This window comes from Meleagris gallopavo, chromosome 7 (genome assembly GCF_905368555.1).
Source record: "Meleagris gallopavo chromosome 7, MGAL_WU_HG_1.1, whole genome shotgun sequence".
Lineage (NCBI taxonomy): Eukaryota > Metazoa > Chordata > Aves > Galliformes > Phasianidae > Meleagris > Meleagris gallopavo.
Window position 1 is genome coordinate 19,407,450 of NC_139410.1, and position 288,358 is coordinate 19,695,807.

Here is a 288,358-nt window from a genome sequence, read left to right on the forward strand (position 1 = left end):
CCCTGCTTTTCATATCCTACCCAGTTTCTTTTTTTTGTATTTTTACTGAACATACTGCAGTTACTGAAGTGATGTAACTGAGATTTGAGCATACATGGATAAAGGATACCACAGATTGATAAAATGCTTGTAAGGGTTAAACTCTGCTTTAATCCATGGACAGTTGAGTCACATGACTACTACTGAATGTGCTCATTGCCTCAAGCTTTAAGCTTTTCTTTGTGAAGTGTCTAGATCTGTAAAGAAGTGATGAATAAGATAACTAAGAAATGTCATTTCTTCCCACATAGCAAAATGGGGCAGAGGAAGGAAAGTAAGTTTCAGTATGCAAAAGCACAATGTCGGCCACATAGGAGAATAAAAGAGCCCAGTCTACAAAGAAAAGGGAAAGCAGTGGCATAAAAAAAAAAAAGTAAGTTATTTACCTACACTATTAAATGGAAATTCTGAACATTTCATATGAGAACAGAAGGACACTTTACAATTTCAGGGTATTTAGTTTTAAAGGAGGTGGGTTTTTTGTTTTTGTTTAAAAAAAAAAAAAAAAGAAAGGTTTGCCGTAAAGAAAACATTGTTAAAAGCTCAGTCACCCAGCGAAAAATAGAAGATTCTTAATCTGGCCCTACCACCTCTGCAAATCTTTTATAATTAGTTTTTCAGTGAAGCAATGTTTTAAACAACAAAGCCAATTTCTGTTCTTCCATTTTTGTTCTATCAACCTACTGATTAGTTGTAATGTTTTGAGTAAAAACTCCACACAGTTTATAAGAAAGTGAAGGAATTACTGAATAAATATCAAATTGTAAAAGACAATGTATTTATATAAATTTGCATATTTTATCAATTGCTATCACAATATGACGTCCATTGTCTCCACGTGGCCACATGTAATGCCAGCACTACATCACTTCCATTCATAATTTTGACTAATGTATATCAGGTTACACAGTGAAGACAAGAATTGCTATCCTGTTTATGCATAACTTCAGTAAACAGAACCAAGGAGATATGGCATGACTAACATGAGGCAAGAGAAGGAAACACTTATGTCATCATGATTTGAATGAAACTCATGGTTGAAAAGATAAAGTTAAAGCACGATCTTGTTCTTTTCACAGTGATCAGTCCTGAGAAGTTGCCCTACAAAGGCAACTAGATCAATCTGGTTAAACACCAGTCTTACTTTCACTCCATTGGTCACATTTACAGTGAAGAATCTCCTTAGAAATTATTCAGAGTTCAAGTAAATCCAAACAAGTCAAAAATAGGATAATAATTGTTGAACAACTAAGAAAAAATGAGCTGGGTGCAATGAAGATATCCTAGCTTTCTAATCTATTTATTTTAGATGATCACTCTGCAGTATAGCAAGCACAGTTTGTGCATAAACAAGATGACCTAGTTTTCAGCATCTGCAAGTCTTAGCTTGAAGCTTGTTTGTTACTTGAAAAAGGCAATTAAAATTTAAACAACTGTGATAGAATAAACTCTTATTTTCCCTAAATTTCTGTGAAGAAAAGACTTATGCATTAGCTAATATTCAATACAGTGTCACACTAGAATTCAAAATAACAATGGATTGTTGTAGCATTCTGAGAGCAGAACAAATCACAGATACTAAAATGTATACAAAAACACACAAGAACAGTAGAGGTAAACATTTCAGGAGACTTGGTTGTGCAATTCCTTTCAAAGCCTAAATCATGTAAGGGAGGTCTAATTTCACAGAGCACCCTTCAAGTATGAAATTTTTCAAGTCTGAGTTGATATATACAGGTTGCTTTGTTTCTTAGTATAGAACCTACTAAAAATCCAGACATTTAACTGAGCCACACAACTTGCAACAAAGAAATACTTCACATGAAAGTTGACTTAAAACTCCAATAAGCATTACATTGGCAAACTTTTTCCAGTGTTCTATTTTTAATTTATTTCCACACTTACATGTTTTTCCTTATACTGACATCTGTTATTATTTAACTACACATTTCAGGATGGATTTGCTATTATTTATTGAACGCAGTATTTATTACAACCTAAAAGTGGTACACAAAACAAAATCTTCACTAAAGAGTTTATAAACCTAGCAAACACAGGGAAACAGGAAAAACTGTCAAAGGACAACACAAATCACAGCACCTGTTTTCCACAGAAACTAAAGTACCAAAGTATTTTATACATATCAATGTACTGAAAGACACTGGAAAACAAAGGAGTCAGAATTTAGCATACGTTATCTCAGCAAGCTATTCTGAGTAAATTCGTTGCCATCCCTATCACTGCTCCAAAGGACAGCTTTTTAGTTAAAGCACAAATGCTGAATTCTGAAGGACTGGATTCTGTTACCAAGTGCTCCACAGAACTTCAGACCTTTGGCCAAGACTGATACGTATCCTCTTTATTCCATTCTGCATAAAGAGTCTACATGTCACCACGTACACAAATTTGCATTAACAGCTGCATCAAGCGTTCTAGACTCATCCCATTAATTTTTTAATTATTCTTTTTCTGAATGTGTAAAAACTACATTGATGATAAAATCCAGCATCCTACAGGCAAGTGGACAACTGCATAATGCTTAAATGTTCTGCATTCATGGAGTATAGCATTCCTAAAATAACTCATAAATGAAAAAATGAAGGATGCAAAGTAGTAGTCAAAGGAAATTAAATCTCCATAATAAGGTATGTTGTTATTCTCCATCAACTTTCACTTCGATTATTGTACATACTAGTAAATTATTATACTACATAAATTCCTGATCTGAGGCACAGAGTGTTTCTATATACAGAATTTTTAAGGGGTGGAAGAGAATAGCCATGTAAATACATACTTGTTTTCTAAACTGAGCCTGGGTAAAAATCATAGAGTGGATGGTAACAAGCACAATCAGTTTAGAAATAAAGATGCTAATAGAAAATAGAAAAACTAACAAGCTTTAGGAGAACTAAGTCTTGCAAACAACATGTTTTTCATGAACACAGGTGTTTGATCAAAGGAACCACATTGACATTAAAGGCTTCTGCAAGGCATTTGATTGGGCTTAAGACATTCTGAGATGAAAAATAAGTACTGTAGGAAAAAACCCTGCATATGGTCTGAAATTGATTTTACCTATGTCAATTACAGATACGCAAAGGTAAGTGTAAATGACATGTTACTAATACAAGGGATCAAATCCTGTATCTTTGACTTCAGCCAACAGTAATACAGGCATCTTCATGGAAGACTGAAACATATTCTGGTATATACATTTACAAGAAAAGAAAACAGGCTGACAAACTGAGAGTTATAAAAAAGAATCAAGGAAGAGTTTCAGATGTTAAACAGTGAAGAGTGAAAATTGTACTTCATGTGCCATTTATTTCACCCAACTGAATACTGAAGCAATGTGATTACCACCTACATTTCCTTGTGCAAAAGTATCTCATGTTTTTGAGATGCAAGTACCATGGGATAAATATGGTTTATACACTGTTTAAATGCTCTCAATCTAAAGATGAGTTTTTGCAATTTTATCTAGTATTCTAGTAATAATACAAGAGTCAAAGCTCCTTCAAGAAGTGAAATAACATGAATTAGAAGTTCTAAAAAATAAAGTCAGCTTCCTTTCAGTCAAACTGTACTCTTATACGCTTATTATAATGGAATTCAATTGAATTGCCTAATCCCAGAATCCTTTTCACCATGAGAACAGCATTATTTCTTAATAGATACTTCTTTACATTACATATGTCTTTTTAAGAAACAATTCTACTTTTCACTTACATTTGGATTTAATCTTCCTATCCTTCCCTCATTCCATTGTGCAGCATTTGCTTACGGTGCCACCTGAGCAACAATTACAGGTGAGCATCCACTACCCTCTTAGTCAGCAAACTCTCTCCTCTCGGACAGCACTTCTGGGCAGATGGTCTGGCAAGTCAGTTCACCGATTCTCCCCAGACAGGGAGAGAAATGATTCATCCCTCCTGGCAGAAAAGCTGCTGACATTTCCATCTCTGTTTGCTGGGTTAGCTGACAGATTGTTGACATGATCCTTTTATTGCTCCCTATTCTCCTTACGTAGAATTTTAGCAGGTGAACATTTACTTTTGAGCTGTAGTCTAGAACAATCACATGGAGTCAACTTCGCGAGTAATTTAATTTTTAGGGTAAAAAAAAAGTTAAAATGTTAAAAAAATAATTACATTGCTAAACTCAGTTTAACCAAAAGAAAAATAGAAGGCCACGATAAAGAAAGAAATCACACAAGTCAATTGATACAATTGTAGTTTCACATACAGATGTTATTTATTATTGAAAGCAAAAGATCTTGCAAAGATTACTTTAATACTTAGGAGGATATAAACAGATATTGCTCTTTCAGTTAATTAAGTCAGACCTACTTCTTATAACTGTTAACAATTAGTTACATTCAATAAGAATTAAGTCAATTGCCAAAAAAAAAACGTAACACAGCTATAACAAAGAACTGAGTAAAACTTCAGGAATGTATTTCAGACCTAGAAGTTCTATGTAGCTATAAGGAAGGATATATTATAAGTTTTAATGACAGTTAGCAGCTCCATAAATTTTAAACAATTTAATCTTGAAGTTGATCAGCTGTACAAGACCAAACATTCTTGTATAAGATTATACACACGTATATAACATTATATAAATAAATCTTCCTGCAGCAGTGGAACCTATCGAGCCCTATAGTACATGGATAGAGGGAGAAGGACAGGATTAGATACAGTTAGTGGAATAAAAGTGAGCCACCAGCGATCTAAGGGAGGAATGTACCCTTAAATAGCATAGTGGTGTTGGGAGTTTGTGACACACAAACATGCAAGCTCTGTATTCAGTCTCTCCTTACTAAAGTGTCATTAAAATATTCCTACATTCTGATATTCAAGGAAAAACAGTAATTTTGCACCATGATTGTACAGTTTCTAGATTAGAACAAACCATAAAGATAAAAATTGACTGAATATTAAGCTCTGGATTCTCTCTTTACTTGGCCCTTAAATTCTGGTTCTCTTTTTTTTTTTTTTTAAATCTCTAATCTCATCACTGCTTTTGGGCTTCTCTCAGAAACAGCTTATACTATTTTCATCTTCTATGTTAATATGCTGCACAATGTTAAATAGACAAAGCCAGAAAATTTACATGTGGAAATACATGTTAACTATCTATAAGGGTAAGTAACTATTTGGCTGTATTCCTCAACCACCAGCATACTTATTCAGCAAAAATGTTACATGAATAAGTACAATGAAATCAATGAAAATTCTAGTATTTTGAGTTTGAGTGATACTGGCAATCAACATGACATAGAAAGAGTCATGTAAGCAGAAATATTCTATTTTTCACTGGAGTCCAAATAGACTCTATAAGTAGTTTCTTACTGTATCAGCATTTCTCGTGCCTTTACATGATACTCTGAACAAAATTTTTCCCCAGTTCAAAAACCTGAAGTTGTGAAAGAAATATTTAAAATGTGATAGATCTCAAATACCTATCTCCCAATTATTATTAATGATTTAAATAGTCTACTAAGATCTAAAGTTCCTAAGAAAAAACTAGTCATAATTATAGAGATTGGAAATAATTCCTATCAGCAGGTTATTACTGGTGAGAATGATGCTGAATTTGTGCTTTAGGATTAGGGAAAAAAAAAAGCATGAATTGTGAATAATTCTGATGATTCATATGAATATATTTTCATACAATTAAATGTTGAAAAGTTTTTATAATTTGTGTTGTCCTGGTATGCCCTTACCTTACTGGTTTGTTATTCTGGTGCAGCAAAATGAGCAAAGCTACGCTGATACCGGAGATTCATTCCTATTATATTTAAACTCTGTTTCCTGAAAGAAGGTTGCTTATACACTATAAATAGGTTCACAAGATACTCAATATATTTAAATGAGCTCTATTAAATTCTAAGATGAGTAATGGTCACTTCATGAAGCTTTGACTGCTTGTCAGCGAGGACTGACCAGGCTCACAGCACTTTCCCCTTAATTCTACTCACTTGCACATACAACCGACATTTGAAGATTTTATATGCATATCAGTCTCCACAGGAAAAAAAATCTGTAGAAGAAAAGTTTTCAATATCCTTTGAAAAGTAAACAAAAAACCTTACTCTGCTGAAGCACTTCACGATCTGTATCTCTTTGACAAATCCTTGAATTGTCTTTCCCAGTGTACTCTTAATGGTAAAAAAAAAATGCATTGTTTGAATCACTGGATCTACCAAAACTTCACTACCACATCAATACTATGATGCAACATCTAGTAGGACAGATACAAGATTTATTTTGGATAATTAAAAGAAAAATATGGCCGTAGGCAAACTTTTCTTGCAAAAGAAATACAAACCTTGAAATTACTGTGAAAGAATCAAACCTGAGTTCATGACTTCAATTTAAAAAGCCTGCCATACACAACTTCCGTCAAGCCTCAAGTCTGTCAGTCTCCCACAGAGACACCAGACATGAGACCCCAGCACCCCTCCTCTCTCTCAGATTCTGTTACTACCTGGATTCCCATCCACTTCTAGGTTTGAGTTCTACCATAGATATTTGAGTATGCAGACTATTTTTGGTGAAACTGAAGAATTCATGCATTACACATCACAGCATTAACTGTGCTGAAATAGGACACAATTATTACTGAAAGGTCAACTAGGTGAATGAAATCTTACTAAGAGTACAAAATACTTTCATTTAAAGATTTGAAATTAGGGCAATTCCATGTTATTCAAAATTAGAAGCGTGAAATTACAGAATCACAGAATTCTAGAGGCTGGAAGGGACCTCTAGGATTAATTCAGGATCTACAGTCTACTAAATTCTTAGTCTCTGAAAGACTTGCTAATAACTTCTCACAAACTTAGAAACTAGAAATAAGCAGAATGGTAATCCCCATAGAGAAAAGTCTAGTCTACATCAAGCTATGAAGGCAACTGGACATATACAGAACAGGTGGACACATCACTGCCCTATAAATTATTGCTTTCAGATACATTTGCAAACTAAGTCAGCTTCTAGACCTGAACGTCACAGTTTTTACTTGAAAACCAATTTTGTCACTCTTCCCTATCATCATAATTTCCTATTCAACTCTCGTATTTCACCTCATTTTTTGACAGGAAATCAAAAAGGATTTTCCTAGTTCACAATGCCTTTCAGCTTATCTCAAGAAAGAGACAAATTTAGAACAAAACTAAATTTGGTAGAAAGCAAGCATCTTTTTGTGTTTTATAAAATGGAGCCCTGCTAGTAAATTCAATTTGCGGTCAAAGAGACAATGTTTCCTTCAAATGCATGGTAGGGTAGCTCAAAATGCTTGTAAAATGTGCTCAGTGATGCAAATGCTTAAAACATTATCTACTGCCAGTAGCTGCACCACTGGCAGTAGATTACAAGCACAGAAAGTTTCTGTCTACTATAGCAGAAAACTGACACTTCATACATGCTTACAGCTAGGCAGAAAATCCTGACAAGAAGAATAAAAGTTTAATGAATTATAAAAATCAGGTTTCAGATTTTTTTCCCCATATACCATCACATCTTATCTCAGTGCATTGGTGTTAGTGAAAAATAATATTTTTTGAAATTCTTAAGTTTTTAACCTATCTCTAACAGAAATGGCCTTTAAATTCTGAAAAACGAATATTCTAGGATCTACAGTTTTGAATTTCTCAGTGCATTGAAAAATCTGATTGTCTGCAAGTGTTTCTATATTAAGTGAAAGTTATGTTGTGCTAACATTTTCTTAGGCTACTCAATATTCCTTTTTACAGTTGCATCTCAGTACCAGATGAAGTGCCCCACACATTCCATCAGCTGCTGACAGACAGAACCCATGTAAGGCAGCAATGCAGAAGTGCTTTCACAGATCTGCATGGAGCAGTAAAATCGCAATAGAAAAATCCATCAGAACCCCCAGATCAAGAAGTTGGTGATGAAATATGAGAACACATCTACTCCAAAGGAATACTTCTTACTGATGTATTCCATTAATCTTGCTTTCACTTACAATTTCATTAAGCACAATTACCCGAGATTTTTGTACACATACCCAGTGGCTTCCCACTCCCCCAACTATAGTATCTGAAGAGAAATAGAACTGCAGAATTTCTGGACTGTTTAGATTGGAAAGGTCATCTTGAGGGCACCCAGTCCAACTCATTCAAGCAACATTTCCTAGAGCTCGCTGCAGATCATTCTTTGTATCTGCAAATGGAGGTTCTACAATGCCTCTGGAAAACCTCTTCCAGAGCTTCAGTTTTTACCTCTAGCCTACTGTCCTAGCACTATTAACATGGTCCCACTTCTGCATGCTCTAGAGATAGTTATACACATTGACAAGAGCTCTGTTCTTCAAACTGAAAGCTCTCAGCCTCCCCTCCTGCTTCAGACCCTTGACCACCTTTTCAGTCCTCTAGATTCACTTGTAGTAACTCCGTATCTTGCTTGTACTAAGGAGCTCCAACAGGGTACTCCAGTAATGACCTCACTACTGCCAAGTCTAGAGAAGGTCAACTATCTTGGCCTGCCAGCAGTGCTTTTGTAATGCAGGTCCACATGCTGTGGGTCTTTGCTGTGAGAGTGCATTGTCAGCTCCTGGTTAGCAGTTACACACCAGGACCCCAATTGCCTTCTCTGCAAATCTGCATTTCAGCTGGCTGGTCCACAGCATATATCAGCAGGACTTGGCATTGCTCCTTGATGAACACCAAGTTCCTCTTTGCCTAACTCTCCAGATTATCCAGGTCCCTTTGAACTGCAGCACAGACACTTGGTACATTGCTGTACTGTCCGCAATTCTGTAGACAGTGCACTGTCCCATCACTTGGGAAATGAACAAACATAGCACTGGATGCAGTACTGATCCAAGAGATATAACTCCTGTGATTTGACTTCAAGTGGATTTTTTGCTGTGACAGCAATTAACAGAAAACTTTGGTTTATTTGCTGCAGATTCATTTTTAAAAAATTTTTTCTTAGTTCAGAAATTTTGTAAATATTAATATATATCGTGTCAATAAAAAAACTTGAATGTAGTTTTCCTATTTGACCATCCACAGTCAAAAGATATTTCTGCAGCAAGAGGTAGAGAAAGTCTGAGTAGTACAAAGCCTAAGCACGCATGTAGTTAAAACTGATTGCCTAAAGACAGGTTTAAGTACTGTGTCCTCAATTTGTGGCAGTAATTTCTAAGGATGTTTTTATAGTCTATTATCTCTGTACCATTAACAATACTATGCATATTTTATCACTTCCTTTTTGACAGAACTAGGTCTCCATAAAGACATACAGTGAAGTGAAGGTGTTTGAAAACAAACATCTCACTAATTGTTAGTCAGTATATAAAGGCTAAAACATTGCTTTTACTATTGTTAGCCTTGTAGTATATAAGGAGGTTAAACTAGATTTTATTTTTGGCTTTAGAATCACAATAGGAAGCCAAAATTGTAAGGCCACTTCCTTCTGAAAGCAACACTGTTCTTAAATTTCATCCTAAACCACTTTTTTTCCACTTAGAACTGGCAGAAAAGCATGCGAGGCAATGTCTGAATTTTGTATGAACAGGTTACAGAATGCTTGCTATGAGACTTCCTATTCATAATCCCACATTTTAGTTAATTTCCAGCACCATCAAGGCCTATGTCACTGGAGTTTCAACTCTATCATAGACCCCCTTTAGACTGAACAGATAAAAGTGTAAGCTCACTTAGGGAAAGAAAAAAATAAACAATAATGACCAACATCACCCAATGACCCTTCAAAATGGATGTGTAAGGGAGAAATTGTAACAAAACAGGAAACTTCCTTGTAAAAGATTTTAAATTCCTCCATGCCTTGTAAACACTGTTTGGCATCTTAGGAAGGATCAAACTCAGACACTGGATTATGCTAGGTCAGCATCTGAGCCAAGTTCTGGCACTCACAAGGTCCTTCTTTGCCTTCGTCTAGCTCATGGCATGGAGAACTCTATATAGTTGAATCTAAAGAACACAGTCAGCAGAGTAAGAATAAAAGACAAATTGTCTACATCGATTCCTTGCCTGTTAGCTATTTATAGCAGTTAAGTGATTTGATCAATACTGCGGCATGCATTTTGCACATGTATCTAGCTGGGTGATCTTCACTACCCACTCAGAGTATTTATAGCTATGTACGTACTAGATGTGTTGCAGTACTTCATTAAATGAATTTAACACCTCTAAAATGCTGTATGTACAAAAGCTGCTGTCATTTTAAATGAAGTGCAATTCTCAGAAAGAGTTATTCAAAACAAAGTCTTCAATAAAGTGTTTTTAGAATTTAGCATGCTAGACATTCCTTTTGTAGGTTATGCTCATCTTCAATAAAATATTTTCTTATGTTATTAAACGTTGTTTAAATGTGATGCTGTGGAAAGTATTAAAACACCCTAGCAGATGGGAATGGAAATTGAGTGAAATATCTTACAATTTGATAAGAAAAAGGGAAAGGGCATTTTTTTAATGTATGCAAATATATACAAATAATCTACAAGTATTATAGACAGGTAAAACACTATAAAGAACACTGCTCATGTATAATATCTACTGATCATTTTTTAGTCTGTCTCATTTGTGAGGAAACAGACAGGACCATTATACCTAAAATTAGACTTACTATATCAGTTATACTTTAATTCTTGACTGCAACATCCTTTCAGCCTGCCCCTACACTGCACTCTTGTGAGCTAGTGTGGTAGTGCAGTAGTTTAAGATGACTTTTCAATAGCATGTGCTTTTTTCCATATAGAGATGCACAATGGGAAAGGAGTGACAGAGCAGCTACACTCATGGGAAATAACCCTTTGGCCTTCATCTGCTGCTCTTGGAGGATGCAACAAGAATGCTGGATTTAACAGAATTGCAACTCTTCTCTTCTGAACATAAGCTGTAAATCATGATGAGTAAACACTAGGTATATAAAACTGACAAGAGACAAGTCAGCCTGGCTTTTAATATCATCTAATGGCTCAGTAATAATCACACTTCTGAATGAAGTCGGGTAAACTGCACTAGAAACATGCTGGCCATCAGCTAGATCACACAAATAATAAAACTAGAAATATCAATAAGCAGGAAGCATCTGGAAATTCAAAGCCCAGCCAGTGTTAAATTTCTAAGGTTAAAATTTACAGGATTATCCTTCGCACACAAATCATGTTACCCCAATCCCTTTTACTGCCTCCCACTAAGCTGCACTTCCACCCACCCGACTTCAAGGCTGTACAGCTTGTGCAAGGTAATCGCTACATATGGTAAAATGATTCTACCTTCTGTTCCCCAACAGTGTTTTTCCCCCCACTTTGTATCATTAGTAATTAGTCACAGTGCATTCTCTGAACTCCTAAAATGAAGTATCAGTGATAGTTTTATATCCTTGCAATCCCACATAATAACGAGAATTGTATTTTGCTCAGCTGTATCACCACATTCCTATTCCTGCTTGCAAACACTCTTGCTGTTATTAAATAATGTGCATCAACAACAGGCTTCAACAAGATATTTCATACCATTTAATATTCAAAACATGTCTTTGTTCCCCCAGAAATATTAGTTTGAGTTATCACAACCTTTCAGCCTGGAAGTAGACCTCTACCAGTTAGTACTAAGCCAGATACATATTAACACTGATTTAATATGCAGACATCTCCTAAGGTATGCACATATGTAAACCTGATGTTGCCTGTAATACTGCCTCTTTATATGTAATAGAGCAGGTAAGAAAAATTTATAGCAACTAACAAATCAGTTACATTTGCTATCAAATTTCATATCACTATTAGAAAGTCAGGTGCAGGATATGCAAGTATTTGAAAAAATGTATCTAGTTTTAGTTAAAAGCTTGTATTCACATATCTCCACATGATAATGGAAGGAGCATTAGAAGATCACCTTTTGTCATACTGAACATAAACTGAATTCAGGCAAAGCCAACTGATCTTTCAGCATAGACCCAACCTGGATACACCCTTCATACACTACTGATTACCCTTTCCAAATACAGAGAACCACTTTCAGAAATGAGGAAAGTCACTAGGTTAGAAAATACTGAGCAAAAAGATGAACTCTCTATCAGCAAATTCTCTACACAGTATGAGTATGTCTACCATTCACATCTCATATCTTCTTTCTGGAAGTTTTCTTGCTGATTTGGGGTTTTCTTTGGTTGTTGTTTCTAGACAATATTAGCAGTGAACTGCTTACAATTCTATATTCATTTAAAACTGACCATACTTCTACAGTGCTATAAAGAAAGCAAAAAACCTACAACTCTCAACCTCCACATCAAACTACAAAAAACTTTAAGACAACCAAAACCTCAGCAGACATAAGATTTTCTTCATGCACTACTACAGCAACACCTTGTTCTGTGCATAGACATGCTGGTATGACCTGCTTCCCTTTTACATACACACACACACAAAAAATGGAGTTCACAGAGCCTTGAAAGAATCAATTTATACAGTTAGTTACTCATGACAAAATAAGACAATTTCCTCACATTTGGCCCTTCTTTTATCATTCTTCCAGAGCCTCACTTTCCTAGAGTCTTTTAGATGATACTCAGAGCCACCACATCTTGCCATTAGTTCAACTCAAAGGCAGAGAGAAATTATTATTCAAATTTGGGATAAAGGAGGTAAGAACCACTGGGATCACTATTGTTCTCTCCAGCTGTGAAGAGAACTAGAAAAATCTATTACCCACTTTTCCAAGCATATTGACTTGCACAAGGAGCTATTCTGATCTACTACAAGATAACCTGATCCTTTAATAGGATACAACCACGATTTCCTTTTACCTTGTGTATAATCAATGAATATAAAGATGTTATAATTATGAAAAACAAACAAGAGAGTCTGGCAAAGCAGATTATAATAACAAAAAGAAGATAGAATGCTTACCCACATCCTGGGCTCACTGCAAAACTCCAGAGGAGGGATCTCTTACCCACTGGTAGTCAGCTCTTAAGTGGGTCTAGGAGAGGTGGAGCCAGGCTCCACCCCTTCCTGCAGCACAGGTGAATTGCCTTCACCTGTGCTCCTATGGCTGACTCATTGCTCACCTCAGGTGATCAATCAGAGGTTCAGGCCATGATTCAGCAGTTCCCATACACCTTGATATGGAAAGTGTTTATTTCTCAAATGCATACCCATCAGTACAAGCTCACAGTTCCTTCAGAGGAAGGCAGGCAGAAATGAGGTAGCAGTTAAGGCACTGTTTCTTGTGGATGAGAGGGTAAAAACACAGGCTTCTAAAGGGATGATTATTGCAGCAGTTATGCAGAAAGTTTCTTGATGATTAAACCAGAGCACCTATGCATACTTTGAAAATATATTTTAAATGATAGAGGGGACAAATTAAGTAATGTAAGCTGCCTCTACTTCTATCAAAAAGACACTTTCACATAAAGCACATATCTTTCATTCCAAGCTCTTAAACTGCCTCCATTAATAACTTCCCTACAGAAAGCACGTTTCAGATTTCAAGGAAGATACTAATACCTTCTCCTGAATTTGTCTAAGGACCATAGTTAGGTGCACATGTGGAAATATATCATAGATATATTTACGTGTGCACATACACAATTATCAACATTCTCCCCCCCAGGAATTGCTACTCAAGTGGAAAGAGACTACTTTGACACTCATCTGTACTGAAAATAGAAAAGATTTTTATTAGGAAATAGTTTAGTTGTATGCAGCTATCCTTTCCTTCAGTTGGCTCTTATTACCAACAGAGATGATTCTTAGTCTTTCCCAATGACGTTGTATTTGTCACTATTCTGGGCATTAATCCAAGTCTAAAGATAGGAATTAAAATTATAGGCTCTTCCTACATAGCTTTCCTTTTTAGCAACTTCATGCAGGCTCCACATTAACAAGTTGAACTTCTCCCATTTCTTCCTACATAAGTCACTCCAAACAGATCAAAATTGAAACAAATTCAGCTGCCTGATGCAAGTGAATTTATTCTTTAATTTTCTACTTAAAATAACTTCATCTGGATTTGAAACAGATAAAGTCTAACAGGTTGTTGTTGTTTTCCTGTAGTAATTTCTATAGTATCCATCACTCTAGTATGTAATGAAAAAAGTAATGAAACTTTCCATAAGATAAAAAGTACCATTTTCATCATTTTAGGAGTAGGGAATTCATACACAGAGGAAAGTGTACCGCATGTTCAACATCATACAGGAAGATTGTTAAAATGAGAAATACCTTTCTGAAAATACAATTTATCTTGACCCCAAATTTTTTAAAAGCTTTGGAAAACACTGCTAAGCATTTTTCTGCATGAGGTTAATTAAATGGAATACTAAATACAATTTTTTGATCTTATTCATCACACTACCCCTGAAGGCAAAGAGACTCACTTGTGGGTTGGGATTAATTCTATCAAATATCAACAAATTAACGTGAGAAATATTAAATATTCACCACCACATAAAATTTAATTCATTCCTAGTCTGAATTAATTGACAGCAGGTTATTTTGAAGCAAGAGACAACACTAAGGGTTCACTGATGCCCCCTGTAATTTATGCAGAGAGATTTATAAGGCACTACTAAGGGAAAGTCTCCATATTCCAGTATACAGAGCCTACGCATAGTGGTAGGAGTATGTTTGACTAACTAGTGCCCTATCAAATTTTTGAACTGTATAGAATAGATTCTTTAATATTTCACTGAACTTAAAATTGACAACACAGATTTGAAACTTGTCTAAAGAGCAAAGTAAGATCAAAAAACCTAACAATTCTTTTTTCTTCTTTATTTATAGTAATGGAAAGAATAAAGAAATATTTGCATGCAGCTCTTCAATCTCACTCTAAAATAAGAGATGTCACCAAAAACTTTTGTTGCCTCTCACAATAAAGTGCATTCATTGAATGTTAAAATAAGTAATCAGATATGATTACAAATTGAATCATGATTGGAAGCACTTAGTCACCTAACCAACATATAATTTTATGAGTGGCAAATCAGAAAAGTCTGAAATGCTGCTAACACTATCAAAAGAGAAACTAATTTTCAGAGAAGTCATTAGCAAAACATTTGACAAGCCCAATTGCCTCCTACTTATTTTTGTCCTACCATTTTAAAATAATTATTTCCCACAATCCATTTCTATTTTTCTCCTTCTTTCCTTCTTCCCCTTGCTAGTCATTTTGCAAAAAAAAAAAAAAAAAAAAAGCCACAAAACTGACTGCTCTCCTATTCCCTCTTAAAACACCCATCTTTTCACTGATCAAAGTCCTCCAAATCTGCATTACTGCAGAACCTATCAGGGGACCTTATCAGTACAGAAAAACTCCATCAGATATACAAGCAACAACAAGAAGCATAGTAAGATACTTGATTACATCTTTCTGATGTATATAACTGGTGCACTCTCATGCTATACTCATAAAATATCATGGAGCATTTAAGAATTTACTGTTGAATTCACTGTGGTCAAAGTTTCATCATTAATATTCTGTCTATAAGACAAACTTGAAAATAACAAAGAAAAAACTTATGGGGAATTAATAGTTTCCAAAGTACAGCAAACAAAATGCTTATTAACTCAGTAATCATCAGCTATAATCTGTGTTGCAGTTGTAATTTTCACAGCATAGATACTCACATGGCTTGACTCAAACACCAGCTTCCTTCATCAGATTTGTACCACCCTATCTCCTTACTCTGCACAGAAACAAAGAGAAACATGAGATTGTAGATGATTAAGATTCAAAACTGGACAAAGCGCTGTAAGGCATGCCAAGTTACTAAGACTTATGAACATTTTATGTCAAGTTATGCCAGTCATTGAAACAAAACAACTGGAACACAATCACTATATTTTCTATTTTAGACAAATTCTCTTGAGGGTATCACAAAAACCCACAGATTCAAGTTCAAGGGCTGTTTTCATCATTTATTTACAAATGTCATAGTACTTATTAAAAAAAAAGAAGCCACATACACCTCTTCCTCTAGGGCCTGTATAGGTGATAATTGAAGTAAAAGACAACCCTGACAGATTTCAGCACATACCAGATACCACACAGGCCTATTGAAGATTGCCAGCACTTTGCAGTACCCAACTAAAAGAAGTCAAATATTGCCCCCTGGTGCCTGAAGGATAAAGCACGTCGTTACTAACTACTGACATTTTGATATCAGAGGTTTTGTTTCTCAGCTAGTCGATCAAAGAGAATTTGCAGATGCCTAGTGGATAGCAGTAATGCACAATTTCAAGGCCCAAGAAAAAGTTGTGCTCTTAAATCCCTGCTGCGTGAGCTTATTATAACACAGCTCAGAAAGGAGCAAGATCAATGTATATCAATAAATGAAAAATGTACTCTGATACTTCTGTAATTGAATACTCTGTATTTAATTTACATAACTAGATGGAGTATATATAGTTTAACCAAAGTTCCTCATCTAGAAGAAAAATACTAGGTAAGCTTCAGTTTCCCAAGAGGCCATAGTTTGTCATATTGAAGGCATTAGTATTTAAATGTACATGAAGTATACATCACCCTATATTAAGTATATATTCAGTTCACTGTCTATTTCAGAAAACACAAGAGAATCCCTAAAAAGCAAATAATTCATGTCACTTTGCGTTTGTTCTGAAGATACTGAAGGATTAGAGCACAGGAAGGTGGGGCCAAAACAGCAGGAGCTAGTAACAAATTAGTAGTGACACTAATTTCAATACTTTGAAAATAAAAGCCAATCAATACCACTCAAAACACAGATTTTACTTCTATACAGGATTTGCTAAGACACTGGAGATACAGTAATAAAAGCTGTATTACTGCCCTTCATGTGATTACTAAACTACAAACATCCAGCAGAATACCAACACTTGCATAACATGAACTTCCACTACAGCTCAGAAAGGGAACTGAGCAATTAAGCTAACTAACTGGTAACCATAATACAGTTGTACTCAGCATAAATCAGCTATGCATATAGCAAAGAAATTTAACAAATTTAACAAAAACACAAAAATGCATGTTAGCAAAGCATACCCTTGCCCTTGCCTTCTACTCTTCCGAAAACTGAATGACTTTAGGTTGGCTGGGGGCTGGCACACTTTCAGTCACTCACACCTTACTTTTATCCCCCCAGGTCTCCCACTTGTCATAGTTATGCCTATATTCTTACAACTAAAATAATACAGTAGTGTTGTTTTTATGTCTATAATCCTATACTCAGGATTTGAAGTTTAATGTACGCTAAAACAGATCTCTAGCTTTCTTTCAATTAAAATAATCGCATGGCTGGCAATGTAAAATATCATAAATCAGGAGTACATTCATTAAATGCTTATCCTTGTTTATTTAACAGAGGAGTAACTGAAATAAAAAGCCTGAAGAACAGAGTTCAACATCTCACGGCAACACCTATTGATCCATTATTTCACAACCAGTAACCAACCTATGATATACACTGTATATTACAATTCCTTTAAACATCACCAGAACAGCAATCTCTACCACCTAAGAACAAAATACCTCCAACATTAAGAAGTAAGAGTAAAATAAGAGCATGTGAAGAAAAACGGATATAACAAAGTATCCGCAAAATTCTGAATAAGGGGAAGACTGCAAATACTAAAAGCCAGAGACTCCAAGGGGAACAAAGATAAGCCTGCCTACTTAATAACCCAAGGCTGTAGTCAAGTACTCATGTCTTTATTTAGCCTACACTGAAGGGGCCCAGTAATATGATTTACACCAGGTGTTTGACTAGCCTAAACACCAAACAGGCAGGGCTAGCAGACTGCTTACAACTGCAAGACAAGGAGCTTGCATTCCCTATTAAATCTTGACTGTCCCTCTTAATTGACACCCCTGCGAGGACAGTTTTCATTCCATTGTGCTTAAACACGTAACACCTCACTTATCAGCAATATCTTTTTTAAAAGTGGTCCATTGCAACTTGCAGTAGCATGTTAATGGGTGTCTTACAGCTAAATTAATTCAGTGAGAAGAGCTGCTGTTCTCAATACTATGTTTGCCTCATAGAGAATGATACTACTAAAAAGTAAAAGATTACTGACCTTTTCAGGAAAGATTAATCAATTTGACATTAGGGTGTCATGTGATTATATCACCACTTACAAGAAATGCTCTTTTACTTCTAATTTAGTCATTCATTCAAACCAAGAGATAACAGCCAATGAACTCTTTCATGTTCGTCAATTCATATCACATGGCCTTTCTTTTCCTATGCCAGCTTTGTATTTAAAGTTTTTTTTCCTCATCTTTTATGTTTTCAGATGACCTAGAACACATCCTTGGAGTGCACCAACAACTTAACAGTACCGAGTTTGCTGTTCATTAATGTCTTGTTTGCTTTAATATTTAATGCTTATGAATGATCATTCTTATTGGCATTCAGCAATTTAGCAGTAGCATTATCAAACAACAGTTATAACAGTGCAGGCTGCTCCACAAAACTCTGCCAACACAGCTCAAAGGCACTGTATCCTGTTATTTACTACAGTTTCTACTATTTTGCTCGATGAAGATGTCAAGCCTATTGGTTATGTAGTTTCCTGCATCATTTCCTAGAGTCCTAGTGTTACCTTGGCCATTTTCCAATATCGCTTTGTCCCTGTTAAGGAAAAGCTTAGCAATTGCTGTTCCTGGGATACAAGTTAACTCAGGATTCCAAGATGAATATATCTGATTATCTTAAGTCATTATTGCTGATCCTTTCCACTCACTCTATGATAATTCAGGTGGAGGCATAGTCTGTGCATCATCATCCATATGGGAAGAGTCCTGCTAAGGAAAACTTCCAAAGATACTCTCCACTAAAAAAAAAAAAAAAAAAAAAAAAAAAAAAAAAAAAAAAAAGCCCCTTTTTTATCATGATTGCTGTTTCCCTCTCCACTCTCTGGATATTTATAAGGTTTTATTACACTCTACTTTCAAACAGCTTCATTACTTGTTTTTACACAGAACTTTAAAGGGAATTGAAAAAACCCACTATTGCTACTGAATCCAGGGACTTTCTTTACACTTGAGGCCTCACAGATTTTCTCTGCTGACTTACATCACCTGACTGGTCACACCACAATACATGTCAGATTGCAACTTGTCATGCAGTTGATTACAGACCTCTTTTTGAAGGAGTTGAAGCTCGTGTGCTTAAGCTACAAAACAAATGTATCATACATGCTCTTCACATACACTTTGTTCTTCATATTAAATCACACGCATCATAGATCTTTAAGGACAAAGTCATTGATGCAAAGCATACTGGCTCCTTTAACCATTGCAAACCTAGCAAAATATTGTCAAATATAAGAGCTAAGACACATAAAACAAATTACCAGGCTTTGTTTTCTTCTGTCATTTAGTGCATATTTCATAGTTGTTGTTGATTTTTTTTTTTGCTTCAATATTTAACCTTGTTTAAAATCTCATGTTCAAGCTCCGTTGACTTGTCCCTCCAGACACTGGAGAAAGCTTTCAGGGTTGTTTCGGAGATGCATGAACCCTAAGTTTTGCCTACAGTAGTTCTTCATGAAGTTAATGGCTGTCTGCAATTACTTCTTGTCATTAGTTTACGATTTTGCTTAAGATACACTTTTGTGTGCATTTTCCTGTATGTTTGCAAAGTATCTCTCAGTGAGAGCTCTCAGCTGAAGATAACTGAGGTAATTAAGGATTCCAAACATCCACACGGTAATTTTACCTCTTTTCAAGTAGTTCAACCTAATCGAGGGAAAAAACGAACGCAGTAACGGCTCTGAATACGGGCACGGCCTCGGTGCAGGCGAGCGTTGTGGAGCGAGACCAGCCGGCTGAGCATGGAAAGGCGGGAGGCGGCCGTGCCTCCGCCCGCCAGAGGAGCCCGCGCCGCCCACATGGAGGCTGCTCCGGGAGGAGCGCGAGAACTGCCCCGCGCTTCTCTGCTTCCTCCTCTGGGGTCCGCGGGGGTTCGCAGGCACGAGGGGTGCGGCGCGCGGTCATGGAGCGCGGCGGGACCGAGCAGACACCGGCCGGGGCTCCGCAGGTGAGATCGGCGGCGCTCAGCGGCTTCTTGGAGGAGGGCTGCGGAGCTCGAGCGGCGTTGCTTTTTGCTGCAGGCTGGGCTCTCGTCGGGCTTTGTGGGGCTGGCAGCAGCCGTAGCTTTTGTTATCTCCGAGTTTCTCTTTAACTCAATGAAAAGGAATTGAGCTATAGTTACCCAGCTGAATGAGAAAAAAGTAAACTGGTGAGCACTTTATATATATATAAATATATATATAAATAACCTAGGGGAACCGTGACTGCTTGACACAGCCAAAATTGGCTCTCACTTGAATGCTAGAACTCAGGTACTTTGGGTCCTGGTGGGTCTATCATGATCAGTGTATGCTAGGATTGTTCCATTAGGAACAGAGACTCAGGGGAAACCTTACTGATCTCTGCAACTCCCTGAAAGGAGGTTGCGGCAAGGTGTTGTCAGCCTCTTCTCCCATACAACAGCCATAGGATGAGAGGAGAGCCTTAAGTTACACCAGGGAAAAAAAAATTATTCTCAAAGAATTGTAATGCTCTGGCACAGACTACCTTGGAAGGTGGTGGAGTCACTGTCCCTAGAAGTGTTCTGAAACCATGGAGATGTACTGAGGGATGCAGTTAGTGGGCATGGTGTAAATAGGTTGGATAAGATGGTCTTAGTGATCTCTTCCACCCTTAAGAAGTCCATGATTCTTTGTTTCTATTAGTATGACTGCTGGCAAGCCCAGCTGTTTGGTGGCATACAGCTGGTTTCACAGTTCCTGAGAGCCACTCTAAGAGCCTGTTACTGTGATAGTTGTAAGGGCTATGAAGCTTTTGAGCTGTACAGAAAGCGCTGTGTTCTTGTTCTAGTAATTACTCAAAACAGGGAAGTAGGCTGTTCTAGTTTAGTAGAATTGTTTATGAGCTATACTGTAGGTAGCAGAAGTCATTAAAGTTCAAGGAATACTCCTGCTGCATACATCAGCGATGAAATAACATAGATTACTCATAATTCTAGAACAAGCTCCACAGAAAAGAATCCTACCTTTTGTAGCGCTATAAATGTAATAGAAAGTTTAGGAATAATAATAAGGTAGCATAATCCTCTGCTACAACAAATGTGAACAAGCCCAAATACAGCAACCATAGACACAAAAAGAAAAGAGGAAAATTTGCTTACCTTCAGGATGCTTCAAGCAGGTAGGGATCTTTAGCAGGATGCCCTTACCTTCACTGCCAACTCTTAAATGAGGACTGGGAAGGGGTGGAGCCTGCCTTCACCTCTTCTGGTTGCTGAGGGGCATTGCATGCACCTGAGCTCCCCTGGGTTGACCCTGCCTTCCCACCAGATGCTCAATCACTGTTTCAGGTTGTGACTTAGTATTTCCTCTACACGTGTAAAACTAGGCGTGATTGGAGAGAATAAATAGGAAATGATGGTTGTTTTCTCTGTGGTGATGCAGGTTTGTTGGAGAAACCATCAGGAATGTTTAATGGCAGATTCACCAAAAAAGAAGCATTCCTGTCTTTTCATGCCGTGCATAATTAAGGTGTGGAACTTTTTGCCACAGGACATTGTAGAGGCTAGAAAATATGCAGAGCTTATTAAAAGGGCACATTCAAGGAATAATTGCTTAAGGAAGTTAACACAACAAGAATAAGCTAAGAATAAGCCAAGATGTACCAAGGTATGCAAGATGTTGAAAGCTAGGACAAGGTAATCTTTCAATGAACCTTCCATTGGCTACTGCTAGAAATGAGATACCAGACAATACTGGCCTTTAATCTGAGACAGCATTACTATCTAACGTTGGTACTGCTTAAGAGTTAAAGCATTCAATTAAATAAGTAGCTTTGAGTTTGTGCTAGAAGCTATACATGTTAAATAGGCTCTTGCATCCATGAAATAATGGTTTTATTTTCATGGTAAGCGTACAATGTTTTGCTTTTGTAGAAAAATCAAAAGGCATTTTCTTTGTTAAATGCATGTTCCTTTTTTAATTACATGAATTCTTTTAAAATACTGGCATTATAAAGAGCAAACCTAAAATGTTCTCTGGCAATAAAGTGTTGATCTAGGTAGAGGACTACTACATGCTCATGCAGAGATGCTTTTTGAAGATAATTACTTCAGTTGCTGGAGCTGCTACAAACGTGCACCTTAAATTTTGCTTTGTACCAGACCTTCCCTCAGAAACCTTCTTAGGCTACCCGATTCTATGGTGTCATTTACTTTTGATGATCTAAACTACTGAAAGACACAGAAATATTGAAAATACCAGAGAAAACTTTGAATTAGAACATCTTAATGTGTTGACATACTTCACAAGTAACTTTTGAAATTGATTTAATTCCCCTGATTCGGGGGGGCTATTTTTACTGAGCTGTAAGATTAATCAAAATATTTTTCAAAATGCTTGATTAGTATTTCTGCCTTTCGAACATGACTATAAAGCTCCTTAACAGCCTAACTCTGAGTTTATATAGATTTTTGTTCCTCTACTTATATTTTTTCAGAGAGAAATTAATTACGGAAGATTATGGCTCAGGCTTATGAAGGAATTAGATGCTTTGCACCCCTTTGATTTCTCACCGGAAAAAATAAATTTAATTATCAAAATACTTCTACAAATCTGTGTCAATGAAAGTAATTCTTTTTTTTTAGTTTGAAGCAACCTTTTAAAGTATATGTAAAACACATGTTATCACCTATTTTTAATCTTGTCCTTGTCTTTCTGAAACAGATAGAAACAGATGACCATACAGCCCTGGTTAGTAAGCCTAGGAATAAAGGAGGAAATGGTGATCTGGCATCAGCTGGATTTAACATTATCAACTCCATCATAGGATCAGGTATTATAGGTAGGTGTACTTTTCACTATTGTGTGTTCAGCCTTGTTTATGCACACATGACTATCCAGTGTTGAGAAAAGTGCTGTCCTCTTATTTTTTGCTGTTTTTGCTGAAGAATTTTTTTTTTACTTTTATTCTCTTATTATATGAAAATCCAATTTTGTCAGCTGAGATCAGGTCTGATCCCTACAGCCTTTTTTTCTGTAATGACCAGAAAGTACTGGTTAGACAGGTGCTTACTTCTCACACAGAGGTGGCCCTTTGTCTTAACCTTTTCTGAGGTTATTAATTCTTTCTGGTCCAATTTGGGAGATTGAAAGCAGTTTATTTTTTAATCCAAATATTTCTTTATTTTGGTCATCTTAAATAAATATTTGTAAAAGTTCTTCTGTAATCTCTTGTTTTTTTTTACAGGACTGCCCTATTCAATGAAAGAAGCTGGTTTTCCTTTAGGAGTACTGCTTCTGTTTGGGGTTGCCTATATCACAGGTACTGTAAAAGCAGTTTGTGTTATAAAGTGAAAATTTGTTTTGCAAAGTTCAGGTGATTTTGAACATCATGTTAGCTTAAACAATTGTGTTTATGACTTAGTAAAAATGGGAAATTTTCACCTCACTAATCCCCAGAGCCGATTAGTAAAAGTAGAGAATTACTCTGAACAACGTATAAAGCTGCTTTTTGTGTACCTTTTATTTGGTGAAGCCTAATTTCTTAGACTAGGTCAAGATGACATTTGGAAGAATAGATCTTATTTGTGTGTTATAATCACCTACTTTAGTCTACTGTTTTTACTCTAATTTAGACAATGATCATTGAGTGGGTTGTATATCATTCAAGTGTACTGCAGAATTAAAACCTTCCAGAGTAACTATGATTTTGAACATTTTGATTATGATCCATTAAAAAAAAATCATGGATTTACCTTCAAATAGAAGTCAGCTTTATAGAAGGTAATAAACACTGATGCTGAAGAGAGCTATTCCAATTGCAGCACAGATTACAAGCTAAGTGAAAGCCAGAGAAAGAATAAACGAGGTCCCGCCCTATTTGTCAAGACATCTATCCAAGGTAGTAAATTCTGTGGTATAACTAATCTGGACTGAAAAATTACATGGTACTCAAACAAATACTAAAGCATAGCGTGCAAGAACACCACATTCCATACTGTTCTTCATAAAAGGATGAGGTTCTGTCTTGGAGGATTCCACCTATGACATAAGCTCTCTGTCAAAGCACATTACTTCTTCATACAAGAGTGGTTCAGTCTCTGGTTTTCAAGATAAATTATTTGACACAGGCATTGGTCGTGTACTCTACCTGAATATAGTGAAATGTTTCATCTAGTTAGTAATCTTTTCCCTTGTTTATTGAATCTTACATACTTGGTTCTTTCCCTTTAGCTATATTGGCTACCTACAGAAATGATGAGATTTCTGTTCTCTTACTGTGACTTCCCTTACCATTCTCCTCCCTGGTCTTCTAATGCTGCTTTTTCATTTTTACAGACCTCTTTTTTTAAGGAGTGAAAAAGAGTAGTAACTAAATTCTAGTTGTTAGCATTTTGTTAATTAATTGCTAGCCTTTAACAAAAATTTTATATTTTAACAGATTATTCCATTATATTACTGATCAAAGGAGGAAATCTCTCCAGTACCAACACCTATCAAGAACTGGTCAGAAAAACATACGGTTTTTTAGGTTATCTAGTTCTTTCAACTCTTCAGTTTTTATATCCATTTATTGGTAAGATGACATAAAAAAAAGAGTATCTGAGCTTTATAATAGTAAAGGTTTTTTCACATTATCTTATTCTTTTACTTGATAAATTTCAAGAACTCTAAAAAGTATACTATATACACCTATTTTCTTAATAAATAAACAATTGTAGAATGCTGAAGAATGAGGAAGAATTCACTGAATCTGAGAACCAGAATAATAAAAATGAATTGAAGTGTGATAACAAACACAGTGGCCTTGCTTATCAGATTAGATTCTTTCTAGGTTGTACCTGCTTGAAATAAAGAAAGGCAATTGTTAGCTTTTTCTTTTTTTTTTTTGTCTTCAGCCTGAATCTTAAAAGTTGGTGTTAACTAGAATTCGTACAAGGGGGATTGTGGCATGCCACCCTGAAGTCCACACAATACATCTATTTAATGGTTTATCAAATAATCTACATTTGATTTGTACTAACCATTTTTTAAATTTTCTTTAAGCTATGATTAGTTACAACATAATAACTGGAGACACTTTAACTAAAGTGTTCTTGAGAATTCCTGGAGGTAAGATGCATTTTAAAATTTCAGAATGGAAAAAATTATTAGGTAGGAATGTAGCATGCTTTTTTAGGGCTTATCATACTGTGGTAAACTTGAAATAGTAATCTACCTGTTACTTTGTGTCTGAATTATTCTTAAATGTCAATCAGGTTATGAATTTGAAGCCTGTTTGTAGAAGTATTATTTTTTTTAAAATTGCAAATCCTAATCCTTGTTTGTCATTGGACTCGGTGTTAGTGAAGAGGCCACAATATTTAATGAGATATTAAGCAAATATTCTCCACACTGATATGATAACAAGATCATATTTTATCATATTTTTTGATATTTGCTATAATAAATATATACATACTGATACTGCGTTTAGTGAATAATTGTGGATGACTTGTGTACAAATATTGTACACAATGGATTTAATGCACATTTAAGCATGCCTGTATGGTTGGTCATAAACTGCACATGTAACTGCAGATGGTCTCTTGGATAGCATATGAGAACTGTTGAGTCATAGCCTGAACCGCTGATTGAACCTGAGGAAAAGACCTAGTCAGCCTTGGGAGCACAGGTGAAGGCAGTTCATGTGTGCGACCTGAAGGGGTGGAGCCTGGCTGCATCTCTCAAAACTTGTTTAAGGGCTGACTGCCACTGGGGAAGGATCTCTTTCTGGAGATCCCTCTTTGGTGAAGCTTTCCTCTGGAAACCTGGAATCTTCTGATACGGGTGAGCGCTTTTCTTCCCCTTCCTTATAGCACCTTTCTGTCATGTTGGTTCTGTCGTTGCACCTCTGTTGTAATGCCTTTCCCATTGTATTCATCTGTCCAATTGCTACAGATAGTATAAAAACATTTTGAGGTCTTAATTCATGCGCTTCTTATCCTTCTCTGATTGTAAGTTTTCAAAATGGAATCGATGGAGTAATTTGTAGGTACTTATTTCTTTCAGCAGAAAGCCAACTAAGTTCAGGTATATTTCACTGGCAAATTAAATTCGAAAGAGCACATATGCAGTGAAGTGCAAATTAGTGTTTGTATGAACTGCTTGATTTCCCTAGGAAGACTATAATTTCAAGTAGGTAAAGCCTGCAAGATGTGGGATATGGTTTTAACTGTTATGCTTTGTTCAGCTCGATAAAGACAGTGAATACCTAGTGATTCATATATAACATGACTTTTTTTAATGGAAGGAACATGTAGTGTTCAAGAGGCATCTGGATGAGGAGCTGTGAGATATGGTTTGGTAGCTTGTGGTAATAAGAAGACAGTTGGACTACATGATCTTATAGATTGTTTCCAACCTTGTGATTCTATGATTCTATGATCTTTTCACCTGGCTTGGAGGATGCTTATCTAGGAAGAAAGGGAAAAGGCATTATAATCTCCCAAAGGATTAAGGAGCTGTACATTTGAACTGTACATTTCTCTTGTCAATTGCTATTCAATTTCCAGTCAAAATTGTGTAGCAAGCAGGTTCATAATTATGATTTGTGGCAATCTGATTAAACCCGAGATGTTTTGTGTTAAATTGGTGTTGTCTTGAGGGGGGAAAAAAAAAAAAAAAACACATCTCCAGTTGTGGGGGAAAAAAACAAAACAAAACTCCCCTTATTGCGAGGGTTATACTTTTTTTTTTTTTTTTTTTTTTCCCCTCATGTGATAATCTCTGTTTTTCAAGTGGAGAGCAGTTGACTTTAAGAAAAGAGATTCTCAGATGAACCTTCCTCCCAAATGAACTTTTTTTACAGTCATTATTTGAGAATCTATTCCTCTTTTGTAGTAGGAAATGCTTAGTCATTGCTTGAAGCAGTGATTGAGCACCTGGTGGGAAGACAGGGCCAACCCAGGGCACTGAGGTGCATGCAGTGCCTCTGAGTGACTGGAAGGGGTGGAGCCAGAATCATTTAAGGGTTGGCAGTGGAGATGAGGGCATCTCTTGCTGGATATCTTTGTGTACCTGAGGCCTTCTGAAGATAAGCAGCTCTTTTTCTTCATTTCTGTATCCATGGCTGCTGTATTTAGTCTTGTTCTCATTTGCTGTAGCCAAGGACTTTGCCACTCTGCTGTTATCATCCAATTATAACATTACACTTGCATATAGGATGAACTGTTGGTTAAATTTGCAGGAATATTCTATTAATACTTAGACTTTATTTCACTGTTATTTATCTTGAAATGTGGTTAGTATTGAAGTTTGTTGTTGTTAGACTTCTGAGTGCAACTAATCTATTTTTCAAGTCAGTCTCTTAGAGAAGTAACTTACTTGCTTCTTTGTTTCAGTTGGATTGGAAAATGTGCTTATTGATCGTCGCTTCATAATTCTTTTTACCACTATCATCTTTACCTTGCCTTTATCTTTGTATCGTGACATAGCGAAATTGGGAAAGGTAAACTTTTTTATATGCCGTTAGAAAATAAGTACCAGTCATGCATAACGCAAGGTATTTGAATTGAACTGCATCCAACTAGATGCAACAAATTAAATATTTTTGAAGTTCAGACCACCTTCTGTCCCAGGAAATATCAGAGAACTTAGAGAAGTATAAGCAAGACTTTGGTCTCTACATGAATGGCTAGTTTTTCCCATCTACTGTTAGTAGACATGGATATTTTATTTATTTATTTTTAGAGCAGTATGTATTGCAAGTCAGATCTTGAAATACTGAGCACCACTGATGACAATTATTTAAATGGAAAGTATCTTACTGTTAGACAAATAATTGCAATTTGTTACTTATCTAAGGAGAATAACAAATGAAAAGATGATGATGGTGTAGGGCAAGCTACATGATTATAAATATAAATATTTGATGTAATATTTAGAAATGTAGCTGGTTAATAAGTATTTTAAAAAATTGCACTGCTTAGAAGAGAGCTTTTCAACGGTTTACTGACTGAATTTGTGTGTTTTGTTTTACAGGTGTCTCTTGTTTCTCTGCTTTTAACCATTGTCATCCTGGTTATTGTAATGGTGAGGACAATAACGCTCGGTCCACAGGTGTAAGTGTTCTTACCCTCGCTAGAAAGTGAATTTTTGAGATATATAATCAGTTGCATCATTCTTATTTTGTCTATAGTTTTGAATGTGGTTGTTTTGGTAGAAACATGTATTTAAAGAAGTCAGTTTCTACTGGCAGCAATAAAAAATGAACTACTGAAATTTGAATCCATTTTTTCTTCCTTCCGTTGCATATATGCAAAGTTACAAAGTCTCAAAAAAAAAAAAAAAAAAAAACAACAAAAAAAACCACAGCTGAATTGGAAAATGTAGGTGAGCCCTGTAATAGCAGCTAGTTCTTCAGTGTGAGATTGCTTGTCATTAGAGAATTTGTCTTTGTCCATTACTGTCAGCTGGCCAATATCAGTAATCCAAAACAGATAGCATCTTAGCAGTATTTCTCTTTTTTGTTAATGTTAATGATTTCATAATAAAAATTGAATACAAATAAGAAAAATAAGTGAACAATATAATAACAACTTTCTGTCATATGAGAAAACATACAACCAGGCAAAACTGTTTTCCAGCATTTGTGTTCTGAAAGTAGTGTTTAATGTTGGATATTGGAATGTTCTATACAAGTACACCCAATTGTGTGCTGTGGCAATATTTCTATAATTATAGTGAATATATAGTAAAAAAAGGTGTTATTAATCTAGTAACTTTCATTATTGGCCTAGATGGTCTGATTTATCCCTTGTTCCTTATACTTTCAATGTGAAGATACAGTAATAAAGATGGCAAACATTTTCTGAATGTGCTTTTTTTATTTATTGGAATAGATTCATAAAATGTTTTTAACGTTTCTGGAAGGAGTGGATTCTCCCCCTGGGGTTATTTAAACATTGGCACACAAATATATCACAGCAGTCAGACAAATGCACAAGAACTAATCGTAGGACATTTGTGTTTTAATGCTGGCAAAAGAAGGCTCTGGGGAGACCTCATTGTGACCTTCTAATATTTGAAGGGAGTGTATAAACAGAAGGGGTTACAACTGTTTACACGGGTTGATAGTATAGGACAAGGGGAAATGGTTTTAAACTTCAATGGGGAGGTCTAGGTTAGATATTAGGAGGAAGTTTTTCACACAGAGGGTGGTGACACACTGGAACAGGTTGCCCAAGGAGGTTGTGGATGCCCCATCCATGGAGGCACTCAAAGCCAAGCTGGATGTGGCTCTGGGCAGCCTGGTCTAGTGGTTGACAACCCTGGACATAGGGTTGAAACTAGATGATCATTGTGGTCCTTTTCAACCCAGGCCATTCTGTGATTCTGAGATAACGAAAGTAGTAGTTTATAAAGTTGTGCCAGGGAGGTAGCATCATCCATAGAAATGAAGAACTTGAAATAGCATGGGATTTCTGCCTGTGTTCTTCCCCTTGCCCTCATTTTTCCTTAAGTGACTTGCTTTTCTTACTGTGTTAAAAGTGTATTTGGAAGGCAAATCTCAAAATTCCCTTTTGAAAAAGGAAGAAGTTTATATATAGTAGCTACTCCTGACCTTGTTACTATGGTAACATTTCTTCTCAAGAGTGGTGGTGCATCAAAATATATGAAATACATGGCTTTATTTTCTCTTTAAAATAAGTTGTGTTGCATTTTGAGTAGTCTTTGAAGTCTTACCACTTAATTCTTTAGTGACTTTTCTTTTTACCTTTATGCTTGTTTTCCTATTACGCTACTTATTTTCATAAATGCATCTAACACATTAATAAACTGTTAGTCACTTTTTTACCTCCTAATCATTCCATCAATGTTTTTTACAGTTTACATAATATATACTTGAATTTTTAAAAATATATTCTAATATTTTGTTAGCAGTTGGCTCCCTCATATATTGAGAATAAAGAGCACATTTTACACATTTTAATGTGTCCAGTCTTGTATTTCAGCAAGTGAAACAAGTAATGCATTTACTTGAGTCTTTTTCAATAAAAGAGGAGTTTGAGATTTTCTTAAAATATGTTTATGATACCACCCAAGTTTCTCATACAGGAAAATAACTTGCCCAACTATAGCAACTCTTGATGGAGCCGGGAAAGTAACAGGGCAGAATTGACTGTAGTGCTATTACTTCTGACAGGTATTATTCAGCTTATTCTTGACAACTCCATGATTTTCGTGTCCTGTTCTTAACTAGCTTTCCCTTAGGAAGTTCTCCAAACTGTGTTTCTCCTGCTACATTTCATGTTCATTGTCTCTCTTATCCTAACCACAGTGAATATGGAGAGCAAACTATTCCTTCCTTTTCTAATGCTTAAACTCCTGTAATAAACTGTAACTTGTTTCCCTTTGGTAATTCTTTCTATAAATTCAACAGAGTTCCGGTATTGTCTTTTTTTCTTACACCTGTTCAATATTGCTACTTAAGTTCTCTGTAAATAGAATTGAGATTATGGTGCCTCTACTACAGTGTTTGATGTATCTTACATCCAAAGTGTCTCGAGTCCCCTTTGAGCTGTGTTCTCTGGGGATTGTAATGCTCCTGTTTATGTGGTTTGATGTTTTCTGTTTTGCAAAATGACTTGAGGTGAATATACCTTGAGTTGGCAATCTAGTGTAAATGTCAAACTCTTCTCTGCGGAACTATGAGCTGGCAGTTTTTCCTTTCTTTTACTCTGTTAATGCAGTTTATTGTAGAATTATTGTTTCAATATTATGTTGTTTGAAGCTGTAGGCTGAAAGCAGCACTTATGTGGCTTTGGACTGTTGCATTTTGTTTTATATTTTAGTTGCTTTGGGAGTGGAGAGAGTCATTTGGGAACATAAGAAATGAAAACTCATTGTTAGTTATTAGTGGGGCGGAGGAGACGTATTTCTGTTGAGGGATTACTTGATTTATTTCCTCTTATGACAAGTATGAAGCTGAGGTATTTTTTTCTACTTTTGATTAGTATCGGGTATTTTCTTATTGTTGTCTGAAGGACATAATGTTCCTGCAGATAAAATCCGCTGCTCTTATTCTTGGTAGTTTAAGATGTTGGATAAAAAGTGCATTTAGATGACCTATCCTTTGCTCTATTTCCACCTGATGCAGCTAAGAAATTATCTGCTGTGATCAAAGCTAGCGGATTAGAGTTATCTCACACTGCTTTCAGGTACCTTAATACTGCAAATATACAGTAATACTTTAAGTATCTTATAAAGATGGATCACTTTAATTTGATCTTCTTTTGGGAAGAATGTCATGATGCCAGTATCTATGTTATACAAAAATATACAGGAAAAAAAAACTTAAACTGCAACACATAAAAAGGATGTGAGAATTACTCAACTGGCAGCTGATCACAGTAACTGCTCAGAAAAATAACTTGAAAGTAAAAAGTTGATTCTTTATATTTAAGCCAACAGTAAATGAAGATAAACTTTATTGTGGTGAAATCCAAAACACTAAGACTCAGCTTATATTCACAGACCTGTTCTTCATTAAGGAGAAATGGAGATTAAAGTAGCTCTAAGTAGGGCTGATATATTGCTTTACCTTGTCTGTGTTGTTTAACAATCACAGTTACATTGTCTATCAAGAATTAATGCTGCATTGTAACTTCTATATATTATAGTACAGCTTTCACTAAACGCATTTAGCATCACAAATATAAACTTTCTTTGTGTTTTGTCTGAGTTCTGCTTTTTCTCTAGCATGAGGAAAAAACTTTATCAGGCACAGTTTATGTTTTTATACACCGAAAGTGGAGAAATGAGCTGGTTTACTTTTTTATCATTTGTGGGTATTCACAGCTACTGCTGTTCTTCTGAGAGCAGAAGATGAAATCTTTCACTCACAGTTCCAGTAACTATGAAGTAGATCAGGTTGGGTCAGAACAAAGATCCTTGTCAAAACAAAGCAAAAGTGTGTTTAGAAGTAGGAGCAGGATTGAGGGCCAAGCAGGTAAAGTGTTACCTGGTATTCTGATATACTCTTTCAGCCTATGCATCTACCTACATGTTCACGTAAATTTATGTATTCTTTCCTTAGTCTATATGTGGCTAGTGTGCCATGATACTCACTATTGGATCTTTTTATCATGTATTTCTCAAGTCTTTGTGAAATCATGTTTTTCACATGTATTAGACGAAATTCTGTTATGCAAATATATTACATGAAGTTTAGTTGGAATCTGGAAATAGTGAGTATTAATGTGTTTCTTTCACTTCTTAGTTTATGTAGCACACCTGTGTGAGATCTGCCTATTCCCAAGGTTTGAGAATGTCTTTGAAAATATATGGAGGATTGTGTAACTTACTGTAAGAAACGCTGAGCTGTGTACTGTTGCATGTGTCATCTGTAACAATGTGCTTGCTATGATGTGGCATTTGTTCATATACTTTCCACATTCCATTTAAGTCCATATTTGTAGGAGTTTGATATGGCCATATAGTTACACAGGATGTGCTGTTCGCACAGAGAAAAATGCGTGGAATTGTGATCGTCTGATAAAGAATGCATATGTATTAAACACTTCTTTATTTCTGTGTGTTTTAGAAATATTTTTTTTCTGTGTAGGGCATTAGATAATCTAAATACTGATTGTGAATAGAAAAGCACTAAGTTGACTTTCAAAAATTCTGTCATCAAAGGATACAACAGATTTCCATTCTGTATATTTGATATCAAAGCTGACCTCTAGTGGTGATAGAATTGAATAGTTGTAATGTTATTTTCTGTAGTCTATATTTGATACTGTTACTGCTTCTTGAATCAAATGTGAATATTTTCCTGAAAAAGGCATTCATAATCATGAATATGAATTTTTCACACACATCTCTAGTGGTTTGAAATCACTGGTATCAAATTAAAGACTGCTACTCTATAAGGAGCAACAGCAGCTTTGTTTGATCAGAATGTCTGTTTCACAAGATAAATGCACAATATTTATTTAATCTGTAGTTTTGATTACATCTACATGCTGAATCTGAGTATATTTTAGGAGGGCCATATTCAGGTGCTTAAGAGACTGCATACTAGTCAAATATATACAGCATCCAAGCTCAAAAAAACAAGCTTGATATTGGTGCTCAGGTTCTTTTCTTAAGGTTAGCAACCGTAATTTAAAAGCTGACAAGCTGTTTTAAGCCTAAGCTGAATGTGCACTGGATACTAGAAATCAGGTGTTTAATATGGAAAAGGAAGACTTGACTATTTCAGTAATGCAGAAATAATAATAAATGAGTTCTCAAAACAGAAACCAACAGCAACAGAACTTTTTTCTTTAATCTGGTTTAAAAACTTGTCAGCAGTGAAACTCAGCATAGCATAATCCACTAGAGCTATCAAAATTGCCCATTTATTAGGTAGAGGGAGAGGCAAAGCTGCCAATGTTACCTTCGTAGAACTGATGTGATTGTCATAGTGTATTGTTGGGCGTTAGGGAGATGATAGCACCTTAAGGCCACAGGAGGCAACAGCTTTCCCTCTAAATAAAAATGGAGCAATCAAAGCTAGCAGCAGTACACTTTTTAAGAGCAAGCTTTCAAGCTTTTCTGTACTCATGCTTTGACTGTGATTTAATATTACAAAGAAAATTCTAAACTTGTGAATTCCAGTTATATTTTTAGAAAATTGCAAGTTTGGGAAAGGATGCTTTCCTTCATTTTGATTCTTTAGTCAGGAAACTGTTTCATATATCAAATGGATTTTAATGAAGACTGCTTACAGTTTTCTGTAGTACTTCTCTAATGTCCAAAATTGTGCATGTATCTTAGAGATGTGGATGTGGAAGATAATGCATTCTTGCCTGGTTATCAACATCTCTGCATATTTTCTTCAACTTTTATCATTAATTTAGGAACTAGCTTCCTTCAAGATGAGGAACAGCTGAAAAAGATGTAAATGAAGACAAACTGCCTCACTTGATATGTGGTCTACAAATAAGTCCCTAGAAACAATGCATTAGATGTGTAAACTCAAAAGAATAAAATACCTTCAAATAGTCAGAGGAGGCTTTGGATTGAGAAGACCTCATCCAAAGCTTGTAATGGCATTTACCTTCTCATTTACTCATTTGTTTCTTGATAAATGATGACTTGAATTATTTATTTACATAACTGGTTGCTGAAACAGTTTTAGCTGTAAGAATTAGTTCCTGGAATACTTTTCTCAAAACAAAAGGTAAGAAAGGCATCTCTTGTTTCAACTTATTGTTGGTGAACACTGTGGCCTAATTCAGATAGGAATTCTGTATTATAACATGGTGTTTAAAATAATATTTAGTAATTGATTGTTGAAAAAGAGCATAACATAACTAAGAATTTCTGTTTTAGACCCAAATCAGAAAATGCATGGATATTTGCAAAATCAAATGCAGTACAGGCCATTGGGGTGATGTCTTTTGGTAAGTCATTCTTGTATTTTCAGTCTTCAGATCAACTTTAAGAAATGACTTGGATATTTTTGAACCTAGAATTTGTGTGGGTTTTTTAAGTTTTTTTTTTTTTTTTTTTTTTTTTTTTTTTTAAGTTTTTTGATACTCAGGGGAAGAGGGAAAGAAACACTATGAAATTTAGGGTAATGCAATCAGAGTCATCTCAAGATGACTATAAACCTTCATCAAGTAAGTAGAAGTTCCATTCATTGTAGGTTTAATGTTTGTGCTCAGTAATGAGCTGCTGTCTACTCTCCTACCTTAGAGTATACACTTCATCAATTTATTTTATATGTACATATGCATGAATTCATTTATTTCCTTCAACTATTATGTGTATTTCAGCATTCATCTGCCACCATAACAGCTTTTTAATATATGGCTCTCTGAAAGAACCCACATTAAGCAATTGGTCTCGAATCACACATGTATCTGTTTTACTTGCTGTTGTTATCAGTGTACTGTTTGCTGCATGTGGATACATGACTTTTACAGGATACACACAAGGTAAACTGCTCAATTCCTCAATCTTCGTGCTTTCTTGCAGTCCTTACATTTCAGGTCCTGTTGTTAACAGCTTTATGTGATTTTAGTGTACTTGCACCCATTAAAGCCCTATATAGTTAGGACAGCTATTTTTCATAGTTACCCGTCAACCAAGGCAGGATACAAAGATGTTGGATAGATGTTAGTAGTGACAGATTCCAAGTGAAAGCGTCATTGGTGAAAATCCCCTTTGAGTGCTCCCGCATCCAAATGAGGACTAAACATTGCCTTGCCTTCTGCATCTCCTATCAGAATCTTTCAGATGTTTTTCTATAAAGCACACTTTATTCCTTCTTCAGTGCCATTGTGGTCCTGAAAGTAGTAAATAGTATAATAAGAGTAGAATAACCTGGTAGAAAGGATGCAGTACATTGTCTTATTGTGGTCTGGTGGTTTTTCTTAAGTCTTGTGGATTGTTATTCCAGATTCATTGTTATAACCGCTAAGCAATATGATTATTTGAATTTATCAGTGTTTTTGATGTTAGATGTAAAGAGATGTTCTAGTTAATAATCCATATATTTATAATGGATATATACGTGTGTACATACGTGTGTGTGTGCATATATAAATCAGGCTCAGAATACTTGAAATTCTTCACTGCAGCTTACCAGCTATGATTAGATACTATAAGGGAATTGCTGTTATGCAGAGTCTGGTCTCTTTGTATAATTGTTGTTATTCTGTGACTTACATTTTTAAATGAAAGCTTTTAAATTAAAGCTTGTCATATGCAAGTTTTTCGTTTCCTACCAAGGTAAGCACCAGCATTTCAAACAAAACTGATACTAAGGGGAAGATGACAGATGACACTCTGATATGCATATATTAAAATATTTCTGTAATGTATATGCTGCTCCAAGTTAAAAAAAAAAAAAAAAAAAAAAAAAACAACAAAAAAAACCCTACTAATATGTTAAGATGAAGACTTTTCTTGATGTAAGAGGAAAAGGGATTAGGAAGTCTCGATTACTCCAGTGATTCTATTAAATTATTCTTCAGTTTACAGGTAAGCAAATGAGGTGAGTTCAATCTAATTGATGTTTTGTTATACCTCAGGAGATATATTTGAAAACTACTGTAGAGATGACAACCTTGCTACCTTTGGAAGGTTTTGTTATGGAGTTACTGTAATTCTGACCTTCCCTCTTGAATGTTTTGTCACTAGAGAGGTAAGCATGTGTTACATTCTCCCTTTAACAATGTTGATATGTTACTAGTGTTCTCAGTTATTGTTGCTAAAGTCAATGGTTGATGTGTAATGATTATGAACATATCTTGTTCTGCGGCATGCTGTTTTGAATGTGATGGTAAATGTACTGTTTAGATTCTGGCAATATAATGTTACATTTATTATATTATCCAATATATTAATAATAATAGCTATAAGGGCTGCATGGAATTCGAGGATTGGTATAAATGCTACTGTTGATATTATGTTGAATAGCTAAAAATAGCATATTTATTATGCCTCCCAGTTCTGCTTGATTAAAGTATTTCTGTTGAGGAAATCCATTTATTCAATAAACAATAGAAACTGGGTTTTTTCTATAGCATCCAAATGAGAGGAAAATAAATCCTGAAGATGTACTAAGTCAGTCTGGGAAGTGTTCTGTGATTTTGTTAATATTTGTTATGTGTTACTTTTGGAAGCAGATGATGTTTTCTTGAAGCAACAAAGGTAAGGTTCAGTCAGTATATTCTCAGCCATTCTTTTTGTTTCTGAACATTAGAAGATTTGTTATAAGTTATTTGTTGAAATAGAGAGCAAAATCAAGGTTTAAAGTTGTGATTCTGTTTCAGGTGATTGCCAATGTATTTTTCCATGGGAGCCTCTCAACAGTTTTCCATATTGTTGTGACGGTAATTATCATTGCTGTGGCGACTGGTGTATCATTAGTGTATGATTGCCTTGGAATAGTTTTAGAGCTGAATGTAAGTGAACCTGTATACTCTTCTATTTAATAAATCATTAAAAAAAAAAAAATAAAGCAGAGTTCTGGTATATCCATAGCTCTAATAAAAATCTTGTGCATTCAGTTAGGAATGTTAAAACTGTTTATATTAACTTCAAAAGGAAAGGAAATTATTCAATGTAATTAAATTAGAGAATGTTTAGAAAGAAGACTTCAAATGGTTGGATGGCTTTTTTTTTCCCTTAGCAATTCATAGCAACTTGAAATTTTTCCTACTGGGTTTAGCAGGGAGCAAAACTGATTTCATAACATGAGTGTCATAACCTGATTTTATGAGAACTGCTTTGTTTACCAAACTGTGTGTGGGGGGGTTATTCTTTATGCTACATGATGCATTCAAGTACGTTTACATTGTTCTAATATACAGTGCAGCTTATCTGCTCACTGAGAGGTAGTGAGTGATTCTTTAGCAATGATATTGCATAGCGTGCTTGGACTAATCTTATAGTGCTGGTCTGAATATTCAGATAAACTATCCAATTGCCCTCTTTTTTTAAATACTTACCTACGCAGTTGCTTCTCAGCTAACCCTTTCCAAATTATAACTATCTGAAAATAAGCAGCAGTCCTTACTCGTGACATGGTAATTTCTTTTCTTTTTTCTTCCTGTTTTTACATCACAAGTGAATGAAATTGATCTGTGCGTGCATATACACACCAATAAAATTATCTGTATTTGTGCATGCATACATGCCTATTTGGATCAAATATCTGAATCCTGGTAAAATGAACCTCATTAACTGTGCGTGCACATCTTATTTCTATATATGTGTATTAAGTTTTTATCTATTTTAAGAATACATTTACATTAGAGAACAATAAATGAGTTTTTTAGCATGAATAAATATTTGATTCCTATTTGGAATTGAATTATTTTAAAGTAATTACTCAAAAGTAAATATTCCATCAATGCAGTATGTTTACCTAAAGAGGCCTAAGTATTTACTGAACAGTCAAGCCAACAGTTCGGTTCAGTTTCAAACAGAAGTTGTTAGCCAGGTGTTTGAGTGGGTAGCTCACATCTTGAGACAAGTTGACATTAGAGGTACATGTATTTCTGGGATGTAATTGTGCTTAAAGAATGTTTCGGGTCTTTTTTGCTGCTAGTAGAATGGACTAAGTTTAATACTGGTGAATGAACTAGGTTTTTGCATATGAAGGAGAGCTGATCTTCTCAGCAGACTTTTGGTCCTATATTAGAATTGTTTTCTGATTCTTCACTGGAGATGGCGTTTACTGCCACTTCTGACTGCTTACCTTTTCACTATTTTCTGCTTTTAAAACAAAGCACAAGCCTTCATTTTTTTTTTTTTTTTGTCTGCTGTCAGTTCTCCAGGGAAAGCATTCAGTCGTGAGGCAGTTGAGCATCTACAGACTTAGTATGTTATAATGCTACAATGCTAGTAATATTATAATGCTGGTTTATCTTTCTTCACATACTTATGAGTCTTATTTTTTTATGAAAAATATTTCTTCCAAGTACTGATCACTCTTAACAGGTTCTATCATAAAGATGTACATAAGAGTGTACAGTGAGGCAAAGGTATTCAGTATGTTGGATTGCTACCTCACTATAATTTAAAGTTTCTTAAAGTTTGTGACAGAAGATGTTCAAAATTTGTGAATAAAATATTTATTGGCTTGTTATTCAAATATTAATCAACAGTGTCTGTACTATAGTATTTGATAATTTGCTTTTAATCTATATTTATGTGTAACAACTAAAGAGAAGCTGAATTTTTAGTAAGGGATGTTTACTCTGTAAAGGAGCTTAGCTTTCATAAAGAAGTTAATCAAGTCATAAAAGTTTATCACAATTCTTTGACATGCTACATGCTATTTCCACTTCTTAGGAGTCTAGATCTGCCTTCAAAGTGGAGTGATCTTAAATATTTCATGTCAGTTATCACATTGAAGAACTATTATGTTTGGACCTTCTGAAGCTTAGAAACTTCTGCTAATCATATCTAACCATCTAACGGAAGTTTTTCAAACATAAAATACTCTGTATCACCAAAGCACAAATACTCTTTTACAAGCTATTTGTGAGTTGGAAAAGGAAACTTTCTATTTAGCAATGCTGGTAAAGGCCTCCATTCTCCAGCTTTACTGCTGCATCAATCTGTAACAGCTATTTACAAATTCTGATTCTTGTTCTTCAGGTTCTAAGTATACATGCTTATTAGATTTTTCTTATCGTTGTTTCCCATATGCAGGGAGTTCTGAGTGCTACCCCACTTGTTTTTATCATCCCAACAGCGTGTTATCTAAGGCTGTCTGAAGAGCGATGGAACCATTCAGATAACCTCATCTCCTGCCTGATTCTTGCTGTTGGTTTGCTCGTGATGACAGTTGGGTTTGTTTTGACTATCTTGCATCCCCAGGAGTGTAGCCATGGAAAAGAAATGTTCTACTGCTTTGCTAATAATGTTTCTTCTCACAACAGTACACTTCCCCCATAGGTAATGCTCTGATCTCTGAACTAGACGGGGGGCATCTTCCAGCAAACCATATGTTCCAGTTTAAACATACCTGGAACAAAGATTTTGTTTTCATATGCACATAACTATATTTACCTACTTGATTTTTATACTGCCATCCTGTTTCAGATAAAACTTAACTTTTGAAACAGAAACTTTCAGAGGTGCTTTGCTGTAGACATTTACTTGTATAACTGACAAACCTATCAAAAAGGCTGTGTTTGTTGTTAGTAAGTCACCAATACAGCTTAAAAACTAGGTGAAATGTATAGAAATGTAGACATCTCCTATGTTTCATTGCTTTTCTTATTTTTATTATTTTTTATAATAATTGTATATTCATTAATATACTATAGTATGGAGGTTTTTTGCTATCCTGAGAAAAAATGTCTGGGTCTCTCTCCATGTATTCAACTTGTGCTGTTAAAATGGAAAAAAACTATTAATTCTATCTTTTATTTTACAATAGCTTTAGAGCTGAAAGCATACCTTGCACTAGTGCTTCAGTCAAGGGTGATTTTGTATTCTAATTGAACTGTAGCTGATAGAATCCAACTGTAATTTGTACCATTCATGTTCTGATCAAAAGGTTTTGCATGAGCCAATCTGCAGAGCTGAATTTTAAGAGTCAGGTGAACATCCTTTGTAAAAATTCTAAGGTACAGAAGAAAATCTGTGTAACAACCACATCTTGATTTTTATGTTTATAACTTATTTCTGAAACTGGTCTGAAGAATTGATACGCACCCAGCATATGATTCATTTCAATATATAGTAGTCTGTCTCAGCTTTGGTCATGGTCTGTTAAATTTTGCTGATTTTTGTCTTGTTCTCCAAAATTCATTTAACATTTAAGGATTTGTTAATGTTAGAGGTATAAGTATACCCAGACACCTATAGAATGAGTAATTTGTTACTGGTAAAAATCTGAAGGATTGTCCTTATCCCCTCTATAAATGCTGGACTTTTAAAAATGCTTTGTATCAAGTCAAGCTGTGTATTTTGCATTGGCAGCTTTTGATTTATCTAGATTATTGGGATTCCTTGTGCTAACCAGACTTCAACAACTGGTTCTGTAATGCTACTCAGTTTTTATACAGCTAAATGGTAATGCTTTCTGTCTCTGTTCGTCCTGCTTGACAAAGCTATTTCGTTCAAATCTTTTTTGCTAATTAATTCTTTAAGCAAGGGCCAAGCAAGGTGATGATAATACTATACTAGCATATTATGGAAGCACTGTGTTTTTTGTTTTTTTTGAAGTAAATATTTTTAAATACTGTTGGTTTGTTTTGTTGTTTATTTTTTGTGGGGAGAGATGTTATTTAGGAGGTTGAGAGTTTTTGGGAGGGTAGATTTGGTTTTTATTTTTTCCCTTTAAGTTGTAAAGCTGTCTGAGAGAACTGTGAGTAAACATTCTAAGTTTCTCTACCTAGAATCAGCTTTGAGGGTGATACTTCAACTGCCCAGGTACTTTTTACTATTGATAGAATATTTTTCTCCAATTTAGGTGCAGCCATTACTGCTCATTTATCTTAGCTGAGTGGTCACTGAATATATTCCCCTCCTTCTGCACTAAATGGAATTCAAAATTGCTATTACTTTATGACAACTGCTGAAGACTTCAGAATCAGAAGACTTGTTTTGAGCTTTTGTGTTTTTCTGATTATTTTTACATTTCTTTTGCTTGAAGTATGTTATCTGTTTAAAGCATTAATTGTAATCCTTGCTTCTGAGAATCAGGCTCAAGGGAATTAATCAGTAGGATGCGTATTGCTTGTTTGATTTAAAGATTCTACTATCTCGATATTGAATCACATTTACCTCTCTTATGAAGGGTGAAATGTTTCTATGCCTTACTACTTTAGAAATGTAGATTTGATTCATATGCTTTTCAAATTACAAAGTGTTAAAAGGTAAGGTAGAAGTCATCAGTTAAATCTGTTGCTGGTATAGCTTCTTTTGCTCTTAAAAGGTTGTTTTGCTAAAACTAACTGCATCCATTTCACCATGTAATTATCATCTTGCTGGTTTTCAGTCATGAACTTGCAGGTGAAGGTGGGGTTCTGTCAGCTATTAGAGTAGTGTAGAAAGGGAAGTCATTAATGGTAGTTGCCTGAAGTTAGGTAACTGCAGTTTGGCAAATGGCTTTTTAGAAGCTATAGTTCCCTCCTTTCCAGTATTATTAGTATAACTTTTATTGAAACTGCAAATGATCGCCTGCTGTATGCTTCTTGAATACAGGAAGAATCACCTTTTTATTGTCATAATAAAGCTTGTAATAACATAATGGTTTTTAAAACAAATAAAACTCCCCAAAATAAAGTTGTAACTAGCTATCATTAAAGGCAATGCATAAAGCATGTACTTCTATATATTAAAAAAAATTAAAACCCAAACTCCTAAGTATTACAGCATAGAAGTCCTGATGCAGCAGAAAATATTTAACCTAAAAAGAAGAAACATAGCACCAAAAAAAGTACAACCACAATAAAGAACTAGTAGTGAATGTACTTAACTTTTTTTTAAAAGCAAATAGCAACTAAGCAATTTATAAGCTGCTAGCTTTAATGGAGCTCATTGAGAATGAATGGAAGATGTTACTGCCCATGTTGTCCTACTGGACAGACTTTTTCACTGAATAGGAAGGAGTGTTGGAAGCAGTTTCAAACTCTGCAGTAAGACTTTGTGGAGTCCAGGCTGAGGGAGAACAGCAGTGTTTCATAAGCATTCACTGGCAGGGTTTTCATATCAAAAGCTGGTAGTATGACTCGCTGTTTCTACTGAATTCCTTCTTTGCAGCTGAGAAGGCATTTCCTGACACCAGATGTAAAATTGGCAATCCTGTAGGAGCTTACCAGACAGTTCTTTAACTTTCTAGAGCAGTATGCTTCTCAATTCAAGATATTTGTGAAGTATTTTTAGTTTGGTAGGTGGGCAAACTCCATATATCACCAGGATCTCCCTAGAGTCTGAATTTGCCAACCTCTTCAAATTCTTCTATGGAAGGGCAAAATGGCATGGGTTTGTTAAATGGACATTATCCTATACGTTATTTGATGAATTTTTATATCTGAACAGATGTATTAATTAGATCTGGTAGGGAAAGGATTTAACTCTTCAGTATTTCTGAGAATAGCAAATGAAAATGTAGTGTGAGGATTTAATAGGACTCTGGTATAAGCACTTAACACTAGCAGGGAAAAAAGACACAAAAATGGCAGAATAAACAAATGTATTGTGTGTACCAAACATGACACTGACAACATTACCATAGCAGGAAGGAGGGAGAAATCTCCTCTTGTGGAGAAAAACAGTGCACAAGATTTGTATTTTTGTATTGGTTTTCTTACATGGAGTTCTAATTTTAAGAAGCAGTTCTTCAATTCTGTTCTGTTACAATGTTTGTTCGGATTTTTTTTTTTTTTTAGAACAGAATTCAGGCTAGTGAAGGAAATAAAGTTTTCTAGTTCATCATTCAATGCTGTATTGTAATTATAATTTAAATTCAGCTAGTGACCTTAGTGGGATGGCTTCTGACCTTACTACTATGTAAAATGCTTTGGTCTCAATCTGTTTTCATTGTTATGGAGGCTACTCCATGGACATCTGTGCTCGAGTTTGTTTATAAATACTAGGTTCTGGTATGCCTCAAATACCCATACAATTATACTTCAGAGTAATTACTCACTGTGAAACTGGACAAGAGACCCTACCTCATTCCTTTTGCAAGTGCAAAATATGGAAAATTACACAGGAAGCTTGTTATTTTAAATTAAGAACTGATATTGCTATCTACTTTCTACAAATATCTGATATTGTTGGAACTGTCTGAGAATACCAGTGATAAAAATGCAAGTCTGCTTGCTGTAAATATTCATGCTTTTGGAGTGGATTTGAGCTAGTTCTGACTACTTTGAAGTTCACTGCAACAACTGGTTAAGATGTCAGGGAAAAGCAGACAGTACAAAAAAACGTGACTTTGTTGGCATCTCCTTTGTTGTTAAACCTCTACTGAACACAGACATTGATATAAGCACTTAAAATGCAAGACTTCATTAATGGATATGATTACAATTTCCTCTAATACACCAAACTCAATCTACATTAAAGAACTGTACATTTATTAGAGAAGACTTAGCTAGAAATATTTTTTTGTTTGTTTTGTTCCATGCTATATTGTGTAATAAATTGTGTATAGTGTGTTCCTACCGTATTTTATTAAGATGCATTTCTTCTTTGTATAGACATTTGCTTGTAAATTTTTATTTCTTGAAAGACTGAGACTTTTTGGGGCTTTCCAGGAGGCTTTATATCTTGGAACTAAAACAGGATGTAACAAGTTAAACATCCTGAAACTTCAGTTAAGACATCAAAGAAGAGCCTTCTGGAACTGAGGAAGGAACTTCACTGAAAATTTGCAAATGCTCCCAATTGCGGTTAATGCTTCCAACATGAGAGCCAAAAAAAAAAAAAACCAACCCAACATTGTTCTTGTTGTGCTATAGTTAGATATAAGCTGGGAGCTCTTGGAACACCAGTACATAACACCGGTGTTATACCTATGTAAAGTATATTTCACTGGACTATATTTTAAATTGCTGAGATAAGAATGTATTATAAGTAATTTTTGCTTATGATTAGATTTAGGGAATTGTGTAGCAGCTTTTAGTCCTTTCCTGTAGTAAGTATAATGTTTCATGATCATACCAATATAGAATTATGAAGCAAATCCCACATGTCAGGATGTCAGTAGGCACTAGACAGAGTATCGCATGACTGATACAAGTCTGAGGAATATTAGGATAACCTCAGAGCAGGAAGTTATTGGCATGAAAAGATGAAGAGAGAACTAGTTATAACCAGGCAAATAGGCAAACTGTGGTGTTTGAAGGATTCAGTTAACCTCACAAGTGAGAGACAGAAAGTTGTTTGTTTACATATTTTCCTTGTAGAATACTTACCCTTTTAGGAAAAAGAAAAAAGTATAAACCAAACCTTTAAACTGCTGCTTTTTGATGCTGCAGTGAATTAAGTGGATTATTAAAGGAATTGCAGAAACATTTCTTTGTATGTTATTTCAAGATTTTTACTTCTGGACTAGCTGTACTATCAGTGTCACTCTAAATACAACTGTGTCAGTGCCCCTGGGATTCCCACACATGACTGATAAGTATTAAGAATTCATTGCCCTTTTGCTGTTTAGAACCATCTTGATCCTAATGAATAACTTTTTTTTTTTTTGTTCTCTATGACTTCTTAGTGCTTCTTGAAGTTTTAAGCAGAATTCCATTCTGAAATATTCCTGAATGGTAGTGTTCTATGTGCCCTTTTATTTGGACTTAAATTGTTGTGAGCCTCCATAGGGCTCCAAAGTCTCAGTCCTAAACATACTTGGTTAACAAAAATGCAGACAACGTAAGCATTTCAATATGAACAAAATAGACATGTTTAAGTGTTTGTTGACAGAGCAGGAATCCAGATTTTATTTTGACAGAAGTCTCTTGCCACACATTAAAAGTTATACAAAGTATATCCTGCCTGACTACAATATTCTGAACAGTAGACAAAGCAATTTTAAAATGGAAATCAATCAATGACTGTAACAGTTCAATAATTCAATACAAATTTAGGTAACTGCTCAGTGTATTAACAGAGTACCATTTTATGCCTATGCCTCGGAGACTGTAGCTCCAGTGTGGTAGTAGAACTAATTTTTATTTAAAGTAATTGATATTTTTCAAGTATTTTATTCATTATGTGTGGATGGCATTGAAGTTCTTTTGTTAGAAGAGTGGGAAGGAAGCGGTAAGGTTCACTTGACTCGTTGAAGGATGACTCAAACTTGTGTCTTTACCAGAATGTGAGTGCAGTTTCTTATTTTGCAAAATATTTTTAGAAGAGCAAAATGAAACAAATATTTATTTAGTGTTCTTGGGAGATGAAGAGAATAAGGCTACAGATTTTCTAATGCTTAGCCCTGTCACTATCTAGGCTCCTAACATTGGACCCTGTCATCATGTCCTGAAAGAAATGTTAGGCCTGCCTTCTTCTGGAATTAGTTAGGAGAAAGATAAGGAAAGCAGGTGGTACCATATCCTTTCATTGATGGGAGCATGGGGTGAGTAGGAAGTAATCTTGATTGATACATTTGAGGCTGAGGGTTCTGTCTTTGTAGATTTCTCTAAAACTCTTTCCAGCAGTATCTGAGAATCTGCAAGAAATATAAGATGGCATTGATACCTCTTCTGTTCTTGCTGATGAGAGTTGTAGTAGGGATGACATATGGTACATCATACAAAAAAAAAAAAAAAACTGTCCAAGTTGCTTTAATTTTCACTCTACTTTACAAACTTTTCAACTTTAAAAACATCACTGTTAACGTACAGTCCTACAAAGTATATTGGCAACATAAGCTATTTTAAACTTTCCAGCACATCTCATATGAAATTCTCCGTTACTAGATAAATTCTTTGAATTATTACATGAATTATTTTCTCTAATATGTTGGTAATGTATAGGAACTTTTAATAAATAATGTAACAAAGTAAAGGGTAAGTTAATAGACGTCAGGTATTTATCTAGCAGTTACTGGCAGTTGGGAAATCTAGTAGTTGTTTTAGAAGGAGACCAGCAGATGGTGCTCAAAAATTAATTGCAGTATAACTGAGTTGTGATTTTCAATTTATTTTCTGTTCCTTTTTTGTTCTTTATAGAACTTAATTAAATGTGAATGTGAATAAGGAGCATCCACCACTTCCCAAAAATAGTTTTCTGAGTTCTTACTGTTTTTGCTTCTAGCAATAATTACTGGATTTAATTAGTTAATCTCAGTTCATGTGTTAGAAGTTTTGTCTTGGAACTCCACCATTTTATAATCAGACTAAGATTAGCCTTGTTGATTGTAAAGTAATTGTAATGATATTTGAAGAAGTGATTGATGCTGTAGACTTTGAATTTCAGGAAAATAAGAAAAATTTCTGGATTGAAATTAAGCTGCAAAGATATCAGTAATCTTAAAACAAATCTAAAAGCTTTAGAAGCTTGTACACAATGCATCAACTATAAGACATTCTTCAAAACAGAAAATTCAGTGTTAATTTCATATTCACAAACAAAGCAAACTTAACATGCTCTGCCATCCTGTTAACTCCCAGTCTGTGGCTGTGACAACCTGTTGACATGCTGTATTCTAGATGCTGTGACTGATATGCCCAGGTACTTTGAAAGCTGTCAGCTTTACAGTCCCTGTCGTCTTGGATATTTCACTCACAGACACCTTGATAAATATTCACTTCAGTTTATGCAACAGAGTGTGAAAATGAACCTAGCTTGGGTGTTTTGGTAAACCCCAACCAAGCAGTATAGTCAGTTCCATAATTAAATGTATTGGCATGTTAATGAAGCTGTTTCATAAATGTTTAAAGTTGGCAGTAACTGCCTTTAGGTAGCTGTACTGGAAAGAAGAAAAATTTCATTTGGAATCAAAAATGTGACAAATGGTAAACTGGTGCTGACATTTTTTGTGGAGGATGAATTAACCTGGCCCTTGGTAGGATAGGGGTATGTGCAGCGCTTAGATGGCGTATCAGTGGAGACAAATGCAGAACTCTCAATTTCTGAGCACACACAAGAGCGTTCCTTAGAAACAAGAAATAGCAATTTAGAAACAGGGAACACTTGCAAAATAGAACACTTACACAGAATGCAAATATAACAAGTATTGGTCTTTGTTTCCTGCTGCTAAGCCTATTGTACGTAGTTGCTCTGAAAGTAGTGCCTCCTATTTATTTCTATGGAAACTACAACAGATGCAAAGTGCACAATAATACTGCTTGATAGAGCAAATTATCAGCTACAAAGCACTATTTTTCAGTGTAGTCACCACTGTTAGCTGTATATTTTTGTCAGCAATGTACAAGAGCCTCTACACCAGCAGAGGTGGCCTACTCTTTCACAGCTGCTCTGATGGCATCATTGCTAGGAATATGCTTCTCACATAATCTTTCATTGGTTCAAACAGATGGAAGTCGGAAGGAGGCAACTCTGGACCACTCAGTGGGTATGGTAGGATAGTCCAGCAAAGATTGGCATTGTGCTTCATGATCTTCAAACTGATAAGGGGCCTAGTGTTATTGTTTTGCAGAAGAAAAGCTGTATTCTTCTTTGACCTGACTCTGGAAGTTTTAGCCTTCAGCTTAGTCAGCATTGTGATCTGGTGGTCCATGTTCCATGAAATCTAACAGGATCACCCCTTTCCTATCCCAAAAGACACATAACACTTTATCACTGAAGGTCATGTCTTGAGTTTTTTTCTTCAACGAGGAATTCACATTTTGCTACTCTCTGGACTGTTGTTTTGGCTCCGGCTTATAGTGATGACACTGCATCTCATCTCTTGTAATGATATGATCCAGGAAACTGTCACCTTCAGCCTCATTGGTTCCACAGGTGCTGACAGACTTGCATGCGGTGTTCTTTCTATTCTTGTGTAAGCATTTGTGGGATCCACGTGGTGCAAACTTTGCTGTATTTCTATGTTGCCACCATTATATATCAGCATTGAAGCTGCTATTGAGCTCCATACACAGTTCCCTGACTATAATCCACTGATTCATGTGGATTTGATCAAGATGCTCTCCAGTTTGTGGTGTGACAGCTGTGCACAGCTGTCTAGAACATGGCTTATCTTTCACATCATTGTCACTGCTGAAATGTACCACCTATTGTCTAACTGTGCTCATATCCACTGTTGTGTTTTTGTAAATGTTTGGTGGGCATTAATAAATGGCATTAATATAGGGCTTAAAAAATTTTTTTTTTCTGCTCATTGCAGCTCTTGTAACTTCTCTGTAGCCCTCAGAAGGTGGTATATCTGCAGCATCCATGAGAAAAGTCTCGTAGTTTTTGTGTTATGCATCACTGAAGTTGCTGATTTCCCAGACAAAAAGCATAAAGTACAGAAATATATTAGGATTTAATGCAAAACTGTGATTCTAAGGGACTATAAATATGGCATAAGAGCTTTGATAGACTGAGAATGGTAGGCAGGTCGAAAGCCATATGGAGACTGACTGGCTGATTTCCATTTGTGTTGTACGCATGAACAGAAAAAGAAGGCTATTTCTGAAACTGCCAGTGTCACAATAATCTGGTTTGGAAGTTATGTATGCTGTGACATCTCTTTGAACTCAGAACTGATCAAAGTTTTCCGTTTCTCAGTTGTTATTTTGCTGGCAGCTTTGGCTCCTAGATATAGAACATGTCTCTTTGCTTTCTCAAATACAGAAATGAAGCCATTTGTTCATGTTTTTAGTGAACAGGCAAGTGTCGTAATGGTATTTTGATTCTGTGGCCTGCATATAGACCCTGAACGTCTATGGCAGTTAAGGGAAAATGGAAACAAGCCATCTCTCTATGCAGCCAGAGCTTGTGAATGCAGCAGTGGCTACGTTCTGTACTGCATATGAAGTTAGAACTGCAACTGCATGTGTAGTCTGAATTCAAGGCCATTCATTAGAGTTCATCTACCGCAGTGCAGGATGTTCTGGTCATATTTCTTTGAAAATAAGGATATTGGTGACTATTAATATTAAGTAAGGCTGTAGTTTTTTCTTTATGTTGCTATGATTGCTTTTTACTGACTATCAGTACTTTTGTTGCTTTGTTACTCCTGTTGCATATGATATTTACCACATTTCATTTAGTGTCTGTCAGCCCTCTTATTCCAGAAAAGACTGTCTTAGAGCCTTGTTTCATGCTCTGAATGCAGAAGTCTTCAATTAGCTTTATTTGCATTCAGCTTTGGCTGTAGGATGAGATCATTCTTCCCTGAAACTGAGTGCATATCTTTATGTTTTTGTTGATCTCATCCCCAGTACGCTTGGCCAGATGGAAAACCAGAACGGATATGCTATGAAGAAGCTCGTGGGGCTGAATGTCACAGAGTTCATGCAGGCTGTAGTTGCTGACTGCTGTTTTTTCTGTGGGCAGTAAGAGATCATTCTGTCAGACTCTGAAACTTCTGACCATGTAGGGTGAACAGTCAGCAGGAGGCTCAGAACAGGCCTCCTTAAGCCTGCCTCTTAAAATGGGGGTAGGTCTGTGATAGGTTTTGAACTGTCAAGAATATTGGCAGATTCCACTGCATCACTTACAATTTTCAGATAATGTCAGTGTGATAAGGACCAATGTGGACTAATTTTTAGTACCTACTTAATGAATAGACAAACTAAAATCCTGGACTTTAGTTTCTCGTTCTACCTGTAGAGGGCATTCATACTATTCAATACATCATTCCTCTCCTGTTGACAGTGAATTCAAGGCATTATTTATGGTTATTTCAGTTAAAGGTGAATGACTGAGCATTATGATTGTTCTTAATTTACTGAGCTCACCTGCTTTCTGTAAAGATTTTGAAAACCTATAGCTGGGTATATAATGAAGTCTGAAAAATGTGCTTGTGAGAAGAGTTGTAAGAGATGGCCAGATATTTTTCTGATCAAAAAGCCATTTTGTGTACTGAACTTTCTTTTCATTTTAATTAGAAAGTTTTTGTTTTTGTTTTGCATTGTAATATTTTTACAGTATCGTTGCTTATGCGCAGTGCCAAGCTATTAAATTCCTTTTCAATAAATAAAGCTGTTCTGCTGAGCTTGCATTGAGCGTGCAGAGAGCAACAGAGGTTGCAAATAGGAAAATTTTGGAAAAGACTTAATGAATCAAGCTAGAGCATAGGAAGACGTTTATTTTATCAGAATCATGAAGCTTTAGAGGAAAGAGGTCATTATATCAAGATGATTAATCAAAATATTCTTCAAAGCATTTGTTTCATTTTTAAATTAATTATAAAGAGAATGTTGCTGCCTTGAAATGAGAGCCTGTGTCTTTTGGAGGCTCAGGGAGGAAGGATCTCCCCATCCTGGAAGTGGAGAAGGTGAGGAATGTAGACTAGCTGGAAGAACAGGTCTGATAAATGGTAATCTAGGCCCATTGTATCACACAATGGCAACTGCTGAACAAACAGTGGCAGTGCAGTTTTAGTCTGCAGAGACAAACTGAATCACAGAACACTTGAGATCCTTTCTGCAGGATAGTTGTTGATCTTGAGCTGTCTGGGGTGGAGATCACTGTTAGAAAATTAGCAGTCAAGAATAGTTGAAATTGGAGCCTTATGAAACAGAAAAGAGAATTTTTTGCTTCTTTTTGATCCTAATCAATCTACCCTTGGGCATTCACTCTTATAACAAGCCAGAAGATAGTATTCTGAGGAAGTCACCATTCATTAAGTCAAAGTAACTGTGATGTATATCACTGAGAATCCAGAACACTAGGGTGAGGATAAGGTGCTTGTCAGGGAGGTCATCCATGGCAGCAGCTGCACCTGTATTGCAGAGCATGCTATCACTAGGACTGCAAGTGGGGTTATAGCTCTCTGAATAATTATTCTCCTAAAGGCTCAGTTTTCTTTCATGTAATAATCCAGCACAAATTCATGAAACTAAGAGTGACTGGATGCTAACTTTTAAGTGCCTGACAGCTCTCCCCCTTGGATGCATATATTTCTGTAGTCTCTTTATACTGTCACAGGCTGCTTGACACACAGCTTTCTCCTCTGAACTCTCATCAGCTCTCTGGCAAAGCTTATTGATTATTCCTTAGTGGAACTGTGCATAATAAATATTTGAGTGCAGTCACTGCAGATGGTGTGCTAAGACTTGCTGCTCTCCATCATATTTTAAATACAGGGGCCTTTCTCCTTATTCACACTTCCAGTAAGAGAGTTTGAGCCTTAACAATTTGAATAGTTAATGGCGTTACAATGACTGCCAGGTGCAGGGAATTCAGTGAAGTTTTTCTTGCTGGTCAACAGATGTCATTCTGTCACATCCCCCTGCCTTACAGTGGGCTCTGCCACATTCCTGTAATTAGACTTAAAATGTTGCATACATGTATCTAAGCATGGGAATGCAAAGAATAAAGGTAGGTCTGAGAGATCAGATGTTGCTACAGAGATTAAGTTGCAATAGTTACCTGACTTTTGTATGCCTCTGGGTAGAGATAGAGAGGGTTGGAGGTGTTGGAACTTGTTGTTTGTTTTAGATTTGGCAGGGGATTCTAACCATCATGTTATTCCTCTTTTTTTGTTTCGTGTACTGCAGATTAAACAGGAGCATTATTCATGCAGGGCCTGCTATGAGGTAGATCCTGAAGCAGACAAGAATGAAATTTCTAACAAGTGGGAAAAGGCATTATGGCCCCCTTCCTTTATTCCCAGTCATTAAAAAAAAAAAAAAAAAGTTTAAATTCTAGTAGGTCCCGTATTGTTTATTATGCTTACTATGTTACATTGCGGCCAGACTTAACGGATGTTGAGCTGGCACTTAAAAATGAATCAGATCACTGTATGGTGGTTGTTCTTTGTTTTTTTTTGTTTGTTTGTTTGTTTCATGGGGGAAGGTAATCAATGATTTCTGGAATGTGTATTTGGTCTTTATGAGACTTCTCATGTAAAAATGATAAGCTATATGCAAAATCTGAAACATATACTACAGTCAGCTCCTAAAGTTTTCCTGTAGTTGCCAGCATGCTTTTTATTCGTACATTGCTTTTACCAACCATGAATTTTCTCCTTCTAAAAATGATTTATGTTAACCTGTAACTGAAGTGGGCTGTTTGCAAATGAAATGCTACAGTTCTAATCAGATTGCTGTCTCCTATGGCATTTTGCAGTGCTTGATATTCTCTGATGCAACCTAGAGAGAGCTCTGGAATGGCAGATTTACTGGATAAACACTGAGTAAACTGTTGTACAGAAGGATTTAAGAAACACTACTTCATCTTCTGTAAATTATGTAAAGTTTTACTGGAGAAATAGACAAGTTTTTGAGATTGACTCTTACAATACATCACATTCACTTTTATTGTTTGTTTTGTACTCCACAGAGCATATGGGTTAGTCTCATCTGAAATTCATACGCATCATATAAGCTGAGTAGATATGTTATTCAGGTTAACTATTGGCCATTTAAATCTTTAAACTACTGTTTCTTTTTGAGCCACAAATATAATTTTCATAATGAAGGACTGAAACGTTATTGAAAAACATGGACAAAAATAATTTTGCATTCTGTAATTTCAACTCATTAATGGTGAGTGGTGGGTTTAGGTGATTAGAAATTTAGTTTCTGCTGTTTCAGTTCAAAAGATCTAATTCAGATTCGTGACCTTTCAGGTTTATATCAGAATGGTAGCTGCTTGGTGGAGCTGCTTCACTCTGCTTCTGTTCTCTTCACACAGAAAGTAATAAACCAATTTCTTGATTTAGTTAATTAATTAATTAATCAAAGACATGGGCGTCTGCACTTTGAGGAGTACTAGTATTTAGTTTAATCTCTCAGACTCTTGACTAAGAATGAAATAGTTGCAAAATTCATACTGAACTTCATGCATTCTGCATATTTTTTTATCAGTGATTTCTGATTTGAAAAAAGATGGCTTGAGAAAGTTTTAAAAAAAAAAGTTTGATAGAAATTATGACATGTAGCTGTACATCTAGCTTAATAGTCAAGCAGATCTGGACAAAATTGAGTGACTTAGGATTTAAATCCTCACAATGCAAGGTTAATCTTTAGACCAGTGCAACTTGCACAAGACCATTATTTTTTCTTGTCATAAAAAGTCCAGTACACTGAGACACAACTAGACATGTGGTCTAGTCTTGCTGGACTCTTCTACCCCTTGATTCTCTTTTTCTCGTCTTTAGTCTTTTGATCTTATACTGAAAAATATAATGTTTCTTCTTAATGCTGATAATCACGATCTACTTTTTAAAACAGATTCCTGCAAAGGAAATTATCTCCTGAGCTGTCACGCAGCTTTATCTCCCTGTACTTTTTCATTCACTTTAAACTTTTCGAAAATTTTCTGACCTTCAGCCAAGGATTTTCTGACGTGCACCTTGAATTTCTTAAAATAGGTTATGCAGCAGAGCTCTGTCTGCAAAGTCAAGAGTTAGCTCACTTGAAAAATTGTTGTGGGACTTAACCCAAATTGATACCATGTTGAACAGAGATTGCAGCTTCTCAAATGTATTTTCACAAGTAGCAAAATCAAAAATGTGCAAAAATTTAGGGTGACTCTTTTTTTCCCCCCTTGCTTGCTCCTGCATCTGGGCGGCTCAACTCTGATTCTGTCTTTTTTCTTTAACTGTTTGGCCTAAATAAACTCTCATGCTTTTAATTAGCATATACGTGTTTATCTTTGTGAATCTTAGCCTGGAATGAAGCCAAAGAACTTGGATCTAACTATAATGAGCTGACTTGTAAGGTCCAGCCTGGTGAATAAGCATTTACTGGGCTGCTGGAAGAAATAAAATATCTCCTGTCCTTACACCATCACTTTCACATGCATCGGCCTTAGGATGTTAGCAAAGCCATTCTGCATGACCACTTTCCATAGTGCTTCTGACGTCAACATTCAAGCAAGACATTCAGCAAAGCTATAATTTACCTTCTAGAGCTGCCAAACTGCCTTTGCCAGCTCGCTGGGTGCCTAATGAATGAGAGGTGTGGTGCACTACAATGAAAAAAATAAGACTGATGGCAAAATCTTGAAGTAATAATTACAGTAGTTTCAAAGAAACCACAGACGTCTATAATACACCTTCACTTTTATTAAAAATTAGGCATTTCTCTTTTAAAGTCAGACATTCAAATATCTAAATGAACCTCAGAATTTAAGGACTTAACTTTCTAGGTCAGACCAAAGGTCCTACCTAGCTTGGTATCCTGTCTCTAAGAATGGCCGAAAGTGGACATTGAGAGAGAACTATAGATAAAGTAAAGCACGTGTAACTTTCACAAATGTTCAACCGTGTTGCAATCTGTAGTTCAGGAACTTTCTGAGCCAGAGGTGGCGCTTGGTGTTTGTCAACTCTTGATGGATTTGCCTTCCACCAGCTTGGCCTTCTCCAGGAAAAAATAATGAAGATAAAAACATCACTCTTCATTTTATATCCTTTATTCCTGGGAGAAGCTTTGGCTCCATTCCACAAGGACAGAAATAGCTATAATGCTCTTATAGGCAGCTAGTGGCCTGAGGCTCCAGTGTGTAATGGCAATGGAGATTGTACATCTCCTGACAGAAACCTGTGGCACTGGAGCTACATAGAACAAGGCTGACACGTTCTTTTTGCGCTATACAGCTGTGTTTTTTAATGTTTCTTTATTCTAAAGGAAAAGGTTAAAAATAATTATATCTTAAATGAGCTAGCTTTTTAAAAGCTGAATCTTCAGATTTTTTAATTGTTGTAGCAGTTGTACTGCTATGCAGAAAACATTGCACAGTCTTCTAAATCTAGTGTAATACTCAAGTCAGGTTGAGCTAAGAGCATTTCTGTTGGTTTGTTGTGCAACGTCTCAAGCTCTAGCCTTGCTTGTTCCCTCTTAAAAGTTTTACTTTATTTTTAATGAAAATGTGGATAATTTCATGCAGTGTTTGTTTCTGATTAATACACAGTACTTGACTAGGGTGAATTAATTGATGTTAATGTACAGTAAAAAGCAATATAAGCTGCTATAAGGAAACACTGTAATTAGCGTGTTAGAATTCTCTGCCTTATTAGATTTGGTTTTATGCCACAGTACACAACCAAACATTTTTTAGTCTTTTTTTCTCTTTTCTCTCAAGATATGAACAAATCTGTCAAAGTTATACCATACTTAGTGAATAATAAGTAGTGACATTAGTATAGAAATTTTGGAAGGAGGGAAGAATGAACTAACAGAAAGTTTGATGCCAGAAGAATGCTTTCCCTAATATATGGACATAATACCTCAATTAAAAATTAGGAAAACTGGTTCTAGTAGATGTTCTGTGCATTTCTTAACCACTGCAATTTACACAAAGATTAAGATAGCTCTTTTAGTCTACATCGCCATTGACTTATACGTGAGACCCTTTGCTGTGTAACAAGCATCTTTATGGTACTTACTTGCTATGAATACTGGCACATACATGCCAGAAAAGATACTTGTGCTATCTGTGAGCTATTCTGTCCCTTTGCTACTGCTAAGATGGCGGTAGAGATAAAGAATTTAGCTTTGATATTTTCCAGGAAACCTGGCTCTGAACATGAGTAGTTAGCTGTATGAATCTCATCAGGGACTACTAGATTCAGTCTGTCCCTGACATGTCTGCTCAGGCTGCATGGACTACTGGCAGATGCTCACTAATTAAGTAATTCTGTAGGAAGGCATTGGTAGTCTGTAGAAACGAAAGAATGTCAAAGCAGGGAAACTGAAATGACTTGAAATTATTTATACTAATTCTCAACACAGATCAGTAATAGTCAGCTGAAGACCTCGAGGAATTTCGAAACCAATGTTTCGATTCCCCCTTTGAGGCAAATATGAGACATTAAGCCAAATTCAACCGTGATTGAGCAGCCTGCAGCTCTATCTGTGTTTGTTCCTGTTTCTTCTGATCAGCATGTCAGGTGACATACTTTTATGGGAATTATCGACAGTGGTATGTATGTCTACAGTTTGACTTCAGTAGAACTTAGTGAGCAAGGTGTACTTGAAACTGTGACCATCTGAAGGAGGGGTTAGCATTATTTTCAGCGAACAGAGTTCTCCAGGTCTCTAGAATTCAATGTATGTGCATAGATGGCTGGAGTTATCTTAGTTTTGTCTGTGCTGAGAATCCCAGTGCCATCTTGTTTTAAAAGACATTAAAATAGGTTTCCTCTTGGAGTTCTGCTGGGGTCTGTTCCAGCAGCAGATTCCTAGCATGTATTTGAGTAAGCACAGTGCACACAGCAGCATGACTTCTCCTGTTTGTGTTCCAAGGAGGGAGCGTCTCTTCTTTCTCTCCTCCCCATTTATTACTTTGTCCAGTCATAACACACCTTTCATAACATCTCAGTGAGTTGGCTTTTTAACTCCTTCAAAGTTGCTTCAAAGGCATCAAAATGTAGAGCACTGGATTCTAGCAAAAATGTATGCAGTGCCTCCAAAAGGCATGAGGTCTGTAGAATTACCCAGAATTACCTCTAACTGACCTACCTAGAGCTCTGAGAGAGAGATTTGGGCAGCATACTACTTTTGTCCTAGTATGTTGCTTCCATGATACAGTGCAAACACAGCAATATAGCTTTGAGGGCCTAAGATAATTTCACTACTCATAGCTTATTAATGCTACATATGTTTTACTGCATCTCTGTTGAAAAATTTCCCAAATCTCTTGAATTTAAGTGAACTTTTCCCATAGAAAAAGATGTTACTTATAGTGTTATTTTGTGGTATATTAAGAGGTAAGCTAATACGTTACAAATCATTTGATCTTTTAATGTATTTTTTTTCCAAAAACACTTTTCTTGTTAAATATTTTGTATTGTTTAGATTTTGCAGACTTCACTGTTGAGGATTTTTGCACAATTTACTTTTTTAGTTATATATGAAAATCCATACTGTAAATTTATGACGAATATAATTTAGTAAATTTGTAGTTTCTTCTGAACTCAAGGTAAGACTAGCACTTTAATTCACTCTTATTTGTCCTTCATTGCAACTATGCTGGTTAACATTATTTGAAAGCATTAAATAAAGGTCTTTTAAAGAGTAACTAACATTGCAGCAGGGTACTTCAGGGTATATGTGATTCTATATCTCAAATCACTAAATACATCATTTGAAACTTTCTTGTGTTTCTTGAGGACGAATTTATTCCACCTCACTAATTCTTATTTAATGCTTAAAAAATTTATTTTTAAATTTAAATTATTTTTAAATTTATTTTTAAATACATTTATTAAATATATTAATTAAATGCTTTTCCACTAACCCCATAGCACAATGATGTTAAAGAGCTATGAACAGAAAGCCATGTGAATAGGGAAAATGTGGCATATAGTGACCACTGCCTCTGCAGGGCTGCAGCCTGGGCAGACAGAAGTGCCATGTGTGGATAGCAGGGCCACTTGTTTTGTTCCATGCGGTTAACTAAAAATAAGTCTTTAATGAAATTTCAAGTAATAGATTATTACAGTGTTCACTAGCTCAAAACTCTTACACTGTTTGCCCACATAGAGATGCTGGTGTGGGTACATTTGCACAGTTGAGATCTCTCTCTTTGCTCAGAACAGGAAGAGCTGCCATTGTGTGAGCAATTTGGGATTCAGAACAGCGTAGGGAAGAAGTTGTGCACTCCTTCATAAATGCTTATTTAATTCTCAGAAATATAGTTCAACAGCAAAATAACTTAGTAATCATGACATGTAATGTGGTAGAATATTCACTCTGATGATCCAGAAGCAAAAATAAAATAGTAGCAGAGTGAAACCATAATGGTAGCAATCACCGTAGTATATTGTGTTAATCTTAAATATGCCTCAACAGGGCAATGCACCTCTAAGAAAGTAAATGGTTGTAATGTACGCTTACAGGAGCAAAATATATTTTGGAGTGTATTGAAGAAAGAAGAAAATTTCTTGGATCTGATCCTGAGTTTACTATTATAACTCACTATAAAGAGCCGAAATGACTTACCTGATAGTATGTGGGGTGCTTTTTTGTTATCTAAGTGTTAGACAACTTCATCTGTCAGGCCAACATACACAGGCAACTGCATTTAGAATAAAGTGAACTGTTTCCTTTTGAGGTTGAAATCTATTTTTGCGTAGATGGCCAGCATAGATACTGCAAATATAAATTACTGAAATATAATATTAAAAACAAAGACTAAATTATACTACCTGTGTAATCTTGTCGAGTTAAATCCTTTACATGCCCTACTGCACTTAAAATAATAAAATTAAATCAGTAGTCACACCTTAAACTGAACAGAAATCCATCAGCATATTACATAGGATGTCTTTATCAAATGTATGTCAGTGACTTACTTGGTGAGTCTTTGATGCAAATATTAAGCTTGTTCATTTTAAAATCAATTTTTCATATACTTAAAAACATAAGATATACCCAGACAGATGCTGTTAATTATTATAATCCATTTTTTTTAAGATTATCTCATGAAAATAGAGAATACATCTAGTTGGAATACAAAATTGCGCTATTCCCAATTGTGCTGTTAGCTAGCTGGGATTTTGGCAAATTGCACTGAGGTTATTTAATATGAGAAATAAATGCAATGGTTTTAACTTCTTCATGATAGTAAGAAATTATTATTTAGAAATGCTTTCTCCTTAGAAAACTCCTTAGAAAAAAAAGTTGTTACCAAAATGTTTGTTATACTGTTGTATATTTATAGATTAGATACGTATAGTATTCCATAATGAAGGTGGGCACAAAAACCTGTCCCTGTGCCTACAGCAGTACGTTCAGTGGCAATATGCATGTGTGTGCATGCTCCCTAAAACCTCACCCACATGCTGGAATGCAAACACAGAAAAGGCAACTGTTCAACAGGATGCAAGGCAAACTGACTGCCTGTTCTGTAAAAAGAGAATTACATGCAGATTTGGTTTCATTTAAACAAAAGCAGGAATTGTAGAATAATTTTCTGGTTTATTGTTATACTCTACTGGAAAAAAATGATTTTATCATGTCTGGAATAACAGCAGAATAAAACAGCCCAGCTTTCTAACTTATTTAATTATGCATAATAAAATTAGTTTCACAAGGAAAACACTTCAATTCCGTAGTTTATTCCACACCTATATTGCACAATATTATGCAAAATGACGACTGCATGATACAGTGTAGTTTTCTATCTACAGAACTGCAGTAAGTGTACATTCAATTTTATCCTTCAACCACACAATGCCAGTAATATGCTGCTATTATGAATAAATTAAAACAGACCTTTACAGCAGGGAAAACCTTGTATGGCTCCTGTGGTCTATTTAGCACTTTCAGTAACTTTTGCCATAAGCAATAATAAACATACCTGTCTGAAAATTACATAGTATATTACGTTTCTGTAGCATCTTTCATCCCGAAATATTTGTATTCTCCATTTCTGGCAACCTCTTGAACAGGGAATAGCAGCCACCGTGTGGATGGAGGTGTGGTGGTTTACCCGAAGACACCTAGGACAACCACCAGCTGTTACAGAAATGCCATGGGATATTACTGCTTTTTCATAACAGGCAGGACTTTGTTTTCAATAATTTATCTATTATGAAAAACCCATACTTAGTAGTTTCCTGGAACTCCATGTCCTTACCTGTGGTAGAAGTTCTCCTTCAAATAGCCATTGGAAAGAACCGTTCTCACTAGTTGAAGGTTATGCTAACAGTAATCAGAAATGGGTACTACTCTGCAAACATTTGTGTTGAAGTATATGGTGGCACCAAGTACATGCATTGAGCACAGTGATTGGCGGCTTGCCATGTGGGTTAATGCTTCCAGCTAAATGTCTGTTCTACCTCAACCCATAGACAAAGGAGGACATTATTGCAACTGTGCAATTAATAACCTGCCACATTGTTAACCCCTACAATGTTCTCTTCTCTGATTGGGTTGAAAAAGCCACCAAATTTTTCTTCAAATATTTTTTTCCTTTTACATATTCAACTGGGGAGACGTATAGTGCATTAATAGCCCACTTGTTTGGTATCCTTTGTTGCAGTCTTCTGTTTATTGTGTAAGAGAGTTACATTTGCTTTGTGTGAGCAATGTTTTTTTTTTTTTTAGTTCAGGACTAACTTGTGAATATTATAGAAACAGAAAAATAGAAATAGAGTTTGGCTCATCAACATCTTTAGAAACACACAGAACTGATTTTCTATTGTTAAAAACACAAGCAAAAAACATGCTACATCAGTCCAGATTTTGGTTTTCAAAATCCCTGGGACAAATATTATCTCCAGTGTCTCAGAAAAGCGACTGTTTTAAGTCTAGTCACCATAAAGCTGTTACTGCAGAACACAGCCTGTGTGTGCTTGAGTTTAGTGCCCGTGGTGTTCCTAGTAATCAGCATTTCAGGCATGCTTAGTTGACAACTGAGGTTTGAACAAGAGAAGTGCTAGTGTAAGAAGATAAGCATAACCTCTCCCCTGAAATGAGATTAACATTACTGACAGAACTGCTTTTTTAGATAAATCCCCACTCTTCATTGAAAATCTCAGTTGGTAGCAATGTTATTTATTTTTACTTTATTTCCCTTATATTGACAGTCTCTTTTCTCCCTGGTTTTGTTGAGTGTCTATTATTAGCCCACGTGAGCTATTCAATTAATTACAATCTTTATTCTGGATTAGTTCTTACCCATAGAAATGGGCTGTATAGTATATAGTTGTTTTCAAATGAAATGTTAAAGAGAATGGTAAAGCAGTTTCTTATCAGTTGATGGTCCAGTAAAGTGTACTAGAAGAGGTAACAACATTACACCAACTTACATAAATATTTTAACTAATGTATAATCAGATATGATGGTCTTCAGTTCAAATAGCTGCATGATAGTGTTGAGTCATCTCACACGTTTGCGATATGAAAGTTTGAGCATCTAGAAGAAGGGATCACTTAAACATTTTGCCCCAAAAGTACCTGATTAGAATCATAAACTAACTTAATGCTTTAAGGCTATGCTCTGAATAATGAAAAGTTACCCACCCTTACTGCAGGAACTGTCAACATCCAGAGGGATTACTTTTCAGCCTTCATCCTAATCTAGAAAGTGGCTGAACAGTTTGAGAAAAGAGTGGACTGTCAAAAGACAAAAAGGATCAGAGGTGCATGTAAGGTCTTCACTGAGATTGTTCTTTAGATTCTTCTGATCAGTTTGTTGAACTCTGAAAACTGTGGAAAATCCACCTTGAGTCATCGGTACTTTTTTTGGGTTTTGAAACTGAGGCAGGCTCATGGGGCGTGCCTGATAATGGCATGTGGTTATTCAGGCTGTGATCAACCTCTCGAGTTTGTCAAAGCTTCAGGGTTATTTAATCTCATTGAAGAAACAGAAAGCAATAGCAAAAAAAAATCTTTATTGATGAAGTATAGTGCAAGTGAGAAGGGCAGAGAGGAAGAAGACAGACTTTGTTACTATCATAGAACTGTGGAATCATGCAATCATGGGTCTTGGAAAGGACCTCCAGAGATCATTGAGTTCAACCCCCCCGCTAAAGCAGATTCGCTACAGTAGGTTGGGCAGAAAAGTGTCTGGGCAGGTTTTGAATATCTCTAGTGAAGGAGACTTCACAACAGGTCTGAGCAGCCTGTTCCAGTGCTCTGTAATAGACACAGTAAAGTGACTATTTTTTTGCGTGTTTTATGGAACTTGCCCCTTGTTCTGTTGCTGTGCACCATTGAAAAGAGCCTGGCTCCATCCACTTGACTCCCTCCCATGAGATACTTGTAAATGTTGATAAGATCCCCTCAGTCTTCTCCAAGGTGAATGGTCCCAGATCTCTCAGTCTTTCCTCATACAGAAGATGCCCGAGGCCTCTTATCATCTTCGTGGCCTGCTGCTGGACTCTCTGCAGCAGTTCCCCATTTTTCTTGAACTGAGGAGTCCAGTTCTGGACAGAGTACTCCAGATATGGCCTCAACAGGGCAGAATAGAAAGGGATGACTATCATACTAAACAATGCACAGATCATGCACAGTATTCACATAGAAGGGGCTACTACAGTAGTTTTCCCCAATATATTTAACCTTAGAACTACTGAGAAAAAGGGCAGTTATACCTCAATGCCACACTAATTCTTCCTCCAGAGAGAAAAATAAATATATAAACACTTTGTTACTAGCTGTTTTTCTACTTGTGCTTAGCAGTGGCCGAAATATTACCGGGCAGAAGAGCTGCGTGTTTTCTGTGCCAGCACCTCCCGCTCACCCGGTGTGGCACCGGCACAGCTGGCGGTACTCGCAGCCAGGCTGCCGCCGCTGTCCGCACCTGGAGACGTTTCACCCCGCGCCCTGCTGGCAGGAATGGGGAAGGGCTGAGACCGAGGCGGCGGCCGGGACGGTTTGCTCGGGGAGAGAGGAAAATTCCAGCCGAGAGGGGCGGCCCTGCCCCCGCGGGCCCTGACGGCCGTGGCCGAGAGAGAGCGTCTCGCACCGGGCGGACGTCGGGCTACAGCCGGTGGGTGGAGGCGGGCTGCGGAGGGAGGAGCCGGGCCGAGAACAGGGAGCCTCTGTGTCTGCGCGGGCGGCGGTTCCGCGTTTCAAGTTTCTCGCCGCCAAGTTGTTTTTTTTTTTTTTTGTGTGCGTGTTTTTTTTTTTTTTTTTTTTTTTTCCCCGTTTTCATTCCCCGTTTCTCCGCTCGAGGTGTGGTTTGGCGAGCGGCCGTCCCGGCACACATAGCCCGATGCCCGCGCTCGGGGGCGAGGCGGAGCCGGGCCGCTTTCCGCAGCCCATCCCGCGCAGGTGAGGCGGGTCCCCGCCACAGGCATGGCTGGCCGTTCTTCGCAGGCGGCCGTCCCGCCGCCCTCCGGGTAAGCGCGGCACATCGCGCGGAGCGGGGGGAAGGAGGGGCACGAGGGGAGCGCGTAGGGCGCGCGGTGCGGGTCCCAGCGGCGCGGGCTCCTTCCACGCGCTAGGGCGGCGGCGCCCTGTGGAGCCGGCAGATGGAGCGGCGACCGTTAAACGGCTGCCGGCGGGGCGGGAAGGGGGGCATGGCGCGCGGTCCTCCGTTCCTCGACGGCACGCGGGCGCCGTCTGAGCCGGGAACGGGCTGCGGGCAGAGGGGCCGAGGGCGCCGCGAGCCCTTACGCCTCGCCCAGGGCGTGCCCGTCGTCCGCGGAACACCTGCCGGGCGGCATTGCGGTGCGGGGAGCGGCTCCTCGGGACGGCTCCTTCTGTAACTGCCGCTGTCTGTGCAGAAGCCGTGGTGGTGTGGGAGAACGGAGCACGGCGTAGCGCTCCGGTAACTGCCCGCGCTGGGAGTCTTAGAGGTAAACGCACAGCGTGTGTACGAGGAGAAGCAGGGGCAGGCGTACTTGGTTGCCGACGCCAGCCATATCCCAGGGCGATCAATCGCTTACAGCCCGCCAGAAGATGGAACTCTCAAGAGATGCTTTATATCTCTCCGTGCAGTGAGGTGGGGACAGGGCGGCAGGAGGGCTCGGGTGTGCGATGGAGGGCGCTCAGCCCGTGGCAGGGCTGGCAGGCGCCCTGCGGCTGGCTTCAGGGCGTTTGCGTTTTAGCCGAGGCTTTCTGGGAGCTTTCATGTTAGATGCAGAAGTTGGCTAATCGGGTGCACGATAAATTCTCAGAGTTGGTGGTGGTGCTTGAAGCAGTGATCAAATCAGTGTGAATGATGGATGGTGGAGCGAACGTGGAGAGCTAATAAGGTGCTTCTTCAGCTTGGTCCTTGTGGCAGTCCCACGTTAATGCATGGCCACGCAGAAGTAAGCTGACAGCTCCAGGCAATGTAGAAGGTATAGTTACAGTACAGATAATTATTGCATTTCTAAGACTTCGATACATGGGTTCAGTTGAAAAAACTGAATGTGCGGGGATGGAGCATGATAATGGGTTAGGAAGGCACTAAACCAATGTGCCTTCAAGGTCCTCTGTTCTCCTTGGGGCTGGAACACAAAAACAAGTGAAGGCCACACCAGCAGATCCCACCAGCAGACCTGTGGTCTGCCCTAGTGCTGCTGGCTGTGCTGTGCTGCGCTGCTGCTCAGCCTCCTTGAGTCAGGAGGGTTTGTATATTCCCTTCATGTGGCTTCAGGCACCCATCAGCCTTCATGTCTCAGTTTTGTAGCTAACAGCAATGCTTGTTTTCGTTAGCCCTGCAGGTATGTTTTCAGACCTTTTATCAGCTGTTCCCATGTAATTTAGGGCTTGGAAAATCGACTTATCGTTTCCTACTTGTTACAACAAGAGTTCCACCTTGCCAGTCTTAATTATTTCCAGAAGATGGTCTCCTTTGCTCATCCAAATGCTGGATTTGGGAAAAGAAAATCTGTGTGTACCAGCAGCTCCCTCCCAGTTACTGACGAGGATCCACAGACTTATGTTAGAGCAGTCAGCAGTGCTGTAGTCCTCTTTGCTGGGTGAGATTAGAGGGAACATTGTGTTTTTGAAATGGCAATATTGTTCAAGCACATTACTGAACTCTGTGGTATGGTGTTGTGACTCCTCCTATCTTGCCTGACCAGGTGGGGAATGTTGGTAAAATACAGCTGGAATCTGTTACCAGCAAATGTGTTCTTAAAACCCCCTTTGAAGCTAGGAGGTGTAATCTGTGGTAACTGCACTGCTTGGTAGGGCTCATGCATACTGCTGGGGGAGGGGGAAGATATGGCTACGCAGTGTTGTGAGTTTTCATGTGTTACTATTTAGTTAGCCTTGCAATTTCTGTATAACTTTGTCCGTGTTATGTTGTGACTCTTCTGTATGGAATTTCCTTATTCTGCTGGGATGAGCTTTAGAGAACAATTCTTTTGATTTTATGCTCTCTTAATGAGTAAAATTAATTTTAAAAAGTTCGTGAGGATGTGTTTACTTGAATATGGAGGAAAAAAAGCAGAGATATGTGCCTGTATTGTTCTCAAAATATAACCAAGATAAATCAGTAAAGGTTTGTAGTATGGTTTGTTTGGTTTTTTTTTAATTTTTTTTTTAAATACGGTGAATAGAGATGCCCAGTAACTGGCTGGACATGCCACATAGTTTCTTCTGGTAAAAGAAGCTTGGCTGGACATACTTTTAATAGTTTTATAGCTCATCCATCTTGCCTTGCATCTGGGGAGCACTCCTGGCAGCGTGCTTCTGCCAGGCCAGTGACACAGAGTGCTCCTGTTCAGAGCTGAATTAGCTTTGTGTTGTCACTGCGCTACGGGATGATAGGAAAATGTGTGTCTTAGTACTTAAAAAAAAAAAAAAAAAAAAAAAAAAAAAAAAAAAAATTGACTGTGGGTGGTATCCAGCATCTTGACCACAATTTTCCTACTATTACAAGAGCAGTGCTGAAGCTCTGATGTAAATAAATTTTTACGTTAACAAGGGGATTTCACTACTTGACAAAGGCATGATGAAGTATTGCCAATAAATATGCTGTTAAACTACTGGAGCAAATTTGAATTTCAGTAAATTAAAGATTTATTTTCTTTCATATATCAGAATGACGTTGAGGTATGCCTTTTAATTCAGTTCTAATCGGTTTATGATAATTTTATGATTTAATTTGTTCCCTTTAATCATACCTATGTTTACTTTCAGAAAGCAGCTTCTGTTCTGCCTTAGCAAAGCAATAAAAAAACTTTGTATCTTTATTTCCATGTCTCATGAGCACACAGCTAGAGCTACAGCTTTTCCCCAGGGCTGAAGGCAGTGGGGTCAGTGCAGAATGGGGCAGTGCCTGGGTGCTTCAGGAACCTCGTCTGGTGTTGTTACGCTCCGCTCCGTGGCAGCTCAGCCTGGTGAATATACTGAAGTTAATAAGAGGAGCAAGACAGTAATATTTTCACTTGATTAGAGCGGCCTTTGAGAAATAGATGTGGGTGTTTACAGAAAGAACAAGAAATTTAACTTATCTGTTGTGTGCCTTTGCCTCAATACAACCGTTGAGTTCTTTTTATCAAATAATTTCAATCAGATTACAGATCTCCAGAGACATCAGCTGTGGTTCAGTGTTGAAAAATGTCTGGCATCAAGCTTAAAGTGCTGGTTTGAGCTCTCTCCCTCTCTTTCAACTTGTCATCTGAGCCAGTTCCCAGCCTGGCCACAGATTAGTTGCAGTACAAATGCAGATCCTCTTTGGTGTGAAAGGGCAGTGGTGATGGCTGGGCAGGTGGTCAGCTGCCACACCACAGCAGCAGATTGGAGGGTAAAGTGGAGAACACAAGTGTCCTGTTTGGTGAAGTGTGGGTTAGGCCTGAAACTGCATTTTCTACTTCCAATGAATTGGCTGTTGCTAATGATGTTACTTACTGCTTTATCATGTATAGAAACTCATGGATAAACTCAATACCTCTGTGCTTTCAGTAGCACTCTCTAGAATCAGAGTAGGTTGGCCTGGGTGCAGTGGGCCATCCGATCTTAAATGTACTCTATCTCTTACACTCAGGAGTTCAAGATAAATAGCTCATTTTTTCTCATTCCCATGATCCGATGAAGAAGAACTAATTAAAAAAATAGCAAAATGGAAGGAACTTTGGGAACTTGTGCCCATAGCACTTACTGAGTATTTAAAGAAAGGAATTAACCGCTTTGTGGGTGGATCCCAGTCAGGAGCCACTTGAATGTTCCTGTTCCAGGGTGTTGTTTGCCATCTGAACTTGGAATGTATATGGAACACTTCTCAGGGTGATTTTGTTGTTCATTTTAATGTGTCTGCCTTACCCAAGGCAACATCAAATAGCTGCGTGACACAGTGGTGCTTTGAATTGAATGTTGTTGTATTTAGTGGTTGGGTTGGATATTCAAACGTTGAGTCTGAAGTCATAGCTGAGTATGGAGCAGTTACATTCCCTGCTGGAGTGTGTTGCTGTGGGAATGAGATCAAGGAAACATTAGGGGGCTAAGGAATGTGGATGCTAGAGTGAAAATATGTGTGGGAGGGTAGTATACAAAAGAGAAATCAGCAACTATTTCTAAGCTTTGTCCAGCATGATGCTATCTCCTGAAAAGGGAGAGGTAGTTATTAGTTCAGAGACGTGTGAGAAAAAAGGTGTTTTGGACTAGAATGTGGGTTTGTTTCAATGTTATCTTATGTGAAGTTCTTCTTTTCTATTGTTACTGGATGCTTTTGTTAACTTTATAAGAGACTACAGTGTTCCTGTAAACCTGAAGATCACTTTTTATTTTGAGTAGTAGCATCTGTGTTGGGTGGAGGAAGAAAAGGACCCATTGTAAGGATCCAAAAACTTAGATCCCAGAGGGAGCCATTTATAGTCATCCCGTCATCTGACAGGTAAATTAACTCACTAGGAATGTTTCAGACTTGCAAACAAATGGTTTCTGCTCTAATCTAGTAACATCTAAATAGGCCTCCTTTCAGGAAGCCTATTTAGGCTTCTGTTTTTTGACTGTAGTGGAAGTTTTCTCAGTGTTACAGCATGGCTGCTGTTGTTTCCAGCTGCTGCTGTTGTAGCTTTGTGCATGCTGGAAAGTGGCAGATCCCAAATTATCCAAGCAGCTCTTAGTTAGCGCCTGCTCGGCTAAATGATTATTATTTTTTTTTCCCTTGAAATTTACAAGCCAGTGTGAGTTGTATCCACTCCATTAAGAGAGCAAGGAATGCAGAGTGTTCTTTTTCATGGCTGCTTGCAAGTTAAAACAGGTCTTTTCTTCCTTCTCACCTGGCTCTTCCTAGCTCTCCAGCAGCTGACCTGCTGCTTTGGCTTCATGCTCACATGGCTGCAGGCTGCTTGAGAAAGGTCTGCTCATTGCAGGGAGCGTTTGCTGCTGCTGTACTCTGCTCTGCAACTCAGTGAGTTGACGTCAAGGCATTCGAGGATGACAAGAGGCTGAGATGTTTTCTCCTAGAACTCCTGTAGAGTTCTGTGACTATGCCCAGCATTAGCACAATGGAAAGGAAACTGTGCAGCATGTGACAATGGGGAGCTCAGGAGGGGAAAAAACAACACTGTTTTGACTTGTAACAGGCAATTAAAAATTTGAGATTTCACTTGAATACTCTCCTAAATATGGTCTCACAATTAAAAGTGCAACTCTTTGTATGAGAGTAAGCTTTTACTACCTGGAGTTCAAGTAGGTGCATTCTAACTTAAAATCTGCATGGTGATGGATAAGTATAGAAATGTGCATTTTTTTCATAGTTAAGGAAACATTTTTTTTTTGCATTACAAGTGCAATCCCATAGGAATCTTTACCAAAGTAAGAGTTCCTGGATTTGTTTTTCATTTGCTTGGAGATTACCAAGTTCAGAAAGGGCACTCCCATTTTTGTGCATCTTTCAATGGTTGTGAAGGATCAAAAAGATGAGTGTGGATAAAGGATGCGTCCCTAACCTATGAATGAAATGTCTCCCTGGGGAGCTTGTGTATACGTCAACTATTCTGTCAGGATTACTATTTTTGGTTAAAGAAAATAGAACACATAAATATTTTTGGCTAGGCATGAGCTTTTTCCTGCGAGAAAGCATCAGTTTTGTTGTTGGGAGCATTAATTCATCAAAGATCTAAATTGAAGAAATAGCTTCCAAAGTGTACTTTCTTAGCTGTACTTTAACAATTGTTTCTGCACATTTATTTGAACGTTGTTATTTATCTCTGTTCTGGAAGTATAACCGTTTGGTTTAGAAAACGTAATTTGATTTTGTGTAAATTTATGTATCTAAATATGCATACATTTTAAATATATCTAAGTGAATCTCTCCAGCTTGCCAAATAATGTAAATAATTCCTGTGTGTGAGTTTGACTTTCTTTCAAATAGCGATGATCATACGTTTTGTTCTTTGCCCTGCATCTCTCCTATTATCATTCTGAAGCGATGTCTTAATTCCAAAGAACACTCCATTTCAAAATAACAAAATTAGAAACTTGTGTGTTTGTCTTCAGAATCAAGTCCCTTTTCATATTCATATTCCTAAAAAGAATTTCTCTGTTGGTTTTAAAAATCTTATTTTAATTTGCTTTGATTTCTTGGGCATTAATTCTCCTCTTGGGTATTTTACCTGCTTTCATTTCAGACCTTTAGATAGATCATCTTCCAAAGACTGAAGCTCTGTATGTGGCTGTATAGCAGATAATTTTTATGCTTTTATCTACTGGAAGGCTTCAGTATCTCTTTCAGCTGTTCCTATAAGGTTCTATAGTTAAATACTGATATTGGGCTCTCACCAGTTTGATCGTGTACTTTCCCTAGACCTCTCCAAGCATGGCAGCGTGCTGTTCTTCGTCAGGTGATGATCTGCTGCGGAATCTGGTTGAACTGTACATGGATGTTGTACTATGGTCCTGTGGGCTGTTAACTGCTTTGGCTCATATAGCATCAGAGGGCTTGTTCCGAAAGGGTGACATGCTTGCTTGCAAGTTATTAATGTGTAGATATTTTCAATGTGTAGGTAATGAGATAATTAGAAGTACAGTAGGGAAAAATACAATAAGTTGAGTTCTTGTCATTTGGAATGTTGTCAAGTATTTAAGTATCATTGCATTGCTCTTGACTTTTGTAGAACCTAGTCCCGTGTTTGCTGCCAAACTAGAGGGCAGAACAGTTGGATGCTATAGTGCAGGTAGAAGATAATCTGCTGAGCTGTCTGATTACGAGATCTTGTGACAACAGTGTTGAAAGCATTTTTTACTTGGGAGGTATATCTGTATTCCTGCAACTCCTTAAGTTGTTGTCTTTTTTGTTTGTTTTTGGTGTTTTTTTTCCTGTTTTGGGGGAAGAAGGAGGAGTAGAGAAAATATTTTCTTCCAAATGATATGTACAGTAATCAGAGGATTTTGTAATTAAAATAACTTTCGTTTTTTTGCTCTGCACTGAAGGAGAGCAATCATATCTCCCCTGCTTGCCTCCCCCTTGGTATAGTGAAGATAGTCTCAACACACAAGGTAATGCTTGTTCCCTTCCATAGAAAAGCAAGGTGAAAAATCCAGAAGGTGTGGAAAATCAGTGTTCTAAAAGCAGTCTTTCAGAGCTGATTGTTAATGGCAAGGGAGATGGAGAGAATCTGAAGCAGCGTATTTTGGAAAAGTAATAAGGATCTGACATCATTGTCTGAACTGCTGGAATCTGTCTTGATTCTAAGCATCTTTTTTTGACTGTTCTCATATTTCTGCTGCCCAAACACTTACAAACTTTCCAGTCTTCCTCCCAAAATACACTGCTGTAATGCCTCTTCATCTATAAATTTCAAATGAATAAAAGGAGAGGACGGAAGTGCAATGAACTGTGAAAGTTAAATGAAACTTTTACGCTATTAAATGACTTCATCTCAATACTTTTAGAAATATTCAGACAAATAAATTGTTGTGTTTTTTTTTTTTCTTTTTCCTGGTGGTGGTCTTTAAGATACCGCTTATAGAATGGTTTTCTTGTTATTGTTCTTTTCTTCTTTTTTCCATCCCTGCTTGTATTCACAGAAAAATTTTTCTGGGTTCAGTAGTTCCCATACATAAAACCTGCTAGCCAATGGGTTTGCAAGGTACTTTGTTATTGTTCTTGTTTGCTTTTTAAATTTGCTTGCTGGCACTTAAAACCAGAATCAGTTTTTATTGTAGAACTGAGAATGTTTGGAAATAGTGACATAGGGTGTAAATGCTGTAATTTCATCCTATGCAATGCCAACCAACCAGTATTTTGTACAAGTATTGATGAAAGATGGAGTATGAAAACGAACAAAAAAACACAAAACAAAAAAACACGAAACATTTGGTAACTTGAGCAATTTTGTGGCAAGATCCATGGCATGTCTATGGGAGCTGTGCCCCCTCTTCAGAGGAGTTAAAAATGTCACGCTAGTACAACGTCTGTGAGCTCCAGAAGATAATCAGGTATATCTTTAGATCTCAGCTTTGAGAGAAATAAAGTATGACTGCAATTGTGGCTCCAGTTTAGTTTATAACACCACAAACTGTTCTGTATGAATTAACGAAAGCATTAGGGCAAGAAAAAACTATTTGTTTTCAAGCTTCTGTTGTTTGTATATAGAGTTTGGATGTTAGTGATTAACATGCTTAGTGCTAAAGCTTGAAATTTCATTTGAGACAAAATACATTCTACTTCTCCTTGTTTAAAGCATTTCTATAAGACATGAGGTCACGTTAAAAAGAAGGCAAACAAAAAAAAACCACATTTCTGTATGTTTACTGTAGTAAGGAACTTCTTATTTGAGAAACTTGGTCATGATTCTGTTACTGATTTAACCTTGTAAGACTGCTATAATCATGTTGGCAGTGGTTATTTGTATTTTGATAGTTAAAAATGAAATGCAGGCCTGTAAAAATCTAGAGTAAGCAGAGGAGATCATAACCATTTTATGGGCTTATTTACTTGTATAGGGTGTAATCAGGAGCTGAAGCTAGGAAGTCTTCTAAAAGAAATATGAAAATAAGTTCTGCTTTATGTTTACAGTTACATAATGTGAAGACAAAAGGTAATGACTAATACTTCCAATGTTACTTCATCTAATTGACTTTTTTTTTTTTTAAGATGTTTTAATTGTCAGGTTGTGGTCACTGCTGTTGTGTGGCTTGTCCTCCTTGTGGGGACAGCTGGATTGGCATGTTGCAATCTCAAAACTCCCTTAAAATCTTCACCTTTGTGGGTAAAACCCAGCCTGCTGCGCTGATCCTGCCTTTGTCAGAGGATGGCATGCTGTGAGGACTGGTTATAGATTAACTTGCCCTTTAAGTTGGATATGCTTGATATTTTAAACTTGAGGGTGAGGGACATCACTATTACTCCCTCTGGTATCTGGAGTTCAGACCTGGTTCAGGTTTTGGACTGCTAATGAGAGCCTTCAACCTGTTGCAGCCCTGTGTGAATTCAGCTGTGCCATTCCCTTGCAGGTTAGTGACTGTTAACTGCTGGCCTTGTTCATCAGATGTGTGCCTACAGGCCTAGTGGGCCTTTCATAGCAGATACCCTGACTGTGTAACTTTTGCATTTCCTGAATTAAATCTGTCCTTTGACCAGCTGATGCTGCCTCTTCCTGCTCATGGTGCACAAATCTGTAGTAAGAAATGAAGTGCCCAGTGAATTATTTATTTTGTAAACTGCTTGTCAGAGCTTCTTGGAAGAACTTCAGATGGAAATACCCTTCAAAAATCCTACCCTAATTAACTGAGAAGTGTACTGTGTAGGTGCCAACACCAGTCTCAGGAAAGAAGAATAGTTGAATATCTAAAGAATTCCTCTCTTATATGTAAACAAGCAATCCAAGATTAGAAAAAACAATGTTGAGTTTTTAGAAGTCACATAAAAATACAATAAAAACCAACGAGATTTGGACAACTCTACAGTTACTGGCCTTTCCCACCTCCTGTCAGATCAAGATTCACATCTTGGTTGTACGCTAAGTTGCCTTTAGTCAGTCTGTGGAATCATGTGAATACATGCTCAATGCAGTAGAAAGAGCTCCAGTTAGTTTGCAAAGATACTTTACTAAGGATTGGAAGGGAGAGCTGAAACGTGTCAAAACTTTAGCAGAAATTGTAAAAATTCAGTCCTTAAGCTCCACCCTTCTGACAGTAACATGAGATGTCAGCAGATGTGAATCACATCCTTAAACTAACGGGGCTATACCAGTAAGTCATATCTTCACTGCATTCATCTGTGGCTTTGATTGATAAATGTTTTGAGTTAAACATTTAAATTACAACAAGAAAGGAATGGTTTTATGGCTCTTTATGAGAGACTGATTGCTCCCTGTTCGTTTCAGGGGAGTTGGACTGGATGGCCTTCAGATGTTCCTTCCAACTCTAAGGATTCAGAGATCTGTTACAGGCTAAGGACTTTTCTTAACTCTTTTGATAGTAGTCGAATACCTTACTGTGTCTTATATGGATGACCTAGGTGGGAAAAAGTTTGTGTCTTGTTCTGAGCTGTGCAGATTTACTGCTGCTCTTGAGCTGGTGGAGTATTAAGTTTGTTGTAGATTCTTTAAGTCTTTTTCTTTGCTTAGATATTGGCAACCAGCTTTTTTATGATTACACAAGCCTTTTTTTTAAAGTTTGGCAAGGTTTTTATTGCTTTCAGTTCTTTTCCCTTGCCTGTGTTCATCTCAGGATATTCTTTTTAATTTGATGATATTTTTGAAGGGTGAGCTTTGAAGTTCTGGCCCCAAAGAGAGGTTTTCTTCTTTACAGTAGCTGCAGTATGACAGTGACCTCAAATCTGTGTATTAAAAAAAGAAAAAAAAAGGCAAAAAATTGTGACTGTTTTTGTTTTAGGTGTGGCTAATAGCTATCTGGTTGTTGTTCTGAAGCAACCTGGAATTCTTGCATAATAGGAAGCTAGAGCTGTTTCTACAGATGTCTTTGAGTGGTGTTTGAAACTCAACCCTTGTTATTGGGAGAGAAAACATGGCCGCTGGGAGAGGTCAATGGGTTTGGGGCCACTGGCACATGGAGTTCTAGTTCGTAGAGTGAGCAGCTCTTTTTCAGCATCTTAAAACAAGACTCACATTCCTTTTGATCAGACTCTGAAGCATTGATTTACTGTAGTAAATTTGAGGGAACTGGGACAAGTCTCAGAGATATCTTAGCAAATGAATTACCTGCAGCTTGTCCCTGGTCTAACTTATACTATTAAGGACAGTAGCAGAAGCTATGGGGTAGGTAGTGTTCAGATCTACACACCTTCTGGACACTGAAGTTTCTACTGCTGTAGCTATGTTGGTAGTACTTCTGTCTGTCTGTTTATCCCCACACCAGCCCCTTTTTTTGATTAGTGCAAACAGGTTCTAAGTTCTCTAGTTCACTTGAATCAGGGTTATTACTTTCTGAATGAGAACCTTGCCCTGTATTGATAAAGGTAATAGCATTTGTGCTTTCACTGATGCTCTGCAGGTATGCTGCTTACCTTTTGTTTGAATGTAAATCAGTAAAAAAAAAGTTCTAGTTATAACTAGAAACGCGTTCCTTGTTTTATTAGATTTTTGTGAATCACATTCAACAAGTAAAAAACTAAAACTGTTTTGAGCAAGTGTACTAGTTAACAGTTAAGCACTCTGAATACTTCTATTTCTAAAAGATGACAGCATGCAAGTGGAATGTTCATGAGTTATTGCATGGGCACAGAGTATGAGTGTAAATCATATACAAAATGCTTCTTGGCTAGTTCCTTCATGGGTAACAGTGGAAAAGTGATTCTGTGACAGAATTCTGACTTGTGGTAACACAGGATGCAGAACTATTAAATATTTAAAGTAGTCAGAGAGATATCTAATAAAAATCTTATGTTTTTTAGGCGTTTTACTGAGATTCTCTGTTATTTGGAGAAAATTTCTAAATTTGGGGAGGATTCACAAAAATAATTTCAGATCTTGGGAATCTGTGCTTTAAGGGCTTTATGAGATCTTACAGCTTAGGTCATTCAATCAGTATTTCTGATCTTTCCTTTGAAACTCCTTTTCCTCTGAATTTTCTTGGGTGTTTTTACATGACTTTCCAGGTGGGGAGAGCATTTTTACTTTAGTTTACAAATGTGAATCATGTTATTTCAAAGCTCTCGTTATATCAGATCGATGTAGTACATAAATGTAGATACCACATCGGAATTTTTAGAAGAAAAGAGCTGGGAAGATAAGAAATGCTTGCTAAACTGGATGGTGCTGTTTCTCATGATGAGAATGGACTTGGTTAGAGGAGCTCTGATAAATAAAGCCTGTAGGCAACCTACCCAGCTGTACTCTAAGATGAAAACAGGATGTTGGTTGTATTGCTGGAGGACTACTGTATAAATCAAAGGATATGCTGTTATTGCTGTGTAAGGAAGCTGCTCTCCCTTGGAGTGGTTCTGTATATAAAAGAATTGTAATTGCCATGCTTATCAAGGCCTGGCAGTTCTCCTTTTCCAATTGTGACCTGGTGAATCCACCTCTGGTGCAGGACTTAAAACGTTGCCAGTTATTTTAATCCCCTATTCAATAGGACAAACAAAGTGGTTATTTTTATCTCTTTATGGCTCCTTAGATTATAGAAATAGAAAATTTCTTTTCCATATTCAGGTCAAGGGTGGTTTAGTAAGGGGGATGTGGATTGTGTCCCTGGTGCCTGTTAAGTCCTGCCAGTTCCAGCTGTGTTACTCTGCTCTGTCATCTGGAATTGGCTGAGTATAGAGATGATGTTTTTTTTTTTCAGTTACTTGTGCCTAACTTGTGGAGGGACAACCTTTTCTTGGGTTAAAAATTAATTTATTTGAAAATGTTTGTTGGTCAGTTATTAGATGTCTTGGTGTCTTTAGCGGGGGGGTTTATCAACCACTTGGAACACGTTTTAGGAGGAGCAGCTGAGGGAACTAGGATTAGTCAGTATGTGGAAGAGAAGGCTTAACGGAGACTTTGTTGCTCTCCACAACTGCCTAAAAGGAGGTGTTAGTGAGGTGAGGGCTGGCTTCTTTTTCCCAGGTAACTGTGGTAACAAGAGGTAGTGGCCTTAAGTTGTGCCAGGGGAGGCTCATGTTGAATATTTGGAAAAATTTCTAATCAAAAAGTGTGGTGAAGTATTGGAACGAGCTGCCAAGGGAGGCAGTGAGGTACCGTCCCTGGAGGTTTTCAAGAGTGCCATATACATATGGCACTTGGGGAGGTGTTTTAGTGGACATGGTGGTGATAGGCTGACAGTTGGACTAGATGATCTCGCTGGTCTTTTCCAACCTTAATATTTCAATGATCAAATGAGGATGAGCAGTGATTTAGGATAGACCAGTGATTTTTTGAAAATATATACAGTTTTTAGCTCATCCACAGGCTAGAAACCTGCTATCAGGAGACGTGCCATGAAATACCACTGATGTGATCTTATAACTGGTGGATTTCAAAAGCGTTAAGAATTATTTGAACTGTTCTAGTACTCTGAATGCCTCTTTACTGTACTATTAGAATTATTTTTTTTAAACTGGCTATTGAATGAGGTTGTGTTCTGGAGTTCTTGTCTCAGGTGTGCACTTGCACAGATAGAAGTGGCTGTTCAGGTTGTTTTGTAACTTCAGGTGTGTACATGCGTGTTACAAGTACTACAACTCTTCATCCACAAAGCAAATAGCTATTGCTTTTGATTAGTAATTTAAACCTTGCTAAATATGTAAATTCCTTAATAGGCTACTAATTTTGTAGAGCTACTTATGTTCTAGTAAGCAGTTTTTTCAACAGATTGTTTTGGAACATGTGACTTTTTGCTTTTTTTCCCTTTCTTCTGTAGTACATTATCTGCACTGATTTACTCCTTTCCTCCAGGAAACACATTTCAATTACAGATCCGGTCTTCTGTTTGTTTAGTTCCTGCTGTTTATTGCTTAAATATGGTCCTCTCTGACCTTACAATTAACAGAAAAATAACTGATATCCTGGGAATTAAATCAAGCAGGAATTTAGTACTGGAAGCTGATAAATTCTGATGAATTCTTTCACTAATCAAGCTTCCGTTTTCACTTGTGAAGAGCCTTAGTAATAGTAATAAAAATAAATAAAGATTTTAAAAAAACAATGTAAGGAGCATGTTTTTCATCACATTTCTGGTGCTTTGTCAAAGGCTTTTAATTAAAATGGTCAGGTTTCACTTGTTTCTAGTTTCGCTTGGTAAATGTTAGCTTTGTCCTCAGAAAAAGTTAAGATTTATTTTATGGAAGTTATGCTAACCCTGGCCTGTGCCATTTTCATCTGACCTGTTTTGGCTAATTGCATTTAATGTGGAATATTTGCACTGTATGTTTGCAGTTCGTAGTCCTGATTGATAAACCCCAGCTTCTGTTTCCAAGTGGTCTACTGGTGTAAGGACACTTGCTGCAGTTTGTGCAATACTGAGATAGTAGGAAGTGCAAGGGATTGCTCAAGTGGCTTTTCAGCTTTTGCTTCATAAGCAGAGGAGAGTAGCAGTAAGTATGATACATCCTACGTAGCACTTTTGGGAAATTTGAAACTTGTTTGCTGAATAAAACACAAGCTTCTGATTCCTCACTTGCACTTAGCTGCAGTGAAAATCTTCTGGTATTTAGGTGAAATCTTTAAGTACAAAAAGTGAAAGTCTGTGCTCCAAGGAGCTTGGACATCAGTCAAATAACTAAAATTCATAAAACATGCCCACCCCCCCTTAATAAGTAGGCATTGCTGCTTGTCTGAAAAGGCTGAAAGTAGAATGAATGATTTTATTATCCTTACTGTGCCGTGAGGTTATGTCAGCAGCTTCCGAACCGGCTTGTGGCCCATGAGCTTTTATAAAACGACTAGAGAACATGCCTATTCCACTGGTTTGTATTGGTTGCAAAGCTAGCATTTGCACTGCTGATTGAAAGACCTTTTTAGGAATCTACAAATTAAAAAATGCTGCAAGCACTGATCTAGATTAGTAGACTTACTCAGGATTCAAGAATTTAGCTGTAATGTCTTTTTCTGTTTTCAGCAAATGCAAATTGTTTTCTCCTTTATTTGGAACAAATTAATCAGTGGTTAGCTGAGCTGTGGATAGCAGAAGGCATGGGTTATAGAGCCTGTTTTTATGAGTGTAGCGTTACAGAGTCAGGAGTTAGGTTAGAGGGAGCTGTGTGGGGTCACCTCATGTCAGCTGTGGCTCAAAGAAGAATGTTAAGATGATCAGGACCTTATTCAATCACATTCTGAAAGTCTTTAAGGACAGGAATTTTCTCTGGGTATCGTTTGCTAAATAGTAAAGGAAACTTGCAGAAGTTATTTCATGGTCCCACAGCATTGATACATTTAGTAATCTGTGCATGAACATTGTGTCTGATTATGAGTCAGTTGGTTTTGCATGCACTCATGTTCTTATGCTGCAGTGTGCACATGGTGTCACAGGTGGTTTGTTGTAAAAGATGCATACTGTGAATTGTTGGGGGGTGCAGGGTAGGAAGTCTTTGTTGATAGTTTTAAGTTTTTGTATTTATTTTAGTTCCCGATTTCACAAGTCACTCTTCTAATTTAAAGCTGTAGTGGACATTCTCTTCAATTTAACTGATTTGTTTTGTTTTAAATTTGGAAAATTTGGATCCCAAGTGTTTGTTGGTTTTTTTGTTTGTTTTTGAGCGTGGCAGCCATTATTGCACTAGTCCAACAATGTTCCACAAAGAACATTTTCATCTCTTTTAGAGTGTAGCATTAAATTAGTCCTTCTCCCCGCCCACCTCCCCCCCACTAATTAATTCTTTTCAAACTGTATATCCTGTTCTGACATTAAATAACAGTTTATGGCTTCGTCAGTGCAAACCCCTGTCCCAAAACATATAGTAGCAGAAGGATAATGGATGCAGGATAGGTATTTGAAATGCAGGTTATGTATGGTGAATCTCAAAAGTTTTATTTTAAAATACTGTAGAAGAGGCACAGGCACTGAGGTTATGTACACCAAATCCAGTGAAATAAAGGTGATAACTCTGAGATCTGTTTTGTTTGTCTCTTCATGTTGTAGTATGTTACAATTTTTTTTTTTTTTTGTAAAACAAAGCAAAAGAATTGGTAATATCTGATTCAAACATAGTACTGTCATATTTGAAAAGAGATTTCCAAAACAGGAAGGTGATTTATATCCCCTGAACATCCAAAAAGGAGACTTTCAGAATTTAGCTATAAAATGTTCAGATTTTTCAGAGAGATCTACATGGTAAAACATGATGGGGCCCCGAGGTCTGTTGCTGGATGTATTGACAACTGAGTCTTGTATATACTCTTTCCAAAGTATTGGAAGGGTCTGTTCTGCCTTGGACAATTGCCAGCTTGTTTCAGTTTCTATTGTTCTGAGTGTTACATCTTTTTTATATACTTTAACTTTAGGCTAGTGTCATAAACAAGTTCCACAGCACATCTTAAGACCTGACTGCCCTGCTGCTAGTTCAGATTAATCCTAAATTATTCTCATAAGAGGACCAGATGTAATGATAGCAAGTCTTAATATGGGTGAATAAAAGGAATTGTGTTGCATTGTGCTGAAAGAACCTATCTATTAATTAACCTATCCACGAATCCATCTTGCTTGCTTGTGACATATATGTAAGTTTTGCAGATGAAAGGATCATTGTTATGCTCCTATGATAGCCACCTGGAATACTCATTAGCCACATGTGACCTCAGAAAGGTAATGATACATTTTTAAAGACTGCTGAATTGCACTTAAATGTATAGTCTAAAAAATGTTTGGCACAGACTGCAGTGTTTCTGTGACAGATGTATCCTTGTTCAACCCTGTTGTTCCACATCTCCAAACAGGCAGAAAATAGTATTATGAGCTTAAATGTGATGTTGAGCTTGAGAAAACATGTGACTACACACACAGAAGTAGAGGACTGGCATGAAGTGTGTTATGTTAATGAATTACTTTCTTTTATTTTTGTTTTTTAGAAAATAAATTCAGCCAGGCCATTGGTGTGCACTGAATAGCTCAGAGGCATGGTCTAGCAGTTCACAGCATGATTAGGAGTTAGAACCAGTAAGGTTTAGTAGCCAATTGTGATCCTTAGATACAGAAGATGGTGAGAATGTGATAAACCTTAGAGGAGGGGAATGAAGACAGAGCAATTGAGAATCGTAGTCTGCTTCTGTGTCTATGAACCATAGCCTTAATTTAACAGGTGACTTCAGGAGTCTCCTAGCAGTTTCTCACAGCTTGTTTTAGCCTCTCTACATATCTTAAGTGACAAAAAAGCTGCAGTTTATTTTTCTGATCCCAATCTGTATGTCTGAATCAGTACTAGATTAACTTCGTCTAACAAACATAATTTGTGGCTGTCCCATCACTTTCAACACAAAACCACTTGTGTATTCTCATAGTTGCAGTTACATGACTACATCTGTTTTTTCATGCATGTTGACTCCCTAGGTTTTTACGTACGCAGGCTATATTTTAAAACTGGTGACAGTAGAAATCCAGGAATGGAAATAGGTTCTTGATCTGTTACATAATCTTGATAGCTGTTATTCATCTCTCTTTTGAGTAGATGATAGAATAAATTTATTCACCCTAGAAAAAATGTGAAACGGTAACACAAACTTTAGTCATTTGTCAGCAAGAAGACAGATAAAATTGTCAACGTGTTATGGGGCTTCTGCAGCATAGTTCTTGGACTCTTCCTGAGGGTGATCTGTTAATAATAGTCATATCTTTGAACTGTTTTTAATTTTGCAGAATTCGTGGTCCTGCACCGTTCAGTGAAATAGTAGCTTTGAATGTTTTTAGCTTAACTGTCAGCCATACCACACATAGTAATACAAATATTTTTGTCTTTTTTTAATCTTGCAGTAATCTGTGGTTCTCCTAAAGGAAGATATTTTTGGTCTGAAAACAAATGACACACACAGCTGTGTAGCCAAGTGACCCAGAGAAAATGAGTTCCCGTGATCTGTGTGTCTGTACTAGTGGTGGGGGACCAGAACTTGTTCGTTGTCCAGTGGTTCAGTTGTGCATGGCCTCAAAGGAATATGTGGCTGTGCTCTTCTCACTGCTGACTTTCCATGGGAATGCAAGCGTCTCAGTGCTGGATGGGAACAGTTGTGTGTGGGTTTTGTTTTGCTTTGTAAAATATGTTTTCATATATCTAAATTCCTGTGGGTTGTATACAAATTTGGGCTACGTACTGATTGCGCTTTTGAGTAAAAGTGTGAAGTTCTGTGTGATAAAGCAGCTCTTTGTTAAGAGTTGGACATAAACGCTTTGTGTTACAGTGACAAAAACTATGCAACTATTTGAATTTTATTCTTTTTGTTCTTGAATAAATTCTTTTGTTCTAGACTGTTGAAAACATACAGAACTTCTTAGGCATCTGCATAAATAAATTCATATGAGGTACTCCAACTTTGGATAACTGAGATATAAAAACAGATTTTTTTTCTAGTGTGGATGAGACAGGAGTGGCTGAATTCTGTCTTTAGTAATTGATTTTTGTGAGATAAAATTGAAATACTTGATTTCTTTTTTTTTTTTTTTCTTTTGTGTAGACAGGCATTTCATCACAAACCCAACTGGCCTAAAGTTGGTCAAAATGTAGAATGCTTTAGTGTATGTGTCACCACAATGGGTAAATAATGTGCTTGAATAAAATTTATATAACTTTGAAAATCAATGCTATTACATAACACAATGGGTAAGGCAGGAGATTATTTTTATTTGGGTCCCACTGAAGTCACTGGTATGGTGACACATTTCTGTGCCAATAAATTAATGCTATGCTATCTAACAGCGATAGAATCTCCATATACAAATGGTTTAAGAAATGTGAGGAGCAAGCTTGTAGCAGAAAGAATGGCATATTGCTACTGGCAGTTGAAATACTTACCAATTCTCTCCTCAGTTTCTGTCCAAGGGAATAACTATTTTTTTTTTCTCTCCAGAATTCTTGCCCTCTGGGATAAGAAAAATGACAACAGATGAATTGCATTCTAGTTCCTGAAATAATGTAACTGAGCTGAAGTACAACTTTTTATTATTATTACTAGAAGCACTGACAATGAATACTAATTGTTGCTGATAATGCTCTAAAACTGAGAACTTAAAATGGTGTAGGTCTTCAGGTGACTCATATGGTAGTGCATGGTCTTACGCTATCTGTTAGCTTTGAATCTACAGGAATATCAGGTTTATAATTTGAAGAAGCCTTTTGTTTAAAAATGGAAAGAAACTACTGCAATCCTGGCTGACCTCCAAATCTCCCTTGAATATCAGTTTATTCACTACATGAACAGAAATAGCTTTCCTTGTAACCAACTGGTTTTGGCTTTTAACTGAAATGGCAGGAGTTTGAAATTGGGGAAGGAAAAACAACACAGCAGAAAAAATAGACTTGTAAGTCCAGCTTTGTAATACTGCTCTCCTACGTCTTATATTTTGCATTAAATGGTTTTTGATTCCTTTATACGTAAGAAGAAAAGTGTCTTAAAAGGAAGTGATAGTAATGAATGCAGTGTTAAGACCTCTTTTCATAGATTTTTATTCACTTTCTCAGAAGGCAACGCTGTCCTACCTAATGCTTCAGAGAGAACTCTTCAAAGATTTTTGCAATTTCAATATTGATTTAAAAGACAAGATTTGAAGAGACTGTTATAACTTCTGTATGAAAGTGCATGTGCTTTGTGAAAATTTGTTAGTTATTTAAGATGAACTAGTAAATCAAAAATGCTTGCCAATTCTTAGAGTGTCTTTAGAATGTCATTGTTTTTGTTTTATGCTCTGAAATACCATTTAATACATTTATAATATACCGTGGTATCTTTGCAGTAGACTGTCTCTTTTAAGATATGATTTATGTGCTAGGGATAGCTGAACAATATAAAGAAAAAATACTGACAAATCAGCTTACTCGTTCATACAGATGAAATAAGATATGTACCAGTTTGCTTGGAAAACTAAAAAAACAAATGAAAAAAAAAACCACAAAAACCATTTCAAAACAGAGCCTACCTGCAGTGCCACCCTGTGGCTTTTTCTGTCATGGCTTCTCTGAAACTAACCAAAAAAAAAAGTTTCTGCTCATCCACCATGAGAAGGGTTTATAGAAGTGCTGCAATGCTTGTCCTGCTGGCCGCAGACCTGCTCCAGTTGGGAGCACGCAGCGCGCTCCTGGCATGACTTGTGTGAGGCAGCAGCGATGTGTCCCTTCTGAACTCGCCTAGGGGAAAGAATAGAAGGAGGATTTCTGGGCAGTTCATTCATCTGCTGCATTAAATCAACAAGCAGTGCTTGTTTTGGTTGTTGGAAAGGAAAGATCAAACTGGAGCAGGAAAGGAAAAGAAGTGCATCCTTTCACAGCTATAACTTAGGAGCATGTTAAATGGTCTTTCCTGTTCTATATTTTGTCAGCGCAACATATGCATATGCTTCAGATATGTAGTCAGCTGTGGGGGAAGACAGTTCCTTCTTATAACTCACTTGTCTAGGCTTCTTACGTAGGTCCCTCTGAAAGTAATACTTCCTGTGTACCTGTTGTTTCCACGGAAATACGTAATAGTATCTGTTAGAGCAAATTCTCAGTTACGAGATACTATTTTTCAACATAATCACCATCATTATTTGTGCACTTTTGCCAGTGATGAACAAGAGCCTGCAAGCTGTGCTTGTAAGAATCTGCACCAGCAGAGGTCACCCACTGTTGCTGCCATCGCTGCTGAAGTGCAGCACTCACTGCCTCACTGTACTCATATCTACTGCTGGGTCTCCATAAACACTCAGCAATTGTCAATGAATGTCTGTGGATGCCATTTTTTCCTGCATGAAGGAATTCAATTCTGCACCTTTGTTTCGTTTGCACTTCCATGTCATATGCTGTTGTGTTAGACTGCCCTGCTGCTGTCATCTGTCACGTGGTAACAACATGGAACCAAATGTTGGTGGGAAGATTTGGCCTGTATTGCCATACCACTAACATCTGCCCCTGAGGCTGCAGTCCAACGTGATAAAATAGGAGGCGCTACTTTGGAGAAGCCCTCATATTTTGCATTCAGGACCTCTGTGGCCTTGATAGACTTTATGGATTCTATGGACTTTAGCTGGAGAATGAGAGAGAACTTTCTACTTAAGAGCAGTGATGCCATGATCAATGGCTGTACTTTGTCTTACAGCATTTTCAGGGGTCCAAATCTTAGCAAGGATAAGTACCTGCAGGTTAAACACTATGATTTTCAGTGCAAGGCTGAGGGTGTTTCACATCAGGCAAGCATTTGAGAAGGAACTTCTCAGTGCTTTACCTGCCTAGCCTGCCTTACAGAGAAGAACCAGTTTTATTCCTCATAGCCAGTTTTGTCTTATCAGAATTTGAAGTTGAAAGGCAGGGTTTTCCCTGCGTTTCCCTGTGTGTCACTCAGCCTGTCAGGCATGGCAGGAACCAGGTTGGTTTGTCACTTTTATGCATCAGTGTCAGCACTGCCCTCGATGCAGCAGCAGTTCTGCAGGTGCAGCATTGTGTCCCACTGCCTGTCTCTGGACACAGGAGCTGACCTGCAGCTGGCTGTGCAAGCACAGCTGCTCACCCAAACTTTGAGTGTTAAAAACTATTGCCATTATTCTGTAAGAATTGCTATTGCAATGCTTTGAATGTGCTTTCAGTATTTTTCTTGATACAAAAGTAGCTTTTTTAATGAAATGAGCTATGGTAACCATACACTGGGATACCATCTGAGGCTTTTATTGTCCTGCCCTTTAGTTCTCTGGGGCTTTCTGTATTATTTCGTATTGCCCAGGCCTGATGTGGCTGCCAGTTTCCTCCCCTTTATTGAGTACTCACTGCCCACCTGGTTCTGTGGGGGCGTGGGGCTGAGTGCAAACCCAGCCTTGGCTGGCAGAGTCTCCCTGCCTGCCAGCCTGTTGCTGGGCTTCAGTGCCTTCAGCACAGCTTCCTTAGCAGGAAAGTGCTATAGGTAAGTACTAAGCTGTATATCTAATGTGTGCACGCATTCTCTGATAAGCAACACTTATCTTCAAATTTGTCCTTGTTACGGCAGTTGGTTTCTTCTGGAAAGCTAAGTTTCTTCTGAGTTGTATGTTTTTCTTAGGAAGTGAGGACAGAGAAACATGAATGTGGGGCCAGAGTTCTTGTACAGTCTTAAAGCCGGAGGTGGAAGGAGCTGGTGCTGCAGCCCATACTTCTGCATTGTGCTGCTGCTTCTGTGGCACTGCAGCTATAAATGAGGAGAACTGAAATTTCAGTTCTTTTTCCAGCATTGGCAGAAAGAGTTCCTTTGTTTGACATTAACCCATTCCATTTTTCTTACATTTAGTATAAATGCACTGTGTAGTAAGCAGAATGCTGGAGTTCTCACTATTCTATGCTTATTCGCTGAAGCAAAACATCTGAAGGGAAGCAGTTAAAACTGTACTGTATTTTCTTTAAACTACTTTGAGATCTTTAATACTTGTGGTTGAATGTGTCTGTTTGTAAGCCTGACTTTCTGGGCAATAACAACCAAAGTTTGAAGTGCGCCTGAGGGAAGGCAGTGCAGGTCTTTGATTCCTCATCTTTATTTAGGAAGCTTGTTTGCTCTTTGTGCCGCACAGGTTTCTGCAGTAGTGGGTTGTGTAAGGTAGAGAGTCTGTGATTTGAGGTAGTTATTGCAGAAGGTACTGAAAAATTCACTCAGGTCACAGAAAGTTGCAATATGAGAACAACTTCTTTGTACATAAAGTCTTGTTCTTTATTCAGTGAATGTTTCTTGTATGACTCAAATGTAAGTCATGGACGATTCTGATTACCCTTTCCTAAAACGTAAACCAGAATACTGAAAGGTACACATGCACATGCCTTCTTGTGTATTGCAGGTCTCAGCTTGAATCCCTTCTGCATTAGAAATTTTGGCTAGCAAAAAAATCTCACTGCATTCCCTGAACCAGAAAAAGATTACAGTTTTAATTTAAGAAGTGATGTGTTTGATTACTTACTTTCTCTTTTAAAAATCTTTTCCGAGTAGGCAAAAAATTGAGCTGATGGCCCTGCTGTGTAAAAAGTTTATAAGAACCTGGTATGTTTCACCAGGCAGAATTTGGTGTAGTGTATGTGTCGCACAGCTGCACAGATGAGACAGGCAGCACAGTGCTGCGATAAGCTGTACACCCATGTGCACACCTCTGCAATAGCTGGCTTGTCTAGTCACAGCTTCGTAGCATCTGTGAGCTCTTGCTGAGGTAGCACGAGGAAGGCTTCTGCATTCAGGTGGACGTAGCAACATACTAGGAGGGTGTATGGTAAAGTGTGAGCTCTGTGCCAGTGCCACTTAAGCTTGCAGAATACTTTTTTTTCTATGTTTACTCTTGACAGGATAATAGTGCAAGCTTACAAAAAATTATTTGCTAATATTTTACATGTGTAATAAAGCTCAAATATGATGGCAGCACTTGCACTTCTTCAGAATATTGCCCTAAAATTATGATATCAAGTAGGCAAAATCAAACGTAAGCCTTTAAAGATGCTAACCTGTTACCTTCAAACTCCTTAGAGATGTGTTCAAGTAATTTGTTGAGGTTACCATATTGTTTGTGCTGTGTCTAGAATTCAGCTGTATATTGGAAGCATTTTCAACTCTTTTTGTTGATTTTGAAATATCTTCTTTTAAGTGTGGATGAGAATCTCCAGGCATGCTTTGCTTCCCATTGCAGGGGTTGGTACAGTATACTCCCAGTTAAGTTGACAGTGATACTGATACGTATACGTGTAAGATATGTACTTATCTGAATCAATGAGTTTGTGTGTGTGCATATTAAGTAAGAGACAACACTGCTTTTCTTCCTCATTCCTGTCTTACACATAGCAGTGAACCTGGGGCATGTTCTTTCCCAATGTGCCATATTTGCTATCATGAGTTTTGGCTGCTCACACAGCTGCTTATCCCTTTGGAATGAGCATCCTTCTGTACACCAGCGTAAGCTCCTGTAAAACAAACTCTTACCTAAATTACTTGCTGTCATTGTTAAACAGGAGGAGGATTTTTCCTTACATATTTTAGTACAGATCCCAGTACAGCTAGGTATTATTTTTCCATCATTTCATTCTTACTTAACTTTAAGGAATTATGTGGAACTTGCATCACAAACTTTGTGCGTATATTTAATGTAATTTATCACCTGATTAGCATATGAGCTCCAAAGATTGAGATAATCCATGGAATATACTGCTCTGAAGAACCAAGGGAGTGGTTGCTGTGTCTATGTGTATAGCAGAAAACATGTAAAGCAGTGTATCGTATGTATGCATTCAGAACAAGAATCTTGTTAATTTTTTTAACGATACCTCCAAATTCTATATAGTAATGGTGCCCTAAAAAGATCTGGCAAAGTACAGCATATTCTGTCAAGAAATGGATGTGATTATGAAAACTTTCTTGTGTAACTAAATCTGAATATTTCTGAATTAAAGCGTTAAAGCATGGGATTTTCCAAAAGAAAAACTGACTGTGGGATCTTTATTTTGCCTGTCAGTTTTTCATTAACTTCCTAGACCCTTGGCAGTGATTTAAGGAAACAAAGGGACTCTGCTGGGAGCTGTACTTTTCAGATCTCCAAAAACATTGAGATCTTTTTTCAATTGTTTGTGTTTGGGTACATGTGATTGGTGAATCCCAAAGTGACATTTAGTGCTCCATAAAGGCTTTGTGTGCATCTCCTGCTTCTGTTGGTTAAGGAAAACAATGTTGTTTCAGTTCTTCTTAATGTTGTCTAAATAAAGTGTGAAGGAATGGGAGGGCTCCAGAATCTGACAAAATATTCTGTATTGACCTTTAAATAAAAAGGCGTTTGTTAGAAAATCCAAATTCTCTTTCTCTGCAGTTCTCTGTCATAAGTGAGCTTGGGAGCTTAAAAGGTACTTTTTGCCTTCCAGCTTTTGGCTTTCTTTAATTCTGTAACCCAAGTCACGAGTTGTGTTTTTCACATCGTATTTTTTCATGATAGCTTGGTAGTGGCCAGGCTCTCTGGAATCCTTACTATTTTAAAAAGTGGTACAGTTTCCATTGCCTTTTACCTCGCAACTCAGTATATGACTTGCTCCAGTTTCACTGTGTAATTTTTTTTTTTTTCCTTTTTTCAGCTGCCTCGTTCAGTAATTTTTTGGGAGCTAGTTCTGCCTAGGTATCAGTTTCACTGTACTTTAACACACATGTAGATACGGGTTATCTGCTGGGGATCCTCTGGTGCCATCCAGGGGAAGAGGAGCTGGCATGGGTTGGACTTTTGTCCTTGCTCTCATTCTGCAGTGTGAGGAACATGATGATGGAGGCTCATTGGCCTGTGCATTGCTGTGAATCCTCCATTGCTAGTTGAACTATCTTGTTGAAGTTGCAGCATTTGTGTCAAAGCAACAGCTTCTCTCATGGGAATAGGCCGAGTAGGAGATCTGTGGTGAATTGTTCCTTTCCTCTTTCTAGATCCCAGATGTAATGGGATGTTGGTGTGCTGCTATGCATGTCATGCTCCAAGCTTCTGTGAAGGGTTATAAACGGGGATTTCAAAAAACACCACTGAATTACTTGATAATTAATTAGTGATTTTATTGCAACATACCAGAAACAGACCAAGAAATGCTGATCCTCACTTTTCCTTAGTGTTTGATTTAATGTGCATTTGAAGAATTCTTTAAGCATGTGTTGGTATCTCCAAAATAAAAACAAGCATTGCTAGAACTTCCCAGAGGAGCTGAATTAGAGCTGTTCATTGCTCTCCTGCCTACACACTGCTGTGTAAAATAATGCAGTTGTTTCACAAACAGGGGGAGGGTTGTAAAGGTAGCTTCACTGTGACATGAAATCTCTTGAGAGCTTTCCCAGAAATATGAATACAATAATTATATGATTAAACAATAAGGAGACTTTTTGGGTTGCACGTTTCCCCAGGCTATTAACCTAACCACTAATTAACTAACAGGAAATTCCAGACCTCAAAGTTTCATTGTTGCTATACTAAACTGTGAAAATATAAGTGTGTTAATGAGAATTACATTACAGCCATCTGCGGCATGTTTTTACATTGTGTCAAAACAGGAAAAACATAATATATCATCTGTTACCTAGCCATATTATATTGCATAAATCAACACAAAAAATATTAGAAATAAGTCTTCCAATTTGCAATTCAAGTTGCCTCTTATGTCATGTATCTTATTTGTAGCAACCACTGGTGCCCTGACATTACCACCATCACAGGAGTACGAGTTTACGTTTAGGGTATAACTTCAGTGTTCTGAGGAGAAGAACTGACTTCTTGGAGTGATCGTTTTTGGGCAGTTGACCCCTCAACTTTGGTGTCTTTTCCCTCAAGCACGTGTGAATCACTCAAACCAAAAGCTGACGATTCCCTTGCAATTTGCTGTTCCTTTTGTTTTTAAATAAATATTTATTTTCTGGATAACATTTACTAGTATCTCCTCTTTCTCTGAACAGCGAGCATGATTTGAAGCATTTCACTGTTGTTCAGGTTTCTGTTGTGACTTTTAATGCTTTTATGCTCTTCTTTCATGGTTTTTTTTTTTTTTTTTTTCCTTCCTTTCTCCATTATTTTATGTTTCTCTATGGAGTTTAATCCATGCAAAGTTTCCCAACTCCCTTGATTTGTGGTTCTGGAAAAAGAAAACTTTCTCTTGGGAAGAAAGCTGGCACAGAAGATATTAAAAACAGCAGTGGATTAGTGAGCCGTATCCATAATGATTGAGATGAAATGTTACTCAGCAAGGTCTGAAATACTCTGAATATTTGCATGTTGCCTCCTGTGCTGAGTAGACAGAACAGTAATCTTTGGTGTGAAAATGAGGATAAAAGGTTTATTGAGATAGAGAGGTGGAAGCCATGCTGCAGTTTATGGGATGTCATGTTGTGGCAGGTAGCTCAAAGGATGGGTAGGAAGCCTAAAAAGATTTTGTCCTTGGAATAAGGTTGTTGATTTTTATTTTATTTTATTTTAGCAAGCAGTCTTATTTTGTTCTTAATTTGCACAGCTGTGGTGAGAGCTTGTAAGCACTAGCTTAGTGTTCAAGTTAAATTAGCAAAATCTGTTTCTCTGCAGACTCTGATCCAGCAAGCACAGTTGGAATAAAACAAGGAACTCCTTGTGTAGCAGTATACCTACAGTGTAAATGTCTTATTTAATGCTATAGAAAAAAACTTAATTGTTATGCTGACCAAATGGCTGAGAGGAAACCAGCTGACAGTTTTTCCTGGTCTTAGAGAAAGTTTCTGCTGGTCTCAAATCAAGAGCATTTTAAGAAAACTAAACAAGTATGGCATATGATGGTGAGCTTTGCATGGCTACCTACTAATCTGCACAAAAATAGGAGTTCCACAGGCCTCTCTGCTAGAATTTTTAGTTTGGTGTTTTAATAAAATAGCAAAGAGGCTGCTGAATAGTAACCTGGCAGTTTGGTGACAGTAAAAATCTGTTATTCATGGTAATTAGAGGAGAGGTGACTGTGAAACTCGGAAGAATTTTACAAAAACAAGTGACTGGATAATGAAATAAGATGAAATTCACTTTAGATAAATTCAGTAGGAATCTATTTGTTGTGTGAATTGGTAAAGAAGTGAAAAGAGAAGACATGATTCTGGCACTCTCTAAATCTGTAATGGCAATATGATGAACAGTTCTGGTCTCTGTCTTCTCCAGAAGGATATAATGGAACTGGAGTAGGTTCAGAGATAATCATTGGGTATGGTTGAATGAAGTATATGGTGTTCATATGAGACATCATGATCTGGTCTCTCTGCTCGTGCCCTTATATTTGCTGCTTGTGCTTGTACTGATCTGTTGTTTTCTAATTATTCCAACTAAGCGAAAGCAGAACATGCAATAAAAGTTGTCTAATGGTACTGCACAAAATCTTTAGGCCGAATGTTAAATAATGGAAAAATAATTAAGTCCCCCTCAATTTTGAATGCTTAAACAACTTTCCTTGTCGATGTGTGACTTGCCTAAGAAAAATTCTTGGTCTGGTTCCAAGCCATTTGGAAGCCTCTGTCAGTGCTCTCTCCTCCAGTTCTTTCTGATAGAACAAAACCGTTCGCCTTTCCCTGGAGACTTGTCTGTGCTGATCCATGACATATGAGATGTCATCTCAGTAGGTACAAAACAACTGAAGAAACAGAGTACTTAATAAAGCAGGAATGTAATCTGGAAGGATTTGTATTCTTAGCTAGTAATCCAGGTTTCTTGCTATTCTTGCTACTTTCAGACTTCAGGTTCTCATAAATATTATTTAAAAAAAAATAATCATAACTATTTCAGGATTAGATGAAATATCAGATTGTTTTTAAGTCTTTAGTTTGTAACAATAGAGACAATAGGTTCAAAGAGCTTCCAGCTCCCCAGACGTTTCCCTACTGGATTAAAAAACAAACAAACAAACAGATAATTCTGGACAACTTCTCCAAATGCCAATAACTGGTATGGATCCATTGTGTTCTAATAACCGTTAGGCTCTTTTTGGGAGGATGTTGTTTATTTTCCTCTTTTGTCCCAATACAGAAATGCTCAGTATTCTGGTTATCTTCAGATTCGCTTGTCTGTGATTAACTAGAGATCTGAAAAATAAGTATTGGGAAGTTAGTTTTACTTCACTTGCTGGTATGTGCAAGTCTTCCTATCTGTTTGGTCTCAGAAACAATTCTGTGGGTTAGGGAGTATGAAATAGCCCCCAAAAAACTGCACTAGACAAATGAAAGGGACCTCTTTAGAAACTTCTGTATCTAGCGCTGTAGTGTTGTTGTATTTAGCAATACAGATTGTTGCTTTCTCTTAAAGTCTACAGGCACAAGAAGTTCTATGTTTATGAACATTCACGTGCACTCCCTTTTGCTGCTGAGAGTAGTTGATGTTTCCTTTTTAGGGCATTTTTCCAGTGCAGCAATGCAAGATGAGTAGTTGTAGTAGATTGTTTTATTGGAAAAATGAGAAGAATTTGAAAATTCTAATTCTAAAGAAGTTCTAAGAAAATATTTTATTTCCCCTCCCTTAGATTTTACTTTGTTATACTCTGTCTAAACTCTTTTGGGCAGGTCTTTTAAAATTCTCAACATTTTTGTACATACTCTAGGAACTCATTAAAACAAACAAACAAAAAACACTAGAGACATTTTTAAAGCTGTAAGAAGGGAATTTAAGTAAATAAACACTAGATCAAACTTGGTACTTCAGGATAGGAGAAAATTGGACATTAATATGAGTATTAATTGAACACCTCTAGCTACAACCATTAGAGCAGGATGTAAATTAGTGCTTCCAAGCAGAATTTCCAGATGTTTTCTGCCACATAGGACAAGCTGGCCACAAAGAATGTGTTGGTATCTTAAAGACTGCACTGATAGCCTGTTTGTTTGCACTGAAACTTTTACTACTGGTTGTCTTAAGTCCTGCAGTGCTGCCTGGATCTGTGACCCTGTTGACCTCAGCTTTTCAAGTCACTAAGCTTGTTTCAAGGCTTTTTCCTCTTAGTATCCTTAACTTTTGAAGTTTAGTTCCAGCCTGGTGGAAGCCCACCAAGCACTGTTGTGAAGGTTGGCTTCATTTAACCTTGCATGTTAGGTAAAACTGATATAGAGTTCTGTTCTGTTTGAGGTGGTGCTGAGTGGCCTCTTGTAGCAAGACTTCTTGGCTGAGAGAAGCCAGCTAAGGAGCTATCGGTGTTCGGTGCTGCGCACGGGGGCTCGCAGATACTACCCTCTCTCTGGGGCACATAGGCCTCTGCAAAATGCTCCGTGGCCTAACATAGATCTAGAAGCAGCGTTTACTAATGATAGGAACCTGCAGGATGCTACAGCTGATATTAGTCCTTGCCCAAAAGAGTTTGGCTGCATTCCTTCCCATTACCTGGACAGATTGAATTGTAAGCAGTTTTCACACTTCTGTGTAATTTGAGAAGAGATGAATTAACTGAGAATTGCTTTTCAAGCAGCTTCTGGTTTTTCTTGACAATGGTGTCATGCTTCTGTTTCTGTCCTACTTCAAACATTGCAAAGTTTGTTTTCTTCCAAGGCAACATAATTGTTGTACTTCTATTTGTGATACTGATTAGAGTGTGTCAATCATTTCATAGGCAGCATTGATGACCAAATTAGCTTGATTTAGAGTTATATTCCTCTCCAGTCCAAGCATGTCTCTGGTCACCAAAATCTGCTTATCTGAACTGTTTAGTTGGGTATCTGACAGATGGAAAAATGGAGAAGGATAAAAAAAAGTATGGAAGAGGGAAGAGTCCTAATTCAAAGATTTCCCATTAAGGTTTTCTTGTAGAAAGAAAAGGGGCACAGAAAACAGGATAGGATTCTTTTTATGGTATCATAAAGACACAACAAAGCTACTTAGTAGTCCTTTGAATTGGCTGAAGTAGACCTGTCAGGATTAATGACTATACAAATCTCAGATGTACTGTGTAGGCTGTTTGGTCAGGTGGTGGGATTATAAATAGGTAGGCTTAATGATGTCAGTGGTAAAAGAAAGGAGTGACAGTGTGCTTGCCATGCACACGCTTGATCCAGCCCTTCTATCTACATATGCTGTTGAAAGAAATTCACTTGATTTTAATGGAGAAGAGAAACCTGACTGCTCTTAGAGGTAGGCAGAAAAGTAGCTTAACCAATTTTAGCTGTTCTCCTGCCCCTTCCTCTTGCTTAAATGATCACCAGAATGGCTTCCACGTGGTACTTTTATTACCTTACTGGAGAATGTCAGTCTAGCAGCTATTGTGTTAGATATATGCAGGTAAAACTTTGACATGCAGCACTGTTCTGGTTGGAGTAGGTTGGAATTCTGGAAATGTTTGCTGATTTAAGGTGACAAATATTTTGCAAGACTAAGGATGAAAGTATTGGTATTTACACAGCATTTCCTTGCTTGTTTGGTTTAACTTGCCTGAACTCCCGTTGTGAGGAAAAATATTTACCGTAATTATGCATCTCTAGTAATGTTTAAGTCTATGCTCTTGCAGGGAAGGCAGATTCATGAATAAGGTAGCAGTTAACTTGTCAGAATACAAATACAGGACCTGTAAAAGGAAAGAATTAAAGTCTGTTGTGCTGCATTCAGAGAAAGTGTGTAATTCTTCCAGTCCAAGATACAAAAAGCTTTTTATCCTTTCCTGGCTCGAAGACCAGTGTGAATAAAGACCTGTCATCCAAGTGGATGGACTGCTAGAATTTCAGTGCTGCACTTTTGGGTATAGAAATGTTTCGTCTGTTATTTTAGGTTTCAGGTTGCCACCTGAAGTTCAAATTAGATTATTTTAAATGAAGAATGTTGTATTGCGTGGATAATACATTACAGCTTTTCTGCCTTTGATTGACTTTCATTGTCCATCTAATGTTGATCCAAAGTTTTGTTTGGAAGAGAAACAGTTGTTAACAACTTGTAGAAGTCAATGCCTTTTTGTTTCTTATAGCAAGATAAGAATGTGTGTTCATTTAGTATTACACAGCACTTCTATTTATCACAGAGCATTAAAGCATTTTGAAAATACCTAAGTAGACTGTAACTGCACAGTGCCAAGATGTATTTTGTTTACAACAAGAAAAAAAAAGAATTTGAGAAACATTCAGCTGAGCTTCATGTAGAAGTTGGTACGCTTCTTGTGCTAAACTGTAATGTTCAAAACTCAGCAGTGAGTTTGGAAAAACTGAAAAGGGCAAGGGAGTGAATACGGTGTTGTATCCCAGTAGTCAGAGCAAGTTGCTCATCTGTGTAACATAGGAAATTTTCTTTACATTCCATAGAGCAGGCTGCTGCTGCTGATAGTTGTTACAGAAGAACAAAATTTTCCCTCCTGTGTAGTTGAGGCTGAACCTCTGTAGTCTTTGCAAAGACTTTTACTAATGGGGTATCCAAACCAGCTTCGATGTCACCCGCCATGGTGCAAGGAGGCAGATTGCTTTGCAGAAATGTTGTTTTCTGTGCAGGTTGCAAGGTTGCAGTAAGAATTGATATGGGGGATTTTTGAGTCCACAGATGAAAGTGAAGAAGGGAGCTAACAGCAGCTCTCACATGTAGAAGAGGATGAGTTTGGGGGGGGAGAATGTTGTAGTGTTTCTTCAGGGTGCTGAATTGCCAGCCTGGGGGAAGCTCAAGTTAAAAGGGATGAAGGGGAAGTAGGTTACCACAGCTAGTGGTAGCAAAGGTGGGAATGAAAACTGTTGATCAGGCTGATGCTAGGAAGAGAGCTGGGGCAGCACTTCTGCTGTGCTTCCACCACCCAGCTCCCTGCACATTGGATTTGGGCTGTGGCAGCAGCGCTGTGGTTAGGGGCGGCAGGGGGGCTATCCTGCTCCAAAGAGTAGGGACTTTGCTGCTGCGCTCTGGAAGATGTGGGGTCATGAGGTAGCTCTGAGAGATCAGCAGGAGATGAGCACTCATGGCATTTGTTCTTAGTTTTGCAAGGAATGTTTGCCACAATGTTTGAGTGACATACAAGATGGGGAGAATCTTTTTTTTTTTTTTTTTCCTTTCAGGATAGTAACTTTTTTATCTTTAGATAGAACTTAACTTTTTCCTCTTCATTTTCTTTTCTGTAATAAATAACACACCTCATTTGCTTACATGGTTCTGTGCGAGTAGTACATGGTTCTCATGCATGGTAGCTCTTTCTTGCTTCTCTTTTCACATCCCATAACATCTGTGTAACTTGTGTATTTTTTTAAAAACTTCTGCCTTAGGATTGAAAGCTTTCCTGCCTTTTCAGCGCCTTCCAATGCTTGATATCATGTCTCCTCCCATTTAATAACCCTCCTATTTCTTGGTTATGCAAATGTACAAAACACTCTGGAGTTTTACCAAACTATAGATGCCTGAATGGCCCAGCTGCTAAAAGAAGGCTGCTGGTAGCTGAAGAGCTTTCTGCCAAGCTTTCTGCTTGTTCCAAAGAGCTGCCTGACAACCAGAAATCGGGGCAGTTCTTTTCAAAGTCACATCATGTGCTTGGCTCAGTTCTTGTAGTGGATCTGCAGCTGGGAGATTGGGAGGCTTTTCTGTTGTCACTGCAGAGCTTCCTAGCATCTGGCCTGCATTTTTTTTTTTCTGTGTTGACCACCTGCACCTATTTCAACACCTGTATTGAGGGCTGTGTGTATTGGAAGAAAAGAGTAGAATTTGTATTAGTTTCTTTCCTGGCTGCTGTGATACTGCGTGGCTTTTTCTTCTTGCCTTGCCCAGCCTCTAAATCCATCCAGTGCCTGCCTCCAGTGTTACTTCTAAAACACAATTTTGCACAGCAGAGAAAAGCCGCAGAAGAAAAGCTCAGATAAATTGGCAATTCTTTGCTCCATTGATGTTCAGAATAGCAGCTAAAAAACCTGTGAGCAGAGCCAAGTGTTTCATCTGCTGGCTTTGAAAGATGGTGCTGCTATATCTGCTTTCATGGCTAGTAGATAACAGCCAGGAGGGCAGATTTAGGTTTTGTTCTATTTGAGAGCCATTAACTGAACTTCTCTTGCCGGTCACAGGAGAAGAATATCTGTACACGTGTGCTTTTACAGAAGTTCTTGAAAAAAGATTAGAGTTTGTTCCTAGCAGAGCTGACATATGTTTGCTTGAGTTTTAAATACTTGTTAGATTTACTAGTGTATCAAAGGTTAAGCCCCCCCTTTCAGATCAAGCTGCTCTTTGTTTTCTCTTCGTGTTTATTTAGCCAGTTATATATTACTCAATCACTGTTACAGATTTACTGCTTTCTCTTCCCTGCTCCTTCCTTTCTGTCAGATTGCTTTCATAACTGTAAATATAATAAAGACCAAATGAGTCATATGAAGTTTTTTTAGTTTTGAATGCTGTTCAAGTTGTTTGACTTCTCTTGATAGCAAACCTAACTTCATTTTCACTTTTGATAATTTGTGAAAAAGTTGTGAGTGGGTATAAGTATCTGCTTATTACAGAGACATGTTGCACACCACTTGCCGAATTTGTATTTTGTGTTAGCATTATATACTTCACAAGTCTAAGATCTGAACCTCCTTAGAAGTAATGTTGTTGGAACTAATTTTCCTCTACAACTCTTTTTTTAAATTTTCTCCTTTTAAGAAGTAATGCTGCTTTTGGCACAACAGGGTGTGATATAAAGGATTTACTTGTATAAGAATGTGTTTTTCTAATTCCTTAATAATGTTTATGCTAATTTACAGCATAATTGTTGTTATTACTATTTTATCCTCTGTTGGCTGATAGGACTGCAAGCTCTTGGCTGTCTTCTAGCAGCAGGACAATTCTTACACCTAAAAAGGAGCTCACTGCGTTTCACTGAGTAGTGTAGAGCAACACAGATTTGGTGGCTATCTGTGTGCAAAGGCTGGGCAGTCTTTCTTGTGTTTTAAGTGACCTTGAAAAGGTCACTGTAATCATAGTTATGATTTCGTTTGTAAGAATGATGAACAAAAATCCTTTTTTTTTTTTTTTTTTTCCCCAGAAAAGTTTTAAACTTGTACTTGAGTTAGTTGGAGTTGGTGTCCCTTTAATGCTACGAGGGCCAGCATTAAAAACATGCTTTTCAAGATTGCCACTGCCATGGGGACAGACAGTCAGACGGGTGAATATCTATTCTAAATGGTCTGGAGGGAACTGAAGGATTCATTTGCTACTTTCTTGCTTTCAGTGTGAACTCATTGCCCAAAGATTCCATGAAGCTTTCAACTTATTGTCATGGTTACGGTCCCAGTCCAGTGATTTATTTCCCTCTAGGATAAAACTCTTTAAAAAAAAAAAACAAAAAAACAAAAAAACAAAACAAAAAAAAACAAACAAAAAAACAAACAAACAAAAAAAAACCTTTTCTCTAGAACTCTGAGGCCAGTTAAGGAGGGATTCAACACATTCCATTGACTAGGAAAAGTTTTTTTTCTCTATTGAGAGCTTGAAAAACACATCTTAATTCCTGGGATGGCTTATTCTTGATTTTTATTTATTTATTTATTTATTTATTTATGTTTTATTTATAGGAAGAGAGATGGGGTATTTTTTTGTTGTTGGTTGTTTTTTGTTTGGCTTTCTTTGTAGCAACCTCCTAAATGTAGACAGAAATAAGAGCATCTTCAGAAGATTTGTTGCTTGCTGGATTCTCACCGATTAAACTCGTAGAGATGATCTTCTAAGATCAACTTGTTAATCACTTGTAGTATCACTACTGGCATATCAGTGTATTGGTTGCACAAAGCATTTTCCTTTAGGAGAACCCTTTACTTGGTCCTTTCTTTCTAGCATCTTTTTCTTTTGTAATATATATTTTTTTTTAAACACTGGAATTAATTTGCAATATTTATCTTCTTTCCCACTTATAAATATGTATAGAAAATGCACTGTGAAATACTTCAACGTCTCAAAGCTTTACAAGATTTTCATGGTTATTTCTCCAACTGGAAATTGGAATTAAAATGTATTTCTGTACTTTTTTTTTTTTTTTTTTTGTAGCTATTGAATTGCCTGGTAGATACAGTAGCTAAACAATATAACTTCAGAATCTTCCTAAATAGCAAAGTGTCTGAGTTTAGAACCTGAAAGTTCACATTTATCTGTGGAGCAGATACAACAAACAGTTCTTTCATTTTGTTTTACACGTATCATAAGTCTGGCTTGAAGGGATAACCTCCCAAGAATGAACCATGCTTGCCTCTTATTGATCCATACCTTGATCTTAACATCCAGCTGATGCTTTCATAGTAGAAATAAAGATGCAGGGTGTGTATCAAACAGTGATATTGATCTAGAGATGAAAGCCTAGTATCTAGGCTAATTGGCACATTATATAGATGTCATGATGCTGACAGAGCAGCCAGCTGCTTAATTTTAAGAATAAATACAATAATACTGTAGTACTTTAAAAATAATCTTTTTTTTTTTTTTTTTTTTTTTTTGCAGAAGCCTGAACCACAAAAACAAAACACTGCAGAGGAAGTTTATATATATATATATATATATATATATATATATATATATATACACATACACACATATGTAGTATTATATGTGTATTAGTATTAGTAGTATATGTGTATTAGAGAGCTGGCGGAGGTCATTGCTGAACCGCTCTCCATCATTTTTGAGAGGTCCTGGACAACAGGGGAGGTCCCTGAAGACTGGAGGATAGCCAATGTCACTCCGGTCTTCAAAAAGGGCAAGAAGGAAGATCCGGGTAATTATAGGCCTGTCAGCCTCACCTCCGTCCCTGGAAAGGTGATGGAACAGCTTGTGCTGGATACCATCTCCAGACAACTGGGAGAAAAGGAGGTTATCAGGAGTAGTCAGCATGGGTTCACCAAGGGGAGGTCGTGCTCGACCAACTTGGTGGCCTTCTATGATGCTGTCACATGCTGGGTGGATGGGGGAAGAGCAGTAGATGTAATCTACCTTGATTTTAGAAAGGCGTTTGATACTGTCTCCCACGACATCCTTATAACAAAGCTGAGGAAGTGTGGGATAGACGAGTGGACAGTGAGGTGGGTTGAGAACTGGCTGACTGGCAGAGCGCAGAGGGTCATCGTTGGTGGTGCAGAGTCTGGCTGGAGACCTGTAACCAGTGGTGTCCCCCAGGGGTCTGTGCTGGGTCCGGTCTTGTTCAACATCTTCATCAATGACCTTGATGAGGGGATAGTGGCCACCCTCAGCAAGTTTGCTGATGATACGAAGTTGGGAGGATTGGCTGACACGCCTGAAGGCTGTGCTGCCATTCAGCGAGACCTGGACAGGCTGGAGAGCTGGGCAGTAAGAAACCGGATGAGGTTCAACAAAAGCAAGTGTAGGGTCTTACACCTAGGGAGGAATAATTGCATGCACCAATACAGGCTGGGGGATGAGCTGCTGGAGAGGAGCTCTGCAGAGAGGGACCTGGGCGTCCTGGTGGACGACAGGTTGGCCATGAGCCAGCAGTGTGCCCTCGTGGCCAAAAAGGCCAATGGCATTCTGGGGTGCATTAAGAAGAGCGTGTCCAGCAGGTCGAGGGAGGTGATCCTTCCCCTCTACTCTGCCCTGGTAAGGCCTCATCTGGAGTACTGTGTCCAGTTCTGGGCTCCCCAGTTCAAAAAAGACAGGGATCTCTTGGAAAGAGTCCAGCGGAGGGACACAAAGATGGTGAAGGGCCTGGAGCATCTCCCCTTTGAAGAAAGGCTAAGTGAACTGGGTCTGTTTAGCCTTGAGAAAAGAAGACTGAGAGGGGACCTGATCCAGGTTTATAAATATCTGAGATGTGGCGGCCATAGTGGTGAGGCCAGTCTCTTTTCAGTGGTACGTGGAGACAGGACGAGGGGAAACGGACATAAGCTGCAGCACAGGAAGTTTCGCACGAATGTGCGTAAGAACTTCTTCACGGTGAGGGTGACGGAGCACTGGAACAGGCTGCCCAGGGAGGTTGTGGAGTCTTCTTCTCTGGAGATATTCAAGTCTCGCCTGGACGCCTACCTGTGCGACCTGGTGTAGGGAACCTGCTTTGGCAGGGGGTTGGTCTCGATGATCTCTAGAGGTCCCTTCCAACCCCTACAATTCTGTGATTCTGTGATTCTATGTATGTATGTATGTATGTATAGCATAACTTTTTGTTTCTTGTACTGAAACTTTAAATTACTGAAGTAATTCTACATTTTTTTCAAATAGCTAGTTAGAAATATGTGTGCATAGAGGTAGGATGCAGCAAGCAACAGTGAAAGATGATTAGAATGTAGTGTAGATAGTTACATATGATGGTTTCATTTCCATTTTCTGAGCATATGGCCATTGGAGGTAGAGGAATTAATCTCTAGAACCTTACAAATCAAATAAAAATCTGCTTTTGAGAATGGTTGGATTTTGTGGTGATGGTGTTTGTTTTTGAGGAGAACTCCAATTAACTGAAGTAAAGAACTTCCAGTCCTTTCTTCTCTGTCAGCTTAAAACTTGGACTGGAAAAAAACAAGGATAGGAATGAGTGAATCTAAAATAAGAAAGATAAGTCTCTGAAAATGAAAAAAACAAAACAAAACAAAAAAAAACACCCACAAATGTCCTTCTGTTGTGGTATGAAATAAATACAATTTTAAATATGTGCTAGAAGGTGGGCTCATCAAGTATTGCAAAATATTAAAATGTTTATGTGCAATAACCCAAGCACATACGCTGTTGTATCTCTGTGTAATATCATTAGACTCTGACTGTAGTGGATATTATGCAATGGTTCCTCATACTGATGAACAGATATATAGGGACTCAGGCTTTCTCTGTCCTTTACTAATAGTGCATGGGATAACAGAAGCTCATACGGTAGGATGTCTGGAAGAAATTTTTTGCTTTGAATGAACAGATGCCAAGTATCAGATCAGAGATAGAAAAATGCATAGAAGGTAGATCCTGTGCTCACACACATGCTGTTCTGCTGTGCTGGTGGTGCTAAGGGTGGAAAAAGAAACAGTCCTACTTGAGTGTTTTCATTTTGGTCTATCACAAGATTATGCAGAGCGGATAAACAGCATCTCTGTACCTACTGTAACAAAATGTATTCTGAAGTGTTCTACATGGAGTAGGTATGTCAGGCCATTGTTAGTATTCAGATGAAGAACGATGCAGATGAAAATTGAACTGCATTTCAGTAAGGAAAAGAAACCATCTGTAATTATACTGCACATGAAAGTGATGCTATTGTATATTATTCTGTTTTTCATATCTTTGATTATGTAATTATCAAGTACTCAACTGGGAACTCCAGCTTTCCAACCAATTTATGTCTTATGAAATACTTAGCTTTTTTTTAAAAAGGGGCTGACTGTGCATACATCTGAAACATATAGTTGTGATTTTCACAAGAGATATAAAGGCTTCTGCTTTTTTTTTTTTTTTTTTTGAGTGGCTTGCCTTGGAAACTTGTTGGCCTATAGCTACCAGAATCGGACAATAATGTGGTGGTTGTCACTGAGCATTTTCCTTGCAAGTAGCATTTGATCTTGAAGATATGCAGCATTGGTGCTGTGAAATCAGTTACATCTCTGGGGATTATGAATAAACAGCAGGAAAGTTGATGCTTTCTCTACTTAGCGTACATGACAAACCTGTGAGTATTAAAGATAAGTATTGAACAGGGAATGCTTGTAGAGGAAATTTGTGGCTTAAATATTTAGCCTATATATTGCCCAGAACTGATGCATCATTGTAAGTGAAAAACACTGAGGTGAACCTGAACTCTTGTTAGCTGTTCTTTCACTGAACAGATGATGTGCAAGATTTGAGCTGTTTCCCTCAGCTATGTAGCAGTGGAGCAGCACTGTTGTAATAATTGTAATAACTGCTTTGAATTTGAAGTCAAAACAAGATCTAGAAGAAGCTTTACTGAAGTGTCCTCTTCCTTTCTGGAGGTGATCTCAATGCTTTTCTGACTTTGAGTGGGGAAAAAAAAGTTCTACTTGTAGTTTTTGCATTTAGTGAAGTTTGAAATAAAAATAATCTCTCAATCCTTCATATAATTGTGTTTTTACTGGTCGCAGGGCAAAGTTAGTTTGTTTAACAAACTTAAATCCATCTGTTGTACAGCAGAAAGCTTTTATTCCTCTAGATTTAGTGAATTTTTTCAGTACCTCAGAGATGACTCAATTGCATTCGAGATCCCTTACGCTTTTTCCAGTGTGATCGCTGAAATGATCACTATAGAAAACTTGAGAGCCAGTCCTACTGAGGTTAGAGCCAAAATAACGTCACTAAAAGGACTATTAAGGTGCCTCTGTGCAGTATCTTATGTAATTGTGCTCAAGACTGGAAGTTAAGTGCTATAAACATTAATACTCTTTGAAATCAGGAATTGAAGAGGTGGATTGTTCATGCTGTCGCCTTTGCTTGTGTACAAATGTAGCAGATAGATTTCCTTTTTTTCTCCAGTTTTTGGGGAAAGTGATCCTTATCAAGAGGAAATGCTGGCAGTAACTGAAATATCCAGGTCACTGTAAGTTCAAGTATTTCTCATTGTTTTAAAAGACCTTTTGCTAGTTACTGGTGCAATATACTTTAATTATAAAATACACTGCTTGTTGATTTCTAATAGGATTTTTTTGAAACTTAATTTTTTTTTCCAGTGTAACATCAAATAAATATAGTTTTATTTATTCTACCTGGACTTTTATTTCAAAAAGGGCTTTCACACATTGAAATCATTGGCACTATTGGTTTTCTTATTATTTTTTTGCAAGCAGGAAACATGTTGATATACAGCAGTGGAACTTAATTTTGTAAAAGTGGGACCTGAAGTGCTTAAAATGTTGTCTTTATGGCCTTGCATTTGATTTGAACAGCTGTACTGCTTTTACTTAATAAAATGGTGAAATCTATCTGTATTTTAGTTAAAAGAATTCTTTAACAACCTCTAGTTGCCTTTTCTGGCAGGAAGAATTAGGAAAGAAAGCTGTTTTTTTTTTTCTACTTCTTCTGAAGCGGTTGATTAAATGGATGACACTCATGTCACAGATTAGTGGGTGGCTGGAGTTGTTTATCCCATGGTAAACTGGGGAAGCACAACCCTCAAGGTGGGCTGGCGTCTCTTTGTCTGTGCAGAGCAGTTGGGGGGCAAGGAAGCAGGGAGCACCCATCTTATGTGGGATGCTGCTGCGCAGTTTCCAGAGGAGTTTTGATTAAACTTTGTCCTTAATTGATTACTAATTCTATTTTAACTTGCTTTTGTATGCTGTGGCTAAATCAAGCGTATATTGATTCTTCCCACAGCTCTCCTTTATTTCTGTAGTAGCCAATAAAATAAAGTATGTTTTGGGTTGTTCTAACTTCTGATATTTACTCTGCAAATTAGATTAGAATAGGTCTGCTTAGCTCCCAGCACATCTGGAAGCCATCTGAACATGAAAGGTGCTGTGAATGGGACCATATATGGAGCACCTTTTTCTGACCTCTAAATGTTTATTTTTATATGATTATTATTTATTCCTCCTCGTTATAATCGCATTTTATCTTACTTAAAATTCAGAGAAGAAACTGCCTTAACCATTCTGTGTTTTTACCAAAATCATTAAAAATGCCGGCAGCTTTCCGGCAGAGATGAAGAGATGAAAGAAAGCCAGGCATTTGTTTGTTTGATTTTTATGATGGATAAGAGTTTGAAAATGATTCCACCAACTTAGAGTTATTTGGATAATGCTGGTTTTGTGATTTTTGGTGTTTGGTCCCTCAGGGTGCCTGAAAGAAAGCATCTGTAGCAACTTCTGGCTGACTACACTGTGCAAAAGAGGAGGGGAGGGCTTGCAGGTTAAAAGTACTGCTGCAAGTGGATTCCCACCACCCTGTCACTTGCTGCTTTTGCTCTACACCTACAGATGTGGTAACATCTAATGTTGTTTGCACTACCCAGTAGCAGCTCTGGGACCATGGTAATGCAGGTCTCCAAAACAAACAAACAAACCTTGTAAGACCAAACACAATTCTTTTGGGGGGAGAACAAGAAATGAGAGAGTAGGTAAAAAATGAAGAAAAAAGTCCCTGTGACATCTGGAAACAGAAAATGAAAGTTTGGGGATACCTGTTGCTTAATAAGACGCTGTCGAAAACTCAGTATAACTTCTGAGAACATACACTTGGATGTTTCTCCTCCTTTGAGTGGATTGGGAAATGTAAACGTGACCAGCCATAAAAATCCACAAAGATCTGTTGTAGATAAGAGAGGTTTGCTATTCTTTGTTGGGGTAAATGGAAAGTTGACCTCACTACGCTGCCTAACCCCACATCATGTGCTTGTGTTCTTCATAAGTGTGTCTCCCATCATCTGTCCAACTGTTGCACACAAATTTTGTCTCCTTTTTTCCAGTTCTAGCTCTCTGCACTGTAAGCTGAACACTATAAATAAGCCTGCATTTTACTAATGGAGACTGCACATTTATTGATGAGTTTGAGTTGAGCACGATCTGTAGCAGTAGTGGAGTTCCTGCAATGAAATAGCATTTGTCTGCTTAATGGAAAATAGAGTTCACTAGCATTTGTGAACTTTGGCATGTAGTCTTCAGGGATTGAATTCTGAGTTCATTTGTGATAAATAACCTGAAGTTGCCTAAAGATGTTGAAGATAAGTATAGAAGGGGGAAAGGCAGTATTGTTTTTCTTTGGGCATGGATTTCTTTTTTCTTTTTCTTTTTCTTTTCCTTTTTTTTTTTTTTTTTTTTTTTTAAGTAACATGTTATAAGGGCTTTTTGTTTTTGTTTTTTAATAGTTGTAATTATGTTGTTTTTGGCAGTTAGATGAAAGCTAAGGTTATACAGAACAAACAAACAAAGAGGAGGAGTAAAAAAACAGCTTGATTCATAACATGCTGTTGTAGAGGCTGGAACTAAATGTGCAGCTGACACCATGTGTCATGAGTCTTATGTGGAGGGAGGTGTGTACCAAAGCTAATTTGAAATATGAACAGAGAGGAGGAACAAATGTGGATGATGTATGTTCATTGGGTGTGTTTGGACATTTAGGAGTTCTGATGAGCTGGGAGAGGCTGTGAATAGTTAATTATTCAGCACAGAGTTCTGAAGTTCAAAACTCCAAGTACTTTCAGAAACAGCTCAGTCATGTGAACCCTCGTTACATAGTCATCTTTTGCATTGTTGTTTTGGACCTTGTGTGTTCTTTACTGTAAGTGACTTTAAACTTTGTTTTGCCAAAAAGTACCTGTTTCTAATTCTATGCTACGTGTTCTATGTTACTTCTCTGGGATAAGTCCAAAAGTCAATGTTTTTTTGTTTGTTTTGTATTTTTTGTTAATGTAAACAAAGTTTGGTACAACACTGAAATCTAAACTGCAAGCATATTTTTGGAATGAATAGCGTGCTCATATATACATTTGTAGTTTAGCTTTTAGTGAGTGTGGCTTCCTTCCTGTCTTTTTTTCTTTTTAAGAAATAAATTCTCTTGAGGTAATGCATGTCCATATTGGGCTTTTTTCTTCTAATAATGAAATTCTTAATCATACTATCTTTTCCTCATGATTATATGGGTGAAATGTAAAGTGCTTTGAAGGGAACGTTCTACTATTTGTTGTAGGAAATAACAGAATTTATACCATAGCATAAACAGATTGAGATGTAGAAAGTGTTCCTTTGGACCATTTTGGATTTTTTTTTTTATGTTTTGCAAAGGTTTTTGTGTGTATGCATGAGAAATAAGACTGGGAAAAGAAGTGAGAAAATAAATATCAGAAATCAACAGGGGTGGCAGGAAAACATGGAAACATTTTGTGACTGAAATGTCAGGAAAGGTCAATAATACTGCTATTTTATTACTATGTAGAACCAAATAGAGTAGAGTTGGTAGAATTTATTTAATAGATTTTAATAATCAAAAGAAAAAACTTGGAGGGGAAAAGTATGATTTTTGCCATGCCTGTCTATCCAACAGATTAAACATACAGTGCAATTTAGCTGCGTGCAGTGTAGTATAGTATTTCTGCTTATACTGATCCAGTAAGTCTGTTTGGAGAACACTCAAATAAGGTCTTGGCTTTTTCTATCTCAAGGGAGAAGAAAAGTAATTCATTTATTTTTGTAATGTATATTTAAAATATTAACAAAAGCTTTTAGTTTTGGACTTGCATTATTGGACATCTCTATTTAGACTTAACATACCAGAAACAAATCCATTTTTATTTGATAAGATAGATATTTTAGTTTGGTTATCTTCTGTCACAACTGACTGTTAGTGTAAAATATTCTCATATTCTTTCCTTGTACATATTGATTCAATGCCATGAGTGAAAAGAATTAAGTATGATTCATTCCTATCTCAAGACTTGTTAGTTTGCAGGTCTGAAATCAAATATTTGACTATTACCTTTTATCCATTTATTTCAGAAGAAAAGCTAAAGCACCTCCTCCTCCATCTGAAACCAGAACAGTCACTGATTGTCCATTTGATGACACAGAATCAGCCAACATCATCATGGAACAGAAAGAGAATGTAATTGATAAAGACATTGAACTGTCGGTAGTCCTGCCGGGAGATGTGATCAAATATACTACGGTTAATGGGAGGTATGTTACATGGAATGACATTTCTATTTAATTTTCCTTTCCTACTGAAGTTTACTTCAACCTTTATCCAGACTTAACCCACTCTGTAAAATATACAAGTTTTATAAGACTGAGTGTTTTTGAGTAAATTTGAAAACATATACTTTAATTACCTTTTAGGAAGACTGTTAGTTTTTTTTGAAGCAGATAGTCTCTATGGCACCTACAAGGATGCATAGATGCACCTGTAGTTCTTACTAATCACTGCAGATCTCTAGAAAAATGCTGTTTGTGTGGTACACTGAATTTTCAGATACGCTTTTTCTTTGTTAGACTTTTCTGCTTCCTACTAAGCTAAAAGTCATGTGTTTGGCGCTTCTACGTATTGCCTACTAATAGTCCTAAAAATCATAATTTCATACAAAATATATAAAGCTTCAAAGAAAGCTTCTAATTATAACTTTGGTAAACTTTTTTTGTAATAAATCAAATATGTTTTGCTGAACCTGGTTTTAATTTGGAGTAAATATTTCAATTTTACTGTTAATTGATGAAATGGACTGTGCATGTAACTCCCAAGTCACTTTTAGATCAGAAATTGACCAGTGAGTTGAAATCATAAATCCTGGGACTTAACCCAATGAGATAATTAACATTCTATTCTTGCTGAGAAGATCCTACGCAAACCCTTCTGTGGATCAGAGCTGCTGGAATGCCAGTTTGTGCTGAGTAACATAAACACGTAGTTACGCCTACCTCACGTTATAATCAGAGATACTGGCTGTAGTGGTTTAAGTCTGTTTGCATGCTTTGTCATTTGCTAGAGTTGATTAAGTCATTCTTTAGATATCACATATCAGAGCTGCAGTGAATGAATTTTTATGGATTATTATTTTTTTCTCCAGACTTCATCTGGTTTTTCAGGATAAATTAATTCATATTTCTTGAAAATATTATATTTCTTAAAAAAAGATGTTCTTAAATAATTCTTTACTACTGTGATACTTTACAGTGTTCTTGCTAGTAAGTTTACAGCAAGGAATATTTCTGTCTATAAATGTGGTGCTTTCCTCTATTTTCTAAATTTCTTAAAGATAAGATTCCATATGCTTACTGTCAAGCAGTTCTCCCCCTTCTTCTCTTCACTCCTTCTGTCCATGCTTCTGAGTACCACACCTGCTGTATCTTGCTTTCCTCAGAACAAAGTGCCAGAAAAGAACATTGCTTATATCCTCATTCAGTCAGATTTCATTGTGTATAGTTAGTGTGTAGGAAGTACAGACATTTCCCAATCAGTTTTAATATCCCTTGGTTAGTACTTTTCTTCCTTTTTCAACTGAGAGACTTTGTGTCAATTCCTTAAATGGTACTCTGACAAATAACGTGCATTAGCGCTCCCAGGCTCATTTACAACGAAGGGGAATAACGTGCAGGACCTGTGCTTTCGAAGCATCTTTTCTTCCGGCTTTGCTAGAAGATTGTATTTTGTGGACAGATAAGCAAGAGAGCACTGAAAATGATATAATCTGCTAATTTGTCATGCTGATAACCAGAGGTAGCCAGTTTTAAAGCTTTGGAGGTGGAAATACCTTTTTATAGCTCATATACGGGGAAAAAGAGAAATGGGGATTTGTACAATCACGTACTGCAAGAAACATCTCTGCTGTTCTCAGGTGAAATTGGGTGGTTTGTTCCATGCTTTGGAGTAGTGGATAGCAGGAACAAGATGTTGTGTAGGTGAATATCCTTTGTGAGTGGTATGCAGTGGCTCATCAAAATGGATCTACTGTATCTAAATTGGTTTCAGAGGAAAAGATTTCAAGAGAACGTCGTTAAGGATCCTTGAGTTGTTTAAGGACAACTAAAGCAAAAAAACTGAGAGACTGAGAACAGAAAGGAGGACTGAAATAATTGCTCATTGCTCATTTTGAAACTCCTGGCATAGGGTTTGTTGTGTGGATTCCTTCACTTAAGCCTAGATACCAGTTGGTAGTTGTTGGTGATAGTGATTCAGTTTATCTATTCAAAATTGAAGGATTTCTCATGGTGTTCTGAGCAAGCATTTATTTATTTATTTTTAAAAAGTCACGATGGGAGCAGTGATTATGGGGGAAGGTACGTGGTTCAAAGAAAGGAATTAACAAAGCTTCAAAAATTTTTTTTAATTATTTGTTTTTGAAATGTTTTTGTGTGACATTTTTTGAATCTTCTCATTAGTTCTGAATAGAGCACAGAATTCAAGAATTGTTTGCAGCCAAAGAAGATGAAAAATAATTTGACAAATTTCCTTACTTAGTGACTTAATTGTCTTGTATTCCCACAGTGAAGAAATGTAGTTTGAGAAAGATTTTTCTAATTGAAATAATTAGTTTCAATTGTATATGTTAGTAAACTATCTTACAGTTGATTTAGTTGGAATTTGTGCATTGAATTATTTTCCTGGGTTGCATGTTTATGGCTTTAATTTCAGACACATTTCTGACCTTAGCTTAGCTAAATTTCTTTCTTTATAGCTCTTTGAGTTTCCCTGTGATCCGTTCTTGAGTATTTTCAGTCATTAGGGTTTGCTTAGAGAACTGTTGGTTTACTCTGTATGGTGAATAGCAAGCTTTGTGGTGTTGCCCTACTTTCCAAAATCTATTGTACTTACATTTGTTAGTAACACATTCTGGAGGGCTTGGTGTTTTTTGTTGTTCTCTGTCAAAACAAATGCCTTTTTCTTTTTAGAGAATAGCATTAATGAGCACTTTAGCCAGGGAGCTACATACTTAAGTAATCAGAGGTTTATAGGAAGCCAAAGTTCCTGCGTGTAGGTTTATTTTATGTACATATGTATTTTTATTTTTGTTCATCTTCCTGCCCCACCTAGTAATATTTTTGGTGGCTATTAACTGAGTTTTGTGTATTCGGTGGTGTTTCTCACTATACTCATGATGGGAAGACCTTGCCGCTAAAACGTGGTTAGGAGTATATACTTTAAAAAAAAAAAAAAAAAAAAAAAAGCAGAATGTAGAAACTTGATGCATATTTTCTTGAAACACTTGATCCAGCATTTAAAGTGGCATCTTTAATGGTTGGTTTTGAACTCAGCTTGCTATAAACATTACATAGTTTGATGTATTCTAGATGGAAGTTCATCATAAATGGGACAACTATTAGCCAGTTCTTGCTGTCATATATGTGGGAATAATCAGAGGAAAACAGATAAGGAATGGAGGAGTGCAAGAATACTTGTGATGGGAGATTTCCAGAAAACTAAGTAATGTAATGAGTTTAAAGTAATTGCAAATAATAACATTACTGAAATTAGATGAATAAACACCAGCAGATATTACACTCCGAAATTGCTGCTGGGGTCCTCTTAGTTTTACTCATTTGAAAGCTGTTAAATTTACTGCATTACATGTACTTCTGTACCTTCGTTCTCGGAAGAGTTTAGCAAAAAGTAGTTTTATGAGTTTTGGAGAATATGATTACAAAAATTTGCTTTTTGTATCATTCTAAGGAAATCTGAAGCACTTGTGGGTGGCATCTTGGCCTCCAACAGAGTGGGGAGACTTGAAGTCTGACATCCTCTAGTCACACAAGTTGTTTTTGGAAGTACCAGTGGAAAGCAAATTTACAGTGAAACATTGCCTTTATGTACTAAGTTGCATGTACTTGTCTGTTTATGGGCAGCTGTGTTTCTTGGTTACTGGCCTGCCATTATTTGTGACTGGTTAAGGTGATGGCTTGCCCCCTTCACCATGGTGCATTTCCACTGACGGGCTCTCTGTGACCTTTGCCTATGAATTCCTATCCTGCTCATCTTCAGTGTTCCTACGTTGCTCCTGCAGCTGAAGACCATAGGAAGGGCACCTTTTAAAGCTAGACAGCATGTAAAAAATAGCTAGGAGAAAAGGTAAAGGGTAGCTTCTTGGATAGCCTGGTAACCAGAAGACAGACAGTACTTCTAGTACTTGTTTTCTCTGGCTGCCTCCTCCACACCAGCCCACCCCCAGTGAAATGTGCATTTCTAGCTCCTTATCTTCTCTAATGAAAGCAAGTGAGATGGATGCAGTTGTTTTGTTAAGGGTTAGAATTAACAGAAATAGAATAGTCCTTCTTTCTTCTGATTGGACAGGCTGTGATATATAAGTGAAGAACTGAAATAAAGTCTCCCTTTTTATAAATGGAAAAAAGAGTTTCTTGTTGTTGTTGTTTGTTTGTTTTTCATTTAGTCCTCACTGCATTTCTCATGGTACTTTCAGGCTGATATACATCATCTAGATGAGGGCATGGAAGTTTATTGCATTCTTTTATATCTTTTCAGACTATTTGATAGCTGTTTTCTGTCACTTTATAGGGAATTATTTCTCCATGGATCTTGGCTTTGTTATTCCACCTGCCTTTTTCTCCCGAGGCAAGGAATCTCTTCTACTGCTTAACCAGACAAAAGCTTTCTCTTGAAAAAGAAGTAACTGGAAGGAGCCTTGTATACACCAGGGAGTCCAGCTGAGCCACTAGAATTTAGAAGACAGTCTGCTTAGGGGATGCACAGGACTGTTCTTTGAAGAGGTGAAAATAGGAGTTATATTCTAGGGTTTATTAAAGGGGAAAAAATAATACTGCAATGATTTCTAAGCTTCAGCCATTCTTAATTCTTTTTTTCAAACTGGATTGTATAAAAAGTCTGTGAAAATTCATACTTAATCTATAAATATCTTCATAATCTTTGTCGTCTAGGATTCTGCTTAGCTTGATGACTCTTCAAAGATATCTATTTCTACATTCTGTTATGCTACCAGAAGACTTCCATCTGTTATAAGATTACATCTAGAATTTAAGATTTTTGATAAAGCCAAACTAGCCAAGTCTTGCATTAATTTTCACTTAGACACTTCAGTATTCTTTCCAACGTATAATTTGATTGCTTCAAACTTCTATATTATTTTCATAATATCCTTGTGAGACAAAGTAGGTGATATATTTCCCTGTTTGTAACTGTAACTGGGAGATGTGAAGGATGTCCACATGAAATTCTCCTTACAAATGATTATCCAATGCCAAAAATTAGGACTCATGCTCCAGTGACCTCGTAATTCTATAATTGTATTTAGTTGACTGTAGTATGCAAAGTTAGCATATTCTCCTTATCTTCAGTGCATTTAATATTTCTATTATATTTCTGTTTAAAATACTACTTTAATAAATTAATTCCAGTAGCAACTGGAAATGTTCAGCCTATCTTAATATGCTGTTTTGTGATATTTTTTTTTTTTTCCCACTGCTCACTAAGAGCAAAGGGCATACTGATAGCGATCATGTATGTAAAATGCGCCTGGACTTGGTTCACTGTGACAAGGACATCTGTTGTATCTCACAGATTTTATCAAGAAATGAGATTCAACTACTGTACTGTGATTTAGCTTCTTCTCCTTCATCTGCATGGCTCTTGTTTTGCAAACCCTAAATCCTTAAAAGGTGACTTCCTCAAATTCCATCTCACCTGCTTCTTCCGCATGGCTCACACTAAGAATTTCTGTAAATTTATGTCTCTTGTAACCTCAGAGTAGATACAAAAATGTTAAGCTTTGGAAGAAAACTGTTCTTTACTGAATAGAAGGGCATTCATCACAACTACTGCAGTTCCCACTAAGGGTCTAATGAGGTGGCTAATCCACATCTCCGTGCTGGTCTCGGGAAAGCATCACTTTACATAAGCAAAAATGCCCCCCTTTGCTCTAGCTCTTGCTATACCTCTGTATAACCTGTTTCATTTTAGTGATTTTTTTTTTAAATTCATTTTTGTTTTTAATTTTGTTATTGTAATTGAAGATATTTAAAATCAGTGCCTAACAGTAACTATTTAGTCATGGAAAGATAAATGCTTAGCATCATACTTTTTTTAATAGCCTGCTTAATTATCATGTGTTGTAGCTGATTGTATTTGTATTTGACAGGAAGCCCATGATGGACTTGCTGATCTTTCTCTGTGCACAGTATCATTTAAACCCCTCAAGTTACACTATAGAGTTGATATCAGCAGAGAACAGCCAGATTAAATTCAAACCTAATACACCAGTGGGAATGCTTGAAGTGGAAAAGGTGATTGTAAAACCAAAACAAATGGACAAGAAGAAACCTGCTCCAGTGATACCAGAGGTGAGGACTAAAATTATAGCGTACTGAGAAACTAGAATTACTATTGTATATTGTATTCAACAACTTAAGCTGATAGTTCAGCCTCTTGTTTCAGATTTTCCTGTTATTTCTCATCCTCTCACTATGCACCCCTGTGAAAATCTTGTCAATATACTATTGATGACCTCCTAAAGTAAAAATATATCTTAATTTGTTGTGTCAAGCATCTTTGCTGCGAAAAGAAAGAAACATCACAATATTATTTGAGATCCTATGCCTTAGTGTCTATCTGAACATTTTTGAAGATGGAGTGTGGCTGAATACACCCTTCTGCAAATTGAAAATCAAAAACTTGTAACATCTGTCATGCTGTGTGCAAGCTTATGGACATAAAAAAAATATAATACCCATACACCCTTCTGAATGCACGTTCATTTTCTTTTGTTACATGCTACAGTTTTTTCAAATAACGCTGCTTTTTTTTTTTTATATACCCTCAAGAAATCAGGGGCTTTTAGAAGTGCTAAAGCAGTTTCTGAGAGTTGCCTAAATCTGTCTGTCCTTCTCTGTCACTATAGAAGAATACTGTGATTTTTTTGTTGTTGTTGTTGCTTTTTTTTTTTTTGTGGGTTTTCTATTTTTGTTTTAATCTATCTAAAGAACTTACATGAGGTTGGGGTGCTCTTCAGCTGCCCTTTTAACTTGGTTCTGTGCACACACGTTGTGCATGTACTCATTGCTCATTTGCTGTCTTCTCTAGCTACCTAGTGTGATGGTATGGCATCCTAGTCCAGGTGTGTTCAGACAAATGGACAGACAAATGACAGATGCTAAAGGAGCAGGCTAATTTCAAGTGTCCTTTCCTTGGGTAAAAAAGGAATTACAAATGATTTCTTAGTTTCTCTTGCATTGTTACTGAATATATAACATTGAATCTGGCCTAATAGGAATTCTGGTGATTACTGTAAGACTGTTACGAAAATGCTGGTAGTTTCAGAATTTGTGCAGGATATTTATTGGAACTCTTTTCTCTTTAGCAAACAGTAAGGGTAGTGATAAACTACAAGAGGACACAGAAGACGGTAGTAAGAGTTAGTCCATATTCACCGCTTCAAGAACTCATACCAATTATCTGTAGTAAATGTGAATTTGATCCTTCACACACTGTGTTACTGAAGAATTATCAGTCTCAAGAAGCACTTGATGTGACAAAATCTCTTAATGATCTTGGACTAAGAGAATTATATGCCATGGATATCAGTCGAGGTAAGAAAACTTAAGATATCTTTTATAACTTGTTATTATTGAAAAGATAATTACATTATTAAAAAAAAAAAGCAACTCATGAAGAAATTAATCTCTCACAATTCAGTATGTGCTTAATTGATCTCCCACAAAATTGAAACTGGGACAAGTGTACCTTTACTTATCCCAAGGAAATAGCATAAGTGGTCAAGTACAAAGCATCCTTTAAAAAAAATCCCTTTCTTTCCCCTGCCTTTTCTCAAAAAATACCAGTAATGCTGAATTTCCCTTATAAAGAATGTGTAGGATTGTGATAAGCTGAGAACAGAAGTATCATAGAAACGTAGCTTTGTTCTATAATTTTGAAATATTAGAATACTGTGATAATGCTTTTTAGTGTAATTTGAGTATTGTTTGGTAATTTCATATATAGGTCATGAAGGAACAATAATTATCTTTTTAATCATGGTCCAACAGGGACAGTATTAACTAACTTGCCTATGTTTGTGTACACATTCTATTTCCATTCTACTTCTGGTTTTCACTATAGCTGTAAGACTATCTTTATTTTACCATATTTAAAAATTACTTCCCAAAGGCCAGTTATCTTGAGCTGCAGGAGAACGTCAGATTTGGAAATTACGCCCCTGTTCCATGGAGAACACCATAACAAAATATGTTTTTTTTGTTACAGGGAAAAAAAACAAACAAAAAATAACAACAAAAACTGCTGCTTAAATGAGTTGTTTGAACTACATGCACCTCTAGTGAATTATCTTCTTTGTCATCTGACTACCACTTTCTTCTACAGACTGGCAGAGCTGCCTTTGATGCAGCATGAACTGTGTGTAACAGCCAAAAATCCTTAGGAGAGAATGCAGGGGAGTACACGCTTCCCACAAGGCAGTGCCCCACTAGGAAGTTCAGATATACTACAACTCATTCAGTACCAAGTAGTTTAGCATTTCCGTTTTGCATATAGCTTAAAAGCTCTGAATTTTTCGCTTTCTTCATGAAAGTAAATGGTGAGGTGTACCTTTTATATAACAATTTAAATCATGTTTTACTCAGATTATATTTTCATTACATTCATTGCTCTTCATGCAATCTGCATTGCAGTCTGCATTGTATGCCTTCAGACTCACTCTTAAATTTTATATTGCATTGAGTGATAAATACATGCATTATCTTCTTCAGTTATTTTTCCTAACATAAGATTCAGCTTGGTTTTCTGTGTTTGTAACTTAAAACTGAATCCTTCATTCCACTGGATATTTTCTGTCTGTCTTTTTTGTCTGTCTTGTAGCCACGTCACCAGTAGACTTAAACATGCCATCCTTGAAAGGTAGGCCTTACTGAAATAGGCTGTAAAACTGTACAACTTGCATGATGTTATCATTCTCTCCCGTAATAATATCTGCTTAACTGTGACTTCAGCAATCATCTCTGACCTATCATAAATGCATATTAGAAAAAAAAAAAAGTACAAATGTATATACCTAACTATGTATAAAGTATTTTTGTATGATTTTACTTAGATTGCTTCAAAATTTATACTTGTGCTTACATTCATCCGAGCCCTGTGGTGTATTGCTACTGTCGTTTGTTGGTTACTGCATTTGCATTCAGTGAGATTTCCTTATGAAAATAAAATCTAGTTAAAATTACAGAAAGCCAACCTCTATATTTACAAAATGTCAGTGTGAATAAGGGCATGTAAAGCAGGATAAATTCTGCAAGATTTGATTATCTTTACCATGACTGCCATTCCAGTTAGCTGCGCAGCACCTACCTGGTCCTTCAGTGGTGCCTGGTCTTCCACGTGGAGCCCTGCACCTGACCTGCCCTGCTTCATGCCGTGCTCTGTATTTAAGCTGTTAGGAACTGTGACCTGGGGAGAGCTGATGCTCTTTTCCCTCCTATAGCCTTGTCATATGAACTGTAGCATTAGACAAGTGGGATGGGCTGGGCTAAGTGCTGGAGGTATTAATAGCAGCTGAAACTCATCTATTCTGAGCTCTGAGAAAGAGGAAGAACACTGATGGTAGGAAACATGTTCGTTTTACAGTTTTTAGTAAAACTATTAGTATAAGTGATTTGTGGTGAGCTTTGTATATTACTCCAGAAGGCTTATGACAGGCAGAGAAGAAGTAAGAATGCAGGAGAAATAATCTCTGCAACAAATAACATCTAGAACTCTTGTCTCCTATTTTAGACTCCTATCATGTGTCTGAAAACTCAGATGTTTTAAAAGAGAAAGAAAACAAAGGATTTTTCAGCTTTTTTCAACGAAGCAAGAAAAAAAGAGAACAAGTAAGATATAACTTTGTATAAGCAGAACTTTTATAAACATATTCATACTGATCCATCAATACTGTTGAATGTTTTCCAGAAAGTTTAAGTAACATACATATATAATATATACTCACATATATATATATATTTTTATATATATATATTTTTTTTTCTTTCACCCAAATCCCAAGACTGCCAGTGCCCCAGCAACTCCATTAATGAGCAAGCCAAGGCCAACATTTACCACGAGATCTAGCACTGTTAGCAAGCAGTATGATTCCAACACTCTGCCATCTGAAATGCCGAAGAAACGGAGAGCTCCTCTACCACCTATGCCAAATTCTCAGAGTGCCCCCCAGGAACTTGCAGAAGTCAGGACAGAATCTGATACTGTGAAATCTAACAGCCTTGACAGGAATGAACAGGTTAGTAGCATTTGTTTCACTTTTTCTAAACCAAGAAGTTTAGAGCTGATAACATCAATAATCTTGTTATATATCTGCCTTGAAATTAATGCTTGAAATTAATGAAAAATAAAGTTGTAGTACTTGCTTTTGAAAATTTTAGTTTGAAAAGTATAGTTTGAAAATAACTACAGAAATTGGAAGATGTGTTTCTTCTAGTCTCCATGCCATATATTCAAAGTAGCTGATCTATTTTGAAAAAGTAAAACAAACTTTTTATATAAGCTGTATAAGCTGTGAAGACCTTCTTGCTCTTCTAGATGAATAATATATATACGTATTTTTTTTTTACATGAAGTTTACACAGATATTCTTTTTTTTTTATACATGGTCTCGTTTTAGCATGTTCTGTAATGGATTTCTTTTCCTGTCATTTTTAATGTTTCAATTATATATGATAAAAGAGTAGTTTGTTCATCATGCTACTTGAAAAAGGTGAAGATTTTGGGAAGGAGCCTTAAGAATCTTGTGCTTCCAGCAAGTTAAAGTTTTATTTTAGTGAAATGAGAATATATTTAACTGAAGCCATGAGGTGCTGGATATGTATTAAATTACCCATATACTCATTGCATTGCAGAAATTCAGCCAATGAAGTTTGAGGAAAAAGTGAGACATTATGCAATATCAAGATATTACCTCTATTGTCAGTTAAGAATGCCAATTAAAGCTCAAGACTAAAATTATCATTTTAAATTGAGAATAACCTTTTTTTTTTCTTGTTTCTTTTTTTTCTTTAAAACCAGAATCTAAAGATGGTTCTCAATAAATGAGGTTATTTACATGCTAGAAAGATAAATTGTAGAACTAAATGAAATGCAAGTCTGAGGGATTTATTGTTTATTAGACTTGGAGGGAAAGAAAGAAATTTCAAGCTGTGACTTTGTTTATATGTTGATTTGATTGTTTACTGTTGTGCAGGACCACAAGAGAGCACTGTTTAACATAAGTTCTGAATTTGTGTATTCTATCTCGCTGAAACGTTTTAACATTAAAAGACAACTGATTTTTTGTATTCTAATAAAAGGAACTTCGGGGGGGAAAAAAAAGCGCTTTTTTTTCCTGCTGGTTTTGAATCTGTCACTCCATGAAATAACTTGGATTTATTATTTCATACTGATATTTTTTATTAATCTAAAGTGATTTGACAGAAATTGAATGACTTATGAAAAAGATTCCTTTGAAATGACTCCTTTTTAATTCTCATTTGCTTATTACGTTTTTGTGTATTGCAAAGCTTGGGACCTAAGTGTGTGTGAAGATTGCTGTACTTTGAATTTTATTAATTCATGTAAAATATCTTTTCTTTTTACTATCTATAAGAGCTGCTCCTAAAGTAATGCTTCCTATTTTATTATGTTGATCAACAACCTCAGAGGTGGATGTTCGTGTTATGGCAGTAGAGACTGAATCTTTCTGTTGCTATTCCATAACATTTTGTGGCTATGCAACAAATGGCAGCAGAGGGGCAGTTTGGCAGAATGGCATCTGATATGGAAGTGCATATGAAGCAAAGGTGTGTCATATAATTCCTCCATGAGGGAAAAAAATTGCATCCATTGGCATTCATTGTCTCTGTCTGTACATTTAGGTAGATCAGACAGTGGATGTGAGCACAGTGAGGTGATGGATGGTACCTTTCAGCAGCAGCAATTGTGATGTGAAAGGCAACTCATGTTTTGGCAGCCGTGCTGTCCACCATAAAATGAAGAGCATCTTGATATGCTCATCCGTGAAAATTGGTGGACTGTGGCCAGAGAACTGTTTACGGAACTGAATATCAGCTTCGGTGCAATTGGAAACAACAGTGGCAACGCTGGAATATGGCAAAGATTGCACCAAGTGGGTCCCACAGATGCTCATGCCGGAAGAGAAAGAATACCATATGCAAGTCTGTCAGGACCTATTGAACCAATATGAGGCTGAATGTGATAGTTTCCTGGATTGGATTGTTAACCTTTGCTGAGATGTGGTAACACCAATATGAGCCAGAGTCAAAACAGCAGTCCACAAATTGACAATGTGTGAATTTCCTGTTGAATAAAAAGTTCAAGATGCAGCCCTCAGTGGGTAAAGTGATGTGGACTGTCCTTTGGGATTGGTAAGGTGTGATTCTTCCAGATTTTCTGGATCTCAGACAAACTCTCAACTCTGATCTCTGCAAAACTAAGCTAAATGCTTGAACTTCCATAGTCAGGCCAGAGAAGGCAACAACCTTTCTCTTGCAAAACAATAACAGGCGTCGTACCAGTTTGAAGATCATGGAGCATATTGCCAATCTTGGCTGGACTGTCCTACTGTACCTGCCATACAGTCCAGATTTAGTGCTTTCTGACTTCCTTCTGTTTGTGCCAATGAAGAATGGACTGCATGGGCAACATTTTCCTAGCAAAAATGCCCTCATAGCAGCTGTAGAACAATGGGTCACATCCAGGAAGGCAGAGTGAAATATCAGTTTTGTCTAGATAAGCTGCCTGGTCTTGATAGCAATATGCCGAAGTAGTAGCATTAGACAACAGTGAAACAAGCCAACTTTAAGGGAATGGTACTCTCACTGTTGTCTTTTTGCATATATTCACAGTGTATTGTAGTCCGAAAAGAAAAGGGTTGTTTTAATGTTTACTTCCTTCAGCTTCTTTGCTTCTCTTCTCTTAAAAAAGAAACTGCTTTCTCTTTTCGTGAACAGTTGCAAAATGAAAATAAGATATATTTTTTTCCCACCTCAATTTCAGAATGATTATGAAAGTAGTTTTTGAAGATGTTTTCTTACTTTTAGGTGAGAAATTAGTATGATGGATGTAAGGCTATAGCTTCTTCAAGTTAGGGTAGCGTGAGTTGTTCATTCTTTGTAAGATGCAGATGACTAGTACAGCTTAAATACTATATTTTTGTCCAGTAATTCCAATGTTAAATCAAAATGGAAAACCTCTCCCTTACATACTGGTTCTAATTTTGGGCAAGGTGGCTCTTGCCAGAAGTATGTTTAGAGCTAGCTAGTTTAAACATATAATGCAGTCTGTCTGTTTTCATAAAAGTGGACGCAGTATTCTAGTAATAGCCATTTTTTAAAAGAAAAGCGTTTCTTTTATGTTGCTGTTTTTCTTCCAAATGCTTTATTTGTAGAAACTAAATAGTGATACATTTGTATTTCTTTTTCATGAGTATTTGTCACCTTACACTGTTTCCAGTTACTGTAAAGAAGTATACATAAGCTATGCTTGGATAGGGATGAATATTTTTAGTCAAAACATGTACAGTTTAAAATGATGGATAGAACATCACAACTGTAGAAATACAGCTTGCTTTTATTTACTCAACTGTAAATCTCAAAGAAATTGAAATCTCCAGTCGCCCTGTTAGAAAAGAAAAGAAAGGAGGAGTTGGTGAAGTAAAATAAAGAGGTTAGAAAGCAACTAAAGCATTAAGTGTTCCTGAAGAGGTTTATTAGTCACTGTCATGGAACAACTTGGAAGATTGCTAAGGAGGATGAGTTCCATACCTCAGAAGTTAGATCAGAAGCTCAGTAAAGCAAGGACATGGCAAGAACCACGTGCCTTAGGAGGTCTTCAGTAGAGCCAGTGCTCACTGTGGGATGGCAGTGCTCAGAGCTGCCCTGTTGTCTTTTGCTTAAGTTTGTCTGAAGACCATTTGATACCATTTTGAAATGATTTGGAATTGACGTGGATACTGCATCATCTATGTCTTCTATATAAGTACCTAACTTTTTCCCCCTTTTGTTTTATCTACGGCTTGTACTAGCAAGTTTTAGAGCTAGAGAGAGGGTGCATGATTTAGACAAATCATATGAGCGATGAGTAAGGTTGGGTTTTTGTACGAAACACTGTCTACTGTGTTTTTCCTAATATATTCTGACATATTCTTCCCCTGTATGGCTGCTTGTAAACCTGCTTACCCTTGGAACAAAAGAGATGCTGGTAATACGAAAATACATATGTACATGGTGACGGTTTTTGCATGGTATGCTTTTGAACACACTGAAAATGCTCCACTCTATTCTTTCCCCAGTACTTAACGTTTTTCTTCTATTCCAGCTGCAAATTATCTAGGTTTACTTGGCTTTCTTTTGCTTTTTTAAAATGTTAGAAAGGGTCAGGCACCACATCTGCCATAGCCTAGAGAGGCTGGAACATGGGAAGCAATGGTCTCTGTAAGTGTTGGCTTAAGCTGATGTGGGATTTGGTGCCAGATGCCTCTGCACACAGTTGAGGCTAAAATTTTTCATATCCATGCTTGTTTTTTCCAGAATGAGGAAGATGTACAGTTTGAAAAGTGGAAATGTTCTTCTTGTTGTGGAAGTTAAGACAAAAGTGTTCACTCCCGTTTCTCCATTAATTACTTCAGGGATGCTAACCTGAACTTTAATTAAAGTGCAGCTGATAAAGCACTGGCTTTAGTTGGTATGACAAATTAACGCCCAGATGTACATTCTAAAACTTTGTCAAATACATCTCAGTACTGTTATTTTTTTCCATCTGCTTAAAGTACTATTTTCACATTACAGTCTTTGTTAGGATTTGAAATCTCTTAATATTCATATGTTGAATAATTCCTTAGAAAATCTGTTCAACACTTGAACCGTAACTGGAACATTTAGTACTTTATCGAAATCTCTTTGCAAACCGTTTATTTCATTGAATGCAAAGGGCAGTAGAGAGGCTTATAAAAATCTTTTAGGAGCATTTGTGCTCTTATGCTGAGAACATTATTCCCCCCCTACACATACACCCTTTCTTATGCAGGTGGAACTCTGGTGACATTTGTTTTGCTGAGTGAATGAGCACAGAGTTCCATGCCAGCTGAGTCAGCTGAAGGGAGGCTGTGCAAAGCAGCTGAGGGTGCAGACCTCTGAACAGAGCAGCAGTGTGTGGTGTAGAACAGAGGGGCTGCAGTCTGGGGAGTAGATACCATAAGGAGAGAAACAGAACCAACCCAATAGCAAAATGGGAGATGTTTTAATAATAATAATAAAGCCTGATTTGTGGAAGTAATATTAAATTTGACATTTTATCCTGCAAAAATTCAGATGCTGAATATCATTAATTTAATCTTCTGTAGAACTGTTTGGGAATGGTGAATGAGAAACAGTAAAGGTGTAAAGTGATTTTCGCGTGCGTGTGTGTGTGTGTGTGTGTGTGTGTGAAGTTTTCATCCAAGATCTGACTTGTTAGAAAATATTCAATCATGCAAGTATTTTTTAATTAGAAGTGGAGTACCATATCCTCTGCTGTTCTTAAAAGAACATTTCACCTTGTGCTTTGTTTTTTCTTAAAATTTGGAACCTCTCTTTGATCTAAAAGATGTGATGCTTTGACATGAGAGTGATGGGCAGAAAAATCATGTGAACATTTTGGATATCACTGCTTCTAACAATGCAGTAGAGTATCTAATTAGAGATGAAGATTCTGGGCGTGAATGTAACACAGCAGGTGACTAAGTATCCCAAGGGCAGCTCAGAGGATGGATTTTGCCATCCAAGGTCATTCAGGTGTTCTACTGAGATGTAGCAGGAGCTGCCAAACACTGCTTCATGGGCAACCTGTGCCAATATCTCTTCTCTTGTTTTTTTGGATAATTTTATTATATAGGACTAAGTGCTCTTGCTTTTTATCTTTAATATCTTCCTTACTGCAAGATGTATATTCCTTTTCTAGTGTTAGCTTGATAAGTAATAAATATTTTATTCCATGGATGTTGGCATGGTCAACAGTTCTATTATCAGTGATCTTTTTGAAAGAATCATCTGTGGAAACAGAGGATTGTAGGCATATATATGCCATCTCTGCTTCTTGATATTCTCCCTTGTGAAGGTTTCTTCAGCATGAGGCAAACTGCAGTTAAAAGTGGCAGGCAGATTTACAGCTGCTGTCTTTTGGAAGTGGAATGTATTTATTGAAAGATCACTTGGACTGTTGTATCATACAAATAGAAGTCCTCAGTAGGTATCCTATAAGCAGTCTTCTTGATTTCTTTTTTAATGCTTTTGATTATTTGTAAATTTAAGAACTCTGTCTTCTGCTATGATAATACGAGGGGATTATTACAACTGAACATCAGTGGTTAGTATAATTATTTTTATTATGATTTATTGCAATTTAACATGAATAGATGTTATGATAAGACAGTTGTACTTTCCAATATAACTTTGGAAAGATGGCATTAGAAAAATTTCTATAAAAGTTCAAGTATTTTAAGTAGAGTAACAAAATCCTATTAGTTACATGTCTAGTCTAATAAAATATGCTGTTGAAGGAACAGGGAAGGAAACACTGTAATTTCTGTTATGTCTAGCTGAAGGAAACATTCTTTCATCATTACTTTACCTACTCATGAGGTTTGTTTGAGTTTTGTAGAATGGCCTTAATAGCTTATAAAGGAAAAAAATTCTTTTTTATGTTATACATAATAACTGACTGTTTTTCTGCTGTTTCTAGCATCTCTATGTATATATTCAATTACTCTAGAAAGTATTATTTTAGTTTATTATTTCATTTTTAATTTGAAGTAAAAAAGTGAGAAACATTATCTGTTTGGTAATAGGTGGACAATCTCTCTTGTCCAAATATATATTAAAAATGTTTTTGGAGAATAATTACAAGAGCTATTTTTCTGGCTTTCATTACTAATAATCATTTTCCCGCCCTGTCTACCTTCATAGGCCCCTTCAGGATTAATAAGAAAAGGTTCTCTGCCGCTCAGTGACACAGCTTCTGTGAACTCTCTACGGAGGATGAAGCGCAAAGCACCCTCACCACCCTCTAGAACACCAGAAGATCAAAGTGAAAGCAGTAATGAGACTGGTAATCTTTTTATACTCTTTAATTAGGAGGCAACAGAAGATATGACAATTTGGCTAAACGTAAAAGAAATAATGCCCAATAAGAAAGGAACATTAAGTAAAAATATGAGTGTTAAAGATCTTTGGATTTTAGGGAAGTAATAATGCTACTTTATGAGATTGACTGATGTAGTGTGAAAAACACAGGTTTTAGGGCATACAGATTAGTATCAAATATGCACACTTACCCAATTAGTTATTGTTAGCTTAACTATAGCAATTGTTTTTGTGTTAACATATGAGGAGAGAAGATTTGCTTCTCTGCATCAGAGAGAGATTAATAGAGGGACCACACTAATAGGAAACGGACCAAAAAGAAGAATTTTTGTTCTTGACTTTTATTCTTTTATAATTCTTTCATTTGGTCAAAAAGTCTACTCTCTGAAGTTCAAAAATACCTAAAGTTTGATATTAAAAATACCTGGGAAATGTGATAACAAGCCTGGTTACTTAAGAGAAGGTGCATTTCTTGAACTACTCACCAGTCTGTAAGATATTAATTTAACATAGAAATGGAGAGGCAATACTTGTTAACTGATGTGTTATATATTACTTTTTAGTAACAGAGTCAACAGAATCAGTCCTTACTGAAGTGGAAGGAAGAGCTGCCGAAATGCAGTCTGAAACAGGTTGGTTTTTTTCCAAATGTATCAGTTTAATGTATGTCATAATAAATTGTTATAAGTCATAATAATAAATTAATATATTGTAGATAGAGATATGTAGATAAGTACGTACTAACTTTAGTGCTTCAAATCAATTAACTTTTCAGTTGAAAGACAAATAGGATTTTCTATAATAATGATATACAGTAAATTTTGTATTGATTTCTATGCTTCACATTTAAGAAACTAAACATCCCCTCTTTATCCACAAGACAAGGCAGGAACAAGCTAGAATCTTGGTGATTTTTGTATATCCCATAACAAAACATTTAAAAGCTAAAACACAGGCTTGTTTCCAGAATCCCGTTGTGCTGCCCTTAACATGCACAGCCTTAAGGGTAGGAGAAAATTTGTGCTTGTTTTTTGGTTTGTATCTGAACAGCCTTTGAAAGCATAAGTTATAAATGTAACTATCAACTGTATGCATACATAGTTCTTTATAAATTATTTGTTGGGTGCTTTGGAAAAATATAATAAGTATAGCTATTCAAAATACAATTCTTTAGCTGCTGAACAGTACTTTATTTTTTTGTAAGGTCTTAATTTTCTTGTTTGTACTACTAAGTGCTGCTGTTGGGAAGTATAGTTCAGATACAAGATAGAGGATCTAGAAGTTTTCTAAAATTTTGTAAAGCATTTAGAATAATCAGTGCCAGTGCAATCTGGAAAAATTAGTCTTCTGTATATTTCACTAAGGATGAAATACATGAACACTAAGCATGTGGATCTCTATGAGCAGTGTATGAGGTTCTGTTTTAGTTGATAGGCACTCAAATATAATAGCTTTCCAACTAGTTTATTGGAATTGTCTGTCAAAATGGTGGTTGGAGTGATTAAGGAAAAAAAAAACAACAAAAAAGCACATGCATGCACCAAAAGAAGAATTAAAAAATGTAATCTGCTTCCTTAAATCTCTGGTGAAGGGGAAAAAAAAAAAAAGTAGAAAGATCAGTCATCAGTAAATTTGGTCTCCATTTGTGAAATTTAATAGAAACAATAGCAAGAAAACGCTTTGAAGAATATAGTATATACTTGATAAATAGAAAGTATTAGCTTCTGTTGTGCAATCTGAATTTGAAAATGTGATAAAGATATGAATATTGTTCTTCTTAGTTGTAGCAGAAGAAAGGTGGTGAATTATAATTGAGTGAATCATTCTTAATATTTATTATTACTTAGTTTTCTGTGTTCAAAACCTTATTCATCTACATGGGATGGATCTAACATGAAGAGCAAGGTTATCATTTAATATTAAGCTTTTTTGTTGTTTTCTTGAGCTTGTTTCTATCTTAAGATAAGTAGATAGTCAGAATTTCTTAATTTCCTACAAGTGTAATATCTTAAGTACTGTGCACAAATAAGCAGTCTTGAGCTCCTTAGCAATAGCTTGATCACTTTTTCATAGACTTAGTAACTTCTGTTTGAGGTATTTGATTTCTTGTAATTAAATATTTATTGTGTAATATAGAAAGAAATGGAAACAAATAAACATCCTTATTGGGTTTAGAACAGTCTGTGTGAGGCTTGGGATTTACTTCCACAGTTACTGACATTTTTCATTCTCTAGTTCTGTTTGTGGTGTCTTGTATTCTTATAATGTCCTCTGCCGAAGACTTAGTGCAATGCATTTTCTTTAATGTAGGGATGGGTTACATAGCACAGCCTCATTTCTTTTTGTTTTTTTCCTCATGGGATACTACTGCTCTCTGGTGGCATCTCTGAAACTGTCTAGAGGCTTCTTTATAAAGGGTCCTTTTAGTACATGCTGTGAGAACCAATATTCACCTGCAGCAAAATTAATCTTGCTACTCTTGAGTTAATCCTAGTCTGAAAATTATTTATCAAATTTGAGCACTTTTTAATATAGATAAAATAGAATAGTCAGTATATCTTCAATTGTTAAATTGGATATAATTTTAGCATTACTTTAACTCAGTAGTTTCCTCTGTTCTTGTTAATACTACTTGAAGTGTCAGGGGTTCAGAAGCATTAGGTTTTTGATCAGCTGTGACACTAACATTCTCAAAGCAGTTATGTTGCACATTTCTCCTTTAGCAAATAAGTAAGGAAATTTAAGTTACGAAAGTAGAGTTATCTTCTGCCCTATAAAGAACCATTATGAGTGTTGAGTAAGGGTTATTTGGTGTCTTAGTATGGCATGGCTACTAGTGCTGTGTACATTAATTGGAACTATGCTGTATAGTTCAGAATAGGCAACATTTGAAAGCAGGCTGCACCTTGACAAAACTGGTATGAAGACATCTAACGGAATAAACATTTAAAGATAATTAATTTGAACACATTTGGAATTATAAAGAACAATTTATTCTCAGTTATATTTTTTGTTCCTCTTCCCAAAGCTTAATTAATGCTTTTTCTTTTTTTTTTTTTTTTTCTAAGGGAGAAGGTTAAATTTTTAAAAAGAAAAAAGCTGAAGATTTTCACATGATTTCCCATTAAACAAATCTCTTGATATAATGTTCTTGGTTACAGATTCTCTTAAAAAAAAAAAAAAAAAAAAAAAAACTTTTCAAGGAGTAAAGGGCTGAGCAAAACCACTGCCAGGTCTACATGATGTAGTCAGGCTTTCTGGCTTTGTTATTTGCAAGTGTAAAAAGGCATGGACAGAAATGTCATTCTGTTATCTGTTGTATTCTTACAGACTTAAAGGATACATGTAGTTGGTAATGCAGTCATCAGGTATTCACAGTGCCGTCGTGTAGATTTTAACAATGTTCTTTTAGATCTATTTAAAACTCAGTGACTAATGTTCATAGAGAATCAATTGCACAAGACAAAAATGCAGTTTATGTTATATACATATTTACATAGAAAATACATAGGCAATAAGAGTGCAATATGTATCCAGTGTTGCCAGAAGTAATTCTTAGTGATATGTTGCATATAAAACTCTAAAGAGAGATTTGGAAACAAGTCATAAAATCCGAACTGTTCATTTGCATGATGTAAATGAAGGATGGCTGTTACATGTTGTGAATGAATTTGGTATATAAACACTTCATTCTGCTGCAGCACTGGCAGCCCAGATCTGCTAGTAACAGTTACAGACTTAAAACTGCTAGATGAAACTAACTAAGCAAGACTAAGCAAGTCTGATACTCTGCTGACAATGCAGTAGAGAGAGCACTTTATAAAAAAGTATGTAGGATTGCTTTTTGTTTTTGTTATTGTTTGGAATTATACATTTGTAGTTTAGATTTGGAAGTGATCCTAGCACAGCAAGGGATGGACTTTCATGTAAGATGAAAATCAGTAGGATCTCCTACCCACTCAACCAAAGTTCCAATCCTATCAGTATAGGAATAGAAACTTACTTGCTAACTTCATCTTTGTAATACTTCTTCAGAGCAAGAATGACAGAGATGACTGCATTGATTAGGCATAAAGCCATAGCAACTCCAGAATTATTCTGTTTGTCTTGTTAGAAATCCTGGCTGTGTTTTATTGTATAAGTCAAGATTCCACAAAGTATTAGACTGAAGGTCTTAGTCTTTGTTCTATGGTTCCAACAACATTTTACTTGCTGATGGCTCAAGGTCCATGGCATCTAGGAGCTAACCTGAGCCTCTCAGGTGCTGCAAGGCCACTTATCAATTGTAGTTTTCACTCATTTTCAAGCATAATAGTTGTCACCTGTGAGAAAGATGTGGTCTTGAGAGCTTGTGAGTTAGTCTCAGCAGATTTGATGTTTGCCAGCATTCTGCTATCACCGAAATCTTCCAGGACATTTGGCTGCTTGTATGATTTTATCCCAATTTAGAGATCAAATAGTTGTGGGCGAGGAAGGGAGGAAAAGGGCCTTACTGGTTGTGAAGTCTGAAGAAAACCTTTGATATCAACACATGTACTTAAATAATGTGGAAGGAGGTTCACCTGCACCATTTTGCAATCTTGCTCCTCTTTCCTTGGAGATTTAGGTTACTCTAAGCTAATGACTGTGCTGGAAGAAGAAATGCTTTTGTTCTCAGTGAAGATTTTCTCCAATCACATACAGTTCTCTGTTTTTATTTTCTTTCTTTAGTGATACTTCTGTAGAAATACTGGGTCTGCTGAAGGATAAATGTTTTGGACAGTAAAATTGGTCTAAGATGTTTTTTATTAAAGAAATATGTTTTGGGTTCTGCCCATTTCCAGGATTGCTTGCTTCAAGCTAGTATTTTGTTTTCAATCTTAGCCTTTTTGTAGAGTTGGATTGTGCTTTGAAACTTGCTGATTCAGCCCACTGCAAGGCCTGTACCTAATAGGTATTGATGTATGCAAAGCTAACAGGAATACTCTGCTCAGATCAGAGTGCACTGCTTATATGTTCCAGTAGCTTTCCATGTCACCATATTGCCATATATAGATGAAATTATTGTTATGTTGTTTGTTTTGCAGAATGCAAGTTGCAAAGCTGAGAGGTTAATTGTATGGTCTACCCACTAATACTTGACAAATGTGAATCAGCATCTTGGTGTAGGAAGATTCCTGGCAGGAAAGTAAAGCCAGAGAAAGTCCCTCTGGAAATCAAAAATACTAGATTTATTAGTCTAATATCAGTTGTGCTGTCTTGTGTGTCCTAGACCAATAACTAGACCTTTTTAATTATGGTCTAGCTGAAAATTCCATTATTTTTATGTATTAATGCTTTTCCATATATTTTTTAAATTTTATTTATTTATTTTGCACAGGACAGTGCACAAGACTCATCTAAATGTGTTTTGATATCCTTGGGATGATTATGGGAAAATTCTGATAGTGGTGAACAAGCTTGTTCAAAACATGGACTAAGTTCAGATTTGGTTTGATTTTTAGTTCTCTAATGTACTTACCCTGATATAAAAGAACCATTTATTTTAAACCTCATTGGAGAGCTAATGAAAGCTGTTAGAAATCTGTGTGAAATAAACTGCCTGTCTTCATGATATTTGTTATATATATTTTTATCCATACTAATTCAGTTCTTGAATTAAACAAAGGAAAACATTATGCAGTAGTTACAGATGCAGAAACAGATGGACAGTGGCATGACAATAAGCGTATCTTCATGTAAAAAGAGATATTTGAAAAGAACTAGTATGAGATTGAAACTGACTCTTTATTTTCCTTTTTTTTTTTTTTTTTCCCCATCCTCCCTATATTAAGAGAACTCCTGTTTTCCTTAATCAAACTACTTATGCTGGCTTCACAGTCCTTTTTTATCTATACACTGAAGGTGTGTTTCATTTTTTTTTTTATCTTTTTTTTTTTTTTTTTCCCCTACTCTTTATGAGTTTAGGTGCAAGGACCTCAGAATACAGCCTGGAAGAAATTGATGAAAAGGAAGAGATGAGTGTGCAAGAGGGAGAAGAAAGTGGAAGTACGGATACCTCTCTCAGGACAGAAGAGGCTACTGCAGCCTTCAGCTCTACAGAGGTACCACTGGAAACTGAAAGAAATGATCGTGCTTCATCAGTTCCTGTTCCTGGCACTGTTTCTGTAGACAACTCACAAAGCTTCAAGGAAGAAAAACAAGAAAATATGAGCACAGATGGCAAGTAAGTACGCTTTGTAACAAAGAAAGGAGCATTGGAGAAGGAATGGGGGAGGCAAATAAAATGCAGGGTACTGTTTCATTGTGGAGCATAGAATAGAGAATTGTGAGAAAGGAATGAACTCAATATGCTTAGCTTTCATTGTAGCACATATCTGGATGCAGTAATTCATGAAGCCTTTCAACATAAATCATAAAATGTTCTGCTGGCTATTCTGGTTAGACCATCTTTTCCTTACTTCTAAAACACCCAGACTCTGGAACAGCTGAACCCATCTCTAAAATATCCAGTATTATTACTAGAGCACTTTGCTCTGGAGGGGAAGGGAATGGGGTGGAGTAGAACGAAGTGGATTAATTATTATTTAAAAGTTCATTCATATAGTTGGAGGAAAATAGGTATATTTGCTACGCTGATCTATTGCTCATCTGTTATCTTGCTCTATGTTTTGTTGCTGTTGTTGTTGTTGTTGTTGTTGTTGTGTTTCTTCATCTGTTAACCCCTTGTCTTGACCTATCTTGATTCATCTGCTCTCAGGAAAAAAATAAGAATTGACACATTATTTTCCTTAACCACTCCTTTTCTCTTTTGGTGATGCTGTAACTTTGCCCTGTAGCATTTTTATTAAGCCACTTTTCTGCTTTGCAGGTTCCCAACATGATTTAGTGCCTGGTTCAAATCAATGTTGATTGTTCTGAGTAGTCCCATTGTGTTAATGTAATTCACTATTTATGTGTTTTCTGGGGCAGCTGAACTGGCTACTGCTCCCAATTTAAATTGCAAGAATTATTTTAATTATTATACTGAAACCAAAATATGTGAATGCTAAACTAGCTAGAAACTTTGAAGACAATATAGAGAGCTTTCAATTGAATTTCAAGGGTCTTTCTGTCAATTCAGAGCAAAGTAGGTCCTTGCAAATTCTCTGGTGTTCTGTCCTGAGTACTGTGCCAGTTGCTTGGGTGTGTCTGCTCTGTGAGGAACTATGAGGTGGCACCTCAGCCAAGTGTCAATTTAAGTTCTTTCAGATTTGCAAATTATCAGAGCTGTGTTACTGTGCCAGTTTGGACAACTGTCATGGGGATATTTTCTCACTCCTATCCCCTGACTTGTAATAGCCTTTTGTGGCCTATAATACTGTTAAGTATCATCTAGTATGCACTGCACCGTAATTTCAAAGTTCAGAAATCCTTTCCTTTATGAAGTATCACAGTGATGAGAATGAGAGCTAAAGTTTTTCGGACATTTGTTTATAAAAATCTTCTGGTAATTCGGACATTTTAAGATAGGTCTGGTGACTTTGATATTCTGACATTTCGTAACTTTCTTTTCCTTTTTTGGTTTGCTTTTAAACAATTCAGCCTGTTGCAAATTGTTGCCATTCAGTCTCTTAGCTCTGTTCAAGGAAATGAAGATAGGCAAGAGTTCAGAGGGCAGGACTGAGCTATAACATTCTACCAGCAAATTTTGAAATCTCCTGTTTAGCTGTTGTTGGACATTTACAGTATGTTTTGGACTGTACAGGCAACATGAGAATGGATAATTCATTATTTGAAATGATTCAAAGCAGATGCTTCATTTAATGGCAGTGATTCCTAATGATACATTTGATGTGGCAAATGAATTGGAATCTTCATGACTGTATTAGTTACTACAGGAAATAAAAGTATCACAGAGATAGAAGTTTGAAGTTCTGATAGTTTTTTTTAATGAGAAATTTTAAATATGTTGGCATTTTTCACTTAACTTTTGAAGTCAAATACTCATTATTTCCTGAAAACAGAAGAGAGTTCTTTTCAGCACTTATGCAGTTCTTTTGTCCCCTCTGATCATAGGACAAACATTGCATGCATTTGCAAAACGTTTAATATGCAAGCTCTAACATATTTTATGCATATTTCTTGAAAGGGACAGAACATCTGTTATTAGTATTTCGAAAAGTCTGTACTGCACAGTTCATATGCAGTTGGTGTCTCATGCAGCTCCCTGCAGATTATGCTGGAGACAAAAATCAAAGATGTTGTAAATGTTGGAGGATGTTATAAGACTTCACACTAAGAACGTTGTTAAGTAATGATAAGCCATTGCCTTACTGATTCACTGAAACTTGAGTTTTAACTAGAATGGGGCTTGTTCAGAATGGATGAATAAACAACAACAAAAAAAAAACAATGAGGAAAAGGAAAACTGATCACGTTATGCATACATGGCAGAGTGAAGCTGAATGTCATTTTGGTAAAATATCATAGCGGCATTTCCTATCATTTAAAAAAATAATAATTCTGTTTAGTACTCCAATGTTTGGCAGAATTATTTCTCCATCTGTGTTTGGAGAACATTGCCAGTTCTCTTGCATCTTTTCTTCTGTTTACTGAAATGAATGATACCAACATATTTAATGTACTGTTGTGCTTTGCAGAGAGCTACAGACTCAGTTAAGCAGTGACCAAGCTGCATTTGAGAAAGACAGGAAGCTTAGAATTTTGGAACAAAATAAAAATTATGGTGAGTAGTTCCCACTTGTTTTGTTGAAGAAAACTCCTCTATTCCTTTTAAGACAGTTAAAATGCTGTCAACTCTTGAATTGTGATAATCAGATTATTTTCTTTATACTTCCTCCACCTATGGTGTATCTGAGATGAGATGAGATGATAAGAATTGGTAGCACTTTTGTTGTTGTAAAGTTAACAAAACACTTTTGATATTAAAATCATGGAACGGAAGTCACAAAGATGGAACTAAATAAAAATTGCATCTAACTTAATACTGAATAGACTTTGAGTTCACCTTACTGGTTCCTATTATAATCAATGGAAATTTATTGGCACTTTTTAAAATGATCCAATTGTAGTTTTTTTTATTAATTCATGCATGATACCAGAAGGCTGATAATAAAGGAAGAATCCCTGAGTAAGAAGAGAATTATTCAGCAATATTAGGCAAATATAACTATAGTTTTTAAAAGAAAATATTAAGGAAAATAATAATAATAGTGAGGAGCTAGTCCTTGTAGTTAAATTTGTTGGATGTTTGAAACTTAGTGATATAAGTGGGAAGGTTAAACCTTGGCATTTGTATTAATTTCTGGAATCTTTCCTTTAAAGATCACAGTGATAGAACAATCCTTACAACAAATGAAGAAGGGGGAGAAGAGCAAACAGCAAAAATTAAAGCAGTAGATTTTAGAGAAAACAGCAAACTTGAAGTTGACAGACTATCAAACTGCCAAACATCTAAAAATGACATTGCCATAAGTCATAGGAATTACACTCAACTGATTCCGGGAAAGCAAGATCAGAAAACAAGTCAAACCAGCCTGGACACCGTAAAAACTCAGGATGTTGCAATTCAGACAGGTCCATTGGTTAGCAATTTGGGAAGGACTTCACAAAAAGAAATGTTTGTCCCTCAAGACTATGAATCATCCACATTCAAAGGAATCCTTCAACACAATACAGACACAAACAATCCTGGTCTTCGGGTGATGCAAGGAATATGTAAGAATGAAGACATTTCAACAGAACGAAATCTTCAGAGGCATGAAGTTCCATATGAAAAAACAATACCCATGAAAGATGAAATTCATATTTGTACAAATGGCAGTAATGCTACTTCACCAGAAACAATTGCAAAAACTCCAGATGGGTCTCCTATAAGGGGTTACCCTCTTTATAGACAAGACATGAAACCTAAACCTAAGCCTGCTAATGAAATTACAAGAGATTACATACCAAAAATTGGAATGACTACTTACAAAATTGTGCCTCCTCCAAAATCCTTGGAAACAATGAAGAGCTGGGAATCAGAAGCTACAGATTGTAAAGGTCAAGAAGTATCTGCTTCCAAAAACTCTCTGAAGTATGAAGACACCAAAGAATTCATAATGCAAACTGAAATTCCTCATCTTCCAAAAAGTACAGGTTACTTACAAACTGGTCTGCAAAATATACCTGCTGCAAAAAATGATCTGCTGCACAGAGTGAACAGCATTTCTGAACATGGGGTGCCATCTGGAGCCAGGGTTACCACGGAGGTCAATCAAATAGAAACAGTGTCTTCTAAACAGCATATCCCACTGATGCTAAGCTTAAGTAATTCAAATGCTTCTTCTGAGACTCAGGAGAAGTCAAATGCACTAAGTCCTACAACTAAGCCTAGTTCTTTTTATCTGCAGATGCAGCGAAGAGTTTCAGGTCATTATGTGTCATCTGCAATTGCCAGAAGTACCATTTGTGCTCCTAATTCTATTCAAAATGAAGTTAAAAATACAGAGATGGAAAAAAAAATCTCATCACCTGATGAAACTTCTTCGTTACATACAACAAGTAGCTCCTCTTCTCCAGCAGATGAAGAAAAAGATGATGATGGGAAAAAAATTGAATCCTCCACTTCTCCTGTTAAAAACAATAAACCACCAAGTTTTCCCTCCTGTCAGCCAGCACCATTGAACCTAAAAACTCTAAGAACTTTTGCAGTTCCAAAGCCATACTCCAGTTCGAGGCCATCCCCTTTTGCACTTGCTGTCTCCTCAGCAGTCAAAAGATCACAGTCATTCAATAAAACACGTACAATCTCTAGTCTGGCACCAAGAGAAGAATTTCCTGTTGAACACTCATCTGCCTCTTCTGCAGCTGAATTCTCCTCAGCTACCTCCATGCCTCAAGTGAAAAACCCTTCCTTACACAGCATCACGGGAGGGCCACAGAATAATCTAATGGATAAGGTAAACTTTATTACTAATATTTTTTTTATCATTGATCCGCTGTGATGTCATCTTCAGCAGAGCAGAGACTTTGGCTTATCTTTCAACTGCTTGCTTATCAGAAATGCTGTACTGATACAGTGTGAACAACCTCTGGTGTTTGGGAGTAGCACAGCATTGTAATGAAGTACTAGAAAAAAGGGAATACTAGCTAAGATGAAAACAATCTCATTCTGAGTACTAGTAATAATTACTTCTTGCCATAACTAGCATCTAAAATTTGGAAAATTTTTGTGGTGTTTTGTGTTTGTGGTTTTTATTGTTTGGTATGTTGGTTTCTTTAATTTTGAGTAGTGTGATGAATTTTGGTTCAAGTGACCATGGCAGAAACACTTGAACCAGGCATAACTGAGTGAGAGAAACTTTAAAAAAAAAAAAAAAAAAAAAAAAAAAGTCATAAAAATCAACTAAGGTATTAATGTTGCAAATGTGTAGATGGAAATATACCTTAATTCAGAGAGCTGTTTCAAGCTGTTCTGGGAGCTTGACATATCCATAAACCTGTGATGTGTAGATGCTGGCTGTCCTGCATATTCTGTACAGATCTGCAGTATTCTGACAAGAAGCAGTACTATTTGAAACTCTGTTTTTATAATGACCGTTTTCTTCAGGCGTGGAAGTTAGAGGCTAATCTTTGTTTGAGAGATTCAGAATACACTAATGCTTTTTTTCCTCTCTGCTTGCGGTTCAAAACATATTGACAAACTTTCCAGAGTGGCTTCTTCTGGAATGTTTTATGCCAAATTTAGATTTTTCACACAAATGCATTAGTAAAATAAATGTTGAGGTGATTATGGCTTTTATCTGGGAATACTGGAAACTGATCTTTGTTAGATGTTTCAATTCTCAAGCAGTGCTAATTATGCTACAGTGTGGTGTCAAGGGACCTAAATTTAGGTGGTGACATTTTGGAGTAAAAGCCTGTCAAGTCATCAGGAAAAAAAAAAGCAACAAAAAAACAATGGATCTCAACCAGTTGTAATGCTTGAATATTTTCCTGTTTACTTGAGATATAATTTCAAGTTATAAAATCATGGGGTTCTTGAGTGCTTGATTTATTATTTTTATATTTATTTTTCCTTTTGGAATATGTTTTTTCCATATCATATCACTTTGTGGTATCACATGCTCATCTTGGAGGAATTACTTCATCATTTTAGTAAGTTTTGTAAGTTCCTTTTGGCTTATATCTTTTTTGTTGCTGATAAATTGAAGATCAGTTCCCAGAGCTATAGTAGAAACGTGGTTAATACCTGAGATCTTGAACAAAGCAAATATTATAGTGGCACAGTTTGATATGTGACCTCCTGTGAATTGACTTAGTTTTTTCCTTGCTGCTAATTAGCTAATTAACATTAAAGGATGTTTGTTTGTTCTTGTCCTTCTCACTTCCTCTGTTTCTAGAAAAGCAGCAATGTGAGCAGTATTGAGCAAAAGATTCAGGCACAGTCAGGTGCTTCACCTGACCACCCACGCCCTGTCATTATGAGACAAACCTCAACGCCAGTCCAGCGCTCTGACCCAGAACAGATCCACCAGAGCTTGCTGGCTGCAATCCGCTCTGGAGAAGCTGCTGCCAGATTGAAAAGGGTGAGTTTTTGTTATTGCATCCATCACAGTGAACTCATGGTGCTTCCTTCAAAATTACCATATTAATGCCTGACACTAAATGCAGTTAGCTTGGACATGAAGAGCTATGAATGGGGTCTCCTAATGGGAAGGGAGGTGGGAGGAGAGTTCAGTTTTGCAGAATGAACTGGTGAATGCATACGCAGCTTTGTACGTTCATATATTCAGATAGCACAAATATATGATTTTAAGCACATGCTAAGCAGCTTCATCCTAGACTCGAATTAGCTGCAGTCTTTTCTAGTCAGGTAGATAGAAGTTTTGAATATTTCTTTTTTCTAATGATTAGACTTTATCAGTTACATTCTTAGTAAATGTATTTCAAGCCTCCTGCTTGATATCATTAATAAGATATTTCTCAATGTTTTGTTGATAGTCCTGGTAGGACTGTTTTCCTTCACTCCCTCAGGTAAAAATTGATGATTGGTTTCTGTCTCCTAAAATGCACTCTCACAGGGTAAAATAGTGCAGACTTTAAAAATCTATTGTTTTAGATTTGCAACCAGACAGTTTAATGATAGTCTCACACAAAATTCTCTTGACTCAGCATTAATATTTTGCATTCTATATTGAAGAATAATTTCTCATTGCAGAAACTTAAGAAACTCAGTAGGTTTTGTTTTCCTTCCCTTTCCCACCTGAAACTTGAATAAAAGCAAGTAAATTGTTGTGGGCAGATGTGAGGGTATTTTAAAATTATTTTTAATGGAAATCTTTTATTTCCCCTACGATCAAAATATGTCAGTTGATGGGTAGATATTAGAATCGCCTGTTTTAAATACCTGAGGTTTTGATTCAGCATTGCACTGCAACAGTCTCTCTTTGACCCACAGAGTCCTTACCAGTCGTACATTTATGTATGGTGTTACAAAGAGTGAACTGATGACTAAAAACCTTTTTCTCCCATCCCTCTCTCACTCTCCTGTGAGTGGGAGATGTTCTTTCCCCATGTAGCATTTGTAGAGACTTAGGGTGAGGAAAGGAAAACCAATTAGAATGAAAGGCTGTAAGCATGAAGAAAAGCATGCTGTAAGGTAGAAAGCAAAAAAAAAAAAAAAAAAAAGTGGGGGAAGATCTGTCAGGTGCCTGCTTCTGTCTTTACCTCTCACCATATTCTCTATTCTTTCAGCAATACGAGGGAGTCATTTAGTGAAAAGGGGGGGGGGGAAGCTGGCACCACTGTCCAAATCCTCTTTTTTCCATTTTACTTAATAAGTTGTCAGTATGCAATGCCAAGATCTGTGGCCTTTTGTGTTTCTGTCCTTTTACGTTGAATAGGACCCTCAGTAATTACAAACCTAAAATGGGTCAACTGAGGTTTCTTTTTAACTATTTTTCTCTTCAGAATGTTTTCATTTTGTTTAGTGAACTCCGTGCTGTGGTATGTTGCTCGCATGGCCCTCATTAACTCCAACTGGAGTTACTGGTTTATGCAGCTACAGTGAAAAACAGATCTTTGCTATCTATCCTTAAAGTTGTTTGCTCCAAGAAACATTCCTCTGTCATAAATGGATGTCAGATTTTGTTATAAATCAGTTCTATTCAATATTTTATTTAAAATATTTGTTTTGAATGATTTTTTTCATATATTTCTTTTCAACCAACTCTGGAGATTGACAAAAATTTACATGCTTTTAATAGTTATGCACTGAACTTTTTGAAAGGAGTGTTTGAAATTACTTAAAAACATACTTAATTCTACTTCAGCATATGTGCTTTGTTCAGAAGTGAGTTAGGAGATGGTTCATTGTGTGAGAAGAACACTAACTGAAGGAACAGTATCGCACTTTTCTTAAATTAATACCCTGTAACATACTCCAGACAGAAGCATGTTAAAAGTTAGGTTAATATTTCCTTTTTCTCTTTTTTTCCCTCCATCCAGGTTGGTCCTCCATCAAACATTGTATCTGTCAATGGAAGAGCCAGGCTTAACCATTTGTATTCCACAGAAGCGAAAGCGAATCACTAGATATTACGCCAAATATTTTGCACTTTACTACTGCTTCATAGGCCACCTTAACAGTAACTACCGATTTTTGAAAGTGATTAGTATATTTTTATCAGTTGATATAGGAATATGACACTGAGTTCCTTTGATGCCTTGGAAAAGATTATTAGAATATGTAAATTATGGTAATAATTTTCTCTATATAAAGCTGATTATGCTGCTAAAAAGGTTTAAGAGAAGGTGCAGATGAGCTCTGCTTATGTTGGAATGAATAAAAAATATGTTGATTTCAGCCTTCAAGACAGAACAAATGTAGCAGTATGCTGAAATTACAGATTTAAAGCAATCTAGATTTTAGATCATTAATTTTCAATTGTGTATTACTTTAACAGATTGTATGAATTTAAATCTACCACATGCTGCCTCCATATTACTTTGTTAAATTAAATTTGTAATTAGTAGAAAACTATATGTGATACTTTTGTTCCTCTTAAAAAAAAAAAAAAAAAAAAGGAAAAAAAGAAAAAGATTTTATTCCTTCAGCTGATGTGGTTGGGATAAGTATTTTGGTTTTAAATCTTGAATTTTTTCCTGGTAGGATATATTAAAAGAAAAAAAATAATCAGGACATAAATTATTGGAAATTTTTGTACTACTTAAACTTTTCTTAACAGTAGCACTACATGATGTTTCTAATCTTCTCTTTGAGTAATTGTATATACTGTTTCCCCAGCACTCAGATGAACAATGCCTTTTGTGAACTAGATATATTTTTAAATGGTCATCAGTATATAGTCACTTATGGATAAAATGCAAATTCCACTTTTGATACTTAATGAAATTTTAAAAATGTATAATTGGATATTTGAATAAGAATGAACTTTGGACTTGTTCATATAAAATATTTTAATCTTAAAACAGCATGATAATACACTTATAAAGCATTCTTGTGTCAGAGAGCTTCTATTTATAGAGACTAAGCGTTAAATACCAAAATGGGAATGAATATATATATATATATATATGCATATATAAAAAGAAAATGCTTCCTATTATATTTAATCTATTTTGCATTTCTTGTCGAGATGAGACATTCTGGGGAGAGAGTGGATATTGGGTCACGTTCACGATGAAATAGCTAGATTATGGATATGCAGCTGGGATATTTGCCATATTAAAATATTTTCTTGCTGGATTTGATTTAAATAAAAATAATTATATTTAGTTTCTATTCTTTAACAATATATTTATTTTATACTTTAGAGTCATTGTATAACTCATTTTCAGAAACTGATCTGTATGTGCATTTCAACAGGTTGGTGGTGGTTTGCTGCCAGGTTTTTGTGCAATAATCTCAGAGATCCCATTACTTTTCTAGTACTCAATTACTGATTACAAGTAAAACAGTGTTAACCTAATGCTGAAACCCTTTGAAGATTTTAGTGAATATAAAGTTTATAAAGAGAACTGATGAACATGTGTTCACTGCTGTTCTCTTGTATTTTCATACCTACAACTCAGTCCTCTGTCTGTGCATGCCACCACTTCCTTTTCCTCCTAGTTCTTGCCTCCAGTTAAGAGCTGATTCCAAGGAGAAACCTTACATGCATGGTAGCTCAGAAGACCTGTTTTGGGGTTGACTGTAAAACGCTGCTTCATCTTTCACTTGAAATTATTGAGATAGAAGAGGTAGTTGCTTTCTAGCATCTAACTGGGTCGTACTTTCTAGATTTCTTTATGTCTTGAGGGACAGTCTTGAAAATTGTAACACATTCCTAGCAATCTACAAAGCATCTTTGTTGTGATATTTGAATTCCATTTTTAAGCATTCCTGTACAAGACGCTGATCTTTAACTGGCACAGAGAGGTTGCACTGCAAAATAATTGTCTTGTTTGTATCTTGGGTGGGAGAGGGTTACATAGTTGCTCTCAAACTTTTGTTTTCTCTGCTGGAGGTGACTAAATCTTATTTTGTACAATGTAATCTCCATCTGTAGACTACATGATATTTCATTATTTCAACTAAGTGTGTGGAGTCCAAACGTTCTGGGTTTTGGGAAAGATCAAATAACCTTGCTTTGTTGTTCTTTTATTTGCATTTGGCTACTGTACTACTATTATATTTCTCAGTTCCATGTTAAAAGTATGCTGCCCTTTGATGTGAACCCTGAAGGCAAATAAATTTGTGTGTAATAGAGATTAAGACTAAAAACATCTTTCCTGAATTGTAGGGTTTCTCATCTGTGTAACTGAACTTGCTTAGTAATTAGCTTAAATGTCTACACACAGTAGTACTGTGAAATTTGTCAATACGATTTTCTGTTACTAACTGGCAATATTGTTTAGCAAAACTTTCCCTTTCCCCCTTCTTCCAGCATGTATGTAAGAGATTTTAATATTTTGCTATTATATTGCTAGAGATGCATTTTTTTCTTAAACTCTTCTATTAAAACTCTTGGTGATTAACTTGATGTGTTTGTTAATTGTTCAAACAAGAAAACATCTTCTTAATTAATAAAGCAAGTTTTTCTAGCAAAAGCAAGCCTAAGCTTGGCAGAAGTAAATTTTTGTTGTGGATGCCTTACGTGCATGGAAAATATCTGTATGTTTTTGTTTTGGCCTAAGAATACTTAGTTTGGGGAACGGTACTAGAGATGTTTTCTAGGCAACTATTTCTCATAGCTTTTGCTGCTTTTGAACAGTAGACAAAATATTTGGGGAAGAAAATGGACTCTGCAGTAAATGTTATGTCAGTATAATTGTATAGACAAAATAACAGACCCTAGTAAAGACATAGTTTTCTTTCATCATGAAACAGCAGATAGTAGTATAGCACAAGAGGATCTTGCTCTGATTCTGCCTCTAAGGCTTTGTAAATAATGGATGGCTGGGAGAAAAACAAGTAGTTAAAACAAATTTTTTAGTTATTAAAGCTTACACTTTTAATCACTCTGCAGAAGAACAAAATCAAGACAACTGCTTTAATTAATACAATTAAGAGATACCTGGAAAAGGGAAGCTGTTTTGATGGGAGAGCTTAATTCATCACCAGGGAATACTTGGAAATCATCAGTGGTGACTAGATGCCATGAGGCCAAGACAAGAGCTCTCATATTTGCAGCTGAAAGATGTTAAACCACTGGATGCTGCCATTCTAGGAACTATATTTAGTAATCAGTGCCCTAGTTTTTGTTCACTACTTGTGATTTGATACTGTAGCATATAACATGAAGATCTGTAAGACAAAGGAATACCATCAGTCGTTAAAACGATGTGGATATCTACTGTGAGGCATGGGATTACACATTCTTGGTAAAGGATATTCATCACTGGTTAAAACGCATAGCTAATGGTGATGACTATGTTAAAAAGTAATGTTTTGTAGCTGAGAATTTGCTTTACCAAGCTATTGTGCTTTTGTATCTGTTGTAGTTTCCATGGAAATAAGTTAAAGCATTACTTTAAGAGCAATCTACATATAACTGGATTGGGAAATTGAAGAAAAGATTTTGCTAGTTTTAGTGTCCCAAGTGTTACCCAGTAAAAAGGCGAGGGAGTTTTTGATGAGGAAGGGGAAGCTTTAAGACCAGTTTGAACGCCTCCAGAAAAACATAGCTTGCTGATTGACCTTTCTCTTGGTTCTTCTCCTTGGAGAGAATAAACTGAAATATTTAAAATGCAAAGCCTTAACTATTATTTTAATTTCATTGCGTTGGCATGATTCTTCATAGTATACCTGTGTGCCACGTATGAATTAAATATTTTATTCCCTTAGTAATTTAGTGTCAAAAACTGGAGACAGATCACCACCTGGAATATTCAAAAGTATTTACATATCTATCAAACACTTATCAATTTAACCATCTGATTTGTCTGCATTTTATGCAGCTGTGATATCTAGTTGCATTGAGTTAAGTGAAACTATAAATCTGCAGAAGTCTCCTATAATTCAGTTTACTGTGAAGATGAAAATTTGTAGTGTGCTAAGAAATGTTCATCAAGTATTCCCTTAGTCTTCAAAGATGAGAAAGTTTCCAGTTGAACTTTAAAAATAGAGCAATTGTCAGTGTAGGGGGTTCGGTTTCTACTGTTGCTGTGTTCAGATGATGTCAAAGCAATGGTGCATTGCTGTTTTACAATTCTCTGCTGATTTCTTTCATATCTAAATTTCATGTTGAACTTAAATGTTGAACAAATGTGCAATTGATAAGATATTTTCACATCTTCGAGTGTGAAGGATCCCTGGATGTCTCACAGTGTGTAGTCAGGAGAACTAATCAGATTATTAATTAATGAAATAATGTCGCTTAAGCTACGCAGGGGCTTTGATTAGACATTCCCTTGCTAAATGAACTAGGACAGCACTTAAGGATGTCTATACTGGGTCAGTGATTCTTGAAATATTAAGCTGTTTCTCTTTTACTGGAGTCATCACTCCTTTACAGCTGTCTCTGTTCATTTCTTAGGTGTAAATTTAAGCGTACTCTGATTTATGAATTAGTGTGCTGCTGACACTAATGGGAGTCAAAGCTCTAAGACTCGCATAAGAAGGTCAACGTTTCTAAAAAGAGAGAAAAAATAACCATTAAAGCAACTTCCCACAAAAAACTTTGAATTAGTCATTATATTGTATATGTGAAGATCACAAATCATAAGCTTGATGCAGAGATTACTGCATGAGGTTCTATTACTGCATAACGTTTGATGGTTTAAAATAATATCTTACTTTCATGTAGTATTTTGATATTTAAATTCTAACAGGTAAGAATGGAAAAAAGAATAGTGCATTTTTTTTACATCAATGTGCTCATTAGAGAATTTTGCTAATTGTGAAATAATCTCATACGGAGGTCCAAAGGAGAAATCATGGAACATAAGCTATGTGAGGGCTTTAAAGAAGCCTACTGGCTGATAGCCTTTACTTTCAGATAAGGATTCCACTGGTTTGAAACACTGAAACTGAAATGTGTTTGTAGATAAGTGTTTTGTACGTATCTCTCGGGTGTGGACTGTAGCACTAAAATGACATAGATGAATCTTTTGCAAATGTTTAAAGATATGGAAAATACAATTATTTAGAATACATTTTCTCTGGAGAACTGAGGCTTTCACCTCTGCAAAACTAAATTGTCACATCATGTGAACAGACCTCTTAGACCTCCTATTTTTGTCTTCAAAGCAATCTCTCTTGTATCACACAGAGGGTAAACATGCTTGCATGAAGCTTTTGGTCTGAGTACTAAGCTGGACTGACCTTGCTTAGCTTGTGATATTTAATATCATCATAGCCAGAGCAGTAAGAACACAGTAACACAGCAGATTGCATAGAACTTTCAAATGTGATAAAATACAAGAACAGGGATTTTAAATAATGGGCCTTCTTACGCAATACTGAACATTCACAGGGTAAAGAATTGATGCCTATCTCAGTGCAGGGGGAGATCTAAGACCACAGAAGCTGCAGTTGCAGAAATTGTTGAATAAATCTGGCCAACGGTGGCTATTTGCCAAGTACTAGTGTACTTAGTGTACTAGTGCTACTGCACATTAACCAATAGCAGACTTCCTAATGGTTGATATATTTCTACTGACAAAAACAATGAATAAGCTACTATTGGAGTCAACTTTGTTTCCCCCCAGCTATGATGTTTGTCTGCCTGTATGTTTCCTCTCTTCTATTTTAATGTATGCTCCTGAGCAAGAACTAAGACTCAATGGCTACCCTGAAAAGGTAAAGTAAGGACAAAAACATAAAGCCTTAAGCAACTGTGAAATAAATTTATCTCTGATTTAACAGAAAGTGAAAATTATCTTCTGTAATATCAATGGCAATTTTCTAAATGAAACGTTTGAACTAAACAAATATGGAAAGACATGCAGTTGGTCACTTTGGTTAAACATGGTTGATCTGGTCAGCAGAAACTATTCAATTTCTTCAAATACTGCAAGTCAGTTAAATGCTTTCTGGAATCTGAAACTTACTGAGGCACACAAATACAGATCACATCAGGGTACACTTGCATTTATAATGTTCACATACAAAGCAAGCCCCTACAGTGTGCTAAGCTGCTGCAGTTCTAAACTCCAATGCCTGTGTGATGCAAAGAGGGTGAAACAAAGGCTGAAGAAGTGGATCACAATTTACTTCCTTTTAAATTGTAGAGGACTGGGAGAAAAACGGACATCCAAGCGCTGACGTGGTCAGATGCCTCACTTCAAGGATGAGTGTACTGTTAATCCTTTTCAAAAGCTGCAGTACTGATAAGGTTAATTTTTCAACAGTAAATTTGGGCAGGAGGAGCTGTTGGTGGCTGCAGAGAGAAACTACTACATTCATCAATAACATAATTTGGTGAAGATGGGAAATGTTAGTTGCCTACTAATCAGTAGGCACTGCTAAATCGCACTACTAATCAGGAGGGAAAGTTATATAGCAGACCTCAAGCTTGAATCCAGCAGGAACAATTCTGTCTCAGAAAGGAAAAACAAACAAAACCAAACCCTGATAAAAAACAGATATTTCAGATTGATAACCTAAAAGTGTAAAGCAATTTGGGTAAGCAGGAGAATAAAACAAGAACTTTACGTTACATTATCTTTAGATAATGTAACCAATCAAGATTAAAACAATAGTTTTGGTTTAATGTTGTTTTTTGTTTTTTTTTAATTATTATTTAAAGAAAGAAGTATGGTTAGAATGACAAAACCATGTTTCACATACAAAAGTTGCTCCACCAGGGCAGATGGTAATAGTGCTATCTTCAAGCAATAAACTGTTTCAACTTTAAAGAATAACAGCTGTAGGGGTCAAACTGAATGTTTGTAAAGCCTATTTCTTGGCTTTTCACAATGATCAAAACTGATACTTAGGGAAAAGCGTAAGATTATAGCACACGCATAAAATAATTACTCTAGCTATGATCTCAACAGTTCTTAGCTCAGATAATTCCACAGTGAAAATGATTTCTATTTACTTCATAGGCCTAAATAAGCTTTCTTGATCAAGAATTGGTTACTCATTATTTCAACTCTTGTAAACTTTGAGCAGTGACTTACCTTAATCACATGTTAACTGAGAATTGTCTCGTTTGTTCGTTGTAAACTTCCAGTTTCTATCTTTTATCCTTTCTAATTCTATTACTGAAAGAGGCATTAATCACCAATCCCAATTCAGTCTGTTTGTGCCATACATGTCTTTACGTACAATAAGTGGTTTTACACAAGGGTGGTTTCTCATATCACAGTTTCTGTTGTGGTGTAGATGTGCAGCACAGCTTTTAGGTGAGGCTTTTCCTTGTTTGAGGGGAGCTAATAATTGCAGGTTTCTAAGGCAAATAATGAAAGTAGGCTATTTTCTATAATGAGTTACTTGTAGGGTACATCTGTCTCTTTCCAAGATCAACAGTTTATGAGAAATGGTTCCATGTAATGGTTCTAAATTGCTATGTATCCAGCTGAACTGGAACTTGCTAAGTTATATTTAGTCACAGATGTGATCATCTGATTCAAAGATGGTCTTTTCAACTAGCGAGTGAACAAAACATTTAAAAACTTAAGGTTATGGTTTGTACATTGCTTGGTTTACTGTGATAGTTGTTCATTAGCTCCAACTTACAATAAAGATATCTCTTTGGCTAATACGTACCACCTTTACATAAGAATTTTCAATCAATTTTTCTGATGGAAATTTCTGTTCTGAAGGTGATTATTCACCTTCAGAAATCCTTTAAAGACAAGGATGGGACAGTGTCAAATGTTTTGCACAAGTCTAGGTAGATGGCATCAGTTGATCTTCTCTTATCCAATGCTGTAATGCCATTACATAAGGTCACTACATATGTCAGGCATGATTTGCTCTTAGTGAAGCCATGTCGGCTGTCACCAATCACCTCTTTGTTTTTCATGTGCCTTAATATAGTTTTCAGGAGGGTCTACTCTATGAATTTGCCAAGCACTGAGGTGAGACTGACTGACCTGTATTATATGTTAGAGCTCACTTGTGGAAAAACATTTTGCTAGCAGAAGCACATTGTGAGGCCTATCAGGCAAAAAATGGGAAAAAGAGGGTGCTTTGCACAAGCTACTAACATTGCTCTGGTTTTCTCATCTCTTTTCACTCTCCATCCAACAAACTGAATATGATAGGTATTCTGGCCATAATTTGTACTCTTTTTAAAAATAGTATTTCCACAGTCGTGATTGACTATACTTAAGGCTAGTGTACAGCATCAGTCGAATGAAGGCCATGTACTTACCTGCATGATCACTTTTGCATAGAAATGCTGCTAGCTGTCCAGAAATCTGGAACATGGAAAATGCTTTTACTTCAAATATTTTTTTTTGGTCTTATTTGCAATTAAACACAGTTTTTCCTAATTTTTTTCTGCTGATTCATTATCGACTTAATTTGTATTTCAATGTTAAAGTGAATTATGCTTTTTTAACTGTCTTTAAATGAACTACCTTCATGGTGGTATTTTTAGATGAGTCTTTTGATACCTTCTTAATGGTACATTAAAACTTAATGAATGTTGAATAACAGTGGAATCACTATGGAAGCACATGTGGTATCTGTATTAATACTGAATGAATGCATAATGATCAGTAAAATTTGCGTGATTTCCACATGAATCAACAGTGATGAGCCACTTAGCGGCTCACTCAATTACATCATGTTTAATTTATGTAGCATTATTTGGACATTATGCTTAAAATGTCTTTAGTAAATCATTGAGACTCTAATTGAGTCTCCGTTCCAGTGAGAAATTACAGTGTAAATATTAAATTCAGTTTTTTACTCAACAATTAATTTGTTGAAGCCTGTTTGCAAATGGTCAAAATTTGATACGTTCTATTATTCTCTAAAAAATGGAATCCCAGTATGAAAACAAATTACAGTACCTGTTAGATTACTTCTTTTTCCTTAGTTATGCAGCAACCAAACACTGGAAAAGTATTAACTCTCTGAACTCTGGAAATAATGGCAATACCTCAGTTGTTCTGTACGACTACTGCCACTACTGTGGCAATTCACCTTCATTCAGCAGATTCAGAATTCACTCCTCTTGGGAGGCCCTTCTAGTACATCCCTTACTCAGTCTGCATATAGAGTACAGCAAGGTGGACCAAGAGCTTTGAGAGTGTGATCATGCCAGCAGCAGCCAAAGAGGGAGGGAACGTACAGAAAATGTAGATGCCATCTTTCAACTTTTCTCTCAATATCTGTCTGAGCTTATATATGGTGTCCTGTGCAGGGCAAGGAAAAAAAACAAGTATTCCCACTGTTTTGATTACCTGACAGCATTTGCAGAGAAAGTTAATCTTGTCTCATTTCCAAAGCATTACAGAAGTGTGAGGACCCAAAACCTCACTTCATTTCTCGTGGTTTACGTTGCAATGGACTGAACATGGGCAGTTACTAACCAGGCTCTGCAGTGAAGGTTCTGTAAAAAGCTGCCAGTGGCAAAAAGACAGTCAGCAGTCTGTAGTCCTTCACTGCAGTCTTCCACAGTACAGCTGAAGCAACAGATTTTGCAGCTACACAGGACTGAGACTTACCAGAGGATGCCATGCAAGGCTCTATCTTTACAGACTGTCTCCACACCAAGATGAGGGATGTACAGACATCTAATCCTCAAGAGAAAAACAAAGAAACAAACAAAAAGACAACCAAGTAAATAATCTTTGTAAGGGAAAAGTGTAAGTAAAATAATCACCTAATCATGCTTCAAACTTCACTAGAAACAGTAAACCCCTGTTTGGCTTTCATCTTTTCCTGTCAGGTACTTATATAGAAGACAAGCTTCTGAGACACCATTTCAGTGGATCTATGCTTGAGCTGGCTTTGCAGATGATCCAAGGCAGGTCTATAGATATTCATTTACAGAGAAAGGCTGGGGTTGCCTATTTTACTCAGCTCAGTTAAACTATGATCTGAATGTGTCTGATTTTTGGCAAAGATAGCCTGGGCCTCCCACTACTCCAGAAGGAATCTTGCACTCTATTCTCTGAGGTTACTCCTCGCAAGTATTTCAGGCCAATAAGTTTTTATTAAGAGCCATTGTGTCTTTAACGTTCTCCCTCAAACAGCTCTTCAATACATAGTAAGCCTGAGAGATCAGTTTTCAGTTCTAAGAGGCTGTCTTGTCTAGCTGCCTCAACAAGGAGGACTGGTGGAAAGACAACAGGGTTTGGAGACAAAGTCCTATCAGCTATTTACAAATAAGTCCATCACTATTTTTAGGTTCTGCAAATTTCCTATGCTAGCTGCTAGCATAAGGCACTGCATCCAGTTGATTCAGTTATAGAAAATTTATCATCTGTGAATACATGAAGCTATCATTTTAATCTGGTGTTCTTTTTGATTTACTGTGATATAATCTGGTTACTGGCAAGGCTTCCAACAAACAGCTGACCAACAACTTTGTTAGAAGAAGTGTGGACAAAGAGCTTCGTAATGATAACGATCGTAACAATAGCTGTTCTCATTTCTCTGGATTGCTGAAAAATGCAAATTCAGATCTTTAATAATTGCAGCCCAGGCTTTCATTTCTGACAGCAAAATGAAAGAGAAAAAAAAATCTTTCCATCCTGGGAAGATGTAAAAGAGGCTATCAGCTCCTTTAAAAAAAATCACTTTATTTTGTTAGAAGAATTTAATAAATTAAGAGAGAAAAAATACTTACGAAGAACCTTTTCATTTTGCTTTAAAATGTCTTTTTTTTTCATTTATGTTGATCACTTCAATGACTCTGTTCTCATGATTTGGGAATTCTATGCTGTGCTAATTTAATTCAGCTTTAATTTGAATTGAATAAAATATTGGCTAGTCAGCTAACTATGATGAAAAAATACACATACAGCTTAAATAGAAAGGGTTTGAAATATACAAAAAATCTGTAATACACTTCAATATACACCTAATAGATTTTAATTATATAATTATTTCTGATTTGTTATGTAGCTATATATTTTAGAGACTGTTGTGTAAGAATGTATTTTAAAACATAATGAGGGTATAATATTATATTCGTTGGAATAACATTAATATAAAAAATGTTACAAGAAAATGATGGAATGTATGCCTTTGACTACATGGTGACTTCACAAACATACTTCACAGCAAATTAGATTTCCTTGACTGGTATTGTGGTTACAATGATATAATTCATGTTTCATAACTCTGAAGAAATAATGAAGACATTGTAACCAGAAATGTGTCAATTTGAATAAATTTATTATGAATTGCTTTGGTTTTAAAAGCTCCCAATATGTTATAATAGAAGCCTACGTCCTTGCTTGAGAGGCAGCCAAACTATTTGTAGAAAATGGATTTTTAATGTCTTAACAAATTACTTAGTGGTAAATTTTCCTTTCAAATAAGCAAAAGGAGAAATGTTCTGTAAATGCTATCCTAATAAAAGAGATTGAAATATACGTTTATTTTAAAGCCACTTTGAAAGAAGACTGATGTCATATTTAGATGGTAAATTCTTATTGCTCATGGAAACTCAAAACACTGTGGAAACTGTACACCCATTTTTGCCTGAATCTAAGTTGCAATAAAGCAAAACAGCCCGTGCAAAAATTAACCCTATTCACTGATTGGTGAACTGCATTACATTTGTGCTGAATACACAATGGGCTACTTCCAGCTATACTGAAAAATAGCTTCTCCCACTAAAATCACACAGGCTCACAGAATGTAAATAAGAATTTAGGCAAGGCACCTAACATGCACCATGTTTGAGGGCTGTTCTGAAAATAATGCCTCCTGTTTTACTATGTTGGCTCAAAACATAGTATCTCCTGTTTTATTCTGTTGGCAGATGTTGATGGTGGTATGGCAATAGAGGTTGAACCTTCCCACCAATACTCTATTACATTTTATGTGACACATGTAACAGAGGGGCAGTCTGACAAAATGGCATCTGACATGGAAGTGTGTATGAAGCAAAGGTTGTCAATGAATTCTTCCATGCAGAAAAAATGGCACCTACTGACACTCACTGACGCTGAACATTTCTGGAGACAGTAGATGTGAGTACAGTGAGGTAGTGGGTGGTGTGTTTTAACAGCAGTGTCAGTGACATGAAAGACAAACCACGTTCCAGATGGGCAAGCAGATTTTTATGAGTGCAGAACGCAGGCTCTTGTTCATCACTGCTGAAAATGCACAGATAATAGGGGAGACTATCTTGGAAAATAGTGTTTTGTAGCTGAAAATTTGCTCTATCAAATAGTGTTATTGTGCTCTTTGTAACTGTTTTAGTTTCCATGGAAATAAGTAGGAGGCATTACTTTCAGAGTAATGTATGTATGTTTGAATGATTAGGACTTTTCAATGGCACAATCTGGCTTTTCTGATTTCTTGGCCAGAAGCCTATGAAATTTTTCTATTTGCAACGTTAACATCAGTGCTATTAAAAAAAAAAAAAAAAAGCTTTTAAAATAGAGTGGCTACTGAACAACTCCAGAGCACTGCTTCAATAAAAAACAAAGCAAAGGACAATATACTTTATATTTGCAGCTCAGTGCAGAATCACTTTTTAGACCAGCCTTAGAGATTGCTATCAGGAGTACTGAAGTATTAATATATTTTGCCTTCTTTATTTTTAGAAAGAAGAAACCTTTATAGTTATAAGGGAGGATGGCCTGATTGCTAGAGTACTAATTTTGGACTTGCAGTTTGCATTCCTTGCTCAGCCACAAACTCCACTAGATCTTTTGAAAGTCACTTAGCAAATTAATTGGTAACTCAAATTTGAGTTACCTAAATCAGGAGAGAGTTCTCCCTAGTTTTCCAGTGTAGTCACAGGACACAAAAAGTTCTTCTGGAATGGCTGTCAACACTAAGAGCCATAGTTGCTTTTAGTTGAACTCTGGAGTTCTGTCTCTCTCCCTGTGTTAAATCACCTCACTGCTCTGGTATCATGTGTAAAGTCAGATACTCTAAATACCTACTTACTGCTAGTTTTTAAAGACATTTGGGCACATAAAGGTGCAAATGGTTACTCATCTGCATGAAGGGAACAAATGTACTAAAATGTTAGGTGTACTGATTTTGTGATAATTATGTTCGTAATAAGTGCTGAGATTGTTGTTGTTACACAGTGTTCCTAAATTTTGCATGAATAACTTTTTAATGTAAAAACTTCCAACTACTCAGCACAATGCTTTTAAAACATGAACAGAGGGTTTCTTTTTAAAGGTTTATTCCATACTACATTCCCTGAATATAGATTTCTTGGAAAAACTTTTGAGACAGAGGAAATACCGTTTCTTTGTGTTAACTCTGGGGGATTTATTCATCACAGAGTCCTAAATGCCCTATCAAGTGATGTATTAAGATAGTGGCAGATACTATCCAATATTTGCAGTACCTTAGGAATTCAGGTGGTCAGATAAATGTTTGTTTTACTTTCTGTTATTTGGGAGTGGTGTAATTTCTGCATAGTTAAAGTCCAGCAAAGCTTTCCATTCCAGAGCCCATTTTCAATTTCAATTTTAAATTGCACAAGCACAGGTATGTTGATTTAAAATTGCTTTGCTGTGTTAGGGCTGGTGCAAGTTTGTGGGTGCAAATGTCAGCTATGTTATTCTAATGAATTGAAAAAAAATTTGAAGAAAAAAAATTGTAGAATTTAATTTAGTTTCATAAGTTCATAGACAATCTATAATGTGAGCTACATGTTGGAGAAGCACAGAAGAAACAATGTAAGTAAAATTTAGGCACCTAAACACAAGCCTCTGCTGCCATATTTAGCGTCCAAGAATAGCTAAAACACACACTGGGCTGTCACATATGGCAGCGGATGAACACGAAACCCATCTCTCCCTAGGACAAGGTAGAATAGGTATCTAAATCAGTAGTGGAAGCCTGCATTTAGGTAGATGAGTCACTGTACATCATTTTTTTCCAAAATACATAATTCATTTTGTCTATAAATTTCTTGTACCAAACTTGTACTTTGATAGCAGAATTTAAATACTAACCTATGTGATTCTGACCATATATTATTTTGCCCCAAATAGCTCCACATCTCCTTTCACCCTCATGTGTATCAGAAGGTAAGCTTTTGTACTATTGCTTCAGAGTCCTTGGCAGCAGCTTACAAATGGCTGGGATTTAGGAGTGGTGTGGTTGTATGTAAAAAGGTCTCCTTTTAGCACTACATTCCTTGGTGGTTTGCTTTGGTTTTGTTTGTTTTACCTAATGCTTGTATTTTTGTTTCACCATCTACAAAATGACTACTGTTAAAGGATCTTTAATCTGATCTCCCAACAAGTCACCTTACCTGAATTTCTGTGCTCCGGTTTAACACAAATGGTCTCAAATAGTGTAATAACATACACCTTCCTTCCACAGTAAATATGTTTGCGTACAATATTCTGAAGATACATATGGCCAGAAATTGCGTTCTCTCTTTGTATAAGGTAGAGTTCTAGAAAAGAGGATACAGAAAGTATCAGTAATATTCTACTGTTGTGAAATACTACTTTTAAAATTTAACTACATATTTTCTCAGCTATGTGATATTTAAAGTAGTTCACTGTTCACAATATTCATTCCAGAGGCACTAAGAAAACATTACAGATATATACAAGGGATTAATAGGAACAGAGAAATGTATTCAAATAAAACTGTTTCTTCCACTGCAATACTGTAACTATAAGCATTTGGCAGTGCCATTAGTTCCCTGACACTTGACAATTCTCTTCCACAAAGAACCGTGGCAGTATATTATGCAGTTCATCCATTCATAACTACCCAAAAGATTACATGTAGCCTACTGGATTTAAACCCGTTAGATGAAGGCTTAGTCAACGTAATCCATCCACATGTAACGTTCACCTGGATCTTTCATGGTTCTATTTAGAATGGAACTTTGTGCCCTAAAGCTTTTCAAGGTTGGCCAGTGCAAATCACATCAGCTAGCGTACAGTCTGTTATAGATGCTGCTGAGTTATTGTTTTCATACAACTTTAGACTGAGGGAGCAGAAGCAGGTATGTCATTTTGTCTGACCTGCATCTGACAGCCCTTGCATAACACCCAGTCATCCCTACACCAAACCTCACTTTTTGCCTTTAGCTACAAAGACCTATTTCTAAAATCATTAGCTCTCATTCTGTTTTGACTGATCATCCTCAAAACCCTGCAATGAATTTAATTCTGTTCTTGTGTTGCAGTTCAAGGGGATGTTCCAGCAGGGAGATGTTCTGGTGTGAGGACAAAGCTGTCACAGGAAATCACAGAACTTGCTATCGAAAAAGCAAACACTTTTGTCAAAGTTAGACGTAAAATCCACCCCTAAACTCAAGTTTCTTATAAAAGTACAGTTAAGTATTCATACTTTTCAGTGGGGAAAAATCCCAAACCCAAACTAAGTAACAAAACACAGCACAAATCTGCTTCTTGATAATAAGTGTAGAAGGAGAACATTAAGTCAGGGGAAGCATTACTGTGCTGTGGTTTGTGCAAGCATTCATAGAGGAGGGAGGTTTCAGATTAGTTTGAAGAGCAGCTTCTGGAAACTACTGGGCTCGGCATTACTGATTTAATCCCTTGGAACCTTTTCCTTATCTGCAATAAGGAAATATACACATTTTAACAGTAATTCTAAACCTAACATTCAATGTCAGCTATAACAACAGGCAAAACAAAACTCCTACAAAACATTCAACCACAGATAAACTTTCAAAGAGTTATGCATGACTGGCAAAAAGTTAACTACTGATATCTCCAAGTGTTCATGGGATAAATTTGGCTCTCTTGAAGTACTGCCCAAACAGATGGGCCAGTTGTCAAAGCTAAACATGAGCTTCCAAAGTGCTCAAGAAGGCGCAATGACACCACCACAGTTCCTGATGTCAGGACCACAAGAAAGAAAACTTAATGCATACTCAGCATATTCTGAGTGCATTGATACAACGAAGTCACAAAAATTACAGATGGAGCTTGTAGAGGAAACACTACACTGGGAGATAAGACTTGAGCATGGTTATAGCCTTGCATTGGGAAAATAAAACTACTTACGTTGGTTCAACCTAGTAGGTTCTGTAGAAAAAATTCTTTGCTATTGCTACTGTGACAGAAGATGGTGTAAAGGTGTGGTACTGTTTTTCTATGCAGAACCACCTTTAAGAAATTATAGTCACATTTTTTAGACAAGTTTAAAAAAAAAAGCAGACAAAATACTTTGATTAAAACAAGGGGTAATATGTGGAAGGGGGAAATAAAACAATCCAATGAAAATCCTTCACAACTTTTAGAGATAATCACAGATAGTTTGGATTTTTTAAACTTTGTTAGTAATAACTGAAAGTTTACTCTAATTAAAGGCGTAATTTTATCACATTAATCAAGTGCTGTGGTTCTAAATAGCATATGGGCTTTTGAGAACTGAAGAGCTTGATTTTCTGAAAGTGGGGTGCATACTGAATAGCTTGAACCTGTTTTTCAGGATGTATTTTTAATTTTACTTGAGAAACACCTGGATCTCACTAGGATAATAAAATACAGTTTTTAGAGAGAAAACAAACCTACTGAGTTGAAGATTGAAGAATGCCCAGAAATTAGGCTTTGAGGAAATGTAAGTCTTAGCTTCTGCAGTAGAATAGCCCTCATTCTAAGTATCAAAAAATAGATTAGGCAGCTTAGGTATGTTCATGACAAAAATGAAGCCAATTCACACAGTTCAAGAAGTATTCTGGTGCTAGGACTTAGCAGAAATCTGCTAGCCTTTTATTACCAGCATTATTAATTGTTTGTCAATTATTGGGTTTGTACTTGTTCAAAGAGAGAATTAAAACGTGACTCTCGAAGAGAGTCCAGGTCAAATGCTCTCAGATTTCTTCAGTCAAACTCTGGCAATATCTCTTATTCTTACAGCTGTTCAAAAGGAGAAAGTAAGTCAGAAGAAACTAATTCCACATTCTCATCTACACAATGCTTCCTATGCTATGCTGAAGCAATCCCTTAGGTCTTCCTGTGCCTCAGCTTTGTGATGACTGCATTTTCTTGTTTGTGCACAGAAAGCAGAGGGCACAAGAAGAATTTCTTAAATTACTACATTCAAGTGAAATTGTAACAATGTTTCATTTTTTAAAATCTTTTTATACAAGGGGCTCTTTTGCTGCCCTGACTCATTAGAAACCTAGCAAAGTTTTTTTGAAGCAAGTAAATATTTATGTGATAATAATTCTAATTGTGTTGTTCTATTTGTTTTCCATTTAAAAACAGTTACGTGATGAAGCCTAAAGCACAAAAGTCTATAATGTACATCAATTTGTAGCTACAAAATAAGTTGTCCAAATAGGCTGAAAAGCTCAAAACGTACTTTCCTTTCCTGATTGAACTTTTTAAAACCTGATAGCTGCTTGAAGGGCTCTTATCTCTTCCTGAGCCCAGTTTTCCACCCAGAACACACACACAGTTGTCCTTCCTCCTAATCTTCTGAAGAAAGTGAAGCTTTGTATGCCACATACATATTTACAAGTGAATCAGTTAGACAGAATTAGTCTGGCCTGTGCAAATGTATAAAAAGATAGCTCTTTGCAAGCAACAAACAAATCAAATCAATCATCTGACAGTGTAAAATTCCGGATCTGTTTGCCAGTCTCTGTATATAAGAATTCTCAATCAACTCACACTTGCACTTCTGCTGTCTGCAGAACACAGAATGAACTGTTCTGAAGACAAGGGATCCTTAGTTTCATTGAAAAAAAAAAAAAAAATCCTGCAAAATCATCTGCAACTCAGCTAAAATGAAAACTGTGATTATTGCTTCTATTTCAGGAAAAAAAACATATCATCTTTCTCCAATTCAAAATTTTGGCTTATGTGTGAGGATTTCTCCAGTGGGCTCAGGAAAACAGAAAAACATGTTTATCCCAAAGCACTCTCTATTCTCACCAGTTTGAGATGTCAGCACTGCTTCTGAGCAACCTAAGGAAAATCAGGTTTCTACATACAGCTGTTTCTGCCAGGGCTTGAGCCCAACCTCTGAATTATTTTACCTTTCTATCCTATTCAATGGCTTATGTGATTTCACGCATTCCACTTCATGCTGTAAAACTGTTCTTCACGCAGCGAGGGGGTATTTTTATTGAGTAATAGGATGAACGCTGATAAGAACAGCCGTGGAGCTGCCACAGGGATGGCATCGCGTGTAGCTGAAGCAGAGCCGGAGCTTCCCCACGAGGAGCAAACCTTCTCGCAGCCTTCCCGCTCTGCTCCGGGGGAGCTGAGGCCGAACGCGCGCTCTCGGCCCAGCTGGGAACGCAGCTCTTCCCCAGGCTGCCTGCTCGGCTTTAAGGTAACGGCTTTATTTCCCAGCTTTGCTCGGTCCGCATTTCTGCGAGGCGTAATCGTGAATTCCCAACCTCACAGAGGGATCGGGCAGCTCAGTTAATGACCTGCAAGGCGCTGAGAACGCTGCCGGAGCAGGCTGGCCGCAGACGGCAGCAGCGGCGGGTCCCACCGCGGCACGAGGGGCGGCCGAGGTGCCACATACACCGATTGGGGAAGAGTTACTCAGCGATCAGGCGCAGAGGCCGAGCCCCGCGGCGGGCGGAACCCCGGGCCGTCGCCGCCGTCGGGCGCCGCTCGGCCGCGCGCCGCCTCCTCCCGCAGCAACGTCCCGTCCCGGTGCCCTGAAGGGGGAGGCTGAAGCCGGGGCCGCGCACCTGCCCGCGCCGCCAGGTCTGGCCGCCACGGAGAAGGCGGCCGGGAGGGCGCGGGTCGCCGCCTCCTCCCCCTGCCTGCTGCGGCGCGGAGCCGGCGGCCGCCCGCCCCCGCCGCCGCCCGCGCACGTGTGTGCCGGGGAAGGCGCTCGGTACGGCTCGCCGCCCGGGCGGCGCTTACCCCCCTCCCCTCCACCTCCTCCCTCCTCCGCGGCAGAGCAGCCTCCTCCCGGCGGCGCCGGGGCCGCCGGCCGACGTGCCGCCCGCGCGCAGTCGGGACGTCCCCGCTGCCGATGGCCGCCCCGTGGCCCGGTGCACCGCCCGGCGCCGGGCGGGCGGCAGAGCCCGCGGGCGGCGGCTCTCGCGGCGCGGTGCGCTCGCCGAGGCCGCCGCCGCCCCGGGCTCCGAGCGGGGAGCCGCCGCCGCCCCCCGACAGGTGAGGCTTTGGGACGCCGGGAGGGCGCTGCGGAGGGAGGGGCGGCCCGGCCCGGCTTGCGCGGGGTGCGAAGTTGCCTCGCGGTGCTTCGAACGCTCAGCTCCGCTGCGTGAGGGGCTGGCGCTGAGGGGAGAGGTAAAGGCGGGCGGGAGGGCTCCCAGTCCCAAGCTTCTGGCCCTGGAACGCGCTGAAAAGTTGCGTTGAGGTTATACGAAATGCGGTTGATACGGAGCATCTCCCGCTGTCCCCTTTTCTTAAAAGAGGTTTCTCAGTTTGAGGTGAAGAGAGGCGGCGTTGCCCGCTCAGAGTGAAGGGAGCCGCTCCTCCTCAACAGGCAGCGGCTGCGGGCAGCGCCGGGCGGAGCGAGCCCTCTTCGTGCCGCCGGGCTGGAACCGCTAGGGCTGATCATTCAAGGCATGGAGCTCTGGTTTTGGGCGAGGAACGTGTGACTGGGCTTTTCATGACGCATCTGATCGGTTTTGGTAGACTTGAGTTCAGGATGTATCGAAAGACCGCATATGATAGATAGTTCCTACTCTTTTTTGGTGCTTGGTACCACTTTAAGTGAAGGTTCTGCGTGGGTTTCCATTAAGAGAACCATTGCTGTTCCACACTGTTACTGTACTCTAATGGTTTTCTACACTTTTATACCAATCAGTACGCAATACCTAGAGTAACAATGATGACTGTAATAAATACTAAGCTTGGAGCTATCGGCTCACACGTGCAGAAGAGTCTAGTTATGTGTTGGTAGGTTAAAATACCTGGGGTGTTTTGGGTCCTGCTCCCCAAATGAAATCAAGCAGAAAAAGTGCTCCTTGATGTTTTCTGTGTAAGACAGCCATGTCCTGTAATGCAGCAGCATCATCACCATGTTATTAATGTAATGTTTTGAGCCAGTGCCTAATGGAGCTCTTCTGCAAGTACAGTAGTGATTATCTTCCCAACTCTTGCAAGTGCTGCCTGCTGATATTTGTGACACAATTAGATTTAAGTCGCCAGAAACTACTGAGACATTTGTATTGTGGTGGAGCTATGGAGATTCAAACGCAAAAGTAATTGGAGACAGAAATGAGTGTACTGCTCTGCACTGTTCTGTCTTGTCAATCACTTTGACCCCATGATTCTGGAGGAGAAAAAGTTTCAATTTGATTAGTATGTAGTTGTGATGTGTTTGGGAAGTATTACTGAGAAGTTACATGCATCCGCTGTTGTAATATTTGTACATAGGGAATGGCATGAATACAGGAACAACAAAATATTTACCAATGTCCTTAGGAGCCAATGTAAATATATCCATGCTCTTACTCTGCAAAGACTTACCCGTATTCAAACAACTTTGTATTCAGAGTTAAATACTTGGATTGCTTTCAAGTAGAATTAAGCACTGTATGTTAATAGATTCAGCCTACTGATTAAAAAATAACCACACAAAAAGCTAATTGCTGCAGTCAGCAACTATCGGGGTACTGGTGCCTTAGCATGGTAGGCAATGTAGTTGATTACTGCAATTTTAATGGCAGCTTTTGTGATAGTTGTTATTCTGTGTTTTACTGAACAGGAGAAAAAAGACAGACGGCAAGATTTTGGAAATCCCATCAATTCCAAATCCTTTTCCTGAGCTATGTTGTTCTCCATTTGCATCAGTTTTGTCAGCAAGTCTGTTGCCCAAGGCAACTTCAAGAACTAAACAGGTAAGATTTATAAATTATTATTTGACAAATACTAAATCAGTTTCATGAAGGCTTGAAGAAAACCCAAGTTACCTATTACAATATTTTTCTAATAAGGATGTTCCATATTTCTGTAATTTGGTGTAATTTTCTTAGTAGACCATTACTGGTTATAGAAAATGAGGTTTCAGAAATTGACAGTTCTTTCACAGACCAAAAATGTGACTGTGCAATTTTATTTTATTTTATTTTTATAAAGTAGGACGAGGGGCAGATAAAATTTTACTTCCTTAAATAAGAATTCCTCTCTACCTTCAATTAGTGCTATAGCATGAAGGGTTTTGACAATCACTCAACAGCTCCTTTTATCTGGAGATCTAATTTTGCTAGAGTAATTGAATTAAAAAGTAACTGCCAGGGAAGGAATAAATACTGTGGACGTGGCTATGTTTTATATGTTTGTGCATAGTTGATATTATATATAAGTGTATGTCTGTGTATATTTTGTACGCATGTTTATAATTATTGTTACGCATGTATATAACATATGTCTTGTTACTATGCTTCTATAAATACCCTAAAATGTAAGCAAAGGGGAGTTGTGAGGGGACAGACTGACAGCCGTGCTGTGCTCCTAGTGCAGTGTATTCCTTGTCCCAGGCAGGGATAGAGGATAAAGAGGAAGAGCTTCCAATTAATGGAGATTGCTGATGTTGAAGATCTATCTTACTCTTTAAAAATTTACCTGTCTCATTTCTCTCTTCTTTTTTTTTGAGACTGGAAAGAATTCTAACATGGAGCATTCATGAGATTAAAGGTGCTACCTCTTTCACATTCTGTGTTTCGGTGGTCTGTGAGATCTCTGTTCTAATAGTTTTAGGGGCAATAATGAAGGTGTAAAAGTTTACACTGCTGTTATTTATTCGTTTTTTTTTTTTTTTTTCCCCATCATGAATTTTGTATAGAAGTTAAAGTTTCTTGTAGTTGTACTGTCTTTACTGATTTTTCTGAAAGTACCAGCCATGGTTGTTTCTGTGTACCTGCTATAAAGAACAGATGCCAGAGACTTATCTAGCAAATTTTTGGGTTGACGCAATAATGAGATCCCTTTCTTTTTCTTTCTTTCTTTTTTTTTTTCTTTTTTTTTTTTCCCCCTCTCTTATGTCTGGTAAACTCCACAGATTCTATCTTGCCATGTATTACATACTCTCTAAAAATAACTGTGGTGGCTTTCTGAACTATTTGCACTGCTTTTTTTTCTTTCCGCCAACAGAGTACTAATGTGAAGTATTTCTGGTCAGTTTGTATATAAGCATGGCTGATACAGTAGGGTAGAATCATGCTAGTTTCATGCCTGGACAAGGCTGAAGTATTCATAGTTTTTTCACAGAGGCAGGAAAAACACCATCTTTCAGAACAGAAGGACTGGAAGCCACATTTAAAAGATTTGTTCAAAATACTCATGTTGCTAGCTTAAATTGTGCTCACTGTGGTGATCTTTTTGCTTGCAACTGAAAGGTATAGATTTCCCAAGCGTGAATTAATATGCAAAGGTCAACTGTCTGCTTTTGTGGCCTGTCATGGTTAAAATTACTGACTGGCATGATCAGTTAAGCCAGCTAAATGTGAGCTTCAGGCTCTCAGAAGCTGAAGTTCCTGTCTTGACAGATTTCAATTCTGTTTCTACTTAAGCACTCTTGTTATACATTTTATGACAGTTTCTCCTTGCAGTCCTTCCATTTCTCCTGGCTTTTCACTAAAGAATATAGTACTTTCTGGTAGAAGGAGGAACAAAAACAGCTGGTTTACTTAACAAGGTGAGTTAAAACAATAATAGCATGGAAAGCCTGATCCGTTTTCCAGAGTGCTGAAAAATTTAGAGTCTTCACGTTTTCTGGAGGCATTCTTACATGGCCATAGTTACTGTCCACAGGCCTTTTACCTAGCGGTGGAGAAACGGCGTTGGGCTAGGTAGACCATTAGGCAGACTCAGCATGACTGGTCTTTTGTTATTAATCTAATGTTATTAAAGTCTAAGTGTGAATGGCAACTATTGAGTTAAACTCGTATATCTGAAATTCAAGTTGAAGTCTTCTAATATCTTTGTGAAATTACTTAACTGTGGAAAGGAGAGGGAGTGAATGCTAAGTGGATCTGCAAATAGGCGGAGCAAACTGGCTTTGGCTTTGACTTCCAACAGTTGGCTGTGGAGGCCGTGCTTGGAAGCATGGTATTTCCATACCATGTTCGGGTTTTGTCTACTTTGCAGACTCTGTCTGCACACACCTAATCAGTGTGTATTGAAACCTCTAACTGAATATAGCCCCAAGATCACACTTGTTGCAGTTTCCTAACTTTTAAGATAAGTGAGCTAAACTTCAGCACTCTTTTTTCTTGTTCTTCTACTACTTTTTTGTTCTTTGTATACAGTGTTGAGAGCTGCCAGAATATTTGAATATTTTCTGCTGCCTCTGTGATGATCTACATATGTTTTCAATTATTCTTATTTTAGATTGCTTTCTTTTTGATTTAGTTTGTGCTGTGCTTTTAATTTCAAGAATAATATAGAAAAATTACAGAGTGGGTTTCTCCTTATGTCTAATAGATAACTATTATCAAAATATGTGTTTCTAAAATAATAAAAAAATGAATGTGCAACTCTTTTGTCTTATTTTTATCTCCAGAAGATACATTCTATTTCTAGGGGATAAAAGAAGTTTTCAGAAATATCTATTGGTGCCATTACCACTCATAACATCTATGACATCTGAAGGGATGAGATACTTCAATATCTTTCTTTTTCAAAATATATTACTAACATTATTTTGTACTCTTGTTTTCCTAGGCTGAAGTTCTTACTGTCTTTTCACGGTCTGTTACCACGGGCCTCTTAAAGCATTGAACATGCTGCTTGAACAGCATGTCTGTTTGTGGGGCTGACTTACTGGAAATAAGTTTGTAAAAAATGGCAAAATGGTAAAAGCCACATAGCAGAATAGTGGGTTGCCTCTGTGCTTGGAAAGTGGGACATCTGTGTGTCTGAACGTTGTTCAATCTGTCTCATCAACACAGCTGTTGGTCTCCTTATTTCTCCTCTGTTTGGGAAGTGTTTTGTTTTATATTCTCAGACTCATAATCCTGACATGTTAACAGTAATTAAAACGAGCTTACTTTCAGAGGCAAACTTGATTATTTATTGTCTTTCTTCCTTTCCCCCTCGCTTTCCATCTCTTTCTCTCTTTTTTTGAAAAAGAAGTGAGAGGGAGATTAGAGGGATCAAAATAAATGATAGTATAGAGTCAGTATAGTGACAAATCTGATTGTCCTAGAGGGGGAACTAGGAATGGAATGAAGAAACCTGCATTGAGCATGCTGAGACATGCAGACCTGTGCCACATCTGCCTTCTTCTCAGGGGAGCATTTCTTGGAGGTGGTTGTCATGGTTTTATGTTTTTCCTTGGTATTTCAAATCATAGCATCATGCAGTGCACTGGGAGTTAAAGAGTTAATGCTGCAGTTCCATGGATTGTCAATATTTCTGGTCTCTTGGTCTCAGAAGAAAAGTATGAACTACAACTCCCAGAAGACTTCATTTTTCGGTTCTCTGTTTGGAGGGAAAGATAAAATGATCTGGGAGTCACGAGACTTCCCTCTTTGCTCCCTGTCCGTTTCACCTACAGCATTAGAGTAAGGACTTCAGTTTTGGAAACTGTTCCTCATTTTATTTGATTTACTAGTTTCAGTTCCGATCATGTTGTATTATACTGTGTTATCTCACATTCCACCACTATATTTAGTAAACTACATTTTTTCCCTTGTCTCATTGCTACTGTTTTCCTTCATCCAGGTTCATCTCCCTACCTGTGCCTTTCACCAAAAAGTGAGTCACTTTTTAATACCCTCACCCTTAAGAGGGTAATATGGAGATGAAATCAACAGCTGAATGTATGGATAGTAAAACCATTTTGTCGATTATATAATCTATCCTGTATGAAATCATCAAATTTGGTGTCCTTAGAAGAAAAATAGAAGGGGATTGAGTGTTTTTGATATAAATAGCATTTTATTTGATGGAGCAGCTTACTCTGGATGTCATCTCTAAGTAAGTGGATAAAAAGATTATCAGAAGCAGTGGAAGTAGTCTACATGGATTCACCAAGGGGAAATCATACTTGACTGATCTGGTAGCCTTGTATGATATTGTGACTGGCTGAGTAGATGGGAGGAGAGCAGTGGATGTTGTGTATCTTGACTTCTGCAAGGCTTTTGACACTGTCTCCCATAACATCCTCTTAAGCAAGCTCAGGAAGCGTGGGATAGATCAGTGGTCAGTGAGATGGTCTCAGAACTGTCTGACTAGCAGAGCTCTGAGTGTTGAGTGCAGTGGTGCAGAATCTAGTCCCCAGGATTCTGTCTTGTACAACATCATCAGTGACCTGAGTGAAGGGATAGAATGCACCCTCAGCAAGTTTGCTGAGGATACAAAGCTGGTGTGTGGCTGACACACACCAGAAGGCTGTGCTGCCATTCAACAAGACCTGGACAGGCTCAAGACTTGGGCGGACAGGAACCTTTTGATGTTCAATAGGGGTAAGTTCAGAGTCCTACACCTGGAGAGGAATAAGTGCACGCATCAGTACAAGTTAGGGGCTGAGCTGCTATGAAGGAGCTCTGCAGAGAGGGACCTGTGTGTCGTGTTGGAGAACAGGTTGACCATGTGCCAGCAGTGTGCTCATGTGGCCAAGAAGACTGGTGACATTGACATCATGGGATGCATTAAAAGGTCAGTGGTGTGCATTAAAAAGCCAGTGGGGTACATTAAAAAGAGCATAGTCAGCAGGTCGATTGAGGTGATCCTCCCCCTCTACTCTGTCCTGGTGACACCACGTATGGAGTATTGTCAAAAAAAGACAGGTAGGTTCTAGAGAGAGTCCAGTGGAGGGCTGCAAAGATAATGAGGGACCTGGAGCATCTCACTTTTGAGAAAAAACTGAGAGACATGGAACTGTTCAGCCTGGAGAAGACTGAGGACAGATCTTACCGATATTTACAAACATCTAAAGGGCAGGTGTCAAGAGAACGGGGCCAGGTTCTTTTAAGTGGTGCTCAGCAATAGTACAAAGAGCTGCAGGCACAATCTGGAACATAGGGAGTTCCATATGAGCATGAGGAAAGGCTTTTTTATTTTGAGGATGACAGAGCCCTGAAACAAACTGTGCAGAGAGATGGTGGAATCTTGTTGTCTGGAGATACTAAAAACCCTCCTGGACACTTTCCTCTGAAACCCACTGTAGAGAAGCTGGTTTGGAAGTGGTGTTGGACTAGATAACCTCCAGAAGTCCTTTCGACCGCTATGATTCTATGCTAAGAGCATAGTGGGAAATGTTGCCTTTCTTGACAGTATTTTAGGTGTTTGCTGTTGTTAGATGAAACTAGTGAGCTTGTGTATGGAAACCTAATTGCGTCTTGGAATTAATGTTCTGTAAGAACTGTCAAGGAACTAAACGTGTAAAACAGTTGTGCATTTCCTGTTTTAATTTTCAAAATTAATAACTAGTACTGTTGTCTCCAATTAAGATCAAAATGGATAGAAGTAGGGGAAAATGCTTCTTGTAGGAAATGATAACTTTCCATTCATTAGTATACTTTCAGCTTTCTTTGGTCAGATGAACTAAAACTAACTTGCTATATATTTAATATTAATTTTTAAATCTTCCTGAAAGTAAAACCTGAATAACTTGCATCGGAGTGCTGGTTCTTCCCCTGTTCAAGGATAAGCCAAAGAGGTATTTCATCACAAAAGTAGTTCAAGGTAATTAGTGCCTTGTTTCTTTAAATTCAATTAGAAGTGCAAAAATAAATCTGAAGTGAATCCCAAGGGGAAGAACACTCAATTTTTTTTTTTTTTTTTAATGTTTTCTTGCCTCTTTTGTCTTCATTGATATTCTAAACAAGTAGATATTTTTTTCGTTTAGAATCCAAATTCAAATACTCTCATACTGTCATTTCCAGGAAATCATCTGTATTAAAAAAAAAAAACCCTCAAATACATATTTTATTGTATGTAGATCAGTCCAAAAGTAATGTCTCCTATTTATTTCCAAGGAAACTAATTCATAAGCAGAGCACAATAACACTGTTTGATAGAGGAAATTCTCATCTACAAAACAATGTTTTTCAACATAGTCACCACCATTAGCTGTGCCTTTTCACTAGTGATGAACAAAAGACTACATGACAAGCTTGTAGAAATGTGCATGGCTGACTGGAATGTGGCTTGTGTTTCACCTCGCTTTTGCCCCTGCTGAGATGCACCACCACCACCTCGCTGCACTCACATCCACTGTCTGGTCTCCATAAACATTCAGCAAGCACTGCTGAATGTCAATGGGTGCCATTTTTTCCACGTGGAGTAATTCAGTGTTAGCTCTTTGCTTCATACGCCCTTCCATGTCAGACACCATTTTGTCAGACTGCCCCTCTGCTGCCATCTGTTGCACAGCAACAAAATGTAATGGAATACTGGTGGGAAGGTTCAGCCTCTGCTGCCATGCCTCCAACATACGCATCTGAGGTCTTGGATCAACATAATAAAACAAGAGATGTTGCTTTTGGAGCTTGCAGTTGAATGTCACTTCCCTTTTTTGTGTTAACAGATTTTCACATAAAGCTATTTGGCAAAGACCTGAGAGGAACTTTATGACAAAAAGTGGATGTTTCTTTAAATGTTTGCTGTTCTAATTTTACGTTTTCTATTGAGCTTTGACTGTTGTAATTGGAGTAAAATTTCTATTTTTTACTGTTATAATTCAGGGTTTTCCAATGTACCCTCTTGAAACCTCATTCTTGAAAATTTTACAGATAATCCTATTAACAGACGTAAGTTGCTAAGGAGATGGTACTTAAACTTTTAGTGATAGAGGTTTTGGCTGAAATACTCTTGTATTCTCTTAACTTTTAAACCAAGCAAAAGCACAAACACTTTTATTGACCTGTAATAATTGATAGATTTTCAAGCAAGTATTTTTTGGTAAGCTAATCTAGAGTACATGGTTTACAGTATTGACTAACTTTGCTGGGGCTTTAATGCTTTTAGAATTTACTTTGAAAATCAGAAATATTTATTTATCTATTTATGTAGTGCTATGTTAGGCTTTATTCTGGGTATGTAAATGAGTGCTTGTTAGTGTAACTGTGTTAGTGTGTGCAGTCTTTGTGTGGACAAGGTCTAGTTTCTCCCTCTGTTTCCTCACAGTAGCCTTTTTCTTCTGTTTTCAAGCTTTGAAGGATAGGAACTCTTTCTCATGTTTGTTTCCTATACTCTTAGTAGGCTATCAAGTGAATAATTCTTTTGTTTGTTCTTACAATGAAGAGTATGTTATGGCATCTCATGTGCATTTTGGGCACTTGAAGGGAAAATATTCCATCTTTGTAGGACACAGATGCAGAGTGATGAGGCACTTCCATCTCCTCTTAGTCTATTCTACCTATCTTGTCTGTGCACAAAATTGTGTCTGAACACCCTAAATTGATTAGGTCTGGAAGATTATGCCAGAGATACCCATCATTATTTTTTACGTATTTACTTTCACTGTTTGTATTAGATGTAAGGAGGTCTGGAAACTGTGGTTTAAATAGCGTTGCTCCAGGGTTTGCACTATTTTTAACTGCCTTAGGGTTGAAATATCTTTTCCAACCAAAAGATGCATTAGTTAAATTTACTCTGTAATTCCAGTCCGTCTGTTTCTTGCCAGATTTCTTTCCAGGCTAGAGAGCATTGCACACATTCTCTTTTATCAGTTCTTAGTCTTTTTTCCTTCCAGCTCCTAAACAAGTCTTACTCTTAAATTACACAAAAAAGACAGTTTGAGATGCAGAAGGGAAGGGGAAAAGTCTTTCCAACCAGTTTACAGACTAACAGAAAAAACGTCCTACGAAGAACTGATTTAAAGAGCTCAAGATTTTTATTTGAAGTCTCTAATATGAGACCAGATTCAGTTAGTCTCCCTTTTGCAGTGACTCAGCTGGTGGTTTTTGCTCTAGTTTCCATGCTCTGTTCTTTGTTTAAAGGGCTGTTCCCTCCCAGCAAGGAGAGGTTTGTTGCTGTTACATTAGATTAAAATTATTTAGAGTACTATTACAACTTGTCATTTTAATGCACACACCTATGTGCTTTGACCAGGCATCTTGAAACTGGAATACAGTTGCAGGTTTATTTAGACAAAAATAAGGAGGCAGAGCTGAACAATTTCAGAATTTAGCAATAGAGGATATTGCCTGGCTTATATTCAAGTGGCCTGGCTGAAACATCACCTTGGGAAAATTTCATAATAATCCTATGTTTATGTCCTGTCTTTTTGCAGTTTTTTACATTGGTTCATTCATTATTGCATTTTTTGTTTTTTTTTTTAATGCAGAAAAGAAACTTCTTTCTGTGAAACTTGGGATCAACTGTCAATGTTATTACAAATTAACCTTGTACTTTGTTCCTTTGTTACTGTCCAAAAACAACCCAAGCAAACATTCTAACTGGTAAAAAGCCAAGCTATTTTTGTTTGTTTGTTTATTTTTCCCCATTGTAATGTACAAACAGACAAGGTCAAACTCTACTGGTTACTAAGATATTGCCTCTGTAATCTTGTTCTTCACTTTTGTCAGAATGTGTTTTGTTGTTGATTTTTTTTTTTTTTTTGCATTTGTAGCGTTAAAAAACAGAAAAAAAACCATCAGTACTGTCAAAGATTCCGGTCTTATTTTTACCAATGTTTGTCAAATTTGAATGATTTTGATCATTCTTTTATATTTGATTATTTTAGGCTTCATCAACTTGAAATTCAAAATTGAAGTTTCATATCTTCTCTGTTAGGATATTTTCTAAGTACAATAAACTGCCTCCTCTGAATCATTTGAGAAGGTATATTTGAGTAAGAAACCTCTGGTACGCTGCAGTAGGTTCTTTGTGAAGAAAACCTCTGTAAATTTATAAACTCTGATTCTCCAGAAATCTGTTTTGGTATTCATCTCCTGAATTCTGAGCTGACCTCCTGAGATTTTGGTTCCATGATCTCTCCAAAGTGCTATACAATTATGAGATCATTGAAGCGGATGATGGTAAAAACACTCTCAATTTCTTTGAATATATAAAGGCTTGACAGTTGAAGCCCTCTGAAACTGCAGGGAACTTCCACTTTAATGTTGCCAAGTTACTACTGATAACTCAGCTTTATTCACTTAGGCTTTAAAAGACTAACCTCTGACTAATGGAGCCTGAATCCTCATAGTTTTCAGAAGGAAGTTGTGCTAGGTGCTAGCATTGTTCTTACTCATAAGTGAAGCCAGGAACGGCTACGTTTGTGTAAAGACAGGAGAACTGAGATGGTTAGGCCATTCTATTGCAGCTCTGCACCTTTCATTGACAGATCCATGAAGCAGCTATTTTTTGAGGTAGCTCCTCATTGGTGGTATTGTCAGTGAGTGAGTGATACCCTTGGGAAGGGGATGCCAAACTACAGTATTACAGCACCAGAAAGCTAATGACATCGTCTCTTTATGGAACACTGTCTGAGCTGTCTTTTGTTCCAAACAGATAAACATTTCTATCTGACTTCAAAGGATGCACGGTTTGGGATAATTAGAACAGTACTTAATAACATTCATAATTTTGTATCATTTATTCTAGGTTATCATTAAGATGGATATTGAAAAATTTTGTGGATTGCTGTTTAAAGGCCTGACTTTTGAAGCTGTATTGTTCTTAAAGTATTTTCTCTTCCCCAAATTACTGTTGTGTTTTTTTGTTTGTTTGTTTTACAATCTTATAAGACTTAAACAGCAGTGTTTTGACAGTGAAGTTCTAGATGTGCATGCTGGTTACAAGAAATAGCTGGGAACTTACTTGTGTAACGTGATAACTCCAGAGCCACTAATACAGTATTTGTTTGGGATTTTTTTCGCCCCTAATTTTTGCTTCATGAACTTTTTGCTCTTTACATAGGTAATCTTTATGCTATAAGGACTGCTCCAAAAGTAATGCCTCCCATTTTATTATCATGACCCATGACATCAAAGGCAGCATGGCAGTAGAGGCTGAACCTTCCCACCAGTATCCCATTACATTTTATTGCTGTGTGACAGATGCCAGCAGATGGGTGATCTGGCAAAATGGCGTCTGACATGGAAGGGCTTATGATGCAAAGAGGTATCATTGAATTCCTCCATACGGAAAAAATGGCAGCCATTGGCATTCAGTGATGCTTGCTGAGTATTTATGGAGACCCAACAGTGGATGTGAGTGCAGTGAGGCGGCAGGTGGTGCATTTCAGCAACAGCGGCTTTCCATAAACTGTTGCAGATTTTTATGAGCCTGGTAGGTAGTCTCTTGTTCATCACTGGTGAAAATGCATAACTAATGGTGGCAACTATGTTGAAAAATAAGGTTTTGTAGCTGAGAATTTGCTCTATCAGACAGTGTAATTGTGCTCTTTGTATGTGTTATAGTTTCCATGGAAATAAGTAGGAGGCATTACTTTCAGACTGATCTGCTTAAAATAAAATATGTATTTGAGGGTTTGGGGTTTTTTTTTACAAATGATGTACTGATATAGCATTCAGTGGGATTTTTGGGTCTTAGCGATTCCAAAGTTTTCTAGCAGCTGATCATTTTATTAACAAGATGGGATGTTTCTCTAGCAAGTGGTAAAATCCTGTAATCATAAGCAGGAGGTGGCCGTTGACCACTGCTCATATTCTCCTTGTTTGTCTTGAGAATGTTTAAAATTATTACTTCTAAGGGAATTAATTCCTTTATGAATGCCTTCAGTTAGGGAGTAAAGATAAAGGGAAATCTTCAGGAGAGCATACTTAATTAAGTAAGCCTCTCATATTAAAGTCCTGATAGGAGTCACCTCAAATAGGAAGATTAAAAAAAATGCTAATCAGGCCAAAGATAATTTTGCAAGAAGGACAATTGTGGGAGGAGGAATTAAAAGGGAGAAGAAATTAGACCTCTGCTCTGATAACAGCATGAACTTTCTTTTCTCCAGCTTCAGTCACAGAACATTCATTTACAGTTAATCAGCTCATGTTTAGCCCAATAGCATTCACGATATTTAATACCTAAATCTTGAGTGATAAATGTATATTGGTTATCTTAGAGATGTGCCTGTGCTTCTAATTTGTGTACTAATGGATTGTTCCTGCCTATTTTTGGTAGGTATGTATATGCTGCACACTGGTATATCTGTCTGTTTGCTTTTCAACTTGGTATTAGATCCACAGAAAAACAAGATACAGTAGATTGCCTTGCAGTCAAAATTGGATTTTTCAATGAGTGCATTCTTGGGCTATAAATAGCCTTTTTATATGAGTTCTGTTATGATAACTCCTGTTACTGATTACATTAAGGCCTTGAGCTTGTGAACAGCTGCAGGCACTTGATAATGACACAGTAATGGTATCAAATGTTAAGAAAACAGGCTAGAAGTTTACAAGAATTTCTTGTAATCACTAGAATTCACTGCTGTATAGTGCTCTTACAGTATGAGGGTTTTCTTATGACTTGATAGATAGAACATTGTTAGCAGTATGTGTTTCAATTTGTTTTGAACCTATTGATTGCAAAAGTAGGCAACTAAAAAGCTTTGCAAAGGCTGTTTGTATAACAAGGATTTCAGATTCCGCAGTTTGGTATGGAGAAATGGAGAATTGGAGAACATGCAGAACTTCACTGTGCTCTTTGGTGCTTTCAAATTTAGAGTTGCACTAATGGATAGTGTTCTGCTTTTTACTATTGTTCTTACAACGTGAGCACTTCCATAATCACAAATTATGAAGATAAATAATGTAAGGGGAGGTTTGTTTTTTTTTTTCCAGGCTTGTGTGATTGTTATTAATAATAACAGTAGCTTTCTCTAGCATAGTAGAACCCCTCTACTATTAGTGCGCTGTGTGTAATTATGTGTAATTTTTGTCTAGTTGCACTTAAATATTTATATCTGGTTGTTTTCATTAATTTTTGAAGGGTTTCTTTTTTTTAATCTAGATTTTTTTTCAGAGTATTGGGTTTTTGTGTACGTATGTGTGTGACAGGAGGTAATGGATATCTAATTTCAGATTGTCCTGGTAGGCTGTTTTGTTTCTTCTGTAGTGTTATATTAACATTTGTGTTGAAATGTTCATTTTTCAGGTAACACCTGAATTTCACAGCTTAAAAAATAATTTATATTTTTGTATAATTTGTGTAATTATTATTCTGATAGATAATGGCAAATCACTTTGAGCTTATCATATTCAGATAATTTGAGAACACGAAACTTTCAAAGGAAGTTTGTGTCTTGTGTCCTCTGAAGACTTCTCTGGGCAACTCACTGGATGGTGGGATTCATTTCTACCCACGTATCTGCAAAACTACCCATTATTATGATCTTAAGACAATAGCTTCCTCATTCGTGGAAATTGGGAACAACCAAGAAAAGAATAAATTGTGTGGATGGGCTTTTTTGTTTTGTGTTATTTCCCATATTTCTTAAAATAAGATCAGAAGCAAGATGGAAGGATTTTGGAGAAGTGCTCCTTTTCAGTTACTTCTAATAAAGTTTTATACTTTGTCCTTTGTACTTCTGCCCACGAGACAATGAGCTTTATTTAATAACACTGAAGATTAAACATTAATACATTCTTGAAGGAAGTCAAGCATTATAACTTAGTTCTTTTCTAGCAATCATCGGGCAAACAGATAGAAGGTTTCAGTGTATGAAAGACAATGCCAGATTCCCGTTACGCTTCAACAGTAACTGGCAAAAGTGGATGCCAGGAATAGAATTGATGTGAAACTGGAATTTGTAACTGCTGTATCAATCAAGATGTATGGAAGACGTAAGGTATTCTAAAGCAGTAAATCATTGGAACTGCTGAAGGATGGACTAACAATAGTTGGATGCTACTTTCCCCAAATCTCGAATGAGTTTTTAAACAGAAATGACTCAGCTTTTCAGGCCCAAAAAGGGGTATTTCAATTATAGAATCATAGATTCACAAGGTTGGAAAGGACCTACAAGATCATCTAGTCTTCCCATTACCATTGCTACCACAAGCTAATAAACCATATCTCATAGCTCCTCATCCAGACACCTTTTGAACACTGCCAGGGATGGCGACTCTACCACCTCCCTGGGCAGCCATTCCAGTGTCTGACCACTGTCTGAGAGAAAAAGTTCTTCCTTATGTCTAACCTAAACCTCCTCTGGTACAGCTTGTGGCCATTTCCTCGGGTCCTGTTTGTTGCCTGGGAGAAGAGAGTAAATCCCTCCTTATCACAGCATCCTTCAGGAAGTTGTAGAGTGCAGTAAGGTCTCTTCTGAGCCTCCTCTTTTCCAGACTAAACAATCCCAGCTCCCTCAGCTGCTCCTCATAAGACTTGTCCTCCAGACCACTCACCAGTTTTGTTGCCCTTCTCTGGACACGCTCCAATGTCTTTCCTGTAGTGAGGGGCCCAAAACTGAACACCATACTTGAGGTGCGGCCTCACCAGTGCTGGGTACAGGGGGATGATCACCTCCCTGCTCCTGCTGGCCACACTATTTCTAATGCAAGCCAGGATGTCGTTGGCTCTCTTGGCCACCTGGGCACACTGTCCTCTCATGTTCAGCCAAGCATCATTTGTAGGATAGCTGAAAACGAGTAGTATATAAATTACTGGAGAGGAAAGGTTTAGGCTTTTTCTAAAGAGCTACTGTGCGGAAATGATGAAAAAAATACCCCATGTCTTTGTATTTTGGGCTTATGTATTGATACAAGCCTTATCTGTTATCTATTTGTTAAGCTCTTCCATTTGAATTGCAATTTTGAACTAGAGATTATATTTATATTTATTATAATATTATAATAGTACTTATTATATTTCATAAACAGGAAAATCAGCATGTATAAGATTATTCTTACAGACTCTTCTAAATGAGATTTAAGAGGATATCTTCTGTTGTGACTGAGATAAAACACATTTCCAATTCAGTCCAAGCAGTCTGAGCATACAGTGAGGAAAATATATTGTTTGTGGAGATCTCTCACGTGCTTGACTGACTTCTGTTGTTCGTTGATTTCTGTGTAACAAATACTAAAATATAACAAAGCTTCTGCAATGAAACTAGCTCCTTCTGAAGAGGAACATACGGAGACAGCAAAACCAAAGCCAGCTTTTCAGCATGTATCTTCTTGCTCTAACCCATATTTCTTTTTGCTTTAATTCTATATGTGTATAATGCTAAACATACTTTCTTTTGAGAAAAAGACTTGGTAAAGAGAAGTGTTTTTTAATACAAGTTTGTAATCTTGACTTTCAGAAAGTAGTTTCCGAGAATTTTTATCCAAGAATCTTTTTTATGTATGAGTAAGGGTCAATTTGACCTGGTTATATCATAGCTATAACTGGGGGAAGGAGAAGGTTGACAAATGGGTTATTAATTCAGTGATCAGGAGATCAGAGTTTGTGCAGTACATTCTTCTTTGCCAGCAAAAAAACCTGCCTGCTGAGAGCTACAAAATGACAAATTTGGAGGTGTCTTTCCAGTGCACAGTTTAGGATGTAGAGTTTTCTAGCTTTTCCATTGCACTGCTCCATCGTGGTATGTTCTTTGTAATGCCTACCTTGTATGCGGAAGAGCTGAATCTGTGAGTTGTGCTGGTTCTTTTTTTTGTTTGTTTGTTTGTTTTTTTTTGTTTTTTTTGTTTTGGTTGCACATTAGTCTCTGCAGTTAGAAGCATTTAATAATAGATAATTGTATGAAGAGGCAGAAGAGTAGACATCATAATGTTGCAAGTTACTAGAAGTTATTAGATAAATTATATGCAGATTGCTTTACAGGTAATATAATCTAATTTAATGCTACCATTTTTGCTTAGGAATCAGACATTATCAGTGCTCTAAGACAATATATTGCATGTTCTGTTTGAAAAATAAAACCTTATGTTTCTTTGTATAATGGGCTATAGGAATGGAAAGGCTCACATCACTTTAAAGGGTTTTTTTTTTTCCTGTTGGGTAACCTTATTGAAGCTGTAAGGAAATAGTTATTTGACAAACCTTTTCCAAAAACAGCCTGTATATGTTTCCACAGTCATGCCAATGTATGACTGTTTCTTCCTATAGTGGAGAGACAGAATTGACTGTGCCAAGTAGATAGGAATACTTTGTCAACAAATGCAGGCTGCATATGACAAATGACTTAAATAACTTACCTAACTTTAATGTAAAAATATTCTGCCTTAGGTTTAAGAAAAAACAAGTACAAAAAAGTAGTGTCAAAGGTTTTTGTAAACTTTAATGGAATTCTATTCTCTGGATATTTTTTTAATCTACCAGGGCAAAAGCTGTGTCTGATTTGTTTGTTACCTGTAAATGCCCACATTCCTGTTACGTCTGGCATAGCCAGGAATCAAATCAGCTGTTGTGACTCCATAACCAGTACCTTAAGTACAACACTGACCTTCCTCTACTAGCTGGATAATCTCAGTTTCACGTGTTATAAAGCATTGGAGCTACTAACGCTTACCAAGAGCTTTTCAATTCTTACCCAGTCAATTTAGTTATGCTTTCTTTAGTAGCAAGAAGTAGAAATAGTTTATGTTTTGCAGTATCTGATAAATAGTGTTTTCACTATTCAGTGTTCAGTGTTTTCAGAACTGTATCTGGAAACCAAAATGGGAATAAAAAGCTGCATCAATAAATTCATCTTACAGAATTCTCTGGAAAGTGAGCTCTGATTTTCTTCTTGTTCACCAGCAGAATTTCTTGCAGACCTGCCGTGGACAACTCAAATCCTTTACATGCATAAAGCAAGATGATTACATATTTGTCTTAAGGCATATCGACTTTCAAAACCTATTTTTAATCTCACATTTATCAACAGTATTCATCTTAGCGTTCATATGGTGAACTGACTCTGCAAGGTATGCCCTTAGAAGTTGAGATGGCTTTTTTTTTTTTCTTTCTTCTCTAACCCAGTGTTTGGGAAATTTAAGAGATGAAAGTATTCCTTGGTGCATTTTTTGGTGCAACTGACATGTGCTTTCATTAGAAGTATATGACTGGAGTATATTTTTTGTTAAATGTCAAATGAGATCTGAATATTGACATTTGTAACAGAAGTCAAACACAGATGTTTGCTTCTTTCTAAACAGATCTGGCCTATGTATGTGGCTGGAGAAATAGTCTCGCTAAAGAAAATGATCCCGTTTTGTTTTGCAGACAAATAGGTCAGTATTATTCATGGTATGAAAAGCTGTGTGTGCTTTGGAAAGACGAGGACCTTAGATATTCAGGGTTAGGGAAAAATGGCTCGGACTATTTTTGTTTCTTTCCCAATGGAAGCTACTAATGAAGTGCACTGAGATTTGCAGTTATTGCTTCCCAAATATTTTTTCCATAAGATCCAAGGAAAAAAGATTGCAGAGGAAGTTTGTAGTTCTGGTGCTGCAGATGTGTATATATAATATTCCTGGGAGTAAAATTCCTAGAGGATCAAGCTCTAGTACCACGAGTTGTTTTTTGAGTCTTACAGCAAAGTTTAAAAATCATGCTATAAAATTTTGAGAACATGCTCTCTTAGGAAATAAAAAACTGTGCGCCTGAAAGGTAAAAACCTAATTGCAAACACTTGACATTTATCATAGCTATCTCTACTGGAAAAGAATATTACAGAATTAACACTTAAACACGATCTCCATAATAATTTTATATTCCATTGTTTTATCAAAACAGTCATAAGAATTTTGGACTGGAGCTTGAGAGAAAAATAGAAGTAAATATGTATAATATGTATACTATATGTAATATTTAGAAGGCTGTGTACTATGGAATTGTTGCTGCTATATGCTCAAAGTTAAACTGAGCATTTATTATTAAGTTGTGAAAATGGCAAAGATCTGTAATATTTTGAACTAATGTGATGGCTTTGCTAAAAGCTCTTTGTTTAAAGCTGACTGCGCAAGAATCAAATGTCTGTCTCCAATCGAAATCTCTGTATTGACATTGCTTTCTTGTCTTTTTTTTTTTTTTTTTTTTCTATCCTGTGTGTCATAGTCAAGGACAACAGGTTTTAAAAATCTATGCAAATATTTGTCTTTACATCCTATTCTTTGGTAGTGGTGTATTACTGTTTGAGAGCTGCAGGTAAAACCGTCAATTAATGGCAGGTTGTTGTTTTGGAGATGTATGTTTTGTTGTTGTTTTCTCCTGTTTTTACAATGTTTGTTTACATTGTTCATCAACAGAACTTACCTGACGTACTGATCTTAGGATTTCAGGAAGATAACCTGGAACAAGAATAGATGTTTTGAAGCCCTGAAATCTAAAGTATCTTACTGGTGCCAGTAAATGGTTGTGTATCTTTTGCTATTTACAGAACTCCACAATAGCAAATTACATAGGTCACTCCGAAATTAATGCTTCCTATTTATTTCCATGGAAACTACAACAGATATAAAAAGCATAATAGCACCATTTAATAGAGCAAATTCTCAGCTACAAAGCACTGTTTTTTAACATAGTCGCCACCATTAGATCTGTATTCATCAGTGATGGTCAAGAGCCTGCACACTGCGCTCATAAAAATCTGCACCAACAGAGGTAATGCATGGTCGCTGCTGCCACTACTGAAATGCACCACCCACTGCCTCACTGTGCTCATCTCCCCTGATGGGTCTCTGTAAATGTTCAGCGAGCATCCATGATTGTCAGTGGGTGCCATTTTTTCTGCATGAAGAATTCAGTGGCACTCCTTTGCTTCATAGGCATCTTCCATGTCAGAATCCATTATGTCAAACTGCTCCTCCACTGCCATCTGTTGCATGGCAACAACATGGAATGAGATATTAGTGGGAAGGTTCAACCTCTTCTGCCATCACACCAACATCATCCACCTCTGATGTTGCTGGCCAACTTAATAAAATAGGAGGTATTACTTTTGGAGCAGCCCTCATACATTAAACACATGGTTAATCTTTAAGTTGCAAGTATATAATTTTGTATGTCTTGTAGCTCATACTTCTCTCTAGACAGTTTGGGGTAACAGAGGGATGTGTTCATTTCCAGTGAGGGAAAAACGGTATCAATATGATAAGCTGAATTTTGGCATGGATTGTTCTAATATTTGCCAGGTCAGTTTTGAACACCTCTAGTACATCTACATAATGAGATGTGTATTAAAGAATTTATCTGGAGTAACTTTCTATGAAACTATAGTTCTCTGCACATCTGGTATGTTATTGTTTGAGATGTTATAAATATATGAATGATAGAAATAATTTTGCAGAATGTTTGCAGCCTTCACTGGTTATGATGTTCTTGATATGAACAGCTTGATCAAGAGTTGTAATCCAAATATCCAGTGACACTGTTCTAAAACATATTTAATGTGTTGGTTTATAACAGAATCCTTGTGTATTCATGCTGCATAACAACAGAATAGGAAAGTTATTTCTGCTGTTAAGCATTTTAAGGGACCTTGGAAGGTGTTATATATTGCCTCAGTGTGTAAGTAATAAAAAAAAGAAAATTTTCACTTTTTGACACAGAAAGAGCAACCTCAGGCTTAGTTAATTAATTGTTAAGGAGATATTTGATGCACAAATAAATATGTGAGTAGGGGTGATCAACAACTTGAACCATAAAATATTTGGTTGTGCAATATTTTACCTACCACTTTTTCAGCTATACAACTTTATTCTGTTACAACACAACTGCATTACTTAAAGCGAAAGGAGATCTTTGCCTTTGCTTTGAAGAAAGTGATTCTTTGATAAAGAATCATGGAATGGATTCAGTGCTCTTATTCTTATGCTCGTTACCCTCCTGACACCCTACAACCAGGAGCACTGATTGAGAAATGTATTTTATTTCCTGAAAGAGGCCAGGAAAAAAACATCACTGCTAAGACCTCTCAATAACCACTGCCAGAACGCAGTCTTTAACAGGCTTTTTTTTTTTTTTTTTTTTTTTAATTATTGTTATTATTAATGGTTTAGTTTTGAGTATTTTTGTTGCTGTTGTTGTTAGGGTAATAAAAACAGGATTCTGAGTGATAAAAATGCGTGCTGTTCTGCTTGTTTTCATAGACAGAGATATCAGTGTGAGCCTTCCCAAGGCCAGAAGACAAGTTTTCAAGCTCTTTGGTTGGTTGATTTCTGGTTAGTCCTACCCCAGGGCCTTACATAAGTGCCTTTGTGTAGGACTGGATTTGCATAAACAGAGGGGCATTAACTGCATCCTTACTCTGTTCTTTGCACTGACTCTACAGGATTGGGGTGATGAGAATTTAGACTTCAAGGAATATTGCAAAGTATTTTGTTCTGTTTCATGTTATCACCTGAGTGAAGGTTGTCAAGTTCTAAGAAAAGCAGACATGAGTTTGTCTTCAAGAAGAGTGACGTTGCCTGCAGTAATGCCAATAACTCTGCAGAAACGGGTATGGCATTTAAATCAATCTTATAACTCTCTTTAGTATGGGTTGATATTGCATTTGCTTATAGTAAATTAACTTGTTTTAAATAAATATGCTTATAGTTAATTTTTATCTTATTTTATTTTTCTTGTGTAGTAAGAATTTTTGTTCTCTGATAAATGCAGATTTTTTAATTTCATTACTTAAAATATTTTTGTGTGTACATATAGGCATATTTATGTATATTTGTTACTGGCTTTTTTTTTCTCTGTTACAATTACAATTTCTTTATGAAAGAAATTTATTTTGATCACATCCTTATATAATTTTTAAATGTAATGTGTCAACTGCATTTCAGAATATTGAAATAAGCCTCTCTAATATGCTATGGTAGTTATCTCAGCAAAAGCTGATTGGAGTCCGCTCATATAGGCTTTGGATCAGCTTTAAATGCAACATGCTTCTTTTCCACCTTTTCTGGCTAGCATCTTACTGATGTATGGTTCATCACGTACTCTGGGAATCAAGGTAACACTGTATTGTGTTTTGTAGTAACCACTTTTTTGTGTGTGTGGGTTTTTTTTTCTGTTTGTTTGTTTTGTTTTGTTTTAATCTTGCTCAAATGTGGAAACAATATAAAATCTTTTTGGCTGTGTGCACTAGGTTTGCCCAGAGTAATTCAGTGCATTGACAATAACTGTAATGGTAAAAATACACATCAACTATGGAAATATATGTCACCACTAAGCCAGTTATATTAACTTCTAGAAAGTTAGTTCAGACTAACTATAAGTCATTTGTTAGTTTGATTTATTTTGTTAACACGTAGATATCTTTCTTAAGTTCGTTGCTGCATAATGTGTCCAGATCACTGTTAATAGACTCTTCTGTTACTCAGAGGCATTTAATATACCAGTGGTGTGAGGAATGAAATTTCACTGAAATATTGCTATGGTATTAAATGGTACTCTTAAGCAATTCACACAGGATGCAGCATATACTTCTTATGGCTTGAGTCCAGTGAGTCTGGAGCAGTATATGAATGCATAGCTCTTACTGATTTAGGATTTATGTTAGTCTGTCTGATTACTTTATTTTTTGGGTTGCAAGGGAAGCCTGTGGGAACACAGTCTTAGCATCTTTGTTTTGAAAAGATTAGGTTATACTACTATCTTAATTACATGATCATAAACTACTTTTCAGGTTCAGACATGTGCAGGATGTACACCTGTTAGACTCTACCAAAAAAAATATTTAAAAAAATTTATTTGAAGTTTGACTTTTCAGCACTCATTCTCCCAGTCCTGTGGTTCCCTTCACTTCCTTTTTCCCTGCCTCCCAGCGCCCCTGTCCCTGTCTCAAATCTTCAGTTGTCTTAATTGTTTTATTTCCAGTTGTTATAGGGCTATCAGTATGTTCGGAGCTGAAGGTCTTTGTTCTTGAAGTATTGTACTGGCGGGTTGTATTGGACTCCTCTGGTATGCTCAGAGATGCGTATGGTGCTGTGTGGGAGGGAAGAGGTGTGTAACTTTGCTCAATTTAACATTCGGAAGGCTAGGACACTCAGTTGTAACTGTATTGTATATTTTCATTTTTTTGCTTTTGAGAGCAAAAATCTTAAGGATTTTTCTTTTCTTTACTAAGGTACAGCGACTAAGTTTTCTGTGCATTCTCTCTGATTTTAAAACAAATATTTTCACACTAATGTTAAATTAGCAGTCAGTAATTATTGGCTTTACTTCTCTTTTTCTGTGCACTTTGCAAGCCCAAAATAAAGATTATGGAGGTGGGAGAAGGAAGCAGCACAGGATGTTGTATTAGGTGGGTAGCTATTGGATTGCACAGCTGCAAAAGTTCTGAGAGATCTGTATGCTCACTGAGAGCTCATTGTATGCCAAATTTGTGACCTGATTTGCTGTGATGTTTATATCTTTGTCTATAGAATTCTTCGTAAATGTCTCTTCTCTCTATTCAGAAGATTCTTTTTGTTATTTCTGTAGCACTAATTTAATTTCTGGAGAAGAAATACTACAGGGAAGAAAGGAAAGCAGGCAACAGGCAAGAAAGAGCCTTGCTTGTAAGGGTAATATGTGTGTATGTGTGTAAATACGTTTATCATGAACATGAGAAACGTAGAGATCTAATTCAGTCATAATCTCTTATCCTAATACATAGGATCTTCACGTTGATTGTGCTGAATTCTCCCTTTAAATAGTATTTCTGTTAACTGAAATTGATCATCTTTTACTGAAAGTACTACAACTTCTGTTTTTTATGATGCAAAAGTACCTGGTAATAGGCAGTCTGGAAATGTTATGTTAGCACTGCATAGTTGTGAGAAACTTCAGCATTAATTCATAAAATACTATTTTAGTCTACTGATCATTCAAAATTATTATTGCTTTCATTTAGGCATGAATGTTTGTGTAAGAACTCTTGTTTAATTATGGTTCTGGCAATTATTTTTTTTTCTCCTTCACAAAAGGTGATATTTTTCATTATTAATGTGACAGTATGGCTGTTCTACCACTTTACTGAATAAATGTTTTTTCCTCATTTTCATTCCAAATAAGTAATATGCTTTGTCCAATTTTTTTTTCATACTTTCTATTTTAAAATTTGATAGGAAGTACTTATCACAGTTGGTATGGGTTTCTTTTTTCTCAAATAATATATTTTTAACTAAAGCTACAGAGCCTCATTTAGATTCCAAGAATCTTTTAGCGCAGACAGAAAAATGACTTGATTAAAAAGCATGGGGAATTATGCATATTGAATATTATTATAACCAGATTTATAGTGAGTATATGGACTAAACTAGACATATAATTAATCCAACACAGTTAAATGTTTTCTTTAATCTTTTTTTTTTGTGGATAACTTTGTTCTCCTCTAAAAATGTTTTTAAGACATTATATGTAAAAGATCATAATGTTTTCAGCACATTGTTTTACAGCCTGTTACAAACCAGTTATTTATTAAAGACAAACATCTGCAGAAGTGCTATATATGTAGAGAAATAGAAGAGTACTTATACACCTGATGCTGGATGCAAAGTATAAGAACAGAGTTATGGTTTTTTTTCACAGCAGCTGGGAACTTTGTAGAACACTGTCACACAGTGTGAAGCAGGTACTGTGTACCCCCGCTGAATATTTTCCAATGATCCTTGAAGAGATTACATTGTTTCTCTTAAATGGAAGAAATAGTTCTTTTGAAAGAAATATTAGATTGAATGATTAGAAGAATAAATTGAGTATTAAAAGAATGATTAGAAAAGGAAAATATATTTTAGATTGCATGCTGGATTTGAGCAATTTTCAAGATGCTTTTGGATCTTTATTCCAGCTATTTTTTTCTGGACTGAATTTCTATACCTCTGTAATCAACATGCACACCTCCCATCAAGTATGAATGGTTACCTAAGCCAAATTGTATTGAGAATTAGCAGTGTCTGTCTGCAAGGCTAAGAGTGCGAGAGTAGTTTTTCAGTTTTGCATTTGGGTTCCTCTTGATGAAAGGCCAATGTGCTAATCTGGAAATCTTACATAAAGGCAATTTAAGTGACATGATAATGGTGTCATTAAATGGATACCTTTTACAGAAATCTGGAAACAGACAAAGCATTCATGTATTAAGCATCTCTTTATAAGGACAGTTTGAAAAATAGTCATTTAAAGATATATAAACACCAACCATGCCCTCTTGGCCTTTTGTACAATATAATAAGACGAAGAGCAACATCCTGCAGTGATTTGAAAACCCATGAGAAATATGAGAAATAGGCTGCATTTTATTTGGGGAGACCTGGAATTCCTGCTTCCTCTTGAAAATATTAAAAACTTTGTGAAACTATTTGTACAGGTGTCTACTTAGAATCACAGAATCATAGAATCCTTAGAGTTGGAAAGGATCTCTGAGGGCCATCTAGTCCAACTCCCCTGCAGTGAACAGGGACACCACAGCTCCATCAGGCTGCTCAGGGCCTTATCCAGCTTCATCTTGAAAGTCTCCAGGGAAACTTATTGCCTCACAGACTTGTTTGATGGAGTAAACAAATATCGTGTTAGCTATGAATGGATGAATTGCCTACAATTCAGTCATCTTCCTTACTGTACTTGCAGATTTTAAGTTATCTGCTCATGGTGGAGGTTGACATTACTGTAGAGATTGTTTGTGGATGGTAGGGAAGAAGGAGGGTGGCAGTCTTGCATTTTCACTTTGTGGAAGAGGTTTGGTTAGGTTCAGGAAATATTTAGGGAAGAGCTACTGAAAGGACCCCCTTAGGAGGAAGATAATGCAGGACTTTTTTCTTCTGTAAGGAGGATTTTAGCCAAAATCATCTTGATCCAGTACTCTACTCTTTATACTCAGTCATCTGAAGATGGATTCTGGTATGGCACCCATATACCACTTGACCTATCATACTAAATGCTTCTACAAACATGAAACCAATATAGTTTCCTACCATTTTTATTGTGTATCAAAATGATCTCACAGCATATAAATAAAATCAAAATTACACTAATTATATGGAGGTGGGGGAAGTGAGATTTTTTTTATTCTGTCCTGTGTTGTTCCAGTCTCTATAAGCAGTCTAATTTTATATAATATTTTGTGTATGAAACTGTCAATTATCTTGGAACTTAAAATGTATAGCATTTTGTTGTGTAGTTGCCATGAAAGGTAGTGGGGATGTTTTGCATGTGTGTGTATGAGAGTGAGTAATGACTGTGCAGAGGTTTTTAGAAAGTCTTTTAAAAACTCAGTAGCTTAATGTACTTGGTCATTACTTGTCCCTTGTATAGTTTGACAAGGTTTAGTGCACAATTAATGTTGCACTCTGTCTTCCTTCTCTCTTCATTTTTTGAACAGATCATTGCTATGTGTTTTTTTCTTCTTGCCTTCTTTGAGCATCTAGCAACCTTCATAGAGTAACCAAGGAAATTTGGCTTTGTTTAGTGCCCTACTCTGCTCAAAATCCTTTTCTGCTGGCAGAAATCCTTTGGAAAAAAGCAGCTTTTTCATCAGTTGAAAAAAGTGCTTGGCCATTTTCTAGCTGTAGTACTTTAATCTCCTTTTGGATAAATTAGGCTTCAAGAAGTCAGAACTTAACGTTCAGACTGTTATCAAGCCTTGAAGAATATCATGAGTGTTGCTAAATAGTTACTTCAACTTGTAGTAAATCCCTTACTTATTATGCTACGTTGCTTTGTATGAAGGGAGAAACTGGTGCTGGTGAAATTCTGTGTTTAAAATCAAATTTCACATACTTACGTGCCTTTTGTGTGAGACTTGTAGTATGCTTTGATACATAAGCAAGGGCCTGAAAAATTAGAAGATTTTATTTACTTTTGATAAAATGGAGACCTACGAATTCGTACAAAGAAAATGTATCACCTTTCATTAGGGAGTTACTCAGATGCAAGCCCCTTATCATTTCCATGGTGTTACTATACGTACTGCCATGCCCCACTAAACCTCACTTCTTCTTTGGGTCAGGAACAGAGGGAAGACCCATTCCGACAAAATGCCATGACTTAAAACAGAAGTTCTGATTATATGATCAAAGCTTTTTAACCAATGTAAATCTATTGTAATACTGAAGATTTTATCTTGGCTCCAATCCATCTTAGTCTCTAACACTTGGTATTGTATTCCAAAATCTTTTTTTTCATAGTTGCATTTAGTAAGCTGCTTTCAGTCTTTTATTTATGATTATGTATTTCAGGGCAACTTGTTTTCCATAGCTTGAAGTTGTTGCATGAGAAGAGATTTATTCTGGTACAGTACAGTGCATATTGGGGGCCTAAGGAACAGCACAAAGCAAGGCAAGTCAGACTTTTAAAAAATACGTATCTAGCTTCTTGAGCCTGACTTGCTAAGTTTTTTTGTTGTTTGCTTAAGAAGTGGGTGTTTTGCTGGACCTGAGGCTCTGAATTCATGAAGGCTTAAAGAGATGAGGTGTCTTACTCCTCATTTACATTCTGCCTAGTAACATATTTATCTCCTCTCTCTGGCAGGTCATAATCTTTAGCAGGTCTTGGACTGCTGACTTGCAGCTCTATGAATACATCTGCTTGGACATCATAAATAACTTGGGGAATCATCTGTGGTGCCTTTCTTTCCCATATGTAGGGTTTGTTTAATTGCTGATACCTTTTCCTTTTGTCACCACTAATATTCTTACAAAAAACTGAGAGGCATTCAGCTGACATCCTCAGTGCTCTTCCTTTATTTCCTACTAGAATCCTCTTTCCCTGATGCTCAGCATATTTGCTTTCTTTGCAGTCTTTTTCATCATTCTTGTTCCACCTCCAACCTTTACCCTAACATGACATCATACTTAGACCACTTACTCTGCTTTTTTTTTTTTTTTTTTTTTAAACAATTCCCTTCTCCAAGAGATAGCAATTGAACAGTGGCTGGACTGAATATCAGTCGGAGCCCTTCGCTTGTATTGTACTAGCTTAACAGCTAGACATAGCGACATCTCAAATTATCCATGAATTGCATAAACAAACTCTTGATATTTTTCTTCATGTGGTCATACTGATTTCTGACTCTTGTTGGATTGGTGTCTGACACCAAACTTTTGAATATCCCATTTGATAAGACTTTTAGAAAGGTTGTAACACAAATAAACTACATACGTTTATGATGATAGGAATATGGCTTATGAATAGTGAAGAATAAAAACAGCTAGACAGTCCAGAAAACGTCTGGATCTAGGTTATCACAGCATACGAAGAGATGAGAAATTTATAGGTGCATTCACAGTTTTCTTGTATGAGTGAAGAATGTTCAATCTTTACACCTCGTTTTCCTTTCAGAACAAGTTGCTAGAGGGAAATATCAAAATACATAGAATTTATGAAATGATTAGTCTCTATTACTACATCATCCACTTAAAACAATCTTTCTGTTCCACTCATTTTAGTGACTCTCTTTTGCACTAGATAACTATTAAGTTGCTACCTGTAATTACAGAGCCTAAATTCCGTGCCCAGGTGCTCCCCGTCTTGTCTGTGTTCCTGTAGTAACTTGGGTTATTTGGTAAAACTTGGTGTTATTTAGAGACTTAGTCTTTCTCTGCTTCATCAAGAGAAGTGTTCTGCTAAGAAACCAGCAACATAGAATGAAAACCCTGGTAGAAACAATAGGTACTTCTTTTTATAGCTTGTATCTCTTCAGAAACACATAGTGCAGCCAGAACGCGGCAGTAACAGATTTTCTTTCTCTTGTGCTGGAACACAGCATTCTATTTATCTCTGACAAGTGAAGGATACGTTAGACAAACTACATTATTAAATACAGAAAGCCTCTTTTAAATAATGTTAATGCTTTGACACAAAAAGGGACAAGCTATTCAAACATAAGACTGATAAATTTCTGCCCTTAACTTTGTAGTGCACAGAAAACAAAATCCATGAGTTTATTTCAGTGGCTAGACACTAAAAATCCTTTCTCCTTCAATCTTCATACATGACTTCTTTGGAAAATGTAGTGGTTTGTAGATAACTTCTGTCATGTTTCTAATTTGGGGAATAATGCACACTGGTGTACTGAGAACCATTTTTATTTTCTGCTCATTCACCATTTTTAAGACTTTTTTTTTAAAAAAAAAGAATTACTGAAGTTCCTCCTTCAAGTCAGATTCTTGGAATCCTGTAGTATGATCTTCCATCACTTTTTCTAATAAAATCACAAAATGGCTTACACTGGAAGAGACCTTTAAAGATCATCTAGTTCCAACTCCCATATCATGGACAGATTTGCCATCCTCTAAATCAGACACTAGATCAGGTTGCCCAGGGTTTCATGCAACCTGGTCTTGAACACCTCCAGGAATGCGACATCTACAACTTCTCTGGGCAATCTGTTCTAGCACCTCACCACACTCTAATTTCCTCCTTATCTAAATCTCCCTTATTTTAGTTTTTAACCATTCTCTTTGTCTTGTCACTATTAGACTGTGTAAAAAGTCTGTCTCGCTCCTGATTATAGGCTCCATTCAGGTACTAGAAGGCTGCAGTGAGGTCTCTCTGGAGCTGTCTTTTCTCCAGGCTGAACAAGCTTAGCTCCATCAGCCTTTCTTCATAAGAGAAGTGCTCCAGCCCTCTGATAATCTTCATGGCTCTTCTCTAGACCTGCTCCAACAGTTTCACATTTTTCTTGTTTTGGGGATCCCAGATCTGGATGCAGTACTCTGAGTGGGACCTCAGAAGGGCGGAGTAGATAGGGACAAGCACCTCCCTCATCTTGCAGGCCACCTCTCTTTTGATGCAGCCCAGAATGCATTTGGCCTTCTGAGCTGTGAGTGCACACTGCTTGCTAATGTAGTGCTTTTCATCCATGAGATCCCTTTTCACATGGCTCCTCTTAGTGAGTTCTTCTCCCAGTCCATACATATATCTGGTTTTGCCATAGCTCAAGTGCAACACCTTGCACTTGACATTGTTGAACCTCATTAGGTTCATGTGGGCCTACTTCTCAAGCTTGTCAGGTCCCTTTGGATGGTGTCCGTTCCTTCTGTGGTATTAACTTCACCACTATTTACTGAGAGTGCACTTGATCCCATGATTTATATTATTATTTATATTATTATTAAATATAAAGATTTTGAGTGGCACCTGTCTGAGGATGGACTCCTGGGGGCATCTCATCACTGACCTTCACCTAGATACAGCCCTAGCTGTGACAATCGAACCAATTGTTTATCCATCAAATAGTCCACCCTTCATCTAACTGTTCTTTTAGTATTTCTGTTCGTATAACTGGGTATTTGTCTATCAGCATATGATAATTGTGTTTTAAGATTTGTTATTGTAAAGTAACAGTAAAATATAAACCTGTGAATTATTATAATATATAAAATGAAAACTTAGGAGTCAGTGTGGAAGGAAAGGACTGAAGATGTTAAATAGCACAAGTTTACTAGTAGGACTTACAAGCTGTTCATCTCCACTTGTCTAACATATTTCATTAGCACTAAATTAAGTTTTAATGAAGAAAAATACGCTCAAAAGTACACTCTTATTAACCCCTATGCAATAATCAAGTCCAGTATGAATATTACTCTTTAAAGTGACCCATAGAGCTTTTCAACATTTGTGATGAAGGACTTGATTTCCAGGGAAAAATACGAAACTTACAGCCACTAGCAAGATGAGTTTTGTGCCTTGCTAGTTAGTTTAGCGCTTGTCTATGTATTTTGGAAGAAATGTTGGTAGCTCCCAAGGAGGATAACAGGGCATGGAACATGTACATTTGGCCTAAATAACTTAATGTTTGTATTGTGAACTGTGTTGTTTGGACATAACCATATAAAGGAGCATGGGGATTTTGACATTCAGATGTTGTGTTGCATAAGTTTAGGGGACGATAGCTTGCTTACAAATGTATGTGTTCTAAGGCTAGATTATGTCATGTTCTCCACTGAATTTTAAAATTAGTTCCCCTTGGTTAGAGAATTCTGCTCAAGTTTCACTGTATTGTCTTCATTTGCTTATGTAGGTCAAGCTAAAAGTAATGCCTCCTATTTATTTCCATGGAAACTATAACAGATTGAAAGTGCTCAATAACACGATTTAATAGAACAAATTCTCAGCTACGAAACACTCTTTTTCAGCATAGTCATCACCAGTAGATATGTATTTTCATCAGTGACGAGCAAGAGCCTGTATGCCACAGTCATAAAACCCTGCACCAGTAGAGGTGACTCTCAGTTGCCACTGCTGAAATGTACTGCTCACCAGTTCGCTGCACTCACATTCACTGTTTGGTCTCCATAAGCATTCAACAAGCATTAGTGAATGTTAATGGGTGCCATTTATTCCACATGGAACAATTCAGTGACACACCTTTGTTTCACGGAAGTCCACGTTAGAAACCATTTTGTCAGACTGCCCCTCCGCTGCCATCTGTCATATGGCAATGAAGTGTAACAGAATATTGGTGGAAAAGTTCAACCTCTACTGCCATGCTATCAACATTTACCTCTCGGACTGTGGGCCACCATAATGAAACAGGATACATTGCTTTTGGAGTTGCCCTCATATATTTTTAGTGGATAAGATAGGATAAAAGATAAGATAGTGTAAAACTCCATAATCAAGATCTACATATCTATGTACTGGTTTAAAATAGCCAGAGATCCGTATGTACCACTCACTTAGGTTGAAAAGGGATATACATTTTATTAGCTGATTGTAAATAAGTGGTACATAGAGGAACAGGAGCAAGGAAACTTTAGCCTTTCTCATGACTAGGAGTATTTTCAGATGATTCCGTGTTAAATGTTAACGTACACATTGAGCATTGCTCAATAATGTAATGCTATTCCATGGAACTTTATTATTTATTTTTATCCATGTTGTTTAAATTCCCTCACAACTCCTAATTATTTGTATGCACTTTACAAGCTGTACTTGAAATGCTTTTTTAGCTGCTTTTCTTTGGGGTATCCATAGTGTGAAAACCTGATAATTTGAGATTCTTTATTTAAATAAATTGTCCTGTATGCCTTGTCCACTTTCTATATAAATTTGTGCATTTTTAAGGACTTTATTACATTTTTTTTAGTAGATTCCTTGGCATTTGCTACTCTTTGTTTATTGTGGTGATAGCTGATTGTGGTTTCACTTTCAGTGTTTAATCTGCATGTTATTTATTACTGTAGTTCCTATTTAAAGTATGATGAACTTTACAATGTAATTTTTGGTATTTAATGGTCTAATTATAGCAACTGAGCAAAGCACCATCCAACCGTAGTTTAAGAATATCACTTGTTTGCTCTAAAAATAGCTGTACTATGAGTTAATTGTCCAAAGTGTGGAAGCTGCTTTCTCTAGGTCTTCCCTTTTGATCAATTTTATATGGAAATCTCAAATATTTTGTAGCTTTTATTGCTATTTATAGCTGGTTTTACTTCTAAAGAAGTGTATGTATAAACTTCAGGATTAAATAATGATATTACTATTTTGACTTGATTGTTGTCTTTCAAACATTGTTTCTCTTCTGTTTCACTGGCGTTGTCTTTAGATGATTGCAAGTCAACATTGTCCTCATTCCGTTATTTTTTCTAACATCGTAATGCGATTGTCATAACTTTGTTTGAATGAACATTGCTGGCATATTTCTGTACATAGCTTATTATAATTTGAAGATCTGCATAATTTAACCTTTTTTTTTTATATAATACAACATATTTACACATCTAAGGCAGTAGTCATGAGGAAGTGTAAATGCTTTACAAATCTTAATGAGTTCAATCTGTTACTCTGCTGTACAGAAACACATTTAATTTCCCATGTCCCATATACTACAAGGAAACTGAAGGACTAATAATGACTTGCTGAAACCCAGATGAAAAATGAATATTTTAAAACTTAGTATTGGCACTTTTTTGCCTACTGGAAATCTCAAATATTTTTTGTTACTTTATCACATTAGTACTTAAAAGGTTATGTGTTTGGTGGTGGTGTCTTAATTAATTAATTAATAACTCAGTATTGAACAGAATAGTTGTTCAATAGATCTCGGAAATATTTCATGTGTTTTACATTGTGATAGGAAAACCAGGCAATTTTCCTGGACTACTCTTCCTTTCTTGGCACAGTGGTCACATTGCTAGACAGAGATACGGCTGATTATTAATCTTTTACAACTTTTGGGACTGTAGCTTACTCAGTAACAGATAAATGTGTAGAAAGTTTATTTTTATTCACATGTTAGAACAGATCCCCTCTCCTTTAGGTGACTGCTTCCTTTTTTGGTATTTACTGTCCTTGTTTTCTGTATCTGGAGTCTTGATTTACCTTCAGTGTCTTTAGGTGGTTCTCCCAAGTCTTCACTGTATGTCTTATGTTGTACAAAGTGCTCAACTTCCCTTTAAAACTTCTGATAGTGCTATTGTAAAAGGTGGCATTTTCATTTCATGTTTCTTCTAAAGCGTCCAATCTTTCTGCCTTGTCTGTTTTTTTTTATCGTATTTCTGTTGTATGTCTCAAGAAAAAAGCAAGGCATTTCAGAACTTCAGAGCTACAGAATAGAAAATGTTGCTGGCAGTATCTCAAAGTTTTCCTCCCTAAAGTTGGTAGAAATATAGGGAGTCCATGCATGATAGAGGTATAAATGTTATGTTTGTATAATCTATGCTACTATCTATATGTTTTTCTGCCTTTTGAAGCTATAATCTGCTTCAAGTATGATGTCTGGATTCCATGTGACCAGTGTTTCACATGACTTTGTTTGTGGGTAACATACTAGATTTCAGATGTGTCTTCTGCGTACAAGCTTGCAGGTAATTATGCTTAGTCACTGAGTGACAATTCCTGCCTTCCCAGTACACAGTTATTGGTCTGCACAGAAATCATGCAGTGCATTCTGAACAATCCTTCAGAAGAGAGATCACAAGCTTGAAGACCATAATTTTAGATATGCATGCCTAAAATACTAATGAATTCTCTGTCTGTTTTGTCTGTGCTTCATTTCTATGTGTCTCTTCCTCACAGGGACACTTACAGGACAAATTTTTGAAGGTTTTTGCAGCAAGAGAGAAAATAATTGCTTTGCAACAGGCAGCTACATCTTATAGCTGTGCATTTTTTCATAATTTTTTTTTAAATGGCAGATGTAGATTTCTGCAAACTGTAAGAATCCTTTTATCCTAGAAATTCTCCTTTTGGACGAATGCTGGACACTGGCTTTTTAACTGCATGCTGGGATACTTGAGAGGAAAGCCTTGCTTTTATGTAGTTAACTTTACCACAAACTTTTTTTTTTTCCCTTTTTTTTCCTTTTTTTCTTTCTAGCTAGTTATGAGTTAATCTGTCCTTAAGTACTTCAATGAATTCAAAATTTCTTGGTTGTCTTAAAAGGAGGGTCTCTAAAAACCTACTGCTAGAAGTCATAAAATAGTTTAAGATGCTAGAAGTTTCCTAGTGCTTCCTTTCTAGTTCAGATGAACTTCAAATTCCCCTGCCTTCTGCCAAGATAAATAAGTGGGAGAAACAAAAAAAACCAAACCAAACAAAAATATTATCTAGCAGGGGGGGAAGGTTAGCGGATGGAGAGCAAATGTTTCAGGCAAATAGCCTGACAGAAGTTAGTAGGAACTCTGGGGAAATCCAGCACCCTGGATGATAAGACCCCTGATTTTGCATACAATAACCGTGCATTTTATATAAATTTGAGTGAAATTTTTTATGTAAGTATAAAATATACAATTACTTATTTATGGGGGAAAAATGTAAAAATTACAAGCTCAAATTAGATACTTGTGTCTTTATTTATAAAAGTGGCTTGATATTTGACCATCCATTGTCTTAATGGCTATCGAGGAGTGATCAGAGTCCTGTAACTGTCAGGTCATTTGATGAAGGCACCCAAATGCAGACTCCATGTGTTCTACGTTTCTTTTTCTGTTGGATCTACCTAGCCTTTTTCACACGTCAGGACATAGAGTTTGAAATTTGAAACTGCTCAATATAGGGTATGGTCTTTCCATATGTTTATGTCATTTCTGCAGACTGGAACTTCCAGAACAGATGGCTTGAAAATTTTGAAGAATCAGACTTGGACACTCTGTCTTAAAAGTTTATGCAACACATTATTTAATTATTGTAGTGGAAAGTTGGTTCAGTGTGGAAGAAAACTTGAGAGATTAGAGTCCAGCCTTTTTTTGGTCATTCCACACTGATTGCTTTATATGCCTTTTTATTTCTACCTCTTTCTTTTAAGCAGTTTCTGATTATTTTTTTTTTCTTTTGATTTTCTACTACAACAGTGTCTTCTTTCCCTCTTCTTTGTTAAATCATAAGTTCAATTTTGAAACATTTATTCTACATTTTGAGTTAAGACGATGAGTAAAAAAGAATAATATGTTTTATTTTGAAGCAAGATTTCTTAGCAATAGAATATTTGGAGAAATTAAATATGAATTGCACATACTTCTGGGAATTCGACTGACTTTTAAAATATTGAAAAATGGAAAGAAGATGCATAGGAAAGTTGTACCTCCTCGCCTAGTTCTGCAGGCAGTGAAAATTATTGATGCTTGTCCTGCCCAGATTTTTGTTTTCCTTTTTTAAGAAGATCATGGGGCTGCTTACTGTTAGTGGCTTTTTTTTTTTTTTCCTAGCCTTTGGGAAGGGCTAAAATCACTGTGTTTATGAATTAGACAGGAAAGACAATTTGAGCATGACTGAGGCAGCCTCTTTTTTTCTTGCAGTCTGCTAATAGTTATAGTCGAAGCAAATTCGATAGCTGGTATTAGGAGTAAGCTTTAGAGTGCATGGTAATGACAATGGTAATATTAACTTGCTCTCAAATAGCAGCTCTTTTCCTGTGTGCTACTTTCTGAGAAAAAATTCAGGGAAAAGAAGAAAGAGAGAGAGGATGACTGGCTAACCTATTGTATAATGATAACTGGTAATAAAAATAAAGAAGTACCCACTCAAGCATTCTTATCTTTATAGGAGGTTAACATAATTGCATCTCTAGCACAGTCTTTTAAGACTTTAATGATCTACTTTTTGGAAGAGATGTATGTAAGTTTGCAAGGAAGAACGGGAAGTTGATTTGAACCTTTTTCATGTGTTTCACTTCCTTTGGAACAAGTACATTCCCAGCAAATCTTACACTTGACACAGCAGAAAATGTGGATTGAGTAACTTTTTCTAGTTAAAATCCCTCGAAGGTTACTCTAAATGATGAGATTTACACCATCACATTCAATTCATTAAACTAAAACTGTAAAAAAAAAGTTCAGATGGGTCTTTCAGGTAACTGCCTGTCTGTTGTCTCCTAATACATTTGAATCCTTTGCAAGGAAGGAAAAAATTGCAAAGCATGTATTTTACAACACAGCACATGTCATAGCTATGAGCTGAGGTGATCAGTTGTCCAAGACTTGCACAGGATTTATATCCCTATACTGAGAAACTTAAGTGAGAAAACTCTCAGAGAATACAAACTCTTCTATTTTGTTGTTATTTTATTTTGTTTTAGCTGTGCTGCTATAGTCCAAGGCCACCTCCAAGGCTTTCCTTTCCCCCAGCTGAATGGCTGCAGGCACCTCATTATCATGACTTGTGTTGCTGCCTTCAGCATTTTAAAAAGTCTTTCTATTTCTCCAGCAATAAGAATCTAGTCATCTGCACTGCTACTCTTAACCCTTTTAGAAAGAGTTTCTCTAAAAATCATCCATCAAGGGCCTCAGCATGGGCTGTACGTGCTCTTGCTGTAAAACAAGCCCAACACCTAACTTGATGAGTACAGGAGAAAACCGTAGTTGCTGGTGTGTACTGGCAGTTTCCTTAGCCAGTGGTTTCTCATCCTGGCATAAATGAAAGCATGTGGAGAAATACATAGAAAGTCACTTTGGTCTTATTTTCCCCTTCCATAGTGTCATTCCTTTCTGGCGCTTTAGACTAGAAATTTCTTTAGATTCATCCTGACCCAGATTTATCAGAGAGACTAATGAAGCTGTCCCTGCCCTTTCGTACTTTCCAGAGTAGGACATGCTTTAGTCTGGGAGGCTGTTTTGTCTACTCAGCTGTACTGCCCACCACCCGATTCACAGTGTACTCAGCCATACTTCTGAATTCTTGTAAATACTGCAGGAATTTATATACTTCATGCCGATTTATCCTTATCAGCAGACCACAATTTTTGTGTGTCTGGCATAGAGGTGTAAGTTGTTGTGTATGGGTTAAGCCATGCTGCCAGCAGACTGTGTTGTTACCAGTCCAACTTGTTTAATGGAAGGAATGCTGCCAAAGCCTACAAAACAAATAAAACCAATCATAGCCATCAGCCACAGTAGTTTTGCTATTATTGATGCTTAATTTAATATTGGTGTGGTCTTTTTGCCTTTTCTATTAAATGTAAGTACTTGGCTGTAGCTTAGGCTGGTGGTGACTTTAGATTGACTTTCTCTGAGGTCTGACTGTTTTCTGTAGAGGACTCTGCTTTGAGGATGTCAATTCATGATCAGAGAGAGATTTTCACCACTTCATCAGTGTCATAGGAAGGATGGCTGAACCCCATGTGGAAATCCTGAGCTGTTAGCTGTTTGTTAGCTGAAGTATTAAAGAAAAACATCATGGACTTCATGCTGATTTGCTGTGCTGGGCCAAAGTCTGAACAGAACTGTTGTATATGTGATTACATAAAGAAAAGCAGTTTTTTGGAGAAGAGTAAGGTGAAGAGAGTAAGAAAACATTCTTTGATATGTAAGTGATTTTCAAATGGAGTCCACTTTTCTTGTTCTGATGTTAGGACAGCATGTGTGAACAGGTCTGTTTTTTTGCTATTTAAGTTTTTTAAAATTAATTTTTGGTGGGGGATATTTTTGTCGTTAGTTGGAGGAAATCAAGTGCCAGGAAGTACTGCTATAACTCCCAGCTGATATTTCCACCAACTTTGGCACTAAACAGATAAGGAGTTACAGTAACAAGTTAGGACAGCAGTTTGTGGCTGAGTGTTCATTCGATACTTGAAGTGAACATTAGTTTAGTAAGAAATGAATTTAATCCTGCCATGCAACATTTTTCTTTAAAGAATGAATTTATGACTTAATGAGAGGCTTTCAAAGGTTTTTAGTTTTTTTGAGTGGATTTCAGGTAGGACATATAGCATATTTCAGTAGATACGCATTCCATGATAAAGTGAATAATCTGCTTAATCTGATTCACTGATTCAGTTTCCTTCAGAGAAACAAAACAAAACAAACAATGTCTAAATTAACATGCCTTCTTTCCAGCAGTTGGTATGCAATAAGATTTCCTCATCCTATTGTTTTCAAACTAAGCATAAGAAGGTTCAGCCCAAGATTCACCTTTTCAGGAACTTAGTGGATACCCAACTCTTCAGGACTATAAAATGTGAACCTATGTTGAATTCTTACTGAAATTTAATAGTCAGAATGACAAAGATACGTCATGAAAGTTTGTATTGTCTCCTTCCCTCCTCCTGCACCAAACATTCTTAATAGAATAAAGAAACTTCTAATCTACTGAGATTAAAAAAAAGCAACCAATACATTTGTCTACCTTGTACTATGTTTTTTGCATGTACATCTTTCAGAACATTTTGTTTTCCTGGTCTCCATGTGGTAGTTGTTCCCCATGTCGATGGTTTTGGTTCTATATCTGTGTATATGTGCAATTAAAAAAATAAAAAAAACCCAAAAACTCATACCTCCAGTTCTTGTAGTGACAACTTGAAGTTCTGTAGCATGTCCTATTTCTGTTGTCTACAGAACTGTGAGCATCTTGAATCAAATTGCTGTTCTCTTAACTAGCTCTGAACTTCCATAGTTCTGCATTCGTAGAGTCCTTCAGTTTCATTACTTATCCTCTGTGGTTTCTTCTTTAGTTTATGTAAGAGTATGCTGTTTATCACAGAATCATGGAATTGCCTGGGTTGAAAAGGACCACAGTGATCATCTAGTTTCAATCCCCTCCTATGTGCAGGGTCACCAACCACCAGACCAGGCTGCCGAGAACCACATCCAGCCTGGCCTTGAATGCCTCCAGGGATGGGGCATCCACAACCTCCTTGGGCAACCTGTTTCTGTGTCACACCACCCTCTGAGTAAAAAACTTCCTCCTAATATCCAACCTAAACCTCCCCTGTCTCAGTTTAAGACCATTCCCCCTTGTCCTATCACTATCCACCCTCTTAAACAGCTGTTCCCCCTCCTGTTTATATGCTCCCTTCAAGTACTGGAAGGCCACAATGATGTCTCTCCGGAGCCTTCTCTTCTCCAAGCTAAACAATCCCAGTTCCCTCAACCTTTCCTCACAGGAGAGGTGCTCCAGCCCTCTGATCATCTTAGTGGCCCTCCTCTGCACCCTCTCCAAGAGCTCCATGTCCTTCCTGTACTGGAGGCTCCCTGGACGCAGTGCTGCAGATGGGGCCTCAAAAGAGCCGAGTAGAGGGGGACAGTCATCTCCTTCTCCCTGCTGGCTACTCCTTTTTTAATACAGCCCAGAACACAGTTGGCCTTCCGTGTTGCAAGCGTACACTGCTGTTTCATGTCCAGCTTCTCGTCCACCAGGACCCCGAAGTCCTCCTCAGGGCTGCTCTCAAGAGGTTCTTCGCCCAGTGTGTATAAACTCCTGGGATTGACTGGCCCAAGAGCAATACTTTGCATTTGGCCTTATTGAGCCTCATTAGGTTCTCATGCGCCCACTTCTCCCGCCTGTCCAGGTCCCTCTGGATGGCTTCCCTTCCCTCCAGTGTATTGACTGCACCGCTCAGCTTGGTGTTGTCTGCAAACGTGCTGAGGTTGCATTTGATGCCATCATCTATGTCATTGATAAAAGATTATTTATCAGTCCATTACAACTCTTTTAAAATGGATGGACCAATCTATTCTGTAGATTCTAAACTGAAGATTAAATTTATGGATATTTCAGCTTTTTTAATTTATTTCAGGTAATTAAAGTGTACAGTGAAGATGACAGTAGCAAAACTCTGGAAATCCCAAGTGATATAACAGCCAGGGATGTATGTCAGCTGTTGATATTGAAGAACCACTATATTGATGATCACAACTGGACACTGTTTGAAGAACTTACTCATACAGGCTTAGGTAAGACATTCTGTACAACAGTACAGTAAATGACAGTAAATAAAGTTGTTTTGTTGTTTTTTTTTTAATCACATAGAGTTGTAATTGTAATAAGCTCGGAGAGAAAAAGAGATGAAAGAGTGTGTGTGAATTTGTTCTTGAGGAGGAGATGTTGTTTCTGTTTCCCTTATTTTTTGATAGCATTTCAGTAAGCTGAGTGTGTGATAGTGTTTCACACTGCTTCATCTGCATTGGTAAGAGAGATTTGAAGACAATGACCATTAAGATTCTCTTTGCAAATTCTTCCTTGTTCTTCCTTGCTTTTCTTTGGCAGTTCTTCCCCTTTCACTGGTATTTGCTGCTTATCTCTAGGAAGAGGTGGGATATTTTTATTGCAAATAAAATATTTGTTATTCCCAGCATGTCTGAGTGAAATCTCTGACATCAAGGACAAAAAATGGTCACTCTGTGCTATCCTTTTTGGACAGTAGAACTCAAGTCTTCACAAACAACATCAGAGAAGGCTATCTGTTTTTCAGTGTGACCAGTTTTGCTAGATTTATTGTGACTTTGGAAGGGTCCAGGGAAAAAGCAAAACAAAACCACTCTTCTAAACTTACAGTTGCAGACCGGAGAACTGTGCTGAAGTGTTTTTATGCTTAGTATTCTAAGTTGCTAGAAATGAAACTCCTTGAATTCCTTCCATACCAGTAGTGCTTTCCTAGAGAGGAAAATAAAAAAACAACCCACCTCTATGTGTATTGCGCAGACATACAATTTAAAGATTTAATATGTGGTTTCAGTTTATGACTATAATTTTAACTTCTGGTTTCTGTTTCTTCTCATATAGAATATATGAGAATATATATAGAATAATTTAGCAGTATAAAGCACGTTAAGGCAAGTTAAATACAGAGAGAATAGGAATGTTTGCAAAGATGTGAAAAATACAGGACACAGGAAAGCCTGTGTTCAGCAAAAGATGAATTAAGAAGCCTGCTACAAAATGTATTATTAAATTGATACTCAGATGGTTGTACTTCCTTTCACAGTACTACTATTTGGGATTCTGTTGTGTTTGGTTTTTGATTGGAAATTACATCAGAAAAATCTAGCAAGATTCATGCCATAAAAATGCATATTTTGAATTTCCTATCACTCAACATTTTCCTATTAGTTTTAAGCTCTGCCACTGTGCCGGAGTTACCAAAACTTTTTCTGCAACCTCATAGGCAGACTCAGCAAATACTAGAGCAAGGAATGGTTTGAGAAGGAAGTGTATGGGGGACTTCCTGCATTTTAAAATACTTGGAGAACTCCTTGGATGTTTTAATTCTCTGAAGAGAGCACTGATACCTGGTAACTGCAGTACTGTCTATTCAAAATAAAAATAAATAAATAAACATTAAAAATATGTTTTAAACATATTATTAAACTCTCTCACTGCATGTGTATCTAACTGAATCTGCATGAGTCTGAACTCATGCATTTGTGTAAAATAAACTTGACTGTGATCTCAGACTGTATTATGTTTAACAGCCATATTTTAAAGACGAACTACAGAAGCTGAAAGTGTTTTTTGCCCTTTTCTGCTCCTTTATCCTATGAAGACAGCCACAAACGTTTTTCTTTTTCTTTTTCTTTTTCTTTTTTTTTTCTCATGCTTTGTAACATTTCAAAGATATTTATAACCTTTTGCACGGAATGTATCAGTTGTGAGATGCTTCCAGCTCAGAGTAAGGTCAGTGTTAAATCTGAATCGAGACTGTAAATGACTGACTGCTACAGAAGAAGGAGTATAAAAATGGCTTTAGACAGCACTACTGTATAAATACTAGAAATGTTTTCTGTAATTTATAGTGTGACTGCTCTCTAAGTAGTGTGTAGAACTACTGAAGAATTCGTTTTTGACGAAGTATGCCAGAGTAATAGTGGCATTGTTTCTCCAGGTTTGTTTAATTGCAGAGTACGCTTTCCATCAAATAGCATGATTTGTTCAATCTGAGCTATTTACTGGGAGATTTCAGTATCAAATCATTAGTGAAATTGTTTTTCCCATGATTGTGGAGCTCTTGTGATAGCTGGCAAGCAGGTGTGCAGACCTGCATTCACTGGGCAGACCAGCTGCTTCGGGCATAAGTTTAGAAAGAAGTGAAGTGCTCATTTCTGAAGAAATTTTATTTCCTAGACGGTGAGAATGGGAATTCAACACTATTGGCCAAGGAGAGGAACAACCTGAGATAGCTTTACTTCTTTTTATAATACTGAATAATAATGGAATTATATTTGTGACACTGATTTTTGTTTGAAGGGATTTTTGTGTTGATTTTGATTTCCATTAAGCTTATTCTTAAGTACTGGATAAATAGTGTGAACAAATATTTATCAAATGGTGGTTTAGTTTTGAACTGTCTGCTATTTTTTATTCTATGCTAAGTTTTATCCATGTGGAAATGTGGACAGTCCTTTTCTGCTCCCAAGTTAAATGTATGAGTTTGGGTTTGGAAGCGTGGGTGAGCAAGCGTGTCAGTGTAAATTCCAGAATGAAAAGATTAATTAATCGATTAGCAAACATTTTCTTTAACATATAACATCTGTCTGATTGCTGTTGAATTAGATAGGATTGCGAGCTAAGCACAGCGTTCTGCTTTTAATCAGGATAGACATTAATTACATCACTGAAGCGTATCCTCATCTGTGCGCAAAGATATCCTCATGTGGAGGTTAGAAGAGAAGGAAGAAAGTTACGCCCCGCAGAGAATGTCTCCCCGCCGCCCGCGTGGAGGAGCCGGGGCTTCCGCAGCCTCGGGGCGTTGCGGTGCCGCTCTCCGCTGCCGCGCCCCTTCTGGCCGCCGGATGGCGCCCGCGCTCCGCGCACCGCCGCTCCGGGGTGGGCGGCAGCCGGGCTGGTGGTTCGGTGCCCGTGGAGCGGCCGTTGCTGTAGCGCTGTACGTTGCGTGATTCGGGCGCGGTGCTCGGGGAGGTGGCCTGGTAGTCCAGGCGATTAAATTCAGAGGTGCTGTCTCCACCTCGCCTAGGACTGCTGGAGGCAGCTGGGGCCTGCCTTGGATGAGCCGTGTCGTAGCTAGCGGCTCCGAATCCCGCCTCCATTGCCATTCACTGTGCAAGGCAGGCTGTGAAAAAAGAAAGCACCGTTTCCATAGCTGTTTCCTTCTGCAAAGAGAATACTCTTTAACCTGATTTTTTTCTTCTTCTTTTTTTTTTTTTTTTTTTTTCCTTTTCCAGTGAGAATATTGTGAAAGTGAGCAGTTTTCTTGTTGCTTTTTCAACAGACGTCTTCTGAGGTTCCCCTGGGTAGACCAGAGTCCCTTGGCCGGGCACATAACTGCCTTTCTCTTCTCGTTTGTGTTCACTGTCTGCGTTCATGTAGGCAGCTTGTGGGAAGGCTTTTGGTTTCCCCAGATGGGAAATCACACAAAGCATTACCTGTGCAATAGTATGGGGCAAAAGCATTTCCTGCTTTATTTTGCTTCTCTCGCCACCTCTTCCCTTCAGCTGGGTAGCTAGAGAGGGGACTGCTTGAAATTTGTTCTGTTGTGCACTTCAGTATTGAACCTTCTTTCGTGTGCTTTATTTACTTAATGCAGTTAAGAAGGATCTTTGTAGCAGGTGGTTGTTGTGTTGCACACAGTGAAAATGAAGAGAGAGCAGAGAGACAAGGAGAACACTCGAGTCAGCTGGAAGAGAAAAAAATGATCTAATGAAACCAGTGTGCAGCTTCCTCATGGCAACATTTAGTAATTTGATTGTGGGACTGTGTTTTGGGGTGTACTAGATCAGTGTTTCACTTCCTTTATCAAAACGAGTTTAATAAATTGTAAAATATTCTGTAATGTTACACCTTAAAAATAAAAAAAACAACAGCATCTATACCCATCCATTGGGGGTGATGCAGAATGTCTTATTTTTGTACCAAGAAGTAACTCTTGAGGAAATGGTATTTTCTTAAATGTCACAGTGCCAAGCATTCAAGAGTTTTAAATGTCATCCTAGATGAGAGCTTTCTCTGAAAAGAAAAAAAAATGTTCTTTTTATGTAAGGTCTTCAATTCTTTAGTGTCTCTTCCCCCTTTCAATTGAAGAATGTGTTTTGGAATAGAACAGCCTGTCCAAACTTTTAAAATACTCTGCTTAATTTCAGTATTTTGGGGGGGAATTTTTTGTGTTTTCTGAATTGCTGCATGTTTGATTTGCTTCATTTGGTCTTTTTACAAAATGTAAGTTTTGTATAGGATCTTTAAATCATCTTTATGGCCTTAAAGAATAAGTTAAATTCAATGGAGGTTTAACTTTTTTCCACGTGCTATGTAGATCATATGTGTACTTTGTCTTTTGCTAGTAGTGAGCTTGATACTTTTGTATTGAGGTAAAATTTACCTTTATGAGCATACTGTCTCTAAACCTCCTGAAGAAACCCATAGATTTGCAGGCTACAGCAGGCTGCTACTTACCAGGCTTCACAGTGTGGAAGCATGAAGCAGTGACTGATGAAGGAGGAAGCAAGAGAAGATAGTAAAAGGATGCTGTAGTTCAAAGAGATTTTGTTGTGTTTTGTTTTTTTTTTAATTAATTTTCGATATTTCAAATTTGAGGTTTGATTATTTTTTTAGAAGGTTGTACATGCTGCACTTTATGAAAGTCAAACTCTTTTTGACTTTTTTGTTTAGCAAGGACCACTTGCAAAAACTTTGCCTTTATTATTATGTTAATTTCATGTTATGCCTAATTAAGCTTAAACAAACTCAACAACACTAGTTTACCTCCTAGCCTAAGTTTTCTTTCACAATTTTTAAAAAGTTTCGAGCAACAGAGCATCAGAATTCACTTAAAGTGTATCATAAATCTCTTACGGTAATGAAATGAAATCTGGGAAATGTGATCAGAAAATTGCATGAGTTGCATGATTTTTATAATATATTTTAATTGTCTTTTCCCTTTGAAAGTGTGATCAGAATTGGATGTCAAAACTCCATAATTGGCGGGAAGAAATATGTTTTGTTCTTAGATCTACACTGTGAGCAGTCTCATTGCATTACTTGGAGTATGCAGCCCTTAAACTTGCACAGCACATCTACAGGAAGGTTCTTAGGCTATGTCTTCCCTTAAATGCATGTGATACTGCTTTACAATTGAAAAATTCCATCAAGAATATGTGCTGCAGGAGCAGTCTAAAATAGTGAGAATACTGATTCTGACCTCTTATACTTCTCCAATATGCTCATAAAGTACAAACAACTGAATTGTCTTTTCTTCCATTCCCTTTTATCTGCTGCTAAACCAAACTGCACATTTTAGGAGTCATTTAGTAGACTTTAGATGTCTGTTTTGTTTTCCTTTTAGTTTTTCATGGCTTTTACCCTTTGTTTCTTGAATGCTAGTGCTACACCTGCTAAAGTTCTTAAAGTATCCTTGATTTGTGCGAAAGCATTAAAATGCTGAAATGCCCTGTGTGCATCTGCAGTTTTAGAAATGCTTCAAAACATTGCATGGTCCAAGGAAGAAGGCATCTTTTCCATGTTATGGACAGTTTACAATTTATGAATGCTGCATTAGAGGAAGGTGTCAGAATGACATTCTTGATATCCCAAGCAGGGTGGACAGAGATGAGTTGTTGAGATGATGTGCTTCCTGCTGCCCTGGACAGCATGTGGCAGGAGCTGCTTGGATTCTGTTGCATGGAACACGTGGATTGGTTAGAGTAGTGGTATTGACCCTGTGTAAAAGAAAAACAAACCAATGCAAACAAACAAGAAAAACAACCCTAACATGAACTACCTCAGATATTGAAGCTGGGCCCAATTCGGGCCTGGAGCATCTCCCCTATGAAGAAAGGCTAAGTGAACTGGGTCTGTTTAGCCTTGAGAAAAGACGACTGAGAGGGGACCTGATCCAGGTTTATAAATATCTGAGGTGTGGCGGCCATAGCGGTGAGGCCAGTCTCTTTTCAGTGGTATGTGGAGACAGGACGAGGGGAAACGGACATAAGCTGCAGCATAGGAAGTTTCGCACGAATGTGCGTAAGAACTTCTTCACGGTGAGGGTGACGGAGCACTGGAACAGGCTGCCCAGGGGGGTTGTGGAGTCTCCTTCTCTGGAGATATTCAAGTCTTGCCTGGATACCTACCTGTGCGACCTGGTGTAGGGAACCTGCTTTGGCAGGGGGGTTGGTCTCCATGATCTCTAGAGGTCCCTTCCAACCCCTACAATTCTGTGATTCTGTGATTCAGTGGGAATGGAACAATAACTTGGTGTAACATGGACCTAGTTAATGGACTGTATTCAGATTACTTGTTTAATGTTTTGTAACATACGTAATTTTAATTATCTGACCTCTGTGTTTTCACATTTTGCTGTTGTGCTCTTAGGTGCAGATTATGTGCTGGATTAATACCATGATTTTATTTCTTTTTTTTTTTTTTAATAGAAAGAGCTATAGAAGACCATGAATTAGTGATGGAAGTCCAGTCAAACTGGGGGATGGAAGAGGAAAACAAATTTTATTTTAGAAAAAATTATGTCAAATATGAATTTTTTAAAAATCCGGTGGTAAGTCATAACATCTTATATATGAAGTGATGTACTTGCTGTTGCTGCAAAATAGCATTTTCTGTTACGCACCGGTAGGCTGCAAAGCTGTTAGTGTAATGTAAATTTAAAGGAGTGATTCGGAAGGTGTATAAAGAGCATAAGAATATATTGCAGTGTCTGTAGCTGTTGGCCAATAACTTTGTTGCAATTGTAGAATATGTGACTTATTTTTTTGAGGGAGGTGCAAAGTGAGAGACATGAACTTGCTTGAAATTTGCAGACAGACCTATGACAAAAATGAGAATTTTTTGAAGTTGAGTGAAGTTTCCATCATGTGGCAACAAAATATAAAGTATAAAATGAAGCAAAACAAGGAGGGGCATCTGTAGAAAAGATTATTTTATTTTTAAAGTGAAAATTAAATGTTATGGCCCAGCACTGCCCAATGGCAGCTTTTCTGAGCTGCAGCTAAATGGCAACTGACACAAAAGGCCACAAGCAGCCATAACCTATTAGGAGTAAGTGAAAGTGAAGTGAAAGTTAGTGTTTGCTAGGAATGGAAAGGGAGCAGAGACAACTTGTAACTCAAATATGTGGCAAAGGTTAACACTGTTGATTCATTCCTTGCTTGATGGCAAAGGCCACGGAAGCAGTACTGGCATAGAAGGAGAAACTCACCTTCTGGTTACTCACATGCACAGTGTATTTGGACCGCTCCTAATGCTGTCTCTTATACAGCTTGTTTCAGATGTCAAAGAGAGAAATAGCAAACAAGAATGAGGAACTAAAAGGTGAAAAGTTGAAGGGAAGTTAAATTATGTAATTGAAAAGGTAAATGTTGATGCGGCAAAATATAGAAGAGATTTGAGGGTATTTTCTTGTTCCACACGTGTTTCTCTGGACAAATCATGTATTTCCATGTCAAACAGATATCATTATACTAGTGAAAAATTCTAAGTTTGAGTTAGTGTATAGTTAGAGAAGCTTTCAAAGAGTAAATATATGTGTATTGTTTAACCAGTGAACAGAACCTGCTGTGAAGCATGGCAAGCATGCAGCTGTGAATACCTCCAGTAGCTGTGCCTAATGAAAGCATTTGCTATTCCTGTTGAGTTGATCTGAGTGCTGTGGTACCAAGTGTAGCAAGAATGCTTTATTAGAAATGAGTTAATATGAGTGAACCCTAACAGTCGTTCAACTTCCTTATAAATGAAAATTAGTGCACATTGGGTGATCAAGGGAGTGTTAGCTTCAAAACCTCCCAAGCCTTGAGAAAACTCTAGTAACGGTCAGTCTCTTCAGGTTCATACCTGCATGGTTATATTGAACCTCAGCACCCGTAGGTCTGTGCCATAAATTACCACTGGTGCTTCCATTGATAATGAAATTGGCACTTTCTTAATTGTGGACTTTTTAACCTTTCCATATTAGTGTAGTCATATTTCAGTATTCATTCTTATCCATATGATTCCAAATAGACAATTCAAAACAAAACCCGAAAAACATGAAAGGACTTGTTCTCTCTTCACAGGAGTTATAAAATATTTTACTAAGATTCTGGTATAATAAAAACAATAGAAAACAGTGTGTTTTCCAGCATGTTGGTGTGTGTCATCCCTACTTTGTAGCATGTTGAAGCCCCTGGCAAGTCTTCCTTGTCAACAGCAGTAGAAATTACTACTAGAAGAACACTAAAGGCTAGGTACTGCAATATGACTTGCACTGCTGTGTGAAACCCTCTTGCTTTTTCTCATATTTCTAAGTTACTCAGCAAAGAATACATAGTCTGTCACAAATTTAGGAAGGATACTGAAGTAAGCTTTTTTTTTTATTTTTTTACATCCATAAGAGAAACAAAGTTTAATATTGATTTTTGACAGAACTGTGATACAAATTATTGTCATTGCAGAGTTTTTTTCCTGATCATATGATATCTTTTTCAAGTGAGACCAATGCAGCTGTAAAACACTCTGGGATATTACAGGTATGTAACATTTAGAGGACATGAACCATTATATTTTGGAATTCACAGTTGTCTATATTTGGTGAGCATATCTCTTTGTCACTGTAAGATCTGTTGGTAGCTTTTGTGGAACTCAAAACATGGCTAATGACTTATTTTCCTTATGAAATATGGAGTATCTCTTCCAGACAGTTATTATATAACTATACTTGGAAACTGGCACCCTCTTTCAGAATCAAATAGCATAAAAATGGCTAAAATGCGGTAAAGAAAAATGATTAGTACCTGTGTTGAGTTTTTCAGGTAAAGCAGTTTTCTTGGAAGATTGTAGTCCTGAAATAATTATCACATACAGCAGCACAACACTAGAATACTGAGGAGTTGGTAATATGATACAAATAGATACAAAAAAGAGTTAAATGGTTGAACTTAATGAGTAGAAATTTTAGACTGACTAGTATGATTTGTTAGCTTGAAGGCTACTGTAACCTTACAAAAAAAAATGGTAGGTCACTCAGTGTTAGTCATCTTTTAAGTGGACACAAGATTTTAATTTACAGTGGGAATAATTTCACAGAATGACCATATCAGGGATCATCATCTTACTTCTGAAAGAGGGGAAAAATGAGTAATAAAGGTGGAAACATACACATCACTCTTGTTTGCTTGTCACTAGGAAATTTAATTAATAGAAGAACTTTCACTGGTCTTAAGACAACAACTCTGTGTGTGAGTTTTGGGGATAAAGAATGATTGGAAAGGCAACATAAGAAGAGATATTTTAAGGTAGAACTAAAAGTAATATGGAAATAAAAAGATATTTTTTGTGCATCTATACAATACATTCTACCAGTAAATGAAAAACATTTAAGAACTAAATTTCAAAGCATTCATCTATACTGAATAGTTATATCCTTATACATATATTTGCTAATATATATCTATTTGCTAGCATTCTCTTATTTATGTATTAATATATGCATATGTATATTTAATACAAAATATTTTATATTTATATGTGTTCTATATACTAATATATAAAAAAGAGGATGCTAACAAATAGATAATGCCCAAATGTAGTTTAAAAAGTTCCACATAAAATGTAATTGATGCATACTGTTACTTAAATCATTTTTATGAACTTAAATAAAATTTTTATAACATCAAAAGATGCTGCATATCTGATAAAAATTGATTCACTTTTCCTGTTTACACAGCAAATAGATTATGTAGTTTAATGCAAGCATTTAATTTAGTCATCGAATCTTGTCCCCTTTATTGTGAGAATTTTTATTTTATTTTTTTGCTTGCAAACAATCTCATATTTGAGTATTTTAAGATGAAACTGTTTGCCATTTATACCCTTGCACAGAACTTCTTTCAGCCCTCAGAACAGAACATATGTGATACATGGAAAATGTGCAAGGCTTGTAGATCAGATTGAGAATTGTTCTAAATATATATATCCATATATATATCCAATTCTGTGAAGTTTGACAAATTTTTTGTGATCCCTCATCTGTTGCTATTGTATGTTGTATTGCGTGTTTAATTGCATTTGGGCTAACAAAACTTAGTAGACATAAATACCTACTCAGATTTGTAGCTGCCATGCTTGTTTCAGCAGAAGCTCTTCAGTTGATAGTTTACAGTGGGTTGCTATTTCCTTGGAAACTTTCATTAAGACAGGTTAACAGTCTTGCATTATTATTTGTGATGTCCTTGGTCAGGTACCAAGAGAGACATTAATCTTAACAAATCAGTGCTTACAAATGATTAAAAAATCACTTCTGATACTTTTATAGCTTTTTGTGGATTGACCTGTAAGCAAGTAAAATGTTTTTCAAGTATGATTTTCTTGACTTTCATTGAAAGCAAAAGTGGAAGTATTTTTGTCTCATGACTTTAAATCAGAACATCTGAATGGCATTTAAAAAAAAAAAAGAAAAGCAAAATGTATACCTGCCTCCTCTCTGTTTAGCATGTGCTAAATAAAATCACTAGTTCTGAAGTACGCCAAATATCTATGTGTAACAAGATGGGGTTTTAATCTTGGCTATAAAGATCTTTAGCCTTAAAAAGTAAAGAAGTATGTGATTATATTGCTTAGAGTGGGACTGTTGCATATGCACGTGTCTAGTTGTAGTCACTTGGGGTTATTTGGAATACACATTAAGTTATTTTTGCATGTAGGATGCCTTAAAATAAAAATCAGAGCAATATTTAGATTTTAATCAGAGGCTTCAATGACAATGAAATATTCTATTATTTTTATATGTTGATATTTTTTGTTTTGTGTGAGAATTAGTAACTCTCGTAGGTGGGCAACAAATTCATTCACTTGGTTTAATTAGATATGAAACTTGTTGCGTGTAATTTTAAATAGGACTTGTGGCTTGTTTAAAATGTGGTCTGCTTCTTGGAGCAGCTCTTGGATGTGCACTAATATATGCATTAGATCCTTTCTGATTCTTACTCAAGACAGCATTCCTAATGAATAGACAGCAAAACATAGGCAGTGTTGACAGGACTGAGTTCTTCATTGTTAGCTGAAATCCTAACCCCACTGAAGTAAATAATTTTTTTCTTTAAAATTATTTTATGGGACCAAAATTTTACATTTCTTTTGAGAATAAAATTTCTCCAATTTTGTACTTTTAAATATCTTTAATATTTACCAATTTTTGCACTATGCAGGATGTCAGTCACATTTAAATGCAGTGATGACACAACTTCATTATGGAAGTTTGAAGTTACTTGGGCATTTATGCTTTTTTTTTCTCCTTTCACTTTAATAATAGACCTATTCCTTCCTTCTTGATTGTTGAATAGATGTGATTGTTATTCAAGTTCTGTAGCTAGACTTGAAGTTCGGAGTTCAAGACTCATATTGACCAATTTCATGACTTCTTTCTAATAGCTTTTTATGTATAATGTAAGTACATTAGAGAGTTATTGTAGATAGCACCTGTCCAAGCCATCTTCCAAAGCAATGAAAAAAAAACTTTCACATGGTGTAAAATATATTAGAGAAAGTAGCATATATATTTCCTGAACAAATATAAAACTTGAACATTACGTATGGAAAAAATAAATTAAAGACAGAACAGAATTACAAAAGCAAATGCTCAGAATTTTGCGGAAGTTAGAATTACCAATACAGTCTTCCCCTTTTGCCCTTTCCTCTTATTCCCTTCTGTATTTCAATCTCATTCTCCATATTCTTAGTTGTTTTTTTGTCTTTATGGGTTTAAGATTCATTCTTGAATCATAAGATTCAAGATTCAAAAGAAGCATTCTTTTATAAGCCCTTTGCTGCAGCATGTCCCTCTTTTCCTGATCATTTTTGTCTGACTCTGGTACAGTTTTCAGACTGGAATATCTCTGCAATGAATTACAGTCTTTTATCAGTTTCCAGACATATTCTAATCTGCCCATTCCCTTTTGCCATCTTGCACACTAGGCTTTGCTGGCCTTTCTCCCAGTCTAAACCCTCAGAATGACTGAAGTCTAAAGGAGAAAATAATGCACATCAGTATCAGTTCCATACTTAGTGACCCTAACATTTATTAGCATGCTCAGAAGAAAATCCTGTGCCTTCCCAATAGCCTTGGACTCGGTCATGGACAACAGTCATTGCATTTTTGAAGAAATCGGTCATCAAATTAAATCACAATTCACAGAGTCTTAGGAAAATAACAGCTTCTCTATTTAACTCTCAAAATTGTGTGTACCTGCTTGAGAAGCATTGACCTCAGTAAATATTGTTCTCTTCCCCCAGTGCAGCCATTCTTCCATTGAAAAAGTTGAAGGTATTATTATTCAGTGTCCGAAAGCAGACAAACAGGTTGTGTCATTGAGAACATAGCTTTTGATCTTCATTCTCTTCAAGTGACATCTAGTATTTTTTGCATTTTTTGCTACTGCATTCGTTTAAGATAGTGGAGTGTTTTTCCTGTTCCACTGGTTTTCATTCTTTTTGTTTTCTTTTTTCTTTATTTTGTTTTGTTTGTTATTCAGGTTGGTTTTAAGCTTGTTGGTTGTAGAGCAAATCAAATAATAATCCAATCCTTGGTGCTGTCATATATTAGTATCTGAAAGACATGGTGACATTTGATACACCCCACATATCACACTAGATATTTCACTGCATGAGAGTCAGGGTACAAACTTACTTCAGCTTGTTATGTAACCAGTAATTCTTGCCTGCAACATGACATCTTTTAACTCTTCTAACAACTTACCTACATGAAAGACTTCCCAGATTTTTGGCCTATCTTGATTTTCTTTTTCTGCATAAACAGCAATCCATTTCCCTCGTAATAGACTTTAATCTTGTATGTACTTCCATTAAAAAAATCAAAAGACTTTGATTTCTACTGTATTTAGTTTTACATATTTATCAAATATATTCAGTTCTCACTCTGAAATATATTTTCCGCTCTTTTTTTGTGCAGTTAATGGCATTTTCTCTCTCAGTTTTCAACTGTCATAGAAAGAAAGATGGATATAGAATTGCCTTTTTCCTAGCGATATTGCTACCTTTGATAGCACTGATAGCACGGGTACAGAAGTGACTGTTGAAGCTGAGATTTGTATTATTCCTGCACTCTGGCCTGCTGCATAAGAAATGTGTTTTTCCTGATTGTGCTTCTGGTTGGAAGCTCTTATGACTGGAATTGTCGGGAAGATGCTCATGCAGACTGAGAGTAAAGCACTCATTTTCTCTTCTGCAAAGATACTACAACCTAAAGAGATGCTCTTTTGGTTTTACATATATTGACCATCTTAGAATATCCTAAAATTTCAGTTTGAATTTTGTTATGGAGTTAAAGGCTGTTCTGAAAAAGTATGTTGTATTCACCAGTCGATTTGTTAATACATGGCAAACGGGAAAATTAACAGGTTGGAACACTGTGCGGGACCTTCTTGACAGTGTGGATGAAATAGCTTAAACTGTATTTTATATGGCTATGTGAAAGCAGCGCATGTAGATGGATGTACCTAGTTTTTTAATTTACTATTCATATAAATAGCAGTGAAACTCTCATAATGCATTCTCAGTTGTGGGCTAGATATTCTGGATGCTCCTCTGTCACATGCAACCTGCCCTTATTACTGCATTCGTAACAGCTGAATTTAATCAGTTTGGGATGTTCTACATGTACTGACATGCATCTGACTGCAAGGTAGGAAAACAATAAAAATGAAAGTAGCTCTGTTTATTTGAGTTGGAGGCCATTATTCAGTGGTGGAAAAACTTGGTGTACTTCCAAAATCACATTCACTTCGTAATTTTGTTGCAGTTTGGTGCCAGCCAGGCTCTTGCCTGGAAATCTGTTGCTTCATGTCATCAGTTTAGATTTTCTGGAAGTGGCAGCAGATAGGAGGAGTACACAACAAGGAAAGCTGCTGATATCAGCATGAAAGCCCCTTGTTCCTTGAAACTTAGATATTGTTTATGTTGCAACAGGCCAGCTTGGGTCAAAATTCCTTGAAGAGAGTAGTAATAATATGAATTCCTTTCCATACATAAAATTTGAAAAGTTCTAGGTTTGTATGTTTAGGTTAATTTTAATGAATAAAGAGGAACAGAATTGAATATGTTAAATGGAATTAGAATACAGTTAACACTGTTGACAAATTTAGTAGGTGCTTTTGCAGATTGAATAGAACTGTATACTTGGTCTTCACAAGGTGACAGCTGTATTGATCTCTGACGGTGTCTGGCTAAAATGGCTCAGCAGAAATCAGTAAATGTCTTGAGTAGAGACAGTGTATGAATTAGCTCCTCTCAGTGCATCAGTTAACTCCTGTCCATCCATATCATTCTGACTTTCCAAGGATTTGTGAGGGTTCAAACCTGTGGTTCTGGAGGCAAAAGGGCTGATCCCCCTGAGACTTTAAACCCCTCCTGTCTTACTCCTGATGCAGATTTTTTCAGCCAAAAACTCTCCACCACATGACCTTGAATGCAGGCAGTAAATACCTGGTGTGACTCTTGGTACAACTAAAGCACCCGCTTTAGCATCACACATGTTCCAGAGACCTTATGTTTCCTCCCCTTTTGAAAACAGTAGTATCCTCCAGACGTGTGTGGATTTGTGATATAGATATTTTGTTTGCTGAATTAATTTTAATTTACATCAGTTCCCTTTTCTGGTCTATAACAGGCAGGGGAGGGTGAGGAGAGCTGTCATATTTTTTCCTTCTGTTGGTAGCGTTGATTTGCAGTTTTATAAAAATAGGGTCTGAGATATGGGATCAGAACTTCTTACACTGGTTTTTGTTGCTGAAGTTAACATATTGTGTAACTAATGTTCTCATTTCAAACCATATGTTCAATATAAATATGTAGCTTGGCTTTCATACCTTGGAATTATGTAATAGCCTGAGTGCCTTAAATGAGAGGTACTCTTAATGAGATAAGATCCAATAACTGAATTACTGTGATGTAATAGTGGCTTCAGTGATATATTCCTCTTAGTCTTGTCTGAATATGTTAATGAAATAGCAAGAACGACTTCAGATAAAAAGAGAAATGCATGGCTGATATTTTCTTTCAGATGTTCCTAAGCTCCAGCACGTATCCTGAGATTCATGGTTATTTACATGCAAAAGAGCAGGGAAAAAAATCATGGAAAAAATTATACTTTGTTTTGAGAAGATCTGGCCTTTATTTTTCCACTAAAGGTACATCTAAGGTAAGGCAAGGAAAAAACAGCAGAGGAAAGAAATCTCAATTTAGAGCACATGTATATATATTTGTCATTTAATTCAGTATTAATTCAAATTTAAATTTTAACTTAATGTGATTAAAAAGCAAACCATTTTATATTTAATCTATTGTAATTGGAAAGAGAGATTGAGATACAGAATTGGAAAAGCTTTGTATCAGGAAAACGTAGCTTCTTTTTTTCTATTGAATTTATTTTGTTTTCCAATCAGTGAACAGAGCATCGTTTTATAATAGTTAAAATTCTGGACTGTAAGTAGATGCTCTGAAAGATGAGCACAATACTTCAATGTGTAAATTAAACAAAAACCTATGTTTAAAAGGATTTTAAGGGAAGATTTTTAGAGTCCTCAAATTTTTTTTATCATTGTTCAGTTTTCATTTGCTAGTTCAAACTTTTGATGGCAGAAATTAAGCCTGATTATATCAAACAGGATGAGAGACACTTTTAATGTAGACCACTTAAAATACATGCTTTTCACCATTCTGAATTTTCTGTGTTATCCACCAGAGAGTATTAATTGAGCTACTTTTGCATCCTTCAACGTCTTTTTCATTCTTCTTTTTTTTTTTTTTTTGCTTGACTTAATTACACTTATCTTGGATGATGGAGGTAATAGCTACAACTAATACTGAACAGTAATTATTACAGTGTGCTGTTTCTTAAATTCTGAAAGTAGATTTTATTTTGTTGCTTGAAATGAATACTGCTCTCAAAATTTCCAACTTCTACTCCTCTTGTGACTTGAATCTAGTAAATGTTTTCCCAGAAATCTAATAACTTTCATACTTTGTGTTTTCTTTCTCTCTGGAAGAATGAACTCTTTGACTAGTTTAAGATATTCGTTATCTGCATTAGGAAGTGAATTTTGAGTTGCCTCTTTCTAGACAGTGTCACAGTTAAAACTGAGATATAAGACCTTATTTTGAAACAAGATAACTACTATACTATTCTGAGTTTCTTATCTGGAGAGGCTAGATAAAAATAGTCTAACTGTATTACATTGCTCTTCTTTATAGGAGCCAAGGCATCTGCAGTTTTTCTGTGAATTCAGCAATAGTGATATATACATGTTTTTGACAGGCAAAAAGATTTCTGGAGCACCAACAAGCTATGGATTCTGCTTTAAGGTACAAGCTTATCATTCTGATACATATTAAAGCAAGCCACAGTTTTTCAGTAAGCTTAAGTTTCTTTAAGGCTTTTGAAAACAATGTTCAGCTGTCTATTATAAAATAGGAGAATTAGTGGCTTTTATTTCAACAGGTATTATCTTCAAGATATGCATTAATGCTAAAAAAAAAATGTGCTGTGGCCTTCTAGCCTAACAAATCAGGAGGAACCAGAGACCTGAAACAACTCTGTGCGGATGATGAACAAAGTAGGACCTGTTGGATGACAGCAATAAGGTTGTTTAAGGTAACTTTTCTGTGTGGAGTTAACTTCTTTCCTAAGTTTACTATTTGAAATTTTGATACTGTTAAGTAGAGAAATAACATACGTTCCTATGCAAAAGCAGTATCAATTTTGTACAACAAAAGCTGAACTTTCATCTCAACAGACAGACTAAATTACTGGAATCACTGTAAGGGAGGGAATGATATCACTTGTAACCTGGCTGAATTTAGAGACACTTGGTAATGGCAAACAAAACTAGAAGAATACATGAGGTGTTTTAAAAATGTGTTTGTTGTGGAAAAAATAGGCATAGGTCAGTTGGTGTATTAAATAGCAGAATTTCGTGTAGAATGTACGTTTTAAAAAACTAAAGCAAAAACAATATTGTGTTTTTCGTTATCTTTACAGCATTTGTCCCTATTTTATAATGATAAAAAATCATGGAATCATAGCATTGCCTTTTACATATGGAAGAAAGTTTACTCGGTTTATGGTTTAAAATGCTAACCATATTATTTTCTGTTTTTAGTATGGCGTGCAGCTGTATCAGAATTTCACGCAACCATATCAAGGTAGAAGTGGCTGCAGCCCTTTGAGTATGACACCTATGGTATGTCCCACATAGCTCCATGAGTAAATACATTGTTTCTGTAATGATGCTATTTTAAAGTGACTTTTGTCAGTAACACTACTGACCTAATCCTGCAAATTTTAAATGTGTTTTGCATGTGTGAAATCTTTAGGGACATCAGGGTAGATGAGAGAACTAATTAATTAATTTACTTATTTGATACAAGTTGGACAGTTCAGACCAGTTAGCAGGCTTTTCTCTTTTGTCAAATATTCAGTATTTGGGGAGTTTATTGGATTATTATCACTATCAAAGAGGATTTTAAAAAAGTAGCAGAACTATAAATGCATTAAAAACAAATCAAGTGTTGAAGGTTACACATATTGTAAATGATGAATAAAAAACCTTTAGAAACTCTTTTTCAGTATACGGTAATGCTTCTTTCTGTCTTTTTTTTTTTTTTTCCCCCAAGTGGTTATTTATTTAAAATGGATTTAATCTGATGTAATACTGCCTGGAGCTCAGAGGAGCACCGTAATTTGGCAAAACTGGATTTTGGAGGAATAGCAGTCTGTAGACTGATGATCTATCTGTCTCCCCAGCCAGATAATTTGGGATCAGATTGTCCTTTTAAAACCTTATCTTACTTATCCCAGTCACTTCATTTCCTTTTTTTTTTTTTTTTTTTTTGAGTGATGTATAGCACTTTGTGTTTCGTATTGCTTAAATTGTGTAAAAATTGCTTGTTGCCACGATCCATTATAGTGATTTTTTTTTTAAGCTTTTAATGTAGTTCTTGCTGTTAAAACACCTAAGATGTATATTTGCTTTTATGAGGATTCACAAAAATGCTGTTTTCTGATATTGCTGATAAGCATGGCTGCAAAATTACACTTAGTATACTGACTGTATTTATACTGTCTGTTACAAAAAGCTAATGATAGCCAGCTGCTACTTTCATAATGGCTCTGGAAGCCATTATTGATTGTGTCTCCTCTTGCACAGCCACATGCAATATAGCTTATGTAGATTCTAATGCCAAATATATAAAGGGGAGCAAGCATGGTACAGTTTTTATACTTGACTATAATTTGTGAATTAAAGAGAAAATTTGATAAACTCAAGAATTAAATGATCAAGCTGATGAACATGTTTCATAAAGGAAGTATTTTCAGGTTTCACAGTCCTGATTAATTTGTAGCCATGCCAGCAGCAAGAAGTTCCCTCTTCTCTCTTAGGGTCAGGCAATCTCTTATTTTGCCCTGTTATTTTACTTTTGCCAAGTTCCTTACATGTCTTCGACAACTTAATAATAGTTACTTAACACATACAAGTAGAATTTATGTTAAAAGTATGTATTCATCATCTATCCCAGTACTGCAAATAAGATGATTTGTCCTGCCAGACTGAAATTTAGTTTTGTGGCAGCGTATAGGGGTGTACCTGGGGTACAATGAGTTTTGCTGTTGTGGGAAACATTGCAGATATTTGAAATGCTGTTTATAAAACACAACATTTACTCAGAAGCTCTGTCTTAAAACATGGATCATTAATTAAAATAATAAAACAGAGAAACAAACTAAATCTATTTTTCTCTTTTGCAGAGAAGTATTTCTGAAAATTCTTTAGTTGCAATGGATTTCTCAGGACACAGAAGTAGAATTATAGAAAATCCAACAGAAGCACTTTCAGTTGCAGTTGAGGAAGGATTAGCCTGGCGGGTATAAACATCTTTGTTTTATCAGAATAGTGTTTCTGATTTTAATTTACTTTTTTAAGAAGAAAGTATTGAAATCATTTTTAATTCTCTCTCACACAGAGAAGAGGGTGCCTACGGCTCAACTCACATTGTAGTCCTATTGCCATATCTAACATGGGTATGTTTGAGTTATTTCATTACCGAAAAAATGCAGTAGTTGTTTCAATAAAGACAACATATATTTTTAAAATATCTTTATTTCTACAGCTATTCACAGAACTCAGTCATGGTTTCATCATAAAATCTCTAGAGATGAAGCTCAGAGACTTATTTTACAGCATGGGCTTGTAGATGGGTAAGCTAATTCTTTAAATAACTCTTCTGAGACATATTTCTAGCCAACAATTCTACTTTTTATTGTAGAAGGGAGATGGAGGAAGAAAGATTTTGCACTTACCTAATAGAAATAAAAATTCTTTTATATAGGGCTATCTGGGGATCAGTTGGTTTCTATTTTATGTCTTTTGGAAGCATTAAAGTGGTGATCTAACACTTCAGTTCTGTCACTGACAGATTACTTGTGTTCTCTTAGAGCCAAGCATCTGAGCTGTGTATTTGGACAGTATTCTCTGTGACCTATCAACTTTGGCACTGGTGTCTTTTATATCTCTTATTAGTGATGAAAGAGTGAAGGAAACTCAGAAAACTGCCTAACGTTATTCCAAAATGAACTATGTAGGGATGACCATTGGAAAAAAGTGTGCCTTTACTTGTAAAATGAGTAAAAATCCTGCTATCCCATAATGGTTAACAATAAATATTAGGGTAAGACTAATCACTTCTATTTTTCTCTCACTTAAATATTCATTCAGAGAAAAATGGCAGAATATATATTTCATTATCAAATCCTGATATTTTTCGTTTCTGTATATTTATTCCTACTCCTGTATAAATTTTACACTCCCATGTAAAATTGGGCCTCATTCATTCAGTGAGTGATTCTATGAAACATTCTTGGAGCTATTTGCAGATAAGCACTGTGATTTTGGTGAGAATGATAATCCTGAGTGGTCTATTTAGAACTGGTTATAACATAGTGGTATGAGCAATCATAAACTGGCGTACATACTCATGAACTACAATGAAGACATAAATGCACTGCAGCGTGTGCTGGAGAAAAAGTATTCAAGTTGAACCTTTTAAGGTGCTTAAAAGATAAAACTGATTCTAAGCAGAGATCTCCTATGTATATGACATATACCATATATACTAACAAATACACTGTTTATGTGGCTAAGAGAAGGTGAAAGGACTACTGTAGAAAGAAATAAAATTTCAGTAGTTGAAATAAATAAATGACAGTTACAGAGTGCAAAAATCATATTCCATTATAGCATACCTTAATTTTTTTGGACCTACTCCTCAGATGTAGAAGAAACATTCCTTAAGGCATTTATTTAGCTGCATTGCAGATTTTGAACTTCACCCTTTTAAATTCAAAGTCTTTTCAGTGATAAGTGGTTGACAGGATTGCAAACTGATCACCCCTCAATAGATGAGTGGGATAATAGCATTTCCAAAAGGCCCACAACAAAATGCAGTTGGTTATTCAGAAAATTCCTTTTATATTTTTGAGAATGCTTTTGGAGTCATCCAGCACATCTAAAAAGCTCCCCCTCCAACCAATATTTCTAAGATTATGTGAACTACAGCGCTTTCTTCATAAATAAAGTGATCTTATTAAAAGGTTCTTCAACTAAAGTGGTTAGTTTTGATAGAGTTAGGAAAGAATAAAGACCTTTTTATGTGAAGGGGAAAAACATTGCACATCTTTCCTATTCCAACAACAAAATGATAGCAAAAATCCTAAACCACCTGCATTTTTTCATACGATTTGTGATTACTTTGCAAATTGTTTGATGTGAATCATGGTGTTTTCATATAGAGAACTCAATTTGGATATTTGGAAAATGGCACATGCTTCTCATTTCTTTTTTTTCTGAATTAAAAACAAGGCCAGTTCTTAGTGACAAATACATAGAAGACTGAAATTATGCTTTGTAAAAATAAATAAATAAGTTGATGTCCTGGAAAGGGGTGAAAAGCCACTAGATGGTGAGAAAGAGCTTATTAGGAGAGCCTGAATATATTGAGAAATATTAATCCTTATCTTACTGTTGTATGGTGAGTTGGCAATTATCCCTCTTTCATAATTGAATTAGTATCAGTGTTCTGAATTAGTTTGAATTTGATAGAAATGTTAATCATTATGGACTCAAAATTCCCTAATTTCAGATGTTTTCTTACGTTTGTTGTAAAAATAGAACTCATAAAATATTTAGAATTAAAATAGTAGTACTCAGTAATTTGGATGCAAGTTGTTATCCTGTGAAAGTTTACTGAAAGTTTTTGCTGTCATCTTTTTTCTCCTGAAATCCCTCCTTTTCATACAGTTGTTGTGCTCCCATTTCTGATACATGGTTGGGAAAAAGTGGGTGGCTAGCGCTCATTTGTTTGACATCTGCAGGTCTGCATTGCCTGTTTCTTTTGCCTCCTGAAAAATGAGAAAGCTTGCCAATGACTGTCCCTTCATTTCTCTTCTTTGGTACACTTGTTAGCTATACCCACTCCACACGTGCATAGTACAGGCAGTTCAAACTCTTTGCTACAAAGCTGTGAACCAGGTATTTCCCTCTGCCCACCAAACTGTTCTTCTCTACTGATAGTGCAAACTCTACAGTCCAATGAAATTATATTCATCCTTTATTTGCACCAGGTTATGGCAAAACTACGTATACAGTCTGTCTGAAATCAAATAACTAGTTGCAGTGACACTGTTGGCCATTGAGAGTGTTGTGATTTCAACAGTGGTGCTATAAAATAGATTGTGAATTGGGAATTTTGACAGTGTACAGATGTGAGTGTGCATTTATGAGTATGGGTAAGGTGAAAATCATTTTAGTATGTCTTGCATTACCTTTTCCATAGATTTCCTGTTGAATAGTAACCTTTCAAATTTTCCTTTTAAAGTTTGAGATTTAGGTAACTGTCAGAGTCCAAGGAAAGATTTTGTTCAAAGCTCAAACTTTGGGGGCGTTTTTCTGTCTGAAGAGATGCACTGTAATTCTATGTAGTGTAAAAACAAATGCCTGCAATGTCATTCATGCATATTATTCATGCACATAATATTCAAGGTGAAAAAGAATGTAAGAAGTATTTTCAGTGACACTTTTACAAAGGAATACTGATTAAAAGCATGATTTTTGTAATTAAGATTATTTCTGCTTCTCACAGTGCTTACTGTTTCAAAACTACAATTTTAGAGGATGTTTACCAAGGCTTCAGAGTAATCTTAATCTGAAAATTTTCAATCTTTTTTAGGGTATTCTTGGTACGTGATAGCCAAAGTAATCCCAGAACATTTGTATTGTCATTGAGTCATGGATTAAAAATAAAGCATTTTCAAATTGTACCAGTAAGTAAAATTTTCAGTTTTCATTTACAATTATAAACCAATACAATCAAATAATTGTGGTATCTTTTTTTTTTTTTTTCCATTTTTCTGCTTTAAAGGAGATATTGAATATACTAAACATAACAGCTGTATCACCTGAATCATAAATATTCTAGAGTTGAAAATTTATGACCTTTGCAGTTGATTTGTTATAAATCTTGACTATTTTTATGTAATCCTACATTTTGGTTTACCTAATAAATATCTTGGAAAAATGCACAAATCTATTTGAGCTGTAATAGAAGCAACTGTGATTGCATGAAGACTGTATTTTAATAAAGATCATAATGGCTTTTCTTTTCAGTCATTCATTTAGGTAGATTCCTTTGGCCTATATCTGTATTGCTGCCTCATCTGTTTAAATATTTTATTATTACTAAGCATTTTTTTTAATCCCCTCTTTTCATGATTCATGTTACACAATGTAGTATAATTATGTCCAGGTACTCTTAGGGAGGACAATTTTAACAAAAAAAAAGTTGCTTACTTAGTCCAGTTACTTATAAGTAAGCTGAAATTTCTTCAGTTAAAGTCATGATATCCAGTTCTGTCTGAATGGACAGTCTTCCCCATCCTTTCCACTTCCTCTAGAGGAAGTTTATAGAGGAGGTTTCTTTTTTTTTTCTTTTCAGACTGCTTCTGTTAGGATGAGAGGCCTTTTAACGTTATCTATTTTAGCCACAGATGCTTGACATAATTGAAAATACTTGCAGCTTTCTTCTATCTTGGCAAGAGCCTTTCTTCCAGACCAAATAACATTCTAGCTTACATATTTCCTCCTACCAAACTGAACTAATTTCTGGAAGATTCTGCTTTTTCTCAGTGGAAATCAGTGTAGTGTTTTGTGTTGTTTTCTCTTTTTTTTTCTCCTGATCTGGTGATTAAATATGATCATTCAGAAAATTTCTGTATGCCTTTCCTAGGGATACCTGGTATACACCCCCTGCCCCAAAACAAGAAATCCTGTAAAATAAGATTGAAGCATTATTTGAAAGAGAAAAGGAGGGAACCAATATCTGGTAAAATGTAGTTGATTGGGATTTTTGTTGTGTTAATTACAAATAGTGCAAGAACCCTTCTTCCAAAAGTGATATCTATATCCTGGTTCCTGTGTGAGCATCAGCATATACTCAGTGATCATGTTTAAGGTCTCTGTTTCTATGGACTGTGATTGCTTCTAGTATTTACTTTAGGATAACTGTTGTGTGGTTTAGAAACCCTTCTGAACTCTGTACAAATACTATATGACTCTACTTCATTGAGATGTCATTTAACTCTTAAATTCAAGATACCATTTTTCTTATCAGGAAACAGATATTCTTTTCTCGAAGAGCAGATGTGGCAGAAAGCTACCAAAAACAGCAGTCTCTAAATGTTTTTTTTTCCTTAGATTTTAGCTTACTTAAGATTAAAAATATTCTGGATAGGACATACATCCCGTAAATTCCAGTTTTCCCTCCATTAACACCTACATCATACTAACATTAGTAATGTGCAACAAGTATTGCAGGAGGGTAGCAGGGAATTGATTGTAAATAGTTCAAAATGAATTTTTTGGGGAAATGTTTGGAATCCAATACTGTGAGAGTATTTGGTATCTTCAGTGTATTCCTCAGTCCTAATACTCCAAGATGATAGAAATTCATTTCAGTTTAGTTCAACCTGAAATGAACTGTTCTGTAGTCCATGTGGAGGAAGATTTGTAGCTATTTTTCTAGGAGTGTCCTTTTCTAATAAATACTCTCTCACTCCAGCCTTCCTAACTTGCAGAAAATGTTAGGTTTCTGGGCAATATAAATTCAGTATGAGCTTTTATTTTGAAAAAATGCTGATTGCTTTCTTCAGAGATTTAGAAATGTCTGTAATTAACTTCAGGTTTGGCATATAATTTGGAGGAGGGAAAAAAAGCCTAAAAATGATGTCCTGGACAACACACATCTGAAATGTCAACTCTTCCTTGTCTTCAGTGTGTTGGCAGAAAAATTCCATGCTTAAGGGAAGTTCAGTGTACGATAATCCATTTTATGGTTTTGCCTGGAACACAGGAATTTATATATATGCGCACACTGATAATTTCTTAACTAACAGAGTCTGAACTAAATTGATCAAAGTTTGAGAATAAAGAAATTGCAAACTACTTCCAGATTTGGTAGAAAGGAGTAGAATAATCAGGAATCACAAAACAGCTCAACAGCTGCTTCAAATGAGAAATCGTAGTTACAGGTAAGAGATAAGTACATTTTCTCCCACTGTTCTCAAGTAGGATAGTTGCATCTTCCTGTAGTACAGCAAATATTGCTCTGCACTAGCTGTAGTTCAGAAAGCTCAGTTCATTACTCTCTCAATACTTTCTCTTTTAAAAATCTTTTTTTACTCTGTTCCTTATTTACATTAATGCTAATTAGTCACTATTGCACTGAAGCTTCTTGATATTAGATATGTCAGCTTATGAGGAAACATTGAGAAAATATATCACAGAATCACAGAATGGCCTTGGTTGGAAGAGACCTCAAGGATCATGAATCTCCAACACTCTGCCACAGGCAGGACCGCCAACCTCCACAATTATATTTATACATTCAGCAGTACAATGCAAATTTTGCAAGAGCTTATGTTCATAACCTGATATAGGGAAAAACAGATTATAAACATTGAAGATTTTGAATGTCAATAGTATTCTTTCAAGCTATCTTTTGCAGTTTCTTTTGTCTTTCCTACACTTGTTCTAGCATGTACTTTTTGAGCAGTAGCAGTACTTTCTCTTCAGATAGAACATGTTACTCCATCAAGCATGTTATTTTTTGATAGATAATTTCTTGTATAGCAAGTTTCAACCAGTAGATCAATGCACTAGTGTGTAGCCACATTGCACCTTAGAAAATAAGTGATACAGGAGATAGAAGTTATATGGAATACTGAATGGAGATAAGGTTGAAAAGTATTAGTAAGTTGAAACTTGGTTTTTGTTGTCACTCTTTAAAAGCTGTGTGCATATTAACTCTAAGTATCTCTCCAAAGCAAAGGCATAAAATAATATCAATGCAAAAAGTGTATTCTGATGCTTATTAAACTATTCTTTGCTTTTAGGCATGGATCTATCTTAGAAGGAAAGTTAAAGAATGCATTATTTTTGTTGCTCTTGATCTTTTTGTGAATGATCTCTTCCATTTTTCCTTCTTTCCATAGCCATAAAATTACGAGTTGGTCTACAAGAAGACTTCTCAAACAAGTTCTTTAATCATGAAGAAATACCATATCAAAAGAGGATTTGATTCCATTTTGTTTTTCCATTTTTACAGTTGGAAGATGATGGGAAGCTGTTCTATACCCTTGATGATGGTCATACCAGATTTACAGATCTCATCCAGCTAGTGGAATTCTACCAACTTAATAAAGGAGTGCTACCTTGCAAGTTAAAACACTATTGTGCACGAATTCCTCTTTAACCAAAGCATCTGTTGCTTCATCAAAGGGAAGGGAAGATACCAGAATACTTTTTCTCCTCAAGACAGTTTGTGTAGTCAGAAGGGTAAAAATGTTACATTTAAAGATTCAAAGTTTTAGCTACCAAAAAGTATAAAGTACATTCAGTATAGATAAGAACTTTGTTTGTGATTGTCAAAGCAAAATAACTCCATGGTTTTAAAATATATATATTATTTCCTATGTAATTCTTTAGTATTGTCTTGGACTTTTTTTCTTTTTTCCCAATGTAAAAGTTTTTTGTTTTTTCTTTTTAAATGATATTGTGTATCTTCTACAGAAATATAACTCAAGAGAAATTCTTTGTTCTTAGGTTTTTTTTTGTCTTTTCAAATGTTTCTTATAGTTTCTACTCATCACATATAAAAACAAAATTTACTGTGGTAAGGATAAGCTGAACTGCACATTTTACTTGTAAATAAAATGAGTAAATATTTTGCATTATATTTTTGAATGCTACTTTGAGGATTATCATTCAAAAAGCAAAAAATCATTAAAACTACTTATAACTGGTTGGCTGTACTCAATTGTGCTATTATTTAAAAATTATTTTTGTCCAACCTAATGACTAGATTGATACCTTTATACAAAGATGGAGCATTTTTTCCTTGGTTGTGATGTGTATAAATATGCATAAAGACGTACACCTACAGTCTCTAACACATATACCCCTGTTAAGTACTGTAGCTTGTTTTAGAGCTGAGAAGGGAATCAACTTCATTGGCCCTTAAAATGAACAAATAAAGGTGAATATAATGTTTTTTTCTTTTTGCTGAAAGATTGTCAAGAATGTATTTGCAGCTGGTTGCTTGTCTATTTATTATTTATCACAAAATTACACATTTCAATATAGCTACAAGTCAACCAATCTTGCCAGGTGTTCCAGTTTTAAAGATCTGTTAATGTGGAGTGAAATTTTGAACCATAGTAGTAGAAATATTTTTTGGTGTCTGTATTTTGAAAAAGATGCTGTACTTCTGCATCCTTGCACAAAGGCTTAAGTGGAATGGAACTTGAACTGAAGGATGTTTCCCTCTCCTGATGCTTTGTTATCCTATAGGTTAGATCTCATTATGAGGGTCCAAGATCTGGCCCTGGAGTAAAGCCTGTAATGGAAGGTAGTGCTTAGAGGTGGACCATCATGCTGAATCCTGGCCCTGTGTCCATTCCTGCTTTTGTTCTCTTATCGTCAGGCACAGCAGGTATTCTGCTGCAGGAGTTAGTGATGAGGGAAAATGAAGGAGGCCTGGCCAAGGGATGGAGCAGATGGACCCAAGATACAGTAGTGCCAGTGCACATCAGCTGGCAGGGTTGTGGAAATGGGTACATTAGAATATGATAGCTACAGTCTATGGTTTAGTTACTGTGCGCCTTCCACTGTGTGTGGAAGGCAATCATAATAACATAATGCTGTGATACTTAATTTACTGACTTGATCCACACATCACTGACCTTTTCCTCTGGTATGCAAATAGAGTTTTTAAAGCTCATTAAAAAAGCAACTCTTCATAATGTGTACCAAAGATGCAACATATGTGGTGTCTGAGCTCATTACATTAGAAATGCCTTGTAAAACTCTTCACAGACTAATAAATTTAACTCTTAAACCTTGAATATAATTTCAAATTGTAATTACAAAAATGTAGTTTTAATTAAAACCTTTTCAGATTTATTTTAGCAACAGGATTTCTTCTGAGGCTTTGTATTCTTTCAGAAATTGGCGTAAAATAAAGAAAATTGTTGCATTCCCATTTTTCTGATCATCTGACAAATGAAATGAGTTGTCTTCTGTAGCCTGTCTGGACACGTGAAAGCTTTGCCATCATTTCCATTTGTATTTTCATATTTGCCAGTACAACTGGTGGAGAAGCTAACCACTCAGTAAGGATGTTTCTTTTCACCTTTAGAAAGGTGAATGTGAGAACTGTTGAGAGACATCAACCATCAGGAATCCTTGCCTGCTTTCTTCTGTTTTCATGAGTGAAAAAAAAACCAAGACAAGTCAACACATAAAATGCAGTATTGCTTAATGAGCATGGGTTTTGGACATTTGAAAGAGTTTTTAGCTGGCAAATATTCAAAGCACCCTATAAAGTGTTGCCTCCTGCATTCTGGCAGGTCTTTTAATTAAAGTCTAAACTGAAATCTTGCTAAGAATACAAAATCCTTTTTTTTTTTACTAAAAAAAAAAAAAATCTGCATACATTTCCTGAAATGTGTGGTTGTTTATGACTATACCGAAATAGTAAAACTAATGAAATCTAGGTTGGTGTATAAATGAGTTAACAGGCTACCTCTGCGTTTCAGTATTACTGGTGAAAGCAGCATGGAAGGAGTAGTCCTACTAAAAAAGAAACAAACACACGAAAAAACCCACACTGATATCCTAGAGTATTTGAAAACATGCTAAATGGTACAGGTGGTTGATGTATGACTTACAAGATCTTTGCTAGCAACCACTATTTTCTTGTCAGAAAAATGGCAAGTTTTTTATTATATCACCCGGTATATGTTTGACCATAAAGTTCTTTGAGGGTGTGGGCAATGCTGTTCAAACAGAATTTTAGTGTGTTAACTGTGGCTTCTAATTAGGAAGAGTACACTTCTTTGGTGCCTACCTTCACAAAGAAAATTGGCTAATCAGGAGTTGTTAACAGCTCAGGGTGAAATCAGTACTATTTTGGGCAGACTGGTCTATCTGTCTCCACCAGCTAACTTCTCTGTAAAGTACGGACAATTTTATGTCTACCTTCCAAAGGATTTAAAGACCTTTAAATATATATATATATATATAATTGCAACTGATATTGTTTGGAAAATTTTATTTTAATATACAAGAAAGAGATATGTTTTTATCTTTACTCTGGGGAGGTCAGAGTCTACAGGCTTAAACTAATTAGAGAAAAATCAATGTCAAACTAGGTTTGAAGCATCATATTTGAAAAACACTTCATAATTTCTTCAGATTTCAAAATTTAGACTTCTGCGTGTATCTGTGTAGTGCAGTGCCAGGAGGAGAGAGGCTTGCCATGCAGAAGTACCAGAAACAGTGTAACTCTGCAAGCACATCTTTCTATCTGGAGTAATTAGCCCTGCAGCAGTACGCTCTGGAAGATGTGAGCTAGTTCAGAAATTATTCTAAAGCACGGCATTATATTTGTTGGCATGCCCTTTGTGCCTTAGCTTCCAATCTTAAAATCTTTTTGGCTCGAAGGAGATTAAAAGTTAATTCGCTGGTGTTTCATAATGTATATACACATACGGCCAGAATTAAGGTTCCATGGGCAGCATTAAATGACATTTTTTAACTTCTGAATGTTTTTACTTAACAATCTTATTAAGTCACTTAATGAATTTTTAGACGTATAACAAGCCTTCAGTTCATCAAACTAAACATTTTGAAAGTGAGCTTTAACCCGTTAAAATAAAAGAGGATTACATATGTAACTAACTACAAGTGGGGCCTTTCAAGGATAATTGAATTTCTGTCAAATGTTGTCTGTTACATCCTGGTTACGGAATTGTAGTATTTTGTGTTTCCCTGGGAGTTGAATTTCTCTGCAGATTATGTGGGCTTGGGGCATCTTAATTTTAAGACACAAATCAGGTTATTTTAAAGGAATAAGCTTTTCTTTTTTTGCTATGTTGTTTTTTAAGGTTAGTTGTCTTTATCTAAATAAAAGCCATTCCTTGATATTTAACTGTTTAGAGCTGTTTCATACACGTAGCTTGCAAATCAGCTTCGTCAGTAAGAAATCTCACATAGTTTTTATTACCGTTATTAGTTTATTTTAGAAAAATAAAAGTAGCATATAATTTACATATATTTTTCTTTGGTTAATAAAATAATTACTTTATGACTGTTGTGATATTTGAAACTTCTTTACCACAGTAGTGCATTTTGTTTTCAATTTCAATTTAGTAGCTGTAGATTTCACTGAAATCCTCAAATATGGGATATGCCCAATTACTTGAGCATACTTGAAAGCTTTCAGAGGTTTAACACTTATGGTCTATGCATAATCAATGTGTATGATAGTGCAATTAATGTTAACTTTAATGAAGTGCATGAATATTTAAAACTTAATGAATCTGACTTTACACTGTGCTTTACAGCCCCATTCACACACGTGAACAGTGTTGACTGTTGGCCTCTGGATGTCAGCAGTGTATCACAAAATTCCTGTCATGAGCCACTGTTTTCCTGCTGCCTCCCAGAAATATCTGTGACTTGTGGTCTCTGCACACCTCCAGAACACCCAGTGTTTTTTCCTCTTATAAATTATTCACTTTCTCTGTACCAATTAGTTCTACCAGTTGCTAGGTTTGTTATCAAGTTAAGCTCCAAGACAAGAACCTGAACTCAATGAGTGATTAAAAATTTATTAGCAGAGATGATTAAATATGCAGATAGTCTGTGAAGCTTGTTCTTGAAACCATTACCTTTTTAATACTAATGATTTGTATAATTAATTTTAAAAAAGCCTGAAAGTCTTTTAGGACATAAAAGGAAAGAGATTAAACGCAGAGGAGGCAGTGAACCTGAGTATTAAAACAGCTCATTCACACGTATAGGCAATAAAGTGATTTCCTTACAGGGATAGTTTGTGCTTTTTTCCCCCTCTCTAAGTTGATTATTTTATTAATCTTTCAAGCATTTTGGGAAAATTCGATCCACTAATGAGCTGCATTTTCAAAACAAAATTCTGTGACTAACACCGGTAATAATCACCATTCCTCTATGCTTTAGAGTTAAAAAATGCAGTTTCTGTACCAAAATGCGGCTTCCACTGCATTTAGGCATACGCTCAATTTAGGCATGTGTGTGGCACTGGAGTTGCCATGGGAACCACTCAGGTGCTCAGGTGAGGCCTAAGGTGTGGGAGCACAGGGCACAAGAGCAGCAGGCTGATGGGCAGCACCATAAGGCAAAGTTAGCTAGAGAGGGGCTGTTACTCACAACTGTGTTCAGGGCACATTTTGCACATTAGGAACATTTTGCACATTGGGCACATTTGGGATGGGTAGCAGGAGGGTCCTTCCGGAGCTCGTGTGAGGGAGACATGGCCAACAGGCTGGCTAGACTAGTGGTGGAGGACATGTTGGCTTCCCGCCCATGGTAAAAATAAAATCAATCACTTTATTTCCCATTAAGGGAGTAACTAGAGAAGTGAGGTGGTGGCCCTTGGGGTCTGACTTTTTCTTTCCTGAGGGAAAAGAGCCTCAGTAGCAGAGCAGCTGTGGTGAGGGAGCTGTGGTGGGTGCCCAGCTGTGGGCTTTGAGGAAGCCCCGTGGCTGGAGCCAGACAGTGCTGGTGGCTTTGTGAGGCCTGCCAGCATGTGCTAGTTTGTGGTCACATGCAATATATTAGATTGTAATAACCTTGTGAGACAGGATGGAATGTGACAAGACCCTCTACAGGCCAGGGCTGTGAGCTGTGGTCCTTGTGGACTGCTACCTGTGGGATAGGAAAGAGCGGCCCTGTGGACCCTTAGCCCCATTCCTAGGGGAGCAAGCGGGACTCTTGGCTAGAGGGACGGAGTGCTGAAGCTGTGATGGCCTCATGTTTTTCTCCCTCTTTACTTTCAGCTCTGCTTATTCACTGACCAGCAAAGCCCTACTGAAGAGTATGTCTGAGAGATGCTGTTGCTGATGAGGTGTGATCTAAGGTAAGGCTTTGTCTCCAACATTTTCTGGCGATCCCTCTTTCAGTGGGCCTCAAGGAAAAGGGGCTCTGAGCAGCCTAGGAGCTGCCCCTGGCACCTGTTTTCTCCTGGAAATCATGGAGTGATCCATCAGCTGGCACTGATGAGCTGCAGGTGGTGGAGGCTAGCAGAACTGGGAAGTCTGCCTGTAATAGCGGTCTGTGATTAGGGTGGAAAAGAGATGTGAAGGTGGTGTGCATCAACTGGAGCAGCATAAACAGTAAGTGATGTTATTTTGTATTTTTTTTTTCCTCTCACGAAGGTTGGTTTGCTTTAGGGTGTGTTTGTGGAAATTATGAAGAGAGGTTGGGTTGATACACACCTTCTGTGCCACGCTTTTTTCCTTGTTCTGTTTATAAATTATAGTGCCTTTATTTTCAGGTATTAAGCTATGGTTAGTATGATTTAGACTTCAATTGTGGTAAGTAATGTTCCCAGACCTGACTGAAGTAGACAGCAGAACTGGAGCAGAGCCTTTTGTAAAGAGGGACTCAAGGCAGATATTTGTATCTATGTCACCATTGAATTTGTACAGCTAGGATCTTGCTGTCCAAGTAAAAACACTCATTTTTTATCCAAATACCGTGCCTTTTGGTGGCTTGAAACTAGACTGTGACCTAGGAACTTCCTTATCAGAGCACAGTCCTGGAGGCATTTCTCTAGTCCTAGGGAAGATGCGTGAAGTCAGATATACAGCTTTCTTTTTTTTTGCTTTCTTCTTGCTCTGAGCTAAGTTGAATCGCCACTTTACACAAATTTAGTTCAGCCTTCCCTTTTATGCCAGCTACCTAGTTGGGGAAAGAGAAAGGGCACAGTAAAGAGCATTCCTTAGAGTAAGCAAGTTGGTAGAAAAGAACTGAGAGGACAGTGAATGAGATTCTTCCTATTCTTCCTTTTCTCTTCCTTGTGGCTGAGGCTGAGCATGTGAATGATTCCTTATTGTGACTTTCCTGAATATGGGGTAGGTTGAAGTGCTCCCAAGTAGGATCAGGGGTTTGGATTTCTTTTTGTTGTTTTTAGTGCTAACAGAAAATTTCTGCTGTGGAAAAAAATCTTAAAATGAAGAAAAGAAAACTAATTATTTCAAATGGCTCTTACCACACTATAGGATGTAGTTGGGACAACATACACAAAGATTTCAGACTTTACTTATTTACTGAAAAAACGTATTTGTTAAATTTTAGAGAATTCTGCAATTGCCACAATATCTGCAGTGTATGCTATATATTTATGTTATGAGAGAAATCATGGAAACATGTCTTCTGATGATGGATGTGAGGTCAGCTATTCAAACTAAAATACTCTCTCCTCAGTTACATGATATAGGGCTGCGGTGCTCAGACCATATGCAGAATTAGCTATTTTTAGGCATTTAAGGAAAATGTAAAGGAGGTGATGTGTGTAGGAGAGTGGAAGGGTAAGTTAATTTTAAGAGATATTAACATTTGGAACAAGATATACGTCATCAGAGTGATTTTTTTTTTTTTTTTTTTTTCCCTAACCCATGCATGTAGCATACAAAGGGGTTCTCTTGTGTGCTGAACAATTAATGAAGTCCTTACTCCTGAAAGGATGTGTGTGCTTGTTTGTGTGCTGTATATAATGTGAAGGATTTCAGTGTGCTCAAGATAATGTAAGTGTTGGCAGGATCAGAGTCAAAGATGTCAAAAATAACTTGGAGGGCTTGAGGAAATTCACGAAGTGTAATAAGGTGATGCTTCACTTAGTTCTAAAGTAGAAATTGTAGCTGATATTACATTTAATGATGGACTGTGGTCACTGGGTTCACTATGACTGAATAATACCAATATTTTGAGGTAAATTAAGAGAATTGCATGAAGCTGAACTAAAAGTTGGAGGTACTTTTCCGTACATGTACACTGATATTATGATTTGCACCTATTATTCTGTATTGTGTGATTAAGGGGGGGAAAAAAAGCACACACGTAAACCAGGCACCTTCCCAACACTTAAAAGAACAAATCACCCCTCTCCCAAGAAAATAATAATAATAAAAAAAAAACAACAACAAAACCCAACGTGCATGGTGGAGGGAGAGGTTGTAGAGGGAAAGGAAACACCACCAAAATCTTTACAGGAACAGATTTGCAGTAGGAATCTATATTTGAAATGCCCTTGGCCTTGTGAAAATATGATATGTATGATACTTCTGAATAAAAAGTTCCTCATTCCTCAGCATTGTAGAGTTAGGAGCTGAAATGCATTGTGGGAGTGATCCAATTGTCTCTTTGTCTTTGCTAGAAATAAAAGTAGCAGAAAACTTCAAATAGTATTGGAAGTACACATGGCCATTGCCCCGTGGCAAAGATGTACAGCTGAATTGCATTACCCCTTTGCTTAGGAGTAATTTACTGCTAAGGTGCAGTAAGTAAATAAATTCTACATGTTGTTGTTGTATGAAGAAGTAAAATACTCCTTAATCTGTGGAAAATGTGTTCTGCTTCTGTTCTTCCTTCCGTTTAGAAGTGAAATAATGTTGCTCAGATGAATTTAGAAACACAAGGAGGAATGAACATACTTTCACCATCACATTGATTCAAGGAATTTCAAGAACTTTCTACCAGATTTTCAACTCCTTCTCTCTGTATATAATTACTTCACAGTCTCTTTGCATAAATTCATCTTTTTCACTTTGAAATATTTCTTTGGTCAGTTATGTATCTTCCCTATGACTTATAGTACAGAAGAGACAAAAATGCCTTCACTGTTCCGTTAGGAGTGTTGTTGGTTTGTAGTTTTTAGCAAACTTTTGATGTAATCTGGAAGCAGCATGGGTTCTGTATATGCAGTTAATTAATGCAAAAACACGCTACTGAATGGATTAATGAACACGTACTGCTCAGAATCCCAAGAAGCTGGGATTGAGGTAACTGAGCGCCTTTACAGAGGGATGGGTTGCCTTTGTCACGTATCAGACTATATGTGTGGGTAGTTCAAGAGAAGATAAATGAAACAAACAGAGAGAGCTCCTGAAGAGAGAACCCTGAAGAGACTTCAGAAAAGGAGCCCCAACACAAAGCATAGAGAACTAGAGCAGTTTAGTCAACTGGGCTGTGGCAGTTTCAACCCTGAAAAACCCTAAAAACTAGAAGAATGAATGAGAAAGTAAAATAGAGGTGAGAGAAGAACTTCAGCTGCTTATGAGGGGGAAAATCTGTTTGACCCGTGATTAGAAAGCATTCTTGCAGGGGTGCGTATGAATTTAAGAATTGTCACTTGTGGAGCAGTTTTGAGCTCATGAAACAGCAGTGGTTTTTATGGAACAACTCTGAATGCATCATTCAGCAGATAGATGCTGCAAACTTTTGTTCTGTGTTTGACTCTAATGTTCTGCCTTGTTTAGCAAATGTCAGCATAAACCAGAGATGTGCAGAAAGGGTGAGCCAGGAAGAAGTGGGGTGGAGGCATCGTATGTGTGAGAACTATGAGGATTGGGTGGAGTGACTAGTGAGAAATCTTATTTGTTTTGCAACATGTCACCGTTTGGTGATGGTATGCAGTTGTAACTAAAATGTTGTTTTGTGACTTCTGGGTTGTTTCTTATGTTGAGGAAGGATTTATGGTAACAATCATTACTTGACAGTTTCACTGAGAGTTGAGTGACTCGGAAGTGTTGAAGCAGTTAAACACTGTAAAGTTTTAAACTAAACTTCACTGTGATCTCTCCGCAAAAGAGTAGTGCGGATGTTTAAAATTAAAAAAAGTAGAAAGGTGGAAACCATACGTAAATGTGTTGATTTTATTAAAAAGAAATCATTCCAGGAGACCTCATTAAGCCAGGACGATATTCTAAAAGTGAATATACATGTTGACAGCTACACCCGTAAATTTGAAAACTGCAAACATGTTCAGCATAAAAGCCATTTTTGAAAAAAGCTGTTGCTCTGCCCTTGTACTAATTTAAGAATTGTTCTTTCATTCTGATCTTTATAGTTTCTCTTCACATATATAACTGGGACAGTTTAAAAAATACTTTGCAGAATCTTTCATGATGTCACAAACTTCATAATGCAGATGATTATTTTTAAAAGCATATACATTTGAAGTGTTAAATAAGCTCAATAACACCATTCTTTTCTAAAGAAATAAAATGAACTGTCCTTAGGCTGTACCTCTTGCAAGGAATCTCTGTTTCCCAGGAGCAGGAATGTTAGTTTAAATATCTTGACTGCAGCATTTGTCTTGGGGAATAGGTTCTCTTGTTCTATTAATGCTGTGTCTGAACACACAAAATGTTCACCGTGAGCATGAGGCACTTCTTTCATTACCCGTGTGTCAGGGCACATCCATGGTATGGGCATTTTCAAGTTGGTTTCACGAAAATAGAGACTTGCATTAGCCCTGCTTGAAGAAAGTGTAGCTGGCACAGGAAGGCATTCTGCCTATGGACACAGACTTCACTGAGGAATAAGGTGCAACCAGTTGTGACCTTAGGCCTGTTTTCTCATCAGTGTGGGAGGAAGGAGGAGGAAAGGTTCTTTTGGACCACTCTGTGTAGGTGGAAAGAAGATGATATTCAGAAGCTAGAAGAATTTTAAATGAAGATTGGTAATGAGAAATCCCACCTCAAAGAGTATGGGAAAATAACAAAAACTCTTTAGCTGACTGAAAGGAACTGAGCAAGGATTAGATTTGGAGTTGGAATAGTTCTTGGAAAGAAACATAAAATGTGAATTTTTGTTTTTCCAAATTTGAGTAGGCAAGAATTTTTTTCTTACTGCTCATGTCTATTTTTTTGCATGATCTGATCACTAATTTTTGTCATATTCAGCAGGTAGCTTGTAAATCTTCTGTGGTCCTACTTTGTATTTGCTTGAGAAGGTATTGTGTTTCAGCTTACACGTGTGTGTTACCTTAACTCTTCTCACAATTACTAATGTGTTGTTTTCACTACTGCATGAAACAATGTGAAGATAACCTTGAATTAAAATATTTAAAATAGAAAAAATATTCCTCTGACTTCCTGTCTGAGTGCTGTTGTAATAAAGAGTGGGACAGACAAAGACGATGGAGCTTTGTCATTTGAAATACATCAGTAACTTGCCAATAGAAGCAGTGCTTAGAATAAAGATTTTGATATGTGGACCGAACTCTGTCATCATATAGCAGTTCAAAAATTTTGATCGGTAGACAGTATGTTTACTTTGATAATAAATGGAAGACTGAGGTAGAACTGTAAGGTGAATCCTCAAGGATTCACATTAATACATGCATGCTCAAATATTGATGAGATTCCAGTTAAGACCTTGTCTTAACAGCCAGAAATACAGCTTTGCTGCTGAAGGGCTGTCAGGCATGTTGCACTGCAGAAATGAAATCTGTACAGAGCAAAGTTGTAAAAGGTACGGAGTTCCCAGACAAAACTGACACAGAATCTTTCTAATGAGATTAATTGCTGACATAATTGTACTGTTTCTGGCCTCTTTCAATCTAACTGAACATAAGCTCCTTAAACGGGCTTTTTATTAGTGAGTATTAGTGAAACCATCTGGTAAAGGAGAATCTGTTTGTGCAGAGCACTGCGTTATTTCTAATTAGTGTTCTCAAACAGATTTTCATTTCTCTGATAATAAATGTATATGTTATCTGTGGGAAGAGGAGCAAGAATAAATTCGTTATCTAAATCAAATGCATTAGTCAGCAGCACTTCTGTCAGTCCAAAACATGGGAAAACATGAATGCTTTGGAATTAGATTCCTGTTTCAGTTTTACATTTTGTACCACATTCTGCTCTGTATCTTCCCTATAAAAAGGGGCATGGAAACAATCTGCAATAGGAATGCATAAAAATAATTTTTCTTTTAGATAACAAATAATATTAAAAACAACATGTGCGTACAAACCAAAGGATTCTTACATGCCTCTGAGATGCTTCATATATAGTAGAAAAATGTGAGACTTAGAGAAGTAGTGGGTTTGGCACTTTCTCTACAGCTGAAACTTCCAAAATCCAAAATAATGACCTGCATCATGGATTTTCAATAGGAATCTTGCCTGTATCTTTTCAAGGTTTTTGAACTTGAACCAGAGCCAATAACAGATGCAGACAAGGGCATCTGGCAGGTTAGGAGAAATGGCTGTGGCAGGGAAAGGACCAGAGTGGTGCTATAAAGATAAACAATGTGGGTGTTGAAGAAGGGAATGAAAACAGTGCAGACTACAGTCCTTAACTACTATACTCCGACATAAACACTTGTATATTTTTGTTAGAAAACATCTTCAGGAGAAGGGAGAATGATAAAAGCTTACACGTCACAAATATGGAAAAAATATAGCAAGTAAAATTTCCTCTGCTAACTGACTGGCGTTAGAGTTTTCTTCAGAGGTAGCCAAGAGCAAGAGCTAAGAGCACTTAAATCTGTGTGAGGAAGGACCAGAAATCTGTGTATCTGGTTCATGGAATATCTTCTGCCAATTTATTTGCTACTGATCTCCAGAAGGAAAAGAATTGTGTGTGTGTGTGACACATAAGGATCAAGTAAGGAAGTGTATTTTGACTTGTTTGCTTCATGCTGAACATTAGCTAAACTGGTTCTAAGATGGTGAACTCATAAGAATTGCAGAGAACTTGAACAAGTGTTAGATAAGACTACTGGTGAACAGCATAGAAAACTATGGAAATTTCTGAAGTATAACCTATGTACAACATACATACCAACAGTGTGTACCAGTGTACCAAAAAATCAGTATCTTTTAAAAAAAAAAAAAAAAAAAAAAAAACCCTTGACATTTCGTTGCAACTATTCCTACCTACAGAGTGTTTTTGTAATGCAAAAAAAACCTTATGTCTTTGATAAGCATCCACCTTCTGTTTTTGTGCTGTGCAAAGGAGTTATCAGTCAAATAAGTGAACAGTGTTATTTATATCTGGGATAACAGGCTTTTAAATGATACATTATACCCAGAAGAATACCTTTCTCTTTAACGTTGTTTTTGCATGATGCAAGATGCGCTCACACCGGGGAAGAAAATAGATGGAGCTGGGCAACTGAGCAAATATGACCATATGGCAGCATGTCTTAGTGTGTTCTTCCAGATTCTGATGTAGCAGCAAAAGCAGTAAGAATCCCATGTTATAAAATAGCTTCTATATCCAGGTCTTTTTCCTAACAACAGTCTAAATTGCAAAACAAAACCCAACAGTATTAATTTCACATTACAGTCCAAATCATCCACATCTATACTGTTCCTTATTAAACCTCCTCCTGTCAGTGTACTTTAATTCTTCTGTTCTTAAGTACTCTGGCCTGTAACAGGAGGTATGAGCCCATTTTAGTTATTTCTTTGGGGTTCAAAGAATGAATTTCTTGTATCCTCTCTCTCATGTGCAACCTTCTGCCCCAAGCTCCTGCACCTGAAAGTTTTCTAATGCTTGCAGGAGGTAGAAGCACAGGCTGACTCACTCTGTATGAGTGATGTAGAAAGCAAAATATGGCATCAGAGAAATTAAATAAAATTGAACAGACAAATAGTCCTTTGCCTACAGCAACAGCTACCATGAGAGAGGGAGGATCTTCCCTTCATCTGCAAAATATTGGGCAGTGTGGAAATAACTTTGAGGTGGTCATCATTACCTATTCTGGTAGAATCTCAAAATTCTATCAAGTGAAATTCACTCAGTATTTTCTTTCTGCCAGTGTTAATTGCTAATGCTGAATAAAAGGAATGGGAAACAGGAGTTACATAGAAGTACTCTCCCCTGTGTCATTAGTCTGTCACTGGAGAGCTTCCTTATGGGAGGCTGTAGCTGATCAGCTCTTAATTAGTTACTGGACCATCAATTGTTGTCAGCTTAGTTTGGACCTGTTAATACACTTGGTTTTCACCATCTCTCAGGAAAAGTTTTGTTTCTTGTTATGTGGAAGAAGTGGGGTTTTTTTTGTTTGTTTGTTTGTTTTTTTAAAAAAGAGCTGCCTGACATATTTTCTGTCTGTAGATGTTGTGAGGAAGAAGTGAAGAGAAGGTGATGTGTGGTCACATTTTCCTTTTTGTTTGCTACTTTCCAGACATTGGTGTAACTCTCCTCCCTTGGGAGAGAGACTTCCTTTTGTAAGTTTTCTATACCCCTGATTATTCTTGAGCATTTCTGAGCTTTTTTTTTTCCTGTAATGAGGGTATCAGAGCTGTGCTTAGAGTGCAATATCTGAGTAAATTTGGATTTACAAATCCAAACATTATGATTGTTTTTTGTTCTCATTTTCCCTCTTTATGATTCGTAATGCTCCATTTGCTGTTCTGACCTCTGCTGAGCACTGAACTTTTTTCTAAGGTAGTAGCATCTATCTGGTGGCCTATCATTGCTTGTGCATGCTTCAAGTTATTCTGTCCCATTATTTTGAATTTAATTACACTTTCCTATCTTTCAATTTTTTTTATTATTTTTTTTTTTTTTAACACCTGCCTGGTGTGTTATCTGATGTCCTTGGTGTTGTTTGATCAAACTTGAAGAATGCATTTCGGAAGAAAAAGGCCTAAAATTTGGGGTTTCGTTTATCTGCAAAGGTCTGAGGTAGTAAAGATAAAATACTGCTGGACAACAAGGAAGAGGGGAAGTTAAACAGTACTTCTTGGAGAAAACTGGCTGGGCTGGCTTTCCAAATGGAAAAAAGATACTGATCCTGAGGTGGAAGGATGATAAATCTAGGCCTTCAAGAAGGAAGTGTGGCCTGAATGAAACCATGTGGTAGGTGGTGGGATGAAAGTGGAGATGGCTCAGCTACTGAGAAATATGAAGTAGAAACGTGTCATCCTAATTTGGTTCATCAATCATTTGTGTACACTTTTACACATAATTGGTAAATTAAACTTTTAAAAATGGCTTCTTCTAGCCATTCTAAACTGCTGGTTTGAATGGACAGCTAAGATATTTTTGTCTGCTCTGCTTCCTTGCCACTTTCAGTTAAGATTAGATCCTGATGGATAGCATCATTTTGTCACATTGTGGCACTTTATAAATAACATAATGCAGTGATGTACAGTGCATTGACAATTGCAGTTTTAGTAGCAATTGGGAAAGCTAAAAATGAACATTTTCCATAATCTAGATCATTTACTTTGGCTGTCGGGTTTTCTGCACATCTCAAGTATGTATTCCCATAAGATATTAAAAAAGATGTATATGTTTTTATTATATTGTGTATACACTTTGGTAGGTGTAAAATAAGTTTACATTTTAAATGCATTTGTGCTGCTATCAGAGAAAAGCAAAACAAAATAAATTGATGCCAGGGGAAATGTCAGGCAAGCAACACAGATTTGTTAAATAAACATTACTGTGTGGCATTAGCTAATGTTATTACTTTGTGTCCCTAGTGGCTCTTTTTTTGATTATCTGCATTTCTAAAGACTGTGCACATTTCATACACACTAAGAACAGTCAAGGGTTCTGCTTACATGAAGGGCCTTGCAAAAAAATAAAAAAAATGCCTTTTTTTTATTTGCAACTTTGCGAAGAACACTCTTACATTTTTGTTGTGGAAGTGTTAATGTGAAGAAATATAGCTTGATATTTTTTAAATTTATGTTTAAATTTAAACTGTGTTGGGTAGTATACGCAGGAAAGAAAACTCAATATAACAATTTTAAGGATCTTAGTAAAGGGTGGGAAAAGGTACACCATCCTTTTCCTGAATATCTTTCAAGAGGAATGCCAAATAGAATTATAAATTAGAATTCATTAAAAGTGCTGGAAAAAGAAGGACATTAAACTTGCTTGTAACTGTGGAGGATTACTTATGAACTTCCACTCAAAATTTTACAAGTAAATGTTTCTTAGAGCACTGTTGAATCCAATATACAGTTCAGAAAATGTTTATACATAATGTAAGTTTGGAAAACCTTGTGAAGTGTCTTTATGTGGCCAATCTTGCTCTTCTACTCCCCCTCTTTGTCTGTTTTGCCTCTTCCCCTTCCTCCTTCCTTCTGTGGCCAATTTGGGCATGGAGGCCGAGGGTACCTGCAGTGGCCCTGCATGACTGATGGACTCAAGCTGGACTTATTAGCAGTGATTCATAGCAATGCCATCTAGGTGCTGTTCTGCTTATATGTTACTAATATTAGATCAGATAATGTATGGGTTTTTTTTATTTGAAGAGTGTAAAGCTAATTTTCAGGGTTTGCATAATCAGCATATTTCAAGCAAGTCTTATGCAGAAAAGTGACTGGGGTAAAAAGGAGTATCAAAGCTGTGTGTTCTTTCCATCTGTTCAATTTATTCCATATATCATGTTGCTGGTCTTTGTCCAAATCTAAATAGACTTGTATCCATACTGCAGCTGACATCAGCTGCCTTTTGGCTGTTATAGGGGAGGGGGAAGGCAAGAGAACAGATCTTGAGAGAGGCTGAGACACATTAACCAGTGTATTTAGAGAGGGAAGCTTGTGATGGTATTAACTTTTTCAGAAAGACAACTTGAAATCAAAACAGTATGTTGGGCACAAATTTAGTTGCTAGTGCTTGTTTAATGTAGTGCTTCCTGTCTGTTGAATGTTGACTCTGCAACCTAAATGCTGTTTCAGTACAATTACTTGGTTTTTAATATAAAATAGGGGGATATAGGAATCTTGTATTGAAGGAACAATATTGACTTCTGTTTGGAGAAATTGTTGTGGTTTAACCCTGCAGCTCAGCACCACACAGCTATTTTCCAAAGTATAGAAGGACTGGAGCACTCTGATTACATAATTGAAGACTTTTATCAAGAGAAAACACGCCAAAGATGAAAGTGTTTCCTTCCTCCCTCCAGTCCCCTGAGTTACAAGATATCCAAACTGGAATTGATCACTCTGGAAAAATGTAATTTCAGTGAAGTTGTGATCTGGTGAGAATATGGTTTTAAGATAGAGAGTGAGACGTTTAATTATGAATATTCCTTGTCTATATTAGTTATGTTAGGGAGCGTGTGTATGCTGGAGACCCTCTTATTAGGGAAAATGGCATGCCCAGATGAACAACTGTGTCACATTTGTTGTACACTGTACTGAATCTGTATTATGTTATTTTAAAATGAAAACTTTAAAATTACTCCTGAGCCTGATCCAACTGCAGGTGATGGCTGGTGTGTCACTCATTTCACTGTGGCCTGGATCCATTTCTAAATTATTTTTCCTTAGTTGCATAAAACTGAAAAAGAAGAAATATATGACAAGTTCACTTAAGTATAAAACTAGTTGCCACAACTCCAATTTCTAGATTGGTTTTCAACTCTCTTCTAAAAACAAAAATATAAAAATAAGCCCTTTTTTGTTTTGTTACTGTTAACCCTATTAATGGATTATGTCACCTACTAGTAGGACTTTAATCTCATCTTCTACCCTTTCCTGTAATTCTCCTGAAATCTATCATTTGCAGCATGTGGTAATGGACATTCTTAAACTGTGAAATATTTATCCTTAAGAAGCAGGTTTTGCTGGGCTTCATGCTTGAGTCTGTTTTTCTTATCTTTCTCAAAATGGCCAAATTTAACTGATTTGAAAGGACCTCATTTTAAATTACATTCATTCACTGAAAACAGAAATTAACACTTAGAGACATCTATATGCTAATGATTGTAGCTCAGGGAATACCCTTCTAACCTTTTCAAAAGGAGTTGGTAAAAAGCCATTTCACTTGAAAGCAACTTAGTAAAAATGGTAGATTAATTAAATACAATAAAATTTCCTTAAAATCTTTATCCCGTTTATCATTTATCTTTATTTTTTCTTTTTACATATGGTACCTTTTGCTCCAAATGGAATGTTCCAGGGTGCGTTTATTAAGACTTTTTTATTCTGGTGACATCTATTAGATGCTGAAAAACAGAGGTTAATAACCTCATGAGTTTTAGGAATAGCACACAAACAGGAAAAGCAGCTTCATCTATCACCAGCCATAAGATACTTAAGACCGTGGATTTTGGCAAATGGGTCAGAAACGTAATGGGGAGATTTCCTATAGCCCTCCCAGATGGTAAGCATCATTATTGATCAGGAAGACTGAGGCTTTCAGACCCTTGTGCATCTGTATTTCTCAGAAAGTTGCTGTAAAGGCAAAATATGTCTTTTGCTTGTGTAGGCTTATATATTATAGGTGTTTTCAATTCTGTAGGAAGTCAGAATTTCTGAAAGGGAAAAATGAGTATTGCACACATCTAAGTTGCTCATCCACATTGGTATTATACCTGATAGCACCTGTGTTACTGCGTTATGCCTAACATTTCTTAGGGAAGGTCACTGTTGTGTATAAAGGACTTGCAGGTCCTCATATGGTGCACTCTTGTTTAGAGGTTAAAAAAAAAAAAAAAAAAAGGAAAAGCCTCTGGAAACAGTTGCAATGTTGTTTTTATACTGTCTACTATTTATTTTGTGATTGTTCTAAGAGGAACAATTTCTGAGAAAGGGGCCTAAAAAGCTAATGCCTGAAGCCTCTTTGAAGCCACCCATCTGATTAGTCTTGTAGATCCTGATATGAAGTCAAACTAGGGTCAAATAAAGTATTAAGCCCTGGAGTAAGATGTGTCTGCCCTAGGCTAGAAGCAATTTGCAACTCATACTTGGTTTAAATTTAATAGCAGTAAAAATCCTATTGAAACAAAATGTGGCAATTATTGCTCTCAAAATTCCTTTGCAGGAGAGACTGGAGGAAGGTCACAGATCCGTACTTGGTTTACAGATGAAAATCTGTAAAAGAGATGTGAAGATCCAAAGGATCATGAGCTTTAGTAATATTCAAGCAGGTGTATTGTAGCAACTTGCTTTCTGTGAAGCAGAAGAGGCCCAGGAAGCCTCCAGGTTGGTTGAACAGTGTCTGCATGCACTAGGCAGGCAGGTGTAAAAGGCTACTCAGCAATACCTTAGGATAAAAACAAATATGCTGAGCACCCAGGTGAAAGAAGATAAGTGGTGATGGCTCCTGCCCAGTGAGGGACAATTGTGAGTGGAGGGTGAGATTTTTCTGCAGAATTTGAGGGAGGAAGTTAAAAGAGTGGGTGACAGCTACACAGCAAAGGCAGAGGGGCTGGAAATCTCCTGACAAAGAGCTGCTAACAGGTAATATATGATTAAAAAGGAATAGCATGACTTGAAGACATACCAGAAGAGTATGTGGGGTGTGAGAAAGTGGCTTCTGCAGGCTTTATTAACAGCTCAACTGCATCCTAGGTTTTTTTAGCTTTATCAGAAAAGTAATGATCTACAACACTGTTTTTGTCCCCTTGACTGCAGAAAGACAGTTTTTAAGCAGCTGTTGCCTAATACCACAAAAGCTAATGTGGCCTTGGATCAGAGCAGTTATGAACAACGGGATATTTGTTTTTCATTCTTCTAAGCAGGAGCTGTTCCCTCTGCTCTGTGACTTCAGATTTTCCATGAGTCTTAATCAAAATTATTATTAAAATCCTTCGTAAAGGGGAAAACATCCTGTTTGAGCTGCAGCTTTCAACACGTATGTGTGGAAATATGCTTATATTGCTAAAAAATATCTATCTTCTTTACCTCAAAAGACAACTGTTAAAATTGCAGTTTGTTCTTAATCAGTTTTGTAAGGTGTGCTCATTATTATTTTTCCCAGCAGAAAAGCATTGCTATTCTGTATTGGTTTGATTCCAGGCACAACATGAAAACTTACTTTTTTCTGTTGATGTCCTTTGTTTGGCCAGTTGGCACTCCAGGTTCTAGGCTGGTCTAGCTAAATAAAAGCATGGCTGCTTCAGTTGCTACACAGGACACTCCAGAACTGTTAGAGCTGGAGAGGCAAAGCTTTGTCCTTGTTCTCTCACACTTCTCACATCAGTGTGTTGAGCACAGCAGGGAACTGTCACATACTCTGCTGCTGGTCTGCAGTCTGAGACTGGGTCCAGGTTTTCAGCACTCATCTTGTAAAAAGTGAGACTGAAAAACCAAACTTTTTTAACCTAAGCTATCTTTTTTGTGATAAAGCAATGGCAAAAGACTTGTTGAGTGAGCTATCCACATGGTGAGCATACTTTTGTAGCTTGATTTTTATAGTGATGGTTGATATAATTTTCAGGGTTCCATGTATGCTATTTGTGATTTACCATGCTCTTTGAATTATAAGCTTTGAGTGCTAAACTATATGTAACAGTTTGGACACTGTGATTGCGGTATCTATGAAAATGTATGGAATGGAAAAAAAATGAATCGCAAAAGAAACAGAAAAGGAATTGGTTTCAGTGTGCTGTGTTCTCAGTTAATATAAAAGTAGTTTAACTATTTAGTGATTGGCAATCCTGCCCATGGTAAGGGGATTGGAACTAATGATCTTTAAGGTCCCCTCTAACCAAAGCCATTATATGATTCCACGTGCTCTCTCCTGGGGCTCTGAATGAGGACAGCCATGTTCTCATTCTGTTAGCCTGAGCACATTATTTGGCTGTATATATATATGGAAGTAGAGAGCCAGTGTGTGTATGATTGCTCTGCCCCCCAAAAAACTGTAATTCATCAATCCTGCATGCAAATGGACATAGTGACAAGATTCAAAAGGCATTGCAAAGAGGGAAAAATATTTTCAGAAGAGAGAGTAAATAAGAACTGTTAATTCCATTGTACATACTATAACATAATAGTTTTTTGTTTGTATCATCTGGGCCATAAGACTTAGTTAATACTGTGAAGTTGGTGGAACTATTTTCCTCTAACCTCTGATAGAAGAACCCACTGTAAAACCAAAATTGGCTGTTTTGAGGCCCTTTACTGTAGTTTCACAGAATTCAGGTATTTTATTTTTCTAGCTCACGAGCAACTTAATTAAAGAGAGATTGACTGTCAATCTGCTGCTGAGAACCACTGACTATTCTCCATCACTGGGAAAGGAGAACAAAAGGAGGGTGTATTCAGGGTAGAGAACATGTATGGTTTTGGATCCAAGACCCCAGAGACTCCTTTTTGCAGTTCAGCATTCATTTGGAAGGCAACCTGATGTCCCTTGGTGAGGTCAAGCCCAGCTACTTGTGCAGCAGGAACAAGAAAACAGATGCCAGGAGCTTTCAGAGCAAACTTCTGGGTTTAGAAGCTGGAATTGTCCCCTGCCCTATGGCATATGTGTGCTGAGGGACTTGTGCACAGCTTCAAGTGCCTGGAGGTGGTGGTGGGGCAGCTGCCAGCAGCTCCATGTACCCCAGGAGGCTCCTCTTGTCTGTCGGTAAATCTGCCCACTTCTGCCTCACAGCCGTCAGCGTGCCAGACTGGGTCGCTTTCTCAGAGGTGTCAAACATTGCTTCTATTCAGCCTCTGTTTTCTAAAACAAAACCACATATAAATTCCTCTGGCACTGTAATAGAATTGGATTTGCAGGAATTTAGCTAGCTAAAGAAAACTCTGCAAGTTGAGCAGGTATAGATTTAAAGAGATGGAAAAACACGACTGAGGGAATTTCACAAATCCTGTTTGTTGAATGCATCAGTAAACCAATTGCTAGGTTTGCAATGGCATAAAAATAGTTAGCTGAGATAGTTATCGGACTTTGAAGGTTGTACTCCCTGCAGCAAGATCAAAACTGACTGAAGCTGATACAGTTTATGTTAATGAAGATATTTTTAAGTGGATAGCTATATTATAGTTAGCAATTGTCATGGTTACAAGAACAGAATGAAAATCCTAACAGAAACCTATCTTGGTGAAGATAACAGTGTAAAATCTCAATCACCTAATAGTTTAAATATTATTATGCTTTAGTATTATAATAAAGAAGTCTTATTTTCAGTTGGTGGTACTCTGCATTACTGTACTTGCACAGGTTGTCGTGTAGCATTCTAAAGTTAGAGAATACACAGACTGTGGCATAATGTGGAGAAAAATGTTCTGTTGTAGCTTATTCTAACTATCAGCTGAAGTTATTAGCTCTAAACAAATGTGTAAATTTAGTTGGAAGATTATTTTGTGGGCTTATTTGTGAGGTGTCAGTAGGACAAGTTTGCATCTTATCTGGTTATGTTGCTGGCACTGTCAGGAAAAACTCTTGAAGGTGCTCCAACTTTCTCCTTTTGGCTGATATTCAGACTGGTACTGCACTTGTAAAGGTGTAAATCTGGTAGGCCTTAGAAGATAGGTAAGCTAATGGAAAACATACTCGTCTCTTAAATTCACCTCTTTCAAATGTAGAATCCAAGGACTTGTGTATCCTTTTATAAGTATTAATCATTATCTGATAGATTCTTTCATTACCTGAGTTAATGTAGATATGAATGAGAAACTATGATGATAGCCATGATATATGACTATCTTTAATAGTACATAATAATAAAGTTTCATTAGCCCCAGATTTCATCTATATCCAGAAAAAGCAAAAAAGAAGCTGTACAGGGTTTTGTGTTTTCTCTTTATTTTTGTATTCTCTCAGTTCAAATTAGATTAATTAGAGATTCTAATTAGAATTGAAAGTAAATTCGCTCATTTTATGCATTTCTAACATAGAAATAGATATAGAATACATAGGATTTTCCATTGTAAATGTTTCTGTGTTTTTCCAAGATTGGGCTTCTTTAAAACTTGTGAACAGCTATTTGTAGTCAGCTAGGTTCCTGGCACTGCTTCTAAGCTAGTCTAAGAATCTGATTGTTGTTGGTTTTAGTTGCATCTTGATAAAAGAAATCTCCATATTTAATTATAAATAATTAAAGCTGTTTCATTGAAAGGAAATCAGTTCTCTTCACTCTTGCACTATATGTAAATCTATTAAATCCAAAAATCTCTAAGCTAGTTAATTTAGAATACTAGTGGAATGGGAAGCAGCTAGGGCAGGTTGATGTGTCTTGGACCCAGGACTGAGCAGTTGCCAAAACAAGGAGTGGAAAAGAAGTTTCCTAGATGCATAAGCAATATGCTTACATAGCATAATTTAAGTTCAGGAAGATAAATTTAATGTTAACAGGCTTCTGAGAAAGATAGATTGCATGATTATTTCATTTCTGTTGTCTTGCTAACAGAGAGATGTTTGTCTTTGCGCTAGGTTTTAAGTATTCTGTTGCTAATAATAAGAGCACAAAAGTGCCATGTAAGGACAAGGAGAAATGCTCTCAGGAGGGAAGAAGGACACGAGGCCGGCTTTGAAGATTTGGTTCTCCAATGCTGCAACTAGGCACAGTGCCAAACATCCAAATAATATCCAGAGTATCGCATGAAAGAGTGACAATAGGTTTGTAATCCAACATTAGCTAATGACATATTGAATTAGAGCAATTCATGTTTTAATAAGTATTATATGGAGATGCTTCCTTTGAAGTTGAAGAGATTTCATGTTTTGATACAGGAAAATCTGATGAGTTACTTAAGGAAAGGAAAACACAAGCATTTGTTTTTACATGTGGTGTCCATCATCATACGATAGTATGGATGTTTGCACTTCTTTGGTGTGACTGTGTATCATGAATATTTAGGTCCCGAGGCTCTCTCACCAGGACATATTTTTTTATTTGATCCTCCTTGATAGTTCAAACTATAATAATACCCTTGTAGCACAATTCTTGTGGAGCTTTAGCACGAATGTGGTATAGTGCCTCTTTAAGAACTGATGTTGAGTCAGCAGTAATGCTCATAAAGACTGCTTGTAGGTAAGCCACTCCAGGATATGGTAATGAAAATGAACACACATTTAACACTGGAAAGTAAAATTGTATTTAATTTACAGTTAATATACTTACTATTCTAATTATATGGATTAAAACCAATATTTGGTATGTACTGGAGCATATTCTTCTGAGAACTGGGGAATCCCCTACATGGCATTTATTGCAAGTGTTACTGATATTACATCCTAGGGTGTTACAGGGAAATGATGTATCAGTGCCTTTATGCCTGCAGTTTGTTATTCTCAATCTATGATTGCATTGTGCTTAAATGGTGTCACCTGTGCCAATACACTAAGTAGGTCTTCTAGGCTTTGGAATGAGATGAAAAATGTCCTGATCAAGAATCAGTAGGAGAATGTGTTGTAAATACTTTACTGCAGATATAACCTACAGGGGCTTGATGCTGATATGACTGGTTAGAGAGATCATACAGTGTAATTGTACTAAGAGAGTATTTTCTACTCTAATTACAATGGGAAAAATTGCTTTTGAAACTAATTTGCAATATTTTGTGGAAACTTCTCTGTGCTTTTCAGGATAAATGATGTGGGTGTTAGTTTTCTCATCTTGGTGGATACTGGAGAAAATGTACCAAGTAACGTCTCTGGCAAAGAAAGTGCAATTAAATGTATAGAATTAAAAGATATTCAAGCTGATTGAAACATTACTATTGTGTAACAGTATTGAAATTCTGATGGCTTTGTGTTACTTTCTTACCGAAAAGAAAAAAAAACACCTTTATTAAGTACTTTTTTCGGTTTTTCTTATGTTCTGCTTATGGTATTGAAGTTAGGAGCTAAGTGTTAGTAGCATCAACAGAAAGGCCAATAAATTAGATTTCTTGTGCAAACCCTCAATCCTTCAGATTGTAATTGGGAGTTTATTTTAAAATTGGTGCTCTTGCCCTACCTTCCAGGATGACTGAAGTTATCAGGCCTGCCTATTTCCTTTCAGTCAGCTGTAAGGTTTTTTAAGAGGGGAGATGGTAGTCTTCAGATTCATCCCAAAAGAATCTCTGTTTTACTGCAAGGAGAACTGAATTCCAAAAGCTGAAAATAGCTCTGAATCCAGGAAAACAGAGTTTCCTATGTGTGGCATAGTATGTATTTCTAACAAAAAAAAAAAAAAAAAATAAAGTGTTTATTTTTCTCATCCTAAACTGAATTCATTGAAAGATACTCTGTATGTTCTGCCTGTGAGAGCTTGAACTGAGAACTTTAATTGGTTTGTAGGACTTTTTATTATTATTTTATCTTTGTTCATTATTTTTTGCTCAGTCTCTGTGGATGTTCTGTATTTTCATCATCAAATAACTTGCTGGCTATTTTTGTCAAACAAGAACCCTGAAACCATCATGCTGGAGTGCTGAGACTATCTGCCCATTCTGTCAACAGGATGAAAGTGAATCTCAAGCTTTTTTAATTACAAGGATAACATGTTCGCTCATCTAATAATGAAGATGGTTAGCAATTTTAAATTTTAATAATCAATTACTGAAAGTAATTCTCCATTAAACCACAAGAGAGCCATTAAATCTCAAAAGATGGAACATGCTGTATGTAACAGTAGCAAAATTTCTATTTTTAAATATCATTAGGGAATATCTGATTTTCATTTCACTGCTTTTCTTTTACCTTTTTCCTCATGCAGACCATCTCATTTTCAGCAGGAAGACAGCACATGATCTTATAAATAATAAAAGAAAACCCTTGCAAGACTTGATCCAATGTGTAAAATATGTGCTAAGAATCTAATTTGTTTCAATCCAGCTTATTTTGACTGAATAATAAGGAAAGTGACTAATTAATATCTTAATACTCTGAGGGCTGGGTGGCACGTTGGGTTTGATACACTCTCCTTTCACCTCAAGAGACCCAAGTTCAGATTTTATTGATAGCACAGGTGCTGAACAGAATTTGGTGGTTTCTCTCTTGTTGGCAGTATAAATGCCATTGGAAACCACCAAAAAATTCAGTACAGTTGGCAGCTTCAATTATAAAGCATGCTGAGAATTGGAAAGCAGGAATGCTACAGCTCTGAGAAAGGTTGGTGTGCAGATGCCTCTCATTGACAAGCAAGTTGGCATGTGTAAATTGATGGTTGCTTCCAGCAGAAATAAAATAACCCTGAAGTATTTGAGGGGGAAGGAAGAAAAATATTAGGCTTGCCTTGGGTACAAAATAGCTTTTTTTTTTCTTTCCAAGGTATTTAAAATTGAAAGCCACATAACTGATTTGAATTGGTTTAGTAATGGTATTAGACTAAGTTTAGAAATATATATTCTGAAGATACACAACTATAAAATATAGTTGCTGCATAACTGGAGAAACTCTGTATGGGGAAGACCCTGAAGTGTCAGTACCATTTTAAATGAAAATAAATCTTTAGAGTTATAAGCTGATAAAGCAATAAGAATCATTTTGAAATTAATTGTTCTTAGTTGTTTTTGTTACCTAGGAGCCACTGGTACTATAGAGCACAAATCTGTCCAGCATATCACAGTGCATATCAGCACTTGCATAATTCAGTATGACTTATTGGAACCCATCACTGAGTTATCCTGTCCCAGTGTGCCTAATGGCCCAGGAGTAGAACCACGTACAGCTGAAGAACTCTTAACATGGGCTGGCATTTGTTCACTGCATTCAGAGAAGTGGAATTTCGTGACATCAGTGGAAAGTAGACTGTCTTATTTAGTGAGCTGAGTGTCTCTCTCCGATTTATAGGAGGGAGATGAGGTTCTTTTAATATTATATACCCTGCATGAGATTAAGAAACAACGGTTCAAATGTTGGTCCAACCAGTTTATTATAAATCTTAATTAGGGAGATGGGGAAAGGGAGGACGGACATTATTATGAATTAGAGTAATGGGGAAGGGAAGGAGGGTGGTAGAAAAGATAGAAAAGAAGAAGCAAGGAATCTTTGTAGGCTGCAAGAGGGAGATAGTCACCACCATGGATCCAGCATGGTTCATAGTTCAGTCATTGATCTTCAGTAGAGGTGGGTCGTCGGGCATTGTTGTTCTGTTGACAACGATGACGCCGGCAACGGCGACCATGGCGATAATGGGCCCTTTTCAATGCTTTCAAAGTGGTCGAGTCAGCTATCTTTGAAGTGGCAGCTTCTGGCTCTGGGATCTCCGCAGGGAACTCCTTTACTCCTATCTTCCTGGCCTTGCCAGCAGATAAGAGGGAGCAGGGAGACGCCCTCTTGTATCTTGCCTTCACAGTATACAATGGTATTATCCCCCAGTCTCCCATAGCAAACAGGAGTCATTTGGTCACAGGTCAGATCTTCTGCCAGTAAACTGTCCTTAGCACCCTCTTCCCGAGGGAAGCAGCTCTGGAGGTAGGGGCTTTAATATGTTCCCAAAGTGATGTCTATTGTCACACGGTAACACCCATCATTTGGCTCCTCAACAAATCAATCAGTCTTATCACAAGAAATACCTCAGGAAGCAAGCTTTGAGCCAAAAAACAAAGAAGGATTCTCACACTGAGGTACCTTAGGAGCCAAAGATTTGTTGGAAATAAGATGGAACAAAGCTTAACATTTTTCTTTATTTACCACTGATGTGTGGAGAATTCAGTTTTCTGCAGAGAACTCTGAAGTCTGATCTACAGATTGAGAGAGAATTGTCTTAATGTGGGACTTTGGGGAATTAGACTTCAGGCATTGAATATATTTTACTCTAGTCTTGCATTTTCTTGATCTGGAAACAATGGCAGAAAACTGCCTGGTACTCTACAATTTCTTTTTTCAGAACTTCATGTTACAGATATAAATTGACTCTTGGTGAAGTTTCCCCAAATGTGAAAGCTTAAGTAAGACAATAACAGTATGTTTTTCAGGTTTTAGTAAGGAGTAAAATATCTTCAAACTTGGTTAAGGTGTGTAACAAAACTGAAAATAAATTGTCATAAATAGAAGCCAAAAAAAAAAAAAAAAAAAAAAACAAAAACCAAACAACCCACCTTAAAAAGTTAAATACAGGTTGAGAACAATTGCTCTCAGCTTAACTTGATTGTGTTAATTAATTAGGCAATTTGAAAGAAAAGGTGATTGGACCTCTGGAGCAAAGGGGAAGTATTAACAAGGAGAGGGGTGACAAGCTCACTAACCTTTGTGGCAGAGAGGAAGACACAGATAATTATCATTTGTGGAATATTAAGGCAACATTTGGGGGTAAAAGTTTGGTGAGTAAACCCATCTATGCCATTGATCACATTGTCACATTGTCTCTACAGATGTCACTGCATAGCTATGAATGGTAGTTCATGTCTTGTCCCTTATTTCTCAGCTACTCGTTACTGTCAGGGTTGTGAAGTTAGATGAAAAATATTTTGAAAAATATTCTGTACTAATAATTCGTCCTTTTCATCAGTGCCATGTTCACATTCTAGTTCACAGCAGTTGTTGGGAACTAGATAGGTGCAACCACAAATAGCTTTATATGAGGCACAAAATATTTTGTACTTAAGTCATAGCAAAGAATTGCCAGCTTCCATCTTAACTGGTGATTAGTCTGCTTCCATTTCAGAAAGAATGTAGAGTGTTAGGGTATTTACTTTCAGTGATGGATTTTGCTTTAGACTTAAATGGTTCAAAGGCTAAAAGCAGAACATAAAGTTATGAATAAGTTTTCTTTTGAGGTAAGCTTACATGTTGCAATGGCAGGAACACAAGAAATACCTATCTAGTATGCAGATGAGCAGAAACACCATGAATTTTAGTGCAGTTGTACATCAGTAGGTGTTGCCCAAGCCTTGGCAGTACAATCGCAACATATCCTTTCGGATTGGTTGTGCAGACTGTATTCTGACTGCCTGCAGGAGGGAATGATTTGATGATTGTTTGTCAATGTCTGTTTTGGCCAGCTAATCAGCTGCCCAAGGCCACGTGTGAAATATGTTATAGTGGGTTTTCTCTCAGACCATAGGTAAGCAGTGAATATTCAGTTTAATTGTAGCTAAATGCACTAGAGGAAATGCATGAGAAAGAAAAGTTGTAGATGCAACAATTTAACTTGTTCCTATGAGCAAAACAGGAATACTTTTTAATTTAGGTGTGATGAGAAAGTATGAAGAAATAAACTTTTCTATTCAGCTTTTCCTACTGTGTTTGGAGAGGTGGGGATTATATTTTGTGTAATAAACGTGACAATTGTAGATTAAATATATGACTAAATTTCTTCAGAAAGTAGATCCATCTTCAAGAACCTATAAATTTTCTAACTGCTACTGGAATTAGGGGGATACCAAGCACTTTGATGCATGACAGCTGTCTCTTTACTCACCTCTCTTGGTGTGAACAAGAGGCTTATAGAATGACTTGGAAATTATGATGTTGTCATCTTTGGTGTAAAGAAGATGAGAGCTGATTGTGGTGGCAAACTGCATCTTAGCTCCAATGCTTTGGGCAGTTCTGGCATGACAAGTCCCTAGCTGCTGGTCTACGCAACTGTAGTGGCCTTACTGGTCTCAGTGGAACGGTGTGTCTGCTGAGTTACACGTTCTTTCAGTTTGTTAAATAAAGACTTGAAAAATTCCACAGCTTCTCTCTTCCTCTGCCCCCAGCTGAATGGCTCTGACTATTCAAAATAAATTACTACCAGTACTATCAACTACCTTCCTCTTCTACCACCACAGTATTTGCTTAAGTGTTGCAGCATTCTCTGTCTTGCTCCCTCTGTCCTTGTATGCCCCCTACTCCCCACAAAGATTCTGTATTTAATAAATTTGTTCCTTGCTTCCTTTCCAGTCTGCCATGAAGGCATATAAAATTTCTAGGATATCAGATTAAAACAGAAACAAACTGCAGAAGTTTATTCTTTTTGTCCTAATGAGCATTGCTTGTTAGTTTAGATATTGGGTTTTTAAGTCTTAGAATTAAATTTAACTAGAATTACCCTTTTGGTAGCTCAATACTTTTTCTGTGCATGTTTGTGTAATGCACTTCAGGTCTTTCAGACAAATTGCAAATTCAAGGTCATGACTGCCTATTGTCATTAAAACCTTCATGGTATCCTTTTAGTGACAGGAGGAACGTTAATACCAATGACTGGCCAAATTCCAGCTTCAGTAATTACATCCTGCCTTCTTAAAAATCTCTTTGCTGTTTTCAGATTCCAAAAGCTCTTCCTGGAGGTTCTGAGTGCTGTTCAGACCTTCGGCATTGTCTGGGTTGGTGCCAGCACATACCTGGCTACTTTCTGGCTCCTTGACTTTCTGGTGACCTGTGCACCCTCTTGTGCTGAACACTTGCGCGCACACACACAAGTAGCTGAAAGGAGTTCTAGGTAACTTACAGCAGAAATTTGAATTTCATGTACTAGTGTGGTGGAAATGCTAAGTCAGAGCTTAAAATAGTGATTGAGCACCTGATGGGAGGGCAGGGCCAACCTAGGGGAGCTCAGGTGCATGCAATGTACCTGAATGACTAGAGGGGGAGGAGCCAGGATCCATTCCTTTCTAGACCTCATTTAAGGGTTGGCAGTGGAGGTAAGGGTATCTTGCTGGAGATCCCTGCCTACCTGAGGCCATGTGGAGGTAAGCAGCTTATTTCCTTTATTTCTGTGGCTGTTGTATTTAGTAAATTCTCACTCACTGAACCCTGGGATCATGCTTCTCTGCTGTCATTGCTGTGCTTTCCATCATGTTACAAGTAGATGTGAAGTGCTTTCATCACAATAGAAGCTATGTGGACTTTTACTATTGGTCTAGTCTCCTTTCTATCTTTCTCTTCGTTTTTTTGATGGCTAGAAAAGGAATAAGAGAAATCTAATACTGCTACTTGGTATGCATCTTCCACTCCTTGGTTGCATAAGCAACCATCAAATGTAATCACATTAAATGTCATTCTTGCTTTGCTGTTGAATTTATCAATGATGGAATAGAAATTGTTGCTCTTTAGTGCTTCTCACCACTGAATTTCCCTCTACCACCCTGCTACTATTTAGTATACAGGTATTTTGGTTAGGTGGTTTTTAAAGAAAGTATAAAGTAAGGGAATTGCTCCGTTTGTTTCAGTTTTGCAATTGTAGTCAGGCCTACCTAAACGAAAGGAAGCTTAATTTATATATTGAATTGGCTTTGGCCTATGAAGCTAGTATTAGACACTGAAACGATTGTACAAGAGTATATCTATGTAGCTCTCTTGAGCAGAGAGGTGGGGAGAGTCTGCACGGTGTTCTGTGACATACCAAGGGGAGTGCAGTTCATCTGAAGAACTTGATAAATGTTTCAGAACTTCTCTAACCTGGTTGGTCTAGTTTGTTTTGCCGCTTTGCTAATGAATTCCCTGTACGCTGTAGCCTTATAAATAAAACCAGCTACACCGTGAACTGAAACTAGCTCTTTGCTTGTAATCACAGAGTACACTGACAATTGAAAGTAATACACCAGGAATAATCTCAGAGTTTGTACCTCATGCATAGAATCACTGGAATCTACTGAAATGTTTGATGACCGCATCGATTTCACCATATTAATAAATAATCCAATTTAAACAGAACAGGAACAACAAAAACACCAAAACCTTTTTTGAATTCTACGTTGTTGGTATTGTGATTATTGGACGTACCTGCCAGTTTTCAACACAGTCATGGGAAGATATAACTTCTCATTTCTGTGACTGCAGTATTGTTACAGTTAAACTTGCAAAACACACCACTGCAATCTCTGGAAATGCAACATTAGCATAGTATTCTGTTCAATAATTAAATACAGAATGCAAAGGGTTTCCTTCTTGACTTTCAAATCATACTTTTGCCGCATCCAAAATGAAACAAAACTGCTGGGTACTAATAAAAATAGCATGACTAGGCAACGTAATTTTCTCCTGCATTAATCTTAAAGAACTTAAGAGTCATCAGAGTTCTATTTTGCTGGTTCTGGCTTAAATGGCTGAGTTTAACAACACATCGATCTCCCCAGTGCAAGTTTTAATTTCAAACAAATGCTCCCTTTGCAATTGTTCCTGTATGAAGAAAAAACAATCTTTGTTGTTCAGAAACTCACTATACTTTAAAGAGCGATCTGTGTACTTGATGTCTGTTCTTTTGCTAAAAGAAGTTAAATTTTAACATCAAGTGCTCTGGACAACATTTCTTTGTGCTCTGAGACTTGCTGAGTGGAGAATGGATGAGTAGCTGTCAGGGAGCAGGTAGCAAGTAACCTCAACCCCAGTCCTGTTGTGCAACAGATCACTCATAAGGATTTTTTTTCTCCTTAGTGATGGTGTCTAGCTCAGAGGCTTAAGAAATTAAACATCCTTTTAATCTCTTTTGCAAATTTACCGTTATTCTTCTTCTCTGAGATCCCTACTGCAGGAGAACACTGGTATGGAAAGGCACCAGTTAAATTTCCTGAATTTGAGGGAAGCTGCTGAATGGCACTTCTCCATCTCCATTCTCCATGTTAGAGAGGTTATGACTTTATTAATCTGTGCAACAACTGGAAAAATTAAGGCAAGATAGGACTACCAGGCAATCCTTGTTCACTTCTGTAATCCTAACATGGGTAAATACATATCCTACTCAGAACAGAGAGTGAGACAGCCCTGATGCATGACTGTAGGCATCTTATAGCTTGACATTTGAAGATCTAGATAATGGAAAGCAAAAGTAAAGAATGAATTACTGTAACAGCAATTACTCTTTCATTTGAACAATAGAATTGTTTAAATGAAATCTCACTAGAAGTGAGATCTTTGTAACTACTGAAATAGAATAGTAGTTTCACAATTTAGACTTCTCAATCTCTGAATTGGATTACCTGATGTCAGGAAGTAATATTTGAACCAAGCAGTTAACATGATTAAATTTTATTTTTGTTGCTAAGTAGCAGGTACATAATTTCATATTTATGTTTAACTTTCAGTGATTTTTAGTTGATATTGATGCAGAAGTAGTCAGTATTTCGGGGACAGTCTAAAATAGCTCTTGCTGAGATTTATGTTACTCTTTGTTCTTGCCCAAACTACTTGGGTGGTTGGTGCTGCCTGTGTGGCAGGTACCTCTGTGACAACACAGAGCTGTTTATCATGACAACGAAGGGAGTAAAAACTTACACAGATCTCCTTGGAGAAGCTTTCTATCCTCCTCCCCCCCCCCTCTTTCCCTCATCCCATCTTCATGTTCGTATTAATGGGTTAGTCTGCTCCAGTTCTTCCAGGTGTTGCACTTTATCAGTCTTGGATATCCTTGCTCACCTGGTACTTCCAGCTGGATACTGACAGCCTGTTTATTCTGTTGTTTCTCTTAGGATGATGTAAGGCAAACTTTGCTTGTTCAGTATAGTCTCTTCATGTGGTAATGTGGGGCTGGTTTTGCAAGCAACAATTAGCCTTGTATTTTTTGCCTGGATTCTCCACCGTGTTATATGTGCTTGACTTTTTCTTTTTAACTTGGAGGCAGCAGAATTATTAGGAGAAAGAAGAAAAGAAAGTTCTTCATGGTCCACCAAATAATATTTGTAGGTTTTATCCCCTTTAGAAGTGACTGTTCTGGGATCAGGAAAGCCAAGGCGCAAATGTTGCTATACTTGGAGAGAGATGTGAAAAATAACAGAAGAGACAGGCAAAGGGGAGAGTGTTGTTCCCCTCTGATAAATGAGAAGGGAGAACTGGATTCAACAGACATGGAGAAAGCTGAGGTACTCAATGAGTTCTTTACCTTGGTCTTTGGTTTCAGTCAGGCTTCTCGCACCTCTTGTGTCCCTGAACCTCTAGATGGAAGTCAGGGAAGGAAAGTCCCTCCTACTGTAAGAGAGGAGGAAGTCTGATTCTGCCCCATGAGGCTGCATGTGCGCAAATCTATGGGTCAAGATGACATGAGTCCCAAGGTCCTGAAGGAACTGACTGAAAAAGCTACTCTCCACCATATTGGAGAAGTCATGGCTTTCAGATGGAGTCCCTTGTGACTGGAAAAAGATCGCTACCACTTACAAGAAAGGAAAAAATAAAGATCAGAGGAAATACAGGCCTCATCTGAATGGCAGTGTTGGAGTAGGTCCACAGGAGGGCCATGGATGATCAGAGGGCTGGAGCACCTCTCTTATGAAGAAAGGTTGAGGGAGCTGAGCTTGTTTTTTCGGAGAACAAAAGGCTTCAGAGAGATCTCATTGAAGCCTTCCAGTACTTGAAGGGAGCTTATAAGCAGGAGGGATACTGACTTTTTATAGTCTGATAGTGATAGGTAAGGTGAAAGGCCTTTAAATAAAAGATGGGAGATTTAGGTTAGTTATTAGGCAGAATTTTTTGTGCTCAGAGTGGTGAGGCACTGAGCAGGTTGCTCAGAGATGCTGTGGATGCCCCATTCTTCCTAGAAGTGTTCAAGACAGTAGGATGGAGCCCTGGGCAGCACGACTTAGTGAGCGGCAGCCCTACCCATGGCAGAGGAGTTGGAGCTAGGCAATCTTTATGGTCCCGTCCAACTTAAGTCTTTCTATGATTTACCAACTGTCTGGACTTGACACACTGGTAATTCTTCCTTCAAAGTTTTCCCTCTGGCTTCTCTTTCCATTCTAACAGCAGCAGATTTTGCCTCTGCCAGCCTTGAACATCCGTAGCAATTGGAGCTGCTAATTTTTCAATAACTGCAGTAAGTCATCAGTGAATATTCTCAGACAACTCTGAAATATGCATATTAGGTGATTAAATTTGCAGTAAGTGTCGCTCTGTTATGCTAATGTTAAACATGCAACCCTTTCGTTGTCCTTCTGTATTAAGCCTTTTCTAAACTGACGTGTCAATAACAGATTTTTTCCAGCTGCTGTAGATCAACAGTTATTTTTTGAGCTGTAATGTAAAATTATATATACACTCACCTTGCTTATGCTCAATGCAAGCAAAATGTAGCATCTATCTATAAAAGTCATGTTACTGTGTTTGGTTTTTGCACTCTAGCTTCAGAAATTACTTACTCCTTTAATACTGTATAGTACATATATAAAGACATGCTTGTATTGCTTCTATTTCAAACGTTTTGAATCTGTCAAACTGCAAGACCAACACATTTTTAATATTAAAAGAGTCTTAGTTTATTAAGATAATACCTTTTACTCAGAAAATCTAGTAATTGTAGCTTGTTTAAGTAAACAAGTTCAGCATTCTTTTTTGTGTAATCAGGCATAAGATGTTTAAAATAAATCAACTTCAAAATGAATATTGCTGCAGACCCAATTTCTTCTGACAAATTAACAGATTTAACTTGGAGAGTGAAACATCTCTGCAAAATGACTAAGTTTCACTTTTCATGGTTTACAGCATAAGATCTGGATTCACTTAAACTTGGACCAGTGACAAGGTAACAACATGCAGTTGTGATGTCTTTCTAAGGGTGAAAAATTCAGTGTAGTAGATTTGTGTGTAGAAAGGTACTCTATGCCCTGTGCTTTCAACATTAATATAAAAATGGGTATGTGCAGGGAAAACTGTCCCTAAGGAAAAGCTCTTTATGAAGACAGATTTTGCTTTATTGTACTTACTCAGTATGCAGAGGAAGAATTTTGTTTCTCTCCTTCACTTATCAGCTAGAATATAAGAAAACTGGATTGTGGTGTGGTAGTGATTGTTTAAATACTACTCTTACTAGCTTTGCCCAACCTTACAAGATGAGCTTAAAAGGAAAGTGTACTGCAAGTGCTATAGAATTTTATTGATTATAAAACAAAACTGCTTTTCTTGTTGCTCTGTTTTTTGCTATTGGCTTGCTTTGAAGTATGCTAAAAATTCCCATGATATAAAACCTCGCTTCCAAAGGTTCCTAAAGGAAACCCTATAACATAACAGAATTAACGTGAAGTTGGTTGTTTGCAGGAGATTCAAGGAAACATTTAAAATACTTCCAAACCTTCTGTAAAGTTTATAGTTAGTTTTGTGTTTGGACCTGGACATACACGTGCTCCTAAGGGTCATTATACAACAGTGATGTCACTGTTATGTGATTATGTATCAATACTTGATATTTTGGTGCCTCATTTGCAAGATGAAACCTTTACTTAGGCTTATCTGATTGAGAGAAATATACTGATAACAGTAACGATCAGATTTACTGGTCTGTTTTATGCAAATACACTGATTAGGCAACCATGCAAAATAGCCAATAGGAAACCATGATTATGATCAATATATGAAACACTGCATTAATTTTTCAGAGCCTCAACCTCCATGTGATATTTATAATCCTAAGTTATCTCTTGGTATTTGATCCTGAGGGCTGTTTCTTTGCAAAAATCAACAACAACAACAAAAAAACAAAACCATAAAATGACACCAAAAGAGAAGGTATTGTTTTCCTGAAAGGAATTTTTGTTGACTGATATCGAGGGTTCAGCAGAAGGAGCATCAGTCAGATTGGTGGAGACCCAAATTTGTATCAGGTTCAGATCTGTACTGCCTTCCCAGGGAGAGGTCTACTATCCTGTGGAGTACCTATGTTGCTCTTCTCGTCTTCCTCCGTTGCAGTAAAGATGTGTTGGCCTGGAGGCAACAAGCCAGGACTCCTGAGAGGGCCAATCAGCTAGGAACGGAAAATCCCTGCTGTGCTTTCTGATCCAATAACTATTTAGGCGTCTTCTCAATTAACTCTTTTATACAAACTGCATGGAATCTAGTTCATAAAAACAGCATCCCAAAGGGACACATGAATACAGAGTTGCTGAGTGATCAAGAGTAAGATGCTTCTGAGCTTATTTAGAACCTGAACAGGTGAGCAAGTCTCCTTAGACTAGAGATTCTTATGAAAAAATATCTGAATTAGATACAAAAATACAGAAAGTATATTAGCATTATGATTTGCCTGTGCTATTCATTGCTTCTCAAGAAGGCAAATGTAAGCTGTTTCTGGTATCTGAGATGCCTTGGGAACCTTACAGACTACTGGTTTAGGTGTAGGCTGTGTCAAAAATTAGATATTTCATGCTGCTTTAGACAGTCTAAAGTATGCAGTGGTCAGAAGATGTATTTGGGGAGGCCTGCCAGTTTCTGAAGTGGCAGCTGAAGTCCTGATGAAATGCTCAGGATTGCTATAGAAATATATGATACAGATGAATTCCATTCCTGCGCGCAGTTTTGGACACTTATGTTATTAGGCAAGCAATTAGACAATATACCCAATTCCACAGAAGCTTATAGAGCTTTTTTTCTTTTCTACATGATTTGACACTAGTGAAAGGGAAAGCATGGCTGGGGTTTCTGGCAGATGGCTGAGCTGCTCTCTGGGGAAGCTGAAGGTGTATGGATTTGAACCTCCTCAGACAGCAGAGGAACTCAATACCTTCCCACAAGTTAATAGCGCACTTCAGCATCCCCTCAGCAGTGCCCACTGGGAGAGACTGTGCTGCACTACAGATGCTCACTGTGGTGCGACTTGCAGTCTTCCTCACTGGTCGTCTAAACTCAGGTCTTTCTGGATTGACTGTGAACATAAGTTTTTGTCTGAGGGGACATCCTTTAGAGAACCCTGCTGAAGACCTCGATCCAACCTGCAGTCTGACTGTGGCCGCGTGCACCTGGGTGTCAGCAAGCATGTGGAGTTTTGTCCTGCATTGTATGGGCAGTTAAAATGTCCCGGCTTTGGTTTCATGCACACTGTAATATTGTTTTATCTATGTGGGTTATACACAAATCGGCCACTTGGCTTTCTAATGTGATCCATGCTTAGTTTATGCTGCAGTCTTTCTGGTATAGATACCTTAGTGTAAGAGAACTGTAAGGTAGTCTGAAGTTCAGTTCATAGAGCAAAAAGTTATTTTCAACATTGTGTTGTTCTTGTGTGCTTTGCTCCAAACAGCTCATCTTTGAGCACAGTCAATTCTCTGCTACGTCTTCATGTAGTCCTTGAAAGGACTTCACATGATGAGCACTCCTATGTTCCTGGCATTTGGGTGCTGTTTTGATATTGAATGTATAATATTGTAGTTTCATTTGCAGCGACTATGGCGGGACCTGTATTGTAGGTCTATGGTAAACATAACTTTAAAAACTTAATTCTAAGAAATGTAAACTTTTTATTATGGTTTTGCATTGCAGTGATATTCACAAAAACAGTTTTCTCGAGATGAATTCATATAAATTAAGATCATACAATTTGTATATATTCCGAGGATGACCTCTTCGGTTTGTTTGTTTATTTATTGTTAGATCCAAGGTGGAATTATGATAAAGCATGCCACAACTGTCTTTGTTTTTTAAGTTTCCTAATACTATATGAACCACTCACTCAGGCAATAGCTATAAATACATAGTGGCAGACAAGCAGTATAAATGAGCTCAAAGCTATAAAAATAAGAAGGAAAGAAATTTTTGCACTGGTTAAAATGGAAAAAGGAACATTTTCCTGTGATATCAAAATACAGCTTGATTGAATATATGCGCAGACATACAAGCACATACAATTACTGCTTAAGCTTATGAAAATGTAGCTCTTAATATCTGTTCTAACCTCCATTAGAAATATTATCGAGCTGCAGTCTGCATCTATATTGGTTATTTAACAGTGATAGCGCATATTGTAATTGATCTAGATAAAGATGTTAGCATAAAGTATGGCAGATGTGCTTAAACCTTATGTCCCTATGTAGTTGTATTGGCCAATGATGACTTAATTTTTCCGTAAGATAAAATGTGCAGCTCCACGCTGTAGCTTAGTGCATCATTTAAAAGCAAAAGGAAAATTCCTGTGCATCTTTATTTAAACTGACAGAATTGTTATCAAAGCATATAGATAATTAAGTGTTGAAACTGAGAACCATCTCAGAGCGAAGAATTCTGCTGATTTTGTGTGTGTGATTGTTTACAGATTTTGTTCTCTATTTGCTCCCAAAGAATACACTTAAACACTCAATCAATGAATAACCTACAGCAGTTTGTTGTAGATTCAATAATGGGGAATGGTGCATTGTACCAGGATAGTCAGATATACCCATAGGGAGTGTCAGTGGTCAAAATGCTTCCATTGCCAGAAGGTAGTCTGAAAATGGTCTAGAAATTCAATACAGCATTGACCCTACATTGTATACATGATCTGCAGTCAGTTTCTCAAGCTTACTTGAAGTTTAAAAAACAGCCATTTTAATTCTGTCGTTCAAAATATATTAAAAAAAAAAAATGTATTCTGAATTAAAACTTTTACTTTAAGAGATTTTTTTCCTTCTTTCTATGCGTGCACCTTCCTATTGTTTTATTTTACTATAAGCAGATATTATGACATGTTTCTGAAAATACTCTTAGAACATTTATTCCCCCCTACACATTGTCAGATATCTCTACCTCGTCTGTCTCTGACACTAAATGTTTTTTGAAATGCATAGTGATGCAAAATTACAGGCAATACAGATATTGCTAGACTTGCTGAAAAGCTTTTGCTCCTTTTGATATGAAAAGGTGTCTTAAAATATCAACTTCACAATTCTGTCCATTAATAATGTAGAAGCTTGCTTGAATTCAAAATATTTAAATAAATGTCTGAATGCAGTTTTAAAAGATAAATTGAAATTACTTTATACTTCTTCACCAGTTTACTAGAGCACACAGAATTAAAGATGTTGTCTATTTGGTGCCAAAAAACGAAAACCGTTTCCATCTATGCATATTTTTATTCTGTTGTTTTTATTTATGTTATTGTTTTATTTTTGTTTTTAGGATAGGCAATTCTGAATAATCCTGCCTGAGAACCTACTTACTGCTGATGCTCAAGTACATCCAATGCTGTGACTTCTTGGACAAAACAAAAACTTCCTGCTGACTAATGTCTGCTTTGCCCCAACCTGCCGGATGCTCTGAGTAAGTCAGACATCTTTCTTCTGTAGCATGATTCTTGTTTTCTAAATTGCCGATAAACATCTTGCTAAACTAAAGCAAAATTGTATATATTGCATCACCCTGCACTTTGGATTGATGCATTTTAAAGTGAGAGTAACAACTAAATGCTTATCAAAACGGTCAGTAGGCTAAATGTCTGGAGTTATACATATGACAAAGTGACATTACACCATGTGCGATTTTTTTTTTTTTAAAGAAAGATTTGTATGGTGTTGCTCGTTTGCTGAAAAGAGTGCACAACATCAGATTTTGTTTGCCATGGGAAAGTCCAATTGTTTTATTACAATAGCTAATGTAAATTTATTGGTTTGATTCAAATACTAGCGTAGACCTTTATTTTTTGAATTTTTTTGTTATAATGAACCATTTCAACTGAATTCTATTTAGCAGATGCAAATGTTTCCTAAAAGCAAGGAAGCAGAATAACCTTTCAGCTTTTTCTGAAGCTTAGAAGTGTTTTGTTTTGCCAGCTGTCTATGGAAGTTCAGTGCATAAAAGGTTAGGAGCCTGACTTTTTTTCTGTCTTGTATATCTTTGAAAAATTGGTTTATGGCGAGTCATACATCATGTAGCTAAGACATATGGGAATAGTTAAAGATTAAGGTAAATAGACAAATTGAACTGCTTTAAATCATTTTTCCCTGTTTCACTTTTATGAAAGAGCTTATGAACAAAAGTTGACATTAAGCAATCACAATAGGCTATTCTATATATTTTAGACAGTGGTAAAGACTTTAGTGTCAGAAAGTGTTGCATCACTGATACTTACATCAATTTGATTGGTGTCCAAGTTTTAAAAATGTTACTTTGTCAAGTCATAACCTTTTCTGTGTCTTTCATTTGTCATTGTTTTGATGATTATATCTTAGGGGGAAAAAAAAAAAGAAAAATGTTCTCTGCATCAAGAATCATATCATAGTTCATAAGGCTTATCAGTTGCCTTGATGAAATTAGCACTCTTGTCTTTCTCATGTAATATCATTGCTTAGACATTTTGATGTAAATAAGTACTTTTTTTTTTTTTAAACAGAAAGATTAGCAATTTCACTCAAGGGAAGTAGGCTAGAAAATGTACCTTCATGACATGTGAGAATATATTCTGGCTTGTAAAGGTATAAATGAGAAGATTTTCATCAGAGGCACCGTACTTTCTGACTGTTATTGTTAATAGTATCGGTATTGTTGGGAGCTTCAAAACCAAAAAAAGGGTGTCAGGTGGCAAAGTAAAGTAATTCGGAGTTTGAACTTAATATAAGCAGACACATATTTTTGTTCTTGTCTTAGCTGTACATGCATGCTCTGTGAATACCAAACGTTAAGAATGGATCTGTTTTGCCTGTTTGTGTGCCTTGAGCGTTTGGCATGAATTTGAGAAATGAGAAATAATAGGAGTTACTACCAAAAATGCCATATGTGATTTAAAGTGTTGTTTCCTTTACTTTGTGATTTCAGAGGAATTATTTGCGTTGTCATTTTGAAGGGCTTGGAGCTGGGGTTGATGTTCATGATGTTTTAAAGATGAATTTGCTATTGGCTAAATATTTCTGTGAATAGAAATTTTTATAGGGAGAAATAACCAAGCTCTGAGCAAGAATTTTATTCATATCCTCGGAGGCAGCTTAGCCAAGCAGTCCTAAGCAGATTAAAACACTGGGCTCTTCCAAAATGGAGGCCAAATAAAATGATGCTTGTGGTGGGTAACATGGCTACATAGCTATGTGAAGCTTTGCTTCTTTACGATAGTTGTTTCTTGTTTGATTATAGGAAGATCACTGACATTTGTAGGCCTTATGTTTTTGTGTAGTACTTGTCTCATAACCAATTGTTAATCACTTTTGGTTTTGTTCTGTGCAGCAATACTATGTATGCCAGTAGTTACTCTGATCACTTTACAAATAAGTGGTTTATGTCAGTCTGTCTGTAAACAAAAAGTTCATAGTGACTACGCGTTACAAATGGTCATTTGGTTTCCAATATAGATGGTGGATTTAAAAAAAAAAAAAAGGATTTAAACTGAAAATGTTCTCTATAGCACGTAAATAATACTGCTTTGTAGCTGTTTTTAGTGGGGCACTTATAGTTTTGAATTAGGGGAGGTTTCAGCTGTTTTTGTGAAAAGCAGGCTCAGATTATTTTCAGTGCTGTGGGCATCTGTGCAGCTTTTAGTCTCTATGGCAGGAAAATGTTTGTTTCCTGTAATCTGTTGCTGTTTTTCCTGCTTATCACATCACCTCAGAATAAGGCAACAGAACAGAACCTAAAATACTCAGGTAACACTTTAAGCAGTTAAATTCCCTAAATAGACGGAGAAATGTCTCTCTACCAATGTAATTTTCACATGAATCTTTAGGAGATTAAATTTCTACATTAACCTTGATTATTTTGAACTACATGACTACATGTTTAAAGTAAAAAAGATACGGTAGCGTGATTTTTCTGGTAAGTCAACTTCTTCCTCCCTTTTTTCTTCTTGTAGTGGCTGTGTAGAATGTCGGCAAGTTTAGCTTGACATACAAATTAGCTGGGCTCTGGCAAGTGAGCTTTGCCTCTTCAATCACAAGAGGGAGCTGTTGGAGCTAAAACTACAGAAATGGGCGCTTACACACCGCCGTTTTAATCAATACTGCTCCGTTCTAAATATTTAATGAAATACATTAACAATTATTAGTTTCCACCATCACACCCTATGAATACCACTGACGTACATTTTCCAAGAGAGGTATGAAAACAATAATTAAAATGAATAAGACTATACATTGGTGGTAATATACTTGGCGTGCGTGTGAGAACAACAGCCAATCTTTTCTCCTTGTTGGTGACAAGCTTAAATCTGCTTCAAAGAAAACAGTCTTGTCAAGCAGTGAAACGTAACTTTCATTATAAAACACCTTTGTTACTCGTTTATGTTGTTTTGTATCAGAAGTCTGTGGGCCCAACTTTTTTTGTGGCTCCGGTAAGGAATTGAGCACACATGAATGTCATATGGTGAAGAATGTCAGTTTATATGAAAATTGAAGAATTATCTGTTTTCCCCCTGCAGTTATGCACAAAGGCATCATTGTCAGTTGCCTTTCTTAGACCTTCCCTGCAGGCATGATCAGACTCAAGCAGACAGCTATTTTCCTTTAATTTTCCACAGCAAGCCAGTAATGCTTATGATTATTGTGAAGTCAGGAAAAGTTTAGTTTCATCAAGTGACATGTAGTGTTGCAATTAGTTATTTAAGCACTGCTTATAAAATTTCCTACTACGGTATCTAGCTTGTCAGATGCAGCTAAATATTAGCATCTTGTATTTAAACAGGAGGGTAAAAACTCCTAGCAGAAAGCACAGCTGACAGCTCTCAACATGAGCTGAATGATCACTCACAATTGTAATCGATTCTGTAAGTACTGAACACAAACCCCCAGGCAATTGAGGAAAATAGGATGATGAAGGACTGCAAACTAATACGTTACACATCTTCATTGATTAGTCATTGATTAACCATTATTTTTCTGAATGACAAACAGCTAGTGGTAAAGTAACTGAAGCTGATGATTTATTTACATGTTAGACAGAAGATGACTTCTTTATTCAGCTGATCATGAGCTAATGCAAAATCAGAAGACAGCATCAGTTTAAGAATAAAAACAGGTTTATAATTTATTAAAAAAAAACAAAAACAAAAAATGGTCCTAGTTTCAAAATAGTTTTACTGGGAAGAAATTTAACTGGGCTTTCAAGCAATGCATGAAATTCAAATGCAGCTTGTCTGTGTGGTACCTGTAGTATAACTACATTTAAAGAAAAGATCATTTTATAGACTTGGTATTTACAAGAATATTGATCAGTGTTTATTGAACTTTTAATTTAATTCTCTGTTTTGTTCAGTGCCTTACTGGCAATTAAACATAGCTGCAGAAATGGCAGAATAACCATCTGCTATCTCTATTATTCTGAAAAACACATCCAAACCTTAGCTATCAAGGCTACATGGAATTAGGAAGTGCATAATGAGGACGCATCTACACATGATCAGACTGTCCTTTAACACTTATCAAACATCCAATGATTATAATCTCCTACCAGCACACTACAAAGTAAAACTGATTGCAGTGGAAGGTGGTGGGATAGGGGCTGCAGGTGAGGTTGTTGCCAGTCCAGTGGACTTGTGCTGAAAGTCCTGTTGATGTTTTCCTTCTTTTCTTTTTTCTTTTTAGCTCTATATTTTTCTTTTTCTTTTTTTTCCCCAAAGAAGGAATAAAACTTGATACTGAAAAAGTGGTGCTTAAATCATTTTTAAGAAAGGAATCCTATGATATTCTCTGAGAAGTTCCCTGGTACTCCAGGAATGAAAGTAATATGGTAAATGTCTGTTATTTCTTAGTGGAGAATCAGTAGGATTCTTTGTTGTATTTTTTTCATAGTCTTAATTGTGATGAGCTTTCTGTAAGCACGTGGATATAGTATGCTTCTTTGCAGGAATTAAGTTCTAAAGTAGTATTAATTATAGCCCTTTAATATAGGGTGCTAGTGATTTCTGTGGTACAGATTAACTAGATATCAGAGAGAGTTTCAGTGAAAGATGTGTACTTTCAGGAAATATGAATGTATAATAACTATTTAAGAGAAATTCATCACTATTGCTAGATTTAAAGGTTAATTATCATATCACATAAATTAAGAAAAAAGAAAGACACCAGTGTACTACAGAGCTGCAGTTGAAGAGTGAATATGCTTGATACTACCTGTAACAGTTCCATTACTAGATGCATAACTGCAATTCTGTCTTCTGACCTTAATAGATTAGTAATTTTGAAGATTAAAACATTGAAATATCACCATACACTTGGCCAAGTCTTTATACATCAGTTTGCTCTCCTCGTTTTATTATGGTGAAAAACTTTATCACATGCCTTTTATCTTCTGTATTTTTATGAGTCTTGCTTGCAAGTGGATAGTAATTGATATCCATCTGGTACCTTCTGAGCACATTTAATACGAATGTTTGTTAAACTCTGTTGCAAAGTAAATGCAGAGCATGACCCTATTTCAGACTTTGGGCATTTTTAAAAATTAAAACAAAAAAACCCACATGTTGCTTTCAGATAACACTTACAACTTGCTTGCAAAAGAGCTCTAGGATTGTGGTGGATTTATAGCCTTTCTATTCTGTCCTTGCTACCAACCAAGTAAAGTGGACTTCTTGGCCCCTTTGGACATCCAGCTCTCCTCTGCTTTCTGCTTTCAGGATTGGATCATACTGGGGAGCAGAAGTGTATCACCAGGCACCAAGTTGCCACTTTCTTGGCTGTTCTGTATTGTGAGCCCTGAAATGATAACTATCAGTTTGACACATCTTAACTGTAAATCGCTGCCGCCTTATGGCCAATCATCCCTGTGCATTTCTGACAAACCTGCAGCACTTTTGCCCTCCCAAGTGCTGCCTTGCACTGCACATGGAGCATTTGCAGCTAGTTAGTTCTGATTGCTTTAACAAGTCTGAAAAATAACAAAAGAAAAGTTGTTCTTGTAGCAAAACCACAAGGAAATCCTCTAGGACATGCTATGGAAGTACAGAGTTCCCTTCTCGTTACACCTCTGCTTTCAATATGTATTTCCGGTTCTCTGCATTGGAATAAATAAGAAATCACAGAAATCTTGATATAGTTTTGTGTCATGCTGTTTGTATTATTCATTTAAATTGCCAATTAAAGGAGCTACTTGTATGAGCAAGAGTGTGATGTGGCCTGCTATGTAACACTGGTGCATACTTTGTAATTGAAGAAAGAAATATTTTGGATTATGCTTCTCATTCTTCTGAGGCAGATAAATTATCACAACTATTCATGGGGTAAAATATGCCTCAGTGTCTTCAAGCATATTTAATATCTTTAAATTTTTAAATGAAAATGTAGCTGTCAGTTTTAAACTAATTTGGATGGACAGCAATAAAATGCAAACCTCACTTCAAATTAGAATTTTCAGTGAGGATTTCTAATGGAAAGTAATTGCTGACAATAGGAAATGACAAATTACTAATTACTTAGTTCAATTAGACTTTTGTGCCTTTGGTCCTAAGTGGCAAGCATACAGCAAATCTTGCACTTTTATAACAATTAATGACACTAAAACTATTTAAACTGCCAACAGATGTGAGTAAGAAGACATGAATTGAAACTTACTTAATTTACATACTATCCCAATTTTACATCAAGTAAATGGTGTTTAATTTTTATGTTACAATTAAATATCACTTGCATAGTGTAATTTCTGCAGAACTTTTCAGGATAAAATAGTTTTGCTGAAATGCAAGAGCTAATGCTTTTTTTCCTCTTATCACAGCACTATTTATCTTGATGTGACTCTGTAAAATATACAGGGGCAGTGAATGGAATATAACTTTTTTTTTTTGAGCTTATGCTAACAGTTTTTCCAAAGGGGGATGGCAAAACTGCCTCAACTACACCGCTGCAATGTAAGATTACAAATTCTCCTTCTAACTTATGAGCGAATACAAAATTTTTTCCAATGAGTAGCATTCACAAACTAAGAAGCCATGTATTTGCTTCTCAGATTTTAGAAAGTCCTGTCAGAGTTAACGTTAGAAGTTTCTTCATTAGCTGTTCTCTGCCTTTTTTTTTTTTTTTTTCAATATAGTCTCAATTCCTCACGGTTCATCATATGTCTCAGTTTAGCTCTTTTGAATTATATTCGAGTACATCTCTTCTGAATGTGAGAAATGACAGACTGTAAAATAAAAACAGAAACTGACTGTAACGTTTTCTGGACAGCATTTAATATATTTCAGCAGGTTTTTTCCATGTAAACTTTCCCTGAAGTTATGCAATTCAAGATTTCTCATATTGGATGCCCAAAATCAGATAACTAGACAAAACTTTTGTACTTTATTGATTGATGGCATCTTTTCAAATTGTCTCTTGTGGTCACTAAGATTTCTTTCAGTTTTTAATAGTCCTAAGAATCAGCCACTTCTGCCTAGTTCTGGAAATATTGCCCAGTAATGTGTTTTTAAGAGAGAAAAGAAGGCAAAGATACTACACTGTGAAGTTTTGTTAATCCAACAAAACTCTGTTTGACTTTATAGATTTCTAACTTATTGCCTTTGACTTCAAAAATATTTAAAAGCAATCCATAAATCCACAATTAATTTACAGTTATTTAATTTTCCAGAATAAACTTCCTACCCTTTTGTTTTGTTGCAAAATATAAAGCAGTACATGATATTGTTGCAGTGGGTATACATACTGGACGGTATAGATTGGGAAGAATATTTTCAATATAGGTGTAGAAGAATGAATCTCTTTATAAATGAGAAGGGTGTGAGAAAATTAAAATGTACAATGCGGTTTGGGAGTGATTTATAGAAATGCCTCCAAATGTTTTCAGGAATCATCTTGAAAAAGAGGCTGTTTTGAAAGGAGCATTGCACAGGTGCAGATCTTAGGCTTACAAAGCACTATAAGAATATAAGTATTAATAATGCTATATTAAATAGCTTTAATTCAGTGTACTTTGAGAGATGAAGTATGAGTGTGAATATACCATCACGGCACGTCTTCCCAGGTGTGCCTTTATCTGAGTTCCTCTCTGTAAATGACTGCCAAATGCTCATTGCTTTCCTCAGTCTTCCTACCTGTTAGGTAGTGCTGCAAAAAAAAAAAACAACAACAAAAAAAAAACCCACAACAAAACTCTCTTTGATTTGAATCATTTGGCTGCACAAGTGCAGAAGTGAAGAGGTGTATAAGGTCCACTGTATATTAGATCTGAGAGTTATAACAATTAAAAAAAACTTAACTGGTTTTTCATCTGGATTTTGTTAGTGTAGTTTTGTTGCCTGTAGAGATGCTTCAATCTCTCCACTTAAATCCAGCAATTTCTGTCAAGCTTTTCTGTGTTATAATCCTCTAAAAAGCAACCATACAGCATAGGCAGTCTGTGAAACTCCTGGGAAAAGAATTTCTGCAAATGTATTTTCCCCGAGAGATTTGTCTTGGCATTTTTGTTTTACTTTACTATATTTTATTTTGTTTTTATACTTCCTGTAATTAGGGTGATTATACTATTACTTGAGAACAAAGCCGATAACTGAACTGAATTGCCAGCAGTAGTTTTGGACAAACCTATGTTGTTTCACCACTGCTGTAGTTTTCTCTTCCCAAAAGCTCAGTGAACTTTAGAGCTAGAAATATAAGAGACCATACCTCATAATAGAGGAGAAAGGAAAAGCTTTGGCAGGGGGTAGGAAGACTGGGCAGGGACAGAGGAAAGAAAGACTTTCACAAATCAGAAAGGGGAAAAAAATATGGCATTGGTATTGTGCTTAGAAAGAGATAATGTGGAAAAGAGGTGAGAGCAGGGACAGAAGTATACCTGGAGCAAGAAGAACAGGAAAAAAAAAAAAAAGTGACCTAATTAGAAGAAAAAAGAGAGAGACAGATGATGGGGGGGAAGCAAAAGAAGGGTCAAAGATACCAGACAAAAAAAAATAATGAAGCTAAGGAAAATTAGCAGGACAGATATAAGGCTAAAAATATGGTGTCTTCATTCACGCCACAATGAATCATGAGGAGAATGTTTAGGCTGATTTAATCATCCGCAGAGTGTATCATTTCCTTTACATCTCCATCATAATTATTGAAGCACTGGTAACAGATGAAATGTGCAATTCTCAATTGTTTGGACTACTGAGGAAAATGAGGATGGAAAGGATAAAAGAATAGAATACAAATGTATTTATGTTTAGCTGTGGCTGGAATACAGTGTATATGTGAAAGTGTGTATGTATACATTACAGGAGGAGCTATCTGTATCACCAGTGACACGTTAATACACATAAGCTGGCTTTCAAATCCACCATAATGTTAACTAAAAAGAAATGAGAGCAATAATTTACTTAAGTAGCAATAAATTTATTTAGTAATAAAGCATACTGCATAAAGTTAACAGTTTATGAAATGTACCGATACCATCATTGTTGTTTTGTTTTGCAAAATACTACTTTTTAACATGATAAAAAGGTATTCTTATGTAAATTGGGAAAGGCAAATACCAACACTACTATAGGGTTTATTAAGAAAATAAAGATGATTTAAAGTTGCCATACTTTATCAGTTTCTGTGGCCTAGAATATTTTGAAATGATATTTTTCATTATAGAAATCTTAGCTGTTTGACGTGGTTAGTCTAATGCACTTTTCTACAGTGTTAAAAGTGATATAAATGAATTTTTGCCTTCTCTCAGATAATTTTCTGTTATCCTATAGGCAAAAACTGACAGTATGATGCTGTAAATATTTTCTAGCATGTGGAAATAAATATAAATATGGTACTATCTAAGAAATAGGTGGCAGTCTTTGCAATCGAAATTTTCCTTTTTATCTTTAAGACAGTGAGCTAATAAAGACTCTTAAACAATGCAGCTCCGGTGGAAATTTCTGATAAAGCTTGATTTTAATCCCTGTTGTATTCACTGGCAAGGAATTCTGTTACTAGTTCAGAGATTGCGAACAGGTAAACAAATAGAGCTTTTTTTTTTTTTTCCTCTTAAAGAGAGGAAATCTAAAGTGTGAAAAGAAAAATTGGTATCATTTAGATCTAAGACCCTGATTCAGCAAAATTCATCCTGACTTGTGCACTAGGCAGGGGTGCTGTAGTCTTAAACAATGGTTTTTTTAAAGCTACTCATACCGTGGAAGACAGATGGTTATTTAGCTAAATGAGGTCTAGCCATCTTAAATATGCTTAAATACAATCTTATTTAGATTTCTTCTCATATTTAATGGCATGAAATCTTAATATTAGCAACAGATTGTTTTGTGAGTTGATAGTTGTCTGTACCTGTAGTATATGTTGTGTATCTGTCAATCTCATTTATTAATTAAAATTTTGTTAGATTTCATGCATTTATTTATTAAAAAAAAAAAAAAGCAACTGCCCTTTATACAACAGTATAGGAGAAGAATATAGGAGTAAAGAAAGCAATGTTTATTAGAACAAGTGGAAGAAGGAGATGGTTTTAGAATTAATACATACATTTTAGAAGGGGAAAAAAGGCGCTTTTATTTTTTTAAGATAAAAGAAGAGAAAGAAACTGGTGAACTCAGTTACTGCTAATGGTTTGAAGCTTGTGTACCAATACAATCAGATGAAATGTAGACTATAGGTATGGATTTTGTTGTTGCTTTGTAGTGGTTTTGCTGCTGTTATGGACAAAGTGTTTAGGGTGAAATTCCTTTTCAAGAGAACAAAGAGAATAGTGTGTTTTAGTATACACACAAGAGTATTGATATTTTCATATCTTTGTACGCGTGTCTTGAATCAGTGGATGGTAGGAAAGAGCTAAAACAGGGATACCTGACTTTTGGTTTGCTGCATAGCAATAACCCTTGAAAATGAGGTACTTATGTGCCATTACTTATATGGCACATACTTACATGAGGTGCTTGTATGGGCAGCTGTCTAGAGTGGTTGAGACTAAAAATTTTGCCTTGTTACTACACTGATGGAGGAATAAGCCAATGACTATTGTAAAGCAGACTAAGCAAATGCGTTCTGAAGCCAGCTATTAAAAAAACAAACAACAACAAACAAACAAAAAAACAAGGTCAAGATCATGCTTGAAAATGACTTGGTACAAAATAAAGCAAAACACAGCCTCGCATACGCTTTTCTTTCTAAATTTTTAGCCTGAACTTTGGGGGAGATAACTGATATGAACAGGAAATGATTGTGCTGATTATGCTTCTCACTGCCTTACCCGACAGCACGTTCTCGAAAAACCATTATTGCCAGAGTGAAACAGTAAAAAAGTAAATTCTCTACAAAACTATGAATTTGTCAATTCTCATGATTTTTGTGATGTCCATGTTGTGGTAGTGTGTTTTTATTTAACTTTATTTTATCAAGCCTATATTAAGTGGTCTTTTTACTTTTCCTCTCCTTCTTTTCTTTCTCTTTTTTTTTTTTTTTTTTTGTTATGTAAAAACAAAGTTTCTCATTATGGAAGCAAAATTTTAGTTAAAAACAGCCTATTGCAAAAGCTTACTGCTAGGAGCACAAGAACAAGACAGTGTTGAAAGTCCTCATTTCAGTGCAGCACAGACTGCAACTCATCCTAAGGAAGTAAGAGTGAGTAAAGCTGCTTAAGTCTGGACTGGGCTTCTCTAAGAGCATTGCAGACTGACATCCCAGAGAGGTGGAATCAGCTGTCAGGCTGCCTCAGAACCTTATGGTCCTACCAGAAAGATGGATTTGTGTGGCATTAAGTTGCTCTTGCCCCCATTAGGGTGCATCACTGCGGCAGGCAAAACCTGCTTTTAAACTTCTTCTGTGTTTGATCCCCTGGCTTAACATCCTTTCACTGTTGTAAATTGCTTCTTTGGGGAAAGGAGAGGAGCTGCCCATGTCTACATTGCAGTCCTTCATAACAGGAATGTTCCATGTTCTCCAATGGAGGGTAAAAGGAAAACCGAAAAACTGCCTTATATGATATGTATATTTTTTTGTTGTGTTGTGGAGAAATTCAATTAACAGTTTTAGAAATGGCTGGTGACTTAAATCACAGAGAATGAGTGAGTTTGTTTCTATCTTACAAAAACGTAATCCAATGTTGTCAGTGGATAGACGTGTCAGGAATTACTTCATCTGACCGTGTTTGCTATGACCTGGGGTCAGCTTCTCCTCCCTGCTACAGAGCAAGTCTGGTGCAACATTTCTGACATCCAACCTGCCTAGTGGTTACTGGGGAACAAGGTATTGCAAAGGGAGCATTAGCTCCCTGAGACACTCTGTGCTTGGTGCAGGGTTTTTGGTTTTTTTTTTTTGACTGTTGAGCCAAAATCTGGAAGTGTGGAGAATGCCCTGTAAAGTTGGAATAAAATAGTTCATTTGAAATGGAAAGAAACTTCAAAGATAATTAGCCCATCTGCCTGACCACTGAAGGGCTAACCAAAAGGTAAAGCATGTTAATGAGGGTTGTCCAAATAACTGTTGAACACTGACGGGCACCTGTCTAGGTAGGATGTTCCAATGTTGGGAATTGCTAACAGGCCGCAGTCTGTTCTTCCTTGGTTTTCTTCCTCCTTTTTTCACTTTCCTCCATCCTTCAAAAAATCTTCACATTCTTTTAGTGCCAATACTCATAATTTATAGAATATTTGAGGAACAGCAAAATGAGGGATTATCATATACTGGGTGTACTCAGCTATTTTGTTCTGTCATGAGGGGTTTGTTCATGAAGAGGTGAGGCAGTGGAGAGACAAAATGGCTTTACTGGACAGCAGCATGAAGGATCTGCCTTATCTCCTCACTTAGAGTTCTAAGTTTGTTGAATATTTCCCCACTTCCCAAAGATAAGTTGCCACAGGAGCTATGACCTGCCACTGAAACCTGCCATTTGTATTTGAAGTGTGAACACGGGCACGCCCCAAGCCTGTGGAAGAGCCCCTTAACTTTCAAGTGTGGCACAAGCAGCCTTTTCAGTTTTTCTCAATTCCTGCTTAGTCATGAAAGGTAATTTAACCCTGACTTTAATTCTATCCACAGTTTTGGCAGCTGTCTATTGATTTTTCTTTTTTTGTGTGTGTTTTATTTTTTATTTACCTCTCTGAATTCCACATGGCTTTTGATTTAGTTGTACTGGAAAAGGACAAAGAAAAATCCCACTCCGGTATGTCAAAAACTACACTTTGACTCAATAGGGAATGACAAGGGGTGAAAGACATTTTTCTGCGGACTTGCAGGATGGTGTTGTAGTTTCAATAATTCACAAAACCACTGATGTTCAGAAACCGTTGTCTTGTGTCAGGACGCAGTGTGTTCACAGCCACAATGGAAAGACAGATCCTGATCCATGAAACTGCTCTCTGCTTGTTTACCTCCTATAGTCAGTGAGTTCCTTAACTTTTATTTGTTGATCAATTTGTTCTTTCTTGTGTATACGTAACACTAAGACTGAAGAAGATTATTTTCCTCTTGAACAGGCTCATTTTCTTTCAGTCCTTGTTGTCCTTCCTGTGTTACTTAGACAGCTTTTGGTTTCCAGGCTAGCTAGCTGAAAGTCTGTTTGTGGCTATAAAAGAGCCAAACCAGGGCTCAGTACATGGATCTAAGGAGGATTACTAAGGATTCTAGGGCATTTTGCTTCTGTCCAAAATTACTTTAAGGCATAGGTGTCAGATAGCTTGGCTGTGTCTGATGGATCAAGGGGACGGAGTGAGAGTGAGAAAGAGAGGTGAAAGGGATAAGGAAAGGATTGAGGACAAAAGGAAGATCAGAAAGTAGTCTGGGTAGTGAAGGAAGACACAGGAACAATATCTTACTTGTGAACTTCTATTTCTAACTCTTTGAATACTAAAGACGATCAGGAACATTTCTTCAGATATTTTGATGCAGACTGGAGATAAGTGGCTGGCATCTACAGTTCACATCCCACTGCAAATAATCTACACCATGTCATGTGTATATCATGTCATATACATATGATTAGATTTTAAAAGTAGGAAATGTATTCTTAATTTGAGTCAGAAATAAAAACGATTCAAGCTTTTCCCACCGTGTGTCTATTTTCTTCCCAATTCAATGTGTTTGACAGTTCTGCCAGTAACTGTTTGGGAGCTACTGAAACCTGTGATAAGTGGTGCTGGAAGTCAGGTCTGCAGCACGTTTGCAGAGCTTTGTGTAAGGAGAGGCATTTCTGTGGGCACTGAATGCTGGCTGCTGCATGCTAGGTGCTTGCAGTGCACTGTCTAGCACTGGATGCTTGAGCTGGGGACAGCCAGGAGGCTGCTGCACTGTAAGGTGGATGATCTGGAACTTGCTTTGTGACTTTGATTACCAGTATCTAGTGCCATGACCTCCAGAGCATACAACATAATTCTCTGGGTTTTCTGCCCAAGTAAGGCTTGAGTAGTTTTGCAAAAGCACAGCCAGGAGCCTCAGAGCTATGAAGTCTTTCCCAGCCTCTACTTCTTTGAATAAAATCCAGGCGTTCTTATTCTAGTGTAAATGTACACACAATGGTTTGTAGCCAAATAACCAGTTGTGCCAAGCGCGACTGATTTCACTATCTCAGTCCATGAATATACAGCCCAAAGAAATGCTAATTTATTTCTTATAACCTGAATGACCTGCTGTACATATACAAATGTTACTGGATCTCTGCTTCACCTGAAACAGAGTGTGATGTATACCATAGAATTGACAATGAAAGAGTCACAGTTACTTTTAACTATTTTCAGTGCTGGGATACCAAAGTGACTTATGTACCCAAGAGATCTATACATTAAGTAAAAATGGACCGGTCTAATAGATACTGGTGTTTACAACATACTGGGGAAAAGATCATGAACTAAGCCAGATTTTGTCCTTTTGTATATTTGCATTTTACTAATTGAACTGGCGCAAGTATGCTTTTTCTCCACCATCATCCTCTGATCATATCTCTTTTCTAAACATCTAGACTATAAAGCATAGTAAAGAAATGTATGTGGTAGTTTTTATAGCACCCTGCAACTTATATTGTTTTGTCTGAAGTAGGTTAACATATTGTACAACCCAGAATTGCTGCTTGAAGGAAAGAGTACCAACATTTTTCAGAAGTTTTGGTGAGCAGCTTCAGAGTTCTCTGGGAAAATGAGAGGAACCAGTGATGCATACAAAACAGCACACAGAAATAATGTCATCTGCATTTATAGAAATGTATAGATCAGATTAATAAAGGAGCCTTAGTGGAAAAATAAGAAAGATGCCAGTAAACCATATTTTAAGAAGTAAATGTTCTTTTGCAGTGAAGGCCCATGGCTTCTAATCTTAGTCACATTTGGCTTGTAGCTACAGAAAATGTAGGTCCATTGATTTAAAAAAAAAAAAAAAAAAAAAAAAAAAAAAAAAAAAGTTGAGGAATAAATAAAAGAGTACAAAGTAAGAGCATCAGATTTTAAAACTTCATAAAACACTCCATTGAGATAGAAATACATATATATAAATTAGATATGCATATATAATCATATTATCTCATGTTTGATTGGTCTCCTTTGATCCCAATTCTTTGCTAGTGACATAATGAAGAAAGCTGTGCATACTCCTAAAATTTTTTTTTTGTTCAAATCCTTATCTTTGGTCAAACTGCATTTTCATAGCTGGATAATGTGGTAAAAAGATTCATTGTAAGGGTTACCTAACAACATTGGTGGTGTTGATGAATAGTTGCAATTAATACATTCCCTTAATTAGTCTGATACCCAGAAGATGCACCTGGCAGGTCATTTTAATACTACAATTGATTTATTGCTGCTAGAAATGATTTTACTAGCTATCTTCAGAGAGCACAATTAGAGAGGATTTCATTTTTTTTATGCGTTTTCACTGAGGAATAAACATAAAAGGTCTATGTAATTCAGAACAAAGCAGCTATAATGTACTAATGGTTTATGGATTTTATTAATATTCAGCTAACATTAGAGGCAATTTTAGGGAATAGCGACCTATTTTCTATATGAAGTATTCCATTTTTAGTATCTGAGTGCCTTATTTAAAAAACAAAATCAAACCATGATATTTTAAATGAGTTGCTATTATCATGTATGGGAAATCTTCTAAATGGTGTACCATTATATTCATAGACATGTGTTTCTGTACTTTGCGATGTATGTGGTGTGTGTGTCATACATTGTGATTTGGAAAAAATATAAAATGTGTACTATTTTTGAATCATGATGAAGTCCCTCTAAACAAAGAAATGTTTTTATAGAGTTACTGCAACAGTGTAAATAAGTTAATGTCAGCTTATTTTTGTATTTTTAAATGTTTCTAAAACGTGTTGTGAAATTAGCTTTTTGTTCTGCTTTTTTCCTTCAGCTTACTGTATTTTTCTCCATTTGTAGTGCTGCAGCAGACAGCATGGCTGCCTTTTGTTAGCTTCTCTGTGTACTATCACTGACACAGTTGCGGACACCTCCAGCAGGCCTCCCTTTCTGCATCTTAGAACAAAAGATTGTTTCTTCAATAGCAACTACTAGTTCTTAGGTGTTAAAAAACAACCTTTTTTTCATCTATTTTCCTCGTGACAAAATGCTTTCCCCTTGATAGGGGAAAAACTGTTTAGGAAGTGGACAAAAAAAACCTAGTTGTTTATGTGCTCCAAATTTTCAATGAGGAATTTGTTGATGCAGGGAATTGAAGGTTATTCTTTTAATATTTTTTGTTAATCTGGGTTTGCTTTGCCTGTCCTCAGAATACCTTGAGCTTGTCTTGGGAACAAATGGGCCAAACCTGATTTGCAGAGTGCTTCTCTGTGATCCTCAACGCAAAAGCACGATGTGTGAACACAAGCTGCATGCTCAGCCTTGGCATCTGGAATTTAGGAATCAGAGTTTGGAAGCCAAGTTTTGCTTTTCAAATTAGTGCACCAGTAGAATAGCTTTTGATCTTGCAATAAATGCATGAGAAAATAATTGTGGTTCAGTACTTCTGAGAAGTGTTTTTAGTCTCATGTTCTATCACTCCATGTTGCATTAAAGGCAACACATAGAACAAAAAAGAAAAAATTCCAGGTCTTTTGGCTGTGTGAGCCAAAAGGCAGCTGCTAAACAAGGCTATGATTTATAGCACATTTAAGACCTGGTCTAAGTCTCCCTGAAGTCAAGGTCCAAGTCTGCGATTTCTGTTCAGAAAAGATGCATCTCAGCATGTTGAAATTTCTCTCTTACTGTAATGTTCTGGATGTGTACATGGATTGTTTTTAATGTGAATCACTAGTAAGGAGTGCTTGGGGGACAGTCTGCCAGAATCATTGCAACCTGAGAGCTAAGCAAACATGGTGGGTGAAAAGGGAGCTGGAAGAAGCTGTGTTTGCAGTAGGGTAGATTTCAGTGGGTCGCAGTCAAGACTACCAATCTGTGTATCTTGGGATGAAGAGCCTGACAGAAATGCTCAATGTTGTTTCCATGTCCTACTGGGATCACTAAGATAGTGTGGGCTTTTCCTGAGACTCTGAAAGAGGGAAATGTTCCTTGTTCATCAGGGAGACCAGAGGAGATGGAGGTGTAGCAATTAGGAACCGCTTTAAGAAGTTTCTGCCAAACAGGAGTCATTTTCTTTCTGTTCAGATTATAAGGAAGCTGATGGGGAATCATGAGAGGCCAAATATAGAATCACTAAGGTTGGAATATGGATGCTGCAGGTTGGAAACATAGGGCAAAGCTAAAAGAGAATTAAAAAATGAGGTAAATTTTTAAGCTTAAGTAGAAGGGAGATAATAGCTTTCAGTGATTTCTTCCAAAAAATTCTATTAGGGTCTTCATTTTTATTTTCTTCTTTTTCCTGCTTGAATTATCATTAGATTTTATTCTGAAGGTGTAACACAGACCCCTCAGATGCCATCTAGTGTAGAAGCTGTTGAAAACTGTCCTAACAAATATTTCTGTTGCTAAAATATTATCTTTTACCCTTTGTTGAGGACCCAGGGGTTTTTGTATAATTAAGACTTAAATAAATTGATTAGAAATATTGTATGTCAAAGTGTAAATATAATGTAGGTTCATTTTTTTAAGTCCTAAGATTACTTAATTAAAGAATGCAATGAGTATAAAGGAATATAAACCGATAACAACTGATTCAAAACAAAATCATTGTGAATATTTTATTTAGAACAAAAATAACAAAATCATTTCCAGCTGAAAAGTTAATGTCAACATTTTTTTTTCTCTTAGGGATTTTAGTGAAGATTTGCAATTATCATAGGACTTGGTGCAGTTTGTTTGCTCCCCACAAAAGCAAAGATGATTTTTATTGACCAATCTTTGATCCGAGAGATTAAAGAAAGTACCGCAAGAGCAGTGAAAAGGATAACACCATGGGGGTCAATAGGCTCACTGCTACTTGGAAATGAAAGTGAAGCATTCCATTGGGAGAGGGGGTGATTTAACATTCTTACTGGGAACTAGAGAGTTTTTCTTTTCTTTATTATTATTATTTTTATTATTGTTTTAGAAGAAAAAAAATTATTCATTTTACTTACAGGTTTCTCCATGACTTAATACCATGGCCATAATATAAGGTCATTTAGAGGGCACTAGATTCGCCGACATAATTCTGCACAAAGCTTTTTAGCCAAATGGCTTGGCTGTCACATACTCGCACTCTTGATTGAAGTGTTTCTGGTGGACTTTTGGAATGCAGTCTGAGGGGTTTGCGACTCAATATTTTCAACATGAATACATTTTCTATCTCACAGAAAGTTTGTATGAACTACTGCAGAGTTAATGTGTCTTTCTGTTGTTTCTTAAAGTACTGTGAGCTTTACACAAAGCTGGTAAAATTGCATGAGTCAGAAAGAAATGGAAATTCTGGCTTGATACAGTTTTATTTTTTATGGCATCATCATGGTGGTACTTTATGAGCGTATCAAAATGTCTGCTGAAAGGCAAATTTTTCTTTCTCAAAATAACCATTAATATCACTTCTACACTGTGTGTGTGTGTGTGTGTGTGTGTGTGTGTGTGTGTGTGTGTGTGTGTGTGTTTTCCTCCCTCCTTGTCTAGGTGGTATGATTTTTATCTTCTTTTTTGCAGCAGAGAATTTGTGCAGGAGGAACAACAGCTGGTATGACTTTGACTGGGGATGCACTGAAGTGCTTTCATTTACAGAATATTCGCAGAGATGCAAGAGGCCTGGCAGAGTACTTGTGTCATGCTTCTTCCTCTCTTTGAAAAGCTGCCAAAGAAATCTGTTTGAAATTGGCCAGTTACACTTATTTTCTTCTTACCAGAGACAGGATTGAAGATTTAGTGCATTTTCCCATTCTTATTTAATTTATTGCAGGTAAATATTAAATGGTTATTAACTAACTTTATTGGAGGGTACTAAAGCCTCTCAGAAAACTTATTGTGTCCTATGAATTTATGCTTAAAGAGCACTGTCAACATTTCACCTAGGAGATAAATTTCTTTTATCTCAAGTAATATTCATGGGCAATTCACCTGTAATGGTTTGTGAAACTTGGCTTTTCTGCTGATATGGTGTGAGTTGAACATTTTTTACTCCAAAAGCAGAATACATCTGTCTGTATTTTGTTTTGGGTTTTGTTGTAGTTTGTTTTAAGATTCTAATAGAATGATAGTTTTATTAATAATGATGTGGCCAGGGACTTGATAGGAGTTGGAATTTTTTTTTTTTTTTTTAATCTTCTTACTTTTTAATTTCCTGAAGATTACTAACTTTAGGAACTTTGGTTTTCATATAAGAATTGATCTGAACTGATCATTAAAAAGCATGAAGCAGCTATATAAAATTACTATTATTCTGTTTACAGTCAAACAATGGGCCTTTTTTCAGCTCATTTACTACTTGCAACAGGTTGTTGGTAATATTTTCTAGGCTTTAGGATTCTGTGCTATGTGTTTATGTACTTGGATCATGTTAAGTTTTCTAGAAAAGTGACCTGGTTGGTCATTGTTGGTCATTGTTGGATGCTGATGTTTTGGGTTTTTCTTTTCTTTGTGTTCCTAGTCATGATTATTCAGGAAATTGTATCTCTCAGTTTTGTTAGTAAGTACTGATATAGCAAAGAGTTATTTTGAGTTAGTTCATGGTGAGGAAATAAAAACTTTCTGAAAGTTTACAAGGCCTTGGTGTGCCTTTCTACTATATTCCTTTTTAGATTCAGTGATCTAAACTTACACCTTCCTCCCGATTCTTTTCTTTTAGGGTAATTTATAGGTTTTATCTCTTAACTGTGGAAATGGACTGCTATACTTTCGTTCCTTGAAGATGTGACACATTTCCATCCTTTCTCTTGATTGTATTTCTCAGATCTTGCTAATATATATATATATTTGGAGGAGAGTGTGGTGGTTTTTTTCTTTTTTCCTAAAAGCCTCAAGTGTCATAGGACCTTGATCATATGTGAACCGTCATCTTTCATTTTATTTTATTTTTTCCAGTGGTAGAAAAGTAAAACCTAAAGATGTAGACTGAGTGAACTGTAAAGCTTCAGAAACCAGAAGACAAATAGAATGAATCCCAAATGTGCTATGGAAAAAACAAAGCCCTTTTGATATGGAAGGACCTACCTTTTTAGTGCTGCTCTCTTGGGGTGATGTTCAGTGAATCTAGCACTGTTGCATGGTGGTATTCTCAGGAGCGGGATATAAGAAAGGGCCCCTAGTATAGCAATAAAGATTAAGGGTTTTACTGATAATGACTTAAAAATGAAACAACTCCTGTACTCAATGCTGCTTTTGTGTATTGAGGATGAGAAATGGTATTAGCTTTTTGTGTGCCCTGAAATCATGATATTTTCTCTCTAAAAACACAGGGTTTTTTTCTTTTTTTAATGATAGGTTCCCCTTTTAATTTTTTTAACGTGGGACAAACTCTCTATGAAAATTTGTGAAACATCTATCTCTGCTGTGTTCGCACTTAAGTGGCATGTTTTTTTGGTTCACTTGTTGCCTTCATTGGCTGTTGTCAGCATTATCTATGTTTCTGAAACCCTTGTGTGATCTGAAGGAAGCGAAGGAGGGGGATGGAAGAAAGAAATAGGTAGCATAGATTTTTTTGCAGCTCAGTTTTTTCATGGAGCAAATTCATTGCAAGTATCCGGCTTATATTTGTGTAAAAATAAACAAGGGTCTTTTTTTTGCTGCATTTTGGAATTAATAGCTATGAAATTTTATGCCAGCAATGTTGTGGGGTTTTGGTCACAATAATATGTAAGGATACACTCACAGTTAGCCAACAATCCCCTCTGTTTTCCTGTTAAAATAAGCAATTTAGTTTTGAACAGGACAGAGCAGTGAGACGAATGTTGTGGTAAGCCAATTTAACATTATCTTAAGCTGTGAAAGATATGGAAAATTGGGTTAAGGATATTACTAGAAACAAACCAAAAAGAAGATGGCAAACACTGCATGCGGGATTCCTCCCTCTGTAGAGTTAGTGAACTGAAACATTTGGGTATTAAAGTATTTCTGGTTAAAGTATCAATAGCAGCTGACTGAAACAGTACCAGGAATTTGCAGTCCAGTCAGATCTGATCGTTATCTTTAGACATGTATATTTCCACTCAGTGGTGTTTGGTTGCCCCAATTCATTTAATCTTAGTTGTTTTCCATTTAATCACTAAATTGTCACCAAGAGTAAATCCTCAAGAAAATGAGGGATACTATAAAAAGATAAAACCAAAGTATAATTAGGACATACCTTAGAAATGTACAGTGATTATTTTCATTGAGAAGAAATTTGACAGGCTGAAATAAGATTGTTGGATGTTCCCTGCCCCTGCTTTTTTTTCCCTGAAGAGAAACAGGAAAAATGTTAGACCTCCTACTTTCAAAGAAGTTTCTTTAGGTTTCTCTTTAAAGCACTACTTACTATTAAGTTTTCCTAAGCTATTCAGCAAGTATGAAGTCAGGTGAGTATTTGGCAATTTGGTATTCACTTCATTACAGTATTCCACAAACTCCAAAATGTGGTGAGGAATAAAATAAATTTCCTTGACGTGTGGGGTTGCAATCTGTTAAATTCTGTCAAATTAAATGTGTAAAAAATAAACTATTATTTTAGCAAATAAATGTTAGTCATCTCAGTAGAGTAGGCATGGGGCAGGGGAAGAACAGTGTTGCTGTTCAGACACTATGAGTCCCTTAGGGTGTCAACTTCAACCAAATTAAAAAATGTGTGCCAGCCTCAAGTTGGCATGCTTGAGTTCACTTCACTCCAGTCAATGAGGCACCTTAGCGCAGTAAGCACAATAGAGACAAAGAGATGCCTTGCAACTGACAGAGAGAGAAAAGAGTCCTTTGAGATGAAATGTTAACATAAGAAGTGAAAATGGTTTGTGGTAGTCTCAAGCTGGCTCTTTTGGGTTCACTTTCCTATAGTTACTGAACTATAGTGCTGTACCTTAACAGAGGAGTCTCAATAAAATTAGAAAGATATCCTAAAAAGGACAGAAGACGAGAGAGAGTAAAAGAGAAATAGAGAGAGGGAGAATTCTTTTGATAAGAAGCTTAACAAAAGTGGAAAAAATGGTTTATGTGAATGTTAGTTTTCATGGCAGTTTCAAGCTGACACTTGGGCTCCCTTTATTACAGTCAGTAAGCTACTTTAGCAAACAAAGGAGAATGGAGAGAGGGATGGCTGGAAACAACAGAAAGGGAGAGAAAGAGAGACTTCTTTGACAGCAACAACATAAAATCTCTGCTTGTTTTTCCATTTTTAAAACATTTCCTGTAAGGCAGGGAAACACAAATGTCTGAATCTTTGTGAGGTTACTTTATAGATAATTAAACAACTTAAATGTTGAGATCTTAAATTTGCTTAAGCAACATGGCTGCTTAATTGAGCTCAATAAAAAGAACAGGCAGTGAATTGCCTTCTTAACTTAAAAACAATTTTCTTCAGCTTGCTGTTTTCAAATATTAATAAATAACCAGGAAATTCTACATTCTATTGTAGTGTTTAGTTCATTTTAAATTCTCACTATATATGGCAATATATTGGAAATATAATCAGCAGAATATATATATATATATTAAAAAAAATAATAAAATACGGTGGTCAGGAGTGCTGAAAACAGTTTCAAGTTTATACCTATATCACATGATTGATCAGTGAATCTATCTTTCTAAACAGATACAAGAAGAAATGCTAAACCATCTTTTCTCTGCATTCAATCTAGTCCTTTCAGTTTTAGGTATTTAATTCAATCTAGTATTTCAGGTTTTAGGTATTCAAGTTCTGACTCTGACCTCTAGTTCTCAGAATACATTGGAAAGGAAATATGTTTGATTAGCTTCCTCAAATTTAAGCTTTGCAAGGTGAACATGAGAGTAAAAAGACTTCAGGTCTATTGTACCCATTAGGTAAATATATGAGGTAAAGTAAACTATACCCATCAAAGCTGTAATTAAAAGACTCATGAAAATTGGCAGATTTTGAACATCATCTATTCACTACAAAATGGACCATTAGATATCTGGCTGACAAATGTTTTCATTCTGAACCTAATGTGCACTGATCATATGTCATCTGCAAATTCTGTAGAGGCACACTTTGGAAAGGAAGGGAAGTCACAGTCACAAATTATTCTTGCCCTCCATTAGGCAAATTGTCAAGTTTATAGAATCAATAGAAGATTCTTTATAATACACAGATTGGTAGGCATCCATGAGAAAAAGCAACTGGACAATCAAAGAGGAAGCTTAATTGGAGCAGAACTTGCTTTTACTGATATCAGATTATGAAGATACATTTCTAAGGAAAAAATGTTGAAGCTTCAAGTTTCACCACTTTGTGGTGTAAAATTCACTGCACTCCAGCTTTACTTGCCTTTTAATAAAATTTCTGTATGGAGGGGAAAAAAAGCTTTGCAGTGAAATCTAAATGTTAGTCTATTAACCAAGATGAATGTGTTTATAAAAGCTTGATGTAAGTATTTAAAAAATAGGCAATTACTAAACAGAATTTGCAAATGGCATAGAAAATAGGGGGAAAAAGTGACTTATGTGAACAAATATACCTGTGCTTTTTTTTTTTGTAAAGCATTTGCACCAGCCTTTTGCTGTTTTTCACATTGCATGATTGTTCACTGAAGTCACTGTGATACATCTGCTCCATAATGACTTAGTTTGAAATGTTTGAAGACCTGTATAACAAGTAAGTAGCAAATTACATCATTCAATACAATAAAATTTATTCATACTAAGAGTCAGGAAACTTCAGCAGTTCAAAGATTTTCATTAATTTCCTTCAGCTATTCAAATATTCAGGAAAAACCTTTAAGATGATATAAAATCCACTGATACTTCCAAATTTTCTTGGATTGGTCTCTCAGACCTAAACTTCAGTTATTTTGTTCTTTGAAAGGCTCTTTGAAAGCCTTTGTCCAAGGCTGAGGATGCCTGAGGATTGAGTTCAGTGTATCAAGTCACAACTAAGGGACTATAAATTGTATGTGAATTCCACAGAAAAATGTTTTCTGTATCTGTAGCCTGGCCAATATTAGTCAGAAGAACATAGCAGATGGTGAAAAAGAAGTGAGGAAGATGGTACTTCTTTTAGCAGCGAAAATGTGCTTTTGTGATTCAGGTTAATAATGGCTTTCTGGATTTTGTACCTGATGATAACATTCATGAGGGGCTGCCACACATCTGTGGGACTTAGCACTCATGACAAAATTTTTGTTTGCTTTTTCACTAAACCATTAAATTGTGACAATGCCCTCAACTTCATATCAGCATATTTAGTGCTGAAAAATGGAACCTTTTAACTTAAACTGGATGAAGAAACAGGAGTGAGAACTACATAGTGAGAAAGTTATTCAAAAATAAGAGAATAAAACCAAAAAGGAGAAAACTAGAGAACAGTGAAGCAAAAGAGTGGGAGATGAAAAGAGGCTGGATCAGGAAAGGAGTACACTGGCTGTCATGAGGCAAAGAGGAATGTTTGCATCAAGTCCAACAACGTTGGTCCTGCGTTATAGAGTCCACTGAATTCTTGCTGTGTTTTACTGGCATCTGTTTTGACTTGATGAATAACTCAGTCCCCAAGTTTAGGTGATTTGAGAGAGTAGTTCCAAATGATTAACTACCTGTGATATGAAAACAATCAAGTTTAATTGGTAAGGGTAAAAAACAAGTGGCAAGAGTAAACTTGTAACACTGAATCAAAATATTCTTTTTTCTGCCTTACTAATGTGGGGGTGTGAGAGAGACAGACTGACGTCCATCTGCTTGGACTACAGAGACTAATCTGAACAAACATGCAGCATACTAAATGCTCCTCCCAACCCCTCAAGAATGAGCACTTCTGTTTAGCGTTATTGTATGCCATCCAGTTTTCTAAGCTACAGAAATTCTGTTGTATCCCCAGACAGTTCATGTAAATGCTGTTAATGATTACTGTCCACTCTGTGCCAAAACAATACTGATGCTGCTACTTTGCTTCATGTAATTCTTTCTTTTGCTAGTTTATAATGAGCCTTGAAGTAAAACTGCAGCAGTACCCACCATCTCCCTCACCTCTGCTCTATGTTTTGAGTGATAACTGTTTCTGACACGAAGGCTCTAGGTCTTTAAACTTAGATTTGCTGTTAATGTGTTTTTTCTCCAAAAAAGTGATCGTACTTGTTAAAGACAGTTTTGGTGTCTAGAAAAAGTGAAGAAAACTTCTGGGGTTTAAGGTAACATCCTTTAGCTTAGTTTTAATTTACATTTCATGCTCAACTGCATTTCTCAACAAGTACGCTGAGTATCTGTGGAGACATACATTGCACTAGGTGTGATGCCTATAAAACAGTTTTTCTTCTACTTGTAAGGAAGTAAAAAGAATTACGGGTAGGGTTTAAGAGTGATAGGATGAAAAAAACATTTTTGTGCTCCTAGTGTTGGCATAAGGGAGAAGGGAATGTATTTCTGGGAGCCCAGGTGTCCTGCATGGTAGTTCATTTTTGAATAGGATATAATCAAGCTGTCTTGTGTGTGCAGTTGCTTGACTGTGTCTGTAATATGTTCTATCACCACTACTGTATAGTGTCCAACCTGAATTAATACAACTGGAACAGATGCTAAATGATGGTACCCAAGTCACTTATGTCCTATTTTACACTTCATTTTCTGATCGGTGTGAAGCTGAGTGAACATATGATATCCATCTTGGATTTTCACTACGTGACCTCATGTTATAGGCTATAAATCCATAATCAGCTACTGAGCTGATTTTGGTATTGCTTCTCTCAACTGCATACATGAGACAAAATGTTTGGAAATAACATTTGATTAAATGTGCTTACAGGAATGACTACTGAAGAAACTGAAATGTTATATTTAATGTAATACTGTAGCAGTGGAGGAAAAAGAAAGTGAGGGACTCACTATATATACTTACGTAAACTTCTAAGGGTGTTCTACATAGACTTGAACTCCAGTCACAGGATTTGAGATAAAATCTACAAAAACATGTACTGAACTTGTTTCATTCCTGTAAGAAAAAGTATTTAAATACCTTTTCAATATTGGCTTCCTTTCAAAGGAAAGTCTCTTTTGTCTGTTGAAGATTAAAAAAACAGAAACAAAAAAACTATATTATTTTATATTTTCTTCTCACTCAGGACATTCAAACATCCCTTTCTTCCATTCATTGTCCTACAGCTGTTCCTTTCTTGAATCAGCTCTTCCCCTTCCTGTTTGCAAAGTGAAAGTTTTGATAAGACACTGCATTTAGTGCTCCTCCCACCCTATTTAATACATGAAATGTCGTTTCAGATGATTAGTTGTTCTTCATAAATAATGGGGCACGCTGTACCTCTTTAAAAAGGATTCTGTATGTAATACTTTTGGCAATAGCCACAGGAACCTGAAGTCTCAATGATTTTGAGCCCACAGATTCCTTTTGCATTTTAATAGTATGACCTTTAGTGGTGATGGCATAGTCTGGTTACCCAAACTGAGCTTTGTACTGTAGGAGGGTAGTAGGGCACAGTATTATGTGAAGAAATTACTTTGCCTTTTTATTCCTTGATATGTTCCAGAAAATGGGTTTTAA

The 288,358-nt window shown here is 36.7% G+C and overlaps 3 protein-coding genes and 2 long non-coding RNA genes across 12 annotated transcripts; 3 read left to right on the forward strand and 2 right to left on the reverse strand.

Moving 5' to 3' along the window:
* The first annotated feature begins 19,905 nt into the window (after positions 1 to 19,905).
* Positions 19,906 to 40,807, forward strand: SLC38A11 (solute carrier family 38 member 11). The gene is made up of 12 exons (XM_085228286.1): positions 19,906 to 20,069; positions 22,786 to 22,903; positions 23,309 to 23,383; positions 24,503 to 24,637; positions 25,108 to 25,173; positions 27,444 to 27,550; positions 28,084 to 28,163; positions 34,426 to 34,496; positions 34,872 to 35,033; positions 36,132 to 36,244; positions 36,876 to 37,007; positions 39,265 to 40,807. Exons 1-12 carry the CDS (start codon positions 20,025 to 20,027, stop codon positions 39,508 to 39,510), a joined length of 1,350 nt encoding a protein of 449 aa, XP_085084412.1. The 5' UTR covers positions 19,906 to 20,024; the 3' UTR covers positions 39,511 to 40,807.
* Positions 40,808 to 45,007: 4,200 nt separating this feature from the next.
* On the reverse strand, positions 45,008 to 59,819 carry LOC146543986 (uncharacterized). The gene is made up of 3 exons (XR_014884461.1): positions 59,716 to 59,819; positions 59,437 to 59,578; positions 45,008 to 45,739 (listed from the first exon to the last, which is right to left on the reverse strand). It is a non-coding gene; the product is annotated as an uncharacterized LOC146543986 (long non-coding RNA).
* A 2,770-nt stretch (positions 59,820 to 62,589) lies between these two features.
* On the forward strand, positions 62,590 to 140,434 carry COBLL1 (cordon-bleu WH2 repeat protein like 1). 5 transcript variants are annotated; one of them, XM_085227532.1, is made up of 14 exons: positions 62,590 to 62,926; positions 106,292 to 106,471; positions 112,393 to 112,594; positions 113,611 to 113,839; positions 115,125 to 115,163; positions 116,034 to 116,131; positions 116,305 to 116,538; positions 123,251 to 123,392; positions 123,991 to 124,059; positions 129,374 to 129,632; positions 132,049 to 132,134; positions 132,734 to 134,352; positions 135,796 to 135,981; positions 137,903 to 140,434. In XM_085227532.1, exons 1-14 carry the CDS (start codon positions 62,883 to 62,885, stop codon positions 137,987 to 137,989), a joined length of 3,474 nt encoding a protein of 1,157 aa, XP_085083658.1. In that variant the 5' UTR covers positions 62,590 to 62,882; the 3' UTR covers positions 137,990 to 140,434. The 5 variants fall into 5 exon arrangements, with proteins under 5 accessions (XP_085083658.1, XP_085083660.1, XP_085083661.1 ...); XM_085227535.1 differs by lacking the exon at positions 62,590 to 62,926 and adding an exon at positions 63,099 to 63,385; XM_085227533.1 differs by lacking the exon at positions 62,590 to 62,926 and adding an exon at positions 102,356 to 102,402.
* Positions 140,435 to 144,259: 3,825 nt separating this feature from the next.
* Positions 144,260 to 147,586, reverse strand: LOC146543987 (uncharacterized). Its single transcript, XR_014884252.1, has 4 exons — positions 147,527 to 147,586; positions 147,263 to 147,421; positions 146,224 to 146,269; positions 144,260 to 144,279 (listed from the first exon to the last, which is right to left on the reverse strand). It is a non-coding gene; the product is annotated as an uncharacterized LOC146543987 (long non-coding RNA).
* A 9,258-nt stretch (positions 147,587 to 156,844) lies between these two features.
* Positions 156,845 to 226,393, forward strand: GRB14 (growth factor receptor bound protein 14). Of its 4 annotated transcripts, none has more exons than XM_085227989.1 (15): positions 156,845 to 157,090; positions 158,652 to 158,784; positions 178,053 to 178,220; positions 196,644 to 196,800; positions 203,224 to 203,345; positions 205,237 to 205,311; positions 211,857 to 211,994; positions 213,047 to 213,157; positions 213,351 to 213,446; positions 213,955 to 214,035; positions 215,601 to 215,717; positions 215,816 to 215,873; positions 215,963 to 216,050; positions 219,077 to 219,170; positions 222,509 to 226,393. In XM_085227989.1, the coding sequence occupies exons 1-15, from the start codon at positions 156,948 to 156,950 to the stop codon at positions 222,653 to 222,655; spliced, it is 1,728 nt and encodes a 575-aa protein (XP_085084115.1). In that variant the 5' UTR covers positions 156,845 to 156,947; the 3' UTR covers positions 222,656 to 226,393. The 4 variants fall into 4 exon arrangements, with proteins under 4 accessions (XP_085084115.1, XP_085084117.1, XP_085084116.1 ...); XM_085227991.1 differs by having other exon boundaries at positions 222,396 to 222,628; XM_085227990.1 differs by lacking the exon at positions 215,601 to 215,717.
* Positions 226,394 to 288,358: the final 61,965 nt, after the last annotated feature.

Bases quoted from the DNA above. Each gene is read 5' to 3' on its own strand.
- SLC38A11 (XM_085228286.1), top strand. From the start codon at position 20,025: ATGGAGCGCGGCGGGACCGAGCAGACACCGGCCGGGGCTCCGCAG. The intron at 20,070-22,785 runs GTGAGATCGGCG...TTTCTGAAACAG, and splicing joins CACCGGCCGGGGCTCCGCAG to ATAGAAACAGATGACCATAC. The intron at 28,164-34,425 runs GTAAGTGTTCTT...TTTCTGTTTTAG, and splicing joins ATAACGCTCGGTCCACAGGT to ACCCAAATCAGAAAATGCAT.
- COBLL1 (XM_085227532.1), top strand. From the start codon at position 62,883: ATGGCTGGCCGTTCTTCGCAGGCGGCCGTCCCGCCGCCCTCCGG. The intron at 115,164-116,033 runs GTAGGCCTTACT...CTCCTATTTTAG, and splicing joins AAACATGCCATCCTTGAAAG to ACTCCTATCATGTGTCTGAA. The intron at 124,060-129,373 runs GTTGGTTTTTTT...TTATGAGTTTAG, and splicing joins CGAAATGCAGTCTGAAACAG to GTGCAAGGACCTCAGAATAC.
- GRB14 (XM_085227989.1), top strand. From the start codon at position 156,948: ATGGCCGCCCCGTGGCCCGGTGCACCGCCCGGCGCCGGGCGGGCGGCA. The intron at 213,447-213,954 runs GTAACTTTTCTG...TTCTGTTTTTAG, and splicing joins CAGCAATAAGGTTGTTTAAG to TATGGCGTGCAGCTGTATCA. The intron at 215,874-215,962 runs GTATGTTTGAGT...TTATTTCTACAG, and splicing joins TATTGCCATATCTAACATGG to CTATTCACAGAACTCAGTCA.